Genomic DNA, 288358 nt, shown 5'->3' on the forward strand with positions numbered 1-288358 from the left:
CAGGTCTGAAAAAGACATGTGGACACATACAGAACCAAGGTCTAGACTCACTCTGGATATGAGGCTCCCTCTGAAACGTCAAAACGGGACGAAGCGATGGAGTTCTCCGACAGCAGGCTGTGGGAGTCATACCGACGCATGTTTGATCTTGAAGGAGCGGAGCGGTAGGCTTCGGAAGCCAGGAGGGAACCATGGTGGTGAGCTGCATAATCTTCATTAGTGCCATTCTGGGAATCAGCTGCTCGGGTTGGAGATAAATCTTGGCCCGGAGGGATATTGTTGGAGGGAATTGCTGGAGAGGAGGATGTAGCGACAGATGGAGTGGATACAGAGCCATTACTTCCTTGGCTGGTCTGTGATTTTTGTGGTGGAGGATTGAGGATAATCTTGGGTGGAGGCTTTTCCATAGTAAGAATCTATGGTGGGATTGGGGACATGGCTGATGTAAAAACAGGAACGTAACAGCGCTCACTTGCAAGTTCTCACAAAGTACGTATTTGGTTAAATAACATCTGAGTTGTATCAACGGGAAACAGATCACAGCAAAAGGGAAATTTACTTAAAATGAAAGAGATTATTAGCTTTGAACAGGAAGCAGCGGAATGTTGTTTTGGTATATGAGATTGTATCTTTTTACTGAAAGTGTGCTGTGCTTGATCTTTGTGTAAAGTGAGCTTCTATGTACCCACCCTGAGAGTGGCCTTCAGTTTGATCTGGCTGTTGGCTCCAGAGCGCTCCAGCAGGAAGCGCTGGTCCAGTGTCATGTTGGAGGTTTTAAGGAGGCGACTTAGCGGCAATTTTAGGATGCCAAGCTGAGTCTTCTTCTCGTGCTCTTTCACCTGAACCGCAAGAACACAGAGATATAAAAGTATTTAAGCAGTGAATAAAGTCAAGTTTATGCTTCCTTCAATGGACTGTGGATGTTTTACTTTAGTTGTCTTCTGTCAGTTTCCTAATGAGATAAATACATATTGACACATACAGGTTCAGAGAGATTATTCCATAAAAAAAAAAAAAAAATAAAAAAAAACGCTTTAGCTGCATGATTTCTAAATATGACTATTTTCATTAGGATCTGAAGCCTTCATTATAGTAATGCAAGCTTTGTTACATACGAGCTTATGATCATATTGATATCCGTCTGGGGGTCTGACCACTGCTACATACATACTGTGGCTTTCTGTGGCGTTCTCGTCAGCTCAGATCAGAGAGATTTTCAAAATCACTACCAAGTTGGAGATTAATTATATGTCAAGTGTTTTACAATGTTTTAAGACACAGCTGAGTCACTCAGAAATCTCCTGTATGTTGTGTACAACATTATATAACAAACCTGAACAGTGAGCTGCTCTGTTTTAACATCATGCACAAAGAAGGTGAAGCCCTCCTCCCACGACGGGTCTTTGGATGCATACACAACCTGTGGAAAGAAGACACTGGGTTGTTTTTGTTGCAACAAGACAGACAACCACCGTGTTTGTGTGTTGTGATATATTTTACACCACAGACATGTCATTTTGGAGTCAAGCATTTCAGTCTGTCAGTGACATTCCTCCTCTCTTGTTTAGTAATCAACAGATACAACTTGATTATTTTAATGAATCAAAGAGGAAGTAGTGCTGAATGTAATAAAGTGAGAGCAGTACCTTGCTTTTCTGAACTTCCTCATCAATGGAAAACTCCACAAAGGAGTTGGGATTGGGAGTTCTCCTTGTGAGCTGAAAACAAATCAGCGAGGCAGTGTGTGAATTCTGATCATCTCTTTTCACCGCCTAATTAAGTCTATGTTTCTGTCGCCGTCAATATAAACAACACAGTTTACAATCTGAGACAAAGGTAAAGAAGGGCTCCGTATTATGTCTCTCTCCCTCAGATGACACCACCCATCTGATGGGAAAACATATACAGTTATGTCAGAGTTTAAGCACCCAGAAGGGGTAGAAAATTCTTTAAAAAGTTGAATTGTTTCCCCATTGCTGCCGCAGTTTGAATAAAATCAGATCAGGAGTATCCATCAAGTGTGAAACGATGGTAGAGTTTGTCTATGACTGATGAATGAGTTAGGATCATCGAGCAGGGTGTACAGTAAGTCAAATTTTGAGATGCTAATTTCTGAATGCTTTGGTTATACTGTATATTGTTTGGCTAGCCTTAAATCCACTCAAAGCAAAACAAATGAATTGAAATGATTCCATATCAAACATGCAACCGATTGTCTGCCCACTACGTCACCTTCTACATTCAGCTGTGGCGTCTAAACTTCTCTGTCTTTTGCAGCACCCACGTCCTTTGAAAAGGGGTTTAACAGCCCTTGGCAGGTGAGCCAAAATGTTATTTTCGTACTCCGTGTGTCAATAACACTGACACAGAAAACTTCAGGAACAATATGGGACATTAGTTGGCAACTGGACTACGGGGCAGAGTGACTCACCATAATCAACAATATATAACTGTTCATAACTCCTTGATCATATCGCAGCTACTTCCGGGGCAGCAATTGTTTGACACAATTCTGCCACTAAAACGCGGTTTTTACTCATACAAAAGAAAACCTTCAACAAGCTAACGTTGGGAGTTTGACTATAGGCAGCCTGACGCCTTCCAGGTTGGGCAGGTTCTGCATTCCACTCCCTAGTACACTGCAGACACAGCGCACCATCTGGGACACGTAAAACAGATGTTTACACTGGCAAAAGACACAGAAAAGTCACCTTTCGTTATGACTGAAGTATTCGAAGGCTAGTTGGGGCAGCCACGCCTAGCATGCTTGCATGGGTATGGCTTAACATTCCAGGATAATGAAACCTAAACATGAGGATATTCAGTGTTTTCTCTCACACTTCATTTTTCATTTTGAGACTGTATTTGGACACAATGGCCAGCAGAGGGCATTCTGAGGCAATGGCTTCTGTGTACAGGTCATGTTAGGACACCCTGAAATAAGGTAGGTTAGTTAAACAGGTCGGATCAAAAAGTTTCCATAAACAGGTCTCACAATTTGTTTAGAAGTGCCCTAAATGTAAAGTGATCTGTGCCTCCAGTGGCAGTGATTTGTCCTATGTAGCAATCTTAAAATCATATATAATTTACAAATGTGTATTGATTTAATGACTATTTAGTTAAGCCCTCACCACAAAAATGTTCTCTTACAATTCAGCTCTTTTGTGCATGTTTCTATAGGCTGGGACACTCAAACTGAGCGAGCCTCGGGTTAGATTAAGGAAGAAATCTCGCCACAAACACCAGCTGATAATAACACACCCACATAAAATGACAGGCGCGCACCGGACAAACGGGAAATACCAGCTACGAACGGGGAAAAATGTGGCGCACCAAAGAAAGTATCTGATGTGACTAAGGCTTTTGTCTAACGTTAAGATGCAAGAGGACTATCAACTGTAAGGCAGTAAAGTGAGAGAGAAGCTCTCTGACTGTTTCATTTAACCCTAAATTAAGAAACACTGGTAAAACCTAAACATTTTCTATCACATACTTTTTTCACTCTGAATCCAACAGACAGTCCTCTTTTGACATGAGCTACCAATTCAACTATGGAGTTGTTATATCTTTCAAACGTACTACATGTTTCAGGTACATGGTTTCTCATGAGAAATCAAAAAACAAACAATAATTTTCACGTTACAGCTGACGTCCAAGAAGCATTTAACAACTCATAATGTATAAGGCCATATGCAGCCTATTATGCAACAGAGATGTTTCTTCAAAAAGGAGTTAACTGAAGATGGTGGGCTGTAGATGCAAGGAAATACAAGTGAAGTCTCCTTCACACCCAATGGACAATGCCCAGCGATAAAACCTTTGTACAAACAGTTTCTGTTGGAAAAGCGGCCAGGACTCTGCATACCAAAGATCCCTGGATTAAGTGTCCTCATATACCTGTGTTAAATCAAGTACAGGTGACTATCTTAGGAAGAGTATGGTTCTTCTGGCAACAGTTAGGCTTCTTTTTATAGAAGAAAAGGACTAAAGATCACCACCAATTCAAAACAGGTTATGACCAGTGGTGGACTGGTGAAAAATTAAATGTGCATTCATATCTATGTGTATATGAGGCAGAGTTATTCTTATATTCCTGAGACAGAGCAAGAATAAACAATATACCAATGTCTTATTATTCTATTCTCAGCACTGAGGAAGAGTATATTATATATATGTATTAATATAATCATACGAGCAATACTCCAAGCTTTAAAAGCTCTCGTCCTACCCGAGCTTCCTTTGCGTGCTTCCCATGTTTTTGGTGCTCGGCCATCTCACTGTGGTCTTTCTGGGGATGAACACAAAAAATACACGTCACCACTTTTCCTTATCCATGTTGCATCATCTGCTCTCAACGACAACAGTCCCTTTTGGGAGCCACTTACTGGTAGGTTTGAGGCACTGTCCAGATACACTGCAAGCATTGCACAAGCAAGGCCATCTGCAGACTGGGAAAGAGCAATACACAGTTCAGACTAACTAACTAGCTGCTGGCAACTCAGTTACACACAGGAGCAAGCCACAGCTAAGAGTGGCAGCCAGTGGACTGTGTTCATGCAAATACTGAGATTTAAGCAACAATGGGGCTACTGCACCTGAGTAAGCAGGCTGGAGTCAGTGCTCAGGGAGAGCCACTGGAGCTTGAGATGAACTTGCCCCGTCTGGACCTCTACCAGAGGAAACCACTACAGCAGCGAGAGAGATTCATTCATCAACATGACATTCATTTACAGACTTTCCGTAGATAGGAGGCCGATGAAAACGGCTACAAATACATTAGCACTTGGAAGTTTTTTCCATCGTGAAGTTGCATTGATGCAAAGTCTCAAGACATGTTGTGAGGACACAAAAGAGCAGGAAACAGTACTCTGTAAGATCCTGTAGTGCTGATCATCATTTTGTGAATTCCACTGTTTTCCCCATGGCAGAGGAACAACTGTAAATAATAGATACAACTACCTTTACCTAGTGTAGCCACAACATTAAATAAAAGCTCACCTTATCCATTTCTTTCTCCACCTTCACTTCTCCAAAATCAAGGTAGTACCTAATGCAGAAAGGCCATGGGGCATAATGACATATGATGAGCGACGTTAGCGAGTGAAAACCTTATACCACAAACGTTTAAAACTAATATATGTTCAGTACTAATACCATATGCAAGCATATTTTTGCCTTATTATACATCACCACTCAGCTATATTCTCTAAAAACACGTTTGTACAAGCTACTGTAAATATACTATTCTCGATCACATAACTATATCAGGTGTTAAAGATGACCCATCACATGAGGATATAAAACATGTAACATCATTTAGCTTATGGTTCTTGACAACTCTCAAGTTCCACCCAAGATTCCACTATACCCCAATGGAATCCATTTGGGAGCTCCTAGTTTCTGTTGAGATTCAAAGTCATCTTTTAATTACTGTAACATCAAATCTGTATATTTGTGTTTACTTTTTTATTATTTGCCTCTTTGCTAATAATAATTAAATTGTGAATCAAGCCAATAATGGTATTAAGATTTGTTTGACATTAAAATAATATATAAAAATGCAATAAACAATGAGTGATAAAATCTCATGACTGGTATGTAGTATAGTCAATAAAACGCATGAGACTCAAACTGCATTATTCCTACTTGTTTGTGCTGTTATTAGACAGTGTCTGACCTTCCAAGGAAATCATCTTTATCTGTGTCCTCATCATACAGCTCCAACTCCAACTCTTGACCCGGGGCCTCATGGACGACAAACTGAACACAGATAAAGAAAAGGTGGATGCTTGTGAAAAGTCTTTCAGATGGGACAGTCGACGTTTAAAAAAAAAAAAAAAAAAGGTCCACGCCCCAGTTCAGCATACTGAATTTAACATTTAGAGCTTTGGAAGATTACACAAAGTGCACAAAGTGAACGACCTGAGCTTTCAAACAACAAGTTGCTAACAGTGATTTGATAAGCTCTTCAGTGCAATCTGTAACAGATTGTATTTGTCTTCGCCTTTCATAAACAAGGAAATGTGTCATGGAATTTTAGCAGTTTGACTGTTTTGCATACCAGCATAAACGCAGGATTGAGGGGGAAGAAAAACAATCTTGATCATACTTAAACATCATCCCTTTTGAAGTTTATCCAAGAGGTTTACAACAAAATTTAAATGCCCCAAACTGATTGAATAAAGTATTAATCCTGTTATTGAAACCAAAGTAAGTTTTTCACATAACAGCTTTTTTAGTGTTACACTACCTCATACACTTCGTTCCATCGCGGGTTCAAACTCTCTTTGATGGTCTTGCTTTTGAAATTTCGGTTGCCGACTCTGAGTGTTGCGTAGGGGTCTGATTTGCCTTTCACTAAACCCATCATGTATGTATCCTTAGCCAACAGGTCTTTGGCCTCCAGCAAGTGGACCCTCACCACGCCCTGAGGAGCAGAGGACGAAAGCAGGATTTACACTCAGAACACTGTCTCCCATTAAAAAAAAAAAAAAAAAAAAAAAAACATACAAAATCTATACTTCTGTGCCTTATAAAAGGCTGCATTGCTCAAAATAGCATCAAAATGTTATTGTTCTATTTTGGTAGAGGATTTTTATCCTATAATATGTAGTGATATTTAAAAATGCAAGCAACTCCAGTTAATAAAATGAAGGTGGCTGCTTAAAATGAAAATGTTAAAGCATGTCTTACATACACGAGGTAGTGGGAATCTCATCTGGTCCACTTTGACCTGGTCTATGAGGGGAAAACACATGCGGTTGGGCAGCACCATGAGGGAGGCAATGATGTCCATGATGGTATCCTCAGACAGCGAACTGGGAGGGGACGGAGGAGTTGAGAGTGGTTTACAACCAGATAACTCAACAGCGAAATGTAGAGGCGACCATTAAGACCAACAGTTAAAGGGGGGGGGGTTCTGGGGAAACTAACCTGAAGGCAGGACTGTCCAACAGGTTGGTCATGCCAGTCCAGTTGATTTCTAGAGTCTGAAAAAAAAAAAAAAAGATTTAGAGTCTTAAACATGAATGATCACATAGCTTCAGTTTACACATTGAGGTGATGAAAACGTCCGTGGGCACTCACCGGGCGGCGAATGAAAAAAAAGGTGACTCCTCCCACCAGTGGTACTTGACCGATGAGCGGCTCCAAAATGACCCTCAGCATCCCCTTGAGCTGGAAGATTCAGGACAGTTTTTACAAGAGAAGTAAACACACAGCACGATGGCGGTGAGGGTATTGCAGTGAACAGTAAAATGAGACGCTCACTTTAAGTCCTTTGATACCAGCTGTGATTGGCGGCTTCACCACAGTGTCGATGTCCACATCCCCATCATAGCTGCAAAGTGAACAGTGCTGGTGAGGCCTAAGTGACTGCACTGGAAAAACAACGTGAACACCCACTAGGCTACTATTCAGAGTTTACGGTGACGTTGGAACAGAGGGGCCGAAGCACATTTAACACCTCAGGACGAGACAGAAACAGCTCTGATGGGAAAAAACGGTGTCCAACTAACCATATGTTCATGTCCAGAATCACCTCCTTCTGATCCACTTCATGGGTGTAGACTTTCATTCCCGTGATCCTGAGAGGCTGGAATTAGGGAAACATTTCAAAGGAACCTCCTCAGCCTCCTTTAATGACACACTACACCCTAAGTTTATGAGATATGGGGGTGATGGCTTCATTTCTACCAACAGAAAATCACATGGACGTACTTTGCTTTATAAAACACTGAGCCAGTAAAATATTTTTGCTACCATTTAACTGAACATAGGAATTCCCAGGAGGATTTAGATGGCTTTGATTATGGATGGAGCGTCAACGTGAGTAAAAACAGAGGGGCAAACAGATGTAAGTAGCAGACAAATTTCAACTCACTGTGTGTCCAAAGTGGACCTTAGTAAAAGCGAACATTTTGAGCGCGGGGCTGGAGAGCCTGACGGACGGCTGGATGTTTTCTTTAAGGAGCTTCTCCATGTACATCCCAAAGAAAGGCCAGGCCTGCTCCAACACCTGGACACATGTGAGAACAGAGCATGTGAAAGCGCCTTGCTTCCACGCCTCCATCAAACAGCAGATATAAGCCAGCTTCATCTGTTAAATAGAGGGAATACCTAAAGGCAGTGTGCATCAAACTGTTTCTGTGCCATTTTTTAAAAAGGTACGGTGGTAGCCAGACACAGACGTGAAAACTTACAGTCGCGATAATATAATCAGTGTTTAAGTGTATGAGGCCTTCAAATGCATCATCCCATAACAAATAACTTCTTATTTTTGACAGAAATATGTATGTTTTTAAAAAAATACTGTACCTTGTTAACCCAGTCGACCTTCTCAACGTCAGGGAAATGGACCTGAAAAACAAAAACATGACAGTTAGGTTAGAAGCGAGCTTGACCGTTATTGTCCAGCCCAAACGGCACGGTTGCATGCATGATGATGGTGGTGGTGGTTTGGCGAGGATCATACTGTTCATAACGTTATTGTTTATGCCGTTAAAATAATATCAATCGTTTTCTTTTTAATTATGAATTATCCATCATACAAATTGTGAAATGGCTTGTGAGTAAAATGAGTCAGTATAAAATCTGTCAAAACGTCTCTCTGGTTGATGAAATTGGGTAGAAAATCTTTTTTCTTTTTTTTTTCCCTTTTTTAAATTTCTTTTCATTGTGACACAGTGGTGGAGAAGAGTGGCAGGGATGTGTCACTCGGGGCTCACCAAGGCTTCTTTGCAGCATTGCAACTGTGGACTGTACCAGAGGTTAGGAATCATCCACCTGATATGTCCACCCGTTACCCAAATAAACCTTCACTGAGTTCTGCCTACAATGCTGAAGAGGGAAAACGTACCCGAGACTCAGAGCACATTTTTTTCCAGACCTATAAATGGGGTCAAAATCACAAACCTGCATATCTTAAAATGCAAATCTGCATGTATTCAAACCTGTGTTTTAGGTTTGAAGGACTACAAAGTCTGCCATCTCACACACACACACACAGCCAGCGAAATCTGCTCCGATTTCACATCTGCTGTACATGTTCCATTTCTCTGACATTAGAAAGAGCCCTTCTTCTTCTTCCCTCCCTTCTCGGTTGCCCTGATTCACTGTTTGAGTGGGTGTGGTGCAGTCCGATGCGGAGAGGCGAGACCTCCTGCTAAACAACACCACCTTTGGCTGGCTGAACCCATTTCTGAGGATGGGAGGTTCAGCCCAAGTCTGGTCTTTCATGCAAATACAATGCACAGTGGTCGAGGCCACGGTGAGTGTGACATGATGCCCCCCTCCCCAGGGCTGGATCTCTCTGTACTGACTGGACTGTTGCTGAAGTGCCCTCGGGAAGGCAGTTTCGCACCTATAGCCCTCAGCTAAGCCGCTCAGTGGCAAACGGCAGAGGTCTGTACCACACGTGATCACAACACATACCCACGATGCCATTTGCAAAGCGCTCTGCAGCTCCCGGTTGATCACATGCGGTTCATTGTCCACAAAATCGATCGCGGTTCCGATGCGCGCGTCCTTCCACTGGCGATTCTTCTTCCACCAAGTGACCATGGCCATGCACAGCAGCACCCAGCTGACACTGAGGCCCAGGTACCCGGTCAGATAGACGGGATAGAAGAGGAGGACTGCTCTCCCGAAGTAGATCAAGAACTCCATCAGGATGCGGTTGACAGCGGAGGGGCTCAGCTTCTCTGCGCTGCCGCGGACCGGCGGGCTCTCCCCGAGCCCGGCGCCCTCCGTCGGGCCACTCGGACGCATTTGTCCGGCGGACGCCATCGGGTCGGACTCCCGCTGGGACCCGGTTCTCAAAGTCCAAACGCGTCGTCGACGGCCACCGCCCGAACAGATTTCGGCTCGCGGTTGTACGGCTCTCTGGACGACACCAGAGCAGAGGGGCCAGGTGCGCAACACGAGCCGTGACTGTCCTGAAACTTCCGTGTTCGAAAATTCCTAAATGCAGGTAGACACACCTGCGCCCATGGGTGGGGCAGCAAAGGAGTTCCACCCTAGAAATGAATTCAAATCAGAGAACAGAGAACTTGAATGAACTTGAGTGGAGCGAGGGCGAGAGAAAGATGGCAGTTTTGACGGCACAGCAGGGCTTTAGGCCAACATCTGGCCTTCCTTCCTGGCCCCGCGTTCAGTTACTGTTTGTGTATGAGCATGCCTGCGGGTGTTATATAGTACAGGCCAAAAAGGATTTTAAGATGGACTCTTGGAGCCCCCACCTAAATAAGGCGGTAAAAACAAGCAGATTATGGTCAATCCTAGTAAAAAAAAAAATTCTAATATAATCATTTATGAGTGATTTTATGCAAACGAAGAGCTTTATTTAATGTGGGGAACTAGTTGGCATGGTGCACTGGATCAGTGTCAGGCTTTGACTGACCACAGGAGGGCAGCATTTCCACACAGACAGGACAACACATTCTGTATCCTGTTGTGAAGATGCTGTATGAGTGAGACATACAGTTCTGAAAAGTAAACAGCAGATGTTACTTTAGATTAGTATGAGATTACACTGTGTAAGGTCAACAATCTGCTGAGATTTGAAATTCAGACAATGTACGTAGCCATGTGCTGTCCTCATAAAATCCAGAAGTAAACAAAGGTTTCCTTTATTTCGAGTGTTATAAAGGCTTATAAACGAATGGTTGCACTCTTGTCCCTCTACATGGGGTCACATGGTCGCTGCTGGTTTTCCCGGGACAGAGCACAGAGCTTGACTGGTTCTTGTGACATTAACGTGTTGGTGTAAAAGTCCACCAGTTTATAGCATCTGCCGCTCCGTTTGTTAAAGTCAACAAGTGCAGTCCTGCCTTAGCAGGCCTACAAGGTTTACGAGGTAGCTATGCTAAAGGAGCGAAACACATGATAGAAATATATAGAAAAAGAAAAAAAAACTGCCTGCCTCTGCAGTCACCTTGCAGGTAAGACAAAATGCATTCATGTTTTCCATAGTACAGATTACATAATTCATCCCCCATAAATCATTTAAAACTCCCTCATTATAAAAGTAAGTGTAAATTTTTGAATTTAAATGTGGACAGTTGACACCATGTTAGTAGGCCTGTCGGAAAAACACAGTTTTGGTGAAAATAGACTTTTACTCCACAATTTGTTCGTGTGAATTGATTGTTTGTGGATAGAATGAATTGAATTTCCGGCACAGCTGTGGAATGTGGAATGTATTAACAATCGTGTTTTCATTTGAAAACACTGTTAATTTGGTTTAAGGGCATCGAATTCTCCAAATCTTGCTTCCAAATCATTGGAGAAAGATGGCGACTGGGCCAAAATTCATGTAACGCCAAAAAATTTTTTTTCGTCTGCACCATGGAGACGATGGAACCATTAAGGTAGAAGAACTGGCGAACGCCAGGACCTCAGGACGTACAGGTGTGTACGCACCAGGGCCAGTTCTTCTATCGGGGACCCTCAGATCAATGGTTTGAATGGTTAAAGCTTGAATGAAAGTGGCTCCAAAGCTGCTGAAGAGTCGAGTTATTTTCAGTTCAGAGTTTCTCACTCTTGTGAACTAATCTTCAGATGTTCCTCGGAACGCACCAACAGATCGATGTAAAGAATCTGAGTGAAGGAGAAAAGTGTGTCAGAATGTTGTTGGACCTTGAACAGAGCTGTTCAGTCGTCTCACTTGGTCTTGTGCTTGACATGTTGGTATTCCACTCACTTCACTCTTTCATTTAGTGGTTTGATTCTGAGGGAGGAGACAGCAATTTGCCTCGTGATGTGTTCATGGACTGCATGTGCCCCCACAGCTGTGCGTAAAAGTGTCCGGCGCTCTTCGTCCTCAAGATATACATGTGCACCGTATAATCATAAAATATTATTGTTATTATTATTATCATTATTGTGTTCTCTGTTTTTGAAGAACTCTAGAAATGCAAAACCTTGCCTTTAAAAAATTAAAAGAAAAACAAACTTCTTTAGTAGCGTAAGTAGCAGTTAAATATTTTATAACAATTTGGTCATTAGTAAGAAACTCTTAAATATAATCTGACCATTACATTATTAGTACAAGTGGGCTATTGATTAACCATCTGAGCAGATGTCAATTAGGTTAAATTGAAAACAGCGGCCCAACATTCAAAACTTCACAAACTATTTCTATTCAGAAATATCCAGATCCTCATGAGTTTTGATATTTCCACCAATCAAGCCAGAGATCATTCAACTCTGTGCTGTCAAACCAGCTGATTGGAATAAGCTCCCAATGTTATAACAAGGGCATTGGGTTGGCAGGTGGTTCTATGCTTCCCTCATTTTGTTTACTCTCTAGCACCCGACAAAGGGGGTTTGCGGCTACAGAGGTGCTCGATGCTGTAAAAAGGGTGTGTGCACGTGTGCAAACACGGACGTAAAACAGGCTGATACTTTCAATCTTGTGAAGCTTTGAAACAGAATATAGTTTGTTTTCAATCTGTAACTCAAACTCGACAACCATATATGTGAATCTACTTGTAATTTATAATCAAAATTTCAATCTTTGCACAAAACATTGTGCCGAGGACAACACATTAACAGCTGTACATGTTACATGTGACCATCAGTTAACAGTAACAAGGGACCAAGTGGTGTAAACAAAAATCCTTACTATTCCTTATTAGATTTCATGTGAGTGCTATATAAAATAATTCTCATGCCCTCCTCTGCTCAAAATTACAGTGACAGAACTCTCTTAAGGGGACAGCTCCTTGTGTGTGGGTTTGAAACACATGTAGTGCAGTCGTAGTTACGTAATGGTTATACAGTAACTTTTTCTAAACTGAAATGGGATTCTTCCTTACGCTATCCCGAAGAGTTATCAGTAGGAGACAATTCTTAAGTTGTGAAGTCAAGTTTTTAGGTGCTTTCGGTGCCACATCTCTTCTAATGAGGAAGAGGACGGTGCGGTTGAGGCTGTCATTGTGGATGAAGGTGAAGGTGATGGCATTCCTCCACTCTCTGAAGATGGGGATGAGTTTCAGGAAGACCAATACATGGATAGTGATGAAGAGGAAGAGGAGGAGGGGGAGGAGGCTATTGATAGCGAGGGGACTGGAAGGCTGGACCAGTGAGGATTCCGGTTACGGCACCATGACTGAGGATGAAACAGTCTTCGAAGACGACAATGATGACAACATCAGGCCTTGCGCTCCTCTCATCCGGCAAGTGTTTACTCTCGCTGCTCCCTGTGGCTCTTTTGCAGAACGCTCAGTTTCTCAAAGGCCTGAAGACCCTGCTCCTTCAACATCAGGCAACAGAATTCGGCTTTGGCCGAGAGGTTAGTGCTGGTTGTCCACTAATCACAGGGTTGGTGGTTCCATCCCCAGCTCCTAGTGTTATCTGTCAGGGAGAGCGGGGGTCCTCTCCTGGCTGCACCAGGGACCACCTGCATACCCTGGCGAGATCACACACCACTGCTCCTTCATGTTGATTGGAGCCAGTTGGGATACCTCTACACCTCCCTGCAGGGGTTTCCTGGGCACCTCGACCCCGGCAGACTGAGAATACATTGATGGGATTGCTTCTCCAATCTGGCCCAGAGTTAAGTGGGGTTCATGTGGATAGGAGCCAGGGATTGGAGGAAAAAAAAAACAAAACCAAAAAAATACCCAGCAGGTAATGCTCTAGCACATGACCTACTGCCATTCTCATAACTTTGGGAGAAACGGTAAGCATGAGCATCTGACTTGTGAAGAAAGTTGCCTACTATGGGCCAGGCTTATAAACACAGAATGTTATACATTTAATGTACAGTATCACCGTATAAGTTCTTTTAATATTTCAAAGATGATGCATCCTACTAACTCTGTTTGTTTTTTTTAAGTAAAGTCTATCTGTATGTACCTGAGGTAAGTCATTTATTAATGACAACATTAAGAAAAGTCTCCTGCGAGTTTGAAATTCATGTATGTGATTCAAAGATGTTCAAAGTTCAAAGATTGTTTATTTTATTGTCTATTTTACTGACTCTGTTCTATGTAATGTATTTTTGTCTTTAATGTGTAGATGGCAATACCAGACAGAGGTAAGTTAATGACAACATTAAGAAAAATGTTCTGCAAGTCTTAGTATCATTTATGATACTTGTGATAATGTTTCTTTTAGTTGTGATAGGTGGAGCTGTGGAGGCTGCAGGTGGAGCCGTCTCTCTCTCCAGCCACCCTCCTCAAGAGAATGACGAGTGTCCTGCCTTCCCACACAGAGGAAGTTCACACTATCTGCTTCTTCACACGCGCGCGCACACACACACACACAAACACTGACACACAGGAAACTCACCAAGACAGTGAGGGGAGAGACAGCAACAGTTCGGGCTAAATGAGAAAAAAAAAAAATCTTAATTGTTAAACACATTGAAATGTATCAACCACAGGACCCGAAAGCCTGAGCTGGAGTCCCCAGCTTTTTCACATTCCATACAGTACTACATTATTATCAACTGAATAGTACAATGTCATTTATGTAAGATAGACTTTCTGAATATTTCTTAATTTTTTTCCAACAATTGTATAATTTTTCATATATAATACTGAACTCTGACACAGCCTTAAATAAATACATAAAATTAAAATTAAATAAATATTGTGAAAATTGTTATTTAGTTTGTGTGGATTTTCATTTGACTCTGTCCATATCACCCTTGTTTTTTAGTCATTATTGTTTGATAAACTTTGCCAACTCTCCCACTGTTTGCACGTACCTTGGGCCAGTGCATTGCCTTCCTACACTGATCATGCGTACTTACTGTAGACAGTATACACACACACACAGCCTGTTGCTCAGTGTGACTGGTTTGGTGTTAAATTCAATTTAAAAAAAACCAAAAAACAACTCATGTATGTAGATGGCAAAATGCTTTCTACAACCACGTATGTCACCAGAGGCCTGTTTCAGCAACCTGGTATACTGAGACGGGATATCGTGACTGGTCACAGAGGACAACAGAAATCTTCTTCTTTTGGCAGGTCACTGCTGAGAAGGCCGGGGAAGCTATTCATCTACTGTTTCGACTAATGGTTTGTATTTCAAACATGGAATACTACTGAAGATATATTCTCTTGCTGTTATGCTCATTTCCAGAGCACTACTTGCAACATTTCATGTCATGTTTTAGAATGTAAACACACAAACACTATTTATACACTATGTCCAAAAACACATACCAATATTCATATACTCACATATTTGATATTTGACTAGTTTTCTAAACATTTTTGGCAAACAGCTGATATTAAGCATCAGCACATCTATCGGATTTTGTAATGAGGCTTCAGAGTTCCCTCACTTGAATTGGCCTAAAGTAACAAAGAATCCCGGCTAAGTCAGGTGTAATTACTGAAAACATATTAAAGTTGCCTCATGGCAGTGAAACCTAAAGTGTTGGAGGGTGCGTAGACTTCATAATCATTGAATTATGGAATTATTACCTGAATGTCAAGCACACACTGAGTAAAGAACTAGTTTGTCATCACGGGATAATTTCATTGCCAGAATTTCACACACAAACACACACACACACATACACACAGAGAGCGAGAGAGAGAGAGAGAGTTGTGCACCGTCTTTACATGGATATTAAGTTATCAGCCTCTGTTGTTGTCTCTGTGTTGAAACCTGACTCGAGTATCATCTAGGACCACTAAAGAAACCCTCTCTATAATCCAACAACACCAAACAACAGCAGGAGTAACATAAATATTAATGTTGAGTAATTGCAATGATGCTGTAATATTTCTAAAAAAAAAAAAGAATGAGCTGCTTTTACCCAAGATTTGCTGAAAGCTCTCTCCTGTTTACTGATTTCTGGGGCCTTGATTTTATTTAAAGGTCAACATAAACCCATTTCCTTTGATATAAAAAATGCAGGCTTGCAATGTGCAAGTTACATTCGTTTTCAGTTTCTTGGGACCATTAATTGTTCAGTTGTTGGAAGGGAGAGATGCATCAGTGGTGGAAGAAGGATCCTTCACTTGAGTAAAAGCAGAACTATAACAGTGTAAAAAAAATACTTCATTAAAAGTAAATGTCCTGCAAGTATTATCAGTAAATTGTACTTAAAGAATCAAACGTAAACAGGCATAATGCGAGAAAATGGCCCAGGTATGTTGTATTATTATATATTTACGGGAATATTCCAATGCATGTTAAACAGCAACATCATGTCGTAGCTGGTCAAAGTTAAATTGATTTTATCTACTTTACATACTGTTAGGTAGTTTAATTCATAACCATGTGTCATATTGTATGTGTTTTATATACTTGGTGTGTAAAATCTTCATCTGCAAAGGAATTGGTAACTATAGCCGTCAAATAAATAAAAGTCCAATATTTCCCTGTCAAATGTAGTGGAATACAAGCATAAACTAGCATAAAATGGAAATACTTAAGTACAATAAATACAAGTGTGTCAAAGTTGAGTAGACGTACATAGTAACTGTCCATCACTGAACTCAACCCGGGATGGACCAGTATGCATGATAAAAATGTCATTACCTTAATTTGCTTGTTCCAATCGCCATTAGAGCCCAAACAATCATTAGTTCACTCGGTTCAACAGCCATGTTTCATTTGAATCAAGACCAAAAGAGAAATCCCATTCTGTTGGCTGCAACAAACCGCCGCCTTCAAGACTTTGGTCTGCATCTCACTGTTTATGCGTGAAAATGTATGCATAAAATGTCTTTTTCCTCTTTCTAAATGATAAACAGGATTAAGGTATTCGCAAACTTTCCGCATGTTAAACAGCCAGAAGTGCCCAGGTGATCTGGTTTTGAACTGGTCTGAAGCAGGAGAAAAGACTTTAGTATATGCGCCGTCAATTGCGGTATGACCTGCAGATGGAGCCCGAGAGTTAAGCAGGGGCTCTCATTTTAATGAAGCTGCGTGAGAGAACGTCTGTGATTTCCTGTAATATTGTCTCACCGCGACATGTTTTGGCAGGGAAAATGCGCGTGCAAAGAAATGAGCACTCATACATCAAAGTGCACGTGATTCGGAAAGAAAGTTGACATCAACGCAAGGGGCCTGAAAAAGTTTCTGATCCACAGAGGTGACACAATTCAGAGCTCTGAGGAAATCACAACAAAGTCTAGCATTACATTATAACATTAAATCAAGATATTTCTTATAGTATTACATTTATTTTTAAGGTGATGAATCTCAACTTGTGTTAAATAAAAGTTTTCGAAAAAGGTTATTAATGTGATCTCATATGGTTTGTAATTATTTCCTTGTTTTTATGTAACTTACGCCTTCTTGATCATAAATTGAGAGTGAAAGAGAGGGAGAAAAGCAAAGCTGCTTACTTATTGCCCTGAACTGGAGAAAATTGATTAAACAAAACCTTGGTGTCTGGGTTAATATCCAAAACTTGTCATATCATAATAGTTTGAAAAAAAAAAAAAAAAATCACATAGACACTGAAAAGCAAACTTTGTGTTTATGAGGAATTCTGGAAACTGCTTAGCCAACATTATCATACAGGGATGATGGGAATCTTTTCATGATTGAAGAACTGGGTTAATGCTGGAACGTCAATGTATTGGAATAAGTTTACGGAGCAACAAGCCGGCTCTTTTATTGGTTTATCTGTTTGGGGTATATTTGTTTCTTATTTTTGTCTTTGTTTATGTCAATGTGGAATTTGTTGACAATTTTCAACATGATGGGTTTGGTACACTCTGCTGTTAAAAGTTATGTGATGGAAAAGCTATGTGCTGTACATTTATTAGAGGAAATTGACAAAAAATTGAACTGACATTTGTGTGGACTGTAAATCAAGAAAACTACTCAGTTTACTGTCTATCCTGCTCTAATAGACAAAAATTAGAAACAAATGTAGAACTTGAGTAATTAACTTTAAATTTATAGAAAACATATCTGTGTGCTCATAGTAACTTTTACTTGTAAAGGCTTGTTTATTGGAACAGCAGTTAACTTTCATTTTTCCTTATAAAAACCAAAGGTGATTGCTAACCTGATTTACACATACATAAAGGGTAGGAGAACAGGTTATTTCCGTCAGCCTCTAAACTCTGTGTACAATGTTCAGGACAATTACACAGTGCATAATATACAGAAAAAAAACTGTGTTGGGAACCCTGTCCTTTTCCTATCATTGTTAAATTTCTTCTTGCATGATCATTCTATGGAATGATCAGAGAGACATTTACAAGGCACTATATGGGTCTGATGACTAATACCTGACCCTTGTGATCATTACTGACTACTTTTAATCCAAGAAATAGTTTATATTGTTTTAAGGTTCCCCTAACTGTACAGTTAAATAAAATCTGTTAAGTAGATGGGTAAACAAATACATAATAAGCTGATGATAAGCAAAGAGTTATTTAATTTCGGAAGGCAGTGTAAAATGTAAAGCATTTGCATTTGTTATCTCAGTGCATAGTTGTGTCACTTGAATGTAATCAAATATTCTGGACAAGCCTGACTGTCATGGAAAATAATGAACATGCTGGGGTTGGCCATGTTGTCCACGACACTGTCGTACTTCTGAACGGAGACGGGGCCCTTGGCTGGCGGTACGATCATGTTTTGCTTTCCAAGAGTGTAATCTCCCGTCAGTACTCGACAGAGGTACATGCACTTCTCCCCATTTTGATTCGGCATGGAGTAGGTGTCCCTGGCAGAGTAGCTAGCTTTGACGGCAAAGTATGTGCCATTTCCAAAACAAGTAGCTGAAAATGAAGTAGCAGCAGAAAGTTAGAGTTAGTCTGTGAGATACTAACTGCAATTTTTCAAAGTAAATATAAAGAAACAAGGGAACAATGACTGTAATGTTCTGAACAACCATTAGGCTGGGATGATAACTTCTTTCAAAATGTATGTTTATTGATATCGGTCAGATGCAACTTTTAATGAGCGACTTATGCATAACCAAACTGATTTTAAAATATGCTTAATCATGGTGTAAGAACTAAAAATCAACATTACAAGGAATGGGATACACTGGAATTGTTCCGGAGGTTTGCAATAAATACGAAGGAAGTGTCTGATGACACATTGTCCCATATTTTCAAAATAAAGTTCTCACCATTCTTTCCTGCGTAACTCCTGTTGAAGCCAAGTTCGTTGATGTGGGTCACAGTGGTGTGGCAGGTGCCATGGAAGAGACGCCTCTCGTTGTTTTGATGACCGTTTCTCTGCTCCATGTCACGCTTCTTGATCTCCAGGCTCCTCCACAATACAGGGTTCTGGATCCTCTCGATCTAAGAGGAAGGAAAAGTACATTTTTCAGTCTGCGAAGAACAAAGCGGCTGAGTAGCCGCATGGAAGACAACGAAGTTAGTGACATCATGACCAGCTTTCTACTCTAGTGACTGGCAATAACTTGAGGGACTTACAAAGTGACTTACAAATAACAAAGTATGAAAACTAAAACATCATGGATTAAATGCAGAGCGTGTTAAATGCAGACTACCTTAATAACGGTTTGATTGCATGAGGCCTGGAACAGTTTCAGGATTTCAGTATGCTCTGCTGTTCCAGCCTTGATGGTGACGGCCTGACTCGAAGTGTTGGCTGGCATATTATCCCAATGCTGAGGAAGGTCTTCACCTACTGGCAAATTAAATCATTTCATTTTTATTATTTCTATCAACAATCAACAACAGCATCAACAATATTTTGGCATTATTTTTTTGGCTTACAAAATCAGATAAATCAGATCAATAGAGACGGCGCCTAGAGAGATCTCAATAAGAGGAATCATGCTAAAAGCTATGAATAAGTCGCAATACTAACAGACTCAAGTCTGGACTGAAGCGCTTTATTCTGGCTTCATATTGGAACTTTTACCATTTACTACTGCATTATGATCTTTGTTCCACAGGACCCAGAAGCAGAACTTCAAGAAATAACAAGTCTTCCTCTATCAGTGAAATACCTTTCAGTTTGTCGATTCTATTTATCTGCAGGGTACGTCCCTGGCTATCAGTGGCCGGTCCGTCCGGCATGTTGACAGTGTAGTCTTGACCATGGACTTTAATTTTTACATTTAGTAAGTTGTTTTCCAATGCTTCCTCGAGCTGGAAGTTGGTCACTGAATCAAAACTCTGAAACTGAAGCCCTTGCTGTTGGTATTGCCAGTCTACTACTGTGCCTGCCAGCTCCACTTTCCTCTTCAGCTCCTCGGCCTCCCTTGTCTTTGTCAGCATGTTATTGATCTCACTGGTGGCTGTGAGTACATCCTTGCTGAGTCCCTCAATGGTTATTGAGGCCTGGCCCTTCTTGCTTTCAGTCGTTATACTCACGCCCCTGGTTTTCTGGATGTCAACAATTTGCAGGTAGTCTGCATCAGAGAGGCTAAGGACGACGGGGTCTGAAATCTTGAAGGTGTCTTGCTCTTTGGTTATCAGGTCCATGATCCACTGCTTGGCTGAGTCTACTTTAGCCTGTGAGTTGCCGCAGATGTGGAAGCAAGTTGGGTCTACTTTCAGAGCACCAATAACAAAATCTTTGTCTTTCTGTGGCTCGCCAGCACTTCCACTAACAAAGAATGCTGAAAGAACAAATTCAAAGTGCTACATTAGAGTTTAACTTTCAAAACCGATTATAGATTGAGGAATATGAACACCAAAATTATTCTATTCTCTTTACTTACATTTGATTCTGTTGGGGAGGTTTCTCCAGACCCAGCCTTTATCATTAGGATCAGTGACTTCTCTTTGACGCATACTGTTGTAGAACTCTTTCAGCATTGGTGGCTGGAAAATAACTATCCGAATTGTCCTCAGGGGGCCCGAAGTGCGTTGGCTCAACACATCAATCACTGCATCCAACATGGCATCTGCCACCTGCCTTGCATCTACATTGCCTTGACCTAAATTGGTACAGCAGAAATTACAGACTCTCGCAATAATCAAAGTTTACAGCAGGGGAGAGAAGCATTATGAGAATAAAAGTAGACTGTAAAAGCTTGTAACAGAATTCACTGATTAAGCGGTCATGACTATGATCATTGTCTCTGAATCAATACAACTCAGGCATGAACATTCCCTCAAATTTCTGATTTTTTTTCTTTGCAAAGGAGGAAATCTGAAGAAAGTCCTTCTGAATACAAACCTAATTAAAATCCATTTGATTGCGTACCAAAATTATACCCTAACATTGCAATAAATAGGATCTCTGAGTTTTATTTGTATAAACAAACCCCTCAAATGAGATGGTCTGGAAGACAAAAGTCAAGATTTTCCACATAATAAACTCCAGAACCTTGCTGATAAATCTCACCTGTGCCAATGGCAGGAAATGACACTGAGGTGTATGAGTTTTTCACACACATTTGGAGAGCTTCTTTCACAGTCCAGTTGATTTTTACTGGGTCCGTCTGTCCACTCAAGTGGAGGATCTTCTTACACGTTAGGTTACCTGGCTGGGTCATTATCATGCCTGTTTTAGATCGGGCACCTAAAGGTATAGACAGTGGATTTGAATGCCTTTGAACCATGACAACCATGATCATGTGCGTGCATTTAGGTCACACTTCTCTTCTAACCAATCTTGTGTTATGATGTGGCCTACAGAACTGGCAAGCAAGAACATCGGACTACTGTGGCTGGGGTCATGTCTGGGTTACGGTGTCACAGAAGCTTAAAGTGTAAATGTTTCCTTACCAAGCATCTGGCATTCTTCTTCAACAGCCTGACCAGCTGCATCCAAAATGGCCTGGGATACTCCTAGAGGAGGGAAAGACTTTTGTGTCAATATTGATGTTGAGTGAGATTCACGTGTCACCTTAATATTACTTTTAAAATATAATCCACAATTTCAATATTTATATTTAAACCTAAACAAGTATTTTTATCATTATTATGCATAATTGAAATATTCCAGCTCTTGCTGTCATTTACCTAACTTAAGGGAGAATGTTTCATTGGAGGAGTTGACAATGACATCAGTGGTCTCCTTGGTTATGTCTCCTGTGACCACCTGTATAGCCACACTTCCCATTTTGGTCTCATGCATTCCTGAGCTCGAGACAACTTTAGAGAAGGAACCTGGTGGCAGTAGACACAAGTAAAGGATTAACAGCAGTGCTAAAACCCAATGAGTAAAGCTTTTTGTTAAATAACAAAATTATTCAGTATGGGTAAAATTACAAACTAGCTAATAGACATACAGTATAATTTGAAATTAATGAGCCATTTAAGTAATTTAATAAATAAACATACAAAGCATTTTTCAGTTACGGCCTTATAAATTCTAAGATTTTCCCTCCTTTATTACAAATTTTTTTTTTTTTTCTTCCAGTGTATAAGTGCACTGTTTAAAGCGTTTCACTCCTTAATGACACGTTTGTCATGAGAACAATGCTAATTTAATCCTTACAGATTGCTAACATACCGCATTACATTGTAGTTGCACATAAAAATGATGAAGCATTGTTGCCTACCTGGACTTTGCGGGGAACTCATGGACACTGGACCACCTGAGGCACTGGGGAACTCCTTCTTAAATTTTTGACTAAAAGCCTGAGGACAGAATCAGAGAGATGCCTTATACCAAAGCACTCACCAATATTATGAATATATTACGAAAATATTAAAAAAGCAGAGGTTAAAAAACACAGACATAATTGACACTGCCTCTTTGTAAACAATGTCACAATATGGAGATATCACTGGTTGATATTAATGATTTGTCACAAAGTTAATGTCCCTGTGAAATTTTTGTTTAGCATTCTAAGCCCAAAAGTACTACAAAGCTTATTTTGTTTCCTTACCTGGATAGTCTGTGCATCTCCTGGGTAAAGGACGATAACAACCTTCTTCAGGTGCTTACGTTGTTTATTACTGCTAAATGCTGAGATTTCATCCAACATCAAAGAGGCTACAAGGTCTTTTGGGAAACCCAGGTTTCCAGTGCCGATGGCGGGGAAGGATATGGAAATCAGACCAGTATCCTCTGCCTTGTACAAGCATTCCTTGAAAATGGAACTCAAGGTCTGTAAGGCAAAGCATAAATGCTTTTAATATCTAGCTGCAGGATATTGAAAGTCTACACTGCTGTTGCATATATTTACTGGCCCCTGCAACTAATATATAATCATGTGACCTCAAACTACAAGAAAAGTAGCTAAAAGCAGTTTGTTATACAAATTAGCAGAATAATGTTTTACATTAAATGCAGTGAAAGGAAAGAGACAAGGGTGTAGATTTTAAGTATATTCCTTATAATATGTTTTGACTTTTCATCAAACTCAGATCAGAGAAAACATTCAACACATACTAGACATGATAGAACAGTGTACCTTTTCAGCTGTGCCTTGTCCATTGTCCCATTGAGGTGCAACTGCATGAAAGACTTGTTTGCTCTTCAGATGGCAGCCGTCAGTAACAATGACCTCACCATCATTTCCACTAGCATTCTTTGCATTTACCAACTGCTGAAGTTTGGGTCCAGCCACACTCAAGATGGCATTTGAAACTGCCCCTTTATTCAGTGCAAGATCTCCAAACACAGTATTCACGGTCACCTCCGTCTAGAGATGTGTCAAAAGAATATTATAAGTTGCATGTTCTTCATTTTACAACAGTTTTTTTAGACAGTCAGGTCTATAAGAGGCTGTATGAAAAGAAGCAGTCAAGCCCCATAATACCACATCCAATTATGAAGATATTCTAGAGCTAGAGAATAGGGTCAGTAGTTAATACTACATACTCTAGTATTTTGTAGTCCCTCTGTGGGAATGTTTCACTCTTAAACTTATTGTTTGTTCTTAGTAAAAGATAATAGAAAATCTAAATTACCGTGGCATCCTCGATTTTTCCTTTGGTAAGAGTGATATCCAAGCCCTCTTTGGTCTTCACTTGACCCAAGCAGTTTGGATCAGGTCCAGCAGGTCCAGCATGTCTCACAAGCTGAAACGTGGTGGCTTTGGTACCAAGAGTTTGTTGAGAAAGACTAACACCATCATTTCCGAACTCCTGTCTGACAGCTGCCTCCATAGCCTGAACAGCAGTGTCATCATTGTTCACAAAATGGATCTTCTTCAGGGTGTCATCGTACCTCTCATCACAGTATTCCTTTACTGCTTTGCTGATGGTTACAGCACATGAATTGAGAGGAAATCCTTTGCTTCTGCTGATGGTGGGCAGAGCCACAGAGATGCAGCTGTGCTTTTCAGCAAATTCTAAGATTCTTTTAACAGCTCTTTTCAACTGTGCTAGAGCCTTCTGGGGTTTAGCTGGATCAAAGTTGGGTCCCACTGTATGGATAATTTTTTTGCAACAAAGTTTCCCCGTTGCATCAGTTATGACACAGTCTCCAGACTTGAGCTGTCCCTTCAAGTTAATTATTTTGTCACATTCATCCTGCAGCTGAAGGCCAGCAGCATTCAAAAGGGCTCCTGCAAGACCTCCATTATGTTTCAAGTCACAATTAGAAGAATTGACAACTGCATACACTGGGTAACTGCACATATCTGCCTTGCAAACAGCTATTTCCACTCCATCAGATGTCTGAAGCTGATACACTGCATTTGGCACTTGTTGGGCCAAGTTACCCTGTCCACCACTAGTCTCATCAACCAGTTGGACCAAGCAGCCAGTTTCACTCAACAGTGAGGAAACATACATAGCTTCTTTATCCTGGAACAACTTCTTCACTCCAGGCTTGAAGACTTTTAAACTTTCAAAGAACACAGAACGGACCAAGGCCTCAACCGAGGTCTTGCAATTTGCAACATCAACTCTACAACCACTTAGACAGATGGCCTCTTTTCTGTAAGACACCACCACTTTGTCTTTCACTTGCTCCAAACAAGATATGTTGGATTTTTGAATGTATTCAATGATGGCATTATGCTTGACCACAACCGTTTCTGTTACTTGAGCATTTTGCATTAAAAAGTCATCAAGCTCACTGCTAACTTTTATGACACTATCCTTGTGGCCGGAGACCACGACTTGTTGACCAGTGATGTGGATTCGAAGTCTCCTGCATGACTTACTGTTGGCGTTCTCTAATTGACTGACCAGATCCTGCCACTCTGACTTCTTCAGGACATTAATATCTTCAACATCAATATATTGAGACGTCAGCAGCCTTCCCAGATGGTCTTCAGCATCTTTCAGATCTCTATCAGAGACAGCAAGGAGCTGCACCCTCTGTGCATTTATCTCAAATGCTGCATTTATTCCAATTGATGTGAAGAGAGCATTTGTAAGCTCCTCTTGTTCTTCATCTTTCAACAATTCAAGCACAAATGTATCTATTTCTAAATTATGTCGTTTTAATGCCAAAATTGCATCATATATGACTCTGCTTGCTGCCAAAATCTCATCACTCAAGCCATTTACTGTCAAATCCAGACTCTCTTTCCTGAATGACATTTTGAGTTCTGGGTACACACAGAGCAACGTGTCCTGAAGACCATTTTGACATAGTATGTGGAAAACCGATGGTGAAACTTTGATCACTTGGGTTATGCTTGATTTCTCCCTCTGCACCCTTTTGAAAATCTTGGTCATGACTTCACAAAGAGCTTGCTCGAGTCTGTTGATATCATCCACAAGGCCAACCACTGATAAGACACCACTGGCTTTATTGGGCACGAAAACCACATCCTTATTCTGTAGTGTCTGTCTGATTTTCTCCTCAGACTCTTCCCATACCTCTGACTCTGGCTGAAACTTCAGCGATTTGAATTTTGACACAGTTTGTGCAAAGGCTGCCTTCACAGTATCCCGCCACTCTTTGATGATGGCTTTGGCATCCTTTTGCCGAAGTAGTGAGGAGGCGGGGCTCAAGCACACAGTAGACTGGTCAAGGTTTACGTTGCAGAAGTGTTTAGCTAAGTCATTGTGAATGGTCTCTGCTGCTGATTGATTGTCATTTAGGTATCTCCAGAGAGCATTGTCAATGGGTTCAGAGATAGCAGCAGGGAGTTTTAGCGAAAGCCTGTCTTTGCCATAGAGGGCTGTTCCCAAAGATTTATATAAAGGATAAACTCTGATCTCTTCCTGTTTGATATGATGCTTCTTCTTCGTGATTTTCTGAACAGCTATGGAAAAAGATATTAGATTAACTGTAAAATCATCTAGAATTCATATAATAAATACATATAATAAATGGTGGTAATCTCTGATTTTTATTATACTACATATATACTGACACAGTAATATTTAACTTGTACTGTAACTGTACTACCTTTATGGTCGTTAAATGTGATGACGGCAGACTGTTCCACTTCATTAACCATGATATTTTCAACAGCACCAGCTTCGTTCTCAAAATACAGGTGGAGGAGATCTTCACTAAAATTTTGTATTTCTTCAACTACAACTTGCTTTGTGACTTCAAGAGGCCGGACTGATAATCCTTTATTTGCAAACATCCTGTTTTGAGGACATCTTGTCACAAAGTCAGTGTTTTCTGTGAGATAGTGATAAAAAGTTAAGTTAGTTGGGCAAAAACCCTTCCATAAAATAACACAAAAATAAACAGCTCTTTGTGCTTTCTTAGAAAGTAGACATCAGCCTTGCCGAGACCTTTGGTTAAAACGAGTTGAGGATACATTAAATGCAGTTTGATGAAAAACACTGAATTTAAATATAACTTTGTTCACAAGAAAAATCCAAATGGTTCCTTTAATGTTAATTGATGATTTATTTATTTTCAGTGCATAGCTGATCAATAAATATAATTTAGCTTATAAATCTGGCACATGTTTTCTGCTGGCAAACAGCAGGAATTTTATACAGGATTCCACTAGTCAGGGTGAACATGGCTCTGTGTTCTTTATCTTTGAGCTGCCTATCAGTGGTCTGGGAAACTGTAGGAATCAAGTGATTCTCACCACTTGCAAGAACTAATTTATTGGTGTAATTCTTCTTAGTGTTATGTCTCACTGCATTGATCATATTAAGAAGTGCTATCAGTTATCTATATATGTATATGTTATCTCACATATTTACCTTTTCCACTCTGGAATGTAACCACAGCAGTGGAGATGCCAGGTATGACTTCCAAAGTGAACCTCTGGGAGGCAGATGGAAAGTCGGGAACCTTTAAAATGTTCTCTACCAGCATCACCAAAAACTCCTGGCTTAACCTCTCTGGAATATTTCCTAAAACAGCCGAGGTGGTGCACTGCTCTTCATCTGCTGTAATGTCGCCTCTGCCTTTTGCCTCTGTCTGAACTTCAGCTGCAGGTGTGAGCTCATCGGCACTTGACTGTTTGTTCTTCACAGCAGCACCCACTGTTAATGAGACATGAAGGTTGAGTGACTGAGCACACATTTCTTAATGAGGTTAGATAATATAACACTAAATAACGGAATAACATCTCTATTTGTGGGAATTTTATTCCAAGTGTTTCGCACAAATTAGATTTATTTAGCCTACCCCTCCAAAAAATAATTTCCCCACAACAACAACAACAAAAAAAATTCCTTTTAATTTAGTTTTTTAATTTTAGAAAATTTAAAGTGGTGCTTAGGTTAGTACAAGATTCATTGTACAGCCCCTCCTACTTTCCTCTTCTGACAGTTTCAAGCAAAGGGAAAGTAGCAAATTTACAGTATACATTTGCTAGCCTGTGTAACATTTTCCGATACAGCCTGCCCTAAACAAGTCTGCAAAGTTATCAACATTTCTTAAAGCACAACACTTCTGTTTTTGCACATCTTTATAGCTTATTTATTACTGGCAGACTGGGAGAAAGGAGGGGAGTGACTTAACAGCCATTAAAGATAGATCATCACTACAGGGCTGAGGTAATTTATTTTCACGTTATTAATGTTTTTATGACTATCCCTATAGACTATAATTAAGCAAAAGAAAAGGGAGATCAAGAGAGACAGTGCGAGAGAACGAGCACGGGTGGAGACAACCAAAACTGGAACTAACTTTATTTGTTCTATGTAATGGAAAATTCTGTGGTTTAGCAGTGAGCTGGCCTAAACAAGTGTCCAACTGACCAGTACAAAGCCCAGCATGAAAGTGTAGCAGAATATTAGTTTCTTGAAAGCTCAGTCAAGTTGTTCAAAATAAGATTAGAAATGATCAGAAACAACATTTATAAAAAAAAGTCTGGCTTGAACAACAGTAGGCTTTACTGTTGAGTTCACAGCAAAACATTAACAAGCTATCTTTTTGAAAATCAAACCCTGAAGACAAACAAAAAGCCAACAGGCACAACGTCAATAGGATCATGTTAAGATGGTTACTTCTTGATGGAAGAAATGAAAAGTATCCTTCTAGGTACTGTAAGGGAGATGTTTTCCCAGCTAATCAAATAGCAAATCACCACAACTAATTTTCCATGCTTGTGTGTCTCTAATAATGCACTAATGTGATGTGATGTTGTGTGATGTGTTATGTCAAACACAAGTTTAAGTGTAATAACGATACTATATACTGTACTAACACATGATCAAATAAAAGTTTACAAAAACTTTAAACAGTGACAAATATGCAAAGGCTTAGCCTGGGTGGCAGTGCAGCTGACTTAAAAAGGCAGATAGTATTTGACCGCAGAACATGTGGACACAATGACAAACCAAGCTATAAAAGTTCTGATTTGAGGAATGCCCTCCTGTTTTGACCTCATTTCGGTGTGAAAACTTTTAAATGATCGCACAGAAGTGTTTGGATAGTGCTAGTTATAACCACATACATTTAACACAATTAATGATTTTAATAACTTTTTGTCAACCATAAGCACGCAGATGCATGTATCAAAGCTACTAATTAAGAGTAAACTGCATTGACTAAAATTGTTTTTTTTTTAAATTTACAATTGGATTTACAAATTCATAGAAACAAAATCATAATAGGAAACTTAATAATGGATAAAAATATTTCTGTTTATTATAAAATTGTGTTATTAGCTACCACAAATTCCCTTCATCACGTGTGTGCGTGTGTTTGTGTTCTGAGACTGCCAGTATAAGTAAATCTTGACATTCTATCTGTAACAAAAAAAGAACCAGAGTCGTTACAGAGTAGGAAACATATTGGTGTTACTTACACCACTTACTTACATTTCTTGTTGAGGTTATCAGATGGACCCTCCTGTAGAGAATAAACAAAAAATTATTTTAGTCAAGATTTACCATAACTATGGCATCTTGTGTAACCACTTTCACTTGGCAGAATGCCCTTAATGTCAGCTAGTTTGAAAAGGAATCCCATCGGGCAAATGATCAGTATTTGTGTCAAGGAAATGAATTCCTTTACACAGAAATGCTTTCAAAGTGTTTTGTACTTCGGGTTACGACCTCTGCAATAACCAAGCAGCAGGAACTGGGAAGAACAATATGCGGCACTGCCTTGGGTTTCTGATCATGCACGTGATTCTCAGTGAGATGTGAGCCTTACAGAGACAGGCCTCAAGCTTTTGTACGCTCACATACATTTTGTCTCAATCTGATTAGACCTACAGTCCCCAATTTAGAGTAGGGGGAGGGGGTTGAAGGGTCCCCAGCGAATGAGGAAGTTATAGCAATTGATATGGCACTTCATTTTGAGGTCAAGACAGAAAGTGAATGTTATAGAAAAGACTGAAGTGATTTTTTTTATTTTATTTTTCAATTTTCACAAGAACCCTATACTCAGGCAATACTTTTTCTACTCACTTACCTGTGCTGTTTTCTCATCTGGAGGTAAGCGAACCGTCATCTTCAGAACGCATTTGCCCAAACTGATCTGATGCGCCTCTTTCCTCAAAACATTTTGCTGGTCTGAGTGAGTGAAAAGAAAACAAAAAAAACCATCCCAGCATTCTCAGAAAAGAAGTCGATTGACAATGATGGAGGTAACATTACGTCTTTGTTTTTTTAATGACAAAGTAGAGAGCAGGTCTAGTTTATCGGACCAAACTTACCCTCCTCTGTGCGGAAGCGCAGCACCGCTGTCCTGCTGCCATTTTCGTAGTCAACTTCACAATCGCCGCCGTTAGATTTCTTACTTTGAAAGTACTTAACTAATTTAGTTTTTAATCTTGGTAAGTTGTTTTCTTCGAGCTCAACGAGCAGAGGATAAGAATATTCGTCGGCCATGACTGTCGGCCATTCAGCCTCTGCCCTGCGCTACTTTCACTTTTGTTTCTTAGATAATGAAACTGACATTATAATTGATGTTGTTGTCGAGGGAAGCCACTAAGCGCTGACGCAGAGTGGGCTGAATCTTAAGACAGAGTGCGAGTATTGTATGTACATAAGGGGGGAAAAAACAACGACTAGTTAAAACCGGCGCAAAACTTAGCTAACATCCCGAGAGAAAGGGGCGTCCGCAACCTGTCTCGCTCTTTCACTTTCTGCTTCTCCTCAGTACTTTCCAGAAGGAACTGGGTGAGTAACTTAAAATCTCCGCACAACATTCTTTCTTTAGCCTGTAAAGTTAAAAGTGTGCTTTTGTTCTGAAATGAATATCAGCGTCGAAATAAATGCTAGATCTTAATAATTAAACCTAGCAAGCAGCTTTTTGTTTTTGTCTCGTAAACATGGTGCGAGAGGTTGCTCGCGCCGATGCACGTCATTTAACAACCGTGCTTAAGGAAATGGCGGTATAATTCTTTTTTTTTTTAATGGACTATGTCTACGACTCAAAAGAAGCTTAGAAACAGTGCAACCGACTCTTAGAATGTCGTTTAGACATTTGTCTGAATTAAGAAGTGATATTCTAGCTTACTTAAAAGACGTCGGGATGCTAATGCACGAAAGCCAACTTGATTTTTAAGTGCACAAAGTAACTGAAGAGTAACTCACAGTTGGAAAAGTGTGGGTAGTAGTGACACAACGGCAGGTATCTCGGAAAAAAAATATAGCACTGAATGTTCAATACTTTTGTTTTCTCTACGGACATTTTCCAAACTTATCATTTTACAAAAAAGTATAATAACTTTCTTGTATACTAACATTATACTAAGCACATTGGTGCGCTCTGTCTCCTTCTACTGGAGTGAAAGGAAACAACACTTTTATCTGGAATGGATATGCACTGTGTGTTCATTTGTAGGTAAAGTTATTCTCCAGGCCATAGAAGGACATTTCACACATGATAACACTGCCTATAGTATTAGATTAATTTGTGTATTGAACGCGAAATAATTAAAAACTCAGCTCACTGTGTCCATGGGTTCCCTGGTGCTCAGGCAACAACTACACAGCTGCCTCAATTAATATCCTCACATAAACTTTTAATTTTTCTAGCCAGCCAAATATAGGTTACAGACTTAGTGTATAGGGGATTGTTTTTTATATAGAAAAAGACAAAAGTGAAGATGCGTTTGTATTTCTATCTTACCAAAGTCAAATCACTGCTCTTTGATTTATTAAAATGAAGTCTATGGTGTTCTTCCAGTTTGACTGATAACCCCTTTTCCAATTCGGGCCTCACATGCAGTTGCTGGTAAAATTATTTTATAAGCCGTGACAATTTCCCTTCTGCCTCAACCCACAGTCCTATTTCTTACATATTCAGCTCAAAGTATTTATTGAGCATGTGAAGGCATATTCAGTAATTCATAAGTGTTTCTTGTCATGATCCACTTTGAAACTCAGCAGGTGTATTCATGATGTTTGAGGTGTGATAACGCTGAGTTTCAAATATATTTACCAGACAGTGGTGTCATTCCATGATGTACTTACACAAAACCTTTCCATAGCTCTGTTTAGAAACCATGGCCAGTAAATTAGATATTCCTCTTCATGGGCCTGCAGTTAACATTGTGTGGCAATGTGGACCCACTCTGAGTGATGTCCTTCAAAGAAAATTTGGATGTGTGGCCATCATCGAGGGTTTGGATTTTGAAAGAGATCTGACCATTGCACAGCAGAAAAGGCCAACTACTGTCCAAGAGAAAAGGTTTGAGGTTATGCTGCATGCAGGTGTTAAAGTGTCTGTGTGGAAGGCTGATCTCACCAGATTCCGGGTGGATGCTGTCGTGAATGCTGCTAATACCGTTCTTCAACATTATGGCGGCCTTGCTCAAGCTCTGTCCCTTGCTGGCGGTTCTCAAATCCAGAAAGAGAGTGATGATTACATCAGAAGGAAAGGAAACTTGGCAACAGGAGATGCAGTTGTCACTGATGCTGGGTTACTACCATGCAAGAAGATAATTCATGCTGTGGGTCCGCAACTACAACTATACTCCTCTAAGTCTGATGTTTCATGGGCTGAACCGCAGTTAAGGAAGGCCATCAGGAGCATTCTTGACAGAGTTAAGGAAAACCATCTGAAGACTGTTGCCATTCCTGCTATAAGCTCAGGCCTGTTCAATTACCCCCTGCCACTATGTGCAGACACCATAGTGTCAGCTGTGAAACACTACTTTGAAAACTACCCCTCTCAAAGATTTCGTCCTGAAGAGATCCTCCTTGTGAACAATGACGAGCCATCGGTTAAGCAAATGGAGAGGGCTTGCCATGAGATACTAGCCCCCCATAAGCCCATGTCATACAGTCAGGCAGCAGCTGCGAAAACCCCAAAACCAACTGTCCAGATTGGAAATGTTCTTCTGACACTGAAGCAGGGTGAAATTGAGAAACAGCAGGTAAGAATCTGAGATGTTTCTTCATTATTTAGTAGATTATGTACTAATTTAATGCATTGCAGTGTGAATTGCTGCTTGTATGAACATTTTTATGTTAACAGGTGTTACAAGTCATTTTTTCTTTAAATGAGCTCCAAAATGTTTTGTTTTTATATTTTCAGAGCTTCTGAATACATACAAATAAGCTATCTTATTGTTCTGATCCCTTTTTATTTACATTTCTTGCTTTTGTATCCTCTCAGACAGATGTCATTGTAAACACTGTATCATCAAACCGAAACTTGCAACTTGGTGTGATCTCCAATGCTTTATTAGTGAAAGCTGGTTTGGGAATGCAAAATGAGCTTTATAAAGCCAGAGAAAAGGCACAAGTCGTCGTCACAAATGGCTACCACCTGCAGTGTAAAGAGGTGTATCACACATTTTGCACTGAAAAAGGAACGGAAGCAGCGCAGCAGGTACATTATGAGAATAAGTCTTACAGGGCATTTGAGTAAAAAGGGAAAATCTTAAATGTTAATGTAGAATATTCATTATGTGATATATCTAAAAGTGTTAATAATCAAAACATTTTTTTAATTAGTCACATCTAAAAATATATTGTATCACAGTTTGCAATAGTTAATTAGTTTGAAATTTTCTTAATGATATCAAGAGAGCACATATTCCAAGTAACATTAAGTACAGCACAAATGGTAATGAAAAATAGCAGAGCCCAAAGACTAGCATACGTATTGTTGGGAAAGAAAATATTAATATACTGTATAAAAAATGTATAGATTGTACTGTAAGAAGAGCTCTTATATGTCTACATCTCTATCCACTTATTCATTCATTACAGATTCTTTACGAATCAGTATCGGAATGCTTATGGATTGCAGATGCAAGTCACCACAAGTCAATTGCCTTCCCCGCCATCGGTACTGGAGGCCTGGGGTTCAGCAAAAAAGACACTGCCCAGATCATGTCTTCTGCAGTGGCTAACTTCGCCAAGAAGTCCACAAATATGATGGAAGTTCATTTTGTCACATTACCCTCTGACAACAGCACATTCAAGGTTGTATTGCAAAAATACTTTCATGATATTAGAATAATATTACCATATTGGCCATTTGTGTATATAGTGGGTGGCTAAAATAGAGACGCCTTGACAGTAATCATAATAGAAAGGCAACTTAAACAATTATGAATAAAAACCAAAATACTAAACAACAAAACCAGGGACAGAGGAATAGAGATGGTGAGAATCTAGAGGTGACACTTTGTATGAAGTTGCTATTATATTAATCAGGAAAGTCAAATGTACAGAAATCAGTGATGTTTTAATTAAATATCATTGTAATATGTTTTTGTAAGGTGGAATGTGGTTATGTGTTTACTGTTTTCAGTTGCCATTGCTCTTAAACTTAATAACTCAAGGGAATGTAATGCTTTATGAATTGTGTCATAGAAAAGAAAGACATATATTAGTGACCTTCTCTTTACAGGCTTTTCAGGAAGAAATGAAATTTCTCCAGCAAAAAGCATCTCATCCCAGCTCTACACAGGGTAACAACACAATATTTCTGTTGATATTAAATGTACTAAAAAAGATGACCTTTAATGCAAGTATTTTGGTGGGGAGTCGATGGTGATGGAATGCCTTGTACTATTGGAAGCACTGAAGTGCCCATAATTACAGTAATTAACACCTTTGAGAGACTTCCTATTCCAGGTGGTCATTGTTTTCTATTAGATTCATTCATGTATGAGAACTTAATCTTGAAACTTTTCAGAGACTGGAAATTCATTACAGTGATCATTTTATCACCACTGGCTTTTCTCAAGGCTTTGTTATTGTGGTGTGGTAGTGAAACCCTGAGCAGCAATAGTCCTGAAGAAACATTGCTGATAGCGGCTGCTGAACAGCAAAGACTTTGATTCAGCAAGCAACTACATTTGCATTATCCTTGTAATCTGACTGCAAAATCCTAGATCTGGGATTACTCTTAAAAATACCAGCAACGAATCTCCCAGCTTCCAGTTATATGAATTCCATTCATGAAAATAGAGTAACACTGACAGGGAAAGGCAGAAAAATGTCCACTGGAATGGCTTACTAATCTAAAACAAGTCTCAAGCTTACAAGGTGGATACCTGGAAGACTGGAAACCAATTTTAGAAACTTCTACTATAGTTTTCAAAATGGTCAGTTTAGTATGTATCTATTGTAAGAACGTGCAAATTGTCTTTACATAGTGGGCTAAAACATAAAAAAAAAATCACCAGAATGGTCCTATAAAAGTATTAAGACATCTATTTATTTATGGTGTGGCAAATGTGTTCTAAAGGATATTTTAATTCCAAGTAACATGAAAGTATAAAAATTGTAGAATATAAGGAATCTTGTATACTACTGTAGTTTCCTGTATATTGCAGGAGTTGCCAAAAAACCCAATACAGCTATTGTAGGACAGCTAATGTAGAAATGATAAGCCTAGGGGGAATGCATGTTTGACTAATCCTGTCTCTGAAATGACTAAAAAGAAGTGTAATAGTAATGCTAATATGTGGCAGTGATTGTTGTCTTTATGTCTCCTCCACCAGCATTTGAGCACAGAGATTACTTCCCTGACAGCAAACCTCCCACTCCACAGATCAGCCTGAGCGGCCCCTCTGACGAAGCAACTCGCGAGGCTGAACGATGGGTCAGCGGGCTTCTCCAACCCTCTGGCACTTTCACTATCCATAACAACTTCATCCAGCACTTGGGCGAGCAAGAATATCTGCAGCTGTCCTGTCTAACCAAAAAGGGCGTTTTCATTGAGGAGTCCTTCAAGAAAGGCCATGCAGCCATAACTGTAAGCGGAGGTTCATATGAAGATGTTGCAGCTGCTGCGTTGGAGGTGGAGGCCATGCTCTGCAACATCCAGAAGGAGTTTGTCAGAGAGGAGGAGGGTCCAATGCTTGTAATGTCGACTAAGAATGTGTCCTTTGAAAGAAAGACAGTTGATTGCCAAAGCCTTGTGTTCTCAGACAGATTATCTGATTTCAGAAAGGAAAGGCTGCAGATAATCAAGGTACGGAATGTGTTACTGTAACTGCTGCAACTGTCTTATTTTCCACCACTGCTTGATTAATGATGCTTTTATTTTATTTAGTTGGAAAAAGTGGAGAACCCTACACTGAAGATTCTGTTTGACCTCAAGAAGAAACAGCTGCAATGCAACATTTCTCAAAAAATGCTTCAGCGCATACCTGCACAGTTCTGTGAGATGGTTAGCCATATTGGATTCCATTCAGAGTGTGCACCCCCTGCAGGTATGATGCATTTGATAAAATAACCTAGTTCTTTATGTATGTTAAATGATCATTTCTAGGGTCTTACAATTGGACTTACAGTTTTACAGATACATAACATCAAATGTAGAGAAGAAGGGGTAGTAAAAGGCACAATTCAGTTATTTTTCTTGTGCATACTCCTCTGCATACAGACCCAGCATATGGAGATGGCATCTACTTTGCTGGCTCAGTGAGAAAGGCCATGGAAGTGTGGAAGGAGCAAAATGAGGAGTATCTGTACTTTGTGGAGGCCGAGGTGCTGACCGGAAAGTCCACCCCTGGTAAACCAGGTCTCATTCTGCCACCTGCCGTGGGGACAGATCCTCAAATTCTTTATGACAGTGTGAGCGGAGGAACTGATATCTCTGTCATATTTAGTAGTTATCAAGCTCTACCTATGTACATTATCACCTGTAAGGTGGTCTGAAGAATTATTTCTCCACTCTTTCCTCTCGGTTTATTGTGTTCTATTACAAATGTAAGAATGTTCCAATAGTGTTAGAGAGAACTGGACAATAGCAAGTTAGATTATTCTAAAACAACCTGGAATACATTCTTAATGAATGTATACACAATTAGGAAAAAATTGGCAGTTTGCATCAAACCTTGAAACCATATGGACCAATAGCGCAACATTACAGAGGAATCACACATGCCAGGTTTGTTTTTCTTAAAGCTGAACATTGCATAAACTGCAGCTTTAAAAGGTTTGTTTTGTTTTCTCATTGTAAATTAGTTTCTTGAAAGCAGCACTGTTACTAGGAATAGCACAATCATTTGTATAGCAATCAAGGATTCAGATTTAAAAATGCATTGCCATAAAGTAAAAAATATTCTTTCTACATTGGTAGGACTCATTTGTTTAGTGGCACCATATGATACCATACATATATATGCAAACATCATTAGAGTAACATATTCCACTAATGATTATATACTGACACTATAATCCTTAATGTGACACGCTAAAGGCTTTGGCTGGTGGTAAGGGATGCACTGTACATTACAGAACTACTACAAATACAGGATTTTAACCTAATTGTAAAATACTCATAAACCAATGGCAATGACTGTCAAATCCGTGATGAAAGGGAAACTAGCCAAATTGGGATGGAGCACGAGGGAATCTATATTGTGCCTGATGTGCCTTTTCTTTTGTTTGTTTGTTTGTTTGAAGAGTCCAGGGGCTTTGTTTTGACGCCTAATTGTAGGTCAGGAAACCACTTCAAGGAATATGGAAAAGGTGCTTGTTTAAAGACAAATTGTGGCTGTCCAGATTTGTTTACTAATATTTTATATTTAGTGATCCTTTCATAAAGGTGATCAACAAAACCTGATCATCTACATGGATTTAATGAAATTAAATTACAAACATGTACCGTAACAGTAAACAAAATGGAATACAAGTATAAACATTTTTATATAGAACATATAAAAGACATAAAGTGAAGTCTCATATTCTTAAAGATACAATACCACAACTGTTAGAAATCAGTCTATTGAGAATGAAAGATCATCTTTGACCTTGGAAAGGGTTTGACCAAAAAAAAATCTTAACTCAAGGGCCATTTAGTAGCTTTTAGCTTTGAGCTGCATCTCATAGTCATCAGCAGATGAAGTTTACTCTGTTGTCATGGAGCTTGAATGAAGTTTTTCTTTGATTATGATTATCGGTCAAAAAGACAAAACTATGGAAAGTGTTTTTGCCAGTGCTCAACAAATAGTGAATGTCTCTTTTTGCAAAACGTAAACAAACATTTGCGAAACACTGTAGAAATGTTCTATCTTTAATTTATAACCATGACTTTATAAAAATGTTGAGCTTATATTCTGTCTAACCACAACATCTGGCCCTTACATAAAACAGAGACTAATGATATGACAGCACAACAGGATTCCACACATCTCTAAGGACAACAATGAGTCTCCAAACTATCTTTGGATATCAGCAAGTGAAGTATTTCAGCTGTGTGTATGATTCATTACTGGCAATTATGTGACATCCGAATGATTGTCTATGAAACTGTTACAGCCATTAAATTGTAGTCGATGCACCCTAGGATGTTTTGACACATCTACAGCAGTCAGCTACAAGCTAATTATATATTACTGTAAAATCACTTGGCTGAACCACTCAAACAAAGACCATTTAACACATCAACATAGGACTAAACAAAGATCACTCCTGAGCAGTCCACACTGGAATGATGCTAGCTACATTCAAGCAATAATCCTGTACCCTGGTATTTACTCCTCCTCCTGCACAATATTGAAAAATACAAGAAAGCGAGCATGAAGTGCAGGGAGATCAGGTTGAGTCTGGGGTTTACCAGGCAAGGTTATTTGTAAAGTGGGTGGCTGTTTTTTCTCCAAGGTGACAACTGTTACAGCACATCTGTAAAAAACACCTACTGTTCATGTGAATGACCTGAGGGCAAACTGAGCCAGGTGGAGTGAGAAAAATATGGCACGCCTGGCCTCCACTATTGATAATATTACTGATATTTTTAGTATTTCTAACAATATAAAGTACCAGTTTACAGCTCTTAAGAGGTTTTTCCATGTGAGGTTAAATTTCGAGACAGTAAATCTCCCTTTGTGACTGAAATATGGCTGCAACTTCTCTCTTAAAACTGCCCAGACAGTAGATCCTGTCTATAACTGTCACTATATTAGTTACAGCCTACAGCCTTTACCAATATGGCTAATATACCCTCCACGGCATGGCCATCAAAACATGGGAGCGCATATTTCTGTCAGTTGGTCCCTGACTCCAACAGCTTTAAATGACATTCCTCAACTGCACACCCTCCCTCAGTGTTAGATACCAAGAGTCACACATACAAACCTGACCTGCTTTCATACAAATGTAAACATACACACACAGTCACTCTGTGCATTCAGCTATCTCTGTCCCATCCACAAGCAGCGTGTGAATGATCCCGTCCCGTCTTTTCCCGCTGCTCACGGCCTTCACACAGCAGTTGTGGTCTCCGAGTGTGAAATGTGTCTCTGTGCCATCATCCACAAACTCCCCCTGCAGACGCAAGCCAGACAAAATTGTGGACAAAGAAGGCAATCGTTCAGTTCCTTGTTGTCAGCTCTGGAGCTGCTCTTTATGCAGACAACTGCAGGACCACAATGTGTTTGAGGCTTTCTACCCATAAAGGATTTAGTGTTACGTAGAAATATTTGGTTTCTGACGTTAGGAGACAGGAATTTACAATTGTTGAATTTGACTTGTCAAGTGACTTCTTAAATTGGGTGGTTTATCCCTTTACTAAATAAAAAAATCAATACATAGACCTGAAAAAGTGTCTGGTATCATACTTACTGCAGTTTCAATCTTTTGTCCATTACACCAAATATCCATAGTGTCTTTCTCTAAAAAGGAAGGAAACACACTGAATCAATGAAACATCCAACCATTAGTGCAGAAACTAATGGTATGAGATGTTACTGGCAGTTAACAGTGGCTTAACAAGTTGTAGTATATGTGTGCAGCCAGCTGTTAGTTACAGGGCTTTCCTTGACCAAAGGAAAAGGCTGATTTACAACTATATGGAATTATTTGTGAACATCAATTTAGAAGCTCAAAGTTTTTTTGACCCTTTGATTTTCATGACATAAGAACAACCAAAGCTCTTGTTGAGAATTTCCCTGGGAAGCTGTTTTTGAACTAGTCACATTTTTATTTGTGTAGATTTTTATATAAAATGTGGTTTGCAGTATTTTAGGTCATGGAAGATGTTTTAAAAAGACCATTGTATTTGAAACAGAGACCACATTTGACCAAAACTTCCTTTTTTTTTTTCTTTGTAAAGGCACAATGTTTTAACCCTAATTTATGGTGTGAAACTTGTATGTATGAATATATGTAAAGACTGACTTTTGTCTGGGTAGCGGTTTCTTTCTTTCTTTTTTTTTATCTTGGACTTTTTATTTTATGACTGGTTATGACTGTGGCTGTGTAAAACATTTGATCATTTCTTAATTTACATGTTCAAAGATTTTGTTTTGTTTGGGAAATGTTTGGGATGTGTGGTGGCTCTCCAATTATATTTACATAAGAAAAATAGAAGTAGAACCAGTTAGAACCTGGTTAGAACCAGTCACATTTTATAGCTTTTGAAACTTAAAATGCATTTTCTTCAGCTTCTGAAGGTCAAATGCGACTTTTATATGGCTGAAGGGTTTATTTGAATGTGGCAGGTCCTATTTTGACTAGTTACAGTTACCTCTTGAGGACATTTACGACAATATGTTGGCAAGTGTGTTGTTGGTGAATGTATTACTATCAACAACTGTTCTCAATGAGCAGGACTAACTGCCACAAAGCTTCGTCAGTGAAACTACTATTGCAGACCACAACCTCATATTTCTGCCCGTTCAGTGAATGATTCACATCCTTTTACTGCTCTGATTTATAGATCACTACTTCACACTAATGTACAGTATGTGTTGTACATGCTTCAGTTGGTTGCCACCTGATTAACTGTAAGCAGTGTGATTATAAGAAGGATTAACTTGCCCAGATAACAGAAGCAGCTGAAGATGGCGTGTGGTTTAAAGAAGTTAAAGAGCTTAGCCTCGGCTCCAACATAATATTAGTGGGCAGTTCTGAAGGGGCAGAAATCACACTGTGCTAAATAACAATCCAATATCTATCCTGATTGATTACTTGAATGAACAAATAAAACCAGACACTAGTGACATTTTAAGGTGGATTTACTTTTACAGTACTTGGCTGATGCTCTTGCAGTGCTGCTCAGTAGAGCTGAATATTGAACATATGGCTAGGCCATATGAAACAAGGACATTATAATAATCAGATGATCTGGACAGTGGGTGAATAATATATACACACAGAGGAACTCACCCAGGACCACCCTGCAGTCAGTGCCATCCAAGTTGAGCACCCAGGTGCTGGAGACCTTTGATCTGTTCTCCATGTACTTCTTCAAGCTCTTCCCGTTGATCTCCAACGTGTACTCATAGGCAAAACCACTGACTGCATCAATGTTGATGGTTGCCTTAGTGTCTGACTTGCCCACACTGAACGTCTCCTTCCCCACGAGCTTGAACATCCAGTCCCGTCTCAGTATCTCCTGGAGCATGGTGTGAAAACAGAAATTAACAGCCGCTAATAAAGCTGACCCCGTAATGAGAAACCGTGAATCATAAAGGGGGTCGGGTTGTATGATAAAAATACGTGTTGTCTCTCTCCTGGCTACAATTACTTAAAATCACGATCCATACCTTCCCATCAACGTAGATGACCCTCTTTCCAGTGGTCGTGCCATGTTCAAACTCTATCCTGTGGACTCCATCGCTCAGTGCCACCTCCCACACACCAGCAAGGTCACTGGACATGCCTAACCTCCAAAGAATCTGCTGGACACGAACAGTAAAAAAAAAACTAGACCACTAAATGTCGAGGTGAATGCATGGCTAAAGCCTGCTGTTAGCTAACAGACTGGGATAACGTCACTTGGCTTACACTAAAGAAGCGAAACTTAATAATACTTGTCTGTGTCGGTTTAATCTCCACGTTTGGACACTGCTTCCCAAGAACAGCAATTAGAGAGCATAATGTTCAAACTAACAATTAGTTAACTTGTGACAGAAACATGGCTAAACATAACATGGTAAGTTATCGCTGTTTCTTGCATTACGACTTCCGGTGTCAGGGATTCACTTCAAAGTCCATGCAGGGAATGTTTGAACTAAGTGCTTTTTGTGTTTAAAGCAATCTTTTCAGTGTTCCTTAATGAGTGAAAACATTCATCTCAGCAAACCATATATGTAACTTAAGTGACACATATTCAGCAGAGTATATGAGGGTTTTACAGAGCAGCAAGGGATGATGTGTATGGAGATCCCACTACATGAGTAGTTTCAATTTCAACTGTTTTCAGGCACGGGCCTATTTGCTTTACAGCAACAAAACTGGGATTTTACTTTGAAAAGAAAACGGAAGCATTACTTCAACAGTGACGCGTTACACTGTGCACCTTTTCAGTAGCTTTTGCCGCTAACGTTACCTTCTCTGCTAAAGGGATAATCTTAAACGTTAGCTCAGGAATATCATCCATCTTTACAAACCGGGATTACCTTAACGCTCCGGAAGTAAGCGCTCTAGCTCCGTGGTTGATAAATGAAAAGCAGGCCACTTGAGCGCAGTTTATTCACAAGGCAGTTAGTTACAGCGAAGTCGACAGACGAGCTGTGACTCTGCCGTCGCCATGGTAACAGGGCATCCGCCTACGTAGAGGCTCGAGCACTGCCACTCCGGGTACCGGCGCTTGTAAAAAACGTGATGTCGGAGTTCCACGGGAGCGTTGTGTGCTTGTAGCAAGAAGAAGAAAGCACGCATCGAAACAAAGCCGAGAGCAGGCCTGGATATACCCACTAGCAGGCTCTAGGGCGTATGCTATTTGCCTCCAACTCATTTTACCCAGAGTAAACGAACATTTTACTTACTACTCAGGGGCTCTTTTAATTTCGAGCTTCACTACAGGTGTAACAAATAACATTCACTACTTAGACCTGTGCTCTTCCTCGTGTCAAGATGACAGGTCAAAATGTCTTCTGTCAAAAAGCCCTCCCGGAATACTTCCTCCGACATTTCTCGGTTTTTCTGTCTGAAAACACACCAAAGGTCAAGGTTTGCAGAGCTGTGCAGCCTGTTGTTCCACGCTAAACAGTCCGTAACATTCCGTTTTGAGAGATCATAGAAAGGGGGAGATTAAGAGGCAGTGTAATGTTGATATTTTAGGTGATATTGTAATCATTGTAATAGTGTATTGTGATAATAATAAAAATAGAACAAATCTTGAGAGAGTGCTACATAAAAAAAATCACAAATAAAATATTTTCTTTAAAAAGTGAATTGTTGAATAAGAGAACAATGGGCAAAATATGTTCACTAAATATTGTACTTCTATTTTTTTCATTAGGTATTCAGCAGAATTATGGGACTTTTTTTGTAAAGCGGACAAAACCTAAAGTCGGTCAAATTAAACAACGTGAGAAAACATTTCATAATGTTTTTGTTTCAGATAGCAATTCATTGTGGAGGTTTTTTCGATCAGCAACCTGTTTCTGTTAAGTCTTGACCCATATTTAATGAAAAATCAATTAGATTGTCATCATTTTGGATTTTGAGGGAGTGTTAAAAATGAAAAAGCATTGTCTTTTACCTACAACTCTTTGCCTTTTGCTTTTTCCTTTGTCCAATTAGACCATCCTAATGCACTGATAGTGGGATTGATTTATTAAATGAAGAAATTAAGTGTCATACTGAGGAAAGGACAAATATGGGAGACCACACATTTTTTAAGTTTAAGGATTTATTTTAAGCAAATCACAGGATAAGCTACATCAAACCAATTAGAACTCATTCAAGATAAGATATCTGGCTTTTGCACAAATGGGTTTTTCATAAACAACTGTGAGAAATGATAACAGAATAAAAAATCATATGATCAGAGTAAATAAAAACATCACATCTCTTACATGTAATTTTGTTTTGCAATCATTGCTTGCGCACAATTTCCCATTATGACACATTCCCCTTTCTTCTCCTTTACATACACAGAGCCACCCAAGCAGGTATGGACATGCACACCCATTCAGATAAACAGACAGATAAAGTATCTTATTTGTAATAGCCTGACGTCAACTGCAAGTTGCTGCACAATGAAAAAATAAGGGATTTTCAGATTACAGCATTTATTACAAAGAATACTGTTATGTTTCCTGCACCAGCAGTTTGAATAGACCAACAGTCATCACAGAGGTATACTGTCCCTTGCTTTTGAAAAGAGAAAGGTCATTTCATCACCTCTTCCTCTCTGAACGATTAACATGTCCGATTGCAAGGAAAACATTTTTTGTTTTTGCCATTTTGACTTCCTCATGTCAAAAACCAAGTTCACGGTGATAGAATTAAAAGCCTGCACGATAAGATGATGGCTCTTCAGTCATGCCCACAATTTCTCACAAAGAACAGAAAGAAAATACATTGTTAAAGGACCTAAAGGGCTATCTTTTCATGGAAAAACCACACATGCTTTATAAAATGTACATAAACAACAATGAAATATCAATAATTGCACCAGTTCCCAAAGTAGAAAAAGTATGGCATACCATCGGTCTAATCAATGGCTGTGCAGCTCTCTCGTTCACTACTGAGGTGGTGTGCCATGCTTTTCCCTCCATTGACAGCTGACAGCTTTCCTCTGTCTGGAGTGCAAACTTGTTGGACTCCACAATTACATTTCAATCAAGGTGAAATCCCATTGAATCAAACAACGCTGAGGCAAGGATATTTTTTAACATGTACAAAAGCTGGGATGGATGAGTACATATAGAACTCGATTCAGATTTTGAATAATATTCAAGCTAACACCTAAATATACAGCAGTGTTCCTGAATTTTCTCTTTCTTTACATTTCTTATTTTACATGTATTAGATTATCAAATTTGACCAAATGGTTGTCGGGTCTGCAATAGTCTTCTACAATTTCCTCATTTGGCCACTTGCAGGGGCAAATAAAAATAACCACCACCCAAGCCTCTAAATAATAATCCATCGGGAGTTTTTTACATCGTAACAGAGGTGTTTCTAGATCTGATGCTCCCTCCACTGGTGACGGAGCTTTTCCTGTAAGCCATATGGAGCCTGTTACTGATGAGGCCGTGTTTGTAAAGAGCTAAGAACAGGTGGTTGCGGAACTTCTCCCCGATGAAGGCGTACAGAACTGGATTCACTGCACAGTGCATGAAGGCCAACACTTGGGTGACATTCAGCAACATTTCCACTTTGTAGCGGGTTTCACATGTCTCCAATTCAAGCAATCCGCTGTGTGTGAGTGTGTCGATCAGTACAGTAATGTTATAAGGCAGCCAGCACAGAATAAAGGCTAAGACCACTGCCAGGATGATACGCATGGCCTTATGCTTTTGTTGATTTCGTGTGTGAAACAGCGTCACCACAGTCCAGCCGTAGCAGACAGCCATCACCACCAGTGGCAGGAAAAAGCCCATCGTATGGCGCAGAAAACGAATGCTAACACGCCAGCGGTCGCTGCTTTCACCAGTTAGGTTTTCATAGCAAAGGGTTCGACCCAGATCTTCAGCATGCATGCTCTCCCTCTGAATTGCCACAGGTAAGGACAGTACTCCAGCCAAAAGCCACACCACGCAGCACACCACTTTCACCAGCAGGTGGTGGCAGGACAGGACACGCGTGGCTCTCACAATGGCAAAGTAACGGTCCACGCTGATGCATGCAAGCAGGAACACACTACTGTATAATGATGCTTCCTGAAAGCCTGACAGGAGTTTGCACAGGAAGTTGCCGAAGATCCAACCAGAATGAATATCGACGGCCCAGAATGGAAGCGTAAGACAGAAGAGGAGGTCTGCTATTGCCAGGTGCATCAAGTAGATATCTGTGCTGGCTCTGCCTTTCTTCATATAGCAGACCGCATAGACTACTACGCTGTTGCCTACCATGCTGAAGATAGACACAATGATGTAGGTGATCATCAGGCCCAGGCTACTAAATCCAGGCACATTTACGCTACAAGGAGCAGATGTTTCGTCCTCATCCATAGTAGAATTGTTAAGGAGATCGAAGTTATAATTATCCGAGTAAAATACATCTGTGGTCAGCTGCCAAATAAAAAAAAATACATATATCATTACAATCTGTACAAATTGCAGTAGAAGTAGCAGTAATAGTTCAGTGTTGCCATAGTGGCATGGTAGAGAATAGCTTTCAATGAGATCAGAAACATACTTTTGGGAAATCTGCTTATTTGCCTCCTTGCTTAGAGCTGAATGAGAAGATTGATACCGCTGTCATATCTTTTTAGTAAATATGATGCAGATATCTTGCAGCTTTTTTGCTAACATAAAAATGATAATAATAATAATAATTTTTCCCTCATCAATCTACACTCAACATCCCTTAATGACAAAGCAAAAACAGAATTTTAGAAATTTTTGCTAATTTTATTAAAAAGGAAAAACTGAAATATCACATTTGCATTAGTTTTCAGACCCTTTGCTGTGACACTAGAAATGTAGCTCAGGTGCCTCCCATTTCTCTCGATCATCTTTGAGATGTTTCTACACCTTGATTGGAGGCAACCTGTCGTCAATTCAGTTGACTGGACATGATTTGGAAAGGCACACACCTTTCTATATAAGGTCTCACAGCCGACAAACGGAGGAGTCGGAGGAGAAGGGCCTTGGTAAGAGGTGACCAAGAACCTGATGGTCACGCTGAATATTGCTTTCGAAACAATTCAAGAATTGTATTCTCATCGTAAACAACAGAATCACATATTACTGTATCATAATGGAATATATTTACCATACATTAACACTGAAAGACAATAACATTGAACTATTTTTTAGCCTTACATATCCGGGTGCGTAGGTGGTTTTCATCTTTTCATCTTTACAACAAATGTGAATAAAAAATTTGAATGTCGATCCAATACCCTACCTGCAAATTGAAAATGACAAATTCAGGAATTCCATTGTTTACCTGTAATTCTCCATCTTGACTGGTTAAAAGCAGATACTTCAAAAAACTAACGATGAAAAGTTGCAGCTTCATCTTCTTCCTATTCTCATGTGCACAGGTTTATCAAGGATGACACTATTTTGGCAGTGTTCTCTACACTTAGAGACGTGTAGAAGTCCTTGTCTAATGTGCGCACAATGGAAGTGCTAATGCTATATTAGCAAACTATCTCCTCAGGGGAAGTCAGAAAACCACAGATGCTATATTATGTGTCTTGAGCAATCTGCATGAATAAGACGGTTGTGACAACATGTAGTGAAATTTTTAAACCTGCTTTGATCTGAAAAGATAATGGATGTGATAGGATGCTGCTAAACTGTACCTGCAGAGCTACGTTGATAATGTAACAATAAATAACTTGTCATGATTTAATAGGGATTACAATTGTTCACTCTTCTAATATTCTATGCTAGTGTTAGATGCCCAGCTATGAAATAAAGCAATTTACCAAATAAAAGAACTATGTTGTTACCATAATACAGTACCACAACACAGCTTTTTGTGTACTGTGCGCCAAAATCGAAACTTTGTAGAAAGCAGATTGGAAAGAGTCAAACCCTAATCATTATCCATGTCTCTTTTTTTTTTTTTTGACGTGTTTTTGCTTGTTTTTCACACAATATAGTGAATATGATTAACACCCCTAAAACTGAAGACCCATCTCAACACCATCCAGAACTTTAATAAGGGGGCTCCACAAGGGTCAATCCCACTGTTTACTGTACATTAACAAATCGAACAACGAAGACATTGGTTCTGAATCCCTCATAATGTTACTTTCATAGACATGGCTTCTAAATATTTCATTTGTTTTTGAATACAATCATGGCAACAAGTCTGGCAGTGTTATTGTACTTAGCTCATCTAAATGCTGATGGTCTTACATTTCAGACCCCCTGGTTTAAAATGAAAAATAACCTGCCCCCAAAACTCAAACAGGGTCAAACTGTTGCTCCAGCACAGCTTAATTCAAATTAAATGTGGCTTTAAATGGTTTTTGTATTTCAATGCAGTTTCCTCTGTCTCTATCCTAGATCTGTACAGCAACTGCGTATGTGTTTGTAAAATCAAATAATCCTCCACAAGATCCGAACAGCTACAGGTGAATTCGAGATGATTATTATTTATTTTTTTTTCTTTACAGTGCTATTTTTGGCCATTTGTCCATTGGGGGGCAGCAGCAGTCTTGATCTCTGTGTTCAGTGCAGCCCTTTTGTGAGACATCCTCGAACACGAATAAGAAAAACAATACTTTAAAATGTTTTGATAATTAAGTGGGTAGGACATTTCAAAGGAACATTTAAACTGGCAAGCCATCAATTTTACTTATGAAGTTCAGTTAACTTATCTTGAGGGGCGCTACTCAGCCTGAGAAAACAGTCTTATGTCCGTTAAAGGGAGCTTTCTAAAATGTGAGAAAATAACCCTGATGATCTCATAATGGTTATCTTGGTCTGGGCTCGAGACTTAACTTTTTTTTTTCACAGAAAGTCTACGTAGCAAACTGGGGGTGTGGGGTTTAAAAGAAATGGGCATTTAGGACGCAGGGGTCTAAGGTAGTCACTTTTGAGTTTAATTATGGGACAGTTAGGGTCCAGCGTTATTGGAGTTAGAGCCACCCACACTAGAGACTAAAAGGCAGAACATAATTTATCTCTGTCTCTGCTGCTCTGTTTTGGTTTTTTTTGTTGTTTTTTTTAAATGGTAGTGCAACACTTGTTTTCCTCGAGTCTGTAGGACTGACACAAACAGAGCAGGAATGCAGAACCTCCCACCCCAGATGTTAAACTGTTTAGCTGGCATCCCACCACAAGGCTCACTCACTGGTGAATCCTGGTGACCCTAAGCCACCCTTCTACCTGCTCTCAGTACCTACCGAAAGGAAATGTTTCCCAGTATAACTCTGCCATGTCCATTTAAAGACGGTTGTCTTTTTCCATCTGTCCGACCACAGGCCGCTCTAATCAGCACATTCTAGCCTGAAAAAGGGGCAGAGGGCAAATGTCTTTCCTTGTCCCTCAGCCACTCTATGTGCACTAATTAACCAAGGAAAGGAGGAAAGCAAGTCACATACTAAGTCCTTGATGACAAAATGGTTAAACTTGTGAAACACTTTCTTAAGCAATAAACTTCAGGGTCTGATTATTCATTTATTTTTATTTTTTTTATCCTCTGAGGATACATACTTCAGCTTTATAAAAATGAATTCTTTCTGCAAGACCTTGACACAGGAATGGGCTAAGCTAAGTAGAAAACAAGGCCTCTTTTAGTTCCATCCAACACTCCATTCATATTTCCTGGAATTCCTCGTCACAATAACTTTATTGATATATATATATATGTATATATACACACATATATATATATATATATATGTATATATACACACACACGCAGTTGAGAGCAAACAAGCCACGCATTATTGTGACTGGCCATGTTATATCATGTTATATTCCACTGACTGACTGGTGACTGTCTGGCGGTGTGCCGATGCAGCAGAGCAATGGCTTCATCTGTCTGTGAGCCACATCACAAGATGATTCTCAAGTGAGGCCCAGATGCTTGAACTTCCCACAAAGAAAACTCCATCACTCAGAAATTGATGCAACATATAGAGATCTGCAAGTGTGTTTAAAATGAATTCGGTTCTCAGTTTATCAGTCTCAGTAAACAGCAGCACAATAAATCCTAAAGTATGGCCCATAAACACAGAATTTAATGTGAAACATTTACCATCGCTATCTAGGCGAATTGAATACTGTTGAAGCACTGTTAGAATTTCTTTTGAATCTTCATCAATGTCAGCGTAAATTTAAATATGATTTTCTCACTTCTCAAAAGAAGTATGTTTCACTTCACACCTGCGTGTTCCAATCACCCATTTTTCCACGCACAAGTTTTAGGCACTTGAGCTTCTGAATACCTTGTAAGCAGCCAAAGCTGGAAACAGCGATGTTGGATCAAAGCTGCAATTTCAAAGTAGCAGGTGTGACCAAATTATGTTGGGTTCCAAAGTGGAAAGGAAAAAGGGCCACAAAAGCAGGTGCTGTTTAAACATCTGTGATAGGGCCTGATAACATAATACTTTTCTAACAAAATACTCTGTCCTCTAGCATCCATATGCTTCCACCTATTTTAATAACACACATTTAAATAAACAGTTACATTACAAACAAGAACCCACCGTACAAACCAGCCTGTTTGCCTTGTGGACCGTCAGTCTGAAAATCTACCCAGCCTTCCCTGTTTGCTTTAGTTTTTGTCTGCTTGATGGCTGGAGATTAGGGTTGTGGACACACCACTGATAGGTCCTGTCTGTTTCACTAGGGGTTAAGTTGGATGAGAAAACAGTAGCCAGTATACACTGCTGCTTGTCGGTAAAGACGGTGACACGCCCCTTTAGCCTCAGCTGGGTGCCATCTCAGATGCAGGTCATTAGCTGTATTTAAGGAATTTAGAATTGAATCAGGGACAAAACTTTCTCAAAATAGCCATCTCTTATTCTTAGTTCCTTCATTTATTTTTATCATGAAGTATTGCTAAATAGTAGTCTTTGAAAGTCCTTTTTATAGTTCATAAACCATTCTTCTCAGTGCTTCTTGAGGGCATTTACAAGGACCAGTCCTTTTTTCAAAATTAGATCTATAAATACTCTGACTCAGCACTTTCATTTATGCCCCTGCTGTGCAAAACGTCACAACCCTCTCTCTCTTCTTTTTATTGAACAGGAACCAGAGAGAAATGGCAACAGGCTGTCTTTACCAGATGCTCGGCCTTGCCAGAGTGCAGTGCAAATATTGTATGGCTGTTGTATGTCTTGTTTTTCTCTGTCACAGTCTGTACTTTTACTAATATAATCAGTTTACATAACCTGGTTCGTGGTGGAGGAAAGGTTAACCCAATGACGTTAGTCATACATTCTTAGGAAGTACTTGTGCTTCTAACTTAAAATAGAATTAAGGAAGTTAGTTCAGTTCCGAAGGCTGATTTGAAAATCATGTTGCACATATTTTCACATTTCTTGTAAATGGACAATACAATGGTCCGCTATCTGGGCTTATCTGTTAACGCAGAAGCACAAAAAGGTCTACCCTTCCCTGTTGGAATAGTCTTGCTGGCACACATTACAATAAAGCAGAATCAAATTTAATGACCACATACAAGGGATTCGTCTCACTATGGAGGACTGGAGGAATGGAAGACACATTCACAGTGAGACAGCATCTGTCTCACTGTGAATTTTAGAACTCCATGTGCAGATTCTGTTTGGGATGCTCCATTGTCCTGTGCCCTCTCAGTTCAATGTTCTTTTATCCTGCCTCAGGAATATCTCACTTTCTAATCACTTCTATTTTTCTGTTTCACCAATTATCGATGGATATATCTTCACTTGACTTTGCAGACAGTGTAGAACAGGATGTGCACAAGTTTACATTTTGCATTCTTTTCTTAACTCTGCAGTGTCTGTTTACTCATATTTCTTCCTCTATGGGCTCTATAGTCATACTATACTCATGTCACTCAGTTTTGGGAGAATAAAAGGAAAAATTGTATGGACTGAGAATCAGTTTTTATATGTATGATGAAATAAGACGGTTTTATTTTAAATTCCAAACTCATTTTTCATTCAGTGGAAGGCATGTCTACTTCACACAAGGAGCCAGAGGCTTTGGGTTGGATTTCTGGGTTGATATTACACTCCGCATGATTTACAAAAACCTGAACCACAGCACATGTGTTCCAAAACTAAGTCCTAATCAAGGTCAACCGCTGCATTTAGGATATTTTCAAGCTTCCCAATCAAGTTTAAAATAGCATGCCTTTTTTCTCACAGAGCAGAAAGGAGCCATAGAAATTTTTTGCCAACCCTCACACTGTTGGTGTGTTTTTTGCCTGAAACAGAAGGAAGTCTGTACGTTTAAGTGGCTAAGAAAAGGCTCAAGGTATCTGGGTTTCTCTACCAAAGTGACCCTTTGACTGCCATTCTCACTAAAAGTGTCCGCAGAGCAAGGTGTGGTGATGACCCTAGGTGAAAACTCAGATTGGACAATAAAGCTGTGCTGTAAAAGATTTATTTTCATGACACACATGTAAACCTGGTTATGTTTGCAAACAGATTGTGTGTAATTAATTGAATCAAAATATTTGTTAACTGACTTATGAACTGATTGTTGGTATATTTAGTAACACATAAAGCTGCATTCATTAATTGTTTGAGCACTTGGGGGCAGCAGAACAAGCTGTAGACACAACACTGATATATCAACTTATGAAGTTGGTAGGGCGAATGTGTTGGCAACATAACAATAGCATTCATCTGAGAGTCTTGTTTCTGGCCACCTGAGGAGAACTACACTACAGACAATCCCTTTCATATTACACTCGGCCATTGTAAAGTTATTTAATCCATTGGCAATGTAAAAATACTTATTAGTGCAACTTTAACACACCATTAAAGTTGTAAGTGTTATGTAAAGTCTGGGATACAACTCACTTGAATGGAAACAAGCCACATTACGGTAGCTACTGTCATTACTCTAACTCACCAAGGAATGTCAGAATGACATTTACAAGTTCTAGTGCAGCAATAAATATTTCAAAATGAGTCTATGTCCCGAATGGACAAGTGTCCATCTCCTCTTGCTGGAGCATGCTGGAGATTGGGGTGGAGCTGTTTAGATTTTATCCATGATGAGCCACGTTCACCGTCTTTTGGCACAAGTCTGATAAGTAAGTTAGTTTTGTGTGTACTGTGGAATGTGTTGTGAACAATGGTAAAATGGGTTTCCTTCTTGGTTTTGCAGTCATCTAAAAAGGTACACCTGAAGTGTCCAGTATCTGAAAAACAGCCATACTTCACACTTGTCTCTGGCCAAAAAAAATCAAAACACGTAGGTTAGATTTTGTGTGAAAGCGGGAGTGGCAGTGTTTGAAAAAGGTTTTGGCCTATAACCTATACAGGATGAAAAGGTTCAATTAGAAAATGTGTAATTCGCCCTAAGGATCACAATCAAGGCATTGCAAAGCCCAAGATGATCATGCTAGGTGGGGCTGTATGTGGAAGCCAGTGAACTGATTGCACAAGCCACATCAATCTGACAGGTCACAAGAAACGCTTGTATTCTCGATGAGCTGAATATATTCTGTATGCCTGTGGAAAAGTGTGTTCAATGATCGTGATATTGACAGAGCACCAAATTCAGCAGAGTGGTTGTCTGTTTTGTTTCCCAGAGAATAAATTGTTGACGTAATAGATCTTAGTAGATCCCATACGGCAAGAGTCCAACATGCCAGAGGACACAGACAAAGAAAAGGCCCATCTGACAAAGACCAAGATTCATTCAGTGACCTGGAAACTTTACTTTTCTGAATCAAGTGGAACCGGTTCAACCCCCCCCCCCCCACTTCATAAAACCAAACATTGACATGTTATACACAAGAATGAGCATCAAATTATAAACCGGGCATTATAAATGTGCTGGACTTACAGTGGCTTATTGACTATTTACACAGTGCCTGGATAAATAGTGACAACAGCACAGAACGACAGACAGGAGAATCAACACATCAACTATGGTATTGTAGTATTCGCCCTTCAATATTATGAGCTCCGTGTGAATGCATGCAGTGAATAAATGTCCTTCTTGTGTCCTCTGTGTCAGAAACTGATGACTCAACAACAGCATTTTCTTCACAATGCTCATGTGGTTGATGACACTTGCATAGAATACCTCTTAAACAGGAGGTTGTGGATTAGACATGTATCTTTGGTTTATTGTCACCTCTTCATTGTTAGAGTCATGAAAGAAGAGTTGTTGCATAAAGCACAAATATTTTTGTCCATCTATATAAGTTTTACTTGGGAACAACCCTGCAAAACAAGAGAGAGCCAACCCCACCTTTCGCTTTCTGACGCACACATACTCTCAGAGAAACTCAAGACGCTTAAGCATGTACACATACAGGCTCCTCACTGCAAAAACAAAAAAAACAGTTGGCTTTGTAACAGCCTCAGGCTTTTCTTATGTAATATGTACTCCTCTCTGTACCAATATATAGGCTGCAAAGGCAGCAAAGATCATCCTTGATCACCTTACAAAGTATTTGGGGATGTCATCACTGCATTACACTATTGAGAAATATTTTTATTTTCAGTCTTTATTACTGTCTACACCAGCAATAACAGATTTTTTTTTTTGGCAACTTAAGGGCAGCGGAAACAATTTGTGAACACAACATTGGCATCTCATTACAACACAGACACATCATAACCTTAAAGTAGCAGATATCAATTGTTAGCAATTGTTAGCAAACAGTTGCTTCTGTACACATCCAGCAGTTGGATGGAACAACAGTATCAATCATTTGGAGTCATGTTTGTGTGTACCCTGGTGACTGTAAGTACAATGTTCACTCTCTTTTAATTCCATTTTTGGGCCCTACCCACTCCTGAGAGAAATATCTGGCTCTTCAGCTGCTAAAGGCTCCACTATGTTCAACAGCTGGTTGCTCACTGATTCAGGTTCCTGCTGTTTCCAAAAACAACGCTATGATAGTGGTTAGAGTGAATTGAAAGAGTAAAGTTGTGGTCCAGACGGCTCAACAATGAGCTGAAATCCGCTGTAAACCTCCATAATGCCAAGGGAAGCTAGAGAGTTGAGTGATAATTCACCACTATGAACGATCCCTTTCACAGTTTCATTTCATATGTTGTTATTATAAAAATTTCAATTATAGCTGCTTAAATTTGTGCAACACTCAAAATTTTAAAATACTTAATAGATATTGAAGGACATACTGCTCTGTAACATACAACGTCTTGGTATGTAAAACTATCCTTCATATTAGTGAAACCATCAGGTCTTAAAACAAGGCAATGTGTACACACTTGTTTGGGCAGCTAAGATATAAGTGTCCACCAATGGGTTTCTGAGCAACATCATTGTTAGGGGGTCGAAAACAAACCAGAATGACTGAGAGGTTGTCCAGAGATAAATGTGAAACTTGAAAAACATGAAAACTTGTTTTCTTTTGCTCTAAACTGCCTGAATCACCAAAGTAATTAGTGAAAAAATGTTCAATATCCCAAGAACAAAACTTCCATTATAGCTCAGACTGCATAATTGGCTGTGAGCACTTAGCATTTGATTGAGTAATGCAAACATTTGTCGTGAAGGTCCCTCCACATCTTGTGTTTCCCTGGTGAAAGACCCTCTGCTCTCCATGCTAACTAAAAGTGTGTCATTCGATAGTGACGGCAAATTTGTCAATCTGTCTCTGTCCCTTGTAGATTTTCATACATGCCAACATTACTAATATACTGACAATGAGTTCTTGTGTTCTTAATTAATTCTTAAGAACATAAAAACAGTGGATAGTCATTGTGGATCTTTCATGGCTCATTGGGTCCCACACTTTAAAACCCTACAGCTGTTCTGTTGCTTCACCATGTCTACGCCATAAATTCTTATGGAAGAGACACAGCTGTTATTATAAATCTATTATGTTTATGTGAGCAACCATTCCTCCTTTTTTCTCAGACACAAATGAAATCCACCACATGAATAGATGGAAGGCTGACTTGTTCAAGTAGTTTGGACCAACTTTGTTAGTCAGCTGGTGAGAGAAGGTTTGCTCATGATGCTTAGGCAGCCTATACTGCTGTGGAACTGGCTCAGCAGCATGGTTGTCTTTCACGTTTTAATCCATGTGCCAAGCAGACTCTCTCTTGGCTTGTGACCACAAGTGACATAAGAGGGGAACATATATAGGAGGTATAGAGAATGTAATGGGAAGACAGCATGAGCCTGACAGGTCTGGTCTAAGTTTTAGAATATGTATAAAATTCATTTAACAAACTTTCAGATGCTCACTACAGTCTTTTCTTGCTCTCACTCTGTGAATGTTTTCAAGCCAGTTTGCCAGTGAAATGAGATTTACCTCTAGTCAGACTTAAATTATTCTTTCAAACAGAAATAAAACCTGAAAGTAAAAAAGAAACAGGCTGAAAAAGCTCTGGAGATGCCTACTGACACATGTAGATACCTATTTAAATCTGATGACTTCACTATGATGTTTATCCTAATCTTTGGTGTTCTTAGTTTCAGATGTTTCATTGCTGATTTTTGACAGTTTAGTGACCAAAAGTCTTTTGGACAGTTTCCTGTCATGTCCACTTGTTTGCTGCCATATAGTCCGTATTGATTTGAATCTTGTGACAGTTGCATTAAAGGGCCAAACCTAGGTCAGTTAATGCACTAAAAATGTCATCAAAATGCAAAACATTTTTACTCGTTAGGATGCCCATAGATTCTGTAAAGTGTTAATGTCACTGCCCTGCGCCCATGGGATGTCTTGAAGTTCATTACACAAGCTGACAGGATGCAGTTCTGCATTTGGAACAGTCAACGGGAGGCAAGATCAAAGACTTTTCATCCAGTAAGAAAAGGGGAGATTTTATTTAGTCATAGAAAGTTGCCTAGCCTAGCACCCCTATCACTATAAAACTGTACATCAATTTGTGTGTTATAAGATGTTCAGTTCTGGATCCAAAATGCAGAGCACAGAAAAGTGAGTCAGAAGTGGCAGACAGCAGGAGGAAAGGTAGTTGAATCTGAGGCAGAGGTAAACAGAGTTAGCAGAGAACAAGCGATCACAAGGCACCATCCCGAGCTAGGAAGCCGACCATAGCAATTAGTAGCTCGGCTACACACAAATACTCACACAGACAGGGAGAAAGACAAACTGGGGACAAGGACACCAACTCAGGTAAATGAGAACAGAAGGGAAAGTGGATGGACACAGCGTAGCCCCGACGTTTTGGGCAGTGTCCTCCAGGCAGAGCATAAAATGTCTACGAGGCAAGTTTAAAGGGGCAAAGTCAGACCTCTCTTTTAGGAGGTCAGACTTTGCTCTTGTACAAGGGGCTCACTCCAGGAAAAGACATGCTGTACAAAGTCACAATGTCCTTGCTGCTATGGTCCCAAATTTTAAGTGATTTTGTGTGTTGCTTACTCATTTTCAGCCAGTGGGCGATTAGTTATCTTTATCTCACATGCCAACGCTTGCTTTGACAAATAATCTTTACCAAAGGTCAGCTTACTACCTCTACTAACTATTCCCATCTTCAAGAAGGAACTTCAACATTCTTCAACGTTTCAGTTTGGGTTTTGATTTTAAATGGGAGAAACTCAGGAAAAAAGTCTTACGTCAGGATGGCTGCTTTACTTTTGGGACTGAGAATGAGATGAGACATTTGCATTCAATTAGGTTTGCCTCTTTACACCCCGTTCTCTTTATTTCCATGTATGAGGCAACAATGGGTTGATAATGAGGAGCTGCCACTTCCTAAATTGCACTGCATTACTAGGAAAAGTAGCAGACCATTTAGTATTCTTTTGTTTAGTTTTCTTAATCCCTTGTTTGATGCTGTAAACTGTAGCTGGTCAGCCCTTGAATGCAAATGTTTACATGTAGAGTCAGTCACTAGTCATATCCTCCAGCAGTTGTGAAGACTATTTTACACATGGATGATACATTTTGTATGTTAGTCATCATATGTGGTAAAAAATATGTGGTCATTTTGCTTTTTTTTTAACGTGATTTATGTAATAAATCTGGGGCCCTTAACAGTAGTCATGATTTTCTGACGTGATCATTTTGACCATGAGGAGAGTGTGTGTAATATGTCCCGTCCAGCCTGCACATAAACATACCCTAAAGTCCTCCAAAAGTCTAACTTTGACCTAAGGCATAAACTTTGGTGTAACAAGAAGCTGTGAGACCCAAAAACCTCTCATTTCATGACATCACCACTGAGACATGAGAGGGCAGGGCCAGATGGAATTAACACATGTGCAGGACAAAAACCATGTCCAAGCTACCCACACAAGTGCAAGGACATACCACTCCTCATCCAAACTCAAGTTTTGAAACTTAATGCCTCTGTCCATTCCATTAGTTACTTGGACACGAATTTTTAAAAAAAGAAAAAAAAAAACGTCTGAGAAAATTAATGTACGAGATAGTTAAGGATTTTCAAATGTAGTGAATTTGGGTTTAACTTCAAATTATTCCACTGTAGGTTGATAATGAAGTTCAGCCTTTACTTTGTATTCTCAGGGCTCCAACCCACAGATCATCTTCTTCCTCTGCAGTCTCTTGCTGCCGCTTTGATAGATTATCTCATTTTCTTGTCATCCAGAGGAGAGCTGCTGTACATGCTGAATCAATGGTGATCTTAGCAGTTTTACTCACCCCATAATTCCTCTCTGTCCAACTTTACTGGAAGACTTGGCAACATGGCTGCCAAGTCTTTTACGCATTGATAACTCTTTGGTGCAGTCATGCTGACATCACCAGAGCAGCGTGTTTATGACTAAAAGGCTGAGAGGTTTAACAGTCTGAATTAAAGGCAATTACTTTTATACTTTAGCATTTGTTTGACGCTTAGTCCTTCATGGAATTCTAATAAGTTGACATTTTTTGGAAGACATACAGTTCTCTGTATAGAGACAAAGCATAGGCAGACTTTTTTTGTTTTTTTTGTTTTGACAAAACACAAGATTGGGTGTCACTGGAACTTGAAAGTGAGTGCCAGAGGGAAGCAGGCTTGGGCGAGTACGAAGTTATAAAATCTCCAAACCAGATGAGGGCAGCTCGAGAGCTGAGTTACATGAGGAGTATGTTAAGGGAGAGTATCCACATGAACACAGAGATAACTAAGTGTCTGAGAGCTCATACTCACATACAGTTTTTTTTTATAACTGGTGTTAAAAACATATTATTCATCTTTTAATTATTTCCAAAATGTTCACCGCTGCTGCTCTTGGAGGTGCTAGCAAAAAGCCGAAAAATATCATCGACAAAATTTTAGATTTAGTGCATCGAGTCAAATTTCAAGCAAAACATTTCACATTAAGATAAGTTTTATGGGTGCTTGCACTGCAAATGTGAGGAAGAGTCTGCAACACAGAGATGTGTTGTAAGCTGCAGGGACAGGGGGCAGCGGAGCCCAGAGGCCATCCTCTATAACCACATTTCCTGTGCCTTGAAGTGTTTATTTTGTCCCTTTCAAGGACCGCCTTTGCTCTTCTGCTTTATGTATGTTTGCTCCGAGGCATCAAGACTGCTCCTCTTTTACTTGTGTGGAACTCTGTTGTAATTTGTATGGTCGTAATACTGTAATGATGTGACTCTGAAGACTAAAGAGAGCTGAATACTCATTCAGTTGTTCCCTGAGAATCTGACCTAATATCATAGGGTCGGGTCTTTTCAATTCAATTCCATACAGTACCCACATATGTGCACTGAAAGAGATACAGAATTGGACTATATATGCTGGAGTATTGTGCTGGTCTCAGATGTTGAGGAGAATAGCGCCCTGGCTAACAAATTTGAAGTAAGCATTAACTAGTGATGTCTTATTTGAGAGCTGGGATAACTCGATATTGCTTTTTCAAAAATGTTGCTGGTGCCTTTTTGGGCACGTCCAGAAAAGGTAAGATTAACAATATGGAGAAGAGACTTTGAAACCCAGCTACCTTGAAAATGCTAATCATCTCTTCGCCACATGCTGAGCTGGAAAAGTCACGTATAGCGCTGACTGAAGAAATGTCAGATTGGAAGTTGATAAAAGCTTATGTTTTGGCAATTTTTCTTATCTAAATCCGCAGTCCTTGTTCCATGCAAAAATGTATTCTAAAAAAGCTGATATTAGGCTTCAGCAGCCTGAGCTCAATCAATTAAGTGGATATCTTTCACAGTTACGTTTTTGTTTAGTATGAAATTCCACCTTTGTGTTACTATCCCTTAAATGCAGCTAGGGAACACTTTCCGAGGAAACACAAAGCGGGAATTTGTTTTAAAAAGACCGTAAATCTGAAAAATACCCACTTGATTTATCTGACTCAGACTTCCAAAACGTCATAGCTTTGGCTGAACTTTAGAATGGTTTATGCACGGAACAAAAACTGTTGATTATCCATATCTCTAATAGTGTAGTTACACAAGGCAAGGATTTCTTTATGGCCAGTATGGACAAGAGGAACAATTGCAGCAACGAATATATCTTCCAATGACACGTGAGTAATGTTTCAACATAGCCTATGAACTCATCCTTTTCAGTTAAAAGTGGTGTTACCGGTTCATTTTAGAGCCAACAATTTCCGTTTTTCCAAAACTGAAAAAAAAAAACCCTAAACTAAATCAATTTAACAAAGGGTTGCAAATCTCCCAGTGTTTTAAATTGGATCTGAGCAATAACTTATCTTTTCCTGTACCCAGCAGACAAAGCTTGCCTCTTACATTTACAAACAATGTAACGCAAACCTGAGCCACCTGTTTTGTTAAGAAGACACACAGAAGCTGTTGTTTCAAGACGGAAGCCTGGGACAGATAATCATCTCTGGGTCCCGCCATCACTACACCCAGCCCCCCAGTACCCTCACCACCACCATCTGCTACGGGGGTAGGGCTGTCTGTTTCCATGGTAACCCTGTACCCCTCCTCCCTATAAGGGGCTTCTTTTGTGTGACCCACGTGCAGTCTGTTCCAACTGTAACCCAACCATGCTACTGAGGGGTGCTGGTGTTAACTGCATGACAGAGAGCAGGGTTTTTTTTTTTGTAATAGGATCTGCACCCATAGACAATATAAAGTAGGTTTTTGTCTACTATCATACTTTGAAACAAGGGTGGTGGTGCAGATGAGATGCTTTGTAGAATTACAGCACTGGAAATGCTCTGGACACCATAGATATGCAAAACACCTCACAAGGAACCTCACTATTGAGAAAATCAGTCCCCCTCCCCCATGAAAAACAAGGTGACCTTGCAAATTAAACCTGCCCACCCCCTTTTACCCAGTGCCTAGTCACCCTGTCCCCCTTGCAGACTGTGGCAGAAGTGGGATGCTAGGCAAGAATAGGAAGGAAAAAAGCCGTAAACTGGCAAGGAAGGAGCAGTAAACCAGAAGACGACAGTTAAGAGGCTGCACAGAGGAACGTTTTTTGTGCAGTTTTCAAAGGCATACAACCTAAAGGTCACAAAGCCCCTAAGTCTAAACGAAGAAAACTGCAACAAATATTTCAACCTAACTTTATCAATGACCCGTAACTTTTACTTTCTTGTTAGCACTCATTTAATTTGACACCATTCATCTTGAAATGAAGCTCCTCAAACATAAAATCCTTAAATTGTAAACTCTCTCTGCTAAATATAGTACACACAGGGGACTGATGGTGTTTGGAACACACTTCCAGATAAAGAAAAAAAGCTTTTTTGGGTTTTTTTTTTTTAAAAGCAATATGTGGCCATAGGACTGTAATTACATTGACTTTCCTTGGGTATGGCACCGACACCTCTGACTATTGTTTTGCTATATATGGGACTCTAGGCATGACAGTTGAACATTAACAGTTGAATATGTTAACCTTTTAGCATATTTCACTTTCCATACTGTTTGTGGGATCATGCTGTCCAAAACTCATCTCTAGCAAGTCCAGTCCCTCTGGACTGTTATATTTTGGGGTAAGTTAAAGTGAGTTACCCTGATCTGAGGCGGAACCTTATTAGGCTCCATTTCGGATACACAGATGGCTAAACAACACACAGATGGAAAGCATTAGTCTTGCTGGCAGGAGACTCAACTTTCCTGTTGTACTGTGAATTAAAATGTTACCGTGCGGGCTAGGTTTATAGCTGAAAATGAATTGCTCTCCTGTAAATACCTGCCAAAAACCTTACAAGTGCAGGTAGATTTGCTACCTGAACATTAACTTTGTCTTTTTGATAAAGGGTCACTTTCACATAAGTATCGATGGTCGAGGAAAGGAATCGTAAAGGACAGAAGAAAGCCATGAGGATTGGACAAATTGTTAATAATATTTTCTAAAATAAGTTTCACAACTGACAGCTGGGCTGCGAGAGAAAGGAATTCCTTTTTTTCCCCACAGCGACGACACGGCTGGTCATTTCTCTAAAGTCATCTTGGACAGTTGCCAGGTTAACCTTGTGCTAATGCCATTTAATAAAATGAGTTGCACCCGTGTGCATTTTCGTGGGTGTGTTGGCAGGGAGACTGCCACAAGAATGCGAGTTAAAAGATTAAAACCAGCAAGAGCATGCAGCGAGCATTTCTGCTCATTCAAACACCCTAGTGTGACCGTAGCTTAGCATTTGTGTGCCTGTGTGGTTCATATACCATGCAAAGATGGTATTGATACAGAGAGAAAGGGGATCCCTTCATTTGCAACACGGTGATGATAAACTCACCATTTCCTAGTTTAGTTTAAATACAATCATAACTGTCAGAGACTGAGCCCTGGAATGTGAGCCATATTTTTTCCCAGCTTCATAACCATCTCGAGGATTTCAAGCTCTGTCTGCTGACAAAAGAGCTGGCTGCAACCAGCAGTGCAACTTGCACAACCATTCAAGCACAAAACCAGTTGTAGGCTGACTCGTCAAAAGAGTGTGTTTGTGTATGAGTGTCTGTTGTAGGAAAGCTAACATCACAAGAGGATGATTCACAGTGGGTCAGGTTCTGGCGCAAACAACAGGGCCACTCTTGAGCAAAGCCCTTTCACCCCTTTGGAAAATGTTGCAACATCATATCTGTGGAGCTCTAAGGAAAATGTGTTAGCTAGTAAGCTGTCATGAAAAACAGAGTCAATACATTTTTACCTGGTAAAACCGACCAAAGCAACTTAGAGAGGTGCAGGATTAAAACAGTAACAAACAAGTAGTTTTAGCCCTTATTTACACTAATGTTAGATGAATTATAAAATGCTGTTTGTGTTTTTAAAAACCTTGACACTCACACTGAAACGCTACAGCAATGGAAGAACTCTTGAGTAACCACAGGCGACTTGAGCAAGCAGCTTTTAGCCAGGTTATATTACCTACATCAGCGCAAAAACGCTAAAGAGGCATTTTCAAATTCATCTGTTCTGGAAGGCATCTTTGGAAACGATCTGTTTTTGTTCACCGCACATGTCGGCTTAACATGGATGATAGAGAAAAACAAATGTGTTTCCTAACACAGTGGTTTTATTTTAACCCATCCAACCCTCTAGATACAAGCAGCGTCAATATACTATATATCCGTCACAAAATGTATCCCAACAGGTACAGCAGCACTCCAATTCGAAATGTGGCACCTTTGAGTAGCCTGCCCTGTCCTGAAAATGACACCATAGGGTACTGACTGCACTGCGGTCCTCAAAATAAAGGCAGTGAAAAACAGCCATGGTTTCAAGAGGCCATTACGGCGCATTAACGATGGGAATAAGGGTGTCTTATGCAAGCATAGACAAGCTAACTTGTGATGTTTGACACCAGTGAGTTCATAAGGGAGTGTATTCCTGATTAACAGTTGATGTTCATATCTTGACTGTAAACATGCCTGCTCAAAATCCCGACCAGTGTACTTCGTCATGAATAACTGTAGAATCCACCTGCAAACAAAGCAAATTAATCCGTGTTTGGAACAAGAGAGCTAACTTCAGTCTTAAGGAGCCACGAGGGCGGGCTGCTCGCTCTCCAGATTCTTTTTCTCTGTCATTTGGACTCTGGTTTACCAGGGCACCCTACATTACACCCTATGAATAAGAGCATGCTTGTGGTTCACAATAGAGCTTTGCTGCTCCCCGAGAAGGGGGAAGGGCAATGCATTCCTCTACTGACCTCCTGTCTGCAGCAGATATTAAACAATAACCGATGCTTTTAATTTGCTTTTACCAGCCATCGCAAAGGAGGAGACAAAGCACGACAGTCCCCGATCTTTGCAGACCACTCGCAATGAGCACTGTGTGAAAGAGTTGATCTGCTTTGTCTGCATTTTTGGCCGGAGAGGAGGGTAAGCAGCGAAGACTGGCATTTCAGGAGATCTGCGAAGAACAATGTGATCATTCAATGTGAGTGACTACCTCGGGAGACTGATTCTGACTGGACGCCTGCAAGTATTTAATCTGGGTAACTGCACACATCTCATTTAATTCACTTCTGTAGGGAAAGTGCAGCATAGGCCTGTTAAAAATGCAACAGCTGTAAATAAATCTCACCTTTCACTCAGTATAAGGCTTAAACCATAGTGCAGATGATAGAGTCAATATAATGCTCCGAGTTCAGACAACTGTCTGTTCACCTTGTGATTCACGACACTAGCTGGTCCAGGCCCCATTTTAGCCCTAATGTGGGACATAAATCCTGTCTTAAAATCGTGCACACTCCCCTTTGTGTTCTGGTAATGAACATTAGTAAGTCTAGGCTGTGGAGGAGAGATGCTTGGGGGTGGGGGCTGGGGAAATGCACGTGCTGCTCTTGCCAAAGAAAGTGTGACATGGAGGAACGGGGGCCTTATGGCAACAACTTCCGAACATCTGCATCAGCAGGAAGAGGGTCAGCCGCTATCAGTGGGTTGTATGTTGTTCCACACGTCCCCGGCAGAAACAGAGGTTAGATGGTGACAGGGCCGCTGCCTGACAGACCACACACTCCTGCGACTGCTGCTATCTTCACCTGCTGCTCTCAGCAGTGTGGGCAGATAGCACTTGCAGGTTTTAACATGAAGCATAGAGGAGGTGGGGTTTTTTTGTTTTTTTTTAAATCTATATATATATATATATATATATATATATATATATATATATATATATATATATATCAAGTACTATTGTATTTCCAACAACAGCCTGACGCATTTTTCAATAAAGATATGACATGCATTATTTGCTTTGTGAGTTCTTCTGCTGACACATATTTGGCTAAACTCTCGCTTATTCTCAGTCTCCGAATCCAGGCTAAAGTTATAACCGACAGACGAAGCAAGTATTGCATCAGGAATGCTGGCGGTTGATCGGTTTCCTCCGCTCTGCTTAGACAGGGGGTGGGGTGCCCGGCTGAAAACTGGGAGGAGAGAAAGAGGGGGGGGTGGATTTGGGAATATTCTTTGTCCTCACCCCGCAGTACGGCACACAGCTGGAGAAGGACACGAGCTCCTCGGAGGCAAAAAAAAAAAAAAAACCAACCAAAACGCTGGATGGGTTGATATTCGAGCGGGAGGGTTTTCTTCCAACAAAGAGCAAGCGAAGGAACGGCTCTCGACGCAAACGAAAACTTTCATCACCGGAGGACCTACAATCACAACTGAAGGTAAGATATCACGAAGGAAGCGCAGACGCGGCGGCATCACGTTGCCGTGTAGCTTTTGCTAACCAATGGCTGCTCAGGCTCAAGTCTGAGCTTCAACTTTTCTGTGCCGGAGGCGCCGCGAGCGTGGCCCCCAGCGTTCCACTAACCCGCGTTCTCAAAGCGAGGCTCGGTGAAGGCTCGCGCCCAGCGCGAGGCTCAAGTTTACGCGCAAGGGCTGGCAGCAGTCGGCGCTCATCAAAACGCGCAAACTGGCCGCGATGTGGTGCGGAGCTGGTGGTGATTCCCTGCCCTGCCCGCCCATTGGCACCGCGCGCAACGAGAGTCCCGCTTTGATGCGAGTGTTTTTCGATCACCCGAAGGTGAAAATCGTGGCTATGGCGACTGGATTTGGTGATGGAGGAACGCGCAGGGATCGCGTCTCGTTTTTTTTTTCCCCCTCAAAGTTGCCCCCACCCGTCTGCGAAATCCCGTAGTCCGGAGAATGTCTTTACTAACGTCGCGTAGCCTCGTTACCTCAAACAGCTTGGTGTGACAGTCTCTACCGGTTCATTAACCACCTTCATATACATAGAATAGAATACGATGTATGAAACATTAGTGTTTGTGTGGGAGAGCCACAGTACGGCCGTGGGAGCACGCGGAGCGCCGCGGTGACGTCGCCCCGTTAGCCACGAGGACGGCTTCTTTTCCTTAAGCCGCAAACTTGATTCGCGTCCTATTGAGCCGGATAGTGTGTCGTGAATCTGTGCGCTTTAGCGGAGCGAGGCCTGCACCTCACGTTCTGCGTCTCCATATCAGTTTTTGCGGTACTGGGGATGCTGAGGTGATGATCTATTTTTTTCCCCCTAGTTTCTCCGCCACTGTTCAGTGGTGAGTCACCCCTCAGTTTGATTCATATGCTGGTTATTTTTTGTCTTTTTTTTTTTTTTCCTCCCCCACCCCAAGCACAGGGCCTCTCAGGTTTTAGGGCTTTGGGATAGAGGAGGGAGAACCATATCTAGCCTCCCAGATGTGAGAGCCACAAAAGCCTCTCTGTTCTGCAGGGCTTGGTCAGTGTTCAAAGTTTGCTGCCTTGCTTTGCTCCTTACTTTGAAGGAGGCTTTTTTTTTTTCCTTTTTGAAGTGCTGCAGATAGACAGAGGCTGCCTCAGTAGATAGTACATGTGAATTGGTTTTAGGGAATGAAAAGTTGTATTCAGTTGTATTCAGAATTGATTAGCAAGTTATCCAATGTTTATTTGTGTATCTGATCAGCACTGGACACAGAAAAACACTTTGGGAATCCACAAGCTTGAAGATGTTAACACCAAGAAAGCTCAACAGAATGAAGTTTAAAATGATTTGTTGGGTAGTTTATAGTGTCAGACTGATGAATTGGCCAGGCTGGTATCTGCTTTCTGCAGATATCTTGCTATTGGTGTACATGTAGGCCATTATGTAACATGAAAGTGCAGTGAAGAAATGCAAAATGTTTTATGTAGTCTATATATAGGTCACAGTCTTTTATAACCAAAGCTGTGGTTAGTGGTTACTCTTACCAAACGCAGTCTACACACACACATGCACACACACACACAGCTCGCCGCTTCCTCAAGTAGGCCATGGAGAAAGTTGAAAGTTGAGCTAGCTAAGTGTATCATCTACCAATTTTGTTGGTTTTTCTTTTTCATCGTGTGAATCTACAAACAAACCTGGAAATCGGTGCAGTTCCTCTGCCACAGACCATGTTTAAAGGTGCCATATGTAAGATTTTGCTATTGCTACACAGCCAACATTAGCATTATGAGCTGTTTACTTGCCAGTCCAGAAGAAATGTTACGAGCATCAAAGGACATTCCTCTACGTGCCAAGAGCTCTCTCCAGTGATGGAAAGCAAACTTCAGTAGATATCCCTGCAACACAATACATGGACATCTTTGACATAACATCACAACTGTCATTTCTTCACATTCTATTGATAATTTTAGTTAATTGTGGAATACTAAAGGCTTTGAAACTGAAAAGTATAGCACCTTTTTAAAAAAAAGTTAGCACGTTGCTATAAGGGGCAATGAGACTGAACAGCAGCACGTAAACAACAGGTCCGTCCATGTGTCAGTCTAACATCACTTGACTATGGAGACGACCAAAAATTACAATATTTTAGATAATAGATATTCCAGCTGTAAATTCGGATTCTTTTTCAACGTGTCTTGATTTGCTGTCTGTGTGCAGGGGTGGGACTGTTTTTAGCAAGAGTGACACACTTGCAGACTCTTGCATGTGAGGCAGGGGTTTTCTTGGACATGGACGTCAACTCTGACAGTAGCTTGGGGCAACTCCTAACCATTAACCTAGATTACAAGCGGCAGAGTGTGGCATTAAATTCTGTTCCTTGCAGCACGACAGAAAAGCCACATAGCTAGCATGTTAGGTAACTGATATTTCTGGGGTGGCAGAATGCAACTGACAAGATAAAGCTTTGTGGTAGCTCATAAACTTTATTTCCCATCTATAATTGAGTTGGTACCCCGTAGGCATTTTCAGCTTAAAACCACGTGCCTCCACTGAGCATCAATGAATTACTTACACTTCCTTGTGGAAATGCACACGGACAGCTGCAGAGACCACGGACATGTAATTGTTCTTATTATACTACTTTCTAATCCGCTTGGTGTGGAAGATGGTATTCTTGTAGCGTAGTGGCCAGATACACAGAACTCCGCACAGAGCCTCACATACACCCTCTGGTGACGAAATGTAAGTCACTGGGAACCTAGCAGGCCCTTGCGGACGCAGAAGTTATAACACTAGCTTATGTTTGCAAGCAGGATGTAGCGGCATAGAGGCAGCTCTGCAGAGGCCAATGAGGAAGGATCATGTCAGTGGTAGCCACTGTGGACAGTAAATAAGACAAACAAACATCGTAAAAGTAGTGAATAAACACAAAACGTGCAGAAATTAGTTTCACTGCACACTAACATTACTGGTGAAGGCAGCAGATCAACGGAGTAGTAGAGATCGTCATATGATCCTATGCCCTCCCTCTTTCTGTGGGTGCGTTTAGTTTAACATGTAAACGCACAGATTACAAGCAGAATGTGAACTCTTCCTCGACAGACTAAAGATAAATTATCTCTTCAAAGCATCTGATAGAGCAACCATGGGGTCAGTCATGAAAGTGAGTACTTATTCAAGTCTCTCTTAAAGCAGATCATTAATCACATCTTTCTTCGTACCCGAGTTGCTGCTGCACAATGGAAACTTGTGTGCTTCGTTCTAACCCTTTATTTATCAAAGGATAGTTTCCACCAAACGTAACATCAAATGTAACGTGCAAACAGTACTCCCATTCACACCTGGGAGTTGCCCAATACAAACACTTCTTATTAAGCATCCCTGCTAGAGCACTATGGGGTGATGTATCATCTTTAAAGGCTTCTCAGCGGTTGTTTGTTATGGGATCTTGAGCTGTCCTCAGTCATTTTTGCCCTATTTGGTCCATTTGAATTTAATTTTTCAGTTCATACTTTTTTTTCTTTCTTTTTTAATCTATCATTGAACTCATTTAAAGAAATATTGTGCCACCACAGTGTGCACACAGTAAGTAGAAGTGTATTTCTCTGTGGAATCCTTTTTTTAATCTTGGCACCCGAAAGCAAAATCGTAAATATTACAAGGTTTCCCACTTCCTGGGAAAGGGGGTATAATGTGGTGTTTTAATGTCCAGCCCTTGGGGGTTCAAAGCTATAAGACTATCCGACTAGCAGCTCTGATGGAGTATATCGGCCCCATAACACTGTGCAACTTGTCTTGTGTGTCGGGACTCTTTAGTTATGTCAATGACTTGAGTTTAAATTCAATGATACACAGACTGTATTCTTTGGACTTCCTATGTATAGAGGTTGCAATAAGGTAGCTTCTGTTTTCGGAGCATAAAACACGGAAGCCATGACAATTCTCTTTTCATGTAGAAATTGAACAACTATCCAATCATATACTTTTCTTCGGTTTCAGAGTTTGGTAGATATTTTGGCCCAAAGCATTATGGATGTAGTTATAGGCTGCAGACTATCAGAACCTTCAATGGTGTGCTGTAATGGAATTTAACTTGACTATTGATTTTCTGTATCATTGAAGGTTGATGATCACATGAATTATATTGTATGTAGCTCTATTGCCGAAAGAGCTTTTTTTGTTCCTTTTTTACTAGGGTTGTAAGTGATCAGTCTTTTGGTTGAACTCATTAGCTTATGCTATAGTTTAAATAATAAGAATAGTGGAATATTGAAACTAGATTCATTTAATAATTTTTAAGGTTTGTCTGTATGTGAAGTATATTTTGTGTATGACATAAGCCGTTGCTGCTTCAGGTTTTTAGATTCCTTGTGCATGGTAGTGCATTTACCCTAGGTGTTAGCCGTGCATGAATAACGAGAGATTAAAAGAAACTGCCACACTATTAAATGTGTTAAGTGTCCAGGATTTCCTGAATTTTTACTATCAGCTACTTGATACCTGCCTAACCTTGAGACTAATCTTTGACACTGGTCGCTGCAGAGTTTCATTTAGAAGGACAATATGCAGATTCCAAGATTTACAATTTTTTTTTTCTTCAAATTTTTTTAAATCAAATTTTTTTTAAGAGACATTCAAGATTGCTTTCAACTCCGAGAGCAGAAAAAAAAAACAGACTTGAAGGCACGTAGTTTGCTGCTCTGTGGCAGAGGCGCATGCTTTGCTGCCAATTCAAGATGTAAAAGTAATGTAACAAGTCTGAAACCTTATGGTTAGGGATGGAATAGTATAATCTTTTCTAAGTTACAGTGCACACTCTTTATTGTTGTTCAGCTGCTTGGCAAAAGCATGGTAGTATGGTTTATAGTAGTGGATAATTACTCAGCAGAAGTTATGAGATTGGTCTCAGATGGTGTGAAACCACAGGGTCTCTTAATTGCTTCTGCGGTGTTTTCACGGTCAGCTCTTTACGCTGTCTTTGCAGCCCCCACTCAGATTATTAAACCATGCCTGTCAGCAGGAATCTGACACTGTCCGGTGTATGTGAAATGCTCAGGTGAGCCTAGAATGATCATACACAGTTGCTGTGGCATTTTACATGTAGTGAACAATGGAAAGACAGCCCTGACTGATGCTTAGTTATATAGCACCAGTTACTGAACACTGATATTGCTATTTTGAAATAGTGGGAAAAAGTGTGGTGATTCCTGGTTAAAGTCATTAGTTTATAGAATAGACGTCTGGATAGTTGCCAGACATTTGGCTGCACTTTCTAAAAACTTCTTCTTTATTTTTCCTGTCTCTGTTTTCACAGCCTTTTCCTTTTAATCAGTTTGATATGCCTCGTCTTCCTCGCCTACAGTCTTGGTAGAACATGTTTTCACTCCACATACTTTAGATTAGTGTGATTGTGGTTGAATTGATTTGGCGGTGGCATCTACTGAGGCCTTCTCGGGGACCTTCCCCCTGAGCATGCCCTACTCGTAGCACCAAGGACTGATTGGAGATGTCTCAGCTATGTAACAGTGACACAATAGGCCCACCGTGTGGCACTCTTGTGCAATAGCGTGGGAAATCAGGAGGAGCAGTTTTAAAATGTAATGTACCATAACTGAAAACTGATTAAATGTTAAATTAATTCAAATCAGTGGGGATTATGTAGGATTACAGGGAGAAAACTGTTTTTTTTTTTTTTAATATAACTTTATTTTGTTTCCAGCTCACTTCATACTGGTCAACATTTACCCTGGCCCAAGCTGTTGCCCTGATTATGACCAAGTTATTCACTATGTCTCTATCATTTAAAAACACTTTTTTGGTTTAACAATTCTATTCTTCATGTGGCTTGGGCATATTGATTTGTGTTCATGAGAAAATGTTTTGTTATTGAGACTAAATGTTTTCATTGACTAAATATTATCTTTCACACAGTTTCACTTATTGTCAGTGACCACTTTCACAGAGACATTTTACCAATGGCATCTGAATACAATTTTTGCCTTTCTCTCTGCACAGGTTTGAGAGGTTCCCTCCGGTTTCCGAGGCAAAATGAGCTGGAGCTTCCTCACACGTTTGCTGGACGAGATTTCCAACCACTCCACCTTTGTGGGCAAAATCTGGCTTACCCTCCTCATTGTCTTTCGCATCGTGCTGACGGCGGTCGGGGGCGAGTCGATTTACTACGATGAACAGAGTAAATTTGAGTGTAACACGCGGCAACCTGGTTGTGAGAATGTGTGCTACGATGCGTTTGCGCCGCTGTCGCACATTCGCTTCTGGGTCTTTCAGGTGATTATGATCACCACCCCCACCATCATGTACCTTGGCTTTGCTATGCATAAAATCGCCCGCATGGAGGATGATGACTACCGGCCCCGGAGTAGGAAGAGGATGCCTATAGTGAACCGTGGTGCCAACCGGGACTACGAGGAAGCAGAGGATAATGGGGAGGAGGACCCCATGATCCTGGAGGAGATTGAGCCAGAAAAGGAAAAGGACGCTGTGGAGAAGCCCAGCAAAAAGCATGATGGACGCCGTCGCATCAAGAGAGATGGTCTGATGAAGGTCTACGTGTTTCAGCTGCTATCACGTGCCATCTTTGAGGTCTCGTTCCTGTTTGGACAGTACATTCTTTATGGGCTGGAAGTGGCGCCATCGTATGTATGCACACGTTCACCTTGCCCGCACACTGTGGATTGCTTCGTCTCACGCCCTACAGAGAAAACAATCTTCCTGCTCATCATGTATGCCGTCAGCGCCCTGTGTCTGCTCTTCACCCTGCTGGAGATCCTCCACCTCGGCATCAGCGGTATCCGTGACTGCTTTTGTGCACCGCGATCTCGGCCTCCCACCCCCCGTCACCCAGCTTTGGCCAGCCAGAGGTCCTCCATCTGCCGCCAGCCCTCTGCGCCCCCAGGCTACCACACAGCTCTGAAGAAGGACCCAACGGGAAAAATGGGCTTTAGGGATAACCTGGGAGACTCCGGCCGCGAGTCCTTCGGGGATGAGGCTTCATCACGGGAGCTGGAGAGACTGCGCAGACACCTGAAACTGGCCCAGCAACATCTGGATATGGCTTACCAGAACGAGGAGAATAGCCCGTCGCGCAGTAGCAGCCCAGAGTCCAATGGCACCGCAGTCGAGCAGAACAGATTAAACTTCGCCCAAGAGAAGCAGAGCAGTACGTGTGAGAAAGGTGGGGCTTCTACCTTTTCATCCTTTCATAAGCTTTTTTTTTTTTTTTTTAAACAACTGCACTATGGCTGCTTATATTTATTATGTGGCTGTGACAAACAGCAAATAAAATTCTTTACTAACACTGACACCATCTCTCGGTTCACAGGTCTCCGTGCGTAGGCTGTCATCAGCTGAACAGTTCACATCAGGAGGAGTGAGCGCACATAAGGGAATCAAACAGGGAGTGTGTGTATGTGTGTGTGTGTGTGTGTGTGACGTTGTGAAGTTGCTTGAGGTGGATGAAGTCAACCCAAGCCTTCCAGTGTTTCGACCTGCCGTGGTCGAGCATGGAGTCAAACGAGGAGGAGAATGGTCGTCTCAACCCAGCAATACTTGAGACACCAGCCTGTCTGAAGATCCAAAGTGCTTACAAACAAGCGTTGTGCAACAAGAACGGTTAAGGTTAACTTGTACTTCTCCCTCAGGGCAGCTATTCCTTTTAATTTTTTTATTAAGAGACTTAGAGCTATTAGTCCTTTTTATGAGTTTGTTCTCTGTCTGAAGCTCACAGTGAGTGCATCTCAAGTTTGCCTTAGACCTAAACTGGAACTCCGTATCATGGCATTGTGGTAAGGTAGGGCCAAGCCAGTTGTAGTACAAAAAACATGTTTAAACTGTAAGAGTTGAATCTTGTGAGGAAGTGAATCAGTGAGTGCGTGCTTGTAAGTGCAAACAAAAGGTTAATGGACAAGGCACCACTCATTCAAGAAAGGTACTGGAGTTGTTGTCATGCTGATGAAGACTTTTCAAGGTGTTTTCATACAAAGGTTTCTTTCAAGTGTTTGACATAGTTTTAAATTTTTTTTTTCTCCTCCACAATGTTGACGCTGCACCGGTCAACATTCCCAAGTCTGGTGCCTGGTATAGTAACTGGAACACACTTGGGGTGCCTTTGTCCAAAGGAATAAACAAACCTGGGTAATGCTTGAAAAACATGTAACTCTTGATATTGTCTTGTATTGTTATAAACTTGTATTTGATACTGTTCTTTATTTTTGTATTAGTTTAGAGTATTGTGCTATTGAAAAGAGGCTCTTGTCACTGTGGCCAACTTTTTTTTTTCTTTTTCTTTTTCTTTTTTTTTTTTTAAATGAATGACATTCATGGCTGTCTTAGCTCCCCAAAGCCCAATTCAATCCATGAACTAGTGCATCCTGAAAGTTTGTCGGTACAATTCAGTTCAACTGCAGCAGTTTTTCTCTTTTTAATAACATTTTTTAATACACAATAACCTGCAGCTTATTTTAATAGGTACAAATCATCTTTGACCAGTAGATGTTTCCTTTTTTTAGTACAGATCCAAATTTAATTGTATCTGTTGGTAAAATTAAGGGATAAAAGCTGTGTGTCATGTTAATGTTCTATGTCTGAAGGTGTTGATTTTTGGATTAGTGTTATGACTGTTCCAGAGTCTCAATGAGGGTTGTAAATGATATAATCATTTCAATGGCTTGAATGCGCTCTACTAAGATGCCATCTTTTGTAATCTGAATCATACCCACAGTGCCATTATTGCCAACTCAAATATTGTCATCTCAAGTTATTTTTGAGCAATGCTTTTTGTACTTTTTTATACTTTTTGTATTGATAGTACTTTGTGGTTAGTTTTTAAAATAAATTTTTTTCAACAAATACCAATTTTCAAATGGTTTCAGTCTCGGTTTATTACTTGATTGAAATTTCTCCAGGTCCAAATCCTCTTTCTCTTTTGTATGGACTTGCATACAGGTATAAAGTTAAACATTTAAGAAGAGAGTGAATATCGTCATTTCTAAAGGGAGAAGGGCCCCTCATATATGCTTAACACACTGTATAATCTTACTAACCTGTACCCTTACTTAGAGAGGCTGTTGCTGTGTCAATAAACATCTGACATAAGGGTACTTAAAAAGGATTTAATCAATGGCCGAAAACGAGCACGTGTTGAGTTAAAGTGCGGTTAAACTGGATCTATGAGCCGCACAGTGATTCAGAGAGAGTCACATTACACTGTATTTTCCTTGGAAAATACAGATTGAGCTATCAGATTCCTGACCTTGCAGTTCAGCCACCATTAACATGAACTGCTGAGGGAAGAATTCAGGGATACCAGTGGGAAAAAGGTACAGTGCATATTATCAGTTTATCAGGGTTATTACACTTCTATCACAAGCATCCATTTTACTCAGTTTGTAGTCATATACAAATGTGTTTCATGTTTACCCCGAGTAACGTAGATAACAATCAGTAGCTGACACACTTTGCACATGTTCTTGCAAGTAAAGGACCTGTGTTGGTGCAATAGTTTGTGAATTGTAGCCATGGTTTGACCGCTCTTGTTAGTCAGATAAACAGTAACCCTCTTTCTGGCATCAGTGGCTGGGCACTGTAATAGTGTTTCCTTCACAGGATCATATAGCGTACAGTATGCTGAAAGATTTGAAGTTAAAAGGTCTCTAAACCCTTTGTGCAGACAGTTCAGTTTAAATCTACTGTGACCTCTAGTGGCATTAGGTAATTTCTACAGAACATAGCAACAGTGTTAATGCAAAACCACAGCTGCAGGTTAAGCTATAGCTTCTGAGGACACATCTACAATGCACAAAAGACCAAGTGATTTTGTCTTAAACCACAGCTAAACTAATAATAGCTGACTTTTTTACCAACACGAACAAATTCAACATCCTGACGCCAAACTGATTAGTAACAGAAATGACAGGCAATATTGAGTAATGCAACAGATGAGTCAACTCTGCAAGTCATTGAGGTGTTTCATGTATGGTGCAATATCTTTTGTTTCACAATGTAAGAGCAGATGACTCTCATCATTTACTTAGATACTGTATTTAACAACAGGAGGTTGGGAAGGCACTGTTATTTTTGACATCTCTGTATTTAAAAGCAAATCATGAAATATTTACCGGGATAAGTTATTAAGCACAGAAAAAAAGGGTTTTATCTTGTGGTATTTGGTTAGTACATTCTGGAACCAATAGGGTTGGCGGCCAGGCAATGCAGTGGTTGTTTTTCTTCTGGTTGCCAAATGTCTTCACAGGGGGGCTGGGAAGTTATGGTCCCTTAAAGAAACATACTGTGTTCAAGTACAGTATATCTGGTAAAAAATACTTAAGTGGCAAATTTGTAATCACCAGCCACTGGTAGAATAAAGTTAAAAGATATGTGTGGGCCTGCTGTTACAACCAGAACATCTTTGGTGTTTTTTTCTTCACAAATGATTTCATTATCTTACAAATGTGCAATGATGAACTCAGAACACTTTTTTTGAATACAGGAAGGAGAGCTACCATAAAAAAACACAGACGGATCTTAAGAGGTTCAGTGTGTTACAGGGGATCGGTTTTAGCAGTCACGGGATCATGGGAAAATTGTAGATTTTTATAATCATAAACTGAGACTTGAGAACATCAGTAACAAAGTGGACAAGTTATTGGATAAAAGCAAAAATAAAACATTTATTTAATCATACTTTTAGGACATGATTTAAGATTTGCAAAGCCTGCAATGAATGTCTAAAAAACATTTGATCTTAGACAGAGTTTAGCATTTGTTGGACTTCTGTACAACTTTGCATGATTGCAATTAAAATTTCCTTTCCATGTTTAGGGTTTCTGCATGCTGTTTTTTCTTGGATTGTTTTCTTGTCATAAAGAGGAAAAAGGATGAACAAATAGCTCCAAACACTGCAATAATCAGTAGAGCAAATGTGGTGTTAAGTCCTGTCTCAGCATCACTGGTAGAGAGCTTCATACCCAGGAATCTCACTGTGTCATCAGTGATCGGCGCACTCGTTCCTGCAGTAAAGATACCGAGGTTATCAGATTCACTTTGAACAGATTGCTGACAGAAACTCTAAATCTAAACCATGGTAGTTTTTCAAATCTTTAGTGTGGGTACAAAAAAATCTACCCGTCCACGAAATCTGAAGTTCTACTATCAGTGAATGTCGTGTTCTATTAAAGAAATAGTTTGACATTTTAGGGAAAAAATGTTTATTCGCTTTCTTGTCGCGAGTTTGATGAGAAGATCAATACCACTCTCGTGTCGCTCCATTACATATGAAGCCACAGCCAGCAGACAGTTAGCTTTAGCTCAGCATAAAGACTTAAAACATGAGGAAGCAGCTAGCCTGGCTCCGTCCAAGGGTAACAAAACCCATCTACTAACACCTCTATAGCTCACTATTTAACATGTTATATCTCTTGTTTAATATACTGACAAGTTTCCAAGAAGTCTTTTGATTGAGAAGTCCGGCACATAACCATGTAAAACTGCAATGTGTTATTTATTTATTTTTTTACAGATTATAGAGATACAATGCTTTGATTTGTGATCTTTAAAGGTGCTGGATGATGGTGTTTTTTTTGGTTTTTTTACCTTTGGACACAGAAAGGCTAGCTGTTTACCCCTGCTTTCAGTCTTTGATATTCATGCTAAGCTAACAGTCTACTGGCTCCAGCTCGATATTTAACCGATCAATTTAACAGTGGTACAGATTAAATTTAAACTCTGAAACTCTGTTAAACTCAAAAATGTCACACTATTCCCTGAGGCCTTGACATTCACAGTATATGACAATATATCATAAGGTAGGTACTGTATATGTTACATAATCAATTAAGTAAGGATTTTAGGGCTCCCACTGTACTTTTCAGTACCTCATATTTATCAATCAAAACAGGTAACCGAGCAACTCTGCATCAGTTTACCTTCAGGCACAGGGTTTAAACACTCATGGGGCCCTGAGGTGGGGTCGGGGAATCCGTTGCAGTTGATGATGGTAGAGTAGAGGGCAACGGAGGTCTTGGCCACTCGAGGAAGTTTTGGGTCTGATCTATTGATGTAGAAAAGACCAAACCTCTCTGAGAAGCCAGTGGCCCATTCTAGGTTGTCCATCAGTGACCAAGCTGTGTAACCCCGGATATCTACATCATTTAGCAAGTAAGCTGGAAGGAGACAATGAACATCTTTGTGAATGCAAATTCACACAATCCTTAGAATCAAATTGTTGGTAATTCTCTCTCTCCGCTTGACCTGGTCCTAAATATAGTGGTAGTTATAGTTGGAAGTTGTAGTTTGATACCTTTCAGCATCTGGTTGATGTATTTTTCATGGTAGTAGCTCCTATGAATATCATTTAGGTCAATAGGTCCCCGCTCTGAGATGCCATTCTCAGTGATGATAATAGGTGGATTTCCATACTCCTCCTTAATAAATTTTAAAATCCTCAGGAATCCAAATGGTGAGATCTTCAGCCAAGATGAACCTGAATCCAGCCAAGTACGATCAGCAATTGTCCCTGCACCCCTGTGAAGATCAAATCAGTTGAGGATTTTAATTCCAAGATATTCACATTGTAATAAAGCACACGATAAAGCAGAGAAAATCTTTTTCAGCTAATCACCTGAATATTACTTATGGGCTAAATAAACGGGGCTATTTCATGAGCTGTATTCATGAAATAGCTGCTGAGTACAGCACATGGGAATACTGTACTGTGGGTATGTTGGTACTTGCTTACCTGTCAGCATCATAGTGCTGAAGGTTTCCATAATCCACGGGGAATGCTAGGACAGTGGTGTAATGGTTGAACCCAAAATAATCATAGGTACCCTTAATCCTCTTAATCTCCTCAGGAGAAAACTCAGGCAGCCTGGAGACAATGAAGTGAAGTAGGTGAATTTATCTGATAATTGAAAAATGCAAAGCACCACTGGTTATACCCATGTGCCAGTATAGTAAAAGAAGAATTCACGTTGCTAATTATAGGTACTTCCTAATTTGTTTTAAAGGCAACTACACAGTAAAGACTTACTCATGGAATCATAAGAAAATTACTGTATCTCATTATGTTACAGATTATAATTTGCCATTATTTTTCTTTGAGGATTTAACGTTAGTTTATATAATACCGAGATTTTGGCAGACCAGCAGCTAAACTTCGCTCTCGAATGATTTTCTTCATCATGTTGCTGTAGTCTCCATTAAATATGGGATGGGCAAACCATCCAATATAGAACTTCACAAAGAGAGACACAAAAGCTATTAGAGACTCCAACTATTGCCATAGGTGTCAGTATTAAAATATGAAAAGAATGTGCATAGAAAAGAAGATCCTGCAAATTATAAGACCTGTAAGACTTTGTAAGGGCTCCTTTAAAAAAAAAAAAAAAAAAAAATTGTACCTGCACCACACGTCTTGCAGCGTCAATATCTTCCTGCTTGTAGGGATTTCTGGGTTCTGACCAGTCAGAGTTGATAGTGATGGAGATGATTCCATTCTGTTTGGCCCTGTATTTGTCATTGTAGAGGTGCCACGTCTCAGCATGAGCTTTAAGCAGGTTGTGACCAACAATATAGGGCAGAGTGCCTGGTCGGAAACTGATCCCTGGACACACACAGAGTAATAGCCACATTTGCAGGTTTGTTTAGCTATATGCTTTTTGTCATTGTGGTTTAGAAAGGTCCAGAAACATTAAGGATTGGTTTACAGAAAACAGATTTATTTTCAAAGCACAAAGATTCTAATCTTTAACTTGGCCACAATGTTAGTTTCCTTAAAGGTGCTACATGTAGGAATTTTAGTTTAAAACATTCAAAAATGAACTACAATTATCAATAGAGTGTAAAGAAATACATTTTATTTAATTTTTTTATATTATGTCACAGACATCTATGCATTCTGTTGCAAAGATATCTACTGAAGTTAGCATGCTAACCAGCTGGCCCAAGCCCATCCTGTCTCATAATACAACTTTGTACCTCAAGAGGCGAGTCATTGTGGCCCTCAGTCCAACATGAGAGGATCAAGAAGTAGCACTGCCAAGAGGGCAAGAAACTGCGTTTGGCAGCAAAGAAAAGAAGTGCTTGAAGTAGAAGCAAAACAAGAATTATCACTGGCTTCACTTTCCACTGCTGGAGACAGCTCTTGGGGAGTAAAGGAACGAAGTTTGATGCTGAACTGGCCACGTTACTTCTAGACTGGTAAGTAAACAGCTGTTAGAGTTGCTAAAGTTAGCTATGCAGCAATAGCAAATACTTACATATAGCACCTTTAAAGATCTTATCTTTTGCCACTTATAGTACAACAAAATGATAAATGGCATGATAAATGGAATACTGTTTTGATAATATTCCACTTTTTAACCTGTTTTTCTCACCAAATAAACAAGTTTACATTGATGTTAGGTTGAGTGTATGATGGAGAGCATTACATAAAGGCATACCTGGGGCAGCTGCTCCGTAACCATGGCCTACATTGGCTATATTGTACGGTTCATTAATGGTGATCCAAAATTTCACTTTGTGGCCAAGACGGCTAAAGATGAGGTCAGCATAATCCCTGAATTTGACAATAATCGTCCCATTCTCCCAGCCCCCAATATCCTGCAGAGCTTCTGGAAGGTCCCAGTGGTAGAGAGTGACCTGACAGCAAAAAAAAGTGCAAATTTACCAAATTTACCTACTTATTTATTTGCAAACTTTTTTTTGAGATGCTGGCAAGAATTACACATACATGAGGCTGGATGTTTGCAGCAACCAGTGCATCCACCAGTCTTTGGTAGTAGTTGAGTCCAGCCTCATTGATAAACTTAGTGGTGCCATCAGGAAGAACCCTCGGCCAGGATATGGAGAAACGATAATGGGTCACCTTAAGTTGCTTCAATATAGCAACATCCTCTTCTACTTTATTGTAACTATCGCAAGCTATGTCCCCATTGTCATCATTGAACACTCGGAGAGGAGTGTGAGCAAACTTGTCCCAGATACTGAGCCCTTTTCCATCTGCTCTCCATCCCCCTTCAATCTGGAAACAGTAAATGTAAAACTGACATTTAAGTAGAAAAGAACAGAGTAAGGAATATATGTGCAATTCCATGATCAAGCATTAATGAAGGGGATTCATCTAAACAGTTACCTGGTACGATGCTGTTGCAGTACTCCAAATGAAATCTTTGGAGAAATGTCCATAAAGCATCTTCTCATCATCTGGTGTAGGGAAACCATTGTCCTTTATAACTTGGTAGTAGAAATGAGCTGAGTACTTGGGTGTCCTTGGCCGGTTAGGGTTGGTGAAGTCCACGTGGTGTAAACCAAATCCAACTTTGTACCCATTAAGCCACTCAAAAGAATCCATAAGAGATGTTGCTATGTATCCTTTCACCTTCACACCATCAAGGTCATAGGCTGTCATCAAAATATACACACACACTCACAAATAAATGATCTAAAAATCTAAACAGTTATGACAATCATGAATATTTATCTTAAGATATCTATTTATGGCACTGCACCTTTGAGAGCCTCATCAACATAGGTCTTATAAAAAAATACTCTGGCAGAGTCATCCCAAGTTGTCTTTGATTCTGTAGCTACTCCATTCTCAGTAATATAAATCTCTGGATCCCCATACTCCTCTTTGATCCAGTTGAGGAGTCTTCTCAAGCCCCATGCTACAGCTCTCTGGTTATTAATGGCTGTAGCTGGTGAATCACCTTCCTCTGCTTCTGACAAATCTCGGTCATATGCATAAGATTGAGGGGTAAGCCTCAAGGTAGCATGGCGTGCAATTCTTGTAGTGTAGTGATTTATACAGAACATGTCAGCAGTTCCCCTGATGAATCTCTTTTCTTCTTCTGTGAAGGAAGGTAGTCTTGACTCTGTCAGACCTTGGAGTTCACTTTTGTTTCCAACTTGCCACCTCATTGCATCAGGATAGTCACCATTCTTGAAAATAGGGTGCGCAAACCAGCCCAGTTGGAACTGCAGAGCACGGTCAGCAGCCAACACTTCTCTGGGAATGTTAACATCTTTAGGTTCAATCCAATCAGCATTGAGGGCAATGGATACTAAACCACCTTGGGTTTTGCGATACTTATCATCATATGTGTGGTAGGCCTTGGCGTGAGCTTTTATCAGGTTGTGTGCAACTCTGTATGGTGCAATTCCTGGATTTTTAATATTTGGTGGAATCTGTCCAATTCCATATCCTGACCATGCAATTGTGTGAGGCTGGTTGAAGGTCATCCAAAATTTCACTCTGTCTCCAAAAGTGGCAAAGCAGAAGTCACAGAAGTCATTAAAAATGTTAATCATGTCTGCATTGTCCCATCCACCGAGGTTCTGCAAAGCTTGAGGGAGGTCCCAATGATAGAGTGTCACCATTGGGGTAATGTTATATGCTAAGACACCATCAATGAGTCTATTGTAGTAGTCAACACCTTTCTGGCTCAGTGAGGTACGCTGACCATCAGGAAAGATCCTGGACCAGGACAGAGAGAATCTGTATGACTTCACTCTCAGAGCTCGCAGCATGTAGAGATCTTCATCAAGTCTGTGGTAGCTGTCACAGGCCACATCTCCACTGGGATTACCAGGAATACCGCCAGGTTTCTGGGTGAATGTATCCCAGATGCTGGGTCCCTTCCCATCTGCATTCCAGCCACCTTCAATCTGGTAAGCTGATGATGATACTCCCCAACTGAAGCCTTGTGGGAAGGTACCATAATGGTAGAGTTTTCTCTGAAAGTTGGTTTGGTTTGAGAATTTTCTCCAGACAACCTTGGCTTGTGATGGAACGGTGGAAGGCGGCATTGAGGATACTTTATTTGACTTCGTGTTTTTCAGTTCTGGTGCATAAAAGTACTGGTTTTTGGAAGCAAACCCATTTTTCTCAATAATTTGGGAGTAAAAGTAGGCAGACTGCTTTGGAGTCCTGGGTCTGTCAGGCATGTCAAAGTTGACATGGTGGAGTCCAAACCGCTCACTGTAGCCTTGTGGACCCTCAAAACCATCCATGAGTGACTGGACAGTAAACCGCTTCACAACAACTCCATCCAAATGTATAGCTGTTGAGAGAAGGAAGACACTGAGCCACTAAATCTCATTTAACATGACCTTCTATAAGTCTTGAAAAGCTAAAGGTAGAAAAGAAATACATATTCAGGTATTTACAGAGTACAAGACACAAACCCAACAATTTTGTAATTTACTTTACCCATGATTTGTGGAAAAGGTGTGCCTAAAATATTAATAAAACCAATTATAGTATTGAAAGCTCCCAACAGCATACCTTTCAGAGCCTCATTGATGTAACCCCTCATGTATTCTATTCTACTGGTGTCATTGAGAGTGTCCCCACTGTACTCAGTAGGCATCCCATTCCCACTTATGTGGATAGGCACTTTGGTAACATTCAAGTATTCCATGGAAATGTAGTTTAGAAGCCTTCGGAGACCCCATGGTGTTGAATATATCCAGTCAGAAGCTGTAGGGGACCATGATGGGTCCACATGTGCCTGGAAGTCACCAACCCCCTGAGGACCAGGGGTGCAGCCACCATCACTGTTGGTGACCAACCGGGAGGTATAGTGGTTTAACCCTAAAAAGTCAGCTGTTCCACGAATCCTCTTTCTCTCTTCAGGAGTGAAAACTGGAAGTCTTGCAGGCTCAGAATGGGGACACTCTCTTCTTTTGACTTCAATCTGATTCTTTAGTGTTGCAGGATAATCTCCATTTACGAATATGGGATGTGCAAACCAGCCCAGCATGAACTGCAGGTAGCGATCTGCAGCTGCTATGTCTTCAGGTCTGGAGGGGTCCATGGGCTCAGCCCAGTCAGAGTTCAATGCAATGCCCACTTTCCCTCCTTGTTTCATCCGGTACTTGTCATTGTAGACATGCCAGGCCTCAGCATGAGACTTGAGCATATTGTGAGTGGCCTGCAAAGATTGAAGCAACTGTAAGGTAAATGTATTGGAATGGCATGTGTTAGCATGTTATTTATAATTATAGTAATGACATTACTCTCACCTGATAGGAGCCAACCACATAGTCCTTTACTCCAGGGGGATGCTCACCAGTGCCATACCCAGCATGGCTCACCACCCAGGGGCTACTGAATGTGTTCCAGGTCTTGACCCTGTCTCCAAACCTGGAGAAGCAGAAGTCTGCGTAGTCCTTGAAGGCTTCAACAATTGAAGTGTTGGTCCATCCACCATATTCCTGGAGTGCCTGCGGCAGATCCCAGTGGTACAGAGTGACAACAGGTTGTATTCCAGAATCAATGAGAGTATTGACCAGCTTGTCATAATAGAGAGCCCCTTTCTCTGCCTGGCTGCCTCGGTGACCTGAGGGGAAAATACGTGCCCAGGAGATGGAAAACTGGTAGGTGTTGATATGAAGACCTCGCAGGAGGTAGACATCGTAATCCACCTTGTGGAAACTGTCACAAGCTAAATCAGCTGTCTGATTCGCAAAGGCCAGGCCTTTGTTACCAAAACGGTCCCAAATGGTCTCACCCTTCCCAGCTTCTGACCATCCCCCTTCAACCTTGAAGGACTCAGTGGAGGTGGCCCATTGGAAGTCAGCAGGGAAGGATTTTTTGAGGAAATGATTTCGCTCTGTTGTAGTCTGGACCTCAAACTTATCCCACACACTCTGATAACTGTTTCGGAACCCTGTCATCCCTGTGTAGTCTGGAATGCTGTCAGTTTTGGAGAAGAGAAGGTAATAAAACAACATAAATAAAACAACATAAATAAATATGAAGAATCTTTGGTAATACATTTAAGCAAGTGCATTTTTACCAAGATAAATTCTTACCTGGCTGGAGTATCCTGCATGTCCAGCTTACCCAACATGTCCATCATGTCACATCCCACAATATTTAGGTCATTGTTGTTAAGGACTGTGACGTGTTCATGACAAAGTTACTGACTGTTATATGACCAGCATTAATGAAATATTCAAACATGTGAAAACAATCCTTTCTTTTATTTAAAATTTATTTATATTAGTCATTTAAATTAATATACTGTATTTGCTAAAACCTTTGTTGTTTTATTTAAGAAGTTTGCCTCAACTAAAATCTACAACATGCACATAATTCAGGCATCCACTTTAAACCCTACATTCCTCAGCTAACCAATCAGCTTTCTGAAATTTCTTTTGCACAAACCAATTGTAATGATAAATTTTACATTAAACAAAATGTATTGACTGCCGGACAGATCGTGTAATTAACTGTATTTTTTTAGTTTGATGCATGAACTTATAAATACAAAATCCAGTGCTAAGGCTGTTATCCACCATGCACATGTTTTTCCTTGTAAAACTTCACTGGCCCATAGCAAGAAAAAGCTACACAAATCACTGCCATGTGATAACATTCCCAGCTTTTTATGATTATTATAGATAAGCTTTAATGATTAATGTTCTGTAAAAGTTTACGATATTGCAATTTACAACAGTTTTGGATAGCCTCAGTCATTATCTTCTTTGGTCATTAAAAACACATTGTTTCAAATAGTGCTGGTTATTGTTTTAATCTTACAATCTTTTGATAGTTATATTTAGTGCAAATTGTGTTACAATTGTGTTGAAAATTCACAACAGATTTTCCACTTTACGCAAAATGCAAACAATGTAATTTAACTAGAGTTTATTTTGATAGCTGACAGCTGAACACAATATTCGGTGGTATGAGAACCACAGGCACATTTATTTATTCAAAAAAATTGTCACTTTTAGAGTACAGCCTTTGCTTAATGTAATATGTGTATTTCTTGTTAGAGAGGCAGTGTTGTAACAGAGAAAGAACCAGTGGCAACAAGAGATTATTAGTCTGAATTTTTACATAAAGTTATACTAATTGGGTAAGAAAGATAACATGTTCATGGTTTTTGTTGCTAGATATATGTGTTTTCTATATGGAAAAATTGGATAACGTTAAGTAATGTTAAGTGAGCTATCATGACATTACCTTGCAGGAAATTGCCAAGTAGCTGGAACTGACTGTAGGAACAATCATGAACGGTCATCTTGTATATCAAGATAGGCAAGTTTCCACTGGACATCTACAACATAACATAACACCCATGTGGTTGCAGTATAATAGCAATACAAGATATGAAATGCAAAATGAAAAGAAATACCTTGTAATGTTTACCTGTAAGCTCCTTAACTCCTTTGCAAAGTTTGATGTGGAGGCACAGCTGTATTCAATGTGCACTGACAAGAAATCCATCTGTGTCAGATAGGACGTACAGAACATGATGTGATCACACTCCTGCCCCTTAATGAAAAACAAACTGGTTGTGCAGTTAATCACATTTGAGACTACTGTTTAACACACAGTCTCTGTGACTGCTAAATTAAAAGTTTTACTGCCAAATCTATTAATATTAAAATGTTTTGCGGAATAATATCACAGTAGGATACTACATCAGGTAACAGCAGGCATTAGAGACAGAGAAGGGAAACACCTTGGGCGAGTTGACAGTCTGTCATAAATGTAATACATGCACACGTGGGTAATAGAGTTTTAAAAGAACTAGAATTCCTTGGCATTAGATTGTGAAAAGAAATGATCTAAAACACAGAAAGAACATACATTTTCACCGGAAAGACAAAATGCACACAGACCTAATTTGTATTCATGTAAAATACTGAAGGGATCTGACTTCAGTTAAAACTGAAGGTTTTGATATGACGTTGGGTGTGTATAAGATGGCAGAGACACGGGCAACAAGTTGCTGGCAAATGATCTTTAAGCACTTATCTTTCAAGAATAAAATAAGGAGAGTTATGAAATGTTTTTTAAATATTCATCGTGCTTTCTAGCATGATGAAGGCCTAAATCATCAAGTGTAGAATATACTTCTAGGACCTTGCCTAAATTGAACCATCACTTCCAGATGGACACCTGTAGGAGGAGGCAGCTTGACAGGGTAGCCACTAAGTATTCGGACACATCAGTAAAACAACTCCAGAATATGTGGTGCAGTCTGACCCATTTAAAACAACAGCTATTATATTAGAGTCCATTGTCTACACAATACTGGTCCGTAAGAAGGTATTTAAAGATGGAAGCTTTACATGAAGGAACAAATTGTATAGTATCAGTTGAAGTATGTGAAATCAATGATAAAAAAGGTGGGTGTTTTGTCTTAATTCTTAAAGACATATTTAGTGGATAAATGGTGGGAGCATCACACCAACAGGCTGTTTCTCCTCTGAAGGAACAAAGGAAGGATCAGACACTGATCAGAATGGACAATGGACCACTCCACATACAGAACCACTGTTTCTTTTTAAAGAAGTTTTAAACGTTTAACTTTTCAACAAAGCATTGATCCAAAGCACACTGCCAGTTCAACCATAAAAAGTCTCACAAATTAAAGACTTTTTTTCCTGAAATAGTGCATTCAGACCCAGGACTACTATGCTGTATGTGGGTAGAAAGCATCTCTCATAGGGAGACTCTCCCTGCACTTTGAATGTCTTGACCTGAGGTCTTCAGTAGATGGAGAAAACGCCCAAATCCAAATGAGCTAATTGAGATTCATCTAAGTATAGCTAAAAAAATATTGCCTTACTATAAGCCACAACACATTTAGTTTTTCTGCCAATATTGAAGTTTATTGGTTAATAACAAATTTTGCTTCCATTAACACAGGTACAAGTCAATATTGACATAACAGCCACAAAAAATATATTATATTGTTGAATCCACGTTTTTATGTTGATTTACTATTTTCACATGGGTTTTCATTTAAGGCGTAACAGCAATAGCACCTGGCCTATATCATATAATGGAAGATGAAAGTTTAATAAAAGCTACATATGCATGAGAGAATGGCAGATGCATCTTACTGTTGTTGAATCTCTAATCTGAGAAATAATAGCCCCATCTCCAGCTCTCAACCCAACTGATAGATGTCTCCCTGTGAACATACAAGCATAAAGACACTCTTAACACATTAAGATTTAAGAACTATATGTGTAAACACATATTGGATTTCAGCTGAGGCACATGTGGCAGACTTAACTTTCTCTTCAGCATAGCATAAATCGACCCTTTTCTTTTATTGATCTCATCTGGACTAATTACTGACATAGCCTTGATAACCTACGCATGGAATCTGAGCACACATGTAATCTAATGGGGTGAAGGGTTTCCTTATCAGTTGGTCATAAAGTAATAATTTTTACAAGTGATTCTCAAGACACATTAAAAAGGTAATGTATAACGTAATATATTGATGATTACATAATAATTTAAATCATTAAGTGTGACAAAAATAATATAATTCTTGTTCCATTTAACTATTAAAAATAGTAACAAATGACCAATCCTGAAAACATAAACTAAATCAATGAATCTTTAATCCTCTCTTCCTTTTACCCACCTTTTTCAGGAAACCGTTGATGGTAAAACTGGTAAATGTTCCTGTTGAGCTGGAGGATATTTTGCAGAGGTTTGGGAGCAACTGAAGGCTGCCAATCACGCCAACCATCATCCAAGTCACTCAGTGTCACCCATGAGTGTGCCAGTGCTCCAAACTCCCGAAAGGCAAACTCTGCATACTGTTGAAACGTGTCTACCAGCTCCTGGCTCTCCCAGCCTCCGTACTTTGATCTCAGAGCGTCTGGTACAGTGGATCCATGAAGAACCACCAGAGGCTGAAGGCCCACCTGCCGCAGCTGTCTCAGCAGCGTCTGGTAACAGGTAACCACAGCCTGTTGGGGCTGGCTGGGGAGGCCTGCAGGTAGGATTTGAGCCCATGACAGCGGCACTTTGAAGTGAGTCACCCCTCTGCTCCGGAGGTACTCAAAGTACTGTCTAGAGCCTGGAGGTATGGGATGACTGCAGTCAAAGACATCATTCATCCCACTGCCTGAGCTTCTCACTAGCTGTTTGGTCAGAGGGCCAGCAAGCAGCATGAAGTCCTCCTTTCCATTCACCCCACTGCTCCAGCACTCACACATACACAAAACATACAGACACACAACCCACAACAGCTTCTTCATTGTGGCTTGAAAAGGATGTACTGATATTATCCAGAGTACCAAGCTCTTTAAAGCGATAGTGTTTTCTTCTTATTGCATCGTTACACAATTAAGATCGATATCGCATGTTTATTGCAGCTATGTGATAGTCAGAAAGACTCTGGACTCACATGTCAATTAACAACTGCATCCCTCTCTTGTACTCATGTCTGAAGACCATGAAATATGCAGTTGAAATATACTTTTTTTTTTTAGTGTTGCATAATTTTTTTTATTAACATGCAGGTAAAGTGTGAGAGAGAATTCAGCAGCTGTTAAATGTAGTGACCTAGATTTGAACCGACAATGGTAGGAAATACATCTTGGTAGACTAGTTTTTGTTCATGAGGAATCTCTCCCACTGGCTTTATTTCTCTTGTCAATGTCAGACCATCTTTGAATTCAGAGACTCTTTAGATTTATCAAAGAAGCTATGTTTTGTGCTGCTTGTGGTTTTTAATTTATGTAGTTATAAATAAGCTGAATTCAGTTACATTACACAGTATATTCTGATGCACATGCCGCTGAAAGGGGAATGCAAATATATCCTGCAAGCAGCTGGAGAAAATTAGATTCATATAACCAGGTGAAGACTTCGTCTGAATCACGTTTCAGTTTGTATTTTGATTTGCATGTGTACTTGATGAAAAGAAGTCTAAATGAAATCGGAAGTCATAAAAATTTCTCGTATGCAGTCCTGGTTGAAATTATTGGCACCCCTGAATTTTAAGTACAGAATTTAGAATATCTCCAGAAATAAATGCAAATTTTGTATAATCAAAATATTTGAAAAGGTATAAAAGTTGCTGAACAACAACAACAGAAAAAAGTTTTCACATAGTGAAATGAAAAATACAGACATAAAATGTCATAATTATTGGCCCCTTTTGATTAATTTAAATTAGTTCCTCAAACAAAATTAAAAAAAACAAATAAGACTCATCTGTGTTTAATTTTCAGTGAAAGTGGATTAACCAATGAATGGTGGTATAACTGCATAAAAAAGGGACTGATTGTTTCCAGTTTTTCACAATGCTGAAGACAAAAGATCCCTGTTTCAACAGTTCATAATGTTATCTAGAGGTTTCACATTCATAAAACTGTTAAGATGCTTCCAGGACATGGTGCTAAGAAGAAACTCAGTGAGAGAAGTCTGCGAAGGTTGTTGCGGATTGCTGAAAAAACACCACGCAACACATCTGAAGAGCTTCAGGCTGACCTGGAGCAATCTGGAGTGGTGGTTTCAGCCTGTACCATACGCTGCACACTAAACCAAGCAGAGCTCCATGCGCAAAGATGAAAACAAAGTAGAGCTCTTTGGGAATGGAGTGCTTCAGTTTGTTTATAGTCGACCAAATGAAGCCCATAAGGAAAAGAGCACCCTACCTACAGTAAAACCTCGTGGAGGTTCTATCATGCTGTGGGGCTGCTTTGCTGCCTCTGGTACTGGAGGCATTGAATGTATCAATCATCATAAGCTTCTAGATGGCTACAAGAAATGCTTAGAGGCTGTCATTGTTACCAAAGGTTCTGCAACCAAATGTTAGTGAAGGCTGCCAATAATTGTGTCTTTGGGTACATTTTGTGTTTGTATTATTTCACCATTACTGTATTTTGGGTGTGCAGATGGCATTGAAAACACCTCTACCTCAACACAAAAAATCCATTGTTTTACCTAGTAAAACAGATGACACAAAGTAACCCTCTAGCCACCTCTGCCTCCTTTGGCATCAGTCAACATGATCCATTAAATCAAATTAAAAGAAATCCTGGAATTTCTGTGTGTAAGAAACTGATTTGCCACGTCAGGTTTACTTGATCCCGAACCATTGTCCCGGTATAATTAAGTATCCTTGAATTCACAACCATGGGGCTCAACTGGTGTTGACAATTTCTGACCAGCCTTCAATGCAACATTCTCTCCAAAGTTCAAAATAATTTTCTGTATATAATATAGTGTACCATTAAAAAAGGTTGCAATAGCATATTTAAATATAAAACTGTTATCAGTGTTAAGCCTTAGCAAAGCACTTATGTCAACTCTTGTGGGAGTGTGTGTGATGACTGGTTGTACCACTTGTGTTGCAGTTTCTCCTGACCCTGGATAGACGGTCAGTAAAGTTAACAGACAACATAATGCCCCTGGAAATAATTATAGAGATGAACGAGGCATCACAGCTGATGTTGACCGGCTGTTGACAGTTGTTGAATTTTAAGATTAACTTTTGCAGTTAATTGGAGCTTTTAGTTTAAAATGACAGACAAACAGAAAGAAACCTCTGTAAAGTTGTACCTCTTAGAAAAGTAATTTTAAGTACAACGTCAGAATATATTACAATTCAAATCCATGCTTAAACCTGTCTAAAACCTGCAACACCATTTGGAACTACTATTGCACACCTGTACGGCCCTAAATATTGTGTAACTTTAGTGCAAGTGCTTAAATTCATAAATAATGATACTTCAATAATAATGATTCCAATCTTTATCCTACAGTGTCTTCCAAACCCAGCCCCTGGGCCCCGTGAATGTTTGAACCCTGACCCACTGTTACTGACACACAGGAAATATTGAATTGTTACTCTTTACTTGTTATTCATTTCGGAAAATGACATTACATGACCTTTTTAAAAACGTTTTACTGTATATCAATTGTCTGTTATATCCAAAAAAATTATAATTGCATTATCTATGTCTGTCAAACCTCAAGATGAACTCTATTCCGGGGAGCCCAAGCAGTTGTTGACCTTACCTTTCCATAAAATTCACACAAGACTGGTGGACAAAATGAAGCATTCAAATTGAAAATGACCTTCAAATGGTCCTTCTAAATAGATGGACGGGGGATTTCTTTTTCTATTTTGTTGTACTTCTGTCATTATACTACTTATTGCATTTTAGTTATCTGTTTTTGCTGAAGTTCTTAATTCTGTAATATTGATATTTGTATTGCAATTATGTGGTGCGAAAATGCTGTGCAACATCAGGGGTTGTTTTTTTTTTTACAGTAATAACATATAAACTTTAAAGAAGTAGACCATATTTTATAAATTTCATTTTAGTTTGCAGATTGAGCAGCTATAATATATTGGATAGAACTTTACAATATATATGAAAATGAGTAAAAAACAAAAAAAATATTATACTTCTGCCTCACTGTTTCCCATTATAATCCAGTCAAAGTAAAACACAACAACTACTATAACCTATCTCTCTATAGACATTTAATGTTATGCTTTGGAAACCAAAAAGTATCCTTTATTTTTTCTAGAATTTTCTCCTTGACCTTTACACAGGTATTTGCTACCTTTCATCATAAATTTCTTCTGCCTCCTATTTTACCCTTTGCATCCGTTCTCACCAAACCCATTGTAAAGCATCACAGCAGTGGTGATCCCAGCATGAAGTGGTGAATATTATGAAACTCTGGTCTGAGTGAACTACTATATAGGGTTATGTTCCCAAGAGCTCAATCACTTCCCCTCAATCTGACAATATGTCGTTACTGGGGAAACTTCTCTCTCTGTGTTTGATACCTCTGTATGGGTGCATGTGCCAGAACCACGGTGATCAACATCAGGGCATGTTTCTTGCAGGTCCCATGACCAATGAACAGGTGAAAGGCCTGAATGGAAAACCATCTGAGGGCACGTGGCTGGACACCTTTGACTGCAGTCATCCCATACCTCCAGGCTCTAGACAGCACTTTGATTACCTCCAGAGCAGAGGGGTGACTCACTTCAAAGTGCCGCTGTCATGGCCTCCCCAGCCAGCCCCAACAGGCTGTGGTTACCTGTTACCAGACGCTGCTGAGACAGCTGCGGCAGGTGGGCCTTCAGCCTCTGATGGTTCTTCATGGATCCACTGTACCAGACGCTCTGAGATCAAAGTACGGAGGCTGGGAGAGCCAGGAGCTGGTAGACACGTTTCAACAGTATGCAGAGTTTGCCTTTCGGGAGTTTGGAGCACTGGCACACTCAAGGGTGACACTGAGCAGTTTGGATGAGCTGAAAGGTGCTGAGCTGCAAGGCACTCTTGATGCACACACCAGAGTCTGTCGCCGTTACCACCAGCTGTTTCCTGGGAGAGATAGGAGATCAGTATTTTATTATGCTATGTGCTGAGCTTGGGTAACATATTTGGAAAGCTTAACATTGAGCATTTCTTGTGTAAAACCTGTAGCCTGGATGGAATTGGAAATATATTAATGTGTGTGAACATATTCAGCAAAAAAGAGAAATATTTTGTGAGTCATTATTTAAAAACTGGAGCATGCAAATGTCCTACTTTGTTTTTCCCTCTACTCTTGCTCCAATACATTATTGAAGCTTTCACATTCAAATACAAGAAACAATGTATGGCTGGAGAAATGAAGATGTCTTGCACAACATATTATGCATATTTCCCCTAAATTTTATTCGGTTTATGTTTATGTTTACTTGATTTATCTTAGTTTAGATGTCAATTGCCACCACCAGTAAGTAAATTCTTATAAAAGTAGAAAATACAAACAGTGGCATAGTTTTTGTGGCCTGTTTTTAACATTTTACATTAAAGTATTTATGGATAATCACCATGACTGTATCAGGAGCAAAGTAGAGCTACTTTAACCCATAATCATATTTTGGGAGAGTACTTCTTCTGCTGTACTGTAGTTGTCCAGCTTTATTAAATGTACAGTGATTATGGCAGTGCTTGACGAGATAATGGTTTTCATACCTATTTATCTTATGTGCCGAAGGTCAGGATAAGGAGAATGGGGTAATGCAGGGGGAAGGAGAATGTGAACTCTGTGGAATTGGAGAGGGAAAAGGTAAATTAATAACTGAAGTAAAATATAATAGTTGCAGATGGACAAGTATCAGTTGGGGTAAAGGGCAGTAAAATCCCAATCATCTGTGACACCCCAACAACTGGTAAGATCACACAGTCACATAAAATATAAGCACACTGTTTAAGGAATAAAAGTAAGAATTGGGTTCATCAGTCATGACTATGTGAACACTTCTAATGGATAAAGCTGTTTGATAAACATCTGAAATTAATTTCGTTTGTGTGAGGGAAAAGTAATTTACATTCAACGCCCCGCTACACTTGCACATGCATCACTCTTTCAGAAATATTTCGATTTCCTGTCTATTAAAGTTCAGTATGACTGCACCACTGGGCAAAAGCTGGCTGTGGAACTACAAAGTGTCATGGTATGTAGCAATTAAAAGTCTTCAGTCTTATAAATAATGAATGGTAAGCCCTCACTGTCTTAATCTGGTAACTGTGTCACATGCACTTGTACTGAACCTTTGCTGTTTTCTTGTAGGGAAAGTGCGGAAAGAAACCAGTTCTCATTTATGAGGTGAACATCAATGACTGTTCTCTTTATCGCTTCTCGTCAGATACTGAAATATTAAAAGGTAATCTTTTATATGATTAATGAAGAGTCACAACCTGAGTTAAATGAATGATATTGTTTGCTTACTGTGAATTATTAGTATCCTTCAAACTCAAATTTGAAAACCAAATTGTATAACAGATCAGTACTTTTATTTACCTTCCTTTCAAAAATACAACTATTCCTGATGTAATGTAATGATGAATGTAATGTTTAGTAGTAGTTCAGACTTTTATAGCATTTATTTGATACATAAAACAGATTGCACTTGTCTACAATTATATAATGTTATGAAAGATCATAAGATCAACAATTCAAGGATTTTAATATAATTTTATGAAATTGAAGGACATGTGCACATGATAGATTATATGTATAATACATTCTTATTAAAATTTTACAGCACTGACCAATGCAGACCAAAATGTTTTTGGGTTTGACATGGATATGTTACATTCAGCTGTGTCTGTCCCAAAAAGGTATGCTAGTTCATATAGAAAGTGAGGGATTTAATCTACAATATATCTTAACCCATCTCTGTAAAAGAATTTGGTGTCTGTACATTTGTGATCATTTAATTTGTGAAGCACAAAACACACAACAATATGTTATTGGGCTAGTTCAGCTAAAGAAAAAGTTTATTCAGTTTTTTGGCAACTTTCGAATACAGAGTGCATATATTTCATTTTTCGTACAACTAAAACAGGTGGCATGTAAACATACCACAAATAGGAATTGATTTTGGACACAACCAATGATTCCTAAAGTGAGGGATGGGGCGTGGAATTATAACAGAGGGGGTACGATGAAGACTGAAAATAGATATCATGTTTGGTACGACACTATTATACAGTATGTATGTGGGTGTTCATAGGTGTGTATATTGAAAGGGGAGGGCACTTAATTTTTTTTTTCTTAATTAAAGGGGGTTCTGACTTAAAATATCTGGGAACCACTGTACTAATAGAGCATGTGTAACAAAAAAAATTATATTTTGGCTGCATGGTTCCATTTGTTAACTGTTTTTACCAGACTTAAGCCAGTCTATGCCAAAGAATATTTATTGGATTTCTCCTCAAGTAGTCTCATCTAATTTCATTTTCACATTTTGTTCTCTTTATCTTGATACAATCACATCAAAGTGATGTCACATATAATAGAAATGATCTTCTAACATCACCATGTTCCATAACCTACTGCAGAACTTGGAGCAATTTTGCCACAATGACATCATCGGAGCAAGATGCTTTCCTGAACAAATCCTTCCCCGCTGACTTCCAAAGGGCCACTTCCAGTGAGTCCTTCAAGGTTGAAGCTGACTTTTTAGGGTTAAACCACTATACCTCCCGGTTGGTCACAAACAGTGATGGTGGCTGCACCCCTGGTCCTCAGGGGGTTGGTGACTTCCAGGCACATGTGGACCCATCATGGTCCTTTACAGCTTCTGACTGGATATATTCAACACCATGGGGTCTCCGAAGGCTTCTAAACTACATTTCCATGGAATACTTGAATGTTACCAAAGTGCCTATCCACATAAGTGGGAATTGGATGCCTACTGAGTACAGTGGGGACACTCTCAATGACACCAGTAGAATAGAATACATGAGGGGTTACGTCAATGAGGCTCTGAAAGGTTTTATTAATATTTTAGGTACACCTTTTCCACAAATCATGGGTAAAGTAAATTACAAAATTGTTGGGTTAGCCACAAGGCTTCAGTTGGGGAGTATCATCATCAGCTTACCAGATTGAAGGTGGCTGGAATGCAGATGAGGAAGGGACCCAGTGTCTGGGATACATTCACCCAGAAACCTGGCAGTATTCCGGGTAATCTCAGTGGAGATGTGGCCTGTGACAACTACCACAGACTTGATGAAGATCTCTACATGCTGCGAGCTCTGAGAGTGAAGTCATATAGATTCTCTCTGTCCTGGTCCAGGATCTTTCCTGATGTTCAGCGTACCTCACTGAGCCAGAAAGGTGTTGACTACTACAATAGACTCATTGATGGTGTCTTAGCATATAACATTACCCCCATGGTGACACTCTATCTTTGGGACCTCCCTCAAGCTTTGCAGAACCTCGGTGGATGGGACAATGCAGACATGATTAACATTTTTAATTTTACTTTTGTGACTTCTGCTTTGCCACTTTTGGAGACAGAGTGAAATTTTGGATGACCTTCAACCAGCCTCACATAGGGTACAAAGTTGGATTTGGGCTGCACCATGTCGACTTCATCAATCAAAACCAGCCAAGGACACCAAAACGCTCAGTTCACTATTATTACCAGGTCATGAAGGACAATGGTTTCTCATTACCAGATGATGAGAAGATGCTTTATGGACATTTTCCCAAAACTTCTAATTGGAGTACTGCCAGTGCTTCTTACCAGGTAAGCAATGCCAGCACGTTGGTGGAGAACATTTCACGCTGGAATGTAATTTCTTACATTGTGTTCACTTTTGAGGCAACTTTGAGAAATCTTTCAGTGCTGCTTTAGGATATATAAGGTGTTTACCATTGCTGGTACTATAATATTACTTTTCTTGCATTTCAGATTGAAGGGAGCTGGAGAGCCCATGGAAAGGGCCTGAGTATATGGAACAAGTTTGCCCATACTCCTTTGAGAGTAGACAACAGTGACAACGGCGATATTGCTTGTGATAGTTACAATAACATTGACAAGGATGTGGAGGTGCTGAAGAAGTTGAAGGTATCCCATGTAAACTGAGACTTCAAATTTATAATTCCCTTTTCTAAGTCAAATCTTTATTACTGATCAGTGTTTGTTAGAAGCTCTTACAAAAGTAAGTCAAAGCTACAAATCAGAGAACAATTGTTGTAATTTGAGGTGTTTTAAGAATACTTCACTTATAGTTACTCAGTGGATGGTTTATTAGATAATAGTTTTTTTTGCATTCTAACCAAAAAACATCCTGTATGTGGTCTATTGTTGTAAATGTATTTGAAAACCTTACACTGCATGAATAATGCCTCAAATGTTTAAGGCATTGTGGGTAAGCAGTATATTGCAGCTCACAACCTGATCAAGGCCAATGCTGAGGCTTGGCACCTCTAAATGACAAATACCGTGCAACACAGGGTGCCCTCATTTCCATTACCATTAATTCTGATTGGGTGGAGCCGCGGAACCCATACAAGCAGGAGGATGTGGACGCATCCAACGCTACTTGAGGGTAGACAAGTAAATGTATATCAGAACCACATTAAAGCTCCAAACAGCATATCAAGTGGAGAACGAGTTGCTTTTTGGTGAAAATTTCTAGGAATGTATTATATTTACCCTCACATTTGGTATCCATAGCAGGTTAACTTTTAATAATCATATAACATATGATTTATTCTGGAGTTCTTCATTGACTGGTTTGCCCATACATCTTTAATGGTGATTATCCTGACTTAATGAAAACAATCATCGTAAATGAAGCCTTGCTGCAGGTCTCCCCAAGTCACGGTAAATGAAGAATTGTTTATACCATCACAAGCAGAGAAACTAATTTGGTTTGTTATAAAACATTATTGAGGCATAGGGAGACATTTGCTACACATCTGGTGTTGAAGCCACAATCAATAAATGCATTCAGTCATGCTTTAGTTACACTTCCACTACTATTTTTGTTTATGGTTTGGTTCAGTAAACTAAAAGTAATTGCTTGGAGGTATGCACTGTAAGTGGCAGGCAAATATTATTTTTTTGGTCTAAGGACTGAGAGAACCTTTTTAATGTATATGGAGAAATCCCAGATTGGATTTTAAAGAAGGCCTCTTTCTAATATAGGCTTCCCAAATTCACTCCCAAGGAAATTAAGAGGATCAAAGGGACTCACGATTACTTTGGCTTCAACCATTACACCTCGGTTCTTTCATCCCCTGTTGATTTGGGAAATCAGCAGGATTATGAAGGTGACAGGTAGGCTTGAATTAAAAAAATGACACCCTGATAACGTTTGGTGGCTGCTTTTTTTTCTACCTCACAGAATGTGAGCAGGAGATAGGTGCCACAATAGGGGATTAAACCAACAAATAACTGTCATACTTTGTTCAGTTGTCTGTTTAAATAACCACATACGGCAGATGCCAAAATATATTTTACATATTTGAGCAATGCTGAGAGAATGTCCAATCCAATGTCTAGGGGTACTAGAACCACACACAACCGCACCTGGATGGAATCTGGCTCCTTCTGGCTGAAGATCACTCCATTTGGATTCAGGAGCCAATAAATATTTGACGAATTTAAAGAAGAATTTGGACAAGACTGTTGATAAAAAATCAGTGTCATTTAAGAGAGTAGGACAAATATATTATTATCTATTATGAGCAGCTAATAATTATCCTGCAGTTTTTAAGGTATGTACATGCATTTTAAATGTAGTTATTATTGTTATTGTTTTTGTCCTTTAGCCCATGTTCTGGATGGAGTTGATCTGAGAGGCTACACAGCCTGGTCATTAACGGACAACTTTGAGTGGGCTGCTGGCTACTCTGAGCAATTTGGACTTTTCTATGTGAACCGATCCAGCCCCACGCTTCCGCGCATCCCTAAAAACTCAGCCTCTCGCTACGCTTCCATCATCACCTGCAATGGCTTCCCAGATCTAGCCCTTGGGCCCCATGAGTGTTTGAACCCTGAACCTGAAGGTAACGTAATGCTAAGTCCATAGAACAAAAACAATGCAATCACTGTAGGATGTAGGAGGTAGTGCTGCCTAGCTTTTAATTATGCAGGTCCTTTTTAAGCTGATTTAAACCTACTAAATGCCCATATTATCTTAACCACAGGAATATTTATGAAATTTTCCTTGTTTCTTGTCCCGCTCGTGCGACAGCTACAAGAGCTCCCACTGTGACCACACTAGAGAATGCTGTTCATACAACTGTCCCTATTCTGCCTCTGAACATGGTGGATTTCTTAGGTCTGGAGCTTTCACCTCACGGTGCTGAGGTAGCACTTTACGTCATCTTTGCCTTTCTTCTTGTAAGTGTACTAGGGATCACCGTTGTTATGTATCGCTTCCTGAAAACAAAAAAGAAGTTAAAGAGAGCAGCTGTGGAGTCCGTTGAGATGTAGAGAATGTGAGGAAAGCTTTGGAAAGGAGTGAAATCTCCACTAACAGTCAAGTGCGATACGTCAGTTTTTTGTCTGCTTTTGACCAGGTCCAGGTCAGGTTCCAGAAACACACCTGGGTTGCTGATAAATTCATCGGTGCCCATTTAGATGCCAGCTAGAAAGACCGTGTAGGTGAAAAATAAAGAAAAGAAAATGAAAATCAATATATTATAGTTTTCAGAAAACTGTATTTAACGTTTGTGGGCACTGTTTCTTGTCAAAATCAGCTGATTGTAAGCATGCCCAGAATGAAAGTGGCCCACACTGTATTTGGGAATTTTTATTCCCAGATTGAGATATTGAACTTTTTGTTATAGTGGCATTATTTTAATGATCTTATTAAACTTTGTTAAAGATGTGAGTAAATTAAGATTTAGTGTAAGAGTATGTGTTAGAGTAAGAAATATTTTTATGACTGTTTACTCTTAATTAAATACATCTAATTTACTTCAACCATACATGAGTATGGTTGTATTCAATTAGGGGATGTTCTTTGCTTTAATATCAACATTTGCCGTCACTCAGTCACTGCATTCCCCGGTTCATTACAGCAGCTTCTGTGCTTTTACTTCTTGCCGTACCAGTTTCAGAGTCTCTGAATATTTAAGTAATGAGTCTGTCATCCAGTTTGTCAATGTGATGTTGTGATCACTGCAGCTTCAGTGTTTCCAATATTTATTTTTGTGAAATAAAAACTATACCTGTACTGTTTTCAGATGCTTGTGTCAGTGTCAATGAATGACCTCTGGGTGGCGCCAGTAAATCATTTTTTTGTTGCTCCAATATGTAGAAGTTTCACATGTGTCACATTTTGCTCTTTTAGTCCCATTTTGATTTCAGGAACTATAGTAAGGACCCGGATAAGGAATGCATTTAACTTGAGGGTTTACTAAGCTCTGACACCATAACCTGCTTTATGCTGATGCAATGCGTAAAGAACTTCCCACTGGGACTAATAAAGCATTTTATTTATCTATTTGATAGATAAATACGTCTGGCAGTGAGTGGCTCTGCTGAGGTAATTTTGAATCTAAGTATTTAAGTATCTTGCTTGAAGGCACCTCAATAGGAGTTCTTAAAGACAGGGAGGTTTTCTTTCTTTCTTTCTTTCTTTGTTTTGTTTATACTTCCATCCTCCTCCTCCTGGACTCTCCTGTATGTTTTCTGGGGTTTTGAACCAACAACTATCAGGACACTGTTTTACCAATGACCTCCAACCCAAACCATCATCAGCCTGGAGGAGCCAGTCAGACATGGCTCTCATGTCTTTCCCACTCAATAACTAGACCCTTGCAAAACACAAACAGTTCTTCCTTGACAGAGGGGTTAGCACAGCAGCTACACATCTTCTCTGCATTCCTGCTAGGATACCTACGTCTGGTCTCCAGGGCAACCCGTCTTCTCAACAGGATATACGGATTAACTCACGGTGGGTGTCTGTTCTGTATACTCTACCCTGCTTGCTCCTCAACAGCCCTGATCAACAAGGGGTCCGTTCAATATCTGAAACCCCAGAGTCTGTCCTGATGGGGTATGAGTCAGTCTGGAGGAAAACATAATCGCTCATAGCATTCATGAAATGTTTTTAGGTCAAGTTGAATAACTTGCATAAAAGTTTGATTACTTGCACATGCATGAGTGCCTGCTGATCAGTGGGTTATACAGACACCATTATAAGACTCTGTTAAGACTGAGGAGCTGTAACTGATATAATAAATTGAAATAAGTGGATGCAGTATGTGCAGCTGAAAAGGAAGACTAATCTTTGAAATTATTTATAAACTTTATTGTGAAGTACTTTCACCGTTAAAGTCCAAGTTAGCTATTGAGTGGCAAAGAACTGCCATATAGTTGAACACTTCCAGAGTCAAAACAGTAAGTTGCTCAAATAAATCTACCAAAAGACTTGATATAATATCTGTTCAACACATTACAATAGTTGACTTAATTTACCAAGCGAAACCACATAATTATAGATTACTTTACCACCTTCAGTTAGGTGAAAGGTTTTTACGAGTATGTCTGAGTATAGTTATGGATATGTTTAGGATCATATCAGATAAACCATGGTACACTCATAACCTGAAAACTGCTGAAAACAACTTATATCAAAGTAGACATCACATTATGCCTTTGGCCCCTCAAGACACTTGGTCTTCATCTGTGTCCATGACATGTTCATTTGTACAGACAAACAAACATACGAAATACACTGCACACCTGCTCCTCTGCACAACCTCTGCATGCCGTGTGTGGCATTGGCACAAAGATGAGACTCGATGCTCTGCTGATGCTTTAATCAAATGCTTGCTGGGTGGATGCCTCCCCTTTGTGTCATGGAGGCAGAGTGATGGTGATTACAAACTGCTGCATGCCATCTTTGCTCCCTAGTAGGCCCTCGGCTTTTATGAGCACTAGACGCTTTTGACAAACTCGGAGAGAAAACCATGTTTTGCGTCATGTTTTGATTGCTATTCCTGTTAATCCTTACATTTTGAATTTAAATGATCAGCTTTTGTCTGATGTTCTGATCTAGTCTGACATACAAGGGGCTCCAAATGACCCTTTACAAAAGCAGAAGGCGTGTTTTTAGAGGAAAGTGGGCGTTTTTTCCAGTTTTTCCAGGAAAGAGGCTGAGATCTTCCTTGCTGAAATACTAGACCAGGAAAACATTATTGTTAAAAAATCGTGTGGGGTGGGACGTTTGAAAAGGAGCCTACTGAAATGGAGGGGGAATATTTTCATTCCAATAATTGCGATGTGATACTTTAAGAATGTTTCCAGCTGAGGAAAGGCTTTTGAAGCCAGCACTTTCTGCAAAATAGATCTTAAGGTTATACCAGGTGTCAGTATAATTTTAGATCAATACAGCAATACAAAATGATCAGAATCACAAATGAGCATCATTATGGACAACTTTAAAGCTCTGTCAATCATTTATGACTTAAGTGTTAGATTAGTTTAGTGTTAGAATTTGGAATTTAAAGAATACCATATGCATGTTTTGACAGCATTGGTTCCAAGGCATCACTAGGACTCTTATCATTGCATTGCATTGGAAAATTCTGGGTGTAACAAAAAAAAAAAAAAAACTATTCACAAATATCCCATCTGTAAAGAATTAGTGTATTAAATAGTTGTTGGGTGTTGCTGTGTCTGCTTCCCCTGGCAACCTTAGATGTGGTAATCCAGGTTGGTGAACATGTTGCTATGTGATACTTTTATGTGTCTAATTAGTGAGGCACGTGCTCGCTTGCGCTCTCTCTCTCTCTCTCTCTCTATGTACCTATCTATTTCTGTATCTAACACACACTCGCACTCACATGAACACACTGCCCTAGTAAAACAAAGAGTTGATGCTGTGTGTTGTGCCTTTTTAAAACTATACCGATGGATCAGCTGAGCCAATATACTCACCAATATAAGCTTAAAGCAAATATATTTGTATCACTGTGTACGTCTGCCAATAAAGAACAAGAAGTTGTGTGTGTATTTTCAATTTCTACATAGAAAATGGAGTTGAAATAATGTAATTTTGAAAAAAAAAGTTGAAATATTAGAGAAAAGTTTTTATGCTTGGCTGAGGTGGAAAAGTTGGTGTATCAATAAAAGCAAAGTGAAGCAAAGTGCGATGGAAACAGACTTTGTGAATTAATCATGATGTATATGGAACATGTGATATAATCGACCACTGAAGCTTCCGCTCCACTGAAGGGAGTAAAAATAGCGGCAGATGAAAACACCAGATCTGTGTGGAGCGATGAGAAGACTGACTGGAGCTCCTCTAATTATGTCATCTTGTTGCAGTGTCTTCTTCTCCAATGGTTTAATGGCCCCCAACTGGAAAATTAGCACCACTGCTGTTTTCTCTTGATGCGTCCAATTCATAATATTTGCATAACAGTAGTAGCTGGAAATATACATTAATTCACATTTTCTTTTCAATAAATTTGCGCTACATTTTATGTGTGTGTGTGCGTCTGTGCGTGTGTGTTTGTGTGTGTGTGTGTGTGTGTGTGTATGTTTGTGTGTGTGTGTGTGTAGTATATACTGTCACTATACACCACTCAGCCAAAATGGCTGATGGTGTATATGTTGTTCGTAAAAAAAAAAAATTTAGGGGATTCTTACTAAAAATGTTTTTTTATTATGTTACGTGTTGGAACATAACATGTAATAACATATAATAAAATGAATACTGGGTAATACATAGTTATCCGATTTTTAAAACTCTTACATAACATTAGCATTGGCCTCGAAAACCAGTACCAGTATCAAGTCTAACTGTAGTTCATTACCGTACATTAAAACGGTACAGGTCAATGTTTGTGGTACATGTTAGTTCAGAAGAAGGCATCTCCAACAGTACCTCTCTTCATTTAATACATCTTATGAAAACACTGGCCTAGGTTTTAAAGACATCTGCCACCCAGATGTGACTTGTTGGCTACTAAATCAATCTGGAAAAAGTATGTACATCAGCACTGTCTAACTCAGACAGTTGGTGTCAAACTTAAATCGTTGGACAACCGTAGTTTGAATAAGGAGATAAAATACACAACAGGTAATGTGCTGGTATTAAGCCTGGTGTGTACAGCACTTGTTTTAAAGTCAGTTAGAGACCACTGCTGTGTTAGGAGTGAAATCTCCAGAGGGAATGCTGCTAACCCTGTTCGAAATCACCCTATGTTTTTATTGAGATCATTATCACAAATATTGCCTTTGACAGCATCAATTTCCTTGTTTTTTGCTCTGCGGTGCCATATCTGCTAAATGTTGCATTCTGCCTTTGCGAATCCCACTTTACAGGTCCCTGCACGAAATAAAGCAGGAATGGAAAGTGGAGCAGGAAATTGAAAAGAGGGGTCCTGTTGTGTTGTGCAGACCGCTGTGCCTACTGCTATTTCCTCTGAACATGCCAGTCTCTTACGCTCACCAGATGTACGTGTGCCCTGTCTAATAATCCTCACAGTCCTTGAGGGGAAAATTCTGGTCAGATTTGTATTGCACGATTAGCCATAACACTGCCGCTGCTGTTTCAAAGATCGATTACATTTTATTGTTAGGGTACTGACAGGGCAGTAGTTTGCCATTTGGCAGCCTCAGTCTGTCTTGGCTCAGCCTGGTTGGCTTTAGCACTTCAAAGGACATGTGGTAGGATGGCACACAACAGCTGGCATACAGCTTGGCTTACAGACTGTTCACCAATGTTTACCGAGGGCCAAAGCCAGTTTAGAGTCACTTAAGACTATAACACTTAACTTTCAGAGGTAAAATGAGAGATTTGGGTTACCACATTCTGTTTTTGTTACTACAATTGACTTTTTTGTTAACATTTTACTCTGCCTCTGCTTTATGTTGGTATTGTACACCGGGAGACAGACATCATATCAGGAAGAGACTGACACTAGCTAAAAAACACCCAGTTTTGAGATAACACAATCTCTCTCTCCTCAGCCCAGTATTTATTTATATAGTAAAATAGCAGACAACCTCCGCACAGTCAACTGTCAGGCCGCTGTTTCACACATGTATAACTGTAAGTTTCTGACAACATCAGCGCAAAGTCATCGTGCGCCTCTGCTCAAAGAATGGGTTTGAACAGCTTCATCTGGCAGGTTGGATTGTTTGGGAATCCTAATTAGGTCTGGCTGTCTGGTGTGCCACTGGTCTCCAGGAAACAATTAGCACAAGCCCCATGATGACAGGATGTAGTCAGCCATTCTCCTGCTGGGCTCACTCACCCTGCTGAGTAGAACCTGTGCCACAGTCTCCTCACTCAAAACAAACAAACACGCGGGAACTTACAGGATCATCGCACAGAAGAGCAACTGAATTAGGCCGATGAGACTGGTGCTATAAAGGTATATACTATTAGCAAATCCAGTCTTTATTTTATTGTCTTTTGATATCATAATTGTTTTGAATATGGACTGTACTAATTTTAAATTGAGAAATGCCTTTGAGATATAGTTACCATTATCAAAATGTACACATTATTTCTGGACGTTCTCTGCAAATATCCATCCAAGTTTGTCCAAATGGTAGAAAGAGGCACGAGTTGGAATTTTGCAGTGAAATACACAGAGATGATGCTGTATGACATTGGCCAACTGCGATTATGTATCACCGAGGAGATGATAAAGGTGAATTTGTGAATCTAATCCAAGGGTGATTGGTCAGTCCACCTGTAGCAGCACCATAAGGTAGACTTTTTTTTGGCTTTTAGTGAAATATCTGAACAACCACTGGATGGATTGAAAAAAAATTTGGTACAGACATCCATGTCCCCCTAAGGTTAAGTATAATATCTTCAGGGATCTCTTAACTTTTCATCAGATCCATCTAGATCAGCTGGACATCTTTGATCAAACGGATTGCTTAAATGAAAATACCTGTTATTACATGGGGTTCAACCCCGCCTTGATACTAGTTCTCTGCTTAATTGCTTTTCTTGATTTGAAAACAGAATCAAAATGTTTCATGTGGCTCCACATTGAACAAAAAGGAATAAATGAGTTACAATTTTACCGGGGAACCTTGTAATTAGGAGTGAGAGGGGCACTTGCCCTGGTGGATTTCACTGTTGACTGGAGTGTGTGGTGAAATTCTCCTTCTGTGTTCTGAGGTGACCACAACATAGATAATAGAGAGGGCAATGGATTTAAATAAGGTTTGAATTACCCCCAGAGACAATCAGACACCGATTTAGTGTCACAGAGTGAAGCGCTGCAGGGTTTTGTGTGTATAAGAGATTATCTTGACTTTTAAAAAACATTTTTAGCTGCAGTCAGAATGACATAACACTCTGATCATACATGTTTGTCATAATACATAAAGACTACTTCTAAGACGGCATACAAAATCTCAGCTACTAGTTCAATATATTGTCCACGTGGAGTAATTTGAAAGAAATCCATTCTTAATTGGCTGATGTGAATCCAGGATCCCTTTGGCAGATAAGAGGTAGCTTTACAAACACAAATGCATTGTATTCTATGTACTGAAGAATGAACATAGACTCTTGGGGTACTGTGCGTTTACAACCACATTAATGCAAATGTTCTGCTTTTTTCTATCATTCTTATCACTCAAGTGAAGTAAATTAATGAAATGGTGTAATCACAGCTGCAGGGTTCCAGGGTTATTGTTGATTTTTTTTACTGCATTTTTATTTAATTTGGTTTTGAAGGATCTGTTTATATTACTCAGTTAAAGCACAATAAGTAAGTGCATATTTGGCACAAATACTCACTAATGTGTTTGTTGTTTAAATTACACATCAGTGAACTAATGTAGCACAATCTGTCCTGCCTATACTGTACAAGCCAGCGACAAAACCTGCACAATGTGACTCTTTATCCAGTGGGTTTAAGTATACAGCCCCAGTTATATAATAGGGGATAATCCACTGTTACCATACTAATGCTGCTCACATCTGGTGTGGAGATTTCACTGTGGTGAAAGTAAGAATCAAAGTGCCTTCACCACTTCACTGTTATGCCTCAAGCTCTCGTTCGGTGCAGTAATGTGTTGGTGTTGTCGGCGGATTAGACTTGCATTCTGTTTATCACACTGTCACAGGACTTGGAGTCTGCTGGAAGTGTTCTCCACATCTCTCAGTCCTCTTAGTTCCTGAGGAGCCTTATTGTGTAGGCGTGTGGACAGGCATGCAGTCTGTAACATACTCTGTGAAGCTTTTGTCTTGAAGCTTAGAAATACAGTAAATAATGTATTTTATATTGCTTGTTTCAATTTCTGTGTAGGTATTCAAACCTGGGGGACCTGACCTGGGGGGACCAAAATTTGCTGTAAGTAAACCATATATCAAACAAATATACACTTAATCCACTGATATAACACATTTCATCTTCTAACGTTGAACTTTTAAGCCAGGTGTAATGAAAAACATAAGATAACCTACTGAGTGAAAAGTGAGAAGCACGCTGTTCAGTCTTATGCTGCAAATCTAGGAAGGATTCTCTAGATGGATGTGCGATGAAATGAGCGTCTGTGCAGCTGGCAAAGCAAGAACGGATGCAATAAACCAGTCAGTGATGTCTCATTATCTGATGTCTCACAAGGGTTCAGCATTAGTGGTCTGGGAGAGGGACATGACTTGGGATTGCAGGATGGACTTCTTTGCCAAGCTTGTACATATGACTTTGGACTAAACTGACAGATTATGGTTAAATTCAGTTCGTTTTAATATACCCAAGAGCAAGATTTTACATTTCCATTTACAGTTATTTTACCCGGCTCAAATGCTTCATTGCATAGATAAAATGGTAGGTCAGTACAAAAACAGATAAAGGAGGTGTGAATATTAATTCATGCCATGAACTATGGCAAAGATCGTGGCTGGAGTAACAAAATGTAAAATAAGGAGAAAAAGAAAGACTGAGAGGGAGAGGAAGAGAAAGACAGAGAATGAAACACACAGGGGAGCATAACAATGGGGAGATGGTACATATGCAGGCAGGCACGATAACAGTCATCTGAGGGACCCTCAATGTCAGGAGACCCACAAGGGATCTCTGAAGCCGTACACATCTGAACTACTGCCACCGTGCCTGGCTTGGCTTAACAGGATTGGCTGGTGTTTTGTGGCTTGGATACCATTAATCCCTCTTATCCACTTACTGCACCTTAAACTGTGGAGAAAGGATATACAGTATAGCAAGCTGTTGCTATTCCCTGTTCTTATCCCTTATTCAAACCTGCATAGGAGAAAAATCTACATATTACACCCAAAACCACTTGTTTGTGTTCTTATAGAGTTTTTTTTGTGTGGGGGGGGCTAAAGAATTGCTTTGATTAATCAGCGGCATGCCAGGTGTCAGTCAGGTGTTGATTGATATTTCTGATGTATTTTATTGCATTGTATTGTATCGTATTCTATTTTAAAAAGCGTCCCTGAAATGCTGAAATCACGTATTTTCATCATCCTTCTATTTGGTGACCAAAATCATCCCACTTTAAAAAAATAAACTTCTCAAACTGTCAAATAATGCTCAGAATCACACAATTACAGTCAAAACCCCAACTTTACTTCTGCCGTAGATGCAGGAGAAAATCCCCCAGACTCATTATGTGCCTCAGAATTGTAAAGTGATAAGGAGTTCCTGTATCAGGGATCATGTGTTTTGGTCCCTACAACATGAACTCCTCAATAAGTGTTCCTTATTTTCTTTAGTATGCTTGCTATGTTTGATCTAACAGCTGAGATTACAGTGGAACTAATTACGGCCTGCAGAACTGTTTCCACACTATCAGCTGACCTATAGAAATCATTGTGCCGTCATGCAGTTCTTGCCTACCTGGCCCTCATCTATAGTCAGAACCCTTACTTCTCACAACCTTGGATAAAACCCACTTGAATCTGAAAGAAAGCGGTCTCTGTGCCGGACCGCCAGGCCAAATCAACGTGTCGAGCATTTGCGACACAAAGGGCTAAAACCCTGGGACTTAATTAAGTTAGCTGGATGCACAGACACACGCCCTGTTAGCTTTTTCCCCTCTTCTGTGGGTGGATGAAATCTTGAAATTAAATAAGATAATGGAAAAGAGGAAAATTATTAGATTATTTCAAAAGGGCTACAAGTAAAACCCTGTTCTCTCAGTAGTTTATAGCAGTATCAGCAGTTTCCCGTTTATCATTTGTGCCACATTTGCATGCCCTGGCATCTACTCTCCGCTCCTCTTTCTCAGTTTGAATTGCATTAACCTGCAGCGTGTGAATGTGCCAACGGTAGCTTATCTCCTAAAAGATAATGCTTAGCTCTCTAGAGGATGCCCTGCTATCGTAGGTTTGGAAAAATTGATCCTCCAGTCATACCATACAGGAAATCCATCCACTGCTGTCAAAGCAATATTACAATGAAGTTATACAGTGTATATTTCCTGCAGATCTTGGATCACTCGGGAGCTCAAATAGAATTACCAGTCGTGTTTGGAAGAAAAGCAGCAAGATTTGATGAAGCAGGTGTTTTGAAAGGCCTCTTCTGGCATTTTTGGAAAGTTGTTGACAGTGTTTGGGTGTACAAGCTGCTTCTGTTAGCAGAGAGGAATCAGTTGTGGCTTATTAGTATTTTGGTCTAATAAATATAAAATGCATATTGTTTTTCCTGACATAAACTAAAATAAAGCCATGGACTTTACGATTTTTCTGGTCTGCCTTGCAAAGATTGGTGTGGCTCTACCTCGAAAAGCATTTGGGACCCCTTGTGTTACTCCACAGGTACAATATAACTGTGTTGAGAAAAATAGGCCCCGAAATTATCAACTCATGTTAAATTCATGTCCTATTTGTCCTTGGTTTCCTTAATTCCGGTCAATACAGGTCACACAAAATGTTGAAACCACCTTATCCTCATATCTCATGACATAATGGACACATTCAGTGAGGAAGGCTTTGTCTGGGGCATTTGTCATGTTATCATGATCTGATGTGCACTCCAGTTGTTGTTTGTAGACTCCTGACTGGCCTCCCCTCAGCACTCTGATTCCATCTTAAGTGTGAGTTTCATTACTCTGAGAACTCATGCAGCCTTTTTTGGTATCTACTCTTCAAAAACCAAAGGAGTGCTTGGACAATAAGGTACACTCATGGAGGACATCCTACCCGATGTAAGGTGAATCTTTCATTATTTCCTTGGATGGAAGATCAAGTGATATACTGTATACATAAAAAACTGAGCTTAGAGTCAACAAACAATATTTACAAGATTTAGACCTATTTATGAAAGTTGCCCAGCTACAATACTTAATTCCTTACTCCCCTTAGTAGGTTTAGTTATCCTTTGGGCCCGGTTCAGGGCGAAATTGATTTTCAATTAGCTTCCTCTCACACCCTGCCCACCTCACTCTGCAAATGGCCACACATTACCAAATGTGTTCACATTATGCACCATAAATCTTCTTTTAATAAATCTAACTTTTAAAAATGCACACTCTCATAGATAGTGCATTCTCTCATGTCTGTCATAGATAGCCTAAAATACCTTATTGAGGTAAATTATGAAATTGAAACCATCTCACACTATTTTCAGAGATATTCTCCAGTGAGATGACAGGTGACTGACCAATTGGAGCAAGACTGTCCTGCTCTAGAGTTTATCTCAATGCCTCAGACATCTGAGACACAAAGTTTACTTTGGAAGTATCACAAATGACAGTGAAAAAGTGCTATTGAGAAAACTGTGACTCATTAAGGTTCACGTTAACATCAATTTACTGGATTAAAACAAAAATGCACATTACAACATCAAAATCTACAATATGGCTGCAGGGTCTCTAACAACAACAACATTCAGGTTTGTCATAGTATTTGGGTTTTTTCTTTTATCTTCAATTCCAGCAAGCTAATTTTTCAACAGCCTCTATTTTCTGTCACTATTTTTTTCTGAAGCTCAGACAGGTGTCAGCAATCCTGACAAGACTCACAAGACGGATGTCAACGCAGGTGCGAAAAAGTCCCCCTTGCCACATTTTTTGTCATCAAAACCTCTTTTTAAAAAAAAAAAGAAAAATAACATTCACTTTTGTCACCTTTCTATGTCAAATGATCTGACATAGAAAATTACATTCTGATGCTCTGTGAAATGCTTGGCAAATATTCCCACCAGGTGTTGTAGTACAGTTGTTTTTTTTTTCCAGTCCTAGACACCAAAAGCTAGTTTACCTCACAAACTTTTAATCTAAGGAACATTATGGAACGCTAATGAACGCCAGTGACAATAGAAAATTGCAACTTACCTGCCGAAGCAGTTAATATGATCACTAGATGATATGAAAGCCTGCGCACAGAACCCAGTAAAATCATTGGATAAGTTAGATGACAAGATCAATAGCACTCTCATGTCTGTATGCAACAAATGTGGCTACAACCAGCAGCCAGTTCGCTTAGCTAAGCTTAAAGTCTGGAAGCAGGGGTTAAAAGGTAACCTGCTAGCCTACTAGCAGCTCTAGAGCTCACTTTTCAAAACATTGTGCCTGTTTGTACAATATTTTTAATACTTAAAGCTAAGCTAACTGCCTATTTAACGTACAGACGTAAGAGTGGTATCGATTTTTTCATCTTTTGGCAAGAAAGAAATAATTGCATTTCCCAGTAAATGTTGAAATATTTTTTTAAATGTAAACACCTGGGAGTCTATACAGACTAAGCTATTGTGGAGAAATCAAATGGACCGTAACTGGACACGCACTGTACCGTATGTAGAGTGAGCTAAAGTAGGACTGGAAGAGGGACAAGAAAAGGGGCCTAACACAGTCCTCTGCAACTGCCCCAACAGCTTGTGGCATATCATATAGCATAATATGGCATCATGCGTGAGCCATATCTGCTTTCATTACAGCAGATAAACTCTGGATGTATCCCATTTTACACAGCCAAGGACAAGTTTCAGAGAATACTTATTATGCTGTCAGTGGTCTCCTTTTTGAGGAGAGTGTGGCTGGGTTGAGTTGTTCCATCTATGTTCAAATCAGCTTTCTTTGCTTGCTTATGTAGACAGGCCCGTTTGAGTGGATACTTATTATTTTGTCAGTGTTTTCTTTAGAGACCAGCTCCACTGGGTTGAGTTGTTCCATTTCTTTTCAGATGAGCCTCCAAACTTAAAGCTAGAATGCCAGCGTTTACACAATCCCGGTCTTACTGTTGCTACATTTGTGGCAGCATCAAGTGTCCTTTCAAGCCTGGCAACAACATAGTCCACTGTGGTGCGGTACTTACATTAGTACTTCAGATCAACGACTATGAGCCCATACTGAACTGCTGGATGTCAGTGAAGTAAGGACATAGTTGCCGCATAACTGCAATTCATCACATTTCTTTGTCAGTCTGTGTGTATTAGCAAGTGTTTCCTATCTAATTCCATTGCTTTCACTCTCCATGAGAGCTCTCCAGACTATACACCTTTCACATGATGAACAGCTTCGCAGTTATTGCTTTGATCATGGAAAAAAGTCCTTCTTTCTCCAGTCCAGCCTCCATAATCAGCTCCAGACGAATTGTTTGGATAATAAGTAGATGAATAGTGTTTGAAGGGGATGAGGAGATTCAGAAGTCAACTCAAAACCAACATAGAGCATTGTTTTTTGTTTTCACTGATACTGTGTCATTTTTGTTTTCAGGGCAATGCCTGCCAGCGATGTCTCTGCTACTTGTTTAAGCTGCAAGACACAATATGTGCCGCTGTTGTCTGCTTATTAAAAGTTGGGGGAGATGTGACTTTGAGACAGTTTATGCTGTTTATGACTAGCTGGTGGTGATAAGTCCTGCATTTCTATCAACAAATGTGACATTACCATTCATGTATGAATTTTATCGTAAAATCTTTTAAGCTATCTTAATTTTTAATCCGTGTCAGGTTTCCCTAATCTACTGTTGGTATATGTCTCTCCACCTAAGTATTAAACCAACGGCTGAATGCGACAAGTTGACACATGTTCTCTGCAGTTGTGGAAAGTCATCCTAGAAAAAGGCTGCCTGGAAATCACCAGTTTGAATAGAAAAAGGTGAGGCACACTTAGGTTACACAAGACAGCAAATTACAATATTCAGTCACAAGGGCGAGTTGAACATTGAAGATTTGTGCTGGGAAAAGGTCAAATATATATATGAATGGTGCATGTGTGTGTGTGTGTATATATATATATATACACACATACATGCAACATTCAGCCAAAACATTACAATTAATCTTGCTGACTGTTGTGTGTTGCGTTGGAAAGAGTCATATTGAGTGTTTCAGTAAACAGGGACCTTGGCTTCGTGATATTCCTTTAAAGGTGCTCAGAACGTCTTTTCAGTCAGCTTCTTACTACGAGTAATGGGGGCTCACATAATCATGCTGTCAGTTGTTTTGGGGTTATCTCACAATGAGAGATTTCTTTATTTTTGTTTTCCTTCAGCTCTTTTTACTGGATGGAAGGGGGTTCAGCTCAGATGAAAAAAAGGTGATGTCACCTGCTTCTGTACACCCATCAGAATTTAGCAACATTTAACTCTTATGGCAGTCAGGGGGCCTGAGAGATACCACACTGTCGGTCGTAATTGAACAAGGTGAAGGAGAATACAAATGTACATTTTTACACTATACAGCATGCTCCTATAGAATTTCCCTTTAGAATTCGTTGGATAAGTTCAACATAAAGTTGTCGCTGAGCGTCAGTGGCATACTGGCATACCATATGAATATTATAGTGATAACGAAGGTGATGATGGGTAAATCATTACAAATCCATTGGGCATTTGGAAGGCTCAGTTGATTTGGAGGACATAAGTAGTAGTGATGAACACCCCTGTGGCCTGTGCACTGCTTCAAACAACGTGGAGAGCAGAGTGACGGGCTTCATTCATGTGTCCGCTCACGCTGACACAATTTGATTTTCCTCTCAGCTGTCAGTCATCCTGCCCTGCAGAGCCCGCCTCCTGCGGAAATACAGGAGGGTGTCCGACACGTGATTTATTCAGTATGGCGGAGCAGTTGGCTGAATGATTTTTACAGAACCGACGGGTCCTAAAACCCTGCACCGTGGATGCTCTTGGAGACCGGCAGAAAACCAGCCGTTCGCGCCCAAGGGGGCTCATTTCAGGTAGTGTTTCTTTTCTTTTCACTTCTGTTCTTGGTGAAACACAATTACACAGCTCTCTCTCTCTGACTTGAACGTGTAGAGAAAACCATGACTCAAATAATGTGTTTATCTCGTAATTGGTTTCTGCGCTTTTCCTCCTCGAAGCCAAACTGAGTTGCTGTTACTCCGCTCTACTTGACTTTTCTGCGAGTGTGTATCGTATTTTATAGTCAGCAGAGAGAGAGAGTGTAAGTGTTGCGCAATGAAGACATGGTTGTTAAGTATTTACATTTCGGAAAAAGTGGTTTTTAAATGCTGTGCAATGTTACTCCGCGACCCAAGCTCCTCGATTTAAGTAGGGGTTTTAATCTCGCTGTTAGCTATACAGCTTCAAACTCGTCTGAAACACGCTGTCAAGTCGGAGAAGTGGCTTTTATGGAAAGCGGACGTCCACTTATTACTTGGTCAGACTTTTGACTTTCTCTTTATAAGTTGTGCTGCAGCGCAGCGCCATACTTTGTCATATTGTTTTCCTCCTGAATGTGAGGCCGGTGCGACGGGCTGCCAGACGCGGCGGGGAACTTTGGTCACCCGAGCTACGGTTGTTTGTTTACCGGTGAACTACGTCACCCGTTTAGGGGATCTGTCTGGGTGCAGTGAAACGTTGTCTTTCACGGATGAAGCGTCGGCCGTGCTCCGAGCTCACCTCCGGACGTCTTTCTTCGGACAGCACAACCGGGGCCTGGCGCTCGTCTGTGTGTGTGAGGAGAAAGCGGTGTCTGTGTGATGTGAGGTTTGTGCTGAGGTCGAACCGCCGCTGCCGCAGCTCTGGGTGTAAACTTGTGTCTTCATGAAGTGTAAACACGGGAGAGCAGCAGCAGGGCCGTGTCCCGGCTCTGGTAAGACTCCTTTAAGCCTTTACTAGCGGAAACTATTCCCCTCAGCATTACAAGCACTGGGGGGGGGGGGGTTGCAACGCTTGTAAACTCCAGGCCCCACAGAAACAAGGTCACAGCAGCCCTAAAAAAAATCTGGCTCAGACTGCTTCTCTTAAAGGATGATGTGCTGAGAGCAGAGCCCTGATTGGAGCAGATGTGACACAGGATCTTGGTTGTTGTGTTGTTGTTTTCTCGCATGTTTTCCGTTCAGTATCTTTTTGTTCAATTAGCAGTCTGTTACTTGCGGAAGACAACTCCACCTTAGCCACAATTTAAGTGCTGATGTTATACAGACTGACAGTGAGTGAGAAGGGAAGGATTCAGTGTGGTCATACGAGGAGAATGGATTTGAGTCTCCGGTTAGATTGATCTGACTATAGCTTCGAAAAGCCCTGAAACTCTGAAACTTAAGATAAAGATATAGATATAGATGGCATGACACTGTGCTGAGGTAGCTCCACTGCAGTTACATCAGATATGAGGAAAACATGTATATCTTAAATATCAGTAAACATTTTAGCTTTCGGTGTCCGAAACACAGTGTGAGCCCTTTATTTCTAGACTCACCCCTCTCACCAGGCTCTAGTTATTCACTAGTCACATGGAGAAATCCATTGTAGATGAATAAGGGAAGAGAATGCCTGTTCTCTGCAAGAGGGTTCAATAGCTTGGAAAGCAGTCATAAGAAATGTCGCACCTTGAATAACCGGTGTGTCTGAGACTTTTTCGTAGAGGTGTTCAGAGTCCTGCTGTGTGCATCACACAGAGAGGAAGTGTTCACATGACGCTGGTGTGTGATGTTCACTCCATGAGTTGTTTTGTTGTTAATATGATATAAATCACTCCCCTGTTTCCTGACCAGTGATCAAGCTATTTATGTTATGTGCAAGAAGATTTGAGTCTAGAAAGTAGCTCCTCCACATAGATTTTTGTGTGTGAAAATTGCACAGTTAAGCAACAGAATGGATCCAGGAATCAGAGGTACACTGAGAGATATTTAATCAGTGCTAATGCATTTTAGAGTGAATTTCTTTGTCTAAGAAAACCTCTTTGTGGCTTAAACACCTGCAGTAAATGGAAGTAAAAGCCTCACATTCGGAGTTTGCATGTGTGTGCACATTTGTGGGACTAAAGTGTCTACTAATTATATCTTGTCGGATTGTGATGCAGAAACATAATAAAAAACAGTAGATGGATGCCTGTAATGTCTAAAGCCAGTCTCACATAACCAAGTATAAAAAGATTTTGGGGGCTCCTAAAATAGTGTTTTCAGATTAATTAATCACAATAATGTAATGATATTTTTGGACTGATTTGTTGTTTTAATATTAATCAGATTAATTTCAGCCTAAGGAGTCTAATGGGTAATTGGTCGTTTTTAAAAGGTTATTTTTTCTGGCACTTTTTGTCTTATTTGACACTGAAGAAAGACAGGAGATGTCTGTGAAACAAAGGTTCCCAGCTGTAAATTAAACTGCCAGTGTTGCTGTTGCATGGATCATGTCATACTCCACAACAATGGAATCAATTACAATGTACTGAATTCAGATTGACCATAACTGCTGTTTTTCATCACTGAGAAAACGTTTTAAAGTCACCTACCCAGCCAGCAAATTGTGAGTGTTTGACATACAAAAGATAGATTTTATGTGCAGTACTTTATTTTAGTGCCACATCTGAGAGAGATTTTTTTTGGCCAATTATTTTGTGTCAAATATATAGTGTGTATATATAGTGTTATACTTCTATTACGTGCATGATATTGAAGAGATTAAGATACTCTTCCTTGAGTAAAAACATGATTTTCCTTTATATGTCTTTCAGGGCAACCTAAGTAGCATTTCACTACACATAATGTTACTTGTGTATTTGAATCTTTAATCTCAGTAAGGGTTAGCTGACAGGTTCTTTTTCTTCAAATTCTTTTTTCTTTAATTTTGTTATCAAACTGATGCTTTCTGAATCGAATCCAGCCCATTAGACTGTTAAAACTCATGGGCCAACTTGCATGTCACTATCTTACAAAAGTTTGGGAGCACTTAATTCTTGTTCTTTACTTGTCCCAAAGTTAGCCTGTTGTAATCTCATTAATAAGCTCATTTAGCACAGTTCCATTGTGCTTTGTCAGGGCTCAGGCCTGACTTTCCAACTTCCTCCCATCATTTAGTACAAGCTGGCACTTGGAAAACTTGCTTGTTTGTGGACATTTTGTGGATGTTGTCACGCTAATGGATACTAATGGGGTTTATTAATGCCACTGTTGTGCTCAGGGACAAATAAGGTGACATGACCTTGTAATGCACAGACACGTTCACCCAGCGGGAATTTGTAAACTGCTTGGCAGGGTCGTCCCTTCTACCCAGAGCCATCCAGCATATTATTGTATCTTTGTTCTCATCCTCTGTCTCTCATCCATTACACACAATGCTTCAGAAACTGCTAATACAGTCTGAATGAAACTTGGGGGTATCTGCTGTTTCATCAGTCTTTTTGCAAATAGCCTCTTTACTGTCAGTCATCTAAATCAACCGAATCTGTTGACATGGACTGTCACCAGTTTGAATTTTACTTTGAAATTTTTGGGTTAAGTAAGCATAAAATGCAAAAGGTCAATGAAATCAATGACTGCACAGTTATTCTGCTTTTTCTCATTACGCTTACTTCTATGCAACATAATAAAAGGAAGGAAGTTAGATATTGGCCAGGGGGGTCAGAGAAGCAGTATAACTTAACAAGAGGAAGATTCAGAGAACTAAAAGGGACACAGAGTTTTTATTGGGCAACTATACCGAAGCTCTCAGCCTCAACTGATGTGATTTGAGGCTTGATGAATCCTTGTGCATATCCTTGTAGTCACCCAATGAGTTCATGGCAGCAAATTCTTCTCCCAGATTCAGCCCCTTTATACCCTGGTGTGACTAACAACTCCAATAATAAACCTGTTTTAGATCCTTTGTTCTTTCCTGGGACCTTGTCCTGTCTTTGAACCCATCTGGCCTCCCCAAACTCAGCTAGAAGTCCAGGTTAGACTGGGAAAAAGTATCATCTATGCTACCATATGAAACTGCTGATTTAAAAGTGCTATTTTACTGATTTGTTGCAACCATTTGCAGTATATACTGTTATATCTTCCAAAATTGGGTATAATCGGTACACAACAATTTACCAAGGTTCCCTAAGCGCCTCACATACAGGCTATCAGTAGACGCTAGCTAGGTGGGTGCGCACAGAGAAAGCCTCTCATACCCACTCAGTTACGGCAGCACAAATAAGGTGTGTGGCCAAAAATTAGTTAAATTGAATAGTGAAATAAGGTGTTTTTAATGTAAGATTTACCTAAGTTTAAATCGAGTGATTTTGTCTACCTGGGGCTGCCGAAGTAGAGCTAGGATTGGAAATGCTGATTTTGTTTTTTATTTTTTAATCAAAGAAAAAATCTACTAAGTCTGTCTGTGTGGCCCTAATGTTATCATACAATAGGATATTTACTCTCGGTAAGGGATCTGCTGCTCAGTTGGGAAGTAGTGGCACTTGTCCGTAGAGTGTCAAATAAATGGCATTCCCGGAGTTTAAGCCCATGTTGCATAGAAAGATGTCTCAGCATATTGCTATTGACAGTTGCCAGCAGCGTAGACACGAGTTTGACGTTATTGTTTTGCAATGTGTAAGTGTCATAAGAAAATGCTGGCATCGATAAGAGGAATAAATAAGATCTGAGGCATAGAATTCCACGGGTTTGGACAATTTGGAACCAGTTCTCAACTGGAAAAGATTCTCAATTCCCATCCCTAGTCAGGCGGCGAATCCAAATGCAAGGAACTAAGTGGATTAGGTCAAAGGTGAAAGAATTTGAACTCTGGCTCAATGTTTTTCTTGAGCAGTTTAGTGTGAAGCAGGGCTTGAATTTCAGCGCAGGACTGTGGGTATTCCACATAATTTAATCGATTCCTGCAAATGTAGCACTTATATTGCGGGAAACTCCTGCACACATCTACAGCACTGCTGCTCTGGACAACACACTTAGCGTGCTCTCTCTCCATCTCTCTACAAGGCTACGAGCCCCCTCTGCTGTTGCAGCATCTCTCGCCATCATACACAGACAGGTTTCAGTGATATGAACTTGAAGGCATGCAAGCCTGGGCTGTTGGCTATAATGTAAACCTACATCATCTGAAGTGAAACCCGCTCAGAAAAAAACACCAGAAACCGAAGGGACTAGTGCAGATGGCAGCGCCAGTGATCTCAACAACATAACAATGTTAATCCTCAGACAGGTAACGGTAAAGTCTCTAAAGTGAAGCAGCAGTCCAAAGTCAAGTTTCAGGCTAACTGCCTCAGAATATATCTGTGGCTTGAACTTAACAACGGTGAAATGAAAAATGTATGGTGCTGTGCCTTTTACCGGCCGATGTTACAAAACATTAACTGTAAGTCTCCACTCAGAAAGCATTTCTACAGAAAAGAAAGCGTGAGGCAGATTCACCAAAGAATGTGATGCCATGTGAAAGTTTGAATTTTGTTTTAAAGGAAAGTTGTTATTAAGTGGAAAGAGATGAAGCAGGGGAGACAAAGTACAGGGAAAGAATAGAGTATGGAAACAAGAGACAAGAGGGAGCCACCTAAAGAAAGACTAAGGACACTAATGCAACTCAATGAGAGGAAAAGTAGAAGGAGAAATGCAATGTATAGAGCAATATATATAGTTCGGAGAACCCCTTAAATTGGAGGAAAGCGACCACTAAGAATAGGACTAGGTAAGACCTGTAGTTAATCTCACAAGTAGTACCTCCCCCACTTTGGGGGGGGCTAAAGTGTATAAATGCTCATTGTGTGAAGCATTTAAGGGGGAATTCCCCCCATTTTGAAAAATGAATTTCAGGCCCTGGTCCTAGTGTTGATTCGGGTTGGGCATCAGTGCTCACTCTGTAAAAAATGAGTTTACTTGGTGGCTTTCCTTAACAGTGCAGCATGGAATATTGCTTAAGGGTGAGATGAATAATTAATAATGTAGATGGGCGATGATGAAAGAAAGCGATTATATGAGTTAAAGAGTGACAGTAACAGTGAAAGAATGTGATTAAGAATACGAAGTTGAGTTTTTTTTTTTTTTTTTTTTTATTAACAGCGCTCCACACACTGTGTGGAAAAATGCTACTTCCTACTTTTTATTTGACTCAGAATAGTTGGTATTTTGTTGCCAGGGTAACAACACATGGGTGTTTGTCCATTAACATTAGCAGCATTTGTGTGTGTATTACTACTAGGGATGCACCAATCTGATACTGATATTAGATATTGGTCCGATACTGACTCAAAAAGATGGATTGGGTATCAGTGACAAGAGGGCTGATCTATGGGGCTGATCTATTCAATTCAATTCTATGTTATTCTTTGTTTACGTCTATTTGTGCTTACAATATCATGCGTCGGCAGTGCGCAGACAAGTTCACAAGCAGCACTCCACCCTGAAACAGCGTGTAAAATCCACGAAGTGAGCAGACAAATGTCCACTGTGCCAGTCTCTGTTAGTCACATATGCCGTCCTTTGTTGTTATATTGATGATTAAATGTCTGACAGTCTTTTATTCCACCAGTACATTGACCGAGTTGCTAGCTAAGCGTTAGCTTGTAGCAGGAGTGGTCCAGGGTGAGGAGAGAAAAAAAAACAGTTGCTGTTGTAGCACAGGCAGTTAGGTCATTAATCTCCAGCGAAACTCAAAACTGCAAAACATTAGCAGTCCACAAACCCACTGCCACCAGTGTGACGCTGGTCACTGTTAGCATAAACTATAAACTTAATTCTTACTTATATATCCATGCGCAGAATGTCTTCTCATCGTCGTGTTAAATGCTTCATCTGCATTCCACTATGAAATATTCAGTTCAGTCAGTCAGCTTACAGAGAAAAATTTATTTAACATACGAATACAGCACAGCGGCACAGCAGAGGGAGGGCCGGTATTTTGACAGCACCAGTTTGTAAGGGTACACTGAATATGTGATGCAGAGAGTGGGACGTGTCATTTGTGTTTGTTGCAGGGCAACGTGAATTGACTGCCTCAATTGGGTTGCAGACACCGCTGGAATAAAAATATGCTTTTACTTTCCAAGTCTGCTTAACTGCGAGGATGTGCATGATATAAATTTTGGCACCTACCCATGTGAGTGAAAGACCTCATGGAAAACTTGTGAACCATGTGTAGCTCTAGTTTACAACTGTGTGGGTCATAAGAACACATCCCTCTAAGCAGAGTCCTAATGTGTCCTCTGTCCATTTTTATTTGGCTGGACTCTTGCACTGGGGCGAGCCCTATAAACGCGAATGTCTGGTGCTAACTGGCTGACTGAGTGATGAAGTTACACCAGTGGTCATCTGGCTGAGTCATGGAGTTTCTATTATGTCAGCAGGGGGGCATTTACAGGCAGTTTTGCCAGTTTAGCACTTTTGTCGCTAGATTTGCCGACTTTTCACACTACATTAGTGACTTTTTTTCAAAAAAGCACCCAACGACAAATCTTGGACAGTTTTTGGACAAACCTTAGCCCCTTTCTGTTCAAGAGAGTCGCCAGTGTTGCCTTGCGAGTGTGAGGTCCGGCTTTACCTCTGCAGGAACACCTCTCTGCGTCTCATTCAGTTGACCACACGGCAGCTGAGATACACGTAAATAAATTTCTTTCTCTCTGAGTGATAATTTTACAATTAAATATAGTGGAAATCACAGCGCAGCCGTTGTCTTTAACTCGTGTGTGGTGATTTTGTCAGATGACATCGCGGTTATGAAATCAGCATTTTAGCAGAGCACAGCAGCAGGTTGGAAATGCCTTGGAGGTGACTGCTGGTTAATGTAGTCTTAATGGGCTGCCTTTCAGTTACTATTTCATATTTATAGCATTGTCTGACAGCAGAAACAAAAAAACACGTAGATGAGAACAACTTTATTGGGAATTCAGTTGTATTGAATTACTGTATATGTGAGTGCAGACAGGAGGAGAGAAGCAAACAGATAAAGGGCTGAAACCGGCTAATGGAATGCAAATACGACACGAGGATGATGATGATGATGATGATGATGATGATGATGATGCTGCTAATTAGTTTATTAGGTCATCTAGCGACATTTAGTGACTTTTCCAGCAGGCTTCACCTACTTCAACTACATTGAAAGTAGTTTTTACAGCGGTTCCACAACAGTTTTCAGCTATGTTCTCGGTTTCACACATTGACCATACAAAGTCCAACTGAATACTAGGTTTTGACCTAGTCTTGTTTAGTATCAGAAGTGATAAAGTACAGGCTACGTCCTGTTTTAACTCCATTCTTATGACCATCAACTACCCTCTCAAAGTTACGTAAGTATCAGTCAGGATTTTCTGCCATGTGCTGCTTCTACTCGGTATTCTGTATTATTTTCTTACGGCACAGCTCATTGTATGCAGTAATAATGACTGATCTTTAGTCATTCATTTGTATATCCTATTATGCCATCCTGTTATCACATAAAACTGGAACATTTATATCATATACATTATATCATATACATTATTGATGTGTATTTGAGCTGCTACCTAGTCATACTCAACATACAACTTGCCTTAGGCTGTCAGAGCTCTGTAGCAACAGGGAAATTGATCCCTCAGCGCCACTTGATGCCTGTGTTCCTCGTCTTGTCATTTTGTCCCTGTTCAGCCAACAGCTGATTGATTTGATGTCCTGCCGTCATAGCTGGTCTCGTTCAGTTGCAAACAAGCCACAGAGAGTATTGTGTTACTGCAGGTCCTTTCATGTCAGATAATGTATCACTTTCTCTTCTCAGTTGTGTGCTCACTTACCCCCTCTGCCATGTGTCTCCCACTTACCCACTTTTACTGTCGTGTCACCTGTGTCACATTGACTTTAAGCTTCCCTCCTTTCAAGGAAGGTGAGTTCAGTTTGACTCAGTCATGCCCTTAACAAGCAAGAGTCTAGACATATCAAAATATTATGTCCCTGTCTTGCTAGCTGTGAGATGCAATGCTTTTCCTTTCGGGTTTACAAGTTCTATTTTACCAACTATTTTTGCCAATAACAAAGAAAAATCAGAAACATGTCAATCAGTAGCATACTAGTGGTGCTGCTAATCCCACTCAACAGCTAAATAATTCATAGTCAATTAGGGCTGAGAGGCTGAGGCTGTATTCATGGCATAAGTGCATTTTCAATGATTCATTTCATGAGCTATGTAAGGGGTCTCTTAATTGTTGTTTACTGCTCACTATCTGACCACATGTTATTTTTATGCCATTGTGATTACTGCCGGCAGGGCTCAGAGTGCTTGGGAAATGAAGTCCATTAAGGCATCCTGTGAGCTGTTTTCCTGTCAAGTGCCATGAAACGTTGCCAGATTAAAACTTAACTGTACATGAACAATAAATCTCATCCAATCTGAAGTGTCAGTCTGTGGAAATGAGGTGCATGAAAAGATGCAGGTGGTATATTTTATGGTTCTACAGTGCATGAAGAATACCAGCAGTGTTGTACAGAGATTAATTTTGAATAGGATCCCTGAATGGTTTAAATTTTCGAAAAAGTGAAATCATATGGAAGAAACATTAAGAACTACACAGCTGACAGCAGACCAGTGCCACAAAATGCAGGTTGATGGCGTCAGAAAAGGAGTACATTTTGACTTTGGCTTCCTCTACTAATTTTTTTTTTTTTTTTTGTGTAGCAGAGAGAATGAGCGGACTCAATGCTTGAGGTCATTGCTGACATGGTATGATAAACTGTAAAAGCACAGTCTGAATTCTTGTGTGACAGACGACTCCTTTGACAAAAATAGATGGCTTGATCTGAGAATAGCATTGCTGCCCTCCAGTTGATACACTGAGGACTTTTTTCTGACACCCCATGCCTCAGCAAATCCATCAACCCCTACTCTTAGTATCCCTCCTGGCCGTCAAAGTATTGTGTGCATGCATGCGACTACTAAACACAGACTCTTGTCAGACATTCACACGGCCATCTAAACCTCCCCTTTGGTTATTTTGCCTCTGGCTTGAAGGATATTGTGAGGTTCTGCGCTCAAATTTCTTAGTGAATGACAAATGCAGAGGAAGTACTTTTTCACAGCAGCAAACTGATGTTTTGATTTCTCAAACTCAGAAAAGAAAGCTGGCAGTCTGCACTTAAATATCAGTGCTGTTGCACTGAGACTGCGGAAGCAAAACTAGAGCTAATTTTTTTTCGTAGATTTTCTTAACATTCCACACTAATTATTAAGATGGGCTGCCATTAAATTTGTTACTCACTCAAGGGGTGTTTTTTCTTCTACGATAATTCCTGATAAGTGAAGTAAGACCCTGGAGAATCCTGGCAGTAATGTGTTTCCATGAGGTTTTATTTGACCATGCAAAGCTTGCACCCTCTTTCCACTGAACTCATTCAATTGACAGTAATTCAGTTGAACAGCTTTCAAGTAACAGCGACAGAAAAGAGACCGTGTGTCTGTGTGTGTATATGTTTGAGAGAAAGAGGAAGTGAGCACGTACACACTTTATTGCAGCTTCTGTGGTATTTCTAGTGACTGATTGCAGCTCTCGTTACCACTCGTTTGTGTTCAGCTATGTTGACACCTGTTAGATGGGACAGAGGTGAGTTTTAGTGACTGCTGGTTAGTGCTGAATAGCCGGAGGCCTCCCTTTATGTGGTTGTGCGTATTTACATACTCCTTGCAGTTTTGATTGCATAAGACACACACACACACACACACACACACACACACACACACACTAGACAGTATGAAAACTTCTCTTCCTCCTTCTCTTCTGCTGTTGACTCAGAGGTAAGTCTAAGCCCTCAGGAGGCCTCTGTTTGCATTTCATTTCTGGTTCTACTACAGGGAAGAGCCTTTTATTAAGGTACTGGCTTACCCAGATGACCATGCAAGCATGTGATAGTAAAAACATAGTAATGTAACTAGAAGTTGGCAAATGTTGAAACTCTTGCAAGAACATTCTCAAGATCATAAGTATATGTAATTTATATAGCTATTGGACTAAATACAAAAGCTTTGGTAACAACAGGGCTAGCTGTTGCATTGTTGTGTTCTTAGTAAACCAAAATAGTTCAAATGAAACTAAATTCATTTGATAAAAAACAGATGCGATACAACTTTTACTTGGAAGAGGCCAGAGCTGTTTTACATCACCGCTTCTTTTCTTTTTGTCCAAAATAAATCAAATGATTTTTATTAGTAATAGGGTTGATAATTGCTATGACTTTCAAAATGTTTGCCACACTTATAATTGATGTCCAACATCAAACAAGAGCCAAACATTTGCTCAAAAAGACTTTTTTTAATTTAATTTATGCTCTTTAACAACAACAGGAAAAACAACAAGTTTTGCTTTAATTTGATTTCTGATTTTCGTCACTGTGACTTCTCTCCTCTGTGGTTGCTAACCTCACCTTGGCAGCCACCATCTAGCTCACCACTGACCCTGCATATACAACAGTTATCTCACAAAGCAAGAGAAATATGGGACCACAGCCTCCTGAACATCTTTAAAAAGCCTATTTTAGGTAAAAAAGGAGATGTATGCGTAATCATTTAGGGTCACAGATAAATGATCATGAAACACATCATCTTTTTTCTGAGGGCTGGTGACCTGCAGGTCTTTGTTCTCTCCTGGCCCCTTTTAAAGGACCACACATGGCCACACACAGGATGTTTAGCTCAGTAACTGCCAGAGAGGGATAAAAAAAAGCCTACAGGACACCAGCCCATGGTGACCCCTGATTTAGAATATGCCCTCTTAGTTTGTAATTTGTTGGAAAACAGCTTAAATATGACAGTGGTAATTGGTATATGAGCTTCTATCTGAAATATCCCATTCATATGTAAATGCTTTTTCTGCATCTACTTCTCACAGCCTGACTGTTCGGTTAAAGGAATCCTGTCACAACACACCACTGAGGTCTCCACCTGTGGCTCGGTATGATGAATTCCTGAGAAACAACTCCCCTGTCAAGTCTGCCTGGCACCAGCAACCATAAAAATGAGCTCTCACAGTCGACCAGGTAAAAATGTGAAAAAATACAGTATTTCACAACAGGAACTCTTTAGTCCTTTTCAGTGCATGTGTAGTTGCTTTGACATGGACACACCTTCTGCTATTTGAATTAAAATAACATTTGGCATTAGGGATTATTGTGATGATATCTTCTGAATTTGCATAACAAGTGTATATTTTTCTTTTGTGTTGAGATTGTTTTTAAGATTATGCTGTTTTCTGTCTATAGTGTATTCAAGTGTATTCAAGTGTATTCTGAACACTTCTGTATTCTTCTTTTTACTTTTATGCTGTGTTTTATAAATGGAAAAGGTAGGAGAGCCACCTGGTTACGAAAGGCTTATTCTACTTTCAGGCTTATTTTTGCATGCAGTGTTTTTTAGATTCATTTGGTAAATATAGCGTAATGCTCTGATGATGAGCAGTTTCATACTTTGTATATGTGTTTTTTTTTTAGTATAGTTTTAAACCTAACTCCTACACGTAGTTAACATGTGATAAGTTTATTTATTATTAGAACAGCAGAAAATGGTTAGTGAAACCCTGCTTCTGACGACATCCTTTTTCTTTGACGTCTGAGTGAAATTATTACAGGTTAAGTTAGTACTTGAGTTCTATGGTGTGCTTTCAAAAAGCTGACATTTGAAGACTGTGATGTTTGGCAGAAATAGAGGGAATTGACTTTGGTTGAAGCCATTACTGAGTCAGACATTTTACTCTTAGCCAAAGCTAAGACATTTTTTTGATATACAGAGAGTAGTAATGTTGAAAATATAGAATAGTAGCCTCTCTCCATTTTGACTTTGTAGTTGATAATTTGATTAGACCTTGGAGATCAGACCAAACCTGCTGTTTTGTTTTAGCATTTTCTACAAGGGTCTTCAATCTTCCAAGGAGTTATTGAATATGGTTAAGACAGTTGGCAAAACCACTAACTCCAGCATGTTGCATTGTTTAAACAGCACTTACATAGTGTTAATGGAGAGAGGGCACATTTTTGTCTAAGTATATTATTGGTTACGGTCAGTTTAATTGATTTGCAATTATGTTCACCCAAGAAAGACAGTGCTGCCATGAAAACAAATTGATGCAGAAAATATGATTGCAAGCTTTTAAATGTTCTTTTTTTGTCATATTTTGTAATAGTTTTCAGTTATTCACTGAGAGTTTGAAGTAAAATGAGAGTAAAGTACTTTCAGGTAAATGTAATTTTTTTTGTTTTGAATTAGGATTTGAACATGTAAGGTGCAAATTCATTATTATCTCTTTTCTATCAAGCAAACTTGATTAGAAACTTTGACTTGCAAGCCAGTTACGTAGCTCTCTGTAGTCATAATGTACCCTGTGACATGGAGGCATTATACATGGATTTTGTAACCACAGTCTTGAGTCAGGTAATGCGAGTCATGGCAGGTAATGAAAGTGACATCAGGCAACACCAACAACAAAACACTAAAAAAGCCAGTGATTTGTTCTCACTGATACATTGCAACTAAATTTAGCGTATACAAAAAATTTGAATGTCCGTTGAGCCACTCTCTCCATGAATGACACTTAGAATTTATGACCAATAAAAACGCTGTATATTTCACAGTACATTTCTCTTTGCATGCTTAAAAATGGAGTCCCTGGTGTGCTTGACCTCAACCAGTGAGAGATATCCATGTGGCCTAGTCAAAAGCCCATTTTGTTTAATCACAACTATTAAGCAGATCTGTATTTTTCTTTTTCAACTGCTGATCAAAATGAACAAATGGCGAATTGTGTCCTCCCTTACCCATCATGCTTTGGATGTCTTGGTTGTATTCAACACGGTGATGTCACAGCCATTGATTAATTGTTGTGGTGCTATTGGTCCTGTGTGGCGCAGTGTGGGTTGCTGGCATCACCTCCTTTTCTCGAATTGTGAGTAGAGACATGGTTGGGTCCTGGCCAGAAGGGTTTGCGTCAGAGTGGACATTTCAGGCTGTTCAGATAGCTGTGAAAACTGGCACAGGCCAAAGATATCTGTGATTTTCTTCATCTTCTTTTTATTGTAATACATTGTTATGTAAGCTGAACCTTGGCACGGGCCATATTTTCCTCTTTTATTTTCCTCCTATTCTGATCATTTCCATGCTCTGTCTATTCTCATTTCTCACAAGATATTTATTATCCTTAAAGTCTTAAAAAAAGTTTCTAAAATAACTTCAACTTGTAGGAGTACCATTTCACCTTTTTCAGTTTTGAGGTATGCCTGTCAGTTTTCTGGTTATTTCATGGACGTCATCTGACTTGCTTGAGCTTTCACAGACAAAAATCCACTTTCAAGGTAATGGAAGAATGATCCCATCCTGAATCAACAATTGTCAGTGTAATAACCAGACTGTTTTTCCTCTTATTTGGACTGTTCCAACAAGGGAGGGAACCTTTTATACTCACCCAGAATATGTCAGTTGATGGATGAACATTATCCTGTTTTTGGGAAACATATTTCATAATGAATGATTCACAATTGTGCATACATCTCCACACACAACTTTCCCAAGTTACATCAAACATAGGTGAGGGACAGTCCTGTTGAAATTTTGTATCAAGCCAAAACACTTCAACCTCCAGACTTTTCTCCACCTTGACCATCTTTGAAATTAAGGATGAAGCTTTCACTCCTTAATTTCACCTCCTGTTAGCAGTTTGTTTTCGCCCTCCAGTCTTTGCAGTTTTACTAAGCCCTTTTCCATGTATGACTGATCATCATTTCCTATTCTTAAACCACCATTTTAGAGCACTGAAGGGCCTTTTGTCTGACTTAAACTTGGGTGGCAAAGGCTGGCATGTTGACATGCTACTTGGCATTTTGGAACTGGGTTTATGGCCTTTGAGCCAGAGCTAGAACACACACACAGACAAACTCTCTCATCCCAATAAGACCCTCCCCTCCCTCCCACCCCGCCCCTCCTCTACTTTCTCCAGCGGCAGTAATCGGTGGCAGGTCCTGGCTGAGGGGGATCTAGCGTCAATAAATCGTCATGCAGAGCGGCTCCCCTGCCTGGAACCCAAACAGAGCGAGGGGCCGTCTGCTGCTGGAGGCCTTGTAGAGCTTGTTAAGCCCCTCTGAGACTTGTGCAGTCTGAGCAAAAAGAAAGCAGTTGTGGAGCAGTTCCAACCTCTTTCTTCTGATCTTATCCATTATTGTATAGTTATTACAGGTTGGTAGTTGTGCTTTAAGCTGGCAGCCTGTAAAGAATCTCCAATTTTTCTTGATTGCAAGTGTATGTTTGCAGAGCGAGACCCAGAAAACTCACTTTCCCCCAGTGGATCTAGTCATAGATAGCTGTGTGTCCCCTTGGACTTTTTTTCCTTTTGTGCAGTCCTGCTATTACTGTTTCCTGTGAATAACTTTTGTGTACTGTATTTGCTTATGTGTTTTCATCCATCTCTAGGTCCTAAGATTAATTCACACCCTTTCACCATAATACATGCAATAAGACTAAAAGAGTAGAGCCTGGTAAGTGGGAGGGGCAAAAGGAAACACATTACCATAACTTATAGTTTCTTTGATTAGCTGGTCGGTATGGGGGGAATTGCAGTTGTCTTTGTCAGTCATTGCAGCCAAGCAGTATTGAGGTACAGGGTGGGGGCTGCTTTGAGAAGTTGTTTTTTTTTAAGATAAACACCTCCTCACTTTTCTGAGTCTTATTCAGACTGCTGATCTGTGGCAGATGGTTGTGAATTATTCATGTGTAGATTTTATTCCAGAGATTACTCACTATCAGAGAGAAGGGGGAAAAAGATGGAGAGGACTGACGGCACAATAACTGCCTTACAAAAGATAGCAGAGTGCAAACAGCTCATGCCAGAGAAGACTTATTATTGTTTTCTCCATTGTGATCAACAGAGCCTTGTGACATCATTAGGTGGGCTGTGATAGTTTTGTTATTTCTAGTCAATTTTGTGCTTTGAAGGTGTTTATGTTACACTGCTGAACTAAAAATGCAGGGATGTGATTTTTAAGCTTTTCCGGAGACACTATTTCCTGTCCAATAGGAAATATAATTTGTGGACATTTTTTCATTTTGGGTCAGGTTTGTCCTTATAAGCAAATTTTAAGCATGTGAGTGTGTATTAAATTACCGAATTAAAGCTTAAATCGAGACTATGTAACTTTTGCTGAGCAGCAGTGGCCTTTGTGGTCACAAGTGGTAATTACAGGACTCTGGCGCATTAAATTCTGTCGGGCTCTGAGAGGGTGAAGTGTACTGGAAGCAGTGTAACCCAAGCAGGTAACAGCTCATGTAGAGAAGAGGTAGCCTATCAGTCGCTTAAACAACTAACACAGCAGTTGTACACTAAAATGAAGTTGCTAGGAGCTATCTTTACGCTAACTGTGTGATGAGCAACGACGACAACAGGCAATTAGAGCGTAACTGAACATGTGAATATGTTTCACTAACGTTAGGACCATATCATCTTCACACATCACAAAACATGCAGTGGTGGCTGCTAGTATGTAGCTTAACTCTGTTGATACTAAGTTACAAATGTAGGCTGATGTCTGGTAGTAATGTATGTAGATGAGCTCTTTTGATGACCAGCAGAGCTATGAATACAGTCTGGGGGCTGGTAGTCTAGAATTTTGCTGATTACAAGCCAGGTTACATATTGACAAGCTAAAAAGCGATTGTACCGATGATTTACTTAATTCACTGAAAGGGGCCGATAAATGAAAGAAAGCAGTTGGGGGAGGGGTCTGGTGCTAATGCAGTTACTATCTGTGGTAACACTGTGACAAAAATGAACCCGGTCATGCTAGACTATGAAGTAGTTTGTGTAACTTAGTGTTACATACGTTTACATACATTTTTCTCCATAAAACTCTAATATTATTCACCCTACTGGCATTAGTCTATTGAATCAAAGCCACAAACGGTAGTGGCAGAAAAATGTAATTCCCACACCAAACTGCCACTTCAACACAGTAACGAATACACAGTAGAAGCCAACGTTAGAAGTAGTGTTATCAGTAGAGTAAAGCAGATGCCATCGCCAAGTTAGTTCAAAAGCTCAGGCTTTGCCTCGCCTCTTTCAATTGCGTATTGTTGGACTATGGGTTATTATTGTCTTCCTATGCCGTTTGTCACTTTCTTTTTTTGGCCTCTGGTTGGTAAACTCTGAAGTGTCTCATGACCGCCATCCACTGCTATGGAGTGCGTTACTGGTGTATTTGCTTTTATGTTGGAAGATTTTTCACACTTTAAAGCTTGGGGACACACACATCATAGTATCTCTCAGCTGGCACATCAGATCTCAACCGACTGTTTTAGAAAAAGTAGGATTTAGCATCTGAAATGAAAGTAATGGTGGGTTTGGTACGTTATTTTAATTGCTTGAAAATCTAAAATTTTTTTTTTTTTTATGAATAAAGAATTTATTTTTTGTACATTTAAAAGTTAAATAGTTTAGCTTTAAGTATTAGATTTAGGAGTAATCAAAATTAGCTGCTGTATAATTTAGGCTCCTGCTTCTGATATTGGAGTCATTTTTAATTCTCTCACTTGCCCTTCCTTCTCTTCTGTCACTCTAATTTCCCTTTCTGTCGCTTTTTCTCTGTCTCTCAGTAACTGTAATAAGGACATGCAGTGGGAGCTATCAAAAGCCTGCAGTTGTGGATTAGGAGAAAGTGGCTAGTCCTGGGCCAGGCAATTGGAAACTGAAGCATAATCTTCAAAAAGGGAGCTTAACCCCTGCTGGCCCACAATGACGATTCCTCATTTACAGAGGCCACTGCCACAAGAAAAAAGCTTGGGGTGTTAATTGATATGTTTTAGTCTGAAGGCAAGAGGCAAAATTAAATTGAGTTTAGGAGCTTATTCAAAGGAAGTTATTAAAGGTTTGCGGGGAGTGATGCTGTTCATTTGATCTGTGCTTCTATACGCTTGCAGCTGCGCTCATAGTTGCCACTGCTATCTAGATTGTCCATTGTCCAAAGAGCCAGGGGGACACAATAGTACTATCTCCTGTCTGTGTTTGATGCATTTGAGTGCTGCAGAAATGTTATTGTTCTCATTTATCCTTGGCTCTGCAAAATTTTCCTCAATGGAAAGATGGATGGGACTGAGAGTTGAACCAGACTAAACAGAAGCCTTTTTAAGAGAACAATGGAAGCTGCTGTGGAGAAATAAGATTACTGCCTCATTATTATCTTTCTCTCCACAGTTTTCCAGAATATTCCATTCAAGTAATCTCATTGCCAGATGAAACAAGTGTGCAATTTAGCCTTCGGAAGAATTTATTAAGCATTCAAAGCTTTTGCTGCCGGAAGCTCAGAATTGAATTATGGTTTTGTGCTCAAACTGCTGTGCACTGTTCTTTCAAATAAACAAAGATCCACCGGTCTTCTTTTTAGTTCTTTCACTGTTAATCACACAGAGTTTTTATGGTTGATTTGGTAGCTAAATTAGGCGATATGGCATTGGTTTTTAACTTGCTTTGATAACTTACCTTTTGTTTCTACCTTTTATTCTTGTTTACTGTGTCTGGCTTTCAGAAGGCATGCCAGTAAAGGCGGTGTTCTTGAATCTTCATACAAAACAATTACCAAAAATATATAATTACAAATCACTGCGTTTCATAGCACTGGCAAAAGTATGATTGTAGCTTAGAACTGATGCCTGAGACAAGTATTCAGCTATAGGGGTTGTGTTTGAGCTGACACTATACACAGATACAGCTGTGACTGTTGATGGTACTACACAGAAATTGGAATAGCCCAGATGTCTAGTCTGTAATAGATATTGAGATTAAGAACATGCAAGACTTTAAGATTAACCCTTAAGGATTCACATCTGCTGCAAAGCTTATACTATGAGTGAAATACGAGAGGTCACATTGTTTGAGACCTTTGTGCAGCAGACAAGCACAGTATAGTAGGACTGGAGAATCCCTGCACTGCTGTTTCTCATCTGGCTGGGAGGTGCAATCCACTGTATGGGTTCAACAGGGGACAGCAGAGAAGAGGGAGGCGGGTCAGGTGGGTCCCTGAGGTTGTAATCCTCCTGCTTCTATGAACAAAACAAAATCAAAAGTTCCCAGCAGTTACACAATCCCTGTTAGGAAGGGCTCAGTGCACCCTGGGTCTCCAGGGCAGAATGAACTTTTCCAGGCACTAATCCGAGGATAAGCCCTGAAACAGAGGGCTTCAAACTCTGTTGTGTGCTGTGGTGTACTAAAAATGCATGAAATGCCCCATTGAGCTGTTGTGTACACTGTGAGTGGCATCCCCAACAGATCTATACTCATAGTGCCAGTGTGATGATACAAAGACGCAGGTCCTGCTCTTCAGAAAAGTTATGTATTATCAAAATAAGTATCCTTCAGTGGCATGTCCCAGAAAGCACGTTTAGCAAACTCTGAAACTAACCCTGAAAACTCAGTTTCCAATCCCAGGGTTAGTCAACTGAGTTTTCAGTTCCAGAAAAACTGATCAGAGTTTATTCAGTCATCTCTGAGTATGTTCACTCTGAGTTAAGTGAGGGTATGGTGACCGAAAAAAGCCATCATTAATGGAACGACGAAATTACGATTTACCATGGCAACAAATAAACAAAGGACAGAGCCTCCATTTCAATCCAGTGGAGCTAGAAATATGAATGTGTAACAATGCACATTTTTCTTTGAAAAACGCAGCAGCAGAGTTGGAGAAGAGAGTCAATAAGTTAACACTATTACATTTTATTCAGCGTAGTCCACTCATGCATTATGTAGCAGGCCTGAGTTTCCTTAATGGATGATAATGCTGGAATCCTACTCTTTGTTAGAGTACATCTTTAAACATATTTATTCAGGTGTAACTCGATGGGGACAAAGTGCTGGTGGCAGCAGAGGATAAAATCAAATAGATAAAAGATAAGTTTATATATTCTATGATTGTAGTGTACATTTTTAGATGTGTATTTTACATTAAAAAATTTTGCTCAGCAGCATATTTAATATATTATACAGTTAAGTCCATAAGTATTTGGACTGTGATACAATTTTCACAATTTTGCCTCTGTACACCACCACAATTGATTGGAAACAAAGCCATCAAGATGTGATTGAAGTGTAGACTCTCAGCTTTAATTCAAGGGGCTTAACAAAAATATTGCATTAACCGTTTAGGAATTACAGCCATTTTTATACATAGTTTATACATAGCATCATATTCAGAGGCTCAAAAGTAATTGGACAATTGACAATTGAGTTGAATGGCCAGGTGTGGCCTGTTCCCTCATTATTTCCTGACGAATTAATCAGATAAAAGGTCTGGAGGTGATTCCAAGTGTTGAATTTACATTTCGTAGCTTTTCATGGGAACTTTCAATAAGCGGTCCAAACAGGTGTCGATGCAAATGAAGGAGGCCATCATTAGGCTGAAAAGACAAACCTATCAAACAGAGAGCAGACAGATGGCAGAAACTTAAGGAGTGGCTAAATCAACAATTTGGTACATTCCGAAAAAGAAGGAATGCAGTCACGAGTTCAGCAACTCCATAAGGCCTGGAAGACCACAGAGCACAACTAAAGTGGATGATTGCAGAATTCTTTCCTTGGTGATCAGAAAGTCCTTCACAACATCTGGCCAGGTCAAAAACACTCTCGAGGAGGTAGGTATATCATTTTCAAAGTCTACAATCAAGAGATGCCTTCATGAATGTAAATATAGAGGGTTTACCACAAAATGCAGACCACTGGTAACACTCAAGAACAGAAAGGCCAGATTAGACTTTGCCAGAAAACATCTAAAAAAGCCTGCCCAATTCTGGAACAATGTTCTTTGGACAGATGAAAACAAGATTAACTTGTACCAGAATGATGGGAAGAGAAGAGTGTGAAGAGAGAAAGGAACGGCTCATGATCCAAAGCATACCACATCATCTGTCAAACAGGGTGGAGGCAGTGTTATGGCATGGCCATGTATGGCTGCCAATGGAACTGGGTCACTGGTGTTCATTGATATTGTGACTGCTGATAGAAGTAGCAGGATGAATTCTGAAGTTTATAAGGCTATGCTATCTGCTCAGATTAAGCTAAATGCTGCAGAACTGATAGGATGGTGCTTGACCCAAAACATACTTCGAAAGCTTTCTCAAGGCAAAGAAATGGAATATTCTTCAATGGCCAAATCAGTAACCTGACTTCAACCCAATTTAACATGCTTTCACTTTCTGAAGACAAAACTGGGGGCAGTAAGACCTACAAACAAGCAGCAACTGAAGGCGGCCGCAGTGAAGGCCTGGCAATGTATTTTAAGAGAGGAAACTCAGCATTTGGTGATGTCCATGGGTTCCAGACTTCAGGGCTGTTTAAGTGATGTGTGTAAATTTGAAGGCCCTTTTTAAAAAGCATGGCTGCCTAGTAAACATCCTTTTAAATAAATAATAGATCAGAGATTCACGAGAAAATCCCTTCTCATAGCAAGTCATTTTCTACCTCATAACAATAAAATGTTCAAAAACTAGGAATGATCCAGGTTGTAAAACTACCAATCTTTTCTCCAAGAAATCAAGTCCTTACAGATTCTATGTCTTTTAGGTTACTCCTCTACTGTTTTTACACATTTTTGTGATTGTCCTTTTTTGGTGTCTCACCACCTGCAATTCATTTGTATAATTTAAGATGCTAAACTGTGACAGTTTCTGTTTATCTGCTAGGTATGACCTAAACTATGCGGAGCCACTGGGACAGGATTAGTGTTTTGGCTAAACATGCTTGCTATTTTGGATATGGAGTTACAAATGACTGGGAGGTTGATTTGCAAAATGTCAAGTTTATGTTTCAAGTATATTGAGCTTCATAGACTGAACTTTTAAAAAGGTCAAATGAAGATGAAAGCGCAAAGAGAGTGGGCATGCCTCTTTTAGCATTAAAACATATTGTCAGATGTTACTTGCTGACAAAATCATCACTATTACCAGTATTGGGCGACATATACTCCTGTCTTAAATATATATAAATATAAATAAATAAATATATAAATATAAATATATATAAATATATAAATGTATCTATCTATATCTACATATATATAGATATAGATAGATATATCTATATAGATATATCTATATATATCCATTATTAACCGCATTATTAACCGCAGTGGCTCTGGTGTTTCAACAGGCTTGATAGTCATCAGCATATCTTGTCAAGATCTCATAAGAATATGTTATAACACTTCCATCCATTTAGTATAGCTCTAGCTGTGTGCCTCAGAAAAGGATTACTGTATCCCCATTCCCAGAAGCCTACATGAAGAATTTACAGTGGTGCACCCAGGAACCCTGCTGTAAAAATCTATGCAAGATCACCGAGTTCAACAGCACTCATCATTAGTCAAATTGGATGAAACCGAGGTTTGTCGTCCTCCCACATTTGTAATTTACCAGACTTCTCTTTCAACCATTAGCATAACATATCAAGCTCATTTCTTCAGCTTTCAGAAGCAGTAGCCTATAAGATGAATGACCCAGCAAGGTTATGCTGTAGATTGGCTGTTGGCTAGATTAATGAGCTGGTGTAATCACTAGTTGAATAAAAAAATAATGCTCCCTGTGACCTGTTGTTTTGTAAGCTTATTGCCAAAGTTGGTCAAAAAATGATGTTATCATCTAGACGGCTTTGTTTCTTTCTGTGCAGCATGCTACTTTGGGTTTGCTACTGTTATAGTTGACCTTAGTGTTAGCATGCAGTGAACAGGTTGTATAGACAGTGGGAAGCTGGGCATTGCTGAAATAAAATGTCAAGTGTGTAAATCTTTTGGGCAAATTTAGAATTTAGTTAATGTCAGTAAAATAAAAGTGTTTCCACTTTTCTCTTGCTGTTCTCCTGCAGCTAACTGAAATCTCAGTAATGGTTAGCTCATGCTAAATGATCTCCTCTGTGTCACCCTGACTCTGACTGTGTCTTTGTGTCGGCGTCTATCAGGCTCACTGTCATTCTCACACGATTACACCGGAAGCTAAAACTCTAATGAGCATCCGTGCAATGACAAGCCACACAGCAAGCGTTTCACTCGCATGGAAATGCATTGGAAGATGCTGACACATCATGTAATACACGCAAACACTGGTCCTTCTGTGGGAATGTTTATTTGACCTGACAAAGATGCACTCTCAGAGCTTGTATGGACTGAACAATTAGATAGTTTGTAGCAGGCACACTGGGTGCAGAAGGTGACACTTGGACACTGAGGATCACTGGGGCCTTGATAGGATTTTTATTCACATGAAGAAGCAGCAAAGTAAAATTTTATGTAAATGTGAAGATTCATGTATTTCTCACGAGCACTGTCAAAATTGACAAAAAATGACGTTCGATTATGCCATCTAAAAAATCACATTGGCTCGAACCATTCAAATATCTACTTTTATTCATTATGTCCATAGATAGCAAACCAATACAACAAGAGACATAACTATTTGGGTGCATATTGAAGAGATGTGCCCTCAGGTTGCTATTGCTGTAATGGTAGGCTAACTGTAGCTTACATAGCTTGCATCAATCTTTATCTCGAGGTTCGACAATTTTGCCGTCTACTGACCAAAATCTGAAGTATTTCCAAATGGGGCTTTTTAGATTACTTGCACTCTGGAGTCAGGGAAAATTACTCTCTCTGTGGCTGAGTTGGGTTGTGAGCTCTCTGTCATCATTACCACGCAGTTGTTGTTGAATTATTCAGTCATTTTAGCTTGACCTGCATGTCATTTTAATCAGTGAAAGTGATGTTGTGTGACTTCTGTCCAGCATGCAGTGCATTCAGTGCTCTGGCCCAATCCCATGTGAGAACTCATGAGGGACACAGCCAGGGTAGTTCTTCTTTTTGTTTCTCTCACCGCAATCAAATGTTATTTTTCAAAATCTAATGTCTGTTTTTTTTTTTTTTTTTTTTTTTTTTAAACGATTCGATTACGTAATTGAATTGTAAAGAATATTTGTTGACAGCCTTATTTCTCACATCTCATGCAGTGTGTCTTTTTTCTTATCTTTAAACTATTTCATCACATCAAAATATTTTCTGTCATTCTCCATTTGAACTTAATTGTCGCTTAAATAAATAAATAAATAAATAAATACCATGAAATCGCATTTAAAATTCGTCTCTTGGTCTCCTCTATCAGCTTTTAATATCAAAACCAAAATGTCAGCCTCTGTCAAGGTATCATATAACCAAATTAGGACCAAAATATTGCAAAGTAAATATTGCAGAAGTTTGATCATAACATTGCATAGCAAGTAGGTCTTCAACATAGTGTAGAAATATCTACGTAGGTATCTGCTGACACTAAATGTCAAAATTTAAAGTTGACAGCCTTGATTTTCTCCATTTTCACATTTGGTATTTCAGCCCTGTGCAGCCTAAAAGAAATCAGCACTAATAAAGAAATCTGAAGTTTTATAGGTGAAGGGTAATGGAGGGTACATTAAGGATTGTTTATGGCAGAACCGAGAGGAGGGAAGGATGGTTACGTTTTTGATCTATTTATAGACCCTATTAATAGACACAAGCTGTACACCCCCTCCAGTGTTTCCCTCTCTCAAAAATGTATTCACACATTCATTTCGAGAACAGAGGGCATTTTGTTGCAAGCACGGATCTAATGGGGACTCCATCTCCTTTTGTGTACAGAGACACAGGGTAGCCTCATGCCAAAACACAAGTCAACAAAACCACATCACAGTATAAAGTCAGTAGTAATATTTACTTTTACATATGTAGTGGTAGTTCTCTGTCACCGAAAAGTTTTACATACATTATAACACATTTTTAAGTTGGTTCTAATTTGGATCAAATATAAATTACAAGAACTCAAGGAACTTTTTGACCACTGCCACCCTGGATAGCAAGAAGAAACTCCCATTTCATATTTTGAGTATCACTTTGAATTCTGGTTCACAGTGTTGTCCCTGCTTTGTCCAGTGATGTTATGACCAGGGTATTACAGTGACAGAGGATCAAGGCAGCCTGTTGCATTACACACTGAATTAAAGACCCTGTAATAAGGTTGACAGTGATCTAAAAGCAATCCTAGATTACAGTGCCTGAATGATGTAATCATCCTGACCTTAGTGGCCTATGTAATGTCACTTACTACATAATGTTGTTGCTGTTTGTGTTGATCTACGTTCATTCTGTGGAATTACTGCCAGCAAGTGACTACTGGAAGCAAGTAAACAGAAGATGGATAGGTACAAATTTTGTACAGGCACTTATACTGAGAGCCATGTGACAACCAGTGACTTTTCACTTAGAACCACGATCAGGTCAAAGTATAACTTTGTGCACTACTTTGGGATATGACTATGGTAAATACCTCCAAAACTGATGACATTCCCATCAGTCTCAGCTGTACTTTCTGTTTAATTATAATTGGCAAATGTTACCATGCTAACATGCTAAACTAAGATGGTGACCACGATAAACATTATAGGACCAGAGAGACAATAAACACACATACAATATTTGCTTACCAAAACTTCAGACAAATTTAATCAAAACCATAACAGCAGAGCCACTTCCATTAGCAGGTAAGTGGTTGTTTGCTGCAAAAGTAAAAACATTGCTTGCCATGATTTGAAGGACATCTAGAGTTAGATGGAGACATATTGAAGATACTGATGGAAGTCAGGGATGGGTTTGGCATCACATGTCACTGAGGTTGCATTATTTTACGTAGATGACAGTTGTGATTTGTCACAACTGTTTTACTGTTGGGTCAGTTTGACATGATGTATTTAGATAATCCTAGCTGGTCTGCAGTATGTATGGATCCTTGAAGTTGGCTGATACAATGATGCATTTTGCGTCCTTGTTCATGTTAACGTAGAAAGCACCTTGTGCACTGGCGTTTGAACAAACAATGTTTTAGCTCCTAGATGGCATGTGGAACCATTCTTCTAATATTCTGGCCAGAGTCAAGCTTCTGTCTTCACAGGCACAGGTCAGGCTGAACATAGGCCCCCGTTATTGAAGGCCCTTTTGTCATCACGACCACAATAAACAAGTGATCCATTCTCAGCTCAGCTCTAGTGTGCTTATGCTGCATGAAAACAAGCGTGACTATTTTAATTGTAATTAGAGGGAGAAAATTGGTGTAGGGACTGAGCCAATCATAGGCAGTGAATAACTCTGTGTGTCTGTGTGTGTCTGTGTGTGTCTGTGTGTGTCTGTGTGTGTCTCTGTTAGTATATGAGGATATACTTCTTGTATAGTTGTCCAGGGCAAGCACAGTCACAGGCCCTTTGTTTTTCCCCTTCTATGTGGATAGTGTAGCTGTCATGACTGACACTTCATGAAATGGCGCTTTAAAATCTAGCAGTCAAAGGCCATATTTGTAGTGTGTCTAGTCATACTGTTAATACATTAGTTGTTCTGAGAATGTTCTAGAGGGGTTTATTCTACCTTTATTCAGTCAATGCTTCATTAGTATGACTCACATCCTGACATTTCACTGCCTGTGTGTCATCTTACTGTCATCTTAGCCACTTAAAATCTGCAGCAAGCTTGCCTGCTCACTGAGGCTTTCAACAGTGTTCTCACCAATGCTTCATAAGGCCTGTATGCAAACACTTTATGAAACATTGGACACAACCAATAATATTGCTTTTCTTGAAGAATTATACTGCATTTCTTTCCTCCAGAAGTGTACCCCAGAAGTAGGCTTTATAATTGGTATAAGTATACCACCTGGACAGAGCTAGGCAGCAGTTGGAGAGATCAGACTTTATATATTTGACACTGCTGATTGTACTGTACTGTAATGGATTTAACTTTCACATCACATGAGGCGCACAGCAATCAGCAATAAAACTCACTGCATGTCACCCAGTGTAGTTGATACTGTAAGCATGGTTATGGATAGGTTACCAACAACACTAAGTCTACCATCACGCTAGTGGCTCTGTGAGGCTTTTCTTAGGTACGCAGGTGCTTTGTGCTAAATTCTAACGCCAGCATGCTAACATGCTCACAGTACAGCTGAGGCTGATGGAAGTTTCTTTAGTTATGCAGATACTTGGTTATAAACCAAATTATTAGACAATTTAAAGATTTCACCTGATGATGGCACTAGATCGCGAAAGGTTTTACAAGTCATCCTGGGGACAGGAATGTCTGTACTAAATTTTATGACAATCCAATAGTTGTCGAAATATTTCAATCAAAACCACAACTGTCAACCTCCTGATGGCGTTTGAGGAAAACTGAGGATCACCTAAGTCATTAGTACCACAATTTCATAACAATTCATCCAATAGTTAAGATATTTCCCACTGGACCACAGTAGTGGGAGGAAGAAACCAACATTGCCATCTCTAGAGTCAGAAGCTGTTTTGAAGACATAGCCTTTCTTATATCGAGAAGGGTTTGCCTTATATCAACAAGGACTATTGTATGAATGGTGTAATTGTGTCCAAACACTGTTATCCACGAGCAGACTTTATGATTGTGAAGCGCCGTCCATATTATTTTCCAAGAGAGTTCACCACTGTTGTCATAGTAGTAGTCTACCTGCCCCCAAGCACTGATGTGACAGATGCACTGCGAGAAGTGTACATTTGAACACTGTAGGGATGGCGGCATTATGGTTGAATTTTTTTTAATATACATCAGTAATGCAAATAAAATCAAAATCTCACGTAACATAGCCACATAGATGTTCACCTCAGTGGACTGTGTTCCACTTCTATGCATTACACTAATCAAAACTCTTCAAGATTAAATCAGTAAAAGCATGATCATATTTTAAGGTCAATAAAATATATTATTGAATACCATGTTATGCTGTATATTGTTACCAATCAGTATTCAAAATACAACTTTGAAATACATTTCAAAATATATTGTGTTTCCAAGGGATGACATGTTCTCCCTCTAACCAAAAGACAAAGCCTGATCTTACTCAACCCCGCCCCCTCCTCCACATCCCTACATTTGCTTCAGTCAAACGATTTATGTCTAATTACCGGTTATAAGCTCTGCACTTCCTCTGAAAGGCTCCATATTAGAAACCAAATCTTATAATTAACCCATCTTCTCACATGAAAGTAATGGCAGTGCTCTGCCTTGTCAGTGGCCCATGTTGACAGTCTGTCATCTCAGCCCAGCCCTATCCAGCACTACATCCCCAAATATCCCAGGAGTTTAAAGAAAGATGAGCTGACTAATGGACTGCTTACTGGTGTAGAGGAGTGAAAAGATTGACCTTGAAGGTTTGTCTGGTTAAGTTGTCTAAGGAGAGAAAAAATCCTCCAAATTGGACAGGAAGGGATCAAGCTAGATCTGAATGTCCTGTCATATACAACTGAATCCCTTAGCTATGAATCATCTGTTTAGTCAGTTTATAATTTTATATAATTTACATGTTCAGAACTTGTTTTTATTTCAATTAAAAAAAAAATATATATATATATCATTATATTATTGATTAAAAGTTTTATTACTAGTCTGATAGGCACCAAAATGGCTTTTTTGACCACAACTTTACATTTCATACATTACATTAAAACCTTATGTAATATGTTACAGAGCAGTTTAAACTATACACAAATGTGGCTTGGAGACACTTACTTAGTAAAACTCTAAATTAGTTTCAAAAAGTGAAAAGATTTTCAACAATGTTTATAGTGTGATTAGCCAAATTAAAGCTGGGTAAAAAAAATAAATTTACAATAAATTATAAAGTGTCACAATATATTACAAACAAAGTGCTCCAATGTTTATCTTGTTGCCATAGGTACAAACCAAAAATAATGTTCATAAATAACAATAAAACATCACTCAACTGCATGCAGACAATATTCCTTTGGATTGTTTGTCCATATGTGACAAATATGGTCTTTTCATTCACTTTTCTTGCTTCGACAATTTTTGCTTCATTCAGTTTTCTTTCAGTCTGCAAAAGTGATGGAGAGTACAGTCTGTAAGATGATAACTATGTTAATAACAATTTTTTATGAAGTGATTTCTTGAGTTTTAAACAACACTTGTGTGGAACTTGGCTGTCGTTTAGTTTAGTGCCTTTGCTGACTGATTTAGGGGAGTTTCAGGAGTGGATTAGTTTTGCTGAAGGAGCTTGTTGACATCAGATGGCATGGGAACTATGAATCCACACACAAGGCTCAATGAATGAGCTCCAGCAAACCTGCACTGGGCACGTAGAGAAGGGGAAAAATAAATAAACTAAGCCCAAAGCAAGTATCCCCACAGTTGGCATGTTCCCATAGACATTTGGCAGAGAGAGAAGATGGATACAAGAACATTCTGGTTATCGGTGAAGGACTTATTGGTCTTTTCTCTCAGGTGTGGAACAGTTTGAATGGATTTGTCAGAAGTTATTAAGCCATTTTAAGTCAGATTAATTGACAATAGGAAGTCTTTTGTGTATCAAATAAAACTGCAATTCTGTCTAAATATGGCTACAAATATTTGTTGTTGTCTCTGTGACTCCTTCCAGACGTTGCATAAAAGTGCTCTCAAGTGGAACATTTGAAAATGATCCACTGCTGTAGTGTAGTATTGGATGCTTGTGCAAACAGGGACATTTGATAAAAGAAACATACAGTATAAATTACAGAGCCCAGTATGATAGATAGATAATAATAATCATAACAACAGCACAATCCACTCAGCATCAGATTGCTCGGTAATCCCACAGTAAACTCTTGCTAAAACCTGAGCGAGTCAGTATTATTACACATAATCCTCTGGTCTGGTTTATATGACGTACTGGTGAACGCAGGCCTAAACCACACAAACACACACACATACACGTGCCTCACTGTTTTTGAATTGATTGCTTTTCTGCTATTGTCTCTGTTTCAGCAGCCACACCGATCTCAGTACAAAGCAGATGGCTGATGCATGTAATGTCACTAAGAGACTGTTTTAGCTTATTGGTGCAGTGCTGGCTGAAAGCTTTTAAAGCAGTCATCAACTAAATGTATGTCTCAGTGCACTTATGAACATCAGGTCATCACACATTTTTTCACAGTGCAGAAATACTAGTTGAGAACATGAATACCTTTTTATTGTGAATCAGTTCTAGAAGAGTTATTTTTATAATAAATGTTTTTATAACATAAGATAGAGATCTGCTCTCACCGCTGACCCTAACCTTCACCCTGTCCTGATCTGTTGTTGTTAATTTATTTTATGCCATTTTGCAGCCAAGTCTTCTTGGTACATTTGACCAGTCAGGAGATCACTCGAAATCTCAAAAAACTCAAAAAAAAAAAGTAGCTGATCTGTTAGACTACACCAGTCCAATCCCGAATTTGTCATTTAACATGTCGTTAAAGTGCACTGATTTTATAGAACTGTGCTCTAAACATTTTAAACGTTTTTACCCTTTTAGCTCCACTGATTTGGCAAATGCTAACATATACATAAACATTGCAGACGCACAGAGGAGTTCAAATACTTGAACTGAGGTTACCATGCTCATCCTTGCTTGCTTTTTAAACAAGCAAAGAAACCCCACCCTTCCCCCTAAACCCCTCCTAGCACCCAAGTCCAGGAGCTTTGCCAAAAGCAGCCTAACACTAAACATTCACAGCACTGAGGAAGAGAAAGCAAACTCTGGGAAGGTACAGGATTGACGTCAGAGAGAGCCACATGTAAGAAATTCCTTCCTAATTACTGGGAATGTACTGGCTTATTGTATAAAAAATGTTCTGGTTCATATTCATTTTTTAAAAGATGACCCTTTGTTACATAGTCTATGCTATCTCAGTGTTATATTACTTCCCCATTCTTCCACTTTAGCCAGCCCTATTATTTCACATCCTCGTTATTACCTCCTTATTTTTTGTCTTCCTCTCCAGTTCCAATTTCTTCCTCCTTCTCCCCTTCAACCCACCTTATTTCTCCTCCTCCTCTGCTTCCTTCCTTCCTCTTGCACTCCAACTTACAAAACTGCTTTGTAGTTGATCATTTGAAATTGCCTACAGACACCTACGCCCGCCTCTGCGGGAATAATTCCTTGTGTGCTGCACAGCTGATGTGTTTGGATTATTTCTGCTGACCCACTGGTCTTGGTCCTGCACCTGTTATTCCTCCTTCTAGGAATTTATGAGCAGTTCCTGACTGCTAAATATGGCCTTATTTTCCTAACAGTTTAAAACTGCACAGTAAGTAATTAGGCTTACTTTTAATTGTTATTGCTCACCTTTCCCTAAAATATTTGTGTAGCAGATATAATGAATAACTAATATATTTGCAAGATAAGTCTGTAATACTTTTATAGTTAAAACAAAATGTCACAGTGAGAGCATTTCCTTTTATTTAGTGTGAATATTTTCCTGTTGTTACAAGAGCTTACATAAATTTAATTTAGCTTAGTTTTCATTAAGTAGGAACAGTGAACATATGGTTACTCAAAAGAGGCATAATTAGAACACTGTGCTGTGCTATTCTTGCAGACTCCTGCTCTTAGCTGATATCAGGTTTAAAATACACAGTCGGTCTAATATTATTTTCACGGACAATATTTGGCTGATTTTGGAATGCAAAAGTACTTCACTTACATAGGCATAGGGTTAGGTAACCCAAATGCCACCGATTTGAAAGGAGGAGGAGGCCAGTAGAGATCACACTTAGCCAGGTCAAACTAGGTGATTAAGCTAGCTAACTTGTGTAAATGGCAAATAGTCCACAAACTCCCCCAGATATATATGTTGTGAAACAAAGCTCCTAGTTAAATCTTTACAAGATGGTATCCCACAAAAAAAATGAACATTCTCAAAACCCTGTCTGCTAGAAATGTTTACCCGATTACGTTGTGGTGGTAAACATAATTGCTGGCTGGATTATGTTCAGAAGCAGCGTCTTTGAATGAATGAAGCACTACATTTATGAACTGCAACAGACTCACTGGCAGTCAGATGGGATGGATGGTGGGTGTACAAAGTGCAGGACTGTCACATCAGAGACTGTGGTTCGCATCCTGACTCCCGTCTGTGGTTAGCTTAAGGCAACAAAAGCACTTTGGTTAAGGTTAGGGAAAGATTGGGGTTTTCGTTAAATGTAAATAAACATGTTGTGTCTGGTCACTGTGAACTTTTTCTGTATTAAACCAGAACAAACATAATCAGAAAAAAGTTGAATTATGCTGTGGTCATTACAAGTGGATATTGCGCTTCAAGAGCAGAGATTTTGGTGGAAAACGAATATGTTGTTTGTGAACACTTTACTGATACATTGCATATATGCCAAATATGCAAATCAACAATTTCTCATAATGTTAATAAAAAAAATTAATCCGGTCACAGTTATATTTCCTTCAAAACATATTTCTGTAAACATAATTTATAGGAGACAGGGTTGCTCAGAGCTGGTGCCCCCAGTTCCCAAACTGACAGCCAGGCTACACAGCCCAAGCTAAAGTCATTCCCTACTTCGCAATCAGTGATAAGGCAAAATGTTTTTATACACTGTCACTTGCCATTGGCTGGTTATCATTCATTTGTTAAGCTACTGTACACGAGCTGCCTATGCTTAGAATTTGCAGTTTTGGCCCCTTAACAAAAATATCACATTAACCATTTAGGAATTACAGCCATTATTATACATAGTCCCTCATTTTCAGAGGGTCAAAAGTAACTGGAAAAACCAGCATAATTAATAAATAAAAGGATTATTTTTAATACTTGGATGAAAATCCTTTACAGTCATGACTGCCTGAAGTCTGGAACCCATGGATGTCACCAAATACTGAGTTTCCTCCCTTGAGATGATTTGTCAGGCCTTTACTGCAGCCGTTTTCAGTTGCTGCTTGTTTGTGGGTCTTTCTGCTTTAAGTTTTTTCTTCAGCAAGTGAGAAGCATGCTCAGTTGGGTTGAGGTCAGGGCTGAGTTGGCCAATATTCAATTTCTTTGCCTTTCTTTGCCTTGAAAAGCTCTTTGGTTGTGGCCATAGTTTTGTTTTGGGTCATTATCCATAATGTACTGTTATGCACCATCCTATCAGTTTTGCAGCATTTAGCTTAATCTGAGCAGATAACATAGCCCTATACACTCAGAGTTCATCCTTCTATATCTGTCTGCGGTCACATCAATAAAAACCATGGACCCAGTTCCATTGGCAGCCATACATGCCCATGCCATAACACTGCCTCAACCATGTTTGACAGATGATGTGGTATGCTTTGTATCATGAGCTGTTCCTTTCTCTCTTCATAATCTTCTCTTCCCATCATTCTGTTACAAGTTAATCTTGTTTTCATCTGTCCAAAGAACCTTGTTCCAGAACTGGGCGGGCTTTTTTAGATGCCTTCTGGCAAAGTCTAATATGGCCTCTCTGTTCTTGTGTTACCAGTGGTCTGCACCTTGTGGTAAACCCTCTGTATTTACATTAATGAAGGCATCTCTTGATTGTAGACTTTCAATGATACGCCTACCTCCTCGAGAGTGTTCTTGATCTGGCTAGATGTTGTGAAGGGGTTTTTCTTCACGAAGGAAAGAATTGTGCCATCATCCACTTTAGTTGTCTTCCATGGTCTTCCAGGCCTTTTGTTGTTGCTTTGCTGGGCGGTGGATTCTTTTTTTTTTTTTTTAAGAATGTACCACATTTTTGATCTTGCTCCTTGTAAAGTTTCTGCCATTTGTCTGATAGGTTTGTTTTGTATTTTCAGCCTAATGGTGGCCTCCTCCATTTGCATCGACACCTGTTTGGACCGCCTATTGAGAGTTCCCATGAACAGCTACCAAATACAAATTCAACACTTAGCACCAACTCCAGACCTTTTATCGGATTAATTTGTAATTAAATAACAAGGGAACATGCCACACCTGGCCATGAAACCGATTGTCAGTCAATTGTCCAATTACTTTTGAGCTTCTGAAAATGAGGGACTATGTATAAAATTGTCTGTAATTCCTAAACGGTTCAAGTGATATTTTTGTTAAATCACTAGACTTACAGCTGAAAGTCTACACTTCAATCATACCTTGATGGCTTTGTTTCCAATCAATTATGGTGGTGTACAGAGGCAAAATTACGAAAATTGTGTCACTGCCCAAATACTTACGTACCTAACTGTATATCTAAAAGTCTGAACCGTTGACCTCCATAAAATTCAATTTTAGCTTGTGACAACCATGCAAAGGTAAAAGTGAAAAAGGGTGTCTCTAAAATGATTTTTTTAAGGTCTGCCTTGGAGATGTGCTGCACTGCTTTAATGAAAAGGGGACGGGAATTGAAATTAGCGTAAAGAGGGTTGATTTAGAAGAAAAGAGTGTGATGGTGAGGTGCGAGAGGGTTTCGCACACACATTGTCATTTGTACTGAAAATGGAGATACAGTAGGAAAAACCTGGGGATTTGTGGAGGCTCCCATATTGACTGGAGGAATGCCTTTGAAGCTTTTTCTTCCTCCCTCTGGATGCGTTTTATTAGTTTGGGACAGCCACTGATTGGACACATTCTGATGGATTGAGAGACAGATGTTGGAAACAAAACAGAGTTGGCAGACAAGGAAAAGGAAGCCATTAGCTGCAGACCTGTATTGATGTTTAGCAACTCCCATCTTTCCCTTATAAAGGTACTCTGCTTCAGCTCCAAATAAGATCATCAGTGAATTTGAGAAAAAAAAACATGATGCTTGTCTGTGTTGAGCATAGAAGATCTCTTGCACTTTCGTTGTTTCATTTTTAGTGACTGATCAGGATAGTCAGATTTTTATTGAAAGGCCACCATTAACCCAATAAAGCAGTAAATGAGTAGTTTTCTTTGCAGCCTGAGTTCCCACCCTGTCCATGTGACATCTATGAGCAGCTGCCTCAGGGCCCCTTAATGCTGCTGCCATTTATTTGGATCTTGCCACTTTACTGGTCACAACACACACACTATTCTTGGAAAATATGAAGTATGTTGCCCTAACCCCTGACCCCAACCTGCAACCGTACACCCCTGTCAACAGCACCTAAAGCTGTTGGACACTGGGGAAACTCACTCTGGTCCAGCACTCTCTCTTACTTTATTCATACTATGTCTGTCTTCCCCTTTGTCACTGTTTTCTTTACTGCACCTTTATAGTTAAGTCCCTTTAAAATTTCCCTGCTTCTTTTTTTTATTTCTGTCAAATTTGTCTTAAGTTTGAATCAAAGACAACCAGCAGTTACTGGAAAAATGTTTGCTTTTCCTCATGGAGGAACGTTTCTTTATTCAACCCTATCCTATACATTATGTCTATATACAATGACCTGCAACAGAAAATACGATTTGTTGGAAATGTAATTGTGATAAGATTACATTGTCTGTTAATGTTTTGAGGAAATGTTTTAAATTTGTGTATTTGGCAAGTTGCATATACGTTGATACTGAATGTACAGTATCAGTAAAATGTACACAGAGAACATAGTTGTTTTCTCCCCAAATATCCCATATTGTAGTACAATATCCACTTGTAGTGACTACAGCATTATGACAGTTTTTTTGTGATTATGTTTAGGCACTCGCAGCCCTTGGTTAAGGTTAGGGAAAGTTTATGGTCTGGTTTAAGACGAAAAAGGCCAGATCACAATCTGCCTGATGAGTTCCGTCGTGTTGGCACATACTATACTGGGTTTGAAAGGTTTTGGTTAAGTCAGTTTGTGTTTTTTAGGCTCTATTGGGGGAGGATTGCTTAATCAAATTTTAACATAATCAACACTGAATAAAATTACTGTGTAATGGAAAAGAGTGTTCACTCGGCATCGGCTCAGGCTGGTTCCAAATTCTAGTCAGTCTAATCGCGTTGGGTAAGGTCTCGTTTTGGCATTGCAGGTCTCTCGTGTGTATGTCACTGTGTCCATTACTCAAGTGGATCCTTTTGGACCTGAGTGCACGCAGTATCATGTGTGAGAGGGAGAGTGTGAACTGTGAGGTTCCCTGAAGCTGAGCTTATTTAAAGAAATCCAGTAGCCTACAAGATTTATGCTTTTGACAGTTTTGATTCATAGATGTTAAATAGATTGGAACATTGTCCATAATTCTGGATCCATTAAAAACCTCTACTCCATTGAGATTTTTAGGCACCTTTTAGCTTGCTGTGTTGGTTTAATGGCACATTTACTGTGTATTTGAGTCTTAGACACTCTCATCAACAAAAAGAGGAAGTCATGTCCATCAGCAGGTCTGATAAACCCAATAATGTACAATACCTTCTTACACCAAACTTCAGACAAAATACCAAAATATGAATAAAAAAATAAAATACCTAAATATGCTTCTCAGAGGTTAGTGGAGATGAGAAAAGTTAAAAAGGAGAGTGAATATCTGACTTAGCATTTGTCAGGTAGCCAGAAACATTACCGCCAATGAATTATGTTTCGTCAAGCCTGCATTAACTAACACTGTTAAAGTCCAATAATATGTCAGGATGATGTGTCCGTTATCTTGTGTTGAGGGTTTTCTGCCTCCTAGTGGCCATAAATTTGCTTGGTACCACTTTAAATAACATATAGGAAATAAAGTCGTGTTCCTGGAGTAAACCCCATTACAGCACAACTTCAAAGAAGCATGAAGATATTATTTCCCTCACCTTGTCTACATACCCACATACGTAAGCGCACAATCTAGAGAGAGAAAAAAACTAATCTCAGGACTTGACAACATGCACACACACACACAGTGCTCCTTAACACTGGTGGCTATAACACAATTAACATGATTAAGCATGACTGGACATGTTTGGAATCTCGCCCATATTCCAGGCATTGACACCTACAGCGAACACTGTTAATGTGAAAACAGACTGTTAGACACAAACGTGTACTTGACTCAAGTGCTTTACAGCCTGGTGGTGTTGCTAGCTTCTCGTGGCCAGTTCTATTTGTCTCTATCTCTCTATAAATTGCACAATTTTTTTCTGCAAGGCAAAATTCAGTGACTGGAATAATCAAGAGTAACTTGGGATAAAGTGACGGTAACAGAAAAAATAAAAATGAGGGAAGGTTACGACAGTCTCAGAGATTGTTAAATGGCAATACAAACTTTCTGTCACCCTACATTTTAAACTTGTGGTGTCTGTATAGAGTGCAGTTGGATTTATCAAGGATTCTACGATAGGTAGATTAGTTTATGAATAAACCATTTAGTGCCTTTTCCTTTTGTATGGAATGACACTAGATTGCACTACATTACAGGGCATTCAGAAAGTATTCAGATGCCTTCACTTTTTTTCAAATTTTATGTTGCAGCCTTATGTTTATGTTAAAACAATTTAAATTCATTTTTTCCTCATCAATCTACAGCCAATACTCCATAATGATAATGATGAATAAGGCTGAAAGTTTTCACTTCTATCACATCCTGATGGCTTTGTTTCAGATCCATTGTAATGGTATACAGAGGCAAAATTACGAAAATTGCATCACTGTCCAAATACTTATGGACCTAAGCGTATGTCAATGTGTTATTTCAGTTTTTCCTTTTTAATGAAATAGCAAAAATTTCTAAAATTCTGGTTTTCTTTGTCATTATGGGGTATTGGGTGTAGATTGTTGAGTGAAAAAATTAAATTAAACGATTTTAGCATAAAGCTGCAACATAACAAAATGTGAAAAAAGTGAAGAGAACTGAATACTCTCTGAATGCACTGTATATACCCTTATATACCCATGAAAACAGTCTGACAAAGCCACAAGTAACCACTCCTTTGGTCCAAGCTCATGACCCAAACAAACACAGATGCTTGGGATATTACACTTTGGAAAATTTGCTAATTTGTTTTCACAGGAACTTCACAGAGCTCGGTCAAATGTGCTTTGTCACACTTTTTGAAACCCCTCTGCAATCATGAATCCCAAGTTTGAGTGTTATTGCGTTAAATGTCTGGATTTGCACATTTGTTAACTTTTTTTTGTCTTGGATGAAAAGCCACTTGTGCTGAAATTCATTGGGATAGCTGTGATGCAGTTGGTGTAAAATCTGATGGGAACAGATAGTTCAGATGTGTTCAGTCCCTTAAAAATAGTTCCTCTTTCACTGTGGAGGGACAGCTTGGAGCACACACGGAGACTGTACTTTGCTGGACTGATGTTAATGTGTATATTGTAGTCTTGCATATTTATATATTGAGATATTTGTGACCTATTGCGTAACTGGTGAGTGTGATCTACCATGCAATGTCCACATGTGTAATGCTCTTACAAACAGAAAGGCTCTTCTCTCTACCCAGTGACTCGTACACTCCTATACAGATGTCTCCATTCCTTTTAGTACACGTTCAGCCCTTTCAGCAGTGAAAAGTCACACACGTGCACAGACATTGCCTGTCTTAGGTATCAGGCAGATCTCCTGTCTCCCCATGGATTTGTGCCCGCAAGGCCTATATATATCTGTACCATGATATAATGTCACATTCAGCTTGATAACAAAGAGTGTAACACTTTTTTGTATGTATGTACATCAGTAAATTATTTTTTGTATTTGTAGCTTTTCTCATATTAATTATTTTGGATTAACACAATTTATTGTAATTTGCTGTATGGGTAAATTTTAGTCAGTAAGATGACATTTTCTGTCCAGCCCTTATGGACTGTATGTCTGTGATGATGTGCATAGAATATATCTTAATTATTGACATACTAGATACACACAAACATCTACTGTATATATACTACAGACATCTAAATTGTCTTTCTTTGTCCCCTTCAAACCTACTGAGTCAAATCAGAGGCACACACATGTAAACACAGACACAAACCTTTAAAAGTCCAGCAGTAAAAACAAAGTCAAAGGCTGTGGTTTGTCTTGTAGGTTCAAAATGCCCAGAGGAAGTGCTGAGTAGTTGGCAAACACGGCTGCAACACTAACAAGTGATTTTTAGCAAGGCAGTGATGAGAAGTTATTCATAGGTTAAGTCCTGCACATATACTCATTAGACAAATTAAAAACAAAGCAATAGAAGTTTGCCAGACTTGCTGTTCTGTATTTTATTCATATTACAAACCAGGAATCGTACATCTTTATTTGCAACATAGACTGACATGTTTGAGAAGAAATAAAGAAATGAAAACCTAAAAATGCCACTATTTGGCCCCAACTTTTTTTGACTCTTATTGCTTGCATTTGTAAACATAATAGATCAAACTTAAGTTTTGGTTGATATTATTTTGTTATTTTTTTTAATGATTGTATGACTTGAGAGTTAAAAAAAAATCAGCTAACAGTATAATGGCCAATAGTCTTTTTTTAAAAACATAAATAACACTCTTGATACAGATCCCTTAGATTTGTTTTTTTTGAAGCATCACGAATAAGATAAATACCAAGTGGGACATTTTACAGTTGAATAATCAACTTGTAAGTACTTTCTGCTGGACACACTATCTTGTTCTTGTTACTTATCGCCTGACATATATTGCAACTTAGTCTGCAAGGGGAATTGTGTTCTACCAAGGTTAAGCGTTCCTTAAGTCCTGCTGCTGAGATTTGGCAGTGGTTGTATTAGTTTGATTTTCTGTTATTAACAAGGCAACAGGACATATTTTACAGCCTGGCACCTACCAGTGCTGCTCATGAGTGCCTGAGTTTTTTATATGGTGCTTATGACTAATTGGCATAGTGTAAAAATGTAAATCTCCACAAGCAAACTGCCATGAAGGAAGAGTACTAAGTAGAGATATTGCATGTTTTTCTGTAAAAAAACAACAACAACAAAAAAAAAATAAAAAATTTTTTTTCAGTCACGTGATATATATATAGATATATATATAGATATATATAGATATAGATATATATAGATATAGATAGATATAGATATATATAGATATAGATACAGATATATAGAGATATATAGAGATATATAGATATAATTTTTTTTTTTTTTTTTTTTTTTCTCTCCCTTATATGTTGGCCTCCAACCAGATTCTCTTGTGGTTTAGGGTGGCAGTGACAGGTTGGTGTGACTGGTACACTCTTACACTGGCTCAGAGTTTGGTTGTGGCAGAAGGGCAATTTTGGTGGAGCCTCAGTAGACAGGATGGCATAGTTGGCAGAGTGGATGGTGACAGGGCTCTATGACTGATTACGAGGGCTGAGAATACACCAGACTGAGATGTAGTGGACTAGACAGGTTGGCGTGTCTGACAGACTGTTGTGGTGACTGCTGGTCAGGTGGCGGTAAAGGCAGCCGTGAACAAAGTGACTTGTTACTTTCACCGTCTAGCAGGAGGAAACGTGTGCTTGTGTACATATTAAAGTACACTGTGTGCCTTGTGCACAACTGCGTTTCAGTGAGTGCTCATGTGTCTTCTGTGTATCTTTTTTTTGCATTGTTGAAGGGTTCTCCCCATCACTGTACACCGGGTGTGTATTCACTGAAGCAGGCACTCCTGCTTCCTGCTAGCCTCTGAGCCAACTTGTCTTCTTGCCAGGCATCGGTAACTTGGCACCCCCACTCTTCCTTTTCCATGTGGCGATCACGTATGTCTATCTACAAGGAAGTCTGTCGACACATCTAGGCTTTTACAAATGATGTATGACACATGCAAAAAGAACAAATCACTTTCCTGATTAGGCTTGGAGACATGCATGTACTTTGTACTTTTTCTTAGTACATTGTATATGTATTTTTACTGGCCATACAGTATGTATATTCCTACATGTCACTGGGGCATATGCATAACTATTGCTGACGGGCATGCATATGGCACAGGTCACAAAGGTCAGCACATATGGATAAAATATCCATCAAGGAGTCCACATGACCCACGGCCAACATAACAGTATCCTCCATTGTAACTGTGCCATACATGTCTCTACACAGCAATAACACCCTGCAGGATGTTGCTAACCAACATAATAATATATTGCTACATATAAATAGTAAATATTATTTTTTTTTACACTAAATAGTGTAAAAAAATTGCTGTTACAAAAAGTGCCATATCCCTTGTTACCACATTAAAGCATCCAAAAATACCTCTTGTTATGGTTTGATTTCCTGCTAAACCTCAATGCCATTTCAAGTGCCCCTCTTTCCATTTATCCCGTCTACAACTGTCTACAGCAGAACCAAAGCTTGAACCACAGAATGAGCTGTAAGAGGTAGTGAACCTCTCAGTCTCATCTCTCTTGAACTTTATCTGTTGTTACTGCTGCAGCTTCAGATAATAGTGGTACTGTAGAGAGGACAACTGTTCAATCAAACTCAGAGACAACAGTGTCGTGGTTTGGACAGGATGGATAAGTGCCTTGTTTAAAAAGACGAGTACTTTGCAGAGAAATATGTGGCTATACACATAGTGTCTACTCCAGAGTGGACTCTGGCACCCTATCCATTATTGTTGGCATTGGAAGGCAGTAATGCAGGAGTGAGGTGGGAGAAATTAGACCAGTGGTTGGCTAGAGAGATACATACTGTCCTCGGAATAGCTGTCCAAATGTAATCCATTGATTAACCAAATGAAACCAAATTCTAAACACAGATTTATGAACACAATGGAATATATGTTAAATAGTGATCTTTAGAAGGGCTGGTAGGCAGATTTTGTTACCTTTGCACAGAACCAGGCTAGTTGTTTCCCCGTTTCCATTCTTTATGCTACACTAAGCTAACTGACTGCTGGTGACAGCTTCATATCTAGTGTACAAATATGAGAGTGGCTGTTGCTGTGCAAGTTTCCCAGAATGTCAAAATATTCCTTTAAGAGATGATTTTTCTTCAGTGTATTTGCAGATTGTTTTTTGATTAATTTATTAATCTTCAAAGTTGTGAATAACAAAATAGTGAAAAATACCCTTCATATTTTCCGAGATGATGTCTTTAGATTGCTTGTTTTGCCTGGCCACCAGTCCAAAACCCAAAGATGGTCGATTTACAATGACATAAAACACCAAAAAGAAACAAATCCTCATGTTTGGAAGAACTGGAACAGGTTGAGGCTTGAAATATCTATCGAATAATCGATTATCACAGTTGTTACCAAGGAATTGTTTTCTCAGTCAACTCATTGATCAATCAACTTGTTTCAGCATCAAAGGATTGACATACTTGCTTTCAACAACTATATATACTGATGTAAAGTAAGGAGAGTGAGTAGCTATGTTGTGCTTTTTATGTTCTGCATTTATTAAGTACTTAACATGGCTACCCTAGTTGTTGACCTCGGTTTATTCCGCATTCATTTGCCTCCTTGTATGCAGCAAGGTATTTGACATAGAACACAGCAAGTATATGACAACAGCTCGCATTGTGGCTGCTTGTCTATGCCTATGTACTCTTAAGAGCAAATATAATACGTGGTAGTATTAATAACAGAAAAACTAGATTTAAAAAAAATACTCAACTATGTCTCTACAGCTTTCCCTCTCTCTTTCTGCATATTTGTTTGTTGTGGTTTCCATGGAGATTTTCTGTCATCACTGCGTGTTAAGGCAGAGAGCACTTGACCTGTCTTCCTTTCCAGGCGTCAGAAGTCATACTCTACTCAGTCATGGGTAGATGACCTGTAATCCTGCCTGGTTTCCATAAAACATTTCCTGTACACACAGATTGATAAACACATTTATGTATATTCTCCCCTGTGTTTTTACAACACACACACACACACACACACACACACACACACACACACACACACACACACACACACACACACACACAAACTCTCGATCTTTCTCTCTCTCTCTCTCTCTCTCTCAAACATACACATCCACACTCTTTTTCCTTGTCTATTATTCTGTGTTCATAATGCAAGTCCTTGCAAAGGGTTTTGAGGGGGCCAGAGCGCAAAATGAAAAAAGCTCATGGCTATTATGCAACAGAGGGAAGATGCAAAACTCTCACTCACACTTTCAGCTCTTCCTTTGTATGTGTGTTTGAGTGTGTGATTGCTTGGCCTGTCTTTCACCCATCAAGCTCTGGTGTCGTCTTTCTACCATCTGCCACTGCCACCCTACTGACTTGCACACAGACATGCACACACATACAATATCCACATACTGTATCCGGCCTTCTCATAATACTCTGTCAATAAAGAAATCTCTTCTCTTCTCTTCTCTTCTCTTCTCTTCTCTTCTCTTCTCTTCTCTTCTCTTCTCTTCTCTTCTCTTCTCTTCTCTTCTCTTCTCTTCTCTCTTCTCTACTCTGTTTTTGTTTGTTTCTCTCTGGTTCTCTAAAGACACAAAGGAAAGCAGGCTTTGCCTAGACTATGAAATTGAAGAAATGCATTTGCTGTGTGTTTTTGTGTGTACGATATGAATATTTAATTCAGCCCCTCCCTCCATCATGTATTAATCATGGAGCAGTCTGCTTAGGCTGAAAATAGCACCTAGCAACCCAGAAAAACAAAATTCATAGTAGTTGTGGGTATGTCATGTGCTGCTGCTCCTTCATGTGTGACATAGCACATGGTGTCAAGGTCTCCTCTCACATTTTCCATTCTTCCACACTAGGTTTTCTTTCCTTTTGTCTGACTCCATGGGTTCAGGGATATTGATGAGATTTCTGTTGTTTGTATGAGAGATATACACAATCATAGTTATTCTTTGAGGTTTTTCAGCTTGAAATTGTTGCTGTCTTTTAAAAATGTTTGAGTTTTTGACTTAGAAAGTATTTGCTTGTCTAGCACACATTTCGTAACTGAGCTCTGAATACATCCTTCTGTGTCTGTGCTGACACCCACTGAGTATAGGCAAAGTTTGAAATATTTCACCATAAGTAAGTCTGCTTCCTGAAAGTGGTGATAATTGCTGGATTTCTGACCCCACCAACCGTACAAGCTGCCAATCGTAAGGATAAACCGATGTAGGCTGTCTATAATTTCAGCCCAACTGTTTGCAGGTGGGAGCAGAAATATTGCAGCAAGTTTGTGTAGCAATTGCAGAGACTGCTTCAATAAAAAAGCTTAATTCAAGACAGTAAGGCATGAAAATGTTGGTTCATGAAACCCAAGCAAAATGAAATGTATGTTAGCAGGCTGTTAACCATTCAGTCTTACAGGCTAATTATAGCATACTGTGTGTACATTGTGGTCAGAAAGTTTTAGGACAGTGATATTTTTTTATTCTATAGGATGTACTCCATCACACCACAGATTTGAAATGAAATGATTACTGACTGACAAAACCTGGCACCTGCATTACCCACAAAACACCTCAGCCCCTAACAGTTCATGTTGGAAAGTTCGGTGTGTTATGCTACTTGTGGCTATTGTAGCCCAGAGCCAACAAAATCAAGCAGAGCTTAGGAGCGGGCTACAAAGATCTGGTAAGCTCACTTCTTTCTAACTCCTCACCCTCAGAGTTTTTTTCATTTTCAAACTTGTAGCCTTTTGCACCAACTGACCCTGACTCAAGTGACATCACTTGAGGCAGTTTCTCAGCTTCAGTGCAGCTCCCTGTGGAGCCACAAATGTCATTATACTTTTCACATTTGCAGTAGTACTCCCCAAGACCTGTAAACAGACTTTGATATGTAAAATAGTGGTCCTTATTCATTTGGTGAACAGAGTGGGAGTCATTGGACTCCTCTTTCTATACATATTTCTACAGTTTTAGGACAGTGCAGTAAGACAATGACAAGGCAAAGTTCTCTTATGGCAAAAAGTTGATTGCCACTTGACATTAATTTCGTTAATGAAAACTATAAAAATATTCCCTGATGACCTTTTCCACACAACAAAAACAAGACTAAAACTACAAAGGAACCTTTTAAAATAGGAACTATGTCGAAATGTATTAAATTTTTCAACAACTAATAAAAATTAAACTATAATGTGAAAGATGGACAAATGGACAAGTTTTAATGCAAAGTCTTATTCAACAACCTGCATCTGTGGAATCACACGCTCTAGCTCCTGATTAGTAAAACTGTTTACTCCTCTGCCCAAAATATCTCTTTCAGAAGATGATTTAGCCGCTTGACCTGTTGCACTACTATTAATAAGAAGCACCTTGCAAAGTTATGTGTCTGTCAGTAATGTTAGCTGACGTTACCTGTTCTTGGAAGAAACAGATTTATGGACTAAATTCATCCACATCCACTGAGAATTAGACAGGAGGGGACAACAAAACAGCTGAGACAAACTACGAAAACATGCAGGCAGTATGACGACATTTATATAAAGGTAAGCTAATGTAACCATCCAGTGCCATGGATGTGCAGGTAACATTAACGTTATTTCAGTCGGTTATCTTTACTGTTGCTATCAGGAGGAGTGAGAAAGTCCCAGGATTAATGTCGGCGCTCCATCTAAATCATCCTCTAGATGTTCTCTAAACAAAGATCACAGTATTGATGTTATGCTATGATATAGCTTCTCCTCTCAAACTAAAGCCAGAAGATGAACAGTATTTTAGTGAGCAGGGGAGTGAATCCACAGGTATCTGCAGTAACGCTAGGTTAGCAGGAAAAACTGCACTAGATTAGATTAGAGAGAGCGGTTCTGTTCGAACAGACAGAAAATGCTAACTGGATTTACTAAGGTGAGTCAGTCTGTGTATTACTGCAGAGCAGACTGACGTGGACACCTTGCGAGAGACTCATGTAACCATGGTAAGTATACACAAAGATGTCGATTGCTGTAGCCTCTAAGTGCATTGAAAACAAAAATTTAAAATGTATGAAGAAAATGAGACTGACATGTCACTGACAAAAGTATGCTAAAATGTCTTCAGTTTTTGTTGAGTAAAACTAGATAAAACTAACAAAAATCAAATGGCTAAAATTTGACTAAAACCAATACACACTTTCATCAAAAGACTAAAACTAAATCAAAACCAGTTGCCAAAGTTAACACTGCTTGACATCAGTCCAACTGATCGTGTTTCAATTGCTAAAGATCAGCCTGATGGCAAAAAAGCCCCAGAATCAAGTAAAAAGTGAATATTACTAATGTACAGGCATTGTAGAGCATCATTATCTGCTGATGTCTGTGGGTGTAGACTTCAGCTTGTCATTAATTAAGGATCAGGGCAAAGATGAAATATAACAGATTTATTTAAGCTCATGTACTTTGTGACACTAAAATTTGGGGGACTGCTTATAACAAGGGCTACAGTGTCTACAATGTTCATCTGCTGCGGATGAAAACACCCTGAAATTAAAGCTGGAGTCAATACAGCATACCATATCATTTATTGTACTGGTTCAGAGCACAGCATGTTTACACCTTGTTCAAGGGGGGTGTGTTCCCTTCCAAGCTTCAGATGAGACAAGTCAAGAAAACAAATGTGTTCAATTTGCTTTGGGCCTTTTGCAGCAAAGTGGAACAAAAGATGATTATTTAATTTCTTAATTGTTATTTACTACTAGTGTTATGTGCAATATGTAACTGCACAATCATAAGACAAAGGCCTGTGTTTGTTTAAGCATACGAAGGGTCATCTGCACTCTAAAGCTGGCACTTTTAAATGTCAGATCCTTATCTAAGAAATACTTAATTGTATATTGTAACAACTAACTTGATTGTATTATGCTCATTGAGTCTCATTGAGACCTGGATGAGACTGTTAACAAAGAACTGATAGAAACATCACCTGAACATTTCAATTTTGGTCATTGCCCAGGATTCCATAAAAAATTACTCTGACTTCTGTAATGCCCTTTTTGTCGGTCTTCCCAAAAAGACTGTGGGACATGTCCAGCTCATTCAAAATGCTGCAGCGAGATTACTCACTGGGACAAGAAAACTGAACATATTACTCCTATACTTAGATCACGTGATTAGCTTCCGATATAAAATACAGAATTTATTTCAAAGTACTTCTCACTATCTACAAAGCACTTTATGGTCCAGCTCCTAAATACCTCTCTAACCTGCTACTGCCTAAAAAACTTCCAGAATCCTCAGATGATCAAACACTGGGCTCTTAACTGTACCCATGATCAGACGTAAGTCTGGAGTAGGTGCATTCAGTCACTATGGCCTCCCTCTCTGGAACCAACTGCCTGATGATGTAAGGTGTACCACAACTGTGTTGTCTTAAGGACCTACCTGTTCTCTTAGGCCTATGGCTAGCTAGTGCTTACATCTCTTTGTCTGTCTGTCTGTCTGTCTGTCCTTTTCTCTCTGTCTCTCACTTTTCTAGGCTTAAGCCTAGTTCTAGACTCTAGTGACGTGTCAGAATAATCCACACTTACTAACAAAAGCAGATAGCTTAATTTTTAACGGAATATGTTTCAGTCTTTTTATCACTGAAGCCAGATTAGAAGTGTTGTTACAAACAAGAATGTAGCAAAAAATGCTGCACTGTAAGTACGGACTTTGATTACTTGCTTGTGAACGCTTTCTTTTATCATCCTTAGTTATTTTGCACTGTGTGTTTTGTAGATGGGAACATTGATTATTTACTTTTCAGCACTGCATCTCACCAACTACGTAACTATGTAGTGTGAAGTCTACACTCAACAGACTCCACAGTGTCTGCTGAGCTGCAGAATGAAAAGAAAGAAATAATCTGATGCTTACCTTTCAGTGTTCTAAATTACTAATTGTACTGACAAACTACAGATGGCTAGCTACCTTGCTAACATCACAAACAGAAGTGATAAGAATGAGTAACATGACGGTTGTCAGGGACAGGGTTATATTAAGAGTTATATAGTACTAATTAGCAATTTACTATGAAGACGCTTGACTCCGAACCACTGTACCTTACTGTACCGTACTGGGCTAGATGTGCTACAGACAGTGCTAAGAGAATTGCAAACAATGGCGTCGGCACATGCTCTGCTGGAAAAACTGTGATGACAATATTTTTAAATTACCCCAAGTATCTTTTTCTTATGTTCTGTAAAAAAAAAGTTTTCAGTATCAGCGAATGTCGGACAACATATGCGCAACCGATGTACCAGTTGCAACTGGTACATCGGTTGGGTCTAGCAACTACTCTTACTAATGAGGACTAGCAAAGATGGTTAAAATTAATTCTCTTTAACTGAATCCAGAACTGCGTAGTCGAGGCATAATTGAGAATTAATTTGAGCTTTGTTTCAGAAAGTAGGCTTGTAATGTGTGAAGACTGTCTGCTGTGCCGTTGGCTCTCTCTGTCTGTCTGACATTGTTGACAAGATATATTAGTACACACATCTGCTCTGTTCTTGTCACTTTATGTTGCTTGATTTCTCTCATTTCCCACTTCTACCCCATTTCCCACTATAGCTCTGTCCTGGGACTGTGGACAGATAATGGGGGTTCAAGTCTATTGAGATGCTAATTTTGATGCCATAGTGATGGCCACATTTAACCCAACTTTTTCTACTCTCTAACAGGTGGCTTGAGCAGCAAGGAGCAGCCTCTGGAACTTCTTAAACCAGCTGCACTCAACCATTTCGGTAGGACGTCTTTATGTGTGTTTACCTCTGTGTGTGACTTGCATTTGGACTGATGAATGGATGGACTGATAACTGTGGTTTTCAGTCTCATTGTTGTGATTGTTGGGATTCACCATGCAAATGGTTTTCCATCCTTATCATGGACAAATTAGTGATTTGGTCAGGTTTTCCTTGTTTATGTCCGGGATATGTAGCACTCTGACTCTGCTGCCTACCTACTTACACCCTTTATACTCCTTTGGAGTTGAGTGATTGACGCAGTCATGTGTTTGGGGTTACTGATGCGTAATGAACCACAGGTGATTACAGAACATCAATGCTCAGTGGGGGATCACAGTTGGCTTAGCTGGCTAATGTGTGGCTCAATAATATATTCCGTCAGTGTCTGTTTATGAGGAAACTTATCATTTACTTCTGAGCTTGTAATCATTTCGACCAGCTGATGTTGCATGTTTTTTTTAGTACATGGCAATGTATTTTTCAGTGACCAGCTCCTGTTTGGAATATCCACTGCATGTACCAGTGCTCATGTGGACATGTATGTAAAAGTGCATGTGAAACAAGACATTCTGTTGGAACTTCACACTCTTGTTGACAGGAATGTGTGATGATCTCACCCCATGAGCATGTCATCAACCCACAACCGGTATGTTTGTCCCATGTGGCAGGAGGACATGCTGATAAAGCAGTGATGTCATACATATGGTTGCCAAGACTTGGAGCTGTAACCTGTTAATAGCATGTTTCATTGCCTGCAGCAGTGACACATGTAATAGCATAAACACACAGACCGATGTAGACACATTTAACACATACAAATAATTGGAATCATATGGATCCGTCTGATTTTGATTTTTTGTTTTTTGTTTTTTTTAAAATTAAAATTAAGTATTGCGCATTAACATGGGTTTGAATTTACTGATTACTTTAACATGTTTTTTCTAGAAAAATATATACAGATTTTAAACTGGTAGAGACAGAATGATGCAACCTTCCTTCAAATTCCTCTTGAAAGGTTTATTGCAAATATAGAAGAGTATTTTACTGCCTTTTGTACATTTACTATAGCTTTAAAAAAATATTGCAAGAACACTTAACACATTTGTTGGTGGCCTATCTAAACAGGTCAACCAACATCATCTGACCCTCCTTCAATACACTGTTCTTGTCCTCCGTTGAATACGTGTTAGACACCTGTCTTTGGTAACAGGCATCTCTAATAGGTTATTCAAAAGTTAAAAGTCATTCAATTAACTCTCCGACGAGAGAAAAACAGAAAGCGTGCATGTGTAGGCGAGTGAGTGTACTGAGACAAGGTGAAGTAAAACTGAAACTTAACTTTATTTGGTAATGATGTGCTGTAGTTCTGTAGTTTGTAAGTGAATTGCAGCCAGGATTCTCTGCCAACAGTGAGAGCCACAGATTAATTAACAGCTGTCTCATTTGCATGGGAGTAGCGTGGGTTAAATGCAGTTTCCATCGACCCTTGTCTCATTGAAGACAATGGCACATTCACAAAAACAAATAAAAAAACTATTGACAGAGAAAGAAAAACAATACTGGATGCAGTTAGCCTCATATTAATCGCATAACTGGCATTTCATAAACAGATTTACTAAATACATTAATAAAAATAAAATAAATACTGTGTGATAAGTAGGACTACTTACTTAAAATCAATTACCTTTGGGTGTTCGAAAGGTGACATGCAGAAATATAGTACTATGCAAAAGTGTTAAGCACTAAAAATAAGGAGTAAGTGAGGATGCTTTAAAAAATAATGCAACAAATTGTTTTTATTTATCAATCAAATTCATACAGGGCAGCACGGTGGTGCAGTGGTTAGAGCTGTTGCTTCATGGCACGAAGGTTCTGGGTTCTTTCTGGGTGGAGTTTGCATGTTCTTCCCATGCATGCAGGGAGGTGCAGGTGTAAATGTCAGCGTGACTGGTTGTTTGACTCTATATGTCGGCCCTGTGATTGACTGGTGACCTGTCGAGGGTGTATCCCGCTTCTTGCCAAATATCAGCTAGGATTGGCTCCAGCCCCCCAGGACCCTCAAAGGATAAGCTAATGGATGGATGGAACTTCAGACAAAGTGCAGTAAACAAACAACCTAAATCAAATAAATTATTGGTATTACCACCCTTTGCATTTAAAATAGCTTCAGTTCTCCTTGACACACTTAGACACAATTTTTCAAGGTACTTGGCAGGTTGGTTGTTCCGAAACAGCTGGAGAACTTGCCACAGTTCTTCTTTGGATTCAGGCAGTCTTAGTGTCTTCTGTCTCTTAATGTTATCCCAGACTGACTCCATGATGTTAAGATCAGGGTTCTGTGGGGGCCAGACCATCTGATACAAAACTCCTTGTTCATGCTCCTGAAGAAAGTCCTTTATGACTTTATGTTTTTTGTTGTTGTCATGCTGCATAATGAACTGGTGACTGGTCAGATGCCTCCATGATGGTATAAACTTCAGCAATGTATAGCCAAAGCATCTAGACAGAAGTTTTGTACGTCACGTGTTAAGTCTAATACACAGTCTGGTCACTGATTCCTTCACTATTCAAACCATAGGCCTGAGCTGCTGAATCAAATTTAGCTTGGAAAATTTAAAGTTTGGTATGGTCCTAATAATAACTAAATGTTTAAATAACTTCCAAAAAAAAGGACAAAAACATATTTATTGGAATAAGTACAGTACAATACTCTATTAACACATTCATAAGATGTGTTAGAATTAATTAACCAGGTGCCAAGAGCAACAGTAACACTTCCTCTGCGTGTATGTGTCCTCTGCTGTGAAGTCTGTTTAAACACAGACTGTAATGAGAGAACAACAGCTGCAGTCGGCTCTGTTGACCTTAAAGTCACCAGTCTGTGTGTATGTGTGCTGCTTTTTTTAAAAAGTATGGGATTAAATGTAGAATGAGCGTCAATCACAGTGAATGACTAAAGTAGCGGAAATTTCAACATGCGGGAGAGAGGTGGAGGAGGATGATCAGGAAGACTCAGTGATGGAGACAGATTTGGGTGCATACTAATCAGGATGACTAAATTGTGCACCAAAGTCAGCACCTTTCAGAGACACTTCCATACTTAGATTTGAATGTGGGTTTAAGCATCTGTTTGTATCTGTGAGTGCTCATGTGACATTAGGAGAGGGAATGAAGATTACATCTTAGCCAAACATTTATTAATATGTGTGTGTGTGTGTGTGTGTGTGTGTGTGTGTGTGTGTGTGTGTGTGTCTGTGTGTCTGTGTGTCTGTGTGTCTGTGTGTCTGTGTGTCTGTGTGTCTGTGTGTCTGTGTGTCTGTGTGTCTGTGTCTGTGTGCGAGTGCGTGCGTGCGCACGGCATGTCCATCCATCCAATCCGCTGTATTGGCTAAACTCAGTTCTTTCTCCCCAAGCCAAAACAGCTTTCTCCCACTCTGCACAAATTAGCAGCAGCCCACGCTCCACTCACACATAACTGTCAGAGCAAAGACGCTGCAGGGAGTGAAGAGGAGGGAGGGGAAGGTGAGAGAAGTGATGAAGGAGGAGGAGGAGAGAAGACAAATTGGGAGAAGAGGATGGGAAAGTAGAAGAGTAGAGCAGGAGAAGGAGGAGAAGTGACAGATAATGTAGACCAGAAGTGGTTTTGTAGCTCTCATAGGGGCTTTGTTATGGCTCCTTTCATCAGAGCCTGGCGTGCACTGTCGTAATCAGCCAGAAACGTGACAGTTGTCTTTTTTACTTTTTTAGTCTTAATGCTGGTTAATTTTCTGTCTGCACAGCGCTGATAGTAAGGCTTAGCAGAATGAGAGGCAAGCAAGTTGAGAGAGGATGAAGAGCGGTTCACACAGGAAGTGGCAGACCTGTTGGCCAGCTCCTATCCCCTTACTGAACAGCTTATCTTTATTTAGACATGTCAATTATCTATGAGCACTTAAGAACCTGAGAGTCGGAGGAAAAGATAGAATAAATGCAATGAATGGAGCTGGGTGTGGGGAGACATGGGAGGAGAACAGCAATTTGAGGAGAAGAGGGCCGGGGTAAGTAGAAAAAGAGGGATGAGGAAAGGCAAATTATGCAAATGTCAGTGGGCTCTTTAGCATTTAAAAACTCTGGAAAGGAAATCACAAAAAAGTGGAGAGAAACATATTTTTGGCCAAATTCTTTCTCACTTTCTGCATCTCCATTTCTCTTGCTTGTTTTCTCTCTCGCTCTCTCACTCTTTCTTGCTCTCTCTCACACACACACACACACACACACACACACACACACACACACACACACACACACACACACACACACCACAACCCTCTCTCTTGCTTGCTCACTGAACTCCAGTCTCACTTCTCAGTATGTGATTTTTAAATTTGTGCTCACTTGGCCTCTGATTTTACATGTTCATTATGCATCTAGAGCTTGACTATTCACTCAGTGGCCACTTTGTTAGGTACAGCTTTCTGGTGCGGGATAGCACCCACCTTTTCCCCCAGAACAGTCTTAATTCTTAGAGGTATGGATTCAACAAGGTCATAGCCTAAATGAATGAATCATAGATTTGTCAGCTGCACATTCATGCTGTGAATCTTCCGTTCCACCTCATCGCTAAGGTGCTCTACTGGACTTAGATCTGGTGACTGTGGAGGCCATTGGAGCTACACTTAGCTCATTGCCATGTTCATTGAACCACTTTGATTATGCTGGAAGCAGGCATTGATGGGTAGCCTGTGGCCATAAAGAAACCAACCCTGCCTCCTAGAAATTACATTCATGTACTACAAATCTTCACAATTATATGTGGTCTTGTGATTCTATATTGCATGTAGCAATGAAAGCATGATTAAACATGTTTATGGTTATCTTTACCCACTCGCAGCACTCTGTTAGTGTTATGGTAAGATTTTGGTCTTGGTTGAGTATTGAGAAAATTCAAACTGACTAAAGCATGAGACCGAATGTATTTATTTCATCAGTATTTAACCAAAACCAGAATCTTTCCCTAAACTTAAAAAAGTGCTTATGTTGTCTAAACCTAACCACATGTGGGACTAAGCATGCGTCCAGGAAATCATGGATAGAACCTGTTCTGTATGCCAGATCCTGACCCTACTTACTGCGTGTTGCAGCAGAAATAGAGGATCATCAGGCCAGGTGACGGTTTCCTAATCTTTTACTGTCCTTTGTTGGTGAGCCTGTGCCCACTACAGTCTCCGTTTCTTGTTCTTGACCAGACTGGAATCCACTGCTGCTGCAGCCCATACACTTCAAGGTTAGACAGGTTGTGCGTTCAGAGACACTCTTCTGCATACCACTGTTGTAACGTGGTTATTTAAGTTACTGTCACATTCCCGTCAGTTTGAACCTGTCTGGCCCCCTCTTTTGACCTGTCTGACTAAGAAGGCATATTATCAGAATAGCTGCTAACTAAATGTTTACAGACATTGACTTTAAAAATTAGACTGCTGTGAATGACATTCAGAAAATCAGATCAGTGGTTTCTGAGGTACCCAAACCACCCTGTCTGGCATCAATCATTGCATTGTGAAAGTCACACATTTAGATGTTGCATGTTGCTACCAAGAATCTGACTGATTAGATACTGGCATTAACAAGCAGGCGTAAAGGTGTTAAATTTTCATCCCAGAGTCATGACAAAGAAAGGTGTCTTATATATAATATATAATATATATAATATAATATTTCAAAACGTCTGTAGAACCTTTTCAAACCCTGACCTTACTCTGCTTCTTCACTTTGTATATTTCCGAGGTACTTAGTTTCTTCTCATAGATGAAAGTCTTCAAAGGAAGCCGCGTATGTAGTGATGTGCTGATATCATGATTACGAGATCTTAACTTTGTAATTGTAAATAAAGTGATTAACAATTGACGCCTTCGTAGGTGTTGAGTTTAAATCATCTCTGTCTCCTCCTTGGTTTGAATCGCCCTTTCTCGTTGAATGCAATGTGCATTTGTAGATCAGATTCAATACATGAAGAGGAGAGAGTGAAAAAGCAGCAGAGAGGGGACAGGATTATAGTTTAGAAGCCAGAGATAGACAGGCAAGGTGTGTTCCAGATGACACCCCGTCTGTAGGTCACCATGACTGCGCGGAGACACTTGTCTGCCAGCCAGACCCCTGCTACCCCCCCCCCCCCCAACTCGCTGGAACATGGAGTTTTGTGTCTCTGTGTGTGACTGAATGCTTGACCTCAATCCTGACATTGTCAATATGCATGTTTGTGCTTGCATTTAAAGGAACATGTAATACACAGTGATTTTGGGAGTCTGGCAGGCAGATCATTTGCTTTTGTAACAGCCTTATTTTCACCTGCTTGTCATCTGCTTCTTTTTTCCTTTCTGTACACAGTCTCCCATCCCCACTAGTTTTGGTTTTGCTGCAGTTGATGCTCAAAATCTCATGGGGAAGAGAGACTTACCACCAGGAAAAGTAGTATCTATGGTGAGTCAACATATTTAAGTTATTTTTGAATCATAAATTCACTCAAGTAAAAGTTGAGACTTGCCAGTAATAGTTGCAGTTATTCATTACTGATTCAGCTTAAAAGTTGAAGTTCCATCACAGTTAATGTGTAAGTATTTAACACTGAAGCATTAAGCATGAATTAAATGACAGAATCAACAAATCACGTTCTATACCTTTCTATCCGATTGTAGTCCTAATTCAGGAGTCTGAAGATTGCCCACACAGTCCGGGAGCCCTGGTGCCAGGTGCCCAGATGGGCCCCCAAAGCCCCCTAACACCCCCACACACTCCTTGACCTGGCATGGATCCCCTTGCCTGGTGCCAGTTTGGTGAAGGCTTGAGTCGGTGGGCAGCTGCCGCTTTTCTGCCCAGCCACCGTCACTCTCTCTCTCACTCTCACTCACACACACACACACACACACACACACACACACACACACACACACACACACACACACACACACACACACACACACACACACACACAAACACACCAACAACGAACAACCAAGTCAAAGTCATTGCCCAAGGGATGCTTCCGAATGCTTCCCTAGAACTTCTGATGAACTGAAATATAATCTCCCGCACTTTCCTTCTTTTCATCTCCTTGAATCTGTCTTTTTATTTCTTTTGCACTCAACAGTTTCATAATAATTTATCTACATTTGGAGTGAAAATGGAAGCTGAGTCCACAAGGTGTACATTGTACTGAAGCAAAAGTTTAAGGCAACATGCTAAAACAAACCTGACGCTATCAGAGAGCAAAGGTGAAATTAAATTTGATCCTCAGAGAAAGATTGGAGTTATAAAGGGAATACAAGTCAGTGTACCAGTGCCTAATTATATCTACAGACATAGCCTGAGGTTGTGGCCTTCATGTCAACCCTGTTAAAGAGAGACACTCAGACAAACACACACTCTTCACATTCAGGTCTAAGAAAATATGGCAGAGTGCTGAGAGCGAGACTTGTTTTTGTCTTCCAGGAGAACAGGCAATGCCTTAACCCACTTTGTCTGCATCAGTGCCATTATCCTGACAGCTATAGCAGGTGGACTGTGTGTGTGTGTGTGTGTGTGTGTGTGTGTGTGTGTGTGTGTGTGTGTGTGAGTTTGCATTTATGTGGATGTTGTAGAGGGAAAAGGATTTTACCATGTTGCCATGACATGAATATTGCATATGGCCTGGTGTGTTTTTCTGTGTTGGCTGGCTGGGTTTTGGAAGATGTCTGGAGTGCGAGGTTGTGTTAGTGTGTGAATAAATACAAACTCTTTTAAAGTAGATTTTTTACAGCATTTTTGCTCTCATGCAGGTCAGAATGCGAAAGAAGACACAAAATTTTAGTATTCATGTATCCAAATTCTAAAGCAGCAGCTATTACTATCACACATAATCAATTGGGTGAAAAGTTAGCGTATTACCAGTAGCGTATACTACAATATACTACCCAGTCATATTTAGGATACTTAAAAATGAATAGGCAAGATTTTTGGAATATCTAAATTAACTGTTAAAACAGTTAATTCAAATCAGCAGTTTGTACTCTGCCAAACTGGAGTTGACAGTGGATGATGTGACACAACTAATCCGATTATTCCATTTCTAGACTCAGGGGTCTCCATTACCGCAAAGGTCAAAACTATCAGAATGCTTCGCAATTGGTCAGTAGCACAAAACTGTGTCTATTGAAGTTCACCAAAGTTAAACTCTTTGCAAAGCTCCTCATTGATTTACTTCACCTTTTCAAGTGAATGCACTGACCAATTCCATTAAAAGTAATTGATTTTGGTTTGTAATTTTCTGTTATAAATGCTGGTATGACTCATCCATATTTCCCAGTAATTAGTCCATTTGAGATAGGATGGACCAGTAACCTTCTGCCAGACCAACGTGCTCAAATGAAACTATTAACTCCTGTAACTACCGAGCTCAGCAGATTTCAGTTTGGTTGATTTTGACTTGCTGATGTGCGTCTGGGGTTTCCATTACCTTCCCCTTTTGACATTGTAAGGCAGATGTCTCGCTAGCTTACGTATTAGTGTTTGCTATGGCACACCAACAGGTGATCTTATCAGCAGGCAGTTCTCCAAAGTTTTTTTGACGGTCATACTCAGTAAAAAGTAATATTATTCTCAATAGAGCTAGCATGGGGAAGCACATATGAGACTCTGTTGTTTCTGCAATACCCAAAGTTAGGTATTCAAAGTTAGGTATCTGTTTATGTGCAGATGTAAAGATAAACAGGTGGACATTTCATTTTACTGTAGCCATGATTTTCCCTTTCACGTCCTGTTAAACTCACTTGTTTATGTAGAGGTATGTTGTGTAAAGGCTTTTAAAAACCCTAGCAGGATCATATGGATCTAGAAGAGTCCTCTGGAACCTATCTATTATGGATGACCACTTCAGGGTTCAGACCTTTTCTTTACTCTCACAGTGGGGTTTGCTAGCTTCTGGCTGACAACACCACCATGACCAGAGGTTAGCCTTCCTTAGTCCGGGAAGAGGAGTTCATTAGAGCTAAGCCTGCAGACTAATGGCTTCAGCATGGCCGTCAGAGTGTATTTTACCACCAACTTGTTTAACAGAAAAAATGGACCATGTTTGTTGTCTGCCATTATGTGTAGCAATTGTTTTTAAGTGGTGTGAAGAGAGCCGGGCATTTGCTTAACTGGAAAAATAAGTTTAAGAATGGACTTTCTCCTCTTCGATTACTGATTAAAAAAAAAAAAAAAAACAAGCCTCCACAAGTATAAATGTCATCAAACACAGACCATTGTTTAAATGCAAGAAATTGGACAAATGCCAAGATCCTTCATGTAACTAATTATCAGCAGATCTACACCATAATGGATAGGCTGTTTTTTCTCATAGTATGGATCCTTGATCTTCTTTTGCCATGGCTTACAACTGGACTCATCTTTCTTATTGACTTTGTTACCGTCATTACTACCTCTATGTCTGTTTACATTATTGACAAGGCCCGCATTTGGCAGGTTGCTATAATCTGTACTCTGTCATAAAGAGTTTGAGGGTCCAGCTATAGTGCACATGGACATTCCTGTGACCCATTTGATTTTAAGTGCACAGGGAGCAGTGTGGTGAGCTGACATTTCTCATAAGTTTAGTTTAGCATCGCCGACAGCTAATGGCCCTCTGTCTGCTGTGAGCTTGGCGCAGACTGGGAAGGCATTACCATTGAGACGGAAGGAGAGGGCGTAAAATATGAATGAACAGAGCTCCCCACTGCAGCCAAGAGCTCAAAGCATCTCTTCCTAACCAGGTCTGCATTTTAAGACGGTGTTTTGAAGCCTTGATGATTTGAGATCTTCCTCATAACTGATAGGAGTTGGTTCTTGTTATGAGTAAGAGCTTGTTCCCTCAACTAGATCAGATTGGCAGCCTCAAGCAAACTCAATTTTAGGATCGTGTGAACTCTTATTTGGGTGAGAGAGAGAGAGGTTTATGCTACATCATTGCTCACTTTCAGTGCTTTTTTATTTACTTTCTTTATAAACATATTACAAGTTCTTTAAGAGTTCTGCTTGTTTACCCATTAAATGAGTCTGCTCTCTCTTTTTTTGATATAATTAAAGCAATTAAGATTATTTGTTACCTGTGCTAGCCCACCAATGATAGCTGAAACATTAGGACTGTCAACACGGTTGACAGGTCAGTACTTTAACATCAGCTATGCGTTGCAAAAACATATCCAATCAACTGAATTTACTGCAGGTCGACTCCAATTTAGTTAGCGCTATCAAAATTGGCCAAAAATTATGTTTGATTATTCCTTCTAAATAAAACACATAGGTTTGAATATCTTTTTTTTTAAAATTATTATTATGTCCATAGAGAGCAAACCAATACAACAAGAGACATAACTATTTGTGTTCATATTTTCAAGATGTGCCCTCAGGTTGCTATTGCTGGAATGGTAGGCTAACTGTAGCTTGCAAGGCTTGCATACAACTTTCTCTCGAGGTCCCACAATTTTGCTGTCTACTGACCAAATTCTGAAGTATTTCCAAACAGTTTTTGTGGAATTATTCAGTCATTGCTGCTTGACCTATGTGGCATTTTCAGTTAGTGAAAGTGACGTTGTGTGACTTCTGTCTGTCATGCAGTGCCTTCAGTGCTGCGGTCAAGGCACACATGAGAACTTGTGAGGCAGACAGCCGCGGTAGTGCTGCTTTTTCCCCCCACAATCAGATATTTATTAGTCAGTTAATTTCACAATAGCATGTCTGTTTTGTTTTGTTTTTTACAATTCAGTTATATAGTTGAATTTAGAATATTTGTTGACATCACAAAATGTGAAAAAAGTAAAGGGGTCTGAATACTTTCTGAATGCATTGTATATCAGTATTACAATAAGACATAAGAGGGTACTGAAATGCTGGGTATTCTCCATCAATTGAGGCTGCTCTGATTGTCATTAGAAGTTCATTACATTGCATTGGTGAGCTTAATGACTGTCATTAGGGTTAGTAGGGGTCCAAACAGCAAAGCTGCAGGAACCCTATTGTTTTTGTTCTGATACTTCTTATTAATTTATCTCAGCTAAAAGTGTTTCTACAAAAATCTTAAGACCTAGAAACATGAAACTTCATGACATGGTCCAAAATTCTCACCACTACTCAGGGCTTCAAAACATGAGGTACTGTATCAATAGGTGGCGCTGTAAAAATCAAGTTTGCCTTTTGGCTCATATCTTAAGAACAGTGTGGCCTAGAGTAAAAATTCTTTCTTCATGTCAGTCTCTCAGTTAATCTGCATTTTTTTCTCCTCTATTCTTCTGCTCTAAACATGTCAAATTTTTCAACTTTTTCTCCATTTTCCCAAACATCATTTTCAACATTTCATCAGCAACTGCTGGACCAATCATTACAAAACTTGACCAAGATCATCTACTTAATTTGCTGATCTTAACTTGCCAAAGATTTTTCAATGTACAAACCATTTCAATTGAACAAGCCAATGAATGAAAATGTCTAAGTACAGTAGATGTCATATATCGCACCAATGCATTGTCTGATATTCATGAAACTTAACATGGTAGATCTTTACGACATTTTGTAGCTGATCCCCAAGTTATAAACAAATGGACCACCAGGAGGAGCTATAACTAAAAATTGCTTGTTTTATTCCATTGAAAAATTATCAGCAAAAGTTCAATTTCGTACAGTGATAACTTAAGCAATGTGGCTGCCAGCAGCCAATCAAAATTCATCAGTTTGTAATGTCCACTGTGAATAAAGGAGAGTACAAAACCTTGGAGCAAATGGCCTCATGGTGGCGCTACAACAAAGACGCTTTTAAATTTAAGCCTGTATCTCGGAAATTAATTGACCTTAATTTGTCCTGGTTTCTGCAATACACTTTTATTAATTTGCATCATAAACTTAAGTTATTGCAAGTTAATCTTCCTGCCTTTTCACACTGTCTTAAGTATCTAGATTTATCAAGTTGTCCAAAACTGTCAGATTCTTCTGAAATTCAGTGTGAGTCATCTTCAGACCATGCTTGCCAAAAGCTGTTCAAGAAAATTTGATATGTCAAACCATTTTAAAGAAATACACAAATACGTCATAACAGCACTGCTTGAGCTACTTTTCTGAAAAAAAATAAACAGTCATGATCAAACTTTGCATGTGTCATCATAAAGATTGTACGAGTAACACTGCAAAATTTAGGGAGCGTTGTTGTAGAGAGAGTGTGTGTGTGTATTATAAATAACCGAAATCAATAATAAACGAGAAAGTATCTCACATATTTGGAGTCGGGTCTGGAGTTCTCTGGGGAGATGGATGAAAAAAGCAACCCCCTCCCACCATCCCGATGTCACTGTGGAAAGGAGGGAGAAGACAAGAGCATAAGAAAGTACAAAAATAAGAGTTGCCGTGTTTTCCCCTCTCCTGAGCATGAACCAGCTGGTGGTTATGGTTTGCATGCATGCCTGTGTATGTGTGTGCACATGCGTGTACGTTACTAGGCGGACGCCGTCCATTACTTATTCATCAGTTCTGTCTGCCTTGCTGCCATACTGTGTATTTCAGCATGCCTTGCAATCATTATGCCACATGCATTATTTAAGGCACACGCACACGCTGACTCTGATGCAGATAGCTACACAAGCTATTTATCTTGGATATGCTCTTTTATCGCCTTGTCTTATTCTCTCACAGGATGCTGCAAACAACTGCAGAAGCCTTCTTTCACATAGACATTCATTGTGTTATCCTTAGGTCACACACCACCCTGTACGCAGGCTTTAATAAACATGCTTTCATTTATATGTGTTGTTCTCAATTGATGGGCATACTTGCCCCATTCATTCAGTCCTTTATATACTCCTAGACCCTGCATGTGGTTCTGTACATACTAAGATTGTAGTCAACCAAAGAAAATCTTGGTCAACTGAAATCGTACCTGCTCTTCAACCAATCAACTGGTCGTGGGGGGAAAAACAAATCTGCATGTTATCTCTAGATTAAACTAAATTGACCACAGTGCCCTGAGTGCACTTTAGCTGGAGGCCTTATTAGCCTAAATGAATTATAAATAAACGTAAAAAGCTAGTATTTGCAGCATATTAAATCAAATAATTTTAACCTAATTCTTTTATACTGAAATGACAACAACAGACTCAGAACCACCCAGCGACACCTGCCCATATTCATATGATTTCTGAAAATAGAACTATATCAACCGGTGATCCAATGAAAGTTGACAGAGCATCCAAACGCAGACAAGTTAGCCTACCATTTTTAGATGATCTGCCATGTTGGTTGTTGAGCTGTGATATGCAAACTGCTGTTTGCAAAGTTTACGCTCGATGTTTTGGTCATTTGTTTTCAAAAAAGGAACAGGTGATAAAATTTATCCCACAGAGCTATGCAGATGTTGACTTTTTTGGGATTTAATTTGTAAGACAAAAATTTGGGAACAGTGCTCCTTCACAAGAACTGAGGAAAACATTTTTAAATGCAAGACAACATCAAAAAAAAGGTTTTACCCATTCATTACAGAATAGGAAATCTTTTGTGTGTTTTAGATGCTTGAAATTCCTGTGAATGCTTTCTTCTTTTCTGGAATCAGTTTTACTTGTTGTGATTGTGTTACTTTGATTGCTTGCGTAATATGCTGTTCATCTAAACATGCTCCCATGCTTAGTAATGCACTAGTGGTCTTCAACAATTCTCCTTTTTTGCATGCTGTGTTATGGCCAAAAAACTTTTCAAAAGCTGTCCACATGCACCCCACTATTCATTTGTGTTTGACAAGCTGCTGGCTCACTGCCTCTGATCTTTGACCATTAGTTGCCAACTAACCTAATGTCCATACATTGATTTTTTTTTTTTTTTTTTTTTTTTTTTTCCCCCCGCAAAGTTAATGAGGTTCTCCTTTGCTCAGTTTCACAGTCTGGCCAGTACCTTCCCCGATGGTGATTATCCCTGTTCTAAAAATCTAAAAGCATGCGTGTAAGCCATTATGGTTTTGGTTCAGTAGCATTAGCTGTTATCAGTGTCCTGGCTGTATGAAACTTAGCTAAGCTTTTGACGTCAACACCATACAACAAGCTGATAACGCAGACTTTTATCGCAGCCAGGTGGGTGTTGTCTGATCAAACAAAACTTGGCTTCCTGGATTCTACGCTGAACTTCAAAAATAGCAGACCACACATGTACTTCAAAAACACACATGTGCACACAAACACACGCACACAGAAACACACACACACACACACACACACACACACACACTAGATGAGGAGATGTGTGCAAAAAATATGTGCGTTCACCTTGTTGTTGGGTTTCTGAAGTTATCAGATTTGGTAAACAAACCAACCAGTTACCTTAACTGATGTAAGTAATTAAGAGACATCTTTTAATATTGCCATGTTTTGATAGAGACACCTAATTTCTGTACAAATGCAAAACTAAGGTAAAGGAAACATCATTAAGAAAGGAGTACCAGTAGTGGGGTCTGTGGAAAGATAATTACTTTGTGCCTCATATTGACCAAAATATTCCAACTCAAGTCTGATTAAAAGTGAAACTGAAACTAAATAATTAAGTTTAACTAAGTCTGTTTCCTCACCTTAAATATCCAGCACATCCATGGTTACCTACGCCAGTGTTTTCACTTAGTTTTCCCTGATTAGACTTCTGATTGATCTCCTTCACTCTTTTTTTAGTTTTTTTTTCACCTGTAACGGTTCGACAAGTTGCACCTTACTCATCCTGGCTATTTCCTACAGTTGGGTGACATCAGATAATTCCCAGCTCCAGCCATCTTCACCCTAAGCAGAGGTCCATTCAATTCAGAAACACCTGCGTGGATTTGCAGGTCCTTTAACAGTCAGTTCCTTGTAAAATGTTTAGACATAATTTATTTAAAGATAAATGTCTTAATATATGGTAATGGACAAGGGAGATACCTGATTCTTGACCAACTGCATATAATTGCAGTTGGACGTAGAATAATCACGTTATTGCACTGTGCATAATTTTAGGGTAGTGACTAGTGGAAGTAAATGTAGCATTGATGCGTCCATGTGTCCAGTGTTGGTTTAAAGACACACCCCCATGCTCTTCTTTTACTATGCTTCTGATCGTTACGCCTTGTTAATACATACACATTCGAAAGTGACAGACAGTCACCAGCAAGTTTGGTTCATAATCGTGTCAGTTTGTTTCAAATCAGACAGAATCCCGGAAATTGGTTGCAGCACCATCTCAGATTTTTCTATATCATGTTTAGGTCCCAAAACTAGGACCCACAAATATTTTTGTTCAATTCCAATGATTTTATATTTTTTGGCCCTTGATATTGCTTAATTTTTACATTTTCAAAAATGCCTTATGTGGGATGCCATATTTGGGCATTAATATCTTGAGAAGTATTAAGCATAGCCACACCAAACTTTTTAAGATGGAATCAAACATGTTCTCATTATGACTGAACCATTAAATTCTTTTCTATGAGGCCCTAAATTTGGAAAATTCCTAAATGAGAGTGACATTTAGGGTACTATAAACCCTTTTTTGCAACCATATGATATAAATCATTATTTTTTCTTCAAATACAATCTTTTATTAATTTGTGCCAATATTTGAGATCTCTGCCGCTAATTGAGATGAAAATATTAAGAATAAATCAAGGTGTGGTAGCATTTTTTTGGCCATTTTCATAGGACCAAACTGGTATGTTTGATAGCTACAAGGAACATGAAAAAGTATTGGGAAGTAGCTTAAGGAGAATGATGCGCAATGTATGTGCTAGAAATGACATGTGATGACTGTTAACCTTTACTCATATAACTTGAACAACAGGACTGAATTGGGTACTTGATTGTTGTTTCCTTGATAACATGTAAGGGCATACACTGATGATTTCACTGTGTGAACATGTTTCAACATGCGTATCAGTACAATTTCCATATTTAGCTTTCTAAAATGCACACTGTAAAATTACATGCATGAACACATCCAACCTTACCACTTATTCCTCCTCATACCAGAGGTTTTATCAAAAATATTTAACCTATTTTCAATATCCAGGGCCTCACAAAAGACACAATTCCAATCTCAAATGCCTTCTATTCCAATAAACATACTGAAAACGTGTTTATCCTTTATTTTTTACAATTCATATGACACAGGAATTGGACAGTCATGGAGATACTGAGGCAAAAAAAAATGTATTCCTGAAATGGACATTGTTCTGCCATATGTAAAATATCTCAAATCTGTGTCTATTTTTGTATGAAGGAAAAACAGACATTGGTACTTTGCTTGATGTATGTTATTAAGGGTACAATTTCCATATACATTTTTATGTTCCCACTAGCTACCCTACATACCATTTGGTCCTATATATTGGCAATAAAAGTATTAGAAGGCTATTTGCAGAACAAATAATGATTGATATCACATCTGTGCAATAATTTGGGTTTGTAGTACCCTCAATATCATTCTTATTTAGCAATGTTGCACTTTTTTCCAAATCCAGGGCCTCTCAGATAAGCCTTTTTTTTTTAAGGCTAAAAAAAAAAAATAAAACATAGAATTTGAACAGAAATATTTTACAGGCCTTGGTTTTGGGAGCCATTCATGATATAGACAAGGTTTGAACAAAATCTGATGCAATGCTGCAACAACCTTATCTGATTTGACATGAAATTACCCAAGTGGCATCCTGTCTCTTCTTCAGTCTTTGAGTCTGTATGATTGAAAGGGAATAATAAAGTGGTCAATTTTGCAAATGAGGACGAGCCCAAATGTGGTAATTTTTATACAATTAGACTCTCACCAAGTACACAACTATTCATATTGCAGTAAGTCGTATCCTGCCTGTGTTCACTCACTCCTACTGGCTTAGTGTCATACTGCCCATTGAAAGGACAGTAAGACATATGTCAAGCGTCACCCCCAGAGGAGCACTAGTCATTAGGGGACTCTGAAGCCACTCAATAGCCTTGTCCTCCAGTCGCCTAATTGCTCCTCATTATCATTCAATCCAAACCCCATCATTCATCTTCAATGCTCTTTTCAGGCATCCATACTGTATATAAATCTGTCTCAACTCCAATTCACTTTCTCTCTCTCTTTTTATTGTTTGTGGCCACAGACAGACGTCTCTGATGTGTGTGTTTTCAGTTATTGTAAAGTGTTTGCAGTTGCAAGGCCAGGCAGCATCCATTATTATCATGTCAGCTTTAACTGTATGGGCTGTTGTGCTGCTGGTGTGTAGGATGTTTTCATAGAGAAAAGAGCCAGAAATGTCTGTGTGTGCAACAAGTAACACACATCAAGAAATGTAAGCAACAACAAGAATGAGCTCTGTCCATGCCAAAAAGCATATAACTACAGTGTTTAGTCAAATAAGAATGTAGTCACAATCTCTCTTCTTCTTTGCTGATCGGTGAGTTAGGAAGCAGAGACGGTCTCCCGTAATATGCTCAACATGCCTGAGACTGCCCTCTGATGTCACTGTGAGAGAGAGAGAGACGGGGAGAGAGGGAGAGGGAGGGCGATAGAGTGGGAGGGGACCAGAGGAACAGTGGGAGGGAGAGAAAGCGGCAGCCTGAGGACTTAGCAAAGCACGTCAGTGAGAGAAACAGAGAGAAGCGATAGAGTGAGAGAGAGTGTGAAAGACAGGGAGGAAGAGAGATCTGTCCTCACTACGAAAACCAGGTTGGTCTGCTGTGTTTTTGCGCTACAGTGGACTTTACTGCTCTGTTCAGAGTCACACTTTTGGCTACAAACATACAATTTCTCTCTCTTGCTGAGATATTGTACACTGCACACAGACACAAACACACAACAAGCGGACAGCACGACACAACTGATGGGTAAGCGCTCTCGTTGTGCACAGATTGTTGTTTGGATAGTATATGTGGATGTTTTATATTCAGTTTTATTGAGCTGCTTTATAATTTCTGTGTTTTTGATTGCGTAAAGGATGAGTTTCTTTAGTGCTTATGTGTGCACTGATTAATTCCACCTTGGTGTTTAATGTTTTTGTTGGTGTGCATGACTGTGATACCTGAGCATATATGTGTTTATATAAACTCATTTAGCGTATGGATTTTTTTTACTGCGTATGTGTGTTCACTTGAGGATTGAGTGTATGCGTGTGCGTGTGTGTGTGTGTGTGTGTGTGTGCGCGTGTGTTCGTTCATTGGCTGTGTGGGTGTGCAGCTTTGAGTACTGACAGTGTTTATTGAATGGCACTGATGTATGGAGACTCTCGCTCAGCACCATTCAGTGCAGCGTTTAACTGAATGGAGCAGATGGCAGTGGCTGTGTATGTCCCTCACCCTTAGCCTATTGTGTACATGCTTGTGTTTGTGTTTATGCCTCTGTCTGTGTGAGGAAATATGTATGAAAACCTGTGTTTTAAAACAGAATGTGACTATAAAGGGCTTCATAAATTGTTCAACACATTTTTACCGAAAACAAAAGTACTTTTAAAACAGATTAATTGTGACATGAACAATGTGAGGAGTACATGTGCTCTTGTAGGAGTAAAGGCTTTTTTCTGGATTAAATATCTGGGTCAGATAATATACTCTACCCTTTTGAATCATCAAATAATAAGAGTTTCATCTATGTTTTGGTTAGTGGCCAGTGTGTATGCAGTGTGACCATGGGGCTCCATATCTCTCGGTTGTGGTTTAAGTGTGGAGTCTTTACAGGGTGTCTGTGTCCCAGCTCAATTCAGCACTAACAGTTAAGCTTTCACAGAGTTCACAGAGCTGTGATCGAGCTGGTGGATAGGCTTTTTGAAAAAGGCCAGTAAAGGTGTTGTATATCGCCTTATACCCACCTGAAAACATATTATCTCTAAATAATTCTTTAAATGATTTGACTAGTTACGTTCGATTGCTTTAACCCACTGAAGTCAGCCTGTAAGTCAGACTAACTGTCCCCAGAGAAACAGAGATGAAGAAAGCAGAGAAGTGGAAACACAACAATCTACCATGCTGCAATGTGACCTGCAATGTGACATACATCAACGTGCATACACACCCATCCCATGCTGAACAGTAAACCACTGAGCTGAATGCACATGCAGGCCATTTGATGAATTAGTTGCCTACCTTCATTGGTTCTCCCTCCGTCTCTAGCCCCACCCCTCTTCCCCTGTCCAACCATCTGCTGGTCACAATTCCACCAGTCGCCATGGCATTTGCGTCCCTCCTCTGTGAGTACCTGTGTGTGTGTGTGTGTGTGTGTGTCTGTGTGAGTGTGTGTGTGTGTGTGTGTGTGTGTGTGTGTGTGTGTGGGGGGGGCAGCGTTTACTGTTCATTCTTAATCTGTAAATCATACACTGCTGTAACTTGTATGTGTCTTTTTTGTGGCTTTGTTTTTATCACACACATTGTGTTGGCATTTGCTCACTATGTTTCATTGTAAATGAATGTGTGCACTCAGTTACTCCTAAACTGTGATTAAACATGCATGGGGTTTTGTCTGAGTACACGGATGCCCGGTGGGGCGAGGAGTCCCCTTGGGAATCCTGGTCTATAAATAACTCCCTCTGTGTGATTTATAATCTTTGCCTGAACACAGAAGAGGGGGATGAAAGGAGGGATGGGGGGGCAGAGGCACAGATAGACACACAGAGGATGATGGATGAATAGATGAGGGAGAGAGAAGAGGAGACACTTCACCAGTCATGTTTGAGTCAGTTTTTGGTGAGTTCAACCAGATTTCAGATCATTATTTTTGTAGAAGGGAAACGTCACAACTCAGATGGGATTTTCACAAAGTAAACACAGTTTCCTGTCTGGAAATCAACAGTTTATATCACTTCCACCCCTCATACCTTTTATGGTCCTTGAGCTGTTAAATGTGGCTATGTGGACCATAGACAGAATCTAGTGTATAAATTTATAAACTACATAGAAAAACATAATTTTATTTACTGACATTTTGGTGAAAGTTACCATGTAATGGTGATGTGAGAAAATGAAGACATGCTTTTGTGGCGCTTGTCTCTTCACGTATTGTATTTATTTGAATAAAAATCCCTGCATAAGACTAGAATGGCACTTTTGCTTTGTAAATGTGAGTCTGTGTTTTGAAGTGCTCTGCCATGCCAGCAGCAGGAATGTTTGCATTATCATGCCCGGTGCTGTCAGGGTAAGTCAGTTTGTACAACCACCTCTCGTCCTGTTGGCTCAGCACCATAATGTCATGCCACGTTCACAGAGTGCCATCCTTGTAAGCTGGGCTAACTACCTCACAGGTGTCTGCACCCTGTTGTGTACTGTATGTTGCCCTGTTGGCCTGTTGCTGTTCACAGAGCTGTGTTTACTGTAAACATGATTCTGAGGATTGGTTTTTCAGAGAGCTACTCTTGTTTATGTCATGGCACAACTGTAAACAGTATTGTGATTTATAGAGCCATGTCAGCTTGACCACCAGCTATCATTCAGACCTGACAGAGATGTGTTTCCTGTGTGCTATCAAACCCTTTGACAGCACTTTGAAACAGTCTTTAAATTTGCCAGAGCTTAGTTGTCTAACAAACTGGGGTATGCACATTGAAGAAATACAGTGACAGCCTTGTGCAGTTTAGAAACCGCACCTTATTAAACAACGGCAGTTTTTGATAAATGTTGATTTTGGAGAATCACGCCCATCTCCACATCCTATATCATTCATAATTTTTCCAGAAACTAAAACAACTCTACACCCTTACACCTTTGATCCAAAGGCTTCCCTCTTTTTGTTACTTAATGTCACATTAATATGACCAAAAAGATTAAACTATACTAGTAAAAGCATTTACTCTGACTACCGAGATGTAATAGAAGAGAAAAGAGAAAAGTCTTATGTGATTCAGATATAGGCTGTATTGTCGACATATACAGTAAGTACATCAAGGTTGTCAGAAGGTTTGACTGCCACTGTGTGTAGCTTTGTGTAGCTACAGTAACATCACAATCTGTAGCCAGCTATGGCTCTCAGTAGAGTCTTAATGGGCCAGCCAGTGTGGTTAGCTCTCTGTGCAGCCTGCACATGGAGAGCATCTCAGCTTGAGGGTAAGTGGCTGAAGCAAGCCATTGACCACTGGTGTGTAAGTGACCAGCCATGTTAATAGAATAAAACATACATAGACATTCAGGATTTGAATTTACATTTATTGTTCCCCCAAGGAGAATCTTGGTTTGGACATCACAATTGCTGTTCCCTTCATACACACAGAGCTTACATCCATACTTCTACAAGATATAATAAGACACAAAACAACGTGTGTTTACTTTATACTGCACATGGAAGCACAATATAGCACAATACAAAAGTATTAAGAAAATACAATGTTTTTGTGTAGACATATTTTTGCCATTTTTGTGGGGTGTAAGTGCATTTATTTATTTATTTATTTTTTTGTGCCTGTTGCTTATGCTACCTCTTAGCACAGACACGGGTGCACACAGTAGTATTGGTGGCTTTATTTGTCAGAGGTACTCACACCAATCGGTTTGTCTTATGAATCATGATATTTCATGTCACCTTCTATGTAAATGTTTGTGTTTGATATCTTTTTAGTAGCTAGTTTACTGACCTATTCTGTGAAAACATTTTTGTCAGTTACAAGGCACTGTAATACAAGGCAGCAAAATTTCAGGCCATGCAAGAAAACCGTTGTAACGGTTGTAAGAATTTGTACTTTTCACTGATAAATATCAGTAGATGTCAGAGATCATGTGCATTTGCCATTAATTTTTTTTCTAAATGGACGGTTTGGATTTTGTTGTTGCACGTGAAAGCATGGAAGCAGAATGTGCATATGTTTTAATTTGTAGTTTTTAGGGGGTGGGAGCCCCGTTTGTCTAAGAAAACAAACAGCCTTTGTGAAGCCCCTGTGGCATGCCTATTGAGAAAGGCACTTGGGGAAGCGTACATAAATAGTGTGGGGTTGAGAGTGAGTGCTAGTCTAACTTCAGGGGCCTGCCAGAGCCCCATTTTGAGAAAATGGGGATGTCAGGGCTTTGTGTCAAAAGCTAAGCAGTCCCTACCATAAGTCCATAAGGGAAAATATACAGTAGAACAGGCGATAATTGAGTTGCTGCTCCATGCATGTTTGGCACGGTGGGGCTAGAATGGCTAGCGCCGGAATCTCTCTGAAAGAGCCCCAGTGTGCAGTGTGGTACTCTATTTGAAGTGCACTGACCTGTTTGATTGCCCAACAAAGGGTTTTGTTTGTTTGACCTTGAGGTTTACTTCTTATTAAATAATGGTGTAAACAATCGACAGGCATGTGTGTATATGTATGCGTGTACAGCTAATGTGAGAGGTGGAGAGTTTACCATGGTTCACTGGAAGAGACTTTGTTTATGTAACACGGGTGATTGGCACAGACTGTGTATAGTGGGAATGAAAAACAGCGGCATCTTCTACTGCGGCTCAGTTCCTATTGCTGTGTTAATGTGGAAGAGGTAAACATACAAGTTTGTGGGTCAGAGGTCCAGATATCATTTTACAATGCACATGTATACACAGCTTGCTCCCGTCCACATGTCTGACTTATATGAAGAGAGGAAAAATGGATCAAACTGTGAATTCCTTTCATAATAAATGCTAATAAAGTCAACTGACAGTATATTGAGAACTGTCTGGTTGTATAATAATAAACACATCACATCAACTCTTTAAATTAAACCCCCACCCTTGCATAATTAAAACTAAGCCTAGCTCTTTCATCTTTTCAAACCAAACAAAAAAATAGTTACTCCTATTGTCCAGCTCTCAAACAAGTCTTTACAAGTATAGTGACATAATTAAACACACACACACATACACCAGTGAAGCACCAGCATGTCTGGCCCAGGGTGGCCACACCCTTTCTTCTCTCCCTGCTGTCCCGTTGGGTGGTGTCAAGTTTCCTCCCGCACTGAAAAGCTGCCCGGTGCCAAAGATGTCATTGGCTAGCTCAGCAAGTAACTGCAACTCCATCGCCACCTCATTGGTCACTGGGGATGCCAGGACATCCATGATATGGAGACGCTCTCCACTCATTTTAGGGCATTGACGACTGGCACAGGGCTTGGCACGGTGCAAGGTGGTTCTCCCCAGAACAGATATTGATCAGAGAAGACTGAGTGATGCACAGGAAGATTTGATCTTGAGTTAGGATATCAAGCACAAATCAAGAATTTTTTTGGTTGCATGAGTCTGAAGGTTTTGTCATGCAGAACCTTGTTTATGTTTTTTTAACCAACAAGATCTGATTTGTAGCCTAAATTAAAAGTTTCACACACCTTCACATATATAGCTCATGCTGCATACTGTCTCTAATTGTATCAGTAGCTTTGCCAGTTATAGACTAAAAAATTAAGCCTGCAAGTTCTCATGATAAATAAAGTAGCGTGTTGATAGTGTTTGAGCACAGCACGCCATGTTCTAGGTACATACAGTGTCAAGGCTTTAAAGATGGCAAATTTTTTTTTGCATTTTTCCGTCTTTCTCTACTGTTGTGTTGTAGGGTTGTACAACTATTTGCGTGTAATCTGCTGTGTTGTTTGCTTGTTTTGCAAAATAATCTGACTGCACTAATACCTTGGTTTTTGCATGTCAACCATGTTGATGCAGAAATATTGCTTTTCCAATGTTTGCTCCTCTGTGTATTCATGTTTCAGAGGAACTACAGGCCTGTACTACTTCACTGGATTATTCAGATAAAGCAGAATAAATGTTGCAGATTAAATGAAATATAAGGAATGCAACACAAACAGCCGTTTATATATTGTGTCAGGCACTTTGATTTTACGGTCAAGGCATATGACTCCAGAATTGAGCTTCAGTTTCATCCCTGCTGATATTTTAACTCTTTGACATGACATTTGTAGAGCTATAGCTGTGACCTTTTTGTTTTAGAATGTTATGTGGAGCCCTATGTGTTTGAGAGAGCACTTAGAATGTCTATGTGACAGAGTGTGTGGATTTGGGCGTGTTGTTTGCTATGTCCTTTCAGATGTGTGATCAACCTCAGCATCAGACACAATTTTGCTTTCTTTTGTAGAAGACACACACACACTATACACAGTCAGCATTGCACTTGCAATAATCAAAATTTAGTGTTACTGCTCACATATACATAGTCAAAGTGGAAACACATACACACACACACACACGCATAGTAAGTCTATATGTGTGTCAAATCCCTCCTGCAAAACTCTTGTTTCAGGGTAATTGTTTTTGCTCTCTGTTGCCATGTTTAAATCATTCTACCTGTGTGTGTGTGTGTGTGTGTGTGTGTGTGTGTGTGTGTGTGTGTGTGTGTGTGTGTGTGTGTGTGTGGTTGTCAGTTTTATGTGATTGTGAACAGAAAGTGTGTGAAAGTGTGTGTACAGGGTTTCTCTGAGAGTGATGTTTGTACAGATGTGTGTAAACACTATATAAGGGAACCATCCTATACACACTGCTTCCACCACCACACAGACTATTGCTCTGATAAACTGTGGCTCTTTAAATCGCAGACACATTATACGTTATTACTGTTTTGGTAATCCTCTTATCCAGTGTATATAACAATAAAACAGACTTATGTCTTTCGTTTTCCAATATTACACGCAACCACTAGCAGTATGGAGTGTAGCGTTGAGTGCAGCAGTCAAAGCTGCAGGGTCTAGACAGCTGATGTAAGAAGTATTCCTTGGTCTTATTTGGATCAGAGAGGACCGGGTGTTTTGGCTGCTATTCAAGGATATTAAAAATCTTGGACTGTGGATATGTTATAAAATTTTACTATAAACAGATATTATGAGAAGAAAGCTACAGGAATTTTCTGTTTCCCCTAAGCCTTTTTTTTTTTTTTTTTTAATTTAACAACTTGCTGGACGTTTAGTCGTGTTGAGGATCTTCAACTCATCACTGTGCTGTAGTAAGAATTCAATTTTTTCCCTGCCAAGTTGAACTCAGCAACCCTCAGAGACAAATCTGTTGTTGGGGTCGAAATCTTCACGGTACAGACACGCACAGAATTGCACATGTTGTACACAGAGGCACATATGGGGGCTAAGATGCTAATCTCTCTATAGGAAATCTCAAAGGGAAAAGGAGACACGCTACATATTGCAAGGAGTCTTCCTTTTTATATATTTTCATTTTTTAAATGTGAATGTGGGCAATTTGTGTATGAGGATTGTGTGAGTCACTTTCATAGTTATAGTTGATGGAATATGTTTGAAATTCTACAGTAAACCTTCTCGCAGTCCCTTTTTAGCTGGTGATTTGCAACTTTACACAACATTTCTAGAAACCAAGCTCCATCTTTATGTACTTGTTTCCTCCACTCTTCTATCTTTTTTGCTCACCTGTCCTTTCCCTTTCTGGCTTCTGTCTCTTTCAGTGGACGTGAGCACGGCAGCGCTGCCCACGCAGGTGCCCCCCAACACCACAGCCATCCTTCCCATGGACCTGCGCGTAGTGGACCACCCTCAACACCACCACCACCACCACCAGCAGCCCCCCTTTGGCCTGGCTCCCCAAACCCACCCTGTACCGCCTGCCTCCACAGCTTGTCCCGCATCCACTGAGCCAGGCTGCGGGCCAGTCATTAGTAAGTCGGGATGATCTCTGGTTATTATGTCTTGAGGCTGAAAGTTGTATCCTGACTATTTACTACAAACACACCCCTCGCGCCAGATGCTTAGAATGATAGACTCTTTATAACCTCATACAGGCCACCAGGAGCAGCAGCTGCAGCAGGAGCTAGTGGCACTCAAACACAAGCAGCAACTCCAGAGACAGCTACTGATTGCAGAGTTCCAGAGGCAGCATGAGCAGCTTTCACGACAACATGAAGCCCAGCTGCAGGAACATATCAAGGTGAGCTGGTAGGAAGGGGTCGTTAGGGAGATCTAGGTCCCCTCCTCTCCTCTCCTTTCCTTTGGATACAGCTATTGAAGGACTATACTCAACAGTAATGCATCTTCTGAAGGACAGGAGGAAGAATGTGCATGCGTACACCTAAGAGAATATGGTGTTGTAGGTTGATCTGGTGGCAGTAGTTTGCTGCTTAGTCCTCTCCATGGCAAGACCATTGGCCCCAGTAAACCTTAAGCCTCACTGGTGTTGATACCACCACAAAGTTTCCCAATAAGAATGATCAGTCTGGACTGAGAGTAACCTCCAAGCTGCTCAGTCTCTAGGTTAGAATGCCTCTTATTATAGACTCAAGGCTGATGTTATGCGTTCTAGAAAAGTTAACTTTCAAATCATTGATTCTTTACAATAAGCCATGGCTGCACCTTGTCAAAACTGTCTTGACATTTTTTGCCCATCCCATTTGCTGTGTCAACTTGTAATCTTTCTTCCTTCAGTGTCCTTGTCTCTCTCTCCACCAGCACCAACAGGATTTACTGGCACTCAAACACCAACAGGAGCTGTTGGAGCATCAGAGGAAGATGGAGCAGCAACGTCATGAGCAGCAACTGGAGAAGCAGCAGCGGGAACATAAACTCCAACAGCTCAAAAACAAGGAGAGGGGACAAGAGAGTAAGTATCAACTTCTAGTGAGAATGATTTTTGAAGAAAATGCCCAAGTGTTTATCTGAGAGATGCTGTGCATCTGTAGTAACAAAATATGTCATAGAGTTAGAGCTGGAGTGTAACTGAATGCTATCATTATACAGGACATCAAAAACATGCAATGTATTATGATGAAAATGTAATGAGTTGCCCAAAGAGCATCAGTCCGGTGTAGCAAGAGGAAATTACATTGAATACAACAGAAGAATTATAAGATGCAAAAATTGTAAGATGCAAGGTTCAATACTGCCATGAGTAAGCTCTGAGCATAGCTGTCATGTTTGATCTGGCATAAATTCACTCTCCACCTCCTGAACACCGCCAGCATCTGTTGTAACTGTGCTGACACACTGAGTCATTTTACCACAGCAGGTGCCAGAGAGACTTGACCCTTACAGCTCCTCTGTCACAGCACCTGTCCTTATGGCACGGCGGTCACAACAGCGCGACCTTGCACGTTTACCACAGGGAATATCAGAATAAGACGGCCAAGACAAGGCTAGGAGAGCAGGGCATTCAAGTTGCACACATGCCGTAATTTTTTAAATTTGTTATTGTTTCCTACTATCATTTTTGTTTGAGGAACAATTAAACCAGGCGATTTACTGTTCCCAGACTTCATCCATTTTTTTTTTTTTTTTTATAGGATTTACTGTTATTGCTTTGGCTATCAGTACATCTATTTTGACAATGTTGTACTCACCGAAGTATTTGATGAGATTAGGAAACATGGTGCTATCACTAGAACAAAGCAAGTTCTCAGCAATTAACTTAGTGTGTAAATATCATCATAACTGATATAACTGATGGCAAAACCTATGAAACCAAAGCTGAGTCTTTAAAAATTTGTGATTTAAGATTTGAGAACCTTGATAGTATCTATACTGTCAGGAGTCATATTGATCCAGCTGCAAAGTGCTCTTACTTTTTTTATGACTCTCCTGATATTGATAATTACATGAGCTTTGACGTAATTGCATATTTTTCTGGCAGGAGGGAAAAGTTTGTGGCAGCTTTTTTAGCTGTGTCAAGCCAGAATTGCCTTGTTGTTGAAAGGCACTACACAAATAAACTTGCCTTGCCTCACCCCGCCTTATTGAATAGTACAAGTTACTAAATTTTTTTATTCACTTCATACAACACTTGAATGGCTCTTATAATGTGGGGAAGGTGCATCTTTTCCTCAGGCTGGCGTGTCTTTGTACACATTAGCATGAACCGGAAATGTTGTAAATGGCCTGATTATATTTTGGATATGGCTGCATACATCTGCATGCCTATTATTTATCCATATACCATATTAAATAACCTCATCAAAACACAGATGGTGTTTTATTATGACAGTTGTTAGTATGGCTGTTAAGTGGTCTTATATGGGCGTTTTTGGGCAGGGCTACGATATTTGGAACCATGATTTTCTGCGTGTGAAGTCCTTTTTCTCAACAATTCTCCGCTGGACAAAGTGAGCCTACAATTTGACGTTTGTGGGAAGCACATTGGGTTGTAAACAGAGGAAGCTTTGTTAAGTGCCACAGTAAATTGCATAGAATGCAGTCTCATAAAAGCCAATTTGCTTCAGTGGAAAAGCAGACATATTGGGATGTCAGCACTTCCAGCTGCACCATGATTTAGAGATCATATAGTAGCTGTTGTCACTTTCACATACTCTTTTTACCACTTTGTCTCTCAAGCTTGCCACATCACCTGTTATCACTCCCTCTGTCACACTCCTAGAAAAGCACACCTCTGCTGATTTCCCTGTATTCACAAAACACCCATTTTTTTGCCCTCTCTATTGCTCTCCTCACTCCGTTTCTCATATTTTTTCGTGGTCGCTCTTTCCCTCTCACTCATCTCCCTCCCTGGACAATTTGTTTGTATCTGTGAAATGAGGGTGGTAATTGAGGAGAGACCGGGAGCTTAGTGAAACTCATGGTGTGTGTCTTCGAGGCGAGTTAAATAGCACTGCTGCTGTCTCTGTGGAATTTCAATTAAACTCTGATGCAATATTGTACTCTCTGCATGTAGCTAGAAACCCATTATCTGTCAAAGCATGGATCAATGTTGTTATATTTTTCAGGTTAGTGTCACAGATTGAACAGGATGTACAGTAAAGTAGAGGCACTGAAGCACAAACTTCTCCAGAAATGCAATACTGAAAATGTTTTTTTTGTGGAGCAACAGGGCTGTGTTTGCATCCGTGTTCGTGTGTGTACTTGTATGGCTATACATTGTGAGGACCAGTGTGAGTTTTAAACCACTGGAGTGAGGAAAGTTTGGGAAAGTGAGGATATTTTGGCTTGTCCTCACTTTCTGACACATCTTAAAAGGGCTGTTTGTGTATGTGTGTGTGTATATGTGTGTGTATATGTGTATATGTGTATATATATATATATATATATATATATATATATATATATATATATATAATATAAAATATCTAGTTTGTGTGTGTGCGAATAAAGTTAATTGGAGAAACAAAGTTTACTTACCATTGGTTATTGTTCTCCCTGTATCTCTGTCTCTGTTTAGGTGCAGTCGCCAGTACAGAGGTAAAGATGCGACTTCAGGAGTTTGTCCTGAACAAGAAGAAAGCCCTGGCTCAGCGAAATCTAAATCACTGTCTGCCCAGTGACCCACACTACTGGTATGGGTGAGTGTCACAGCCGACCACTACAGAACCACTTATGGTGTGGAGTGTAACTTGTTGAACACCAATGACTGAGTTATTCAATATAAGGTCTAAATTGAAGTTTATGTCACTATAAAATTGCAATTTATGCATCATTTGATATGTGAGAAACACGAGCAATGAGAGCTGAGTTTTCCGGTACTCCACATGCAACTCGGTGTCATATATCATGTCACCTAACTGCCTGAAATTGTAAATATGCCTCCTTTTTCTGGCGAGCATTACGGTCAAATTTTTTTCTTCAGAAAGCTTTGCAAAGTTAAAAAATAAGCTTTTGTGTATGTACTTAAAGAATGAACAACTGTGTTGGAAGGCAAGTGAAGGCCAAGTTCATGCCATTTTTTCTCTTTCATATTCACTGATCTGTGATCTTTGATTGTTACCTTATAATTCTGCATTTTTTTTTGCCTTTTCATATCTCAGCATAAAAATGTAGCACTGGAGCATTGTAGAACTGGAAATCAAACATAAAAGTCACAGTGATGAGTGACATACAGACCCTTATCATTGTGTCTTTGCAAACGTGGCAAACCTTGTGGTGTACTGAATCCCGGTTGTGTGGGTATCTGTCATTAATGTGCTTTTGTGTGCGGTGAATGCCTGTTTGTGTAAGAAGTTTCCAGCATCAAAATTAGCCACTCTGAGAGACTTCACCAGTTGCCCCTGAGTTGAACTATAGAGAAAATGTTGAAGGAATGAGCCTTTTTTCTTTCAGTGTTTTTTGTCTATGATTGACAGCTGGCTCCCTTTGAGGTCTGTTTGTGTGTGCGTATGTTTGAAGTGGGCAAAGAGAAAAGACTATGGCACCTCTCCTGCGCTTTAAATATTTGAAGAGGCTTTAAGCATTTCTGCCAAGGCAGGAGATGATAGAACAATCTAAAGTGTGTGCCATCAACGAGGAAATTGGTTATCACTGCCAATTTCCCATTTGCTTAGTCTCCTACCTGTTTGCTTTCTCCTCAGTTCTTCCATACTTTTATGCCTCTTTTAGCTTCATTTCTCCTCTCATCCTACATCTCTCACTTTCTCCATCCCAGTCTCTCTGTATTATTCACTCACCTTTCAGATAGGAAACTAAACCTTAGCCTCTTTGCTGTCTCATGGTGGTAACAAAAAGGATGGAAGAGGATGCTTTCAGCTCTCTGTCTCCATCCCTTCTCTCAATAACATTTGGGTGGGGGATGGAAGCTGTCTTTGTCACTGCACTGAAACTTGTGTGTTTGTGTGTGTGTATGGAAAGTCAGGTACACAGTGAGCTTGGTAAGCAGACATACAGCCACACTTTACCTGGAAAGAATTAATAAAATCATATTGCATGTTATACTAATAATGTTTAATTGTTTTTCTTTTTTTACATCCTTTTTGTAGAAAAACCCAGCACAGCTCTTTGGACCAGAGCTCTCCTCCCCAAACAACATTGTCAGCGTACAACCACCCAATGCTGGGCACATATGACTCAAAAGACGACTTCCCTCTCCGCAAAACAGGTACAGAATAACACTGATTTTGCTGAGGTGTTGTTACTTTCTGACATCTATATTCATCCACCTCTTACAGCCAGCCATCATTCCCTGCCCAGAAGGGCACCCTAATCTCCCTTTTTCCCTACAAAAGCAATTCAAATGGCTTATTGGGTTTCAAAGTTAGGCGGATGTACCAGGAGTCAGCCACTGGGAGATTAAAAGGAGCTCTTAAAATTTTCTTTAAAAAAGAAATCAAATTTTTTTTTTTTTTTTAAAGTCTTTTGAATCATTCTAATGTAAATGAGGGTGGATGGACAGAGAGTGGAGCAACTTGAGAGTAGAACACTAGAAACCCTAAAATCGGTAAAAAGTTCCTTAAATCATCCTGCACAGTAGAATATCTAGGTTGTCATAATTACCAAGAGAGACTAGAGATCATGGGGCCATCACATACATGGGAATACATACATACTGGTGTGGGAACTTTTGAAGAAAAAAAGATTTTCTTTTTGAGTCAGTTGGCTATTCTCCTGTTTTACACTCATTCACACTGATATTGACAAACACATTCAGTCACACTCCTTTACAGAGGTTATAGATCTTACTGTTCAACAAAACAACTCTTGACTACTCCGTGAAGTGTTCTAGGAAACATGTCAAAACCACAGTTCCTGCCTTTTGGATGCATCAGACTGTTACTTCTCTGTCCTTCTGTCCATGTCAAATACGGCCAAGCTGTGATTATTCACTTAGCGTCAGCAGCTGCTTTGGCAGTATCGCCGCCTGCTTTCACAGCTGGAGGCCAAGCTCTGTGTACTCTGCACTCCTGCCCACCTGCTGTGAACTGGAAGCAGGAAAGATTTATCCTGGCACACAACCTCAGACTGAGAGTTTAAACTTTCAGGGACACTCCGATGTAATTCAGGGATCCAGTGTGCCAGCGGTGCACAGAAATATTCACAACTTACCGTTACACAGTTCATACTGGCACAAGGCATAACAAGCTGTATAGTACGTACATATCGCTGTGGATATGTAAAGAAAGTGACATATTATGAGGAGAAATGGAGTGTGAGATTGGTCTTTGTGTCAGTTGTGAGGAGAGGCAGAGAGGGAATTCTGACTGCACATGTGCATACTCTCTGGCACAGCTGTTGAGGAACTGTTGTGTCAATAGTGAGCAGACATACATCCGATTAGACCAGCAGACAGAGAGATGAACTGTGTTGAAGAGGAAGTGAGTGACAGTGGTCACCGCAGTTGTGCAACGCTCTGACGACTGGAACTGTCATGCATGACGTTTTTGCCTGTGGTGACCAATGTTGGTAATGTATGCGTGTAAATTATAAATGTATGTTAAGAATTCTCTTTCTCTCTTGCAAGTCCAGGCATACAGTATATTACAACAGGGTTCATTGTCCAAGTCTGAGCGGCTTTACGATTATGGCTCGTAGAACACAGAGGGCCACTTTGAATGCTGCGACAGGAAGTCTGTTAGGCCTTCATGACAGATGCAGACTTGTCATGGTGACCCCTTTTTCCCTCACTTGTTCAGAAAGTCACACACATTCCCATACCACACTGTGCACTGAATATTTAAACCATGAAGGATAACCACATGCAATATAGCACTTTCATGTTCTTTTGTTTAGTCCATTACATAGCTTTAGAATTTGACACTCGTAGTCAGCTTAGTGAATCTGTGTTTTAATGGAGAACAATGCAACATGGTGGCTGTTACCACGACGGTCTCTCTTCCATTCTACTTTTTAACCCACCGGCTGAGATTAAACCCATCTCCTCTCCTCTGACGTCGTTGGAGATGACTTGACGCTCAATCCTTGGCACTTCATTTGAATCCCCGCTGATTGTTTGACTTGTTGGTGGTTCCAGGTATATAACTGAACCAAATCAAGCTAAACTCAATGATATATTGAGTTTACCTTGTATTTTACACATCTACTCTCAGGCCCTGTTTCGCTGTGATCTTGATGATAATGGAATTTAAATTGGGTGTGCTGGTTCACTCGTGGATTGCTCTGGCATGTTATAAGTAGCAGTTAAATAGCTAAAATGTAAACAAGGGAAAAACTGCCATGTGCTTTTCTACCCACCTCACTTGTTTACCACTTGGGTGTCTGAACAATCAGTAATGGATGCCACTGATTTTAACTAGCTCATGTAACCTCCATGTGAAGGCCTCATTAGTTGCAACTATGTCAGCCAGATTTTTGGTGTCTTGTGCTCATATCCATGTTATATGCTCACAGGAGAGATGGTTAAATATTTTGATGTTAAATTTAATGACAAATGTCTCTTGGAAACTGTATCTAAGAATCATAACAACCTGTTTATATAATAACTGGGCTGTAAAGACATTTACAATCAAATTTGATCTAGTTTATTTGTCTTCATGTTTCTAGAAAATATGTACAGGAGACAAATCTTTCTGTCTCTATGTCTATATGTCCCTCTGTTTATGTCTATCTAACCTATCGATCTAATGTATCTACCACATATAGTATTTCTGGGAAGCACTATTGATGAGTTTCAGAAAACTGCTCTATTGATTTCTATAAATCTCTCTTCTTCTCTGCCTTTCCTGGGAAGAGCATCACAGCTTCCCCTAGCATGACTCTACCAGCTTGGGATTCCCATCTGTCAAAACAGTTGAGCAACTGATCAATATGTTTTGTATCACAGAACCAGTTTCCTCCTCCACTCGCTATTGAAGTACTAAGCACTTGTTGATGTGTTTGATTTGATATTAGTATGCCATCAGATGGGTAGGGTTAAGGGATTTTTACGGTTTTAAAGGATACAATGAAGAGAGAACTCAGAAAATTACATTTAGCATGTAATACATTGCATATAAAGTAAATATACAATGCGACCTTGGATTCAGGACTCTTGTGTGTTATTTCACTTCCTCCCCTTAAAAGCCAATTTGGCCTATGGCTAGTGTGGAAATTTTTTTTTTTTAATGATACCTTTATAATGTCAGGACTGTGGCTAGACAGCTGCAAGAACATAGAAGAAGACATGTAAAGTATGTTAACTTACTTCTTCTTACTACTTCTTTGTTTCTGGGTCGTCACCATCATGAAGTAGGACAGTGATGTATGCTCTAACAAGGCGGAAAGTCTACTTCGCCAATGGTTGCTTCCGGTGTGAACGTTTGCACAGAAAAAAAAACTAGGGAGAAAGGCTGAACAATGAAGGAGACATGGCAGAGGAAAGAGAGAAGTGGGGGATTAGAAGAAAAGAGAGAGTGGAGGATGGATGGAGGCGAGGGAGGGAGAAAGGGCTACAGTAAAATGCCAGCGTCAGCAGTAAAACCAGTCTGGGCCCTCTGCAGCGAGTGTGTTCGCACATGTGCACACTGGTGTGCTTTTGCCCAGTCGGCATTAACACCCTTCAAAGTCACTGTGTCCTGAGGTGAACACCCCCATTGCGACCACAGCCCTACTTCACCTTCCTTCTCTTTATCTCCTTTTCTGTCCTCCTAACCTCCCTCTAACCTTCAATTTCTCCTTCTATCTAGTTTGTCTCTCTCTCCATCCACTCCTTCTTTTATTTATCCACTTCTTAATCACCTTGGCCTGTGACATCTAGTTGATATTTTTAAAAAATAATGCAGGGGATATATTAAACATAATGATTGTTTATAATTAAGCACATGCATAGCCAGAGATACTCATGTCCTCTTTTAATGGTGGTGGTTCCCACACCATGGCTCATATTCAAGCAGTTCTGACTTTAATATGCATTATCAGGATGTCCTCTGAAACAGTAATAAAGATAGCGCAAGATTCCAGCCAAATTCTCAGCACCATGGTTCATTTATGCTTCCCATCATTATCAAAATGATAAGGTTAGGAATGGTCAAAGCACAATCAGAATCAAACAGGCTCACAGATACCACACCATATGTCTTGTGTAACACATCACAAATCTAAAAAAGAAACTTTATTCTGCTTCTTTTATAGAATGATAGATTGTTGCAATGGAGGAAATCTGATTTCAATTATTATTATTTTTCTATATAATTATGGCAATAATTTTGGCAATTCATAACTACTACGAATCCATTTGCAATAGACTAAAAATTGAACATGAATGCACTGTGCCTCTTTTCTCCTTGTCTTTTTTTCTCCTCCAGTTCAGCTAATGCATAGAATTTTATCCTGACCCATTCCATCCCTCTTAACAAAGACTTTGGAAGAATGTCCTCCACTCAGAAGAAGCACTTTTTTAAATAATTGAGTTTCATAACTTCAGTAGCATTGTTCCCCTTCCAATAAAGTGCATTTGAAAATGTACTTAGACATAATAGATTCACAATAGGTCATCTCATCCCCACTGACCAAGAGGTATAGTGCTTGCACCTCTTTGAAGTACATTAAAACCTGGTGAAGCTTCATTCTTCCTTGATTAGCCTTCAAAGCTGCAGGTACAAGGGCCAGAGGGTTTGTAATGACCCTGAATAAGTCTTGTAACAAGGAATACAGTACACACAGAAGAATCATTTGCTTCCTCTTGACTTTAGTAATAACATCCCAGCTCCTCCTCTGATGCTAATGAACGTAGCGTGGTCTCTTTGATATATGGTCGTGGGACAAGCATAGGGTCAGCCATTGGTCAGCTGTCCAACTTCAACTAATTGAGCGGAAGGAAGCCAGTGAAGAGGGAATAGAATAAAACTGCCTGTGTTTGGTGTAGTTTGGCAGAGAAACACCAAAACAAGACTGGGCAGAAAAAGGTCAGGCCACTCACCAATACAGCTCAACCCCAAATCCAGAACTGGAGCATCTGTTTTCAAGCAGAGCCCCAAGAAATGTTGAATCAGGCACACACATACCCATACACTTACAAACACAGATGAAGACACACACTTGCAATTTTTTTTTTAATTGAAAGTGTCTGGAAACATGCAGTGTTCATTAGCAATGCATGGAGGCGGCATCATTAAGCGTGGGGTCAAGAAAGCTGCCAGTTGGCCGCTGCCCCTCTTCTAGCAGCGCTTCCCACTGTCACATGATGATGGCTAACTTCAGCTCCTGAGTCTGTCGGCCAACACGTACAGTGTGGCCCATAGGGACGAGCTCATTAGCCCCACAACATGCCTGCGAACAAGCTCCCACTTGTGTGGCCTAGCAATCTACCACAAAACTGAGAACCTAAGTGCCAGTTTAGAGGGAATCTGTAATTTTCAACACATTTATGGGGTTAAGTTGGGGTTTATCAGATTAATATTTTTAGAATGGGGGCCCCAGTTGGAAATCAAATACTTAGCCCTGGCAATGCGTAGCTCTATCCACTTAGTTATTTGGTACTGCTACACATTTGTTAGATGGGATATTGTTAATGGATTTTTGATGATGTTTTATAAAATGTAAATGTAAATGTAAATGTAAAATAGGCTCTCAGTTACTTTAAAGTTTAATCTTACTCTAGACTGAAATGTCTCCACCTTTTGAGTAAATCCTCCATCCTTTCTTGTTCCTCTCTGCATCTCGTCAGCCTCCGAGCCCAACCTGAAACTTCGTTCCAGGCTAAAGCAGAAGGTGACCGAGCGCCGCAGCAGCCCTCTGCTCCGCAGGAAAGATGGTCCAATCACTACTGCCAAGAAGCGTTCCCTAGACGTGGCTGGTGAGGACTCTTGTCATTGGATTTCATCTGTTGTTTGTATTTGGTATCATGATAAAGATGTGCAGAATCTTATTTTTGCAGTGCTTTGATGGACAAATTAAATTAATTATAATGAATTATTATTATTATTGTTATTATTGTTTTCAAAAAATCAAATTTCTGTCTTGCGTGTATTTTAGAGTCTGCATGCAACAGTGCACCAGGCTCAGGTCCTAGCTCTCCCAACAACAGCTCCAGTAACATCCCCAGTGAGAATGGGGTCACCATCTCCAGCAGCCCAGGAGAGGTAACCAACATTATTTTGCGTGCTTGTGTATGACTGCATATGCACATGCACATCTGTTGGTGTTTGTGTGTATGAGGCTGACTGGTGACTGGTGACTGGTGGCTGGTGACTCTGTGTGTGTGTGTGTGTGTGTGTGTGTGTGTGTGTGTGTGTGTGTGTGTGTGTGTGTGTGTGTGTGTGTGTGTGTGTGTGTGTGTGTGTGTGTGTGTGTGAGAGAAGTAACGTACTGTATGTAACGCTGTGTCAACTTTGTGTCTGAACTGTGTGAGTATTTACTGCAATGTTGTGTGGTTGTATGTGTCCAGGCCTCTCTGCTTCAGAGATTGGCTGCAAGGGAAAGTTCGGTTAGCCAGCTCTCTCTATACACCTCCCCTTCTCTGCCCAACATCACCCTGGGACTTCCAGCCACAGGCCTTGCTAACACTGTGAGTACACTCTATACACAATATTGCAGTTTCCAAAACTGAAGTTCCAAAACTGGATTATGTCTTATCATAGGTTTTTGCCATGCCTTTCAAGTCTCTCTCTCTTTCCCTCTGATTCTCTTTCGCCGTCTCACTCCCTCTTTGTCTCCTTTGACCCTTCTGTCTCTGTCCATCTGCCTCTCTCTCTGTGTCTGCCTGCCTCTTTTCTTATCCCTCCTTGTGTCTCAATCTCTCTCTCTTTTTCTCTCTCTCTTTGTAGGTGGTATCAGGACACCAAGATGGTGAGAGTCATCTGAATGCGTTACAGCAGGGCATTCCTCTGACCCCTCCTTTCCTGCCCACTGCCCACCTGCCCTCCTACTTGGCATCTTCAGCACTGGACAGGGAAGGGGCTGGAGGGGGGACCACTGGTCACAACCCCCTTCTCCAACACATGGTTCTGCTAGAGCAGAGCCATAATCCAATGGGTCGGTGTTCACTGCAAAATTTATTTTCCTTACTTCACAGCAGTGAGTAGCTGCTGTCTGAATTAATGACTGTGCAGACCCTGAAGCAATTTCATGCCGTAATATACAGTACTCTATATTCTTGCTGTCAGCCAGGCTATGGGGACTCCACTTTTCCTTAATTTGACTGTTATGCATGCAAAGAAAAGAATCTCTGTTTGATATGACTAAAAAACCTTTTAAACAATACGTTTTAAATCAGTGGCCTTCAACATGAGACTAATTTCTTCTGCAAGTTTTTAAAGTATTTTTTTAAGATAAATAGCACTGCTCATGCACCTTTTCGTTGTCTTCACTTAAAGGAAGATTGATTTATGAACTGGGACTCATTTTTGGAATTTTTGCAATCCTATTAGCAAGCAAGACATTTCGCTCAGTAGCTTAATTGCAGATATTTTGAGAGGCTGCAAGCACGTTAAAAGCAAAAGTCCACAGGGCATTATAACCATGAGGCACTGGACAGTTTCTTAAAAAGACCACAGTTTAGTGGGCAAATAAAACAATAACAACAACAACAACAATAATAATAATAATAATAATAATAATAATACATTGCTGTAACCACTCTGTGCACTCTGTGTTTACCACAGTTGGTCTGGGCGGTCTTCCACTACCATCACCCTCTGTCTCCAAGCTTGCGCGGGGTCACCGTCCCCTGGGGAGAACCCAGTCGGCCCCTCTGCCCCAGCAGCAGTGTGGACAGGCCCAGGCCTTGCAGCAGCTGGTAGTCCAGCAGCAGCACCAGCAGTTCCTGGAGAAACACAAACAACTGTTCCAACAGCAGCAGCAGCAGCAGCACATCATCAACAAGGTAGCTCTGCGTGTGTGTGTGCGCGTGTGCGTGCGTGTGTCCATCGACATGACACTGATTTGGTTAATGTCTGTGGATCCTATCTTTCGTTCAAGAACAGGATGAATCATCCTGCAATCAGCAAGTCTTCTAGCCAGTCTTCCTTGTCTGTGTTCGCTTATCCCTACTTCTCCCTGTCACCCTGGCAACTGTGCTCTTGAGGAAGTTGCCCCCACATATGGTCACACAGCAAATGACTCACTGCATCATCATGTAGTTGTGTGTGGATGTAGAAGTGTGTGTATGTGTGCGCGCACCTGTGTGTGTGTGTGTGTGTGTGTGTGTGTGTGTGTGTGTGTGTGTGTGTGTGTGTGTGTGTGTGTAAGGTGATAAGGGGAGTTGCAGCATTATAAGGTCACCGTAGAGACGGAGATGGTCGTTTGTGTGTGTGAATGTCTGCTGAAGTTCCTGTAGGATTAAGCACCACTGTCTTTTTGCTGTTTGGCTGTTGGTGACTCCGTCTGCTTCTAGACTCCAGGCTGTTGTGAGTCCAGCCAATTAAGTATAGCTCAGGTGTAAAACCAGGTAATTTGATGTAATAGTAAGTTGTGTTAATGCTCTTTACCAGTAAACTTAAAATGAGAATGTGACTAATGAGTTTGCATGGCATATTTAAAGAAACTGTAACTGCATTTACAGAATTATGATTACTCTAAATCATAATATATTTTCTAGTGTTTCACATATAAATGTGGCCCGGTGCTTTAAATTTATTGTGCATGTGTGACACATAATTTCCTTCCCTACTTCATTGTACCAGTTCATAGCACACTCATTTTAGATGCATGTTAATTAAGACATGTAAGGCAGGCATCTCACTCTGATAATAACCAGATAATATACTGGTGCACAGTACAAATCTACAGTAGCCAATGCAGAGATCTCCAAACAGGTCATGTTGACTTATGAAGTACGTTGTAATGTTTGTTTCCTGCCTGCTGTTGAGTGTGCCAAAGTGATTGTGATAAGTTGAATTTCCATTAAAAAAAAAAAAGTCTTATACAATCTGTCTGAGCACAGAAAGTATCGGGCAGACAGTAACCACAAGGACATCACATGGACAAAGGATCTGTTCACAGACGTGTGTGTGTGTGTGTGTGTGTGTGTGTGTGTGTGTGTGTGTGTATATATATATATATATATATATATATTTTTTTTTTTCTTTTTTTTTTTAGGTGGATTGGATGTTTTTCTAATATTAATGTACGCAGATATATCCACAGTAGTCTTACTCTTACAGATTTTAATTGAAATAGATTACATATCCCCAGATAGTCATGTCCTTTGTTTTGCCTCTTTACTGCCTTTCAAAGAAATTGGCACAATGGAAAATGTAAAACTAGCCCAAGGAAACACTATTGATAGCTGCATGAACAAAGTCAGGTTCTTAAAAACTGGAACATACTTTCTGTTTAACATGAAGAATTACAGGATTCCAGACAGCAGCAGTCTCTGCAGAATGATTGAAATACTGCTTTTGATCATAGTGATAAGGATAGTCATCGCTGCCATTAAATTTGATTCTTTCCATATGTACTGTAGAGCGTAAGTGCAATGTTACAAACTATTCCTACAAATATCCCGGTGGTATGATCAGTTTAGTTTCATTTATTTACCCTATTCACCACAGGAGACCCAGCCACTTTGTAAAACATGAGTCATCTACAGCCTTCCTTCCTTTCCTTGTTCACATTTTTTAGTCAAGTCAGCAAGGAAAGTGGGCCCTTCCTGCAAACTTAAAATTTGGCTTTAACAGTTAGACATGTTGGCAGCAAAGAGAGGAATGAAAGAATCTTGAAACTGTTCCAACCTGAGCCTGCTGTCTACCATTAATTACCTCAGACAGCTAACGCAACACTGTGGAATACTCGCGTAACTAATATTGTTGTGAAAGTTTTTGTATTACAGAGATAGATATGCAAAGTCATCTAGTGTCAAGTGTTTGTGTATACAAGCACCTTCCCCTCTCCACCACCCACTCTCTCTGTCTTCTAACTGATTCAACAGACTTATTTAGTGTCGGTCCCCCATAAGGTTCACATCCCAGCAACTATTTCCTCTGTTAAAAAGGAGGGGGAGAAAGAGCAAAACAAAAGAGAGAGGACGAGCGAGAATCAGTGCAGTAGGAGTGGAAGAGTGTTTTGAGTTTGTTTGGAGAAGAGGGACTGGGATGAGGCAAGAGCCTGCTCTCTGACGTCAATGGACTGTTCCCTGGGCAATATGCCAGCCAAATTGTGTGTGTGTGTGTGTGTGTGTGTGTGTGTTTTTGTGTTCCTGTGTTGGAGTGCGCGTGTGTGTTCCATGCACAATCATTGGTCCACTCCAGTCATGACCTGCGCATGAAGGTTGAGGTCTTTGACGACAGGGACAGGGCAAGCTGCCACAACAAGACTCCTAAAATCACTCCTCTACAATTCTTCCTCTATTTCTCCCTCATGTCCTTTGCTCAGTTTTTCTTCTCTTTTACAGACGCAGTCATAGTGAACTAACTTGTGAATTACAAACAGTCGTGGAGATTCTTTGAGGAGTTTAAAATAAGTAAATAACCAAACAGAGTCCAGGGTACAGATCTGGTTTATCTCTATGTGTACAAAAAGTACAAGTGCCTGCCTAATGTCAGCTTTTGTTTGATTAAACTTAAGGTTCTTTGCATTGTTTTTGTACTGGAACCGATCAGTCAGCTATTTTTGGAATGAAAAACATCTTCAGTGTACCAACACTTGTTAAAGTGGTACAAGTTGTCTGGCCTCATTCATTGTTGTCCCTGATATTCAGTCAGTTGAGAAGGCGTGTTTTCCCCTCCCCTTGTTTTTCGTGTCTAAAGCTAAAATTCTCTTTCTGTCCTCACTGGATTCTGGTTTCCTTTTGTTAAAAAATGTCTCTCTGACACTTACTCCTAACAAGACAAAAAGGCAGGTTTTCAGCCTCAAATATACATAGAGTATAATTTTTTCACATTTCTTTGTGTACATTTTTGCCATGTGCACTCACTGGTTCTTTGTTTTAGCTTGCTATCATCCCTATATCTCATACCAGCTAATTCCTTAATCTTGGCTTGACATTTGGTGGACAATTTTTATTGCAAAGCGTTCCTTGATTTTGTTTATTTTAATGCAAGACCCAATGGAAATAACGCCCATAATCATAGCATTGGTCTGGAAAACCTCTCACCTGGACTTCTCTTTTCATCCTTTAGATAATGTCCAAGCCCAGCGATCAGGTCTCAGCCACAGGCTCAAGTGCCTCAGGGACACCCAGGCAGCATCAGAGTCACCCAGAGGAGACGGAAGAGGAACTCAGGGAGCACCAAGGACTGTCCTCCTCGTCCTCATCCTCCTCCTCTACCTCCGTGCAGGAGATGGGGCCGCTACGGGGGGTGGTCATCAAGCAGGAGCCCCCAGACCTACAGGAGCAGGAAGAGAGGGAGCAGAGGGAGAGACAGGCTGAGCAGGATTTCTTGTTCAGACAGGTGAGGACAAGGGGTGGGGAAAAGGGGAAGGACAGGTGCAGGTGGGAGTGGGTGTAGAAGAAGATGCACGTAAAAGAATGGGAGGGAGAAAAGCAGGAAAAAGACAAATGAGAGAGAGAGAGAGAAGATCAAAAGAAGATAGGGTGAAAAGAGGAGGAGGACGGTGAGATAAAGAGTGAATTATGGAAATTGGAGACTGACTGGGTGTGAAATTAGACTCAGTTTAAATGCAGATTCCTAAAGTTCAATCTGCTTTTCAGAAAAAATAAAAACTAAGAGGATGAAACTGATCCGTCTGCAAATTTTATACTTGCACGATCTAAGGATGGTATCAAATTCTGTCTCTGATACATTATCTCATTATAAATGCATTCTGGTTCAAACTGACTATAATAAGACACTATGGAGGATTGGTTTTCACTGGACATCTAAATTTTGTAGGGATTTTTTTAGACAAATGGATGAAAACAGTCTGACAGCAGGGACAGATGGCACTAGTAGTGACTGACTGAAACATTACACTCCACATTCGATCTGCCTTTCTACCCGACTGTCTGTCCAGACCACTTTCTGGTATAATTTAAGCTTTATTTACTTTATTTAAAATTTCCCCAAGTAACACAAAACACACTTACAAACACTACACATACACTGCTAATGCAGAGTAGTGTGTTTTCATGAATGGCTTAGGGCATGTGTACCTCCTCCACACTACTCCCTAGCAAGACTCCATATATATACATAAATATGCATGCTTTCAAAATACAAACTGTACACCCACACGAAAACCCACTATTGCGGTTTTTGTCTGTCTCCAATTTTGCATTACTTGTCGATGGATGCAAACAACATACAATCTCTATCTCTGTGTGCCTCGCAATCTGTCTGTGGCCACACGCACGCACAGAGTCCGGACACCCTGTCCTCATCTGTCTCGCCCATCCCTGCCGTCTGCTTAGCCAAATTCAATCAGGCACTCCTCCCACTGTCACCATGGCGCCCATAGTGTAAGCAGACACGCCCATTAGAATAGAATAACTGGACTGCATGGTGAGCCTGTTTTGAGTGGAAAGAGCAGCATAATATTTAAAACAAGTACATACAGATACTTTGCAAGCACTTACATGAGACACCTTCAAACAAATTAATTAAAAAGTACATGTACAAAAACCCTACTGATTTCTCACTTTGCTTTCTGTTATGCAATAATTATAATGGTCCATAATTGTCTAGTGTTTGAGGTAGCATTCTTTAAAATCACATGAAGAGAATAATCATTATGTGAAGTCAAGTTGAGATTAAACTGGTTTTAGATTAAGGTATCCATTATCCTGTCAAAAGACAGCTGTGAGGATAGTCTTTTTCAGCTGAAGGCTCACATGAAATGTAGTAAGAGCTCAGGGTTAATAACCTCATTCAAAAAATGAGACCAATTTCCCTGCATTACTACCGTTTTTGGAAATGTGTGTTGTTCTCATGTGAACCCCATAGAACTGATTTGCTGCTTCAGCTCCACAATAGAACAGAAAACTTAATATGTCGCTGTGTAGCACAATATCAACTCTTACTGATGCAGCCTATGTAGATTCTATAGAATAGCCACTTAAAACTTGTAAGTATCTAGTGCCATCTTCTGGCAAGAGGAAGACATTGCAGTCCAACTCTAACACGGTACATGTCGTGTGTGTTTGTGTTTGAGAGCAGCAAGCTCTGCTTTTAGAGCAACAGCGGATTCACCAGTTGAGGAACTACCAAGCCTCCATGGAAGCAGCCGGGCTATCAGTCAGCTTTGCTGGACACCGCCCCCTCTCCAGGGCTCAGTCATCTCCGGCCTCTGCCTCCTTCCCCATGGTAGTACAGGAGCCGCCAACCAAGCCCCGATTCACGACAGGTCTGTTGAAAATAATAATAAGGGTCTTACACGCTGCAACTAAATATCACTCGTATGTCTATTGCTCTCTCACAGAAATCCATATTGACGTAGATTAGCAAACTGTAATCTAGAAACACACTTTCATCCTACTTATTGCAGGTTAGAGGAAATCATGTCCTGAAAATACACATGATGATGAGCCAACATACAGTGGCTGTTTATATGCACAAGACTGTTGCTAGGTTTTCTGAGCCCTTGACAATATGAATCACTGTAAGTGTTACTGTTTACAGAATCACCTCATCTCCCTGGACCCTCTCCACATGACCTTGTGTTTATGATGGAGCAGGTGCAACAGATAATAATACTTAATGTTTTACAGTACGATTACAGGAATCTTGTTGTCAAAGATGCATAATCACATAGAGCCTCTTTATGTGTATGTGTGATGGTGTGTGTATTTTCCAGGTCTGGTATATGACTCTTTAATGCAGAAGCACCAGTGTATCTGTGGTAACACCACCAGTCATCCGGAGCATGCGGGCCGCATCCAGAGTATCTGGTCCCGACTACAGGAAACAGGCCTTAGGGTGCACTGTGAGGTAAGGCCGAAGTTGCACTTAAACACAGAGCTTTGACTCCATGGCTGTATGGATAAATGTATTATTAATCACATCCAAAGAAACAGAGTTGAATAGACACAGTGAATGACGACTAACACGATATTGAAATCTGTGGTTTTGCATCTCAAAAAAAAAAGAAAAAAGATTCATCTGACCAATTACTTGTAATGTCTTGTACAGATAGTGTCTGTTAAGTTTGGACGGACAAATTTGAGTTCAATCCAAGGTAACAAGCACCTGCTAAAGTACTTAATAAAAATTACCTAGCAGCCAATTTTGTCCTTTCCTACAGTCTCTGTATATCAGGTATCTGAAACTGTCAACTTTAACCGTGTGCAATAATGCACTCCTCTTTCATCCAAAGTGCAGTGCAAACCCAGCATTCCTTTGTTTTCTTATAGAAATATTGCAATGGTTTCTACAGCATGGTTATTATACAACATGCACAGTAACATAACAGTGGAGAGAATTAAACAAACTGATCAGTATCTAGCATCCAAAGGTAAATTATAATCCTTGTCAGTTTTTGAACACCCATAGTTAGATAGGTCAAAACAAAAATTAAAATAGACAGCATATTTATTGAAAGGTAGCCCATAAAATAATATCTGTAAACAGATGCAACATTTAGGCATTTTATGCTGTATTCATGTATTAGCAATGTTTGTGTTATTTTCTCTCTTCCCCTCTGTGTTGTAGAGGTGCATTTGTTGTATATTGTTGTTTCATTACTATTTAGTCATTTGAAAAGTCTTTTATTTTTTTACCACTCTCCTTAGGATGAATTTCAAGTCACAAGTGCAGGTTGTTATCATGACCAAAAGGGGGCAGTGTTCAGTCGTTTTCTGTTAACGCCAGGCTTTACCAATAAAAACCACACAGTTTGAGGTTATGGTTTGAGAATGAGCCAGAATTAGTTTCCCCTCCTAAATTCTGACTTGCGGATACCAACTCTATATGCACTCCTTCCTCCTGAACGTCACACAATGTGACTACTTTCGTGCAGCACTTCACTCTGCCCTTACCCCCTTTTTGGGTGACTATGGCCTGCTCCATTGGTGAGCATGGAAACTCAATCAAAAGTTCCCTCTGTTGTTTTTTTTTTTTCCTCTCATCTCCTCTATTCTACTTTGTGTGCAGTGTATCCGAGGTAGAAAGGCCTCATTGGAGGAGTTACAAACAGTCCACTCTGAAGCCCACGTCTTGCTGTATGGAACAAACCCACTGCGGCAGAAACTAGACTGTAAGACATGCATTAACACACATACATTGACTAATACACTTGATCCAGATGTGCACTGCTCCACCACCTGCAGTATAGATATCCCACTAGATTAGTCTTAACATAAAGTGGAAGCTTTAACACTGAAATGAATGAGTGTTGAGTTTAATAGTGTTTCACAGCACTTGACACAACTGGTACAATCTCAGATAGGCGAAGAGATTCAGTGCGCAACTGCAGTGCAAAGCAGCCAACTCCAACTGCACAGTACACGTATAAATATACATGTATACATGCAACATTAAGTATTCAGTAACTTTGTCCATTTAAGCAGGCTAAGTCTCCCACTAGCCTGTCATGTGAATGCCATGGATCTGCAGCGTCTGTTAAAGGAATCTGCTTTAATGCTTAAACCATGTCATAACAAAAGGTCCAATCTAATAAAGTCTCGGTGGTGTTACGATAAGGTGAGGACCTGCTGAAGCTGTTAAACTGAAAGTCGCTCAGGCTGCTTAGTCACTTACGTTTAGCCTTAGTTGCTTGAAGAGCAGGTGTAGCCAAAGCAGCCCCTGTGTGCATGAGAGGGCTAAAACCTAAGGGGCAAACCCCAGTGGTCATCTTAGCTTTCATTCCAGTGAAGACATAAATTCCACTTATTATTACTGCTTACACAGGAATATTACCAGATACTCCTGTGTAAGGTTCAGCACACAGGTGGGTTTATGTACACAATGGAAAGGAGAAGAAGAAAGTGAAAATGCAAACTGTAATACAACCACAAAGGTGACAACCAGTCAGGGATTAAAGTATTCGTAGAAAATATATTACATATCTCTTAGTGACTGTTTCTTTTTTTTTTTCAGACACTGTTGAATGCATGTATTTTTAGCAAGTTAGCCAGTAGCTCAATGAGACTTGGACTCCGAGCTTTAGTAATGCGAGTGCCATGCTCTGCCTGTTGAGCGTCAGAGGTCTGCTCATGTACTCATGAAACTTTACGCTAGTCCAGTTGTCGACACTGGATTGAGATCAGTTTAATGTTGTGAAACATTGCGCAGTTAAGTTGTTAAGTTGGTTCATTTCTAAAAAACGCACACAAACAGACTGAATTCAGAGGAAATAGAGGGCAGAAGTTAAAAGTTTTGTATGCATTTTGAACAGACATAAAAAAAAAAAAAGTTCTGTTGTAAAGGGAAAATGTCATTGTAGTTTAGATTTGAAATGAGTCAAATCAAATTAGTTCTGTTTATTGAAGTTTATTCATTTCAGTTTTCTATGACAAAACCGATCCCTTTTTTACCTAACATCCTGATTCCCCCTGAAGAGGGAAAGGGGGTTTGATTGTGAAGGCAACGAGATACTTTTTTTTTCTTTACCCCACCCAATTAAAGCATGCCCCTTTGTACTCTCGCTGTTAGATTTGGTCAGGGGTCATGCACCCATTTTTGCATGGAAGTCCACAATATTATCTCTTTACCTCCCAACCTTTTACTCTTTCTTTATTACTTTCTCTACTGCCTTTTCTGGTTCTCAATTTCTTTTCTTCTGTCTCAGGTTCAGTGAGTCCCATGTTTGTGAGGTTACCATGTGGAGGCATAGGGGTAAGTCACCCTTTCTGATTTTCCATAAATCCATTCTTCTAAGTGCAGATAAGTCATTTTGCAAATATCCACAGTCTAATTAAGTATTTGTAATTTGTGTGCCTGATATTACTTGGAAATTACTAGTGTTAGTCATGCTGGTTTATTCCGTGGAAAGTTGTTGTAATAGACTGTTGCGTTTTTACAGCAACAGTACCGACAAGCACTGTTCCATCTGACTTTGTAATGAAACAAATAAACATAGTTTCAGCATCATCAAATAGTAGTATAATAACTGTGTTTCCTTCGCCCACTCTCTCTCTGCCCCCTGCATGAATAATAGTCCCATTTGTTCCTGTTCCAACAAACAAACACACACAATCTTAACTAACTTGCACGCACACACACAAACACCGCCCCTCAAGGACCAGAGGCAACAAAAGCTGTTGCTTGCCTTTCCGCCATGTTTGTAATTATAACCAGATGTTTTCAGCATATGAGCTGTGTGTGTGTGTGTGTGTGTGTGTGTGTGTGTGTGAGTGTGAGTGGGGTTATGGGGGGGGGGGTGTTTTTGTTTGTGTGCATACCAGTGTGTTTTGAAATCTTTGTGTGCTAAGGCAATGATTTAGATGATTGCTCAGAGTAGGAAGTGCTGTCTTTTGAAATGGATATGTTAGAACAGACTTACACCTGTGTGTGTGTGTGTGTGCGTGCGTGCGTGCGTTTTTTCTTTTTTGTCCTTTTCACTATGTTGAGGATTTCCAAAGGCCAGCCCATCACCCACATATACCTACATTGCCCTTTACTTGCTCTTTCTACAACCTTTTTATATTTCCTCCATATCAGTATGCTATCTCTCTTTCTTTCGCTTTCTCTTTCCCTTTCCCTCCTTCTCCCCTCCCTCGGGGCTTGCTGCTGCTGCTGTGGTGGGAACAAGAAGAGCCCGAGCTCTGCGCTGCTCTGTTCTGCTCTTTATAACGGCAAATGGGACTAAATTGTTGTCTTCCTGTCATACACACACACACACACATACAAGTCACACAAACACACACACCATACAGAGGAAGGGGGCTGAAATTAAGCTGTCAGCCTCTGGAGAACCATCATTCCGTCATACCAGCACGTTCCCGCTCTTTTCTACCTCTGAAACACACCCAAACAGACACACACACACAGCTTCTCATGCACTTTTTCCTGACTTGCTTGTGTCCCACTCCTGGCTCGAGGCAAAACTAACATCAACATGCTTTAGAACGGCATCTATTTGTGCTCATTAACCTGACTTGTATATATGATTCAACTCTTCATTTGCTTGGTCGCTCATTCACTGACTCAGCTACTAGATATTTTCTTCCACTTACTCCCTGTTTTTCTCTTCACATTCAGCTCCATCAGTGACTCATGACCAATGCTCTCTATACCTCCTCATTCCCTCCTCTTTAGTTTTTAATCTCTAGTAAATGCTCCACAGTTTTATTTAATGACAAATCTTTCTTGGCACAACTTTAAAAGAGCCTCTTGTCTTCCCGGTGGATGTTATTATGGAGTCTTCCTCCAGCCTTGATCACTCCCATCACTGGAGACAAGAGGAAAGTGGGTCTGCGGCCTGAAAAGCTGTCAAGTCGGTTAACACACTGACTGGTTGAAGGACGGAGGGGCTGACTGAGTGGTGAGGGTAAATTTACCAATAGCCCAGTTGACTGACTGAAAGGCCGTGAGTGTGGGTGAAAAGGCCGGCTGTCTGACAGAATGGGTGACTGGCATATTCAAAGTAGAAGAGCCCCAGGTTTACATGAGAAGGCCTCGCTAGAACTCTGGCATCGGCCGCTTCGCACATGTGTGTACAGTTCAAACACACTGACACACAGAGCTTCCTTTTCTTCTTTTCCCCTGCCAGCTTCTTCTCCCTGTGTTTATCATGTGCTCCATCTGCCTGCAGTGTCTGCCATGCCTGATGCAGGGTGTATATATTATCCTTTGCACGGCCCTGTGTACAATCAATCACGCAGAATATTGTGGTCCATTTGGCTAGTATACGCATGTGTGTACGTGTGTGGATGTGCTCTCGTGATTGGGGCTGAGGATCGTCCTTGCCTCAGCATTAATCAGGCTTGACCACTGAATGGTTGCCCTGTGTCGGAACATACTCAAATACACACGCACCGACATACATACTGTACACCAATCAATCCTAAAATCTTATTTCACTCTATGAAATACTTTAAAAAATGCAGTAAGGCCCAACTATTCTTAAACTTTGTTCCTCTTCAGTTCATCAAAATCTTAGAACAGAGCAGAGTCTTACTTGTACTACTTTCATATTGTTTCCAATATTTCAAGACTTCTAGTCCTATGCCATTTTTAGGTAAATTAGAAGTCAGTAGAAAATTGCCAGTAGTGAATATTTCAGTCCAGTAGCTTTAAATTTGGCGATTTTCCACATTTCCAGTTTTTCAACCAGGACTTAAATCCATTAAATCCATTATAACCATCAATTTGAATATATATTGATTTTATTTATACATCGACTTGCCACACACTGGAACACTAATAACTAATTTTTTTTTTTTAAATGTAATGTTACTTTAACCTTTAAAATTGTCATCTATGAAAATACAATTAATGACAGTGCTTAACCGTTGAGAATCAAGACATATTTTATGTTTTCATCTTAATCAAATTCAAACTTTATTTAGTGAATAACAGCTTAAAACACAGATTCACAGTATCCATCCGCTCCTTCTGGTGCACTAAAATACATGTTCAGGAGATCTGCTCTAGTACATGCAGGTCTGAACATTTGTCTGTATGATTAAACTTCTAAGTATGTCTTACTACCTCATAGATTCTCTCTGTTTTACAAGTTAAATGCTTCCAAATGTGCTCACTGTTTTACAATTCCTGTCACACTGAAGTACTGTAAACCACACCATCAAATATCCCTTAACTCGCACAAATAAATGGAAAACACTACAAAGTTGCATATTTTTGCCTCCTTTTAAAAAAAAAAAAAAAGTGATATAAACAACAAATGACTGCATGTGTGTTTGTGTGTGTGTTTGCAGGTGGACAGCGACACCATTTGGAATGAGGTCCATTCATCCAGTGCAGCTCGTCTGGCTGTTGGCTCAGTGGTGGAGCTGGTCTTCAAAGTGGCATCAGGAGAACTGAAGGTTAGTCTGGATACCCTCTGGAGTCACATGAGAGTCATGGCTGTTTTTGTACAGATTCGAATGACTAAAAGATTTTTTGTGTTTATCATTCTGTGTGGCCTTTGTATGTGGATAATTCTGTGTGTGCATTTAATAACCTTTAAGAAAGCGCCAACTTGAAACAAAGCTCAGATGGAATCCCAACTAAATAAGTCCACGACTGGAACTTTGAAGGGTTTAATTTTATTCTGCTTGTCCTGTTCGACTGCCTTGTTCCATTTTCCAGCCGAGTTACATTTCAAACAGCCAAAAACCTTTACAGAGAAAAGAAGGCAGAGCAAATGCTCTATGCATCACTATGGGTAATTATGTAAATGTGCATTTGAAAGTATTGCCTATGGATTAATCAAACCTTTTTACACCCAACACACACACTATTCATCCTCCAAACACCTGGAGAAAAGAGAAACCTTCTTTGAGAATCATCTCTCCCAAAGTCTTGTTTGCACTTCCCAGACAGACATCCCCCACCCCCATCATGCCTTGCCCACCAGCCAGCCTTCCTGTGTCTGTGGCAATGGCTGCTTACTGTTTGAACCCAGCAGGGAGGCCCAGCACACGGGCACTGCAAATGCTAACAGTCCCCACTAACAGGCCTGCTTTATTAGTATTACACCACAGACACCTGCGGAGCAGCCGTGGCAGTTAGCGTTAGCTTAGCACCAAATTACCACAGACTAATGACATTCCTTGCAGAGACAGTAGCACGCCATACTAATACCCACATGGTTTTTGGCAAGCACTCCGTACCTTTTCTACATGTGGGCATAATTACTGTGAAGACGTTGTGGTCTGGTCTTTCTATATAGCACATTGTGTGATTGGTAATATCACAGTTTAAAAGGAAAATCAAATGTCGTGCGCACCCCGGGAGGAAAAACTCAGCTTTAACGTGAATGATATGGACTCACTCCAATGAGGGTTGACGTTGACAGGTATTGACTTGCCCTCGGCTTAACCTGATCTTAACACATGGGTGCACATGTGTAAATATGACCACTCACACATGCCTACAAACATACAGATGGTCCTCTGAGGATCCTCCACAGCCAAATTACCAAATTCCACCTGCACCAACAATTCTCTGAACTCCACAGAATGACATAAATCTACTCAAGGCGCATGCACATTCACACATTTCTTTCTCTCCATCTGCTGTTTCTATTTCACTTCCCATGTCCATTTTAATCCACTGATTTTTTTTTATTTTTTTTTTCCCTCTGCATAGACAAACAATGTACCCACCCATGTCTCTCATTCGCCTATGTACATGCCGTAGTATGCAACCTGCTGTAACCGGGTGTCCTCAAACCAGCTAAGGCAGTTGTCTCTACAATAATCTCCTGGGTGGCTGCTAATCCACAGCAGCTGACTCAACATCATTAGTCCAGCTTGCCTCACTCTACATCAGCCTGAACATCTATCTAATGTCCCCACATAGCAATGGGAGCCCCAAAAACACTTGCTGCAAGTCCCACTGGTCCCTGCCGTAACAAAGCTCCCCTTAACTGACCCGATGTAAGCATCTGTTTCTGTGTGTATGTGTGTGTGTGGGTGCACACTTTTGAATTACTCTGCCTGGAAGAAACAGTTCTAAATCTTGAACTAGGACATGGTGGCATTTTTGGAGAATAATTGTGAGAGTATTCAGTTTGATATTGACCGACACACATTGTAGAAGGAAGGTAATGAGATTAAATTAATTAACTTGCTTTTAATTTACCCTATGTATCTTTATTGTTTTTTGTGGTGTTTTTATTGCGTGTTTTTGTTGTGCAACCCAATGTTGACACTACATTTTCCTTATAGCGTAAATAAGAGGCTGGGAAAATGAGCTTCATTTCATCTGTGTTTTTTTTGTGCATGTGAGTGGATATGTGACAGCAAGGTAGATTTTTCAACATCTTCTGACCCTCTAGTCTCTCAAAGAGAGAGAAAACGTATCATTACATTAAAGCGAGCAGGGTTATGGTCAGATACAACCAAATTCAGTGGACTATGACGGTTTATGTATCTGTGTGTAATATGAATATATTTTTTGTTTTCCCTGACAGAATGGTTTTGCTGTAGTTCGACCACCTGGACACCATGCTGAAGAGAGCACACCTATGTAAGAAAATTGGAAATTTGACCAAAGAAAAAGATCCAATCTGGCCTATATCATCGCAACTTTAGCAGAGATTTCCTCTTTCCCACAGTTTTTTCCCTTACATTCAGTTCCCTTCAGTGCATATTTCCTTATATTCCCTCTACTCTCACATCTTGTAAACAGACATAAAAGTGTTGCCACGCCTTGTTTTAGTACAGTATTCATCAAGGTTTTATATATAATATCACTTCAAAAAGTTAATAGCCCTGACTTGTTATTGTGCTCTTTCTCACTGTCCATTCTCAGGGGGTTCTGTTACTTCAATTCAGTCGCCATTGCAGCAAAGCTCCTGCAGCAGAGGCTCAATGTTAGTAAGATCCTCATTGTGGACTGGGTGAGTTCCAGAGGCAGCACAGTGGGGTGTTTGTTTGTTCTGTTTGGAGAATGCACACAAATGCATACGTGTACAACCACCTCTTTCTCTGAGCTCACAGAGCATTCCCAGTGGTTTGATATAAGTTGTATTCCCTATCATCAAGCTAGTATAACTGCCATTGAATCATACATGTAAGTGGGTTTAAAGGTTTGTTGTTATGGTGGCAGTTGAACATCTTATTTGTGTTGAGTGTTTTCAGTAGTTTTTATATTTCAGAAAGTGTTCTGCAGGATATCTTAATATCGTAATATAAACCACAGCCATACCCAAGAATGGTGTATGTTCCCATCAGACCACTGGGTCCACAAATGTTCAAAACTCAATTGTTAGAACAGCCCACCATCCATATACCCCAGCCCCATATACTGTGCTCGTGTGAGACAGAAGGGGCTCGAAAGATCTGCTATTTAGGTCAGACACTGTCCCTTTTTTCAAAAGAGATACATTTTTTCATTAGAGGGTATGACAAAGCCTCGGTCGTATCCATTGTAGTGCTCTTCAGCAGCATCCCCGGCTGGTCACGGCCATTCCCAAAAGCCTTTGAAGGGCCTTTTCATTTCCTGTCTGTCTGTCACAGGGGGACTTTAAGTGCAGCTAGCAAACTCATTGTCATGCCACTCTTCCTCAAGCCAACAGGGACATTTTTAAGTTCGGTGTATTAAAGCATTCTTCGGATATAGACAGTGAGGTCATTTAATTGATGTCATGTTGTTGGCAAAAGTTAATAACCATTGAAGTTGAATGTTTTATTGAATCCTGCTGGCCATCCCTTTTTGACATCACAACTGGCTGCAGCTGAGACACAGACTTAACTGTCTTGTAGTATTAGAATTTCTGAGTGTCATTTCCTTGGTCTTAGTGCAGGTGCAGGAGTTGATGGCCCTGTCTCTGTGAAACGTATTAATTTTCTTTCTTTCTTCTGTAATACATGGGGAGTGTGAGTTGAGTGTTTTAGCAATACAGTGAATGTCTAGGCTAATATAACTGTAGAACATTCTTAGTTCCCTACTTTTTGCCCTAGTTTTGCCCTAACCTGTCCCTTTTTGACGTTTCCAGGATGTTCACCATGGAAATGGCACCCAGCAGGCTTTCTTCACTGACCCCAGTGTTCTTTACCTGTCACTGCATCGCTATGATGATGGAAACTTCTTCCCAGGCAGCGGAGCACCTGACGAGGTGGGAAGGCCCACCAGTTTGTCCTTCTGCTTCCCTGCACCTGTCTGTCTGAATTTAAGAATTAAAAACCCGTCTGTGTGTGTGTGTGTGTTTGTGTTTGTTTGTGTGTGCGCGCGTGTGTCTGTGTTTGTTTGTTTATGCGTTCTAGGTGGGCAGTGGACCAGGTGTAGGCTTCAATGTGAACATCGCCTTTACTGGAGGACTGGAACCTCCCATGGGTGACGCAGAGTATCTAGCTGCATTCCGGTAAGACAATAATCTGACCTGCTGCTTTACAGAGAATTTGACACTGGATGGTCATACTGTGGATGTAGTTCCTTGTCACTAAATTAACACTAAATATGTGAAAAATTAGCAGCACTTTAATTCTCCCAGTTATACTCTAGCCTTTGACTATGAAGCACATTATTTGTCAAATGGTCTATCAGGAGCTGTGTCCTCCTTATGTCACACCTGATTTCTATTAGGTCCACTGTCTGGGGCTATTTATAACCTCTCCCACACACACACACAGACGCTCATACATGTACATGTCTCTTACCCATTGCTGGTTCATACAGCTGGTAAGGAGCAGGATTAGTTCCAGCACTCTTTGAAGGTGAACTCATTTTTGTGACTGTGTGTCCGTCTGGCCTGAGCTAAAAACCTGGCCGGAAGGCCACTGTCTTCTCACAGCCTTCGGCATGCAAGCCCCCCGAAATCAAACTTTAGCCCTTAAAGTCACCCCAGACCCCTACGTGATCCCCCTAGGATGTCATGGTATCATCTAGCTAAAAGATTGGAAACATATATGTACAAGAATTTTGTACTGAAAAGAAAGAGGTCTTTTTTAATCTGAAAGCTTAATTAGTTGTCTGCTACAACCCTACAACAAAGTTGGTTAAAACAACAGCAGCTGCCAATTAACTCTACGCACCTTTCTTTGATCCCACGGCAACTCTCGTGCTATGGAGGCAACTGTTAGTGGTTCCATTTAGTTTAGATTGAACTCAAAATACACTGACAATAAAAACTTAAACTTATGACAATTTTACACATTCTGACTATTTGCACTATTTTATTAACAATGTACCCCGTTTGTGTTCTAATTAAAACAGTAACTGATGGCTGAGAGTGAATGTGTCATTTTTACTCCAGTACTGCAGTGTAGCAGATTAGCCTCAGAAAATACAGTTTTCACACTTGCAAATTACAGTTATTTATGTTTATTAATTTTGAAAAATGTGTTAATAATAACAATAACAATTGGTGTCTCCAAAGGCATACTCCAGCAATTTAGTATTGTACCGCCATAACGTTGGCGGACTCACAGGAGGAAGATTTTAAAAAGAACGGTAAAAAGTGATGCAGCGGAGGCTCAGATATCCTGATATGTAGTCCCACTTTCTCTCTCTCTCTCTCACACACACACACACACACACACACACACACACACACACACACACACACACACACACACACACAGCTCCCTTAATGCAACTCAGTAGCATCGTTCATTAGACATTTCCTTCTAAATGCACATTTCTTTCAAACACCACACCTCCAGTTTGTAATGCAGGGTGTTTGTTAAAACGTTTAAGTCTCAAGACTAAGCTGAGATAACCTTAATGACATCATTAAGGTTATTTTTTCAAACTTTGTTTGTGTAGTGTAGTCACGCTGTGTAGTCCTCCGCAGGACGAGTGAACTGAACTTCTTGTGTCAAATTGGTGGAGCGCCCCCTAAACTCTTGTTGATGTTCTATCTGCATTTGACCCAATCAGTTCATATTTAACTTAATTAGTAGTGGACTGTGCGTCAGTTAAACCAGCCCACTCTATTAACATTAACAAATCTGGAACCACTTTTTTATACAGTTTTGGTATGTGTGTGTTTGTTCAGGAGTGAATGCATGCATGCATCTGAGTGAGCGTGCATGTGAAGAAGCTGTACTTAAATCAGTGTTCTTTGCATAAAGGAAGAGGTCCAAAGATATAAAGTGAAGGAGAACGAGAGATTGGGTGTGTATCTATTCAGACCCTGGCGTCATTAATTCCCCGAGGCTGTAGGAGTATTGGACAATTTATAGGCCCCACAGGACAGCAACGAACCTGTCTTGCAGCTCATACTGTAAATCTGCCACACATGTAAACAGAAAATGACACAAACACAGAGACTGGATTGCCATTAATATATACAAATGCATATGCTAAATACAAGCTCATAGAAGTGCATGAATATGCACAATAACACAGCTAAACAGCTGCACAAATGCTCACACATGCAGCTTTTACATCAGTGTGCTTACATATGTAGAACCATTTTGCAGACAGACACGTGGATGGACACCTGATACACACAGCCTCTCTCTCTCTCTCTCTCTTTCAGTCTCCTTATTTATCTGTGTTTTGTGGTCCTCTCCTTCCTCCCTCTCTGTCTTGGGGAGGGGATGCGTGCCTTGCAGCCGGCACCTTACCCTTCGTCCGCTGGCCTGTGCCACGTTGCATTTGCAGGGGATCAAGTCTGAGCCTCCAGAAAGCACAGAGAAAAAAGATAAGAAAATTGGCCCTAATGAAAACCAGAAGCACACTCTCGCTCTCTCTCTCTCTCTCTCTCACCTCCTCCTTTAACTCCATCTTTTGCCATGAACTTGGAAAGACGAGAGAGGAGGAGAATTAAAGTTAATTCAGTCCAGCTCTACACAGCACCAGATGACAGAGCTTTGAAGTGTAAGTGTGCGTGTGTGAGTTTTTCGCTCTCATATTCTCTCTCTCCACTCGCTCTCTACTTTTTATGAACGGAGGGGGACAGCCTTGAAGCACTGCAGTTTAACCATTTGTTTACTGGTTTGATTTGCACTGCTCCCTCCAAAGGACGGCATCTGTATTTTCTTCTAAAACCGACCTCGCCCAGCCCTTTACTGAATGAATGAGGCTGAATCTCTCCAGGGGTAATGGCTCTTGGTTTGGCCAATTCATACCTTCAGAAACCTTTGTTAATAAGCTCTGGTAAATACTGGCAGATTGTATCTGGTCAGAAAGGCCTTATCTTGTCTATTTTACAGCCAGTGGTTCACTACTATCCCTGTGTTTAAAAACTTTGGATCAGAGTACATTGGATCAGAATGCATAATCAAGATGTGGAAATTGATAAATTAAGGACTGAAGTAATGAGTAGTCTGTAGTAAAGGAGTTTTCCTTGGCTCGAAAATATTAACAGTATGCCAAACCTACTGCTGCATTAACCTGTATGAATACATTTCTATTGCGCTTGAAATCATGTTGGATGACAATTGCCAAAAAACTGAAAGCACTCATGAGAATCAGAAGAGAAATAATTGGTCAGAGCAGATCACAGGAAGAAAAGCCTTTCTTGAAGTTGAGTGTCATGAAATTAGTAGTCTGTAGAAGACAGTAGATGTTTAGAGGGTTTAATGGGCAAACTGAGATATTTTTTGTGTTCACAGAGGCATAGGTGGTGGCAGTGAGACGTTGCTTGTCTCTGGTTTAGCATTATCTGTTGGATAAGAATGATGTCCTTATTCAGTTAGGCCGAAGCAGTAGCTCAGCTAAATGAGCAACTGAGCAATTAAGTAACACACTTATGACTTTGTTTGACTAAACATGAGCATTAATTCCAGTTACATGAGTCTCATTTTTGTCGTCTGTCATAAAACTTAACTTATCCCTCCAGATCGCAAATTAAGTCCTCTGGAGAAGCTTTCTGAAGTCTTACAAAATAACCCAGATAATGTCATCAGGGTTAACTTGGTTTGGGAAGATGGGCAGCGTAGGATCTAATGGTCTGGAGCCTGATCCCTGCTGCGTTGATTTTGACCATGCTTCTCTCACAAGTCCCCAACTTAATGAACAGCAATACTAAAGTGCTGAAGTTTGATACCCACACAACATTCCCACATACTCTCTGACACATATAAATCCATACCCAACGTCCTTCAGCTGACACATGTACACCTGTTGCTAGGTAAACCAAACAGTACCACACAAAAGTTTACACTAAATTCTTATCCAAGTAATTCCATTCACAGTTAAATCTAGCAATGAGAGAACGAGTGGCGGTTTAGATCACAACCTCCGTATTCAGGATGTCCCATAGCTTACGGCTCAGTCGTAAATTCTCCCCTCCCTCAATTAAAAAAAAAAAAGCCTTTTCATCTCCACATACATAGCCTCTGATTCACACGTAATTAGTCTTCCTCAAAAACACTGGCTTCCCTTTATGTCAGTTTGCTAATTGATTACTGTGGCTTTTTTATTTCTTTAAATGTCAGGATATTATTCCAGGGGGTGAGGGCTGGAACTGATGACACCAGCAGTTTTCATCATTAGAACTGTCTCTGTTTGTGTTCAAGGCTGGAGGAGGCGGGCAGGGAAGCCTGCAGTGGTCAAAGTATCCTTGGCGGTCAAGGTTTCCCTCTGCATCGTGTGTCAGCCCAACTAAGCGAATGTGGCCAACTCCCTTTAGTGTGGGGTCTTTTATGGCCCAAATGTTAATGGGCCAAGACTGTGTGTGTATCTAAGTTTGTGAGTAGGCGTAAAGGGGGAGAAAAATATGTAACATATGCTGTAAAATCTGAAATTGTCGCGGAAAAATAGAATAATAACTTCCCTAAACAAGAAGGTTATTAATTTCATATAATTGTTTAGTTATCTGTGAAGTCTTCAGGCGAATGGGTTTGTGTTATTGACTGCTGTCTGCCTTAAAGCCCATGAAATGTTGGAACAATTACACATTTACACTAGTTATAACTCTGACATATTTTCACCTCCTTCATCCACTGTTCATTCTTGTCTTTACTCACTTAGTTTTAGCCCATATTCTGTCTGCTCTTTGGTTCTTCCCCTCTTTCATCTTCTTGCTCTCTGTATCTCTATCTTTTCTTACTCAAGCTCATTCATCGTCTTTGCATGACGTTTTCTTCTGAAATGTTGCCAGATGCCTGCTAACACACAGTGACGCATGCACTCCGTGTATCCTTGCTGTCTGGGACTACCAGAAAGCTCCTAATACTACCTCCCACTTCTCCCTCAGACAGCTGTGTGTACGTATGAGTTTTGTGTTGTGGTGGGGGGTGTGGTGTGCACAGTTGAGGGTTATAATTTGGTGGTGAACAAGAGATGGAAAAACCGGTGGCCTCTGGAGTTCAGGGCACGCTGCTCACCCACAGCTGGCAAACCAGCACCTTGTTCCTGAGGTCTGCAAAGTACAGGGGACCTACTACAGAACCCTGTGGTACTCTGTCACTCGCAGACCTCACCAAAACACAGCTTGCCTAAATATCCCAGACCCCAAAAAATTCCTGTGTCGAACCTGAAATCCCACAGCAAAATCAGAGAGAGCCACTTGTTATGCCATCTGGGAAATTCAACTATTTATGAACTAAGTGAGACATCCTAAATCATGCTAAACCAGAATGATATGACACATTATACTTTTATACAAAGTCATCCAAGCCTCCAGGAGGCCAACCCATGTAATATATACTAGTTCAGTGATGCATTATTGCTGAGTCCTACTTTATAGATACCCTTACAGAATGCCAAACTCAGTTATCTATTCAATAGTTTAATTATTTTTTATTTAAGTGGTGCATAAATAACCTGGTTTATAATCGGATTCATTTCTTTATTAAAGAAAAGTTGTTGTCCAGCTCTCTAAAAAATAAAATGAAGCTGATAAATTAAAAAACCAAATTAAATTGGATCCAATCTAATCTTTCTGTCCAAAACTGAGTCAGTATTAAACATGCATACTGCACAGTATTTTTTTTGTTTTTGTTTTTTCAAACAGGTTCACCATATAAATCAGACTGGATTTTCCATCCACAACTCGCAGTGAATCATTACACAGGATCCCAGTGTTGATTTGATTTCTGTGTATGACACATTGCACTCGAGCACTCCCTCCCTACCAGCTGTGTGTTAGATGAAGGTTGTGCACAAACATCCTTCTTTCACCACACCCATCCAGTTAGTTAGTTAGAATTATCCTGCATACTTAGAGCACATATGTGCAGTTTTATTTGAAAGATCCTTTAGAAAAAGGAGAAATGGAAGGACAGTGTATTACTGCCTCCAAATTTTCAAACTTCCAACTTTAAAAGTTCTACATGGATGTTTGCTTTGAAAACCTTAAAAGGGAGAGAAAAGTAGTGAGAGACACACTGATAGACAGTAAAAAAAAAATGATAACTTGCATCTCTAGCAGGGTAAAACATATATTACATTCATCAGAAGGACAGTAAGCAGACTAAAGGGATAACTCAATATACTGTACATATTTTAATAATAGTCCATTTAAATTCCACCTATCCTCTTTTAGGCATCAGAGGTCACAGAGTTCACTATGCATTTAGTTTGCCTGCAGCAAGTTGATCATTCTTCTCAGTTAATATACACTATCTCCCGACTTTAGGGTTAGGGTCTTATCATACTATTTGGCAGAGAAGAAAAATGGTGTAAAATAATTTTTAAGGTTAGCGTAGCTTTATCAGAAACTAGTCAGAAGACATCTGCCAGTGCTCATAGTGCCTTCAGTGCTTCAGTTCTGGTACCTCTTCATCACCCTCTACGTTCAGCTGTGAGCTCCACATGCTTCATCCACAATTACATGTATTGGAAATGTGGTAGTGGGAAAAAACAAACTGTTTTCATTCATGTGGAATAGGTTCCAAAAATTGGTATCTGGAAATCTTGAAATCTTGGCTCAACAAGCTTGATGGTTTTGATTTTGCTTTGGATTTGGCAAAGCAGCAGTTTCTTATCTTGGAATATATGTTTAATGTATTTTGGAGTAATTCATGTTTAATTTTGCCCCAGTAATCCTGTCTTTCAGCCAGCCTCTTAAATGGATGTGACACTTGTTCTTGCAAGAATATCTGCTAATGAAATCCAGAGCAATAAAGATAGAAGTGAGACTGCCCCCAGCCCGTGTGACAACATTTAACCTAACTTATCACAAAGCTCTCCATACTGTTAGTGTTTTTGAGTGAGACACTGAATCTTTAAACTACCTCTGCTTTCTGGCCATCATGTGGAAGACAACAAGACAAAAACCAAATGCATCAAACTAAATGTCCTATACGAAGCCACAATTCTTGGTTAGTGATACAGCCTCCAACATAAATACAGTATTTTGTTGACATTGTGTTTTTTTCCCATTGGTTACTCTAGGACAGTGGTTATGCCTATTGCCAATGAGTTTGCCCCAGACATGGTTCTAGTATCTTCAGGCTTTGATGCGGTAGATGGACATGCTCCACCCCTGGGAGGATACAAACTGACAGCTAAATGTAAGTTCTGACCACAGCTATCCAGTTTATTATTCCTGTTTTTTTTTTCTAAATCATATTATGTCTTGTAGATAGGTATGAAACTGATTTAAGAATTTCTAAGACCTTGATCATGCATGCACATTTTAAAACATACCCTGTACATCTCACACATGGCACTCATGCTGTATATTCCATTCTCCCTGTGCAATGCACACTTGTTTCTGATAACAGGAAAGACTGGTAGATGCACACACAGACGCTTACACACCTAGTGTTTGTTTTGTGCGACTGAGTTGTGTATTCAGGTTGAGACCTTGGCGTGTCACCAGCGAGCTCTTCTAAAACCATCCTGTAGATCTCTTGGTCTTGGTTTGGAAGGGGGTTATATAGGTAGTTTAGAGAGGACTGCAGGAAGAGGGGATATGGGTAGAATTCAGGAGAGAAGAAAGTATGGCTGAATGCATATATTCAAACTCCCCTCCTCCTGAAAAACAAAGATCAAAGGCTGTAACCAGGCCTAATCGCAAAGCCGCATTTATTAAAATTAAACCTGGCTCATATTATGGCCTGTTTTTTGGCCCATAGTAAATCCACAGTGCACTCTTTCGTTCTTCCTCCCTCTGAGGCAGTCACCCCTTCCTTCATCCATGTTCAAACCCCCTTTTTCTCTCTCTTTTCTTTGATCAATATCCAAAAAGGAAGTCAGAACTTGAAGAGCAGTGCTTCCCCGTCTCATTCTTGTTCTCTTGCCCTTTCTCCCTCCCTCCTTTCCTCTCTTTCTCTACCTTTTTTTTTTTTTCTTTGCCATTTCCTGTGTGTACAGGCTTTGGCTACCTGACCAGGCAGCTGATGGGTCTGGCGGGCGGTCGGTTGGTTCTTGCCCTGGAGGGAGGTCATGACCTCACAGCCATATGTGATGCCTCTGAAGCCTGCGTCTCTGCTCTGCTTGGCAATGAGGTAAGATGAGAGCCAAGAGGAGAAGGGATAAATTACTGTCAAAATATCGTCATGCATTATTCTCAAAATATCCTAGAGCAAGGGACTAGGATTCAACAGATACATTGAGAGTTGCAGATTAAATCTATGGTGTTAAATTAACGAGGGTCTGAGGTTCATAATGGGAGCTGCGTTGCATACACTTTAAATAGCTCATATAGAGAATATAATCTGGTTTGATCCAAGTCTATAAATTCAAAACTAGAAAATCCTTTTTATTGTAAAGAGTTTATTTTAATTCCAGCCAAATGTTATGTAATGACAAGTATGTTGATGTAGAAGTTTGTTCTAATTAATTCATAATGATGAGCTTTATTTATAGCCTCATAAAAATCAACATACTGCAATTAATGAACATAAATTTTAATGATAGACTTTTCTGATTTCTTCATCTGAAGCCAGAACAACTGTGACGTTTGTGTACCCTGATTGGGTAACTCGCATGAATGGTGTTTAAAACAAATTTTGTCATGAGGGAACACATGGCCAATGATGGTTACAAGAATTAATGAAATCGCCAAACCCCAAAAAAGGTACAGGCTAATGGTATGGTCTGTTACATAGATTTCCACAGAACAGGCTTGTACATTCTTTCGACAACAGGACCATTTTATCTTAGCCAAAACCATCTTGCCTTCATGTTCTCTTATACTGCCTCTGTCTGGCAAGTCAACACCACACACTCACACGCACGCACACGCACACACACACACACACGCTAAAGCACGTCAGAGGGAGAGGATTTCCAGGCAGAAGGTTAATTGTGGGAGTGTGTAGGTTGGGCTGTGGAACAGAGCAAACATTGGCTCTCTGTGATTCATGGCGCACAACAGAGTAGCAGCTCGTCACAGACGCCCACATATTTTCTCCCATCTAATGGAGAGGCTGGAGTGCTTTTTTGGATGGACTGCTCTGTCTCATTTTCTCTCCGCAGATTATGCATCCAAGATCTGTCAGGGCCTTAGTGTTAAAGAACTACTGAAATGTGATACAGAATAGATATTTCAGAACTATTGTATTGTTTTTAGATACTGTATGTCCAGGCTGCCTCTCAAGCCAACTCAACCAGCTTGTAGTTCATTTCTAGCATCGGAGATTGTCTCTAAAGTCCGCTAGTAATGTAATTTTTAACTTTGCTTTCAGGCATATAGTCAGAGAGGAGTGAGGTGGCTGTTTGATGCCTAGCCTTGGACACTTTGTTTATTTTATTTTTCTTGAGTGTATCTATTGTGTGAAACTCTGTTGGAGAGATGAGTTGTGATGTCTTACAGTTACGTGAGTGATTGAACATAACCGCATCCTCATTGTGTTTTGAATGTTTTCACATCTGTAATTAGAGCTGTCTCCTTGTGATCCAACACTGCGTTTTGGTAAAAAAAACATTTTTACAAAGTTTTCATGTGTCAATATTTCAATTCAGTTCAGTTGAGTTCAATTCAATGCGAATAGCGGGTGCAAATTTCAAAGGCATGGAGCAGTGCAGACACATTTTCAAATTCACTTCTTAGAGAAATAATGATCAAGTCAAGTAAAGAGTGAAGAGAGAAAATGGTGATCTACTTGGCATAAATTTTACCCTCATTTATCTCAGCAATACAAGCTAAAAGTAAAGTGCATCACCAAGTGTTAAGTACCACACATCAAGAGTGAATATTCAGACTGATGCTCTTGCATTAACTTTATTTATTATGAGAAATTGACCATTCTCAAGTCTTGCTGCAGGCCTAGCCACAACTACACCCTCAGAGTGTTGGTTGTCATTGGAACGGCTACAGTACCTGCTAAAGCCATTATCTGCCCACTGAGACACTCTGAACAGTTTTACAAATGCAGATGGTTCTGCAGTTCGGATTAGTTGACTAGTTGTTGTTAGTTGAGAATAGTTGTTTGACTGCATATAGTTATCATAATATGGTGTAATAATGCATCAGTGTAATGAAAAACATAAAATGCAGTCAGTGGCAGAAATCTTTGTACAATTAGTTTTTCTTGCCTTTGTTTGAATATGGCCTAACATCAGTGCTTGTAAAGGCATGTTACATGAATACAAAAGTAAGCATTCACACTTAAAATAAAATAATTGTTGTGTTCAGTCGCCATTTATCCAGTGGACAAAAAATAATTATATTTCAGTCATAACTTCAAAACAAATTAAGCCTGTGTGAATGAAAGTAATTGATTAGATAAGTAGTAATATGTTAAGCTCTCAATCTGTATCTGCCCCATCGAAGTATCTGTGCATCCCTAGTACTCTTGTTCCAGCCCTCCAGACAGCTTGGGCTATAAGTGACTTCTTGGAATTGTTCAAACCTGTGTGGCCTTGTTCCATGTGGATCTTGGAGCTGGAGGGAAAAAAAAAAACAGAACAACAACACAGGATCACATTGATAAAACTCTGTCCCTGCAACCAACCAGTTCACCACTACAGACAGATTGACCATTTTGAAGTGACATTTTACAGGCTGGAACATAGTTAGAACACGCTGGCAAAGTTATTAACTTTATTCTTAAGAGAAAAACTATGCTATGTCGCAAACCATAGGAAACTAACAGATCTGCTCGATCATAGTTTGCAGAAGTGGGGAAAGTAGAAGCTTAATCTAATAAACGAACTGTGTTTACCTGCACTGTTCCCACCAATGACTCAAAGCTACATAACACTGCCATTACGGAAGGTACGGTTTCCAAGAATTCAAGGACATCTCAGCAGGGCGGAGGCTTTTTGCTGTCACAGAGGTTAGCACTCAGGACTTGTAGTTTGAAGTACGCTCTCTGTACTCACAACATCGCACTGCTGGAAAAAGAATGAATTGGACCAAGGGGCTTGCTTCTTCGGTTTCAGAAGCCTGCAGAGCACTGGCCTCAGCAGGGGTTTGGAGGAGGTCACTGGATGGGTGCCACAGGGAGCTGAAAATTCGAAAATTGGCAGGAGGAATGGAGCGTCAATTGCCTCAGCCTTGCAGGACACCCCTCTCACCCAGGGCCCCGTCACTGGTACACATCTGAAAATGGTTACCCTAACACCTCTTCCAGGAGGGTCAGCCTAGGTCTAGGGATCAGATAATAAAGGGAAACGGAGTAATCATTTGAAGTTGGATGGGAGGAAACTATTGTTATAAAGCAGCTGTACCTATGTAGTTCTTCAAAATCTGGAAAAGTATCAGCTGAATTTTAATCATGTTTTTCTGATATGCATAGTTTTATATTTTATAAAGGTAATTTTATTTCTTGTGCAGAGTTACAGTTTCTAGAATGCAACATGCATCATATTGAACACAAACCATACTCTGAAGTAAAGCTATGCAACTTTTACAATGCAATTCCTACACTATACAAGTCACAACCATGAGGCTTTAGCTTTTTACTTTTTGGGGCACGTTGAAAAAAAAAACATTTAAGATATCATGACAGCAGCCTGATAGAAATCCTTTTACAGGATGCGTCATTAGCCAGAAAATGTCTTTGATACAGTGATGAACAACACAGATGGAGATGTTGTTGAGTTAAGTATAGACCCAGAATTCTCATGACTTGCACCGGTTGGCTCTTTGGCAGCGATTGATGTCAGCTGTTTGAACAAAGGCAAATCATTCAGTTGTGTGGGACTTTGATAACGGAGAGCAAAGAAAAAAAACGAGGCTAAAATGTCCCTGATCAGATCAAAATGGCAGGAAGCAAGTGTTTTTATCATAATCCCAGCAAAGGTCTCAGTAATGGTGGAAGTTTCTGGAAAACGTCAGTGGGGGATTGAGCTAGAGGGAGAGAAAAAAGGTCTGGTGTTTGTTTATTTGGGGTTTTTTTTGTTTTTTTCGTTTGTTCAGTCTGGTAATAGCCTCAGATGGCAAATATTGAGAAATATTTAGACGATACTTAATTAAATTTTAGGCCTAAAGGGACATCGTAGCTTCACCATGTTGAGCAACAAACTAGACCCTGGCAACAAGTGGCCAACAATCAGATTAATTTTGGACTTGTCTGAATTTTTTTTTAGAGGATATATTTTAGTCTGTGCATGTGTGTGTGTGTATTGGCTGGAGTATGAATGGTGCAAAAGAGTAGGCTCAGGCGTGGAGACACAGCTGGAATAGCCAGTCAGCTGTGCTTTTGTTTATGAAGCTTCAAACTGCCTAAGGGTTTGTATTGTCTGAATGTGTCCAGAGCCCAAGATGTCACCTTAATACAAATCTATGATCTAACAATAGCATATAAACCATAAAGTATGTGTTGAATGGTAATGCATATACCAGTGAGCTTTAGACTGACAGATGAGTTGCTATATTGTGCAAAGTACTAAGTTCAAAATTTATTAGAAGTGACATAATGCAGCAAAGCAACAAAGGACAATATAGATGGTTAAGAGGCCACAAATATCTCACTTTGTTTATCATGTGAGCAGTGATTTTATTGTGGGGCTGTCTTGAAAGACAGCCTCCACATTGGAGCCAAAACATCCTAAAGGTGTTCACTATATCCTCTTCATCTCCTGTGTAACTTTTACTTCCAGTGTTTTACTGCCTGCTAGTGTGAGAAATATATCCGTGCTTTTATTGGCAGGTTAAGACAAGCTTTGCCATAATGAGCATTAGGTTTCCTTTGAAAACAGCTCAAATTAGCTGGGAAAGAGAGGGATGAAAATTGTTGAATGGACTTTACAGGCTCTTTTATTCACCCCCACCACTGTAGTGCGTAATCGTGAAGTCTCTCTAGTTAAATAGCTCATGAATGATGCATTGGCGACTACACTAGTCAACTCTGAACCCGGGACTAATTGATGATTGCTCGCAAACAGATGTTGGCCCAGCTCGAACCATGGTTGTTAGCAATTATTTGATAAACAACAGGGTAATATGCTAATTGTTACCAGCTGTGAGTGAGGTTATTCAGTGTGTTTACACTCCAGTTACAGTAAGACGCTCGACTTCACCTGTCCCCCCTTGGGTCTGACTATTCCCCACCACCCCCTGACTACAAGGCAAACCTACAACACTTTCCGAAAAGGTCACCTGCTTCGCACAATACACGTTGTTACCTTGTTCAGTTAGCATAACATAATCAACTGGTTTTAGTGACCGCCAACATATGCACACGGACACAACAGTAAACAATGGATGCCTTGTGTGCTTTTCTTTTGCTGAACAAGTGGAATTCCTCCTCTTTCCACTGTTTTGGTTTCAGCCTCCCTCAGGAATGTTTTTACCGGGGCACATTCCTCACTCTCAGCTCATGGCTTTCCATGGTGTCTCATCTTTGCTGGCCAGGACCTTGGGCATTGGACGGCCGTGTCACAAGGAGAATTAGACTTCCTCGGAAATCAGTCAGTACAGTGACAGCAAACCATCCTCAAAGGACATTTGTCTCTCCTTCTCTCAGAGCTGCGGCACATCAAATGGTACGAAGATGCAGAAGTCCAGGCACAACCAGGATCACAAACTCAATAAACAGAAATGTCTGGACGATGTGGCAGACAAATGTATGTTTTTATATAGTGCACATTCATGTCTGTCTGTGTGCATATGTGTGTTTGCCTTACCTGCCAGGTGGGGGCCCCTGGAGTACCCTGACAAGAGCCATTAAAGTTTATGAGCGAGAGGCCCAGCTGTCAATCAAGCTGACAGGCTGCCCCCGTCCAACTCTGCTCTGAGGTGAACTCCTCGAAACCCCAGAGAACCCCTGACCCACTTTGACTGGGGGCTGGGTTAGAATGGGCTGGGTAGGGCTGGGTTGGGACTGGCTAAGGTTATGGTGAGAAGTTGGCAGCTGTAGCCTGAAGGTTGGGAAAGTACGATTTGATCGAAAGATTTATGGTTTGAGTCCCCAGACTAGCAGGGAAATTTTGAGATGGGAGTGATGAAGAGGTACTGCTGTCTTCCATAAGTGAAATAACTTCAAAGGGCTGAACCTTTTACGTTTTCCCAGAGATGAGCACCATAGCTGGCAGTTCCGGGCAGCTCCCAGGTGTGTTAAGTGTTTCTCTTTGATTAGGCACTCAGACCAAAAATAGCCCTGTGTTAATACAGCTCAGGGGTTGGTGTGGGCGTGTTGCTTCACAATAGCAAGGGAAACAGTAGAACTGCACCATTCATGTGAGAAAGTAAGAAACCTTTTTTTTTCGCCAGAGACCTCTGCATTGGCACCACCACTGTGTCTCGGAGCAGTCTCATAGAAATGAAAGAAAGTCTGTGTTTTGTGACGCAGAGCTATTGTCGGTCTGAAGTCCCTCTGGTCTAAATGTAAGTCCAAGTGTAACTAGAAACATGCTCTTTTAGTCAACCTGATTTCAGTGATAATTGGAGTTTAAAGGGACAATTCACATTGTGAAACTTTGCATGTGTTCATTGGTTCATAGAAAAAGTGATGTATAGTATCATTATATAATATGAAAGCAAGCTTCGTTGTTATATGATGTACCATAGTTCTGAGCACCATCGTTTTTCAATATATTACATGAAATTATCTGACATGTTTTGTTGTGGTAAATCTTACTCAAGTTTAGCAAGAATGCTCACTTTGTAGGCCAACCCACCTCTTTTTGTCAATAGTATAGCAGTTGAGGGCTTAGTTTTTGCCTCCTGGTTGTAACTGTTGCAATATGAAAAAAAAAGATTGGCTTTGAGTGATTACATAGGTAAACTATTGACCTATGGAGGGGTTGATGTACAGTCACAGAACAAAAACTGCAGGTTGCCTGTTATGTCTTTCTAGCCAATGAGGCAGTCAAGCCTACTCTGCTGTTGGACGTTTTTGTACGTTGCTCTGGATCAGAGTGTCAGCCAAAAACCAAATAACCCAATGTAAATATTCATGCACAAACTGTATATATATATATATATGTATGTGTGTGTGTGTGTGTGTGTGTGTGTGTGTGTGTGTGTGTGTGTGTGTGTGTGTGTGTGTGTGTGTGTGTTTGTGTGTCTTCGTGTGTTCGTGTGTGTGTCTGTGTGCATGCAATTCTGTCTGTTCCTGTGTGCATGATGTAGCTTGTCGTGCCACAGCAGGATTAAAGTATCCCTCTCCCTAGACTGCCTCTTCCCTCAGCCCCCGCGAACCCCTCCCACACACTATTTGTTTTAATTAAAAGAAAACTTCCAGCCTTTGCCAAGTGAGACTGACCAACGAAGACTTTTTCCTCCTCTCTGGCATTCTACTCCCAAATTTCAGGCCAAACCTTTTTTTTTTTTTTTTGTACCATAATGTCTCTTTACATGTTTCTCAGTTGGTGCTTTATTCCATTGGGGTTATAATTGAAAAGAAAAGGGATGCATGTCGTCTTTGTTGGAATGTGGAGCTGAATGAGCCTGTTTGACAAAATGGGATGAGAAAGTGTCGTATATGCAGTCGGCCAAAGGGGAAATTGAATCATTCCGGGTTGGGAAGGCACATTTGGGAATAGCCCTGTTTCCTCTGAATTGTGGCTTGGAGAGTTTCATAGGCTTAGCAATACTCCCTGATGTGTGTGATGTGTGTGCATGAGTGTGCATGCATATATGTGTTTGTGTGAGCAGGCAGTTTCCATTTGTATGCATCTGTGTGTACTAGTATGTATCCTTAGAGTGAGACAAAGTACAAAGCACACATTGTAGTTTGTGTCAAAGAGTAGCAAAGCTCTTGGTGAGTGGGAGGAGGTGTGCACCTGCAGGCCTATTTTCTATTGTGTCAGCAGCTCGAGCGTGTTCCCCACCTCTTGGAGTGATTCAACACTGGGCTGAAGTCCACATTCAAAAGTGATCCTTTAAACCAGGCGGGAACCACATTAGTTCAAGTGAGGTTTCTACAGGGTTTTGGAGCAGTGTTTCTGAACACATCAGTCGCATTCATGAAATTACATATTCAGCCATACCCTCTATATCTAATAAATGGCTCGAGACGAGGGCACTCAGCCGGTTGTCCCCATACGCGTAGGTTCAGTGCCAAGTTGTCTGCCCTGCCGCAGTTACATTACAACACAAGTGTCTTAAATAATCTCCAAGACATGGCTGGTGGGAAGATTTAATGCTGTTACTGTAAAACATGCAGCACCATCATTTTGCTTTCAGTAGAGAATGTGAAGCGGGAAATGTGTTTTGATATTATTTTTCTTTCTGTTGCAGTTGGACCCCATTCCTGATGAGGTGCTGCAGCAGAGACCAAATGCCAATGCTGTCAACTCTATGGAGAAAGTTATTGAAGCTCACGGTGAGTGGACTATTAAGATGTAGACACAGCATGCACCAGCATCTACATCTCTTTAATTATCATTCTACATCTTATTTATTATCATTATAAACAACAGTTTGGTGTAATTGGCCTACTTAGCTGGAAATTTAACAGATGGTAAATTAAGTGTCTATCCAGTCACTGCATAATATTAAGTCCACATGCAAAACCTGTAAAGCCAAAAACATCAAATCTCTACACACACTAATGAATAGGCAGTGAACCTGCGTGTCAGCACAGTGTTCTAATTGCACTTTTACTGTGTCCTGGTCTTCTGTAGGTAAATACTGGTGCTCACTGCAACGCTCTGCCTCCACACTCGGTTGCTCATTGAGCGAAGCTCTCCGGCGTGACGCAGAGGAAGCCGAGACTGTCTCCGCTATGGCCTCACTGTCTGTTGCCAACAAGCATATTGGAAAGAGGTACGTTGTGTTGCATAGTTGTTCCAAAGGATTGATGAATCTTAGGTTAGTAGTATATTTAAAGTTCCACTGATCATTGTTTTACATCTAATCAATCAAATGAGTTACGTATAACGTGAAAGGTGTTGTTCACTGTGATGGAGACAGACATATTTAGCACCTAGTTTTGCAGATTTTAGGCTCTTTAAGCTCATTGATTTGGTTTGATGGCCTGTAGGGTCCAGTCTCTCTTCAATCCCCGTTTCAGCTGCAGTAGGCAGGTCTTTTCAGCAAAAAGCTGTGATAAATTCACTTTGCACACCCTGCACACAACCAAACAGCCGGCAGACAATGTTACCAACAAGCTGGTGATAAATGTTGAATGAATTAACCAGATATTTTGCTGGGTTTGGTTTATGACACCCCATCACAATAACCATTACATAATGACTCAGTATACACTTCAAGTTTTACATGTGTGTTGATTAAAATGTTGATCTTTAACAACACAAAAAGAGATTTGTATAGTCTCTTTTCACCTTCCTTAGGTACTGTGGTTACTGTACATTTGGTTGTATGCAATTCATTGCTTTACAATAGCATGCACAGCACTTAAATGTATGCAGTGATGGTTCTGTCAGCGAATAATGTTACTACATTGTTTATGCGATTATCCCCAGGGCTGAAGAGGAACCAATGGAAGAGGAAGCTCCTATGTAAAGAAACATCCCTAGCCTTTGACCACTTAGACTTTATCTTTGACAGTGTCCTCGTCCAGTCAATTTCAATTTAAACGCCACTCCTATGTCCTGCCCCCGCCATAACAAGATGGCATCTTGTCATCTGAGAGAACAAAAGAGCTGACATAAGTGGCAGTGAAAGGAAGCGGAACACTGAGGATGACCAATGCATTCACTGATCAGCAGTGCACAGACTGATCAGCATCAGCAATGTCTTGTATTGTTTCTTTAAGACCATGGATATAAGAGGAATGAATCGACCATCCCACAATGACAACCTCGACTGCCAGTGCTTTTTAAAGACTATACATGTGTACTTTTTTCAACGCCAGTTGGAACCATGCGCAGACGATCTGCAGTCGTCTACTTATGTCATTATTGTTTTTGGGTTTTTTTTTTTTTGGCTTTATCATCATCTTCTCGCTTTCATAAAAACCACCAGAGCTAATGTGATTGTGACGCTGCACTAAGGATGGATCATTCCTGCTTTTTAAGACATCCGAATGAAAGGAACAAAGTGGTCGAATTTCTTGCTATTTTCCAATGTGGTTGGAGATCACAGATGAGAAATGTCAGCAGGTGTTCTGATTCCAAAAGGACTGCGCTCGTGCCTTTTTTTTTTTTTTTTAAACCTGGTGGATTTTCTGTTGAGCTTTACTGAAAGAGCTCTGCCTTAAAAAAAAAAAAAAAAAAAAAAAATACAGGTTTGGGAATGAACTCTCTTCTCCCCCAGCCTCTTAAACATTTTTATCCTGGCAAGACATCCTATGCCTGCATGTTGTTGGCACATAGACTGGAAGATCTTGGCATGTTTACCTATAATTCCCTACAGCCAACCTACTGTCTCTCCCTGTAGCTCCATCTTTCCTTTTCCCCCTCACTTTCAATCTCGGCTTGGAAGGTAGTTCCCAGCCACAAGTTGGAGTTGGTTCAGTTTAAAAGGAAGTTTAAGGTGGGATTAGTATTACTCAGTGTAAACATGTATCACATAGGCATCAGTTCTCCTTAGGGAGGAATTAAGTAGCATGCACTGTACTAGAGCAACAAGATTTCTGAAAACTAGAATGCTGTTCATACTGTGTGTATTAGTTAGACAATAGTGAAGCCAAAGCATGATGGACTATCATCTCTGTAGAGTCAAACCACTTACAACCACAAGCATATAACACAGATTTACCAGTAACCATTTTAATTTTAAATCAGTCTCACTTTTTACAGATTAATGAGGGATGCAGAGGAATTAATCTCATGTTGGCCAATCTGTTGAAGCAGCCCTCTCTAAGACAACTGTCTCTCCATGGTAACAAGTGCCATACCACCTGGGATTTTCCAGAGGGGTGTTCCAGGGCCGCACAGGCTCTCACAGCTGGTTCAACATCTTATGCCCCTTGTTAAGCACATCTGCTCCCCAAATGTCAAGTGCTACGAGGCAGGTGTGTGTACATTTGTTCAAAAACAGTGAAGCACAAGCTGCTCTTCATAACTATTTGAGTGTATACTCATATTTTTATAGGTGTTTTTTTTGTTTGTTTTGTTTGTTTGTTTTTTAAATATCCTAATTTTTCTTGACCAGCAATACAGGGGTTGGCCAAGCATAAAGAATATCCTTGGAACTTTACTTAGCACATGTAGCTCAGATTCTCCTCTAGGTTTGGGTTTCAGAAGAGTTTATATATTGAAACTGAATACTGAATAGATCTGCCTTACAAACCTGAATCCTTTGGAATCAGTAATAATTATCTTAATATTTAAGAGGACATGAGGTAAAAGATTGGTTAGAATTTCATTATACTTAGTGCTTATGGAATATGGGTCTTAAACGTAACTGGCTTTCAGTGCCCAACCCTACTAGTCGGTTTATACAAAACACCAGCCTGTCCATTTTGGTAGGTAAAACACTTCTTTCCTTTTAAAAACATCTGCATGTCTGATTGTGACTATACCAGCCACTGCGCACCGTGGGGCCAGTGTGCAAACGTTAGCTTCCTGTCTGTAACCATTCTTCCAACGTGTGTTTGGCATCTGGGCAACTACCTTCAGTCTTTGTTTCATCTAAAAAAGCTAATCAAATGTTAAATGTATTTTTTCAGTGAACAGAAACAGAGTGCTGTGGTCTTTGCTGTTGTTTACTTCACGTAGGACATTGATCTCATGAGTATTACTGCCACACACATTTGTCAATGACTACTCTACTTTTGTTGATTCTTGTTCGTCTCATCCCTGTCTTCTTCCTGGTTTAGTTGCCCTTTCAGTGAATACTTTTTGTACTTTCGGACTGTGTTTTCCTGCTGTTTTGTACACTTGGCTCACTCTCTCCTCTGTTTTTCTGTTACATGGTAAAGCTGACATACCTCACAACACATGAGGGTTCAGACTCAGTTTTTAATGGACATTACATGACAATGTTTTTCTGGATTGGGGTTTTTGTGGGAGGGTTGGGATGCAAATGTTTCTACTTTGTATAATGATGGACAATTGTGTATTTACTGTCTGTTCATAGTAGATTTATATATAAAAACGAGTATATTATATATATATATATATATATATATATATATATATATATATATATATATATATATACATAATGAAACACTATGATCTTGTTTTTGAACTTGGTATTGAAAAATTATACTTTCCATGGGTCCTACATACAGTTGGCCCTTTTTAGGGTGTAACTGAAGGCACCATTTGCTGTACTTGGTTACAGTTTATTTGTTGAGTAGCATTTTACGGTTTGTGTTTTTGTCTTTCAACACTGATGACTAGTTTATGGCTTTATTCATCCCATTGGTACCATAACACTGTTACAGTAAGTGTGCAATTACGCTCCGCTCAGCCTTGCATATTCATACCATTCCACACCGTTTATGCGTGTAGATGGTATTATATAAAAACGCTGATTTTGGCTGGCACTTCCAGGGTTTCAGTATTTTTAAGAAATGTGTGACTAAAATTTGAGACCTGGATTCTACACATCTCAAAAATGACCAAAGTCATGATCCGTTTCTTCACATTTGTTCCTCTTCCTTACAGCGCTATCATTTCATCCTCTAACATCTTTGACAGAACAAGAAAAATGGCAAGGGTAGATGGGAATTGGAACATGGCTATGCTCTTCCCCTACATTAAATCACTATCACTATATGATGGGCCTTGGAAATGATTCCACATGATCTTCACTCGTTTCTTACCAGGGCCCAATGTCCTTTTTAGTTTGATTTTAAATAAACATTCATTTAAATTCATCAAGCTCACATATGTAATCCCATTCATCAGCTAAGTGATGACTCTGGGTTTCTTGGAGGCCTTTTGTTTAGTAAGACTATCCAAAAGATCACAGGTGCTTGATCCCTCATGTCTTTACTTTCTCACAGGACACCAAAATTCCATTCCTGGCTTCTCCTTTTCTAGGGCCAATTTTTGTTAACAATATCTATGTTTCAAGAAAAAAATATATGATTACATTGTCATATGCTGATCGAAATTGTAAAAGACCCAGATTTTCAAATCTCAATTAGACTTGCAAGGAGTAAATTTTCTCATTCTGACTGAATGCATCTGACCTCTAATGCCATAGGGATGCTGTCTCTTCCTGCAGATGCACCTTTGGTGTCACATGTCTCTAAATCACCTCCATGGCATCCTTTCCCATGGCTCCTGCAGATGGCTGGAGAGGTTAAAGGTCGTTTTAAGCATCTTCCACTTTGTAAGTCTACAAGAACAAAGGAAATGTGTGGACGTGCAGTAAATTGTATGCCATAAAGTAGGTTTTACCCAAGGGATAACTAAGGTCTGAACCTTTAATGTCCTCTTGTCTCTAGGACCATATTCACATTATCATAATACTTTATCCATACAGGGATATCTGTGGTTAGGATGTGAAAATGCATATAATCAGGCTGTCCTGAATATCACTTTAACTGGGATATGCTGAATGCTGTGCGTGTAAATACAGTTGATCAGATGCTTTTCGGTAACCCAGCCCAGAACATTCCCAGAACCTTTGCACAGCAGTGCCAGTCATGGATTTTCTACTGTTGAATGCTTTGGTTTCTCAGAAGGAGCCAAAACTAGCACACTCTGGCTACTCTGGCCGTCTGTCTTCACTGTTAGTCTTAACACAATGTCCAGTAACAAAAAAAAAAAAAGAGCAGCGACATTCCATTTTGTTATAATTTCCATTCATTAGGAGGGGGCAAATCTCTTCGTTTTAACCCTCGTAGTTCAGTCCAGCCAGGTCCCAGAACTGTCTGTTTATTTAGGTGGCCTGGTCCGACTCCACTCCATTCCTCGTTTCTCTCTGCATGATCCATATGTCTGCATGCACTGCCTACCTGTCGAGGGATCGAGCACTGAAGGACGTTAGTACTTTCACTGTATCCAAACTGTCTTATCTCTTTTACTGCTCTTTTGTTTCTGGTGGGGAGGAGTTTGGGTGCTTTCCATGTTGTGCTTTTACTTGTAGCATATGGAATCTTCAAACCTGAAATACTTAAGTTGAATATTTTACAAAAAAGGTAAAAAAAAAAAAAAAAAAAGTATCTAGCACTTGTAACACAGACAATAGATTTTATTGTATTTATGTAGAAAAACAAATTGTTTTAGGGGGACGCTTTGTAAACTGCGACAACAGAATGGACTTTTTTTTTTTTTTTTTTTTTTTTTTTACACCAGGCTAGATGTGACTTTGGTGGACTTTTGGGAAGACTTGTTTGTTCTTAGTCACATCTGGACTTATAAAAGGGCTCCATCCAGTTGCCTGGTCATTGTTACAGTCGTCCATTCCAATAAATAAGCCAGTTATCACTATGACCACTGTGGTTCAAAAACAAACAGTTCTAGGTTTACATATGTATAAAATGCATATTCTTTTTTTTATCAGTTATGTTTTTGACTTGTTCCACCATTGTTACAGAAATAGTACATTTTTCTCGGGAACTTTTGCTCTAACATGTTGTCTTTGACATCTACAATATAAAGTATTGTTTTGGAAAAACTGCAGTGTCTGTTTTTTATGTTAATGATGTTGGTTGCTGGTTTTCATTGCAAAGAAAAAGGCTTACTCACTCGAAGGCAAACGTGTCCCACTGTCAAGCGTAAAGGAAGGTGCTAAGGTTGAGCGCCTGTCCTCACAGACCATAAAAAACAGCACTATGCTAACAGCATTACAGATAACTTCATCCAGTGAACATTTGGGTATGCAGGTCAGGACTCCACCGTCCTGCTGCTGAAAACAGTACTGCATGGATTTAGCATTGCACTCCTACACAGTGATGTGGGACTTTCGATGGGCAGTTTATTAAAAAAAAAAAAAAGATCAAGGTTTGTTGCCTTTTTTAATTACATGTATTCTTCTTTCTTGCCAAAACCTGGCACCTGCATTAACCACAATGCACCATCTATCAACAGTTCAGTTAGCGATTTGGTGTTGGTTTGTGAGGCTAATGTAGCCTCGAGCCGCTAGCCTCAAGCAGAGATGAGGAGCAGGCAACAGAAGATCACTTCCTTCCAACCCCCCCCCCCAGTTTTGGGTTTTTTATGTTTGTGTGTTGGTTTTTCAGTCTCAAACTTGTAGTCTAATAGACAGTTTATCACACTTTGTACAGCTCTCTCTGGAGCCACAAAAAGCTTTATGAAACTTCTTTTAACATATGCAGTAGTACTCCCCCAACACCTAAACAGACACCTAAACAGACTTTGGTGTGTAAAAATTGGAGGAGTTCCCCTTTAAGTCCAGAGGGAGGCAGCATTAGAGGAACGGCAGCAAGAGCCCCACAGTAGCTTTGACTGGGATTAGCCACCCATTTGGACAGGGCAAAGGTCTGAACTAGTGTCCAAATAAACAGTAGTGAATCCCTGTTGGTGGTGGAACTAACGCTAAAACAACAGTCCAAAAGCAAACAAAACCAATCCCGCCTTACCTCCCCTCAAATAAACACACATTCCACTGCTTTCCTGTCAAAACTCTGAATCTACTGAGTAACAGTGTAAATAGTACGGCTTTGTGGGGTCGTCTCACACTCTGTAAATTGTGGAGGTTTTGAGACACCATTCTGAGTAGAAGGCAAATGAAAAGGAGCACATCACTGGTTCCATGATGCAGTAAGGCGTAGAAGAGACATGAGGGACAATATTTACCGTCATACAGATGCTAAGCTCTGAATGCTCCCAGAACTAAAAAAAAAACTTTTTTTTTTTTTAAAACAGACTAATGTTAGGGATAGGAGCATGTTCTCTGAATGGTTCTTCATTGGCTGGAAATGTTTTAACGACCATGCTGGGGACACACAGACTGCCCGTCTCACCTTTGGCTCACCGTAGGCGTCGACACATTTGTCAGCTCTGATATGTAGTGACACACAACCCCTGTGACCTCTCAGTAAGGTCAGGTCGGCGAAAAGGTGGAGCCCTGTGAGCTGAACTTTCCCCCCTCCTGAAGGCCAGCCCACAAGATGGCTTCCTCTTCTCCACAACAGAGGGGCTGAAATGTCAGCAAGGGATTGAAATCTTGGAAAATCCCCCCCTTATCTATTTTCCCTCTTGTTTCACTGCAATAACGTTCTGGTCTGCGGCAACTCGACTTCATGCAACGTTGGTTGTTGTCAGTTAGCTCTGTCATTACCCGGCCACCCATATACGTAAAAAAAAAAAAAAAAAAAGGCCTCATCTTCCCAGCTGTGCTCATCCCCACGCTTTTTAATTGCAGGTTCCACCGACTTGAAATGGGCGGTGAGGCTTTGGCCTTTGGCTTCTGTGACGATAAATAAAACTAATTACAGTTGAGTCATTAGAATCAGTTTTGAATCATCCCCATACACAAACATGTATGTTAGGCATCACGATAATCAAGATAAAATAGTGAAATCTGGAGGTTGTTGGAGTGGGAAATAAGTTCTTTACACAATTCAGTTTGTTGCTGTCAAATTTTTCAAACATATTCAGTATTTAATCTTCAGTTTCCCTCAACTTATTTTATTCCAAGCATGGGTTTGGAAACAATGGAAATGTGCACGAGACAATCCGTGACCGTTTGCTGTTCTTTCCGTTGGATGCTCCACCAGTCCAGTTGGGACTTCTGATCCATAGTGTATTTGAAAAACTGTGCAGTGTTTGCTTGTGTTACTACTGTATGTGTTTAGTCTAGTGTTGAGCATGTGCTGACATCAAAAGGACAAGGACACACAAGGCTGCGAGGAGCTGTTGCAACCATAACACTGAGGCTGGGTCACTGTCAGCTTGGGTGTCGAGTACGAGCGACAGTATAAAGTTCAGTGACGGTCAGCAACGCAAGCTACCGATGAATGCTTTGCTTTATTTTAAAGATACAGGACAAATCAAAACACCCAGCCACAATTTACTTTTCAAATCCACTCATATAACTTGCACTAAGCCTCCCCTCCCAAAGATATTTAGTATGTCCTTGATGTTAAAACGCAAAGCATGAAGGAACTCGTTACCACATTAGAATGTGAATAGCATTCCCCTCAAGCCAAAATGACCCAAAGTGAACAAAATACCTTGTTTATCGATTTCTCAAAAATACATACATCTGCTTGTTCTTTTTGTATTTATATATAGCTTAATAATAGTATTTTAGAGTTAAATAGACAGTGACCGACCATCCAGGAGATATTAGGTCATTCAAGGTCCACTTACTAACTTTTCTGGAGCTTTTTACATCCCACCATGTGTAATTGATAAATGCATCGCATGATCTCCATCTGCAGATAGTCTGCTCAGTTGTCATAGAGATGGATTTGTTCTGATGAAGACCCCCGTACGGTCAAACACGGTTTACGGGAAAAAACTAGTAAGCAGGCCTTGAGTTGGAAATGATAAGCAAAAAACCAAATGTATAATGGCTACAAAACAGATCAGAGTTTGAGAGGCAACTGCTTTGTCTTTCATTTTCGAAAGCATAAACTTTTTGTTTGCTACTTTCAAACATGTGTAACCAACAGGGTTTGAATGTTTTTAGATTAAATATTGAGGTTACATGGTTGAGTTTGGCATGACAGCCCTGTAGTTTGTTGTTTGGGTTTTCTCATTTCAAACCCTGCCACTAGGGGGATTCCTCAAACAGCTTGAACTACTGTTACTTAGTATGTTTGAACATTACAAGGCCTCTTTATAAACCTCAAACTGTCCGGTGGTACCTTGTTATATCATGGGGAACGGTCTTGGAACATGTCTACTAGTGTTTTTAAGTGTAAACCTTCACTTGATTTTTTTTTTTTTTTCCTTTTTTTCATTTTTGAAATTGGAATCTTTCTTTTCCACAATGAACAGAAGTAACAGAAACGTTTCTATTTAGTCTAAGGTTGCTTTGAGTAAATGACTTAAATTTAAGTAAGCATCATGAGCAAATGTATTTTTGAAGTTCTCTTTTCCCCTCTTGTGAAGGAAGTGAAAACTAAGGTGAATAAATGAGAAAGCTGGCTCCTGAAGTGGCACGACCCACTGACCTCCGCTGACCCCTGCGGTCATCACCGGTGCTAATGAAGAGCAAAGCAGGAGGGGAATGTTGGCATGTCACCCCGCAAACCTGGTGATGAATCAAGTTTCACGGCTGGTGCGGAGGATGCTGGGACAGTTAGTGATTCTTGGATGCAAATAGGGAAAGAAAGAGAAGTGAGCATGGCGTGTCCCTGGGGGTCTGGGTGCCACCTTAAAAAGCTGCCTCAGGGTTTTCTCATGGCCACGGCGAAGGCAAAATTATCAAGCCAGCAATTTTTTATCATAAAACTGTGCTCTACCAGCAATGCAGAGCCAAGCTAAGACCAAATGTCTCACCTAACTCCCTGAATGTCTGGCAGAGACATATTTCAGCATGCATCTGAAGGATTAATGACCAGAGATGACCTTTAATAGGTTTCTGTTTGTTTGTGAATACAGTAAGCAATAAATGCCTTGAAAATGTTTCCCTGTTGAGATGACATCTCTCAGTCGTCCCTCATCTGACCTACTTAGAAAAGCTGTAATTATTGTTCGGCTAACATCACTGACACTAAAGTTCGATATTTTCTACCTTTGTGGGCACTGAAATGTAATGATTGGCGCGAGTCTTGCTGCATTCTATACCCTTCTTCGCCACCCCGTTGTGAAAGTACCAGATACGCCAGTGGAGAAAGACAGAGAGGCTGGTGGGGGCCGATTTGTTCAAAAATGGAAGGGATGAAGGAAACAGCAGTTTATATAAGTTTGTTACGGTCCACAGCAATTGGTCTGCGCTTTGTGCATGTGTATGTGTAAGATGGGGCCAGATGCACCATGGACAACGCCAGAGGAGGAGATGTGCTCAGAGGCTCAGCGCCAAGAGCCAAGTTCCACACACAAACACACATACAGAGTAATGCAGCACAGACACATTCCCATACATATTCTCCCAGATCTGCCTGGCTAAAGGCTGTGTTCACATTGCAGGTCTAATAGTTCTCAGTAGTGACTGATTTTCATTTACAGATTTTACTTATTTATTTGCAGTGAAATGAACAACAAAAGCCTTTGTCTGGAGAGGCTGTCACGGAAGACCCTTAAATTACACCACAGAAGATTTGAATCAAAGCATCTGCACAAACATGAATTCATTTCACAGCCTCGTGCTGTCTGCATGCCAGGAATCTGAGTGATTGTTTTTGTTTGTTTATTCTTTTTTAGTAATGACAGTCAAGAAGTTAAGAAGGAAGAAGTGAGTATCCCACACCCCATAGTCCTAGCAGGACTGCTTTTAGAACTACTGTATCTTTCCCCGTCTAGATACACTCCCCCAGTTTCCAAGGTCCACGAGAAACCCCTGATGAGCCATCTGGTACAGAGTGAGGTAATGGAGGTGAGAGGACGCTATCTACAGAAGCGTTCAGCTAATAAAAAAAGAAACACACTGGGCTTCAAGAGGAACGAGCAGACTCGGGATCCAGATGCGGGCACTCAGCGTGGTGGTGTCTCGTCGTCTTATTCACTGCCACCAACGCATGGCTCGGTGACTCCATCGCAAGAAGGAAAGAAGGGTCAGGCACTTTGCTGATGGAAACCTTAACAGGTACTGGGGTGAGAAGTTCTCCTGTAGCCCAGTTTGAGGGCCTCTCAGGTTTGGCAAAGGCAACAACATGCTGTTTTCATAACATGTAAAGCCTCTCTAAGGTTTTTACATCCACCAGAGGTTTGAGGGGAATCTAGACAGACCGAGAGCAGACAGTTTGTCACTGGAAGTTATTTATTTAAAAATCTCCGGACCGGTTTGGTAAATCTCGAGGTTGATTCACAATGCTCATCAGCAAAAGACTACAGCTAGATTAAGCAGCACTCAAGTGTGAAAGTACTATACATATTTGTGTGTGCCCACCCTCTTCAGGGAAATAGTCTTTTAAAAAAAAAAAAAATCAGCAGCTGGAGGCCTGATGATAATGCGGCGGGGCCCCTTTGTGCAGGATCAGAGTCTTAGGGACTCTGATTAAATGATGGAATGAAGGAAAGGCGGATACGAGCTGAAGAAAAAGGCCAGAACCTCTGCTAATTCCTTTTTCATCCAGGCAGCCCTGACAGCCGCGGTTCTGCCAGGTTCATCTCAGAGCCATCACGCTCTCTCCACTCTATCTGAGGTTTTGTCAGTTTGCCATATGGATCAAGATTCATTGCTCTATTAGTTTAGATGTCAAAATATCTGCGCACACCAAGACCGAAACTAAATTTATCTATGTTCGTTGCAAAAGGCAAATAAAGCGGTTCTCTTAGGGAAAGCCATGCATTACCTCAGCAGGCACAAGAGCTTCACTCTCTCTTTGTGGCTTATGTTTCCTCAGCACCAAGATATGGTGATTTAGAGAAGAGAAAATGTGGAGATGATTGCAGCTTTTAGTCGCCTGAACCAACTGAACAAAAAGCCCCCCAAAAGATCTACGTTTATTGTGAATTATACCATTTTTTTTTTTTTTAAACAATCGAGTTCCTGGCTGAAAATGTTGTTTGTAATTAAGTTGACTGGATTCACCTTAAACTCCGGGCCTTTATTTTAATTTCTCCTCTGTGGACATCACGCACGTTCCTTCCCGTAATTCCTGTAACTTGTGCTTGAAATACAGAATAAAAGCCCATTTTAATCTAATTGAACAATAACACTTCTTGTTATTCACCTCGTTTCAACAGTCACTTGATGAAGTGGTCGCCCGAAACACACCACGGGAGAAAAAAAGCGGAGGAGGATCAAAACTTGACGCGTCTTTGAAGCCTGATTAATGCTTGTGTCCCTCCGTGGTGGCAGCCGACACGGCAAGCCTCCACCTTTGCCAACACACACACACACACACACACAGAGGGGAAGTTCAGTCACGCCGACATCAGCCTCAAAAGAGGTATAAGGCTAACCTTGGGATTTTTTTTATTGAACCAGACGAACACAGAATACCGTTTGAGGCACACAGAGTGTAAACCTTCACTTTATTCCCTTTTTACTTCAAATTAAAGTTTTGTAGCTTTTTCCGTCTGATTTTTACGGGAAACATCTGGATCTCTTGCACTGCTGGAGCAGTGGCCCCGGGTGATTCCGTGCTGCTCAGCTGTGAGGGCCCGGGATAATGAGCAGGTATCAAACCAGCTCCTATGGATTGGCCGGCCTTGGTAGGACGGGCTGTCCGACAGGATCCCGAGACCACCGCGCCAAAAGTGACAGCACGTTGTGGCGTTTGAAAAAAAACTTAACACGACGGGGTTTCGCCAGATATTGCTTGAAAAGCCTGTGAGAGAATAACCCCAAACGTGCCAGTAGGAATATTTGATCCAGATCAAGCAGAAAATGTGATTTTTTTTTTTTGAAGGCATTTTCGCCGCCCTACAGACCAGCTGTACTCAGCCAGCGTGTGCAAATTCACCCAAATTTACTGGGGCTCGATGCACGGTCTTCAGTGGGGGGGGGGGGCATGTCCTTTTCCTGCACCAGCAAAATTCGAATTAGTCACAGGGATCACAGTGCCACACTCTCTCTGTCAGATAAATCACTCAGTTAAAAAATCATGACCTTGAGATGAACACCGGGGGGGGGGGGGTTCCCCTTGTATGTGCCTCCTCTGCGGCCCTCCCGGGGAAGAGCGGGTTTAACAGTCAGACGAGTGGCTCTTCCTCTCAGGGCTCAACGCCGACGCGGGTTCCGCGCTCCTGGCGAAGTGGAGCGTGCTAACCTCAAGCAGGCCTCCTGCGCCGCGAAGTCCGGAGGCTCGCCGCTCGCGTTCGATAAAGGTGCGCGTCGACGCTGGTGGATCCGGCCTCTTCACAGACCCGCGGGGGGGGGGCCGAGCCGCTGTGGCTGCAGGTGCTTCCCCCACACGCCACACACACACACACACACACACACACAGAGAGAGAGACAGGCTGCCAAACACTCTGACATTTCTACAGGAGTGTTTGGGGTTTTGCTCTGTGGAAATCAATAGGGATTTTATAGCAGCAGCATCATGCTATCTGGCATCTATTATCTCCTGAATGCTTGATATTTTGGAATGCGGTTTTTCCACCTGGGAGAAAGCCCGGCGTGTACTGGACTGCGTCCATCTGAGATGTAACATAGATTTACCACGGTTGAAATGTCGGGGTGGGGGGGCTGTTTGTTTGGTTTGCGGTGAAACTACTGAGCTGTTCCTTAGTCTGAACTCGAAAAGCCGGGACTCCTGCGTCAGAGCCCCGGTCGCAGCCGCAGAGAGCCGGCCCTGCCACTTACACCGGTAGCCCCGCGTTAACAATGAGCTCCTTTCAGTGTTTAGATTGCATCTGACCACGTCTGGGAAAACGAGATGTAAACAGCTTTAATGTCCCAGGCGTGAGCGGGGGAGATTCAAAGGCATTTTCTTCAGTCGTCTGGTTGGGGTCCGTTTTGGTGTGTGTGTGTGTGTGTGTGTGTGTTTCAGCGGCAGGCTGAGAGTTATTGTCCTTATCTGCGGTTGTTGGGGCTCCCTGCTCGTTAAAGAGCCCCAAGGCATCGCCATTTGAAATGATTACTCCTTATTTAAGCGGACAAGCATTTTATAAGCCTGAGTTTGAAACTGGCTCGAATTTCCTGCACTGTTAATGAAGCTGTATTTTTATGGTCGGGTTTTTTTTTTTTTTTTGGTAAGTCGGCGTTTTCTTTCCATAACAAGCGGATGGGGGGGGGGGGCAACTTCTCACACCCAGCAGTGAGGTAAATGTGCTGGCGCTCTTTTTTTTCTTTTTCTTTTCTCCTTCCCCTCCCAATGGAGCGGCCGCCACGAGAAGCCGAATCAGCCGGCGCATTGTTTCAGGTCGGCCCGAGCCGCCGGCTGCTCGCGCTCCTCCTGGCGTGCGGACGTTCGAGCAGAGGCCGCCTTGCGGAGGAATCGATTCCGAGCTGGACTTGCACGATACTGCCTCGCGGCTTGCACCCTGCAACTGAAATAACACGCCGACCATCTTTTGTTCAAAAATATGTGTTTTAATAAATAAGCAAAAACAAAAAAACAAATGTACATTGGACGGAGTTTTGGAGACTTGCTAAAGAAAGTCGGTGAAATAAATCCATGCAGGAATGACTGTAAATTGCATAGGTCCCTTTACAAGCTATAGGCGTTCTTACACGGGTATGTACAATATGCATTCATTTCTATATATTTATACTTTGGTTTAAAAGTCTTTGAAAAACCAAATCGATCTCCTCCTGAAAGGGATGAAAGGGGGGGGAGGGCTTTGCTGAAATACAGGCCGTAAACACGAGCTACAACACCTCCGGCCTGTAACGCGTCGCAGGACTCTCCGGTCCCCCCCCCCCCCGGGCTCTGCCACCACCGGCTCCGGAGACAGTCAGAGACCGTGTGATACACACACACACTCACGCACACACACACACACACGCACGCTCCCCAGGACGCCCCCTCCGCCACGCCTTTGAGGTCGATGGGTTCTTCAATAATACCTTTGGTCTTCATACTTTGTAGAAGTAAACAGTCTGTGGTGGAGAGAAGGCCAAACATACAGAAAACATTACTGGCGGCACGGGCAACATGCACACACATGCGCAGGCTTTTACTTGGGCTTGTTTATAAAGGAACGTGTGATGGGTTTTTTTTTTGGTTTTTTTTTTACTTTTGTTTTTTTGTTTGTGTGTGTGTGTGTTTTTTTTTTTTTTTAAACATTCACTGGCTCGCTTGGCATGTGGGAAGTCATTAATGATCAATTATTAGCCACTGAGCTGAGTAAAACCATATGGCAACAGAAAGGCAGTAAAGTTTTGTATCTGAGTGTAATTCTACAGCTGCAGGGAAACACACACACACACACATAAAAAAACACCGTTTTTCTGGCCTTTAGTTTGAAGCACCTGAGTAAATTCACGCTTTTCATTTGGCTGCAGAAAAGCGGAGAGTCCTAAAACAATAAAATCCATCCCCTCAGAGCGACGCTAAACCAGAAGTTTTTATTGAAACCTTTTACGACGTCCACTGAGCTCGCGGTTTGTAGGCTGCATTTGTGAGAGGCTTTTGCTCTCGACGCATTTCTGATTAATAATCGCCGCGTGAACTCGCCTTCTCATTTGGCCGGTGTGTGTCCGTGCAGCAGGGATCGACCCCGCTCCGCTTCTGCTTGCGTCGCACGTTTTTGTTTTGTTTTTTTTTGGGGGGGGGGGCGAGACAGTTGAAGGCCACGAACATTCTCGGAGCCCTGATGTCCGAGGAAACGACGCTGTTCCCTGCTTTGCTGTTCCCCGGAGGTCAATTAGACTCAGGATGACTCAGGGAGAAAAAAAAAAATCAAATTTACTGCGTTTACGCAAATAACTAATAATGAGGCTTGTTCCTGTCCCGTTGCAGCAGCAGGCAGCAAAGCCTCGCTGACGAGCGGTCTGCAAACTACACGCCAGGCCCCTGAGACGTGAACAAGCCCCGCTTCTGGGTCACTTCGCGTCACCTCAGTCAGACCCTCGAACGCGCAGAGCCCCGAAGAAACAGCTCCTATTATACAGCTGCTGTGCGACGGTCTCGTCCGGGGGCCCTCGGCTGAATTCTTTCAGATTTTGCATCCGTCAGATCTCCCAGAGAAGCTCAGCCTGTATGAGGCCAAGTATTTCCTGGGGTTTTTCCTGATGTGAGAATGATTTAGAAGACTGTGAAAAGCGTTGCCTGACCCTTCTTTCACCCCCCCCCCTCTTTCTGTTGCTAAATTGCAAAGCCGAGTTTTGGTTTCCCCCAAATCCTGCCCGTGAAAAAGCTAAAACTCGAGAGCAAAAGTTTGCTCCCAGCCGTCAGGGTCTTTTTGGGGTTGTACTGTATCAGACGGATCTGCACCGCGGCGTGAGCAGCAGCATCGACCCGCCTGTTAATACGGGCCTCTGTTTTTGTTGTCTCGCACTGGCTTGAACTTTCAGGTCCGGCCGAGCTGCCCATTCCTGCGGTCTCCACGCAGGAAGGCGCTCTATTGTGGATATAAATTGCCCGTGGTGGCACTACAGCTGCGTTTTGGCTCGGCCCGGCACCCCTCTTTCACCCCCTCCTCGTTATAAAACGCCGTTTAAAAACGACGGAATAAGGATTAACTGCAAATTCAACTCACAAGTGGCTGATTTCATGCCTGACTGGTCAAAAATAGAACAGACAGAAACAGACGAGGCATATTCTTCATCTGGCCTCGCATGTGAAAATGGTCCAAAACCATTATTTGTATTAATTCACCTACTTCCCTCCGCCTAATCCCCTTCTCCAAAGAAATACAACGTCCCTTTTTTTCCCACATCCTGAACTGGACTAAGGCGTTCGGGTTCCACTGGATCCTTCTGGGATCTTGGAGTGTATCAACAAGTGGTCGCCAAGAGCCCGCGCACGGCAGCGTCCAGATGCAGACGGGGCTGCCGGACGTCGACGAGATGCCGAAGCCCGAGTGTGAAATCTGGCACTCTGCTAACAAGCGCGCACGGCTCCGGCATGCGCCCGAGCACGTCCATTTAGACTGGGATGCGCATCTCGTCGCTCGACCCCCCCCCTCCCGCCCCCCCGGAATATGTCTTATCCGCATCGGACCGGGCCAGAGTGGGCTTTTCGACGACACCCTCCAAATCCAAGACACGTGGCCAGATCACCGCCGCACGACCACTCACCTTTAGCAGACAGCCCGAGCAGAAGAGCGCACGAACTCGCGAGTCAGAACTTAGCTCGTGACCTGTCAGTCTGCCCACAGCATCACACTGTTCGCTCGCGGGGGATCTTTTGTTTATCTGTTTAGTCTGTACATTTTCTCGCGGAGCTATCATTCATTCACTACCCAATTTCCCCTCTACCACCGGTGCTACGAACGCTAATCGTTTTCGCTTTCCCCTGCCTCCGTCGTGTGGTACCCACCGCTTTGGCATAGTAGGTGAAGGTCTCTGGCTGCTAGTGGGACGCTGACATAGACCAAGCGCCCTCCATCCTCCACACGGAGAAGGCGTAACTGAGTCTTTCGTGCGCAACGTAGCTGCAGCTGGACATCTTGCTGTCCATCTCGTCGCTCTGCAGCACCTGACAGAGGAAATCAATGTACCTGGACGCGAGCTTCAGCGTCTGTATCTTGCTCAGTTTGTCCGAGGGAAGCGTGGGGATAATCTTGCGCAAAGACGCAAAGGCCTCGTTCAGAGACTGAGTCCGTTGGCGCTCCCGGACGTTGGCCAGGACCCGCTGGTTCTGCAGCTCCTCGTAAGACTGGGTGCTGCTCGGACTCGGTTTTTTCCCCCGCTTCCCCGGACCCGGGCTGCTGCCGCCGCTGCTGTCCTCGCTGGATTTTTTACTGTGTCTCCTCTTCCTCGCGAAGCGTTTCTGCTGTCTGTCCAGCTCCTCCTCGCTGGTCACCAGACTATCCACAGGGGAGACCGGAGAACTGGAGCCCTCTTCCATTTCTTTCTTGAAGAAATGCAGGGATAGAGAGGACAAAACGTTGTCCACCTTTGAAGCCGTGGTTACAAAACAATGTATAGATATCCGTCAAGAGGAGGGGAATAATTTGAAGAGGTCTCACTCTGCGCTTCTTGCTGGAGGTTGGCACGCTTCGCCTCTCGCAGGAAGTTTTTTCCTTAAATTTTTTTGGAAACTTTATCCCCGTTTCAGATGCTAAATAGTTTTGAGGGTGGAAGGGGAGGGGTTTTCGGAGGGCGGAGGGGGAGCTAGTGTGAGTCTTGGTCCGTTAATACGCAGGAGGGACCAGTCATGGTTTCATGTGTCTGGGTTATGACTGAAGCGAGGCTCTTATTTACAGTCGGGGGCGACGGAAAATTGCTCTTTTGTTGGCTTTTTCCTTTGGTGCAAATTTCGTCCCATCCAACAGACCCTTTCTTCCTATGAGAGGAGATTACAGTTTCCAATATTTGTTTCTTTTTACTGAGAGACTTCACTGAATCAGAATTCATCAGATGATTAGCTATGAATTGGATCATTGTGAAACGGGCCTCATGTGTCTTTTGTCAAACATTGATTAGAGTGCTCGTGTTTATTTTTTTAATAATTATTGGTAATTCATCTTAATATGTCGTTTAAAACTTGAACTCATGATTACACACTTTTAACAACCCCGATCCACACAGTCTCGTTGCAGAAACCTTTCAGAGGGCTGCGGGCTCCGAGTTAAAGTCAAAACATCAGTCTGAGCCTTGCGGCTCAATAAAACTAGCGAGTTAACTGCTGTATGAAACCCATTTGGTCCTGGAGCGTTCAGGGCTGCGTGCCATGGTCCGCTCACTCTCTCCAAGGCCTTTAATATCCAGGCAAACCATCCGTGTGCGGTAAATACTATGTTTTCACTGCAGCGTAGAGTGCGTACTCCGGGGAGAGCGATTTGCGCGCAGAGTCGTCGGGCTGGAGGAAAACCTACCCGCTTGATCCTTAATCGAATCAAGTCTGCGCGTCCTCACAGTTCCTATAGCGTGGAAGTCAGACAGGAAGGAGGCTCAAACCAACCGAGGAGCTCTCCGGTTTCTGCGGATACCTCCAGCGGGCGGCTTCTCCACGCGTTTTGCCCGCGGTCCGCTCCTTCATCTGTCATGTCATGTCATGTTTTCCCTACACAGAGCGGCGTACAGGTGGCTCATATTATGGAGCTGAATTTATCCACTGCCAGAACGCAGAGTTTGTCCAAATCAGCTGACTGACCTCCAGAGATTCCGGTGCCTCTATATTGTTGTGGGGATTTTTTTTAAATTTTTTTTTTTTGGCTAAAGCCAGCGTTCTTTAACTCCCACAACTACAAAAATGTCACATAAATATTCGTTTTATTTTTATTTAAAAAGGAGGGGAAAAAGAAGAGGAAAATAAATCTGGCTGTGAGGTGAGATCGTTTATCTTGTTTCAAGATTCTTCTTGAATAAAATATAACTTCATAACTTAACAGTTGAAGAATGATCTGCTTTATTGTGTCCTATTTTTCAAGAATATGACACTTATTTAACAGTCTTGAAATAGGGCATTTAAGACAAGCTTCCTTCAGGAAGATTAATAAATGAGAGCACACATCTTTGACCTTTTTGTAATGCTGGCCACTTTACCCCCAAAAAAACACAATATCGGATGATGTTACTGAACTTATTAAGGAAACAAGGCTTCAACTGTTAATGTGAGTCTATCATTAATCAAATTGTACTGAATAATTGCCTCCTATTAGGAAGCAATTTTGCTAATTTACACTGTAGACTACACTTTAGTTCACCAAGAGTATCTGAATATAATCAGACTACAGTGGCTTGAGTACATGTGCCCATGTTACGTGTGTTTTACATGTCCGGGGAGACTGGTTGCTGCAAATGGGGTGGAACCGAATACCTCCTGAAAGTTGCACAACATAGCTGAAACCCATGAGTGCTCACTTGGTACTGGGACATATGGTACATGGTTTTTTAGGAAACCTGGTCTGCTTTGTGTTTTGGACCTCCAGTGGTAGTGGTGACTGTCATCCTACTTTTACTCAGTGCCACAGCTTCGAATTCAGACCCTGGCCTGCTTCAGCATAGGTTTTCAGAGTGGCACCATTTTACCGGTCTAGTTCATGCAACCTCTTTATGAAGAAGGTAATGTTTCACACATGGAAATATGAAAGTAATGCTCGAACATATGTGCAAGTGCATTGGTCCTGCACAGCGGCTGTGAGGTAGGCTTCACACCTACACACTTCACAAGAAGAAACCCCCCCCCCCCCCCCTCCCACTCCACCATGGATGTTGGTAAATGATTCATGTGTATCTCACGCAATTCTCATTGGAGTTGAGAGGAATTTTTGGTCCCTGTGGCTCTCGCATGAGCCTGAGAGGGGTGATGGAAGAGAAAAAGAGAGGCAAAGGCAGCAAAAAGAAGTGAGACAGAAGGGTAGAGAGGTATGATCTGCCTCCCAGATCAAAGAGGCGCTCCGGCCGTAATTCAGCAGGGCAAGATGACGTATCTCTGTCTTGTCTGACACCTTTAAAACCAGATCCACATGGGTGGAGGGCATGGCCTTAATAAGCCCAGACCCTTTCTGCTGTCACATCGGTGAAAACACATCCTTGTCTCGTGCACGGCCCTTTGCCTTCACATCGACCTCGTGAACAGAAATGACTGGTCGTGAGGCAAGAAGTGAAACCGAGAGGTGCTGAGAGACAGAAAACAGTTTGGAAGGGAAAAAGAAAGGAAGGATACAGATGAAAACAGAGAGAAGGGGCCAAATGTATGGATGTGTGCTGATTCACAGAAGTCTTTGATCTGACAGAGAGGGTTATGGACGTGTGAGGGAAGTTAGGGAAGAGATGATTTGTTAGAGGCTGTGATGAGTGGAATTTTACTGTCCATGTGCCTGCCAGGATCGGTTACCTTTGACTTCAACCCCCCCCAAACACTTGTGAGGCTCACCCCGAATGATCTTGGCAAGAGGATCTAAAGCCATGGCCTGTGTGCAAGCATATGCACGTATCTGCTTGTGTGGGTACTTTTAATACATTATCACCTGATTAATGTGGGCATCAGTGTATCTACAACTGCCTTTTCATCCATGCAGTTGTATGTGTGTGTGTGTGTGTGTGTGTGTGTGTGTGTGTGTGTGTGTGTGTATATGTGTGTCAGGAAGTGATTCAAGATGAACCAAAGATGTTCAGCAGAGGAAAGGCCCAGCTGGTTCTCATTGCACAGAATAGTTTCTATCACCAGGAGTGCAATCGCTTTTAAAGCTACTTGTAGCTCCACCGTTTCCATTAAAGCAGCCATTGACATATCTGTACTACTACCCAACACTGCAATGTAAACTGGGCCTATTACACCTGATGACAAGGAATGCAAAAATTTGCATTTATCAAGCTGTAACTGCGAACTGTTTGTAAAAGCACAGCAGCAATGAGAGTGCAAAATTGGGTTTTTTAAGGAAAGTTACATTGATTTTCTAATATAACCAATAAATTCTGCTGGGATGATACATGGTAGTCACATATTTATTAGCTTTACACCGTAGCTAAAGGTGCGGTTGTACATATTGAGAAAGAATGGTAAATTTCCATGTTAATATTATTTAAAAAAAATAAACAATTTTTTAATATGCTGTTTCTAACTAAAACAAATACTGGTCTTTACCGGGATATGGGATGTTGCCTTGGGAAAAACATCTATGTTTTTCTATTCCAGTAAGTTGTGAAAATGTGACTCACAAGTCAGGCCTTAATAAGAACTATGTATGACTCGATGGCAGCCTGTCAAATTAATACAAGATACGTATGAAAAACATCACAGCCTTGATTTAAAAAAAAAAAGCACTTCAAAAGAAGACTGGTATCATTCAGAATTTCTTTAGAACTGTTTTCTTTCTTGCTAAAAATAATTGGACTTGTTCCTCAGCTATTCATTTATCAGTCACAAGCAGTTTTTTTAATAAGAGCCTGTATTTAGCAGAGGCCTCGACAATGAATGAAACAACAGGCAATGTCGGTACGAGGTACATATTGGGCTATAAAACTATATGCACCTACACTCATAGAGTCATTCTTCAGTAACTCTCAGTAACGCTGAGAGCCCATTCATTCATATATCCACACTTCTCCAGCCTGCTGCCCCAGGGCTGATGACAAGGTGTTTCTGAAATCGCATTAGGGGCCCTTTCATAAAGGTTTCATTGGGGAGTGTGTAACAGCTTGAAGCATTTAGGCTTTGTTTAATACGATGCAGACTGACTGCTCGATGCTTTGTCTCCTGTGTGGAAAGGGGCCCGGGATGCCAGAGACCCCCACTGTCAGAGATTGCTTTGATATCTGGAGGTGGAGGGGGAAATAGGGCAGAATAACCCCTCTTCAACACACATACACACACACACACACACACACACACACACACACACACACACACACACACACACGCACGCACACATTTACACACACCACCACCACCCCCCAAAACCTGTATGCTCAATACCTGACTTTGCCCTGCTGCCCTGTAGAGTTATGGCCATCCAATGATCAAGCCAGGCTTTGAAGTGCAGCTCTCCAAGGCTTTGCACCCTGTGGCAGATGTATGTGGAGAAAAGAAATCATGATATACAGTACTGTGTCCATTTCAGGCACATGCTGTACCTGTTAGGTAAGATAGCCGAGTTCCAACGCACTGATTGTTTGTCAAAATGAAGCTGAGAAATATTTTAGAGATATAGATTGTAGTGGATTATACGAATTTCACAGAATTCTTTCCCCAAAAGCCACTGACATTTTTTCCCCATGTACACACACAATGGGATCAACCTGGGGTTCAGTGTGTAGCTCAAGGACACGGGTGGCTCGTTCAAACCACCTACCCCTATGATTGATGGCCAACCTGCTCTACCACCTGAGCTACATATTTATGTATGTGTATACAAATGGATTAGTTGCGGAGAGTGCAGATCGGTATGCGGTTCAGTTTTGTCCCGTAAAACAGAGCTCTCAGCGCTACGTAACAAACCTTAAATTCAACCCATATCCGACTCAGATGCATTTCATTGATTTGACAGTTACAAAAAACAGTGTTGCCAGAGCAATTATGTTGGCTATAACACAATTATATTCATTATGCATGTACTGCTTCCAGGATCTGAACTTTAACCAGGCCAAACAGGGGGGAAGGGGGGGGCAGGTCCTTCTGATAGGGTCAGAGTAAATTTGTTGAACAAATGACAGAGGGACTGTGCACTCGGGTGCTGATGGGGCAGCCTCCTGCACAAATAATGTGGCGTAATTAGTGCTGCACTTGTGACCCTGGTGCCAAGGTTAGCATGATGGTCGGCCCGGGTTCACAGCGCGATGTGTTAGCCAGGTGGCCCGACCAGACTGGGCTACAGGGAGGTTAGACTGAGCTCCGGCAGTCTGGGGGAGGCCGCGCAGGATGGCTGGGCAAACAGTAGTGTTGTTTGTTCTGCTGATTGGGCTAGGACAGGCAGCGTGAAGCTCACCGGATGTCAACACAGGGGTGGCACTTACAGTCCACTGTCACTCCCTCAGTGTCACCTGTGTCACCAACGACATCCTCAGCTCCGCTAAAGACTAAATTGTTGGTTTATCCTGCAGCTACAGGACAATAAATGTGCTCTGTGGGGACTCATAAAACTCCTAACATAATTCATTTCTACACGTAGTCTTTTCACCCTTCATCTGTATTGTTACGCCGTGTGAAACATTTCACATTTCACAGTTAACTGCGACAGCCCTCTTAGCCCTCATGCTGCTAACACCTTAGAGAGCCTGAAAAGCTGCCGCTGTTTATTTCTCTCTACATGGTGTGTTTGCTCTGACCCCCTTGAGGGCTGCGGTTCTAATTTGGGGAGGAAATCATTGAATGTTTCAGTGCCCATCTAAGAAGGCTTCAGATGCGTGGCCCCCGCTGTTCCTTGAGTGCAGGCCCCTGGGACACATTGTAAAGACGACACCACATTTTTCGTTCGCACTCTCTGATCTGAGTTATTAGCTCAGAGGCTAAAAGCGTGCTCTTGTGAAGAGGAGCTGCAATGAGAAAAGCAGGTGAGCTATTTAACTAGAGTTTCACAGCTATTAAAGTGCCAACACACTGGGTCACCATGGTGATGAGTGCTGTGTGCACGGCTTCTGGGGAGTCAGCATTTCTGTTTGAGAGGGGAAGATGTTTGTTGTCAAATTTAAGGCTCAGTCTGTTTTTTTTTTTCAAAATAAATCATGTGCTTTTTGGATGCTCCACGTTGGTTTATGACGTGATTAGTTTTCAATCCATTACCGAATTAGGTCCCAACAGCTCCAGGCTGTGTATTTGCAGTTAGGTTCTGAAAGGTACAGCTTGCTTTGAAGCTCTTTAAAGCTGCTAATAAATACATGTAATATCAGTCTTTGAATTCTTTTTATATATTCGCCTTTAAACCTATGTAAGAAACTGTAAATGAATGCTTAGTTTGCCTATTTTAACTTTTGTCTGTTCTTCACCTGCATGTTGTATGTGTGTATTGCTATAACAAATGATACCAAATGTTCACACGCAATTTATTTAGATGTGAACAGATGTACTGATCACATGTTGCCAGCTCCCAGGACTGCAAAAAAATACTGTAACTGAAAGTCCACAATAATCCCGCCTCATCCCACTAACCACATTCAGTCTTATCAAGAAAATATGGATTTCTAGTACAACAATAATTGAACGAAAAAGCTTGGGCTGTGTGCTCAACTCCCAGATCGGAGTCCTTATGCACAGTTCAAAATACCTGAAGTTTAAGAAAAAGAAAACAAGTGCTCACTTGAGATCATCTCAGTTATTTTTGACAGGTTATTATAAGTACACATTCTCACCCTTTTTTAGTAATAGTGTACATGAAGACATTTTTTAGCCTCGGCCAGTTGCTATGAGCAATAAGGTCGTCTGTAATCTATCAACGGAAGGATCAACACTGCAAGTATTACTTACTATTGAATTGCTGTCCAAGTAGATGTAGCAGATTAAGCATGGCCAGTTTGGAAGGAGATTATGAAATAATACATAGTTGAACAATAACGCACTTCCTTTTGGTAGAAAAACCCTCTCGACGTGACGTGAGGTTGAGGTTTTCCATGTAGGACAGGTTGGATAACCGAGGCAGCTGAATGCCGAAACGCAGACTTGGAGTTCGACATCGTTGCTGTAGGTAGGTTTCTTTTATTTTTCTCCCTGTCACAGTGCCACATTGTGCAGTCCTCATGAGCTGATATAAGCATAGCAGTAGCAGCCGTATTTTCTTTAACAACAGTGCTTGTTTGTATAGCAAACACATTTTTTCCACATCAGTGGACACTGCAGTGTAGCTTATGAATCAAGCGATATTTATGAATTTCCATGTATTTTGGTCCCGAGACAAACGGGGCTGAAACTCAGGCCGCATAGAAAACTTTAGAAATTGCAAGGGACACCAGTTCTATATACACTGTCGTATAAACTTTTAGCCACGGGGTTATGTGACACTGGATTTACTCTATAGCTAATAAACTGCACGTTCAGATTTTGTGGAGCTTTTCTCATTTGAAAGATGTGGGACCTTTTGACAGGGCTGTTTCAGATTCCTTCTGCCCAGACCCATTCATTGTTTCAACAGGATGTGATACACTAATTATATTTACAAGTGCAAGGAACAGACTCCAGAATTACACTATCATGATAAACACACCTGCCGACTGATGGCAGAACAGCCTCACAGGGTTTCTCACTGTTAGTCTGCCGGATGTTAAATCAATAAACTATCTCCATGCAAAAAAGAAAAGCCTGATGCAGACAACAGACTGGAAGAATCACGCTCATTCTGGCCCCCAAAATTTTCCCCTTGGCTGAATCATATCTCATCTGAATGGTATTTAGAGCTGTTATTGATGGGTCAAGGTCCCACGTTGATGTGATGGTTAGAGATAATTACGCCGTGTCAAGTGACACTGCAAGTCCATCTTGAAATAGATACATAACGGATACCTGCGTGATTATATAGTTGACAGAAAAAAGTCATAAATCAAGGTCCACTTCCTAGACTTCAGTCATACCTCATGATCTTCATCAGTGGATGGAGTTTGCTCAGTTGTCACGGATTAGCGTTTTTTTTTTAAATATTTATTTTCATACTTTTAATCTGGAAAAGAAAAGAAAAGGAATTATATGTTTTGTATTTATTTCCCTGTATTATCTCTAATATAAAAACGATTGGGGAATATAATTTTGTCAATAAATCTGAGGTTCTCTACATTTATGTAAAAATGATTAACTATTCATTTGAGTATTTATTTCATGGATTTGTTTTTTTTAATGTCAAACACTTACTGTATATACCATTTTTTATTCCCAACGGTGGATAATAGTCTATCACACTGAAGTATTACTCTTCAACTATTGACAGCAAGTTTTAGGGTAGGTTATATGATGCTAGTCCTCTTAAACTTTAAAAATGTCCTTCAGAGCAACAAAAAGTGTCACTTTAATGCTAATTTTATTGAGTTTCAAATTTAGGACACAGTACTACTACTGTACTAATTCAGTTATCTGTGACATGCACATCCTTGGCTTATATTAATTATTAAAGACACAGAGATTAACAAATATCAGAGCTTGTCAAAACAGTTACTGATAAAATCTTTTTAAAGCACAGCCCCTGAAGCTTGATTCCTACTCATAGCGTCAAACTATTACATGAAGAAATCCCCAAATAAATTTAACCAACCAATACCACTAGGGGGAAACAGGGGTCGGTGAGCATCAGAGTGCCACACAGGTCACTTGCCATTGGGTGATCACCACTATTAAAAGGCCAAAGGTTTATGCAGAACATTTAAAGGTCCATATCATATTGTAACATTTTATTTAATCATTTTTTTCATCAAATCATGCTCTTCAGCACAGCCACGTAAAGCCTTTCTCAAATAAGCCAGTACTCTGGTGTGTATTTACCTCAGACAGGTGCACAGTATTTAGAAGGAGTCATGGCAACAGCTGTGACACCTGTAAGAGCAGTGAAACACTAAAGTGCTTGCCTTGAACACACACAGAGGGACAAAATAGAAGTAATTGGTTGGAATGTTTCCAAAGAGGAGAGGTTTTCTCCCCAAGAATCTGTGTGTCCAATTTAAGTTAACCCCACCTTTGCTGGGTACTAATACATCTTTGATGTTTATTTCCTCCTGTCTTAGATGGAAAATAAATGAAATGTGCCAACATATAACTGCAAGTAAAAAAAAACAGAAAAGGTTCAATCTCATTAATTTGGTCTATAGAATAACTAGGGACTCGTTTCTGTCTGGACCGCAACAGTGGGTAAGCCCTATAAACGCGAATGTCTGTGACTGACTGACTTACTGAGTGATGAAGTTACCCCATTGGTCAGCCGACTGAGTGTTGGAGTTTCCTCATTGGCCGTTGCTCTTTCAAAATAGTGCCTCTGTCGCTAAATTTAGCTACTTTCCACACCCTTAGTGACGTTTCTTCACAGAAGCACTTAACGACAAATCTTGGACATTTTTTGGACAAACCTTAGCCCCTTTCTGTTCAAGAGAGTCGCCAGTGTTGCCTTGCGAGTGTGAGGTCCGGCTTTACCTCTGCAGGAACTCCTCTCTGCGTCTCATTCAGTTGACCACACGGCAGCTGAGATACACGTAAATAAATTTCTTTCTCTCTGAGTGATAATTTTACAATTAAATATAGTGGAAATCACAGCGCAGCCGTTGTCTTTAACTCGTGTGTGGTGATTTTGTCAGATGACATCGCGGTTATGAAATCAGCATTTTAGCAGAGCACAGCAGCAGGTTGGAAATGCCTTGGAGGTGACTGCTGGTTAATGTAGTCTTAATGGGCTGCCTTTCAGTTACTATTTCATATTTATAGCATTGTCTGACAGCAGAAACAGAAAAACACGTAGATGAGAACAGCTTTATTGGGAATTCAGTTGTATTGAATTACTGTATTGAGAGTGCAGACAGGAGGAGAGAAGCAAACAGATAAAGAGCTGAAACCTGCTGAAACTAAGCAGAATGCAGATACAACATGATAAAAATACTACACGTCATGAGTGGGCTGAGTAGCATAGTATGTCAATAACATTTAGTGACTTTTCCAGAAGGCTTTAGCTACTTTCTACTGAAAGCAGTTGTTTACAGTGGTTCCACAACAGTTTTCAACTATGTTCTCAACTTTGCACTTTGGCATGTTTTGTTGTGTCATATAAACTGATATGGGCAAAAACAGTCATTTGAAAAGACTGAATAACAATTTTGAGTGTGTTACACAGGCATGTGTGGTGAAAAAGAGGTAGTTGCTTATTTGACTGAAAACTGATCAGTTACCTACTGATACAGCTGATTGACCGGTTGAGTTTACTTTATATTCTATCCTGATGGCATGGCTTTAGGGATGGTAATGTTGGCTCCAACTACAATTAAATAGATTGCAATGAAGCTTTGTATATACATTCATATAGTAGTCCCCAAAGGAAGAATCCTATGTCTTTGGTGATTTCCTGTGAGGTCGTGAAGTTTAGTGAAGTTGACATTTGCGTGAAATGTCTCAACAAGAGTTTTTGTATATATTGTATTGCCATAGAATTGGATACAGATATTATCAAGTCCCCCTCAGGTTAATTGTAATTTTCACCCAGTGCCGTCACCAGGTCCAAATTTCAGTTTGTCCCATACTTTGGTTTGTGTCTAAATACCTGCAAAAGTAACATTACTCAAATTGGGTTCTTTACTTTATACTTCTACTCTACTACATTTCAGAGGGAAATATTATACTTACACTGAGGTAATTGCTACTAGTAGCAAGTGAGTGATCTGAATACTTCTTCCACCTCTGGTTATCTGTCGGTCATTTACACATTTCTTTGGCTCCGTGATGACACCAGTCGTAGTTGTTAGGATTTTTGTGATGCCAGCGCAGAGTAATAGGGATTCCATGTGTCTTTTGTCCTGTTTAACAGGAACTCCGATGGTTGGCTCGATTAATCCCAGCAGTCCACCCATCATCGTATTAGGCACAGCAGCAGTTTGAGGCAGGAGAAAAGGAAAATAAAGGAAAATAAACGCAATCTTACGTTGAGGATCTGTACACCTGTTATACCCTTCACTGATCCAGGTCATGAGATGAGCGCAGCTCTCCAGCCGGACTCACCGTCTGTAAGTGTTGACTAAATTCATGGGGCGTGTGTAATAAGAAAAACTGGATGAACTTAGTCCTCTGGTATGAATAGAAGTATCTGTCCGAATCGAAGTGTGATTCGGAGTCTTCTAACAGGCAAATGAATGAGGAAAGACGGTTTAGTCCAAAAGTGACATGGTCTGCGGGTGCTTGACTGAGCCCTGTAAAAGATTAGAAACCTCAACGGAAAAAAAACACAGCAAAGAGTTCACCACAAACAGAACCACCGTGGGAAGGGTACAGGCTGCCTTTTATTGATTTTGCCTTTGAGTAAAGAACAGTGTTTACGCACACGCAAGATCTCCCCTCTACTGTGCTGTGGGAGATTTGTTTGTGGCAATCCGTGAAATGAAAAGTGGGGAGCTTCAGACGTGCAGTAAATCACAAGAAACATGGCTCATCTGCGTGACAGAACAGCAGAGAATCGCCGTTTGTTGTAACACGTCTCCCAAAAAGCAGCGCAGGTATCTTCTTTTTTTTTTTTTAATTCATAAATAAGCAATAATACAAAATAAATAAATAAATAATACAAGTGGTTGCACATGAAAACAAACAGTACACAATTAACCTTACTGCCGTCATTGGGAACAGCACCTGACAAGCTAAAGCACATCGCAGCAATCTGCTTCTCACGCCCATCGTCTCATTTACATGATTAAGACTCTTTTTAACACATCGACTCGCGGCCTAATGAGCGGAGTCCAGAAAACACTTCAGCGCCGCACGCAGAAGTATGAGTCCTGGGGGAAGTCCATTCAGTCTCATGCCAGTGTGCCCCCCCCCCCCCTTCTCTCTGTTACAAGTGCCCTCCTTTTGGGCAAACAATGCCAGCCCCCTTTCCCTCCCCGGGCCCCGGAAACAATGGCTCTCAATTACCAGTCAAGAATAAATTAGAATATTAAAAGCCACAGAGGAGGACGGAGTGGTTGGGGTGGAGAAAGCCTGAGGTGTGTGACCCGGTGAGAAGTCTGCAGATGTCGATCGACTGGCTCTGTCGCGCCGCCTGCCTGTCTTTGACATGTAGAGAGAGAGAGAGAGAGAGAGAGAAGAGGGAGGAGGAGGCCCGAACCACGTCTGCGCCGACCTTCTCCGCGGTCGGGGTGCCCCGTGTTCTTCAGTTAATCCCACTTTATCCAAGAGAGACGGGCTGTCAGATCTGGGGGGAGGGGGAGCGTGGGGGCAGAAGGAAACAAAAGCAGGACAAACACATAAGTTTTGATACATTTTAATGACTGTTTAACAAGTCCTAGGTCTGGGACTAAAGACTGGGGGCACACTTACTCCCGAAAAGCCCCATAAAGAGGAGATTGCCACAGAATGAGTTAAGTCCGAGGAGGGGGTAAGAATACAGGTACTTGTGTTTCAGTAAAATGAGGCTTATTTAGGAGCAAATGCCCGAGGGAAACACACCTGGGGATAAAAGTCTGCTCAAAATGACATTTGCTTTATGGGATTACTGTGAATAACAACAATGGATTCTTTCTGGCCACCGAAGACTGATTAGATTCTAATTAACCCTTAAAAGACTTTCCTGTAAGTCAGTTGCAGACTGAAAAGTGGATCATTTCACTGTGCCCTCGTGGTATAAATGTTTTCGATGATATATTTTTAATGACGGGGTTCTGTCAGAACAGGCTAATGACGCATACTCGGTTAATGAACAGCAGCTCTAAATATGAGGTATTTTGTGTTTTGGTCTGTCTATGGCCAATGTTGCAGTTTACTGTGTTAATAATATAGTAACCAATTAATAAATAGCTTTTCCAATATTCTAAATCTAAATGATCCATCCCACTTATTTTAAAACACGGTCCCTTTCAAAGGTTTTACAAAACCCCGCCTGAGCTTTTAAGATTCATACTACTAGAATAATAAAAAATAATGAATTGATCCTTTATAATATCATAATTCGTGTTCATGTCAACACATTAAACTGAGTGATGCGAGGCCCGATGTGATGATTGGTCATTAGTCTGATCCCATCTGCAACTGAAGACCAAAACATTAGTTGCTGACAGTTTTATTCTGGTCTAATGAGAGTGATCCGCTCACCACTTGTGTTCCAGATGGCGTTGGTCTGGTTCTTGTAGCCATTCTTCATGCACTCGTCCACGTAGGATTTGGGGTCGCAGCCTGACATGAGGATCTCTCTCAGCAGGGCGATGTAGGCTATGGCCAGTCTCAGAGTGTCTATCTTTGACAGCCGCTTCTCGTAGGGGAATGTTGGTACGTGGCAGCGCAGCTCCTCGAAGGCGGAATTGATGCTCAGCATCCTCTTCCTCTCCCGGATGTTGGCGGCATGCCGCTGCACCTTGTAGGGCTGATGGGACACCAGCCGACGCGCCCGGCGCTTGGTCACCTCCAGGGGTTCGTCCACGGAGGAGCTCTCCCCCTCAGCGCAGACGCCCGCCCCCGGGGACTGCACGTCGAGGTCGGTGAAGGTCAGCTGCGCGTCCGGGAACATGGACTGGCAGCCAAAAGAGGACCAGGGGGACAGCTGGCCTGTGGCTGCGGTGCAGTCCAGCAGGAAGGTGTCCAGCTGGGTCTGAAACTGGACGTTCTGATCCATCTGTCCCCAAAACGCGAAATCCGCGGTACCATCGTGTTCGAAGTCAAAGAGTATGTCCTCCATGTTTAAAAAAAGTCAAATGAAATGACGTCTGTGTAGGCAGACAACAGAGCGCCTGGGTTTTCCTTCATAAACCGCCGAGTGCCTACCTGCATGTGCCTGAGCCTCCCCCCGTGTGACAGCCTCCCGGGCACATCTCCTGGATTAAATACTTCCAGGGCCTCCATGTTTCTCGGCGGGTCGCTCTGGCCAATTTTCTAAAGACTGAAAAGGAGCTCTTCAGAACACTTTACCCCTCCTCGTGGATCGTTCGTTGCTTTAAAAACGAATTACAAAGGAATCAGTTGATCTCCCAATGACAAAAAAAAAAAAAAAAAAAAAAGCGGGGGGAAACACGTGTCCAATTATAAACTTCCCCCAAGTAGTCCTGCTAATATTGACAAGAAACACTCAGCTTTTAGCCGTCGTTGGAGGGCTTGCGCCGCGCATTATGGCGCAGCAGGCCATGCAAACCCGACGGCCCCTGAATGGGATTGTTTTATCTATTAAAGCTCAGCTGAGGACAAACACTACTGTCAGAAACACATGAAAGCGCTTTGTTGATGCCAAACGTAACGAGATTCGAATGGAGAGGGAACATTTTTAGGTTTTTTTTTTTGCCTTTGGTTTGGTTTATTCTGGTGTCGACGTAGTTTTTACGCACTGAAGTCAGACACCAAGCAGACCTACGAGATGTAAAATATTCCAGCAATATGCCACAACTCGTCCCACATAATTTGGGGTCTGGTAGCCACATTAATACGCTCCTAATGTGCAAATGATATGACTGACTAAACGGCAAACCAAGGAGAGGACGCACGCTGTAATTACGCCGGGGTTAATCAAACAGCCTATGGGGGTTCTTTCTTTCGGGGTTGGGGAGAGAGCAGCTCGGGGATGAACTTTAATTCAAGAAGGCTGTATGTTTTGTGACACGTGGTTTTGATTTGACGCAGTCCTCCAAGGATGCTTAATTTTAAAGGGGAACCCGTTTTGTGGCCGTGAACGCGGGCGGCGCGAGTCTTTCCCCGGGAGGTGGCCGCTGATTCATCCGGAATCATCCCGGCGACCGACGGTGAGACAGGTGGCGCCTGTGACCTGCAGCTGCTGACGATACCAGACCGTCCGGCCTCGCGGGTGCCTGGCGGACTCGCGTTTTAAGTGACTGCAAACAACTTCGCAAGGTGGCCGTGGCTGTTTCCAGAAGAAACACCATCATTGTTATTATTTTTAATCGCATTCAGAGCGGATTTGACCGCATCATCGTCATAAAGCGTCGCGTAAAGCACCATGTTGGTCCTATTTCATGCTCATTACATTGAGGTGTCCCAGTTTAATAGGGCGTTGAAAGACTTTATTCCCCCTAAACCGTTGCAGATGTGATGTCTATTGGAAAAAAAAACAACAAACCCAGCGACAAGTTATTTGCCTCGACTGAAGGAACAATATGAAGGCCGTAATCCTGTCGGCATTCGTCTTCAGTGGGTTTGATCTCCCCCGTTAGTATTTGTTTCAGGGAACACATCAGAGTTGCGCCTGTTTGACTCCAGCTGACGGACCTGCAGTTCCGGTGTTGCTCTCACGCCCTACAGCTGCGATGCAGCAACGAGAGCGACGCGACATGACCGGACACCACGCCGATCAGGTGTGGCATTGGCGTCGAGCCCGGCGTCCCGTTTTACGCGTCCGCGAAACCGTGCGGGGTGTGAGCCAGGCACGGTCCGCGTGGTTTGAAGTGACTGGTTCCGAATGAACTTCCGATCCCGGAAGTCCTCTCACACTTTTCAGAGGCGCAATAATCAGAGGAAACAATTCTGCCAATTCAATTTAATGACGCAGCACTTTGTTTGTTTAAACCATGTTTCCAGTGAATGAGACCAGGTATAGATCCAAAGGCTTGGATGAAGAAATGAAAGGGTGATATTCTGTATCAACTCTGGGTTAAATCACAAAAATTAGAACTGAAGTAATGTTTTTTAATGAAAAAAAAAGTTGTGTGTCAGAAAGTGTGAAATGAAATAGCTTTCAGTCAGACTATTAATGCTGGAAGATTCAATTAATTCAAGAACCACTGAAATGATCTCATCCCATTAAAACGGTTTTAAGACTCAGGAGCCACTTTATTTGGCTCAGTGGCTTCCTCAGTCCGGTCGTGGTGACACAAAGTCAGATTGGTCCCGCAGTACAAGCACGGCGTGCCCGCGCGGCTCTCTCGCGCGCGATCAGAAGCAGGCCGGCCGGACCGAGAGGCGCGGTCCCTGTCAGGACCTTCTGCCCGCCTGCCAGCAGCATCCCTCTCCCAGCTGACGGTCTCGGTTGGGCTGAGGAGACGCGCCTGTCAGATTCAGACCCGCCTCATTGTTTATGCGACCGTTCAAGAGGGCTGAGGGGGTTTGAAGAGAACGGCTGACAGAAATCCTCCAGAACAGATCGAAATAAATTGGGGGGAAAAAAGAAAAGAGGAAGAGCATCAGGAACGATAAACTGCGTCTAATCAACACGGAGCCGGTAGGTAACAAACTGGTGTAGGAGGGAAATGCGGAATTTTGGCTTTTACATGTCCCGGCTGAGAAAAGAAATCTGCATTTTTGCTCATAAGAACGCGTTAAAGGCCTCCCTCGGTGTGTGCGGTGCCTCCATTCACTGACATGCGGGCTGCGCTGCGGCCGAAAACGTGCTCCTCCGATGGAGGCGCTGTGAAATCCCGCCCAGGGGCCCTCGGCCCACAGGCACGGGCGGCCTGGAAAAGTCAAGTGCGCCGCGGACGCAGCGCAAGGCCACATGCTCGCAATTAGGACTGGGGGGTTTTTGAAGCCGATTCCCCACCTGGGAATCACCGCGTGGAAAACAAGGAAGTTAATGAAACCGAGAATCAAAGGCACCTCGGAATCGATCCACACCTGCTCTTTCATGTCCTTTATTATATTACGATTTTTTAATCAGGGACATGCTTCGGGGGTCAATGTGAGCGCTGTCAGCTCACACGGCGCTTGTGTCATTTCCTACAGATTACTGAGCTGTGTTGCTAAACTCCGACGGAGTTCTCAGAGTCAGCGCCAAAAATGCGGTGGAATAATGCCGCTGCTATGTCCACAGCCCCGCTCCCACTCTCTTTCTTTCTCCGTTTCTTTGTCCTCCAGTCTTTCTGTCTGACACGTTCACAATGTCGGTCTCTATTTCTGCCCCGATTTATGTAACTCTCTCACTTACACGCACGCACGCACTTCCTGCGCTATCTTCGTGAGGGCACTCATTGACATCATGCATTCCCTGGCCCCTTACCCTAAACTTAACCATCACGACTGAACGTCTAAACCCCAACCCGAGTCTAAGCTGAACCCTAAAACGAGACTTAACCCCCAAACAGCCCTTTGGAGGTGGGAGGAGCGGCCAAAACGTCCTCACTTCGCAAGGTCTATAACTCAACCTGGTCCTCACAAGGATAGAAGTGCAGGTACATACACACACACTCACACACACACACACACACTCACACACACACACACCATGAAAGTTGTAAACAGCAGACATGAGATAGTCCACTCGCCATCATTGCAACAACAAAAAGAAAGATTAACATTTCAGGGTTCTTTTCAATGAAGCACATCTTGTTTGTTTGGGTACAGGGCAGATACAAATCTCGGTTCTGAAAGCCTCTGGGATCTGTCTTGGCCGCTGTGAGAGAATGGCATAGCAGCCATAGCAGCCAAGTGCAATCTTCAGCGTGGGCCACAAACAGCCCTTTGATCCGCGCTGGGACTGAGCCCATTAGAGTGTCACGGCACATTGAAGCGATATCTCAGAGCAGAAGTTACCCTTGACCACAGATTTGGATTCAGATAGCCCCGGGCCTTCACCTTTAAAGGTAAGCTACAATCAGCATTAATGCATTGAACAGTATGTGCTTAGCATCAAAGGGCACGCCAGTCAACTGAATTCGAATAATGCAGGAAATGCCTTGACTGATTGCATGCAAATCTCTCTTGCGTGTGAAAAAATTGTGGATTTGGGGCAGCATTCATTTCCTACACAAACTTTTGCTGCATCTGCACCACATGCTTAATGTGTGTTCTCCTGGATTTAAGTCATTTTGTGAGATGTGCATGAAGTGTGCCATCAAGACAAACTCAGGTAGTTCTACTGGACCTGACGAAGAAATGAATCCGACTCTAATTCATGGAGTTAAGAAGCAGCTTGCTGGCTCCGTGCCCATTCATGTCTGCATTTCAGGCCCAGGTCTGGTCTGGAAAAAGCATCATGGTCATAAAGTGGGCCTCAAGCAAACACCCCTCCAGGGGTACCACCCCTCTCCCTGGACTTGCTCAACCCTGAGGCTGGATCTCAGCCCTCAGCTTGATAAAAACACATCGGTTTAGTGGTGTGTATATATTGTATGACAACAGGTGGTATTTAGATAATGTGACTATATGTGAGCACATGTGTACAGCACATCATAGGCTTCCCCTTTACTCCAGTATTATATTCATTAATCCCAATCTGTGTGTCTGTTATTGGTGTGTGTCTCTGTGGAATGTGTGAAAGGCCACAGGGCCTTTCGGATAGAACTGGTCTGAGGTAATGTGTAGTAGACAGCAATCATCAGCGGTGACACCTGCGGAGTGCCAGATTTCAAAAGATGGAGTTTTGTCAAAACGAATGCTCATTTTCTTCATTTGAAATTATAAACCGATTTTTAGCATATTTCCGGATCTCAAGGACTTTGAAACTCACTCAACCCGTAAAAAAAGGGCCATTTAAACATTCAGGCCCAATAACAAAAGTGGAAAGCAAAGGGCCAAGGCCGCAGTCGCATGTTAGTTCTATGACTGTAGCAATATACCGGAGACACTGGAGAGGTGAAATGGGCCTTTTCCAACTCCGTGGTTGCACAGCAATATCAACAATGTTAAACTGAATTTTTCTAGTGGAAGAATCCACTCAGCATGGGGGAACCTGTCAAATTCACATGCATTTTTGTAGTGAGTTATTTATCAACTCATGAAGCTCGACCTTTTCAATTTTATCGAACTATGAATCTCTGGTTGGGATGGACTAGTGCAGTGAGGATTTTTAGCTGTGATTACTTTGTTGTGTATCTTTTATGGAGAGACACTTGCCGAAACCAGATGCGCATATGCTCCTCTTGCGACTCCACTTCCTTGGCACAAAACACTATCAGGTTCATGGAGACACGCACACACACATACACACATGGATGATACTCAGGAGATGGTCTTAACAGGCATGAGTGCGTCTTAGGTCACTGCAGAGACATGCCCGCGGACACACTGCCCCTAAAGACCAGCTGCTGGCTTTGTTCCTCACACCAGTTGTCTTCATCTCTATTTGTCCTGACGCTGCTGTTCAAGTCAGCGTGGTGTTGCACATTTTCCCATCTTCATCAAGAGAAAATGAAAGGAACTTTTTTTCCTGTTCAGTCTATTCTTCTCAGTGTGTCATTGGTATGTGCTCTGGATTTGAGTTAGAGCTGAAAAGGAATCTTGTCACTTAGGACATTCACATGTAGGACAATCCTAGGACAATATTTACAGGTTGAGTGGTGGATAGGACATAGTGTCCAAAGCAGGCATGAAAGAAAATAGCCATGGCTGAATTGAGGTTAGAGAACATTGAACACAGAAGGTGAATAAGCTGTTGAATGCTCAGAGACCAGAGAGACAAAACAAAGAATGCAAACAGGGAGCATCTATAATGTCTTTCTATAGTTAACTGAGTGATGATCTGATAATCCAATTATCTCTTTTCCTCTGTTCAGATGAATGCTTCTCCTCTGGTGACAGATGCTCTACTCCTATGATGGGACTGATCCTTCCCTTAATGAAAGGGGAACATAACAAGTGGCCTTGTTTTTGCAAAAACATTTCTTTAAATATTAAGCGCATGTACATCATAGATGCAGCCATAGCAGAAAAATATCTCCATAAATGATCAACTTTGTAAATTTAAATTCAACTAAATATGTAACAGGGGGGTGTTTCTTGAACAGATACTTGTTTGAATGTTATAGTGGTTTTCGATTTTAAAATAAAATTTAAATTTGAAAATAAATTAGTTACAGAGATGAAGGTCATGCTGTTCAACTGCTCCACCAGAACCCAGACCTTTATTTGTTCCAAAAGAAATGCAAATGCAAAATCACCAATAGAGAATATTTTAAGAGTTTGTATTTACTCAGTAGAAGGACATTGTGGTTCAATGTCTTGGACAACAGAAAATATAACACATCATTTTTTAAAAATTCCTTACAATATGACAAATAATCCAGCGATAAAGCATTAAAAATATATAGTCCAGGAAGCCATATGAAATGCCACTGAGGCAGAGGATTGTAGATAATGTACGACTTAATTGGCATATGACAAAAACATCTCAACCAGGGGGAAATTCTGGCTCTTGCCAAGGATATAGAAAGAGGAAAGAGAGTGGGTGCGTTAAGGAGGAAGGTTAGGCTGTTAAACATATAGAGCTTTTTCAAACAGGGCCCATCTGAAAGAATAATAATGGCTCTATCATTTTTCCCCAAGTGTTGGCATGATTGAGCCAAACCTGCATAACAGAAAGGAATCACAACTGCACCGTGGCGCTCTGGAGAACAAAACTAGAAACTGACTAGGGAACGATCTCGAAATTATTGACTGAATTTTTGAATCATCCACCAAATGCTGGAGAGACGCAGAGGTGGTGATAGAGTTTCACAGCAGAAAATAAGAAATTATTCTCATGATTGATTTTCATTCGACTTTTTTTACATATCCATATCAATAGATGGTGAATGGAAAGTGTTTTGTTTTTTTTCTGAAACACTGAACACCAGTTTTCTGTGGAAATCATTACCTAATCTGTGTTTGTTAGTTTGTGTGGATCCAATGTGAAAGGGTTAACAACATACTTAATAACACACTTTAACTAGCTGAAATTGTGGAAATTTTGGAAGATTACGTGTTTTCAGGTTGGTGATTTTATGTATTGGAATTAAATTCTTAATTCAATGCTTATTCTTTCAACATCATCCTGTAGCCCTTCAGTTCTATACAATTCAACATTTAACTGAGCATCTGCTACAGCCTTTTTCCAAGTAGTGTTTATGGTTTCTTTTATCCTACACAGACTACAAATGAGTGAAATTTGCTTCATGATAACAGAGAAATGTTTGAAAGTCTGTGAAGCATAATTTTGTGCGATTGACATCTTATCAAGTACTGTACTGTTCAAGTGAGGTAAATCCATTTCAACTGTTTACTGCTCATGGGTAGAAACATTTCTAAATAGTTCTTCCCTACCTTTTCTATTACTATTTGACCTCTGCCTGATCTGCCCCAAATTCATTCAGACCTCAAGCCTGCGAGGCACGCAAGCATTTCTAATCAGCTGCGGTGAATTAATCCAACCTTAAAACAGAGAGAAGTCACACATTGCGGCTCACACCAAAAGCTTCAGCATCTGAAAACAATTAAACGTCTGGTTTCCATGAGAGGCTGATTTGCCAGTTGACAGTTGCAGTGGGGGGAGAGCACTCACCCCCCGAGCGCCCCACTGCCTGCACCAAATCATACCACCAGACAACACACATTAGCAATGAGGCCTGAACGATTTTAAATCACGAAGTCAAAGAAAACGGCATTGAAAATAAGAGCAGTAACACTGTAAATATTCCGATCCATTTGCAGAGGGGCACATTCCTTGCTGGTACACCATGCTCCCTCCCTGGTGGCGCCACCTCAAAGGCCCCACGGGCGTTCCAAAATGGCACCAAAGAATGAAGCTTTGACATTGGGTAAGAGTTTGGATGCTTACATGGACTGGTCTTGAAATACAGTCCCCATTCTCTTATTTGTTTTATATTTAAATGAAAAGTTCAAATTTGGGAAATACGCTTAGCCTTCTCGAGAGAGCTAGATGTGAAGAGTGATGCCCCTCCCAAGTTTGTACACTGAATATGAAGCTACAGCCGGCATCCGGTTGGCGTAGCTTAGCACAAAAGATTGGAAACAGGTGGAAACAGCTAGGCTAGCTCTCTGAAGGTAACGAAATCAGCCTACGATCACGTCTAAAGCTAGCTATTTAACACGATACATCTTGTTTGTTTAGTTCTGTATAAAAAACGAAGTGTAAAAATGACAATTCATCATTTTACGAAGGGTTATGTGCCAGACTATTTCTTGGCTGGGCACAGCAACTTCCTGAATTCCCGCTGGTTGCCTGGCAGCCTCACGTTGACGACAGGACTCCAGGAAGTCCTTGCTATGGGCCAAGAAATAGTTTAAAACATTACCCCACCATAAACCCACAACATGTGATTTTTTAAGGCGTTTTTGCTCAGATTCAACAAAGAGCAAATATAACATGTTAAGGTGCTAGGTGGATTTTGGTTCCTTTGGACAGAGGGGCTAAACTGTTTCCCTGTTTCTAGTCTTTTTGCAAAGCTACTCTCTTATTTACCGTACAGAGTGTGGTAATGATTGTCTCATCCAACTCTCTGCAAGAAAGTGAATAAGTGTGAGAAACTATTGCTTTAAGTGGGTGCTGTATGTCCTTCGTGTTGTTGAACCTCTTAGACATTGTTAATATAAGTCTCATGTACTGTAAGATGTAATATTTGCTGTCGGTATCCCTTTAGTGTGGTTACCAGGTTTGGAAAGTTTCTGGTTCAAATTTCAGAACAGCTTAGTAAAATCTGTTTCGTAATTTGCATCACTTTCTCCTCCCTAAACGGCCACTATCCAGGGTCTGCTGAGCAAGGCGCATAACCTCCAGTTTTCCAAGTGGAGCTGCTCAGCAGTCAGCAGTAGTACACTGTGGTTGCGGTAAGCAGCTCCCAGGTGTGAACATCTGTAACTGTACAAATATAAAGCAGGGCATTACTGATAAGGAGCACATGTGCTCAGCAAATCCTCCCCAGATAAATAAAGTAAAGAAAATGTTACCCTTGTCAAGGTTTAATTGGATTATGTTCCAGACCCAAGTTTCAACTGATTCCACAGAGGTCTGTCAGTCTTCCTCCACAGAAAGCCTCCACTCAGTGAGCAGAATAAAGGAAAGTCTCCCATAGAGGCTGCACAACCATAATTGACCTCTAACCTCATAGTGCTTGTGGCATGACGCTCTAATTTTACGCTGCAAGAAAAAAGGGAGGAGCCAGCACATCATGAGCTGAAGACAGTTATGTTTCTGTGTCATTAAGATTTATCAAGTGTTTTTACCAAACAGATTCTCCATTTCTGCATCAATGCTGGCCCACTATTAGTCCAATGTCATAGGGGGATAAATGACACTGTGTAGGGACTTTTGTGACATTAAATTAACAACAGTTCAGCTAGCAAGGTGTACAATCTCCAGTGTGAGGAGTGTAAGAAGAAGTTCTCTCTCCATCCGGGAGTAATTTGCTTTTTCCATCTCAGAAAACCTCACCTCCAACACACATAAGCATACACACACACCCCTTCCCCTATTGCTTTGAATAGCTCATGCTTTAGGTGTTGCTATTTTCTAACTGGTTGAACTGCTGCCAAAACACTAAAACCCCTTTATCCATGAGTAGGCCTAATCTTGGAACATTTCATATAGACAATAGCAAGCGAAACGGAAAAAAAGACAGGGAGAACATGGTGGGGCGGAGGAGAGAAGGAATCAAGACTGGAAAACAAAAAGGTTATAAAAAACAGATTGTTTAACATAAACACCAATCAGTTGACAGGAGCAGAAACAGGAAATTAGATTCCCAGGAGCTGGAAAATGCATCCATGAGCGAAGAATGAGTATCAATGATTCTTTGTATTTCGCTTGCCACAGTTGGACGAGAACAGTGGGGAGAGAAGAATGAGAAAAAATATGAATTAGAGAGGGAAACAAAGTGAGACAGAGACAGAAAAAGAAGACATAGAGAGAGAAAGCAATAAAACAGAAAAGAAAAAGAAAGGAAAGAGCGGGTCAGAAAAGACACCCAACACCAAGGCTTCTTCCCTGGTCGGCCAGGTACCAGAAGAGCAGCGGTCCTGGCTTCAAGGAGGCTGCTCAACCACCCTTCAAGAAATAGTCTGGTACATTATCCCCTGTAGAACCACAACTTGTCGTTCTTACACTTCATACAATTTTTTGTACAGGTTAAACCACCAAATATAATGTGTTAATTAGTGAGCTTTAGAGGTGTTAGTAGGTGGATTTTGTTACCCTTGGACAATGCTAGACTAGGTGTTTCCTCATGTTTCCAGTCTCTATGCTAAACTAAGCTCACTGGCTGCTGGCTGTAGCTTTATATTTATTGTACCGAAATGAGAATGGTATCAATCTTCTCATCTAACTACTGGTATGAAAGCAAATAAGCATATTTCCCATAATGTCCAACTATTCCTTGAAGCGCACCGTATGTAATTTCTGCTACTAGGGGTCTCTCATTCAGAACAATAAAAAAGACGGATTTTGGTGACGTTGTGAAGTAGTGTTGGATCATGGGAGATGTTGTCTTCACTACCATTGCCATCATTATGGTCATCTTCTCCCAGTTAGGATACCCCCAGTGTCAATCGTTCAGGAGGTTTTTACTAGGAGCCAAATTATCTGCAGAGGTTTCCTCCTCTCCAAAACAAACGGATCAGGTGATTAAAACTAGTAAAAACACTGAATAAAGTCCAATTTATGTAGGTTTGAAAATTGCTGAAAACATTTGGTATAATGAAAGTACACAACTCAACAAAGTATATCAAATAAATCTAGTCGTTTTTAGACATTTCAATGCGGAAAAGTTACATATTATAACTTTAATGCAGCAGCATTTGCCTTGGCTGAGCAAAGTATTCAATTTTCTATAATTCTAAGCACTTGAGAACTCAGAACTGTTCATTAAAAAGCAATCATTTATTTATTTTTTATTTTTTTGACAATCATGCTGAGTGTTTCCTCCTTCTCTCTGCTCCCTTAATTTGTCTCCTGTGGGAAAAATTCAATTTTGAGTGTCTTGTAGAAATTAACCAAACTTTTTGAAAATAAACACATAGCCACTGTAATTAATAGTGTCAGTGGATTTCCTGCTGAGTCACCTGAAACACTGGAGCCATCTAGCCAATATGATGAGTCATTGCATTCTTGAGGCCAAAGTCATTGACATGTCACAAAGTGAATTAGAGTGGATACCCAAACCTCCTGATTATTGGATTAACATCAAACAGAATATATGTCAGCTACAGCAAAAATGGTCAAAAACAATCTTTTTTAAACGTTCAGTGTGGCTCATAAGGGAAGCCACAAAAACAAAGAAATGTATTTTCAGTCACTTCAGATTATTTGAAGTGAAATATTTTTGGTAAGGGTTTCCCAGTCCCAAAAGCTAACCACTGAAAACACAAAGATTGATAATAAAACATGAAACCTTTTTATGACAACAAAACTGCTGAAATGAAACAAAACTAACATCATGCTTGACAAGAGTTCCTGCAGGGACCCAGTGATGATGGACTGGATGCTCCTACTGTTCAAGTGAACCTATTCTAGCGCTGTGGAGGGAACAAAGGCACAAGAGCCACAGGGCAGTGGAGGACTGAAGCTTGTGTGGTGACCTGCTTTTCTTGAAGACCTGACCCCACAGCTGTCCCCTCATGGGCAGGAGGAAGCTTGGCCTTGTAACTTGAAGACTAGCATGAGGTGGACTGGGCCAAAATGGCAAGAATCACGGTGTTTTGGGGGCAATGAAAAATAATTTCCCCCGAAGATGGGCCCCAGGGGATCCAGCTTGGCCCAAAGCAGAGGAGTGTGAGCTATGCAGGAGGAATTCCAAGGTGGGGTGACTGAGAACGTCAGAGGGAAATGTCAAAGACAGACCGTGGCGTCAGACTGCTGTATCCCAGACCTGTTTACTCAATACCTGATTAAACTGCACCATGAAGGAATTCAACATCCAGAGTGGAGCATGAGTCAAACAACAGGCATAAAGTCACTAATGTGCAGTGCAGAAATGTCAAGTGGGACAATATTATTTGAAAACCACTTTTTGGAATATATTATGTAATAGGAAGTTCATGATTAATTTCACAGTGTTATTGATAGAATGCACCTTTTCCTCTGTAACCAGCATAATTCAATTACTGTATCTTTATTGGTAAGATGATACTGTTTAAGAGCTAGTAGTTTATAGAACTGTTATTAGGGAGTGTCATTATTAACGGACTTGATGTAAAAAATGAACTCAACAACAGTCCATTATAGGGGGTATGAAGATAGAATGTCTGAATGTTGAAATGATGGGACTTTAAAAGGATTAAGCAGATGTACATTGCATGTAGTTGCCATTTTAATTTCTTGAATGAAATCTTTCAAAAACCAACATAACATTATCAAATAGTAAGGGCGTGTATCCAACCGCGTATCCCTGCTTTTCCCATTGTTATATTTACATGTCCCATAGTTTTAATCCAGAACCAGCGCCCCAGCTGAATCTGTCCAGATATGGAAGGTTACTGCTACATTTTTTTGGACCAATAGATAGTTATAGGTTTGAAGATACCACATATGATATAACTTTATTTTAAAAGGGATTTTTCAGAAAAGGAAAATACCCAAAACTACAATTCTATGCAGCACCACTATGGCAAAAATTAGACAAAGTGACTTTGGCAGATTTCATTGTCTCCACTGACGTGCTGTTCCGGTATTCTCTTCTCGTTAAATCAGCCGGACGTTTGAAGCTTGGAAAAAAAGACCATAATGGAAAATCCTCCTCCTTCCGAGAGTCCATCCCTTTGTTTTATGAGGAGACGATGATTGGTATTTTTACAGGGCATCTGATGGTGTTCCTTAAGGTCAGTGATTTCAGCTGTAGGCCATATTATGGCCTAAAACAAAACTAAAGAAATATGAGACAGAAAGAAGATTTGCTCTGAACATTTAGCTGCAAAATGTATTCACAGATCTCTTCACACTGGAACATATACAGCAACTACATTAGTTGAATTCACACCATCCACTCTACTGGCTTTTTTCAGACAAGAAACTGTGAGAAACAGCTAAGGTCACGACCTTTACAGAAGCCAGCACTCTACTGTACTTATGTATAAAGTTTTCCACTTTCCCAGGCGTTTGTCTCAAGGTCCAGACTTCAAAGAATACTTGAAAAGGTAGAGATATCTGCCCCAACCCCACATCCACTCCCCAGTTACACAGGGGAAAAGTGGAGCAATGTGGTTCATATTATTTGATAAGCATCCCATATTCTCAAAGGTATTTTAATGACCTGCGGCAAGGGCTTTCATGGTCCTGGCGCTAACTCTCCAATGACACTTAGGGAGCAGGCACATGGAAGAGTCTTGACTGAAAAGGGCTACCAAGATCTTTATTACATACTGACACCCGGAGCGTAGACATCGTTCTGTATGATGGAGAAGAGGATCAGCTTTCCTTTCTCCCAGACCACTGGTATTCATTATGTATCTTCTTTTTCCATCTGTCCGTTTATTTTTCGCTGTCTGGAGATGTCAGGGCGAGCGTGTGTTCTTCCCCTGCCGTGACTGTACGAGTGTGTACTGATGGCTGTCAGGAGGGACAGATTGTGTATTGTTTTAGGCCGTGTGGCATGCCAGCTGTCATGGATGGCCTTGGCCAAGGTTTTTCCTCAGGCCTCTGTGTTTCTCAGTCCTTACAAGTGCAGTCTGTGAGGTCTTTGGCAGCCATGTCAAACCATACACTGATAAGTTTAGACCAAAAACAGGGGTCCCACCACAGCAGGTTTTTCACAACATCACTGTAAAGATTCATCTGAGCTCTGACCATGGCCACCCAAGCTTTGCTGTCAGTATGTGAGTAGTGAGCAGTTAATGAAACAATTAAGGGAAAAGGGATTTAAACATCTATATGACTTATAGACATGCAGATAAAACTATTTATTATAACGGTGGCAAAATGTCACATTGATTACCTAAATTAATTTATGTAGAAACTAAATTTCTTTGCCTGCCAACAGACAGATTTTCTTAAATAGATCATAATTGTTAACAGATTGTTTTTATAGACAGTCTATGATGAAGCCAAGCGATCTAAAATAGCATCCAGCAGCTTTCAGTCTTAAAATCATCGCAAACTTCTTTCATCACTGTCAAGATGCACCAAAGTGAGTACCCATCGGCACTAAGGGCACATGACCAGTAAATTTGACCCAAAAACAAATTTTGCAAGACATTTACCATGTCTGGTGCATTGATTAGAAGTTTCACGCCAGTGTTGTGCAGTCTTGGATGTTACGTTTTGCCACTTTCCAGCCTCCCTTCCCATCCTCTCCTCAGCATACAGCTGCATTGTTTGCCTTCATCAAGCTACGCCGCAAAAGCCAAGTCTCACCCTTCAGGGGTTGGAGTTCAGCCTCATTTACCGACATCAGAGTTTGTTTGTGTGGATGAGTTATGGACTTACTCTGCTGGTATGTTCTTTTGTGGTGATTACAAAGGCCTACACAGTGACTGGGAAGCTTCCACTGAACTGTCACACAGCAACTTCTTTGTTTCAGAAAGACTTTCAGGAGGTGGCTCTTTACACAGCAAACACCCCGATCTCCCAACAGCCCCACTTACCCCAAACTGTAAACCTGCCAATCCCTGTGGACCCCCTGGCAGCTCAGCAGAATCAAACAAAAAAGGCCTGGACTCTAAAATAAGGGTTTTAGAGGGATCTGGAATATGTATTTCTCTCTCTCATTCATAGTGTGTATATTGTTTTGGAATAATACTTCTGAGAATCCACATTTTCCTTTCCTCTTGGGAGCTGCAAGGCTGGGGAAGCGTGGGGAGATACTAGCCGTGTTGTGGGTTTTCATGCACAATCTTGATTTTCTTTTATGTGCCTGAAAACAGAGCTCCCCGTCCGAGCAACAGCACCCGGTGTCAGATCAATGCTGGTTTTTGCCCTCCGCCTGCCCATAATTTTCTGTCTTCTTTTATGTCAGAGAAAATGTGTTGTGGATTCCCAAGCTGTAACATCTTGTAAATTGAGTGTAAAATGACAGAACCATGTGAATTGTGAGGATCGATGCATCATGATCAAAATATGCAGTTCGTGCAGAGTGCAGATTTGCCTTGCTGTTTTTTTTTTGTTTTTTTCTTAACGCAGAAATCTTCGTCCCAGCCTAAAGGAGATGAATAAGCGAGGGGTTCAGGGAAAGAGCAGCAGTGCAGAAGCCTTTACCACAACAATTCAGCATTATACTATTAAACCAGATCATCAGTGGGCCCATTACAAATTGATTCAGTGCAGAAATATGCTGAGGAGCCCCTGATTCTACAAACTTGTGTGTCTTTAATTTTCTTAAATTTAAGTTACATTCAGTATCACCAGACATTGATTTGAGTTTACATTAAGAAGTGAAATAAAAGACTAGAGAAAAAGAAAGGCAGATAATGTTAAAGATGTTTAAACAGAGAGTGCAAACCAGAACTTCCTTTGTTAAGCATTGTTTTTACCACAATCATATTCGCAAATATTCACAATTTTTTGTTTGTTTGTTTTTTTTTGACAAATGAGAACTCAAAAGATTCCACAAAAATTTACCACAAGAAAGTTATAGCAAATCCAAGGATTTTTAGGTTTATTTGCACTGATATAAGGTTTTCTAGCCTGTCCTGAAAGCACCAACCCCATTTATCTGGCATCTGGAGTCTGTTCATTCATTAGTGAATACATTGAGCGTGATTTATTTTCAGTAACATAACTTTTGTTCATATATAATGTAAAGGGAAGCTAAGAAAACCAGTTGAAAGTTTTGATGTGATGTTTTCTTTTTAATGTCTTTAGAAAAAGGACCTGGGCCTAAACAATTTAAGAAATCTTTAAAACTTTAAAGTATTAATATTTTCACTTGTCAATTTATTAGTTACACCAAGCTAAAACTAATGCAGTAGTGCACTAATTAAACAGTCCTGCAATAAATCCTCCCTTCATGAAGGTTATAATGTTCAGTGTTTGTTGAAACTGTGTTAAAGGCGTGTTGAGGAGGCTGCAGTCTGTGGTGCTGTTGAACTGCACTGCCTTATACAAAGAGGTGTGTCTGTTATTTAGCTTACCCTCGTTGATTTGAATGGGTCGGACAGAATAATAACGACACCTGTCAACATAACACAATGCAGTTCAACAGCACCACAGACTACCTCCTCCAAAATGATCCTACAGTTGAATTAACACCTCTTTAACACAGTTTTAACAAAAACTGAACATTATAACCTTCAGGAAGGGAGGATTTATTACAGGACTATATATTATATATCAGAGTGCATTAGTTTCTGGTATGTGTACCTAATAAACTGACAACTGAGTGTACAGTTTTAATGAGAGCGAGTCGGGATAAAATTACTTTACACATAAAGAGACTGTGTTAGGGTTTTATTTCTTACGTTTTGTGCCATATTTTTGTGTATAAAAAGTGAAACAATGATCTATGGTAATATTTTGAGTGGTTATTACTTAAGATTTGTAGATTCGTATAGGTGCCTGTGTAACTTTTTTTAAAATGAGAAGTCAGACTTATAGCTGAGTTCGGGTTTGAAAAAGGATGTCATGCATGCGAAGTAGGGACAGTTTAAAAGATAATAAACAAAGACAAACACGAATGCAGAGAAAGTCACCTCAACAACAGAACGGCACTCATGTATCTATGATGATTCAAACATGAAAATGAACTCATTGCACTAACATCAAATGTTCAAGATCTGGTGTAGCAACATTTATTGAATGTTTGACACCAGCTGGTTTTCTCCGTTCTCGCTTATTTTCAGTTTTCCATCAAACAGAAAACCAGTAAACTGACCTTGTGTGTTAGGTTAAGAATAGCAGTCTTGACACGGCTGTTTGATCGAAAGCACAGAAAGAGGGTGGGTGTGATCAACATTCAGAAGAGTGAGAGACACACATGAGGCTGGAATATCAGAGCAGGGAATCGATCAAACAGCAGCACGCACTGACAACGATCCTCTCCAGGAGATACAGAGTCTGAGAGGACTCAGCCTTTCTTCCCCTCCTTCCCCCCTTTTTTTTTTCTTTGATCCCTCCCTTCCCTTTGTGCGCATCGCCCTGTCTGTCTTGTCTTGGACTTTCTTTGTTTCTTGCAAAATCTGCCATGTCCAGAAGGAATAGATTTGCAGGGCTGCTTTGATCCTGTTGTTATGATTCTTTTATTTGCCTGAGCCACATCCTTCTCTCCACTGAGGTCGCCCCACAAGATGCTTTGAATTAGGCCGGAGGATGGGATGCTAGGAGAGGAGAGGAGGTTGGGAGAGGAGCAAAGAGGCGAGTGATGCTCAGGGCGACTCCCGGAGGTCCTTAATGTGACCTTGAATGGCAAGGCGAGGAGTTGGCCTATAAGATATAAGGGCAGCAGTCATCTAAAAATAATTTTACCAGGTTTTACCAAGTTTTTGTATATACTGTAAGTTCCAACTAAATTGCCTCCAAATAAATTTGTGAATATATGCTGATATATCCACTCATGTAATATTTATTTGGTTTCTGTCTTTATTTGATTAAAAACTCTTCTAACTTAACCCTTTTGGACATCCGAAGGGTGGGATTGACGTCAAAACTGTTGGATTTACCATCTACATCAGTAAGTGAGCAAAAGGAAATAACATGCTGTGTGATGAGACCTAGTCATTGTACTTTTTGGTTCAAAGATATCTGAACCAAAAAGTTTAAATCCGTGAAGTAAACTGGTGATGATGTTCTCCTCTTCAGTGTTCCCTTTTATTAGCCCTTGGGAGTCAAAGAGTGATTAGGTGTGTGCGTGTGAGTGTGTAACTGTTCCTATCTTTGTGAGATGCAATTTGAGTTTTGAACCTTCATCGTTGACATTTTTCTGTAGCCTAGTCATTTTGGGTGGTCCTGACTTATTTTCAATGTAGCCACGGGGCCTGTGTGTGGAGTCGTACAGTATGTTAGTAATGTTTACTGATATCAGGGTCACTTGGTACATGTACACAGTATATATTTATCCCAATGTGCGTGGAAGTTATGAAGGGACTTTTTCATTCTTCCTGTGTGTATTACAGGACAGCACAGTTCTTCTTCTGAGGACCTGTCACATTTTTATGTGTTTCTGCAAGACCATCTATGTAGTTGGTCTATTTCTCTTTAAACATAGCTCTTGCAGATGTTGAATTAGATCTGCTTTGTAGAGAACATCAGAAAATAATATCTGGGTTGATATAAAAGGGAACATTTACAGAACAGAGCGCCTCTTTTTAAACTTACCTGCTGTGCAGTGAATCTTTCATGCGACTATGCTATACGACACAGGAGCACTGGACCATTCAGTGCCTTGGTCCAACAAGAATGATTTACATTAGCTTGGGCTTATATGTTTCTGCCCTTGTCTAAAGATAAAAAGATGAGATATTAGATGGCATACTTGTACCCATACAAATAACGGCCTATGCTACTGCGAACACATACTGTTTTACAGTAGAAAGAAATGGATTATAGAGACTGCATCAACACAGATTAAGAGGCCTATGCCACAATGTCATTATACAGTGTCGAACACTTGGAATGTCAGGACACTTGCCACGCTTCTTGCTTATAGCAATGACCCGGTGCCCCAGCATTAATTTGGCATTGCATTTTATTTTAGCAAAGAGCATGCATCCAATTGACAAACTGTACACCTCACAGTGAGCAACTCAGAACAACCCGGTGCCTTACTTAGTTACAAAATGTGAGAAGCCGTGGTCTTCAGTCTGAGTAAGCCTCTCAGTACAAAGGGGCATTGGGGATATTAGATTAGCCTGTTGTTGACAGAGACCCCAAATTTGTTTGTTGAAATGAGGTGGCTGCTTGATTCTTTCGCTGGTGAAGTAGACTGGGATGTGTAGAGACAGGGCAGTAAATATAAAACAAAAACCCACAGCTAGATGAGGTTTTACAGTCATTGTGACTGAAGATTAGTGTTTTGCCATGCTATGTGGTGTAGACCTTTTTTTTTTTTTTAAATGACTATAACAATCTGCTTCTAGTGCACTGAAGACCTCTTTTTTTTTTATTTGCAGAAGACTTACGTGTATGTTTTACAGGTATGTTTAATGGTGTGTTCTTAGCTGTGTATTTGTTTTATTCAAGCCGTCATATAAATACGCAAACAACGAATATCTTGCATGCTGAGCGAGATCCCTGAACAAGTGTGGAACCAAGCGCAAAAACAAATGCAGGTGAGCTGTGTGTCATCAGCATATAGCAGACAATTTGACATTTGAGAAGATTTGAAAAATCCATAATCACACCACGGTTTTTTAAGAAGTGTGTTTGCACTACAAACAGGAGTTAACAGTTGTGAGACAGTAATCAACAATTAGTTTATATTAAAATTCATGTTTGCTCTCACTTTCAAAGTACACACCTCCAAACGGGAATAAAATGGCCGACAAAAGCCATCCATTTTATAGGCTTATACATAGCCTAGTATTTTACTACGAGTACAGACAATTTTTGCAGCCATTAACTTTTGAAATAAAAAGTTAACAACACATTGGAACTGATTATCATAGGCAGAAAAAATATATTGGCCTATCTCTTCCCATGTCAGAACAAATACCTTATTGTGATTTTTGTGATACGTAATTATGTGTGAAAATGCCATGCATCTTGAACCACAGTCAAAATGCCATACACATGAATTGGACAAACAATACTTCACTCAACTGTGGTGGTGGCAGACATTAGTGGAGAGGAGAGGAAGTGTGTATTGGCTTAGACCTGTATCCACATGTGGGACACATTTGACGGTAAACACACTGAAAGCGTGCACATGCACTCACATGTACATACACATGCCTGGCAGGACTACTGTCCATCAAACACACTGGCAGAAAAAAAAAGAGCTTGCCACGTTGCATGTGAACCACCCACACAAATACACACACACACACACACACACACACACACACACACACAGAGCAAAACAAATATCGTACACTCAAGCTCCTACGAACAATCTGTATAGACCCACACGTACTGTATACTGTACACACACTCCGATCCATAACCTTCATGTTTCTGTATATATATATACATACACACACATTCACCCTATCAACAACTTCCTGGCACATGCAAACACGTCATACCCTTTCATCTTAGAAATGTGGCTGCCATCACCATAGGATGTGGATGTGTGCGGCTGATTATTGCACATGTACACACCGACAAATACATACACTTGGACACCTGCAGCCGACCCAAACTGAATACCTTATCCTTTGACACTGGCTCAAGATTTTTTGGGCTGTAAATTCAGAATCTTAATCATTTTATCGTGAAGTATATACTGACCATTGAGACGTACAAAGATAAAGAAATGAAAAGATATGTGGGTAAAATGATCTAAGCCACTGTAGTTGGCAATTTGGGTTTGTTCTTGTCAGAAGCTGTTTGCTGCGATTCATTCTAGTAAGAATGAAAATCATCCTCCACAGATCCTGCAAAGACATAGGCTCAATAATCCATCACAGTAAACATGAAACTTTAATTTAGTTTTGTCAAAACTCTGACCCAGTCAGACAGCAGTCAAGCTCATACAAATTTTCACACTGTTAAATCTATATTTTTTAGGCAAAGACACAAATAACGACTGACTTCTCAGAAATTTACTGCTGCTGGACTTTGATGGTAAAAAAAATAAAAAAAGAAATGACTGTTTCTGTACTGTTGTTGGGTAGCATTCTGGGAAATGAAGTCACTGTCTGTGGAAGAAATAGATAAGAAGCAAAAAAGGAAGTACAAAAACATAGTCTAATAGAAAGGATCCATCAACACTAAGAGGGGGTAAGATGGTCTCTGGACCCCAGTACTCCTCTGTTGACTGTTGGTTGTGGAAGTGACAAAGCCAGAGCAAAAAGGAGCAGTCTGCATTGCTGTTCCTCTTTCTTATTCCCTTTTTTTCACCCATCTAAACATTTGCTGTGAATACTGTAACCTCTGGCACTGACTTGAGGGTGTATCATTTAGGCTGCAGGGCAGTTTGGAAAGCAGTCAAAAAAAAAGAACAGGCCCATAGAATGAAATTACAGCTATCTGCAGGGATTTATGCCTGCACATTGCTTGATATTTTGAGATGTAATCTTCTTTTATTGCGAATTGGAACAACTTGGAACATTCACTTATTGTTTGGTTGTATGAAGTTTGTACTTCTGAACCATTCCTGGGTACGACTCGTGTGCTCTTTCATGTTCTTTTTAGAGTTTGGAGTTCCTTGGGCTTCGTATCTACATTTGTTTCACCTGGGCTGTGCATGCTTTTGCAGTTGGTTTTTATGCCTGAAAGAGATTTCAAGTTCTCATTTTAACAAGAGATTGCATCTGCAACGAGTTTTTCCCAAGCGGTCTGACACCAGATGTCTAAAAAGAGAGGATAAATGTTAACGCAAAAAACATTGTAATGTAAAGATTACAAATGGAAGTGTTGTTTAGTCACACGACCGCAACGCATATTTACATTCTCATCCACTGACTGTTTCTGTTTGCACTGGAGGTGGTTCCCGTCATATTTTTAGCTGCACAGCAGCCACAAGGCCCCTAGTCTCTGGAACTACCACCTGTCCACCTATCACTGACTCACTGAGGCTTTGACAAACCTCAGGACTCTTCCACAGAGCGGGCGTGCCAGTGGGTGAGAAAATAAGAGAGGAGGCTTACTGCGGTCAACAGAGCGTCCTTCGGTACCTCCTCCAGGTGGTTGATTAAAGAGATGGGTTGTGCTAATGGCTGCCTGGCTCTCAGACCACAGGAGGGGAAACATCACAGATAACTCAACCCAGAGAGGAGCAGAGCCAGAGATCTTAAAGGTCTGTTTTGGGCTTGATGCTCCAGTACTCAGATACGGAAAAGTATCAGCAGTGGATCTGCTTTCATGTAAATCATTTGTATAGGTTGATTTATTCTTTTCAAAAATCAAAACTGTTAATGCCATAATGTCTTTTTATCCCATCAAAGACATTAACGTCACTATTCACTTTATGTTTTCATTTTAAATTCAGCGAAACAACTGCAACCATAGGACAAAAACAGAATCTGACAGATGGTGCAACTACCTGTCAAAACTTGATTACGTGTCCTGCATGAACTGTTAATTCAATAAATTATGTTATCCAATTAAATGGCTATGTTTAATCAGTAGTGTAATAGTAGTTTTGGTTGTCAAACAGTATTGAGTATTGATAATTGCTACTTTAATTACATCCCATTACATATCTGTACATTGTTGCAGACAAGATGAAACTTTCATTTTGGTGTATTCCTAAACAAACCAGATTGAAAAGCCCCAACAGAAGAGGACACACTAAAAAAAGAAAAGAGAAAGATTAGTGTGCTGCTAAACTGAGCAGTTACTAATAACATGGCTCAGTTTTCTTCAAGGGCCCCAGTATGTCATGACGGTGTGACAGGAAGCGCATTTGCATTCACCTGTTTTAAACACACTTTCAATTTGCACCCACACACACACACACACACACACACAAACTTAAACAAAACCTGAGTGGAAATGCTGAAATTCTAAAAGAGTCCAGGGCAAATATGGCTAAAAGGTTTTTTGTGCTTGGCTGCAGCTGAAAAGTTGATATATTGTTATCAACTTCCATCATATGAAGCATGTGAATTAAACGTGAATTAAATGTCCACTGACGTGTGGATGGAAACATATGTTAATGTGTATAGTCTTTTGCTGATTTTCAGAACGTTTGGTTAAAATTTGCATTATATTTGGGTGGAAACCTGACTACTGAGCCAGCATGCCTAGTATCAGGACTCTGAAAGTGAGGCAGTTGAATGCAACTCAGCGATCATAATTTTTTTTTAAATTTACACATGTACCTTTGCTACTATGACATTTCAAAATGACTTTCCTGAAAATGGCCCATTTTATCTGACAAATAATTTATCATTGCTATAAACTATACTGTACATCTATTAGCAATGGTCTAGACGCATGGTACACCATCAGTATTAATTTGAAGTAGTGATTTCAAGCAACATTGGAGTTGAAGTTAAATATGTCCTAAGTGTGTGTAGGTGACTTAAACTTGCTATTTAGCTTTTTGGAGATGTTTTTCAGTTTCATTCAAATACCTGTGATGGGCCGGGCTAGTTTGTTAATCTTACCGCAATGCTTTTACCCATCCACCCTCGTAGAAACATCCGATCCAAATGTCAGGGCATACAAACCCTACTTTGATAGCAGCAAGGACAGTTTCATCAGATCCTGTGTATGTATGTAGTGAAAACACTACCCCTGCCTTCTCTTTAATGCCAAACACTTAAATTTGCTCTTACTTTAGTTTCAGTGGAATGTCACATTACAAAAGGTGACTTCTAGAAACATGAGTCCAATCACTGTCTTCCATATACACACACGCGCACACACACACACACACACACACACACACACACACACACACACACACACACACACACACACACACACACACACACACACACACACACACACACACACACACACACACACACACACACACAAACATTCCCCACTCGCTGGGCTCTAGAAACAGCATCGGAAACCAAAAGAGCCGCACACTCCTCTATGGAATTCACTGAGGACAGGATGTTGGCTTCAGAGTCACGCAATGCTTCACTCATCCCAGCCTACACTCTTTATTCCCAGTACACATTATATCATCATGTATCTGTATCAAGTGCTGAATACTGCCAGAATGGATCAAGACCTTTGCTGTTGAAATCTCCATGATAAGTGTGGGTAATAACATGTCCTTTATGCAGCCATGTTTATGTCTGCAGAACTCGAATCTGATAGACAGCACTGATTCTGTTTCTATATTCTATAAGTAGCAATGCAATTGGGTTTTTCACCCCTTGCAATTATGCAGCTAAAAGTATTTTCTTATTAGGAACATTTAGAAAGATTTTGGGGAAAATACATTAACGAGACAGCAAGAGAGTTGACAGGTTGATGAGTGTTTTTAGAGAATCTTGAGATACTGAATGTCATTATGTGTGTGAGTCTGTGTCTGTATTACTCTTGGGTATACTGAGAACAAGCTCAGCTCACAGAGATATGCTGATTCATTGTTTTAGACATTACAGAGTACAAACACACACAAACACATAGCAGTTATTCCAGCCACATTACTTTGCTTCCACACAGTTCAAAAATCAGAGGTACACGCACGAGAGAAAACGTCTCATACCATATCAAGAATGTTTCATGTATTTAAGTATAACCAGACTTTATGTTTCAGCAACAGAGTGAATGGCTTTTTTTTTTTTTTTTTTAAGAGTTCAGTGGTTGTAGAGCTCAGTTTTTCTGTTTTCAAAACCATTTCCCTAAATGTCTTTTTTTTAGATGTTGGAAGCTGCTTGTCAGTGGAGGAAATGGTTGATTTGATGTGGTGCTCCACTGTGGCCTCGCAGCTGAACCTGTACAGTGGGACAGACATGCATGCACATACTGTAGGCAGGCTTCCATTCAAGTGTCAGCATCATCACATTTTTCATTGTCCTTATGGTTTTCAATGTTTTGTTTTCACTGGTTGAAAAACTCTTTCACTACAATAACAAACAAATATTCTGAGGGCTTCCCATGCAGTCACAGACAGAGTTTATGAGCGCTTTTATTTAGTTGTTGGTTGCCTGATAATTTTATTACAATACTATAACCTTAAAAAAATCACATTCTGATCAATACCTATTATTTCCAAAATACTGATTATGATGTTTCCGTTTTCCTCTTGTCAGCTATACACTGTCTCGGTAATAATTGCACTGACTCCAGTCTTTTATAGATTACTGCAGTAATCTTAACTGTAGGTGAAGAAGAACTAGTGACGGTAACTCAGGGGGCAAAGAGAGAGTGAGAGAGAAAGAGAGTGAGAGACAGAGAGAGACAGGTTCACATGGTCCTAAATCAAGAGAGAATTATA

At 40.5% G+C, this 288358-nt stretch overlaps 9 protein-coding genes across 25 annotated transcripts in view; 3 read left to right on the forward strand and 6 right to left on the reverse strand.

Moving 5' to 3' along the window:
• The window catches only part of esyt3 (extended synaptotagmin-like protein 3), a 13160-nt gene extending 3013 nt beyond the window's left edge, over positions 1 to 10147 (reverse strand). Inside the window, exons 1-18 of one of the 2 annotated variants that reach the window (XR_005709158.1) lie at positions 9433 to 10147; positions 8317 to 8358; positions 7883 to 8017; positions 7518 to 7594; positions 7270 to 7339; positions 7087 to 7176; positions 6934 to 6989; positions 6698 to 6818; positions 6251 to 6427; positions 5678 to 5760; positions 4999 to 5047; positions 4596 to 4685; positions 4386 to 4448; positions 4229 to 4288; positions 1647 to 1718; positions 1334 to 1420; positions 690 to 839; positions 52 to 292 (exon numbers count right to left, since the gene is read on the reverse strand). Coding sequence is in view for 1 of the 2 variants with exons in the window: in XM_040149401.1 (XP_040005335.1) it covers positions 52 to 416; positions 690 to 839; positions 1334 to 1420; positions 1647 to 1718; positions 4229 to 4288; positions 4386 to 4448; positions 4596 to 4685; positions 4999 to 5047; positions 5678 to 5760; positions 6251 to 6427; positions 6698 to 6818; positions 6934 to 6989; positions 7087 to 7176; positions 7270 to 7339; positions 7518 to 7594; positions 7883 to 8017; positions 8317 to 8358; positions 9433 to 9786 (2141 nt within the window). In the remaining variant the exon portion in view is untranslated. Of the gene's footprint in view, positions 1 to 51; positions 417 to 689; positions 840 to 1333; positions 1421 to 1646; positions 1719 to 4228; positions 4289 to 4385; positions 4449 to 4595; positions 4686 to 4998; positions 5048 to 5677; positions 5761 to 6250; positions 6428 to 6697; positions 6819 to 6933; positions 6990 to 7086; positions 7177 to 7269; positions 7340 to 7517; positions 7595 to 7882; positions 8018 to 8316; positions 8359 to 9432 lie in introns of both variants that reach the window. The other variant, XM_040149401.1, reaches the window with a different exon arrangement.
• Positions 10148 to 17466: 7319 nt separating this feature from the next.
• On the reverse strand, positions 17467 to 30056 carry parp14rs1 (poly(ADP-ribose) polymerase family member 14-related sequence 1). 2 transcript variants are annotated; one of them, XM_040149024.1, is made up of 17 exons: positions 29867 to 30056; positions 29623 to 29723; positions 29025 to 29055; positions 26955 to 27239; positions 26188 to 26412; positions 23787 to 26041; positions 23288 to 23518; positions 22760 to 22981; positions 22430 to 22508; positions 21888 to 22034; positions 21651 to 21713; positions 21268 to 21444; positions 20639 to 20857; positions 19922 to 20536; positions 19457 to 19596; positions 19070 to 19244; positions 17467 to 18713 (listed from the first exon to the last, which is right to left on the reverse strand). In XM_040149024.1, the coding sequence occupies exons 1-17, from the start codon at positions 30039 to 30041 to the stop codon at positions 18430 to 18432; spliced, it is 5424 nt and encodes a 1807-aa protein (XP_040004958.1). In that variant the 5' UTR covers positions 30042 to 30056; the 3' UTR covers positions 17467 to 18429. The 2 variants fall into 2 exon arrangements, with proteins under 2 accessions (XP_040004958.1, XP_040004959.1); XM_040149025.1 differs by lacking the exon at positions 26188 to 26412.
• On the forward strand, positions 29376 to 37164 carry parp9 (poly(ADP-ribose) polymerase family member 9). 3 transcript variants are annotated; one of them, XM_040149029.1, is made up of 8 exons: positions 29376 to 29645; positions 31649 to 32536; positions 32779 to 32994; positions 33378 to 33593; positions 34024 to 34084; positions 35123 to 35595; positions 35677 to 35836; positions 36010 to 37164. In XM_040149029.1, exons 2-8 carry the CDS (start codon positions 31664 to 31666, stop codon positions 36282 to 36284), a joined length of 2274 nt encoding a protein of 757 aa, XP_040004963.1. In that variant the 5' UTR covers positions 29376 to 29645; positions 31649 to 31663; the 3' UTR covers positions 36285 to 37164. The 3 variants fall into 3 exon arrangements, with proteins under 3 accessions (XP_040004963.1, XP_040004961.1, XP_040004962.1); XM_040149027.1 differs by lacking the exon at positions 29376 to 29645 and adding an exon at positions 29679 to 29797; XM_040149028.1 differs by lacking the exon at positions 29376 to 29645 and adding an exon at positions 30237 to 30332.
• Positions 37165 to 37258: 94 nt separating this feature from the next.
• Positions 37259 to 42490, reverse strand: faima (Fas apoptotic inhibitory molecule a). 10 transcript variants are annotated; one of them, XM_040149038.1, is made up of 5 exons: positions 42407 to 42490; positions 41117 to 41248; positions 40737 to 40965; positions 39192 to 39241; positions 37259 to 38894 (listed from the first exon to the last, which is right to left on the reverse strand). In XM_040149038.1, exons 2-5 carry the CDS (start codon positions 41228 to 41230, stop codon positions 38745 to 38747), a joined length of 543 nt encoding a protein of 180 aa, XP_040004972.1. In that variant the 5' UTR covers positions 41231 to 41248; positions 42407 to 42490; the 3' UTR covers positions 37259 to 38744. The 10 variants fall into 10 exon arrangements, with proteins under 10 accessions (XP_040004972.1, XP_040004974.1, XP_040004968.1 ...); XM_040149040.1 differs by lacking the exon at positions 42407 to 42490 and adding an exon at positions 42341 to 42360 and having other exon boundaries at positions 41117 to 41251; XM_040149034.1 differs by lacking the exon at positions 42407 to 42490 and adding an exon at positions 42341 to 42356 and having other exon boundaries at positions 41117 to 41276.
• Positions 42491 to 43561: 1071 nt separating this feature from the next.
• cxcr2 (chemokine (C-X-C motif) receptor 2) lies at positions 43562 to 46655 on the reverse strand. Its single transcript, XM_040147754.1, has 2 exons — positions 46422 to 46655; positions 43562 to 45538 (listed from the first exon to the last, which is right to left on the reverse strand). The coding sequence occupies exons 1-2, from the start codon at positions 46491 to 46493 to the stop codon at positions 44465 to 44467; spliced, it is 1146 nt and encodes a 381-aa protein (XP_040003688.1). The 5' UTR covers positions 46494 to 46655; the 3' UTR covers positions 43562 to 44464.
• Positions 46656 to 64413: 17758 nt separating this feature from the next.
• On the forward strand, positions 64414 to 73483 carry gjc4b (gap junction protein gamma 4b). Its single transcript, XM_040149263.1, has 3 exons — positions 64414 to 64612; positions 70624 to 71803; positions 71951 to 73483. Exons 2-3 carry the CDS (start codon positions 70657 to 70659, stop codon positions 71962 to 71964), a joined length of 1161 nt encoding a protein of 386 aa, XP_040005197.1. The 5' UTR covers positions 64414 to 64612; positions 70624 to 70656; the 3' UTR covers positions 71965 to 73483.
• A 1940-nt stretch (positions 73484 to 75423) lies between these two features.
• On the reverse strand, positions 75424 to 87654 carry LOC120801628 (lactase-phlorizin hydrolase). Its single transcript, XM_040148785.1, has 17 exons — positions 87033 to 87654; positions 86497 to 86567; positions 84791 to 84868; positions 84605 to 84698; positions 83446 to 83530; positions 82654 to 83326; positions 81914 to 82562; positions 80136 to 81689; positions 79760 to 80028; positions 79358 to 79648; positions 79068 to 79266; positions 78027 to 78229; positions 77754 to 77860; positions 77363 to 77494; positions 76925 to 77148; positions 76551 to 76787; positions 75424 to 75635 (listed from the first exon to the last, which is right to left on the reverse strand). Exons 1-17 carry the CDS (start codon positions 87652 to 87654, stop codon positions 75424 to 75426), a joined length of 5700 nt encoding a protein of 1899 aa, XP_040004719.1.
• Positions 87655 to 112635: 24981 nt separating this feature from the next.
• hdac4 (histone deacetylase 4) lies at positions 112636 to 233358 on the forward strand. 4 transcript variants are annotated; one of them, XM_040148628.1, is made up of 28 exons: positions 112636 to 112799; positions 124628 to 124775; positions 160980 to 161042; positions 186391 to 186600; positions 186724 to 186869; positions 187364 to 187538; positions 190104 to 190224; positions 191632 to 191750; positions 197250 to 197378; positions 197558 to 197664; positions 197970 to 198089; positions 198349 to 198556; positions 199186 to 199406; positions 202642 to 202914; positions 204619 to 204805; positions 205256 to 205389; positions 206551 to 206653; positions 208187 to 208233; positions 211278 to 211385; positions 213479 to 213534; positions 213820 to 213907; positions 215006 to 215125; positions 215274 to 215371; positions 222298 to 222416; positions 223222 to 223355; positions 231482 to 231566; positions 231868 to 232009; positions 232669 to 233358. In XM_040148628.1, exons 2-28 carry the CDS (start codon positions 124754 to 124756, stop codon positions 232706 to 232708), a joined length of 3375 nt encoding a protein of 1124 aa, XP_040004562.1. In that variant the 5' UTR covers positions 112636 to 112799; positions 124628 to 124753; the 3' UTR covers positions 232709 to 233358. The 4 variants fall into 4 exon arrangements, with proteins under 4 accessions (XP_040004562.1, XP_040004566.1, XP_040004564.1 ...); XM_040148632.1 differs by having other exon boundaries at positions 198349 to 198370; XM_040148630.1 differs by having other exon boundaries at positions 187388 to 187538.
• A 13244-nt stretch (positions 233359 to 246602) lies between these two features.
• twist2 (twist-related protein 2) lies at positions 246603 to 249744 on the reverse strand. The gene is made up of 2 exons (XM_040148966.1): positions 249060 to 249744; positions 246603 to 246676 (listed from the first exon to the last, which is right to left on the reverse strand). Exon 1 carries the CDS (start codon positions 249588 to 249590, stop codon positions 249093 to 249095), a length of 498 nt encoding a protein of 165 aa, XP_040004900.1. The 5' UTR covers positions 249591 to 249744; the 3' UTR covers positions 246603 to 246676; positions 249060 to 249092.
• Between the last annotated feature and the right edge of the window lie 38614 nt (positions 249745 to 288358).

This window comes from Xiphias gladius, chromosome 16, assembly GCF_016859285.1.
Source record: "Xiphias gladius isolate SHS-SW01 ecotype Sanya breed wild chromosome 16, ASM1685928v1, whole genome shotgun sequence".
NCBI classification, from domain to species: domain Eukaryota; kingdom Metazoa; phylum Chordata; class Actinopteri; order Istiophoriformes; family Xiphiidae; genus Xiphias; species Xiphias gladius.

Bases quoted from the DNA above. Each gene is read 5' to 3' on its own strand.
- parp9 (XM_040149027.1), top strand. The intron at 33,594-34,023 runs GTTGTATTGCAA...TTCTCTTTACAG, and splicing joins CTGACAACAGCACATTCAAG to GCTTTTCAGGAAGAAATGAA. The intron at 35,596-35,676 runs GTACGGAATGTG...TATTTTATTTAG, and splicing joins AAAGGCTGCAGATAATCAAG to TTGGAAAAAGTGGAGAACCC.
- parp14rs1 (XM_040149024.1), bottom strand. From the start codon at position 30,041: ATGGCCGACGAATATTCTTATCCTCTGCTCGTTGAGCTCGAAGAAAAC. The intron at 19,597-19,921 runs GTATTTCACTGA...TTAATTTGCCAG, and splicing joins TAGAATCGACAAACTGAAAG to TAGGTGAAGACCTTCCTCAG. The intron at 19,245-19,456 runs GTAGTCTGCATT...CCTTCCTCTTAG, and splicing joins GCAATCAAACCGTTATTAAG to ATCGAGAGGATCCAGAACCC.
- faima (XM_040149038.1), bottom strand. From the start codon at position 41,230: ATGTCCAGTGACCTTGCTGGTGTGTGGGAGGTGGCACTGAGCGATGGA. The intron at 39,242-40,736 runs GTGAGTTCCTCT...CTTCCTTTTTAG, and splicing joins TGACTGCAGGGTGGTCCTGG to AGAAAGACACTATGGATATT. The intron at 38,895-39,191 runs GTAAGTATGATA...TTGCGTCTGCAG, and splicing joins GACAAAAGATTGAAACTGCA to GGGGAGTTTGTGGATGATGG.
- cxcr2 (XM_040147754.1), bottom strand. From the start codon at position 46,493: ATGAAGCTGCAACTTTTCATCGTTAGTTTTTTGAAGTATCTGCTTTTA. The intron at 45,539-46,421 runs GTAAACAATGGA...TTTATTTGGCAG, and splicing joins GTCAAGATGGAGAATTACAG to CTGACCACAGATGTATTTTA.
- gjc4b (XM_040149263.1), top strand. From the start codon at position 70,657: ATGAGCTGGAGCTTCCTCACACGTTTGCTGGACGAGATTTCCAACCAC.
- LOC120801628 (XM_040148785.1), bottom strand. From the start codon at position 87,654: ATGAAGAAGCTGTTGTGGGTTGTGTGTCTGTATGTTTTGTGTATGTGT. The intron at 86,568-87,032 runs GTGGGTAAAAGG...GTATGTTCACAG, and splicing joins TCAACGGTTTCCTGAAAAAG to GGAGACATCTATCAGTTGGG. The intron at 77,149-77,362 runs GTAAGCAAGTAC...TGATCTTCACAG, and splicing joins CAGCACTATGATGCTGACAG to GGGTGCAGGGACAATTGCTG.
- hdac4 (XM_040148628.1), top strand. From the start codon at position 124,754: ATGAGCTCTCACAGTCGACCAG. The intron at 204,806-205,255 runs GTCTGTTGAAAA...TGTATTTTCCAG, and splicing joins CAAGCCCCGATTCACGACAG to GTCTGGTATATGACTCTTTA. The intron at 222,417-223,221 runs GTAAGTTCTGAC...CTGTGTGTACAG, and splicing joins ATACAAACTGACAGCTAAAT to GCTTTGGCTACCTGACCAGG.
- twist2 (XM_040148966.1), bottom strand. From the start codon at position 249,590: ATGGAAGAGGGCTCCAGTTCTCCGGTCTCCCCTGTGGATAGTCTGGTG.